This window comes from Vipera ursinii (genome assembly GCF_947247035.1).
Source record: "Vipera ursinii genome assembly, chromosome: Z".
Lineage (NCBI taxonomy): Eukaryota > Metazoa > Chordata > Lepidosauria > Squamata > Viperidae > Vipera > Vipera ursinii.
Genome location: NC_139517.1, coordinates 79,651,048 through 79,893,921, shown reverse-complemented (window position 1 = coordinate 79,893,921; position 242,874 = coordinate 79,651,048). Strand labels below are relative to the sequence as shown.

Sequence of the window (242,874 nt, the reverse complement as noted above, 5' to 3'; positions counted from 1 at the left end):
TTGGATTAAAGAAGTTATAAATCGATAATGCAGTAGCAACATTTTCACAAAATCTGGATTTCTGACCCTTTGTCACTGAGATTATATTACTTTGTTGCTTTACAATTAAATGCAAACCCATTGTTGACTATAGGGATAAATAAAGTTAAATCAAGTTTTTGTGTTAAATGGCTGGCTGCTATTTTCTTTTTTTATTTATTACCTTGTGGCTTCAAAAAGTTGCTGTGTTAAGGACCTGAATCACCATTCATTCAAAACTATATCTGGCAAATGTCCTTTCTACATTGAGAATTGTCGATTTTGGTTATGACTTGCTTACACATTTTCTCTTGCTATAAATTGCTTCTGTATACAGAATGTATACTTATAGATAGTGTGCTACCACTACATTATAATTACATACAAATTTAATAATTTGGGACAAACTGGAAAACATTTTACACTATTTACACTCTGCTTTTAATACTGATGAAATTTATCTTGACATACACTAGACTTCTCTCTTATTTGTATTGTATTTAAAAATTCTAATGGAGAATTCCGGTTACCTACTCAGTATAATATGACTCAAGTTCTCTTGTGGTATTTTTTAGACATTTAATTTCAGTTCAGAATTCATTGGGCAATATTCAGTGAATTACTGATTTTAACTATTCACACATTTGTTAAAAGAAATATAGGAGTGGATTAAACAAGTGATACTTTAATTTTTCAACAGTCGCTGAAACATTTTACATCTTTTCATGCTTGTTTTTCCCTTTTTTCTGCTACTTTTATCTGTTAAGATTTTAATCAGAGGATGAGCAAGTCAACATAATAGGTGAAACATAAGGAGGCCACTATTCTTCCAGCTGTTGCACTCTCCTTCTAACTTTTCTTAACCCACAAATCTTGCTTGGGCTGAATTTTTTCTGATGAGAAAGGCACATGATGATTTTTATTCCAAGAGATGTGCCAGCAGCACTATAAATGAATATGTGCTGGGATATTCCCTATAGTTTCAGTTCTATCAAACAGTATTCACTTCGTTCTAGATCTTATGAATCTTATCTTTACCACTGAATGTTGTTGCGGTTTCATACAAGTCCCTGGCTGATACATAGGAGTTTGAACCAATAACCCTCCAGGTCTTGTTTCATTGATGCGTTGAACCAAATCATCTGGCATGTGATATGCCAATGTGTGAAAGTAATGACTCTTTTAGATATATAATTAAGTGATTGCAACTAAATAAATAAATACTTCTTGCAATAGATAACCTGTCTCTCTTGTAGAGTATAGGATTTCTGGCCCAATTGTCCACAATAAACTGCTTCAGCAAAGTAATGTAAAAGTGTTTTCTAGCGTGAACTTGTTTCATGGCATGCCACATTATTTCTATGGCATGAGATAATAGTGACCATTCCAAATATTCTTAAACCTTTTTCTTGTAAACTTACTTGTATGTTAGGAATCATTTTCCTGCTGCACAATCTGCTTGTGCTCCAGTTTGATGGATGGATTAAAATTCTCTGATAGAATTCATGCTTCTTTCGGTGATGGCATTCAGATTCTGAGACAGCAAAGCATCCCCAGACTATCTCTTACTACTTTCTTGCTTGACAGTAAATCCTACACTCTTATTTTGGAATTCAGTGTTTAATGTTTGACGGACATAGTAACCATGTAGCTTGAAAAATTCTATTTTTGATTCATGTGTTCTTAAAAACATTTCTCCAAAAATCTAGCTTTTACCTTTTTGTCAAACATAAGACAAGCATCAGTGTTGCTTTTAGAAATCAATAGCTTCCATTTATACCTTCTTGTGAGTTCCATTTTGCCTAATGCTTTTCTGATGGTGGGATCATTAAGTAAGGTTAGAGAGACTTGGAGATTCCTGGATTTTGTTCTGGGATTATTTCTGGTTTCTTTAATTTATTATATTATGCTTTTGGAGTGATTTTTTTTTTAAGAGGACAGTCAGCTTTAGAAAAATTCTCCATTATCTCATATTTCAATAATCTATTTCTAACTTTGAATCTGTGGCATTACAGAGCTTTAGAAATGATTTTATAAATCTTTCCAGATTGATAGGTACCAGTTACTTTTTATCCTTCAAGTGGGGAATTACGTATCTTTAAATCTGTGGTTAGAATTTCACTGTGATAGAAAGGACCAAAGTTTTTAAATTATAAAATAGGGACCACTACGGTGGGAAGGTAACAGCGTTCCGTGCGCCTTTGGTGTCTAGTCATGCCGGCCACATGACCACGGAGACGACCTCGGACAAGCGCTGGCTCTTCGGCTTTGAAACGGAGATGAGCACCGGCCCCTAGAGTTGGAAACGACTAGCACGCATGTGTGGGGGAACCTTTACCTTTAGGACCTGGTAGCCTAAATCTGGTAACTTATGTTGTGATGAATTATTCACATAACTGATCCTAGTAGTTCTTTTAACTCCCTAAGTAGTCCAGCAGCTATTTGTGTTGGATGACTTCATTTATAAAATACAGTAAATGAAAAAAGGACCAAATGATGATGTTACTGTTCACTTAAATTTTCTTAATATATCCTTTTGATAATCATTGGCAAAGATAAGCCACTATTCAGAAAATCTAAAATGGATGAGGATACGTGTTCATAATACTGTACAAGTAGTCCTTGGTTTACGACAAAATTGGAACTGGAACTTATGTACTATGTGATGCAGTCATTGAGTTGCCCCAATTTTGCAACCTTTTTTTGCCATAGTCATTAAGTAAATCTGCTTTTCTCCATTGATTTTAGTTGTCAGAAGACTGCTGGGAAAGTTGCAAATTGCGATTAATGACTAGGGAACAGTGCAGTTATCATAAATACATGCTGTTTAGCAAGCACCTGAATTTTGATCACATCCCTGTAGGGATACAGAAACGATCATAAGTGCAAGGGCCACTTTTTTTCCCCCAATGCGTAATTTTGAATAGTCATAAGTCAAGGACTACCTGAATCTGTTAGAAGCAACCTAATCTGAGCACCTAAAAAATAACTTAAGAAGAAATAAAATACTAAATTTGTAAAAGTTACAAAAAACATAGAAAGCATCCTCCCATAATTTTGAATTAAGTTAGCAACAAATTTTTTTTATCTATTCATCACCTCCTCAATTTAGATTAAGCCAACTCCCAGTCAGTTTCACAGTTATTTCTACATCCCTGTAATGGAAACAAATTAAAACAAACCTCATACTGGTCCATAAAAAAGTGAGACAAGTCAAAAAGTGACTCTAAAATAATCTAAAAGGACTAAAATATTAAGCGTAGGGAAATAAACAGGTTAATATGTAGAAGATTTACCAAATTACATTATAATCTGGCAAATTAGATACTTATTAAAACTAGATTGTCCAACGAGTTTAAGGATTGGTTCATAGAACCTAGCAACATTGGATTTTGTAGCGGGTTTAGTAATAGAGACAAAGTCTTTAGTACTCCTTCCTCCCACCTAATTCTTTCAAAGCAAGATTTTTGTGGTATTAATATTTATTTATTTAATTAGATTTTTATACCGCCCTATTCCCGAAGGACTCAGGGCGGTTTACAGGGCAGCATAAAATACAATATAAAGATAATATAAAATTAAAATAAATTAAATTAATTTGGTGACTTCAGTGAGGAAAAGACATGAAGGCAGAATCTAGTCTGATGGCAGTGTTTGGATTAATAAAGGAATAAAGATTCTATCTTTGTGCTTTGATGCATGTGTAAAGCTGAAGGTACTTTCTGAATTCTAAAACGTTCAAGCTCTTCCCACTTTTATGTTTTTCACAAGAAAAGTCAACTAGAAGCATTCTGTGCATGTATAGTGTTAGCTTCTTGAGATTCAGTATTGGAATCAAGGTCCAATATTTTCTTCATTAAAAGATATGCATACTTTTGAAAAACAAAACAGGAAATTACTATTAAGTTAAACTGAAATTCTTCATAAAACCATTTCTGTTAATGTCATCTTTCCTAAATTTTGGAAATTTGTGGTTACATAATTCCTATATACTGTATAAAGAGAGCCAGGCATCTGGTGAGATACGAGGCATGAGCTCTAATTCTGACTCAACACATGACGCCAACTGCATGACTGATAAAGCAAACTTCACTGGCCCTACGAGATGTCAGCTGTTTGAAGTGGGCCAGGTCAAAAAACAGATTCCACAGGTTTGACTGAAGTATACGCAACAGAATTGTAAATCTATGACTGAGTTTTCATTTCTCTCCTTCTTAATCTGGTGAATAGATCAGAGTCAGTCTGAGTTTCTTTCTCATAGTTGCTGTTTCCAGGGTTTAAAGTACGATTTTCTTAATATAACTGTCATCTCTACTTAGCTTTCCCTAAAGTGATCTGTGTGATGCTATCAACTATCCCACTGCATTAAACAGTAAAACAAAAACAAAATAAAAACACCTGGGGTATTTTTTTTTCTCCAAGACTATAACTTTACTGAAAAGCCATATGTGTACACAAGTAGAAAAGCCAGTTATGACATTTTTGCATGCAAACACCATAGGAAACCTTTTCCTTCCCCCCCCCCCCCACCGCCCTCCAATCTCCCATTCTCCATTATTCACCTATCAATTGCACTTGCTTTATTTTGGAAATGCCTGTCTGCCTCGGACATTCCCAGGCTTGTGCTTTGGGTCTGTCGTGCTTCCAAGCAGCAAGCATACTTTAAGTTCCCTCCCAAACCTACCTTACATTCCAATGCCTTCCCTTCCCCCCCCTTCCATTACTGTTGTCTGGTTGTAAATAGGACTGCAAGTCAACCTTGACATGCTGACCTTTCAGAAAGATTAATCCTAAAAAGAGAAATTTCTATACTGTTCTTTTTGCACCCTAACCCTATCAGGGTCAGTCTAGGAACCTGGCGTGGAACCTCTGAATAAGCCTAGGGAAATGTACGTTCTCTGCCATCCACTCTGCCAAGGGAAACCCCTTCCATAAGACTAAATACTGCAACTTTTTGCGATATCAAGGATCTCCTTGACCTCAAAGTGCTTCTCTCTGTCTACCCATATGGGAGGGGAGGAGGTGGCTTAATGGCCAGCCTCAGTGGTGACCTATGGAAGAGCTTTAGCAAACTACAGTGAAACACTGGATGAATGCGCCTAAGGTTTTTTGGTAACTTTAATTCCACCGTTAACTGGATTTATAATCTGGATGATAGGGAAAGGACCTATGTACTTGGGGCCCAGCTTCTTGCAAGTGGTTCAACTGCAAGATCTTCATGGACAGGTACATTCATCACCTATTCTAACCTCCCTCTGAGGTGCTCTCATCAGCCTGTCTCTTGCGCTTCCCTTGCTACTTCTGATGCTGGATGCACTATGGGTCATATGGCTTTCAGAGTACTCAGCCAATGAAGTTAGCGGAAGACTTGAAACTGGCAGGCACGAACTCTACACCTGTGCCACTCGAAGGGTTAAATTCAGTGCTACTGTGCATGGAGTTATAGGCAACCTCAGTGAAGGGCAAGAGCTCAGTCCAATTGTTTTGCTGGTAATTCACGTTGCATCAAAGATACTGCTCCAGGACTGTATTCAAACATACACATGCTTCATTTGTCTGAGGATGGGAGGAGCTAAGACCCTGGGAGGAGCCCAACCTCAGAAATTTGGGCCAAAACTTTGGGGTGAATTGCATCCTTGACCTGAGATTATGCATTTCAGACCACCATGCAACCAATAAACATGCTGTACAAAGAGCTTAGCCAGGGCCCAGGCGGACTGGATCCTAAGGCACATCACAAAATGGGCCTGATCAGAGAATAAGTCTGTAATGACCCAGATCACAGTATTCCCAGCATTTTCCAGCAGTTCCACAATAAAGTCCATAGATATCTCCCTCCGGGGAGATGTGGGGCTGGCCACAGGCTGCAACAGTCCTGGAGGGATGCCAGGCAGTCTCGTTGCAGCACACACAGGGCAGCTGGCTACATAGTTTTCTATGTCTTCATTCATGGACACCAAAACTGTCTCTTTCAAGGTGAGTCTTCATAAATCCAAGATGCCCCACAACCTTCGTATCATGATTTTGTGCAATATTAAAATCCTCTGGCTTGCCGGGACATATAATTTGCTCCCCATCCATGCCATTCCTTCCCTTAATGATAGTTCACTCGTGTTGTTGAAACCACTCATACCCTGCCAGGGCCTCCTTTAGTAGTACTGTTAGGTCCTTGGTCAATGATAATGATACTTCCTGTTGTCTCATGAGGGCTGATGCTATTTATTTGGAGGGGATGATGGAATTAACAGAGGGATAGAATCAAGATCACGTGAAGTACTAATACCACTTTACAATGCTTTGGTAAGGCCACACCTGGAATACTGCATCTAGTTTTGGTCACCACAATGTAAAAAAGATGTCGATACGCTAGAAAGAGAACAGAGAAGAGCAACAAAGATAATTGGGGGACTGGAGGCTAAAACATACAGGGAACGGTTGCTGAAATTGGGTATGTGTAGTCTAATGAAGAGAAGGGTGAGGGGTGACATGATAGCAGTGTTCCAATATCTCAGGGCTGCCACAAAGAAGAGGGAGTCAAGCTATTCTCCAAAGCACCTGAAAGCAGGACAAGAAGCAATGGATGGAAACTAATCAAGGAAAGAAGCAACCTAGAACTAAGGAGAAACTTCCTGACAGTTAGAACAATTAACCAGTGGAACAACCTTCCTCCAGAAGTGGTGAATGCTCCAACACTGGAAGTTTTTAAGAAGAGACTGAACAACCATTTATCTGAAATGGTATAGGGTTTCCTGCCTGAGCAGGGGATTAGACCAGATGACCTTCAAGGTCCCTTCCAACATTATTGTTGTTGTTGTTGTTGTTGTTGTTGTTATTATTATTATTATTATTATTATTATTATTATTATTATTATTATTATTATTATTGTTATTATTATTATTTATTGACACCCTCTTCTCAAGCAGTATTGTACTGTGGCATTTTGGAGAGAGCGTCTGCCAAGAAATTTTGTCCTGAAATTAAAGCAGTTGAAATACTGGGCCCATCGGACCTGTTGGGAGACAGCTTTCAGGGAGTCTTCAATGCTTCCAAGCTTTTGTGTTCCATGCACACCTTGAAAGGGATTTTATTGCCTTGTAGGAATGGATTGTGTACTTTATTTTGGAAATGGTCTGTCTGCCTCCAATGTTCCCAGTTGATAACCTTGGGTCTGTCTCACAGTTCCAGGCAGCACAGTTGCATTCCAGTTTCCTCCAAAACCTCCCTTACATTCCAATGCCTTCCCTTCCCCCCCCCCATTACTGTTGTCTGGTAACCATGACAGTTGCTCTGCAGAAAATGCTTAGTAAAGAGGGCCTGGAGGATGCCCACCCTCTTGGATAGGATACTAGAAGAAATTGTCAGAAATAGGCAGTCCTATAAGAAACCTAGGCTCGAATACTGTTCTCTGTGCACATCCATATAGGGAAATAAAAAATACTGGTTAAATTTATTTGTTAAATTCATTTGCTGCCTAACCATGCAGCTACTCTAGGGCTTACAATAATAAAAGGAAAGACAAATAATAGAACAGTAAACTAAACAGTGACAAAAGAACACGAGAATAAGTACAGCAATATCATAGCCAAAAAGATGCATGAGGAAAGAGCAGAGACCAAGGTGTGGAGGTGGCATCTGCCATCAATCCAGCAGCCACCTCCAGTGTGGAACACCCCCATTTGGTCCTGAGATCAACAGCAGAGTCACGTTTTCAGGCTCTTATGGAAAGATAGGATGTGAGCAGATCTTATCCAAAAGGTGAGTGTTGCAGGAGAGAAATAGAGCCTCTCCATCGGCATGAATAGGATGGGCTTGTCCTACTAGGACAAGGCAGTTCATCAGGTAACCTTGACCTTTATCTCTAAGGGCTTTATCCACTTAATTATTCTATACATTGTAAATTGGATCATTCCCAATAATATGCTTACCGACCAACAGGAATGTTGAGGATGCCAACAAAACGTCCTTCTGTCATGATATTGTATTAAGTTCTTTTCCATGCTCAGTTTTTGTTTACTAGGATTAATTCTCTTTGCCAAAGAGCTCCCTTTGCCTGTCCCCCATAAATTTTTTCAATCATATTGATTTTGTTAGGAATTATTGAAGTGTAGTGTTCTCCAAACCTGCTTTAACTTTCCCTAATATCTTGCTTATGAATGATAATTTTAGCAAAGCTTATGAATCTAGATTTAATGAATAATGGTTTGGCCCATTTTCTATGCTGGTTTTTAACAAAACTCTTGAGGACAAGAGTCTAATACTCAGAACAAAAGTTCATGGATCAAATTATTTTAACCTATCAAACATGGTGTTCTGGCTATAATCAGGTCTGATTCTGATGCATGAAAAATAAAATAGGAGATCTGTGTCTGCCATATTGAATCTGCAAACTATCTAGCCTTTTGACTTATATTGTGTAGATGCAAGCATTGGACAGAAGTATCTCTGCACATTATTTACAGAAATCTTGTACTTTCTGCCCCTTATTTCTCAGTATCAATCCTGCAATTGCATCATCCTAATTTTTTCAGAATAACAGAATTTAATTCTTACTTGGCTGCAAATTTCTTACTTGGCTGCAAATATTCAGGATCAATCCAAAGGGATTTGATCACTTTTCCATTCTAGATGTTACCCAACAACTCAGCAGACTCACTGGTTAGATCTGTAGTAAAATTCCTCTAGAAACATCAGGTGTGGAAAATAGAATTGTTTGCCACTTATTGTCAATAAAATAGCATAAAATCCAGAATTCAATCAGCTCAAAATAGAGTATATGTTCTTATATGCAGTTTGAAATTTGAATACAATAGTTTCAGTGTCCTTAAGCTATACCATGGTATTTCATTGCATCATTAGTCAAACTAGTGGGACAGTCCTGAGGATTAGGAATAGCAGAGAGGACAGACCCAGGTTTATGTCTTCACTCAGTCATGGAAATGCTCACTAGATAACTGATCCATTCACACTCTTATCAGCTATGTAGCTACCTCATAGAATACATAGAAATATCTGACCATGAAGTGCAATTTGACACTCTGAACTCTCTTTGACCCAACATTCACTGTTGTAAGCCATTTCTAGATTATTGGTTGTATGTGTCAATTGTCAATTGAAGTATGTGTCAATTGTGCATACAATGATGAACTGATGCTGCCACTGAAGTTGATGTTTTGTAGTACTAAAGCATACTGGTGGTTCACCTGTGAATAGTATTAATATTTCAGAAACAGAATTACGCAATACAGCCAGGTAAAGCTGAACAGACAGTAATTCAAATAAAATTTATTGTCTTTAGTTCATTATTTTAATTCCCAAAATATGAAAGCAAAACTAATTGGAAGTGATTGCCAAAGAATTGGATCTTAACAATAAATATATATTTTGTTTATGAATAATAATATTTAAGAAGAAATTGCATAGATCTTATAACTGGAAATATATCAAAATTTACAATTAAAAGTTTACAGCAACTAACTGAAAAGAAACATTCAATCGTAAATGCAAAACAATTGGTAATGATCTATAAATAAGGCATGTTATTGATTCAGCTGTGAAATTCAAGGAGCAACATTTACACTGGGAAAGAGGAAGAAAATTATTTTGGTTCCTTTTTGGAACCTCTTGTTGATTAGTATTTTCCAGCTTTAAGGCTGTGCATAGCAGATCTAACTTCTCATAATTTTTGAAAATTTTAATATTCATTATGTGTTCAGTGTCAATTGTATTACGAACATAGTATTTATTAGGACTAACATGGTTATCACAGTGTGAAATATCCTTTGTATAATAGATCTTTGTATAATAGATCCCAGATATCTATTGATGGAAATAAATCCCCAAAACAAGAACACCTATGTCAAATTGACAAAACCTAGGACTTAGAAGGTTTGTATCAACACAAAACTGATAGAAGAAATCCTGATAAAATCAGCTATTTGTAGAATAGAAAACATACCATGGAACTGCAGTTTCAGAAGTCTGTAAGAACATCGATTAATGTGCTTGTTGCATATCAGACTAAACTCAGCCTCCTTTATATTGTTATACAAGTAGTGCAAATTAGGTTTCTGCTACTATCAAAGATTATTCATATGTAATATTTGATACCAAAGGAACTTTCCTTTTAGAAGCAAAGATTTATATAACATTATCTCCAGGATATAGCTTTATTTCCTTTTAAATTGGTTTTAAGCATGATTAAATAAATTTAGTTTTTATAAATTGAATGCATTCCATAAACATAATTAAAGCATGATATTACTTATATAATACTTTGTTTTACTGTATATAGATATATGCATAATTGTGACTGCCATCTTAAGATTTTCATTGAAAAAATATTTTAAAAGCTAGTAAAACTTTCATTAGCCTTGCATTATTGAGATATAAAAATTCAAGCAGACAAGGCACAAAAATAATCAAAGTCAATTCAAAATGTATACACTGAAAAAAAGCTATAAATACGGTTTTATTGACTGAACAGAGAACTTTCTACTTTGATAGTTTTAATTTAATTTAAAGCTACATTGCTATTAAGAGACATGAGCAATAATATTGAAGCTATAACTGTGGGGACATGGTGCAGACTTATTTTCACTTCGTAAAAGCTGATCTGTCTTACTGTACTATGAATGGGATTTTGCAGTCTTCTGTAAGGAATCTTCATGTATGCTGGACTTCTTCATACATGATTAACAATCAGTTGGACCATTCTGAAGTTAGGGGTAGTTTGCATCTCCCTCAACTTGAAGAATCTAAGCTTCCTCATTCACCATTCTAGTTAGATGGGATTAATACCCAAACCAGCTGGCTGGTACAACAGAATGAGCATTCTAAATAGCACAAATCTTTTTATGGGAAGTTAAATTTCTTTCCTAATCTTTTCGCCCAATAGTTGATAAATATTATTTAGGTATGTAGTTAGGGCTTTATTGCAAGGAAATAGTTCATAGCAAATAATAGCATTTAGATTCTAGCTTTGGTTGTCTCTTTTTACACCAACAAGTGATGTGGAGGAAGTCTTTCCTTTCAATTTTGGACTTGTACCAAATTTCATTTCAACAGCTAGCCTTTTTTTGAACAAATAATTTCAATGACCCTAAAATTAAGTTCTGCGTTTATGAGTTGCTGTCCTTCTTTGAGGAAGATGGTTGGTTTACAAATATGTAAAATAAAATAAACTGATGTAGTCAACAAAACTGGATATGGAAGCCAAAAAACTATTCATGAATTTGAAAGATTAATAATTTCAGAAATCTCTGGTTCACCTACTGATCATTAAATTATCAAACATCTACATTATCCAAAGAAACAAAAATATCCATTAGATACACAAAGCACATAGTGAGAAGGATGGGATCAATAGCTAACATAATTGCTTAGATATTTCTATTTTCCTACATAGCACCAAGAAATAAAGTTTTCAGAGTGACCCAAAAAGGCAGAAATATGCTTACATGTTATATTCAAACAAACAAAAATATTCTTCTCAAAATATGTTCTTTGAGCAGGCTCTGTTACAGCTGTAAGTTATTCAGTGACTTTAAGTGCAAAACTTTGGCAGTGTGAAAAATACAAAAATTCATCAATACTAGAAAGTGATAATAATGTGAAGTCTGATCCTGCAGGCAAAGTGGTACACACTGATTTCAGTGCAAAAGATCAGATATTTAATTACTGTCTGTGTGATATGTGTACTACATACAATAAACACATAAGGTATCAACACACAGGAAGCATATCCACTTCTAATATATGCATATATAGTAGAATGGCTCTTCAATAAACTTGTGTTTTTCATTTGGAGGTGCATTATTTACAAAATGCAGCTTTAATTTCCAAGAAGACAATCACATCTGAAGATTAAATAATGCATCTTTTTAATGCCTTTAGAAAATGGGCATTTGAATCCAGGTGAATTTAGCAATGACTCTTCCAGAGGGGATTAAAGTACATCCACCCGTCGCCCTGAAAAAAATTACAGAAATTGCAGATAAGGATCTTTACTAAATGTAAGAATTATCAAAAATATAATACACTTAAGTGGTAAGATCTCCGTTAAGAAAATATCAAGGACATCCAAAATATTTTTGACATTCTTCTGGCAATAGTTTCCAATGATGTAGATTGAACACAGTTTAAAAAAAAATCAGGTTTTTTTAAATTTATTCTTTTTTAGCATCATCTTAACGCAAAAGTTTAAAAGGAAATTATAAATCTAGATGTTCAGTGTAATTATAATAATGCCTAATAATATTGTCTGCTTTGAAAAACCTTAATACCAAAAATAAGCTGCTATACTAGAAGTATACTCCAAGAATAAAATCCACTATAGAATGGTATCTTAGCTTTCATGTTTCACTTGTGCTTCTCTTAACTAAAACTACTCCACTGCCTCATCTTAAACTGGGGCTGCTAGATGTAAGCTATAAAAAGCTGGATGATTAATTCATTTCTTTGCTGTCATCCAATGGCTGTCCAGATTTGTGTAGCCTGGCTCTCATAGACCTATTTAAACCTTAATGTTCTGGGTTTAATCCAAATTTAGATATAGGATTAGAGGTTAACACAAATAGATTTTCAAATCTCTATTCAGTCTTCCTGGCTCTTGAAAAATCCTAGACAGATTGGAGAACCTTGCTGAATGGTTTTAATCCAAAGTTGCTAGCATCGGTTCTCTTTGTATTCACCAGGTTCTCTTTGTACTTAGCAGGTTTGCCAATGTCTGATTTAAAAAAGTGAAAACAAAAAAAATGGTTGGTGCAAAACAAAACTACCAAGAATGCCTCTGGGCCTCAAGTGAGTGCCACAAGTCTCTTAGTCAGCTGCAATCCCATAATCTTGTGTGGGAGTATGCCCACATTCTAAGAAACAATTATGGCAGCAGGCACAGGACAAGTAGCATCCCGAGAAATCAATGCTTTGTAATTTAGCAATCCTTCAAGTCAAGATTTTGCAGGGAAACATGTTGCATAAACATCATATATATCTGGTGAGAAGGACCAAGAAGAAGGATCCTTAGAATAAGCCTGGATAGCTAAAAGAAGAGAAGTAGCCCATTACACTAAAGCTGCCCCCCCCCCTCAACTGTTTGTTCAGTATTTGCAAAGGGGCTGCTAGGAGAAACAGTTGCAGGGCCACCAATTCCATTACCCAATCTACATCTAAATCTAACCATCCACCGAAACACAAGCTGAATTGACTGGAAAGATTTTCAGGAGCATGAGAATAAACTAGTCTCATTGTGGGAACCCATTAGTATAGTTTATTTATCTTGGCAGCAGCGTTGGCATCAGCATCACATTTCAGCATGGGACACACTAATAATAGAAAACCTCTAATGTATTGTGGCGACAACCCAGTAGTAGTTCTGTTCTTTATATAGCATACAAAATTTCACTCAAAACCTGATAGCTAAAATGTGGTCATTTCTAACTGCTGGTGTATGTAGCTTTTTTTTGGTTCTGCTTAATCAAATATTCATCTATATCACCCTGATATCTAAGCATTTTACTCTAAACAGTTGTATAATTAAGAAAGACCTTCAAAACTCAAAACTGAAGAGTCATAAAGATATTCAAATGCAATGATTTGCTATGAATGGACTTTTGTCGTCGTCTGTTATCTTTTCTATTACCTCTTTGATAAAATATTTTGGTTTCCAAGGTGTGTTGCTAGCTGCTCGTTGTCTCTCCTCTTTTCGCTGCCTCTCCTCAAGGAAGAGCTTTTGTTCTGTTGCCACATCAATGTCACCTTTCTTCAGGGCAGCAGTGACATGTTGCCATAAATGCCTTAGATAAAGAATGAGAAGGCTTGATTTGAAAGCAAACCTGTTGTAAAAGAGCTATAGTCTTGCCTGTTGGTTTACATGGACAAAGTCCACTAAAGCCCTGAAGTGATAGGATCACTTTTTCAGAAAAGTACAACAAAAGCAACAAATTTGTAAAAAAAAAAAAGGGGGGGGGGAGCAAGCTTTGTATGAAAAGCAAATGTACTAATTTTTAATATTAATAAGATTAAATGTTAGTAATAGATTGGTAATATTAACTTTACATTGCAGTAGCTGTTAATCCAATATTATATGGTTGGACTTCTGCTTATCACAATTTTTATTTACTTATTTAGATGTATATGGCTGCCTATTTTACATATGCACCCGGACAGCTAACAACAGTTACCTGAACTGTGTATTGACCTCTGGACCGGTAAGAAGACTTTGTATTTTGGATTACTCCTTGGACCGTTGCTATTGTGTATGACCTGGACTGTTTATTTTTGACTGTGCATTTTTGTTCTTACACCACCTTAAAGTAAACTACTTTTTGCTTTTACAACTCAGTGTACTTTTGTGTTTACTGTGTGACTCTTACTGCTCTCAGTACCCTTCCTTGTCTGTGCAACTCTCTGGTAGCACAAGGAGACCTCTGCACAACAAATTCCTTATCACTATTAAAGTGTGTAAACCATGAAGAATACTTATATTGAAAACATACAATTAGAAAATATTAAATGTTTCCCCTTATCAACTATCTTATTTAGAACTGTCATAAATCTGTTTTCTCTGGAAACACCATACAATCTTTTGACATCTTTTATATGGATCAATTTATTTCATAACAATTAATAAAAATGTTTTCAATTCACCTACAATTAGTTCAGCATGCTCTTATGTATTTTTGAATTCCTTATAAGTTGCCCTTAATCATAAGGAAATCCACAGGAAAGTAACCCTGGGCCATTTTGGCCTAGAGCATGGAAGCTATTCCCTTTCAGCATTGCTGCAGTGCATCTATCTGGCAAAAATCATGCACTTAGAAAAATCTTTTTAAAAATGCTGTTTACAGAGAAACCTACTCTTTGATTATTAGTTGCCTTAAGTACAACTAAAAGGGATGAGATTTCACCAAAATAGTTTCACCTTGATTCAAATGGGCCTTGTTTTGATATTGGTCTGATCTTCTTCCGGATTATGGGTAATTTGGTGGCATCAATTATTTTGGTTTCACCATTGCTGTATGTGAATTCCAAAATGCCATTCCACTCTCCTTGTGCTTTACACACTATGGTATTGGTTGGATTATGCTTAACTTCTGCTGTAACCCTAGTATAAATAATAAAAGTTTAATATTACTGATATTCGCATATATCATAAATACTTCACAACAACAAAATTCAGAAAAATGAGTGTAGGTGCTTATGATTTTGCTTTTTAAAAATATATTTTGAAGTAGACAACATTCTTGATATAAGTTCAGTATGTTTTAATTAAACTTAAATAAAAGAAACAATTCTTCATGCCAAAATATTGATCACATTGCAGGACCCGTTTTTTAAAAAAGGGAAATAACAATGAGCACAATTTACACACACACACACACACACGAAAACTACTAAAAACGCTGATCTCCGAGACTAAAAACTTTACTAGAAACTAAGCTTTCGTCAGGCAGTGGCGTTAAATGACCTCATGCCGCAAGACAAACATTCTCAGCGGGCGGGGCAGGTGGGGAGAGGAAGAACAGTAAAATTCAAATGGATGTCAGTTAGCACAATAGAAACAGGATTGATGCAGCCAATTGTGGGTGGGCAGGGGATGGACAGACCTATGACACGTTCTTTGTCCAAATTGTTAGCTTCCCAAAGATTATAAAGATGAGTGTTTCCAGATCATGGCTTAAACTTTGACAACATCAGCACACTCTGTGTTTGTGTGTGTGTGTGTGTTATTTATACATTTAAAAAGTCACAATTGAAAGCCATACAAAATAGTCCAACCAATATTTTGTGGCTTAGTATTTTAATAAACTATTCCAAGGAGAGAGCAAAACTTAGTTTTGATACCTGTGTAGTTTTCCTCCATAGAATGGCTTGGTGTGGAATGTGACCGTAGCAGAGTAACCACTCTTGGCACAGTGAATATTGACTTTGCCTCCAAGCTCCACCCAAGGAATAGTAAGTATCGAACGTGCATAGGCACAAGGTAATGTGAATATATATTCCTCCCCATGTTCCAAGAGAGTAAGAATGCCTATGGATGTGAAGGAAGAAGAAGAGATTAGCATTCTGGGTTTTGGAGAAGCATAATCATTGTTAAAATGTATGCTTAAAGAAAACAGTTTGAGAAAGGTGAAATATTAATCTTCCTTGTAACTTCTTTCAAGAGGAAAAAATGCAAAGTCTGATACAGGTAATGACAGTGATTTTTTGCAATTGAGCTTTTGTTGAATCAACTTTAGCTATTGGGCTAGCTAGCCATTCAATCACACAACTATAACTAACCAGTGGAACAACCTGCCTCCAGAGGTGGTGAATGCTCCAACACTGGAAGTTTTTAAAAAGAGACTGGACAGCCATTTGTCTGAAATGGTATAGGGTTTCCTGCCTTAGAAGGGGGGTTGGACTAGATGACCTCCAAGATCCCTTCCAACTTATTATTATTGTTTATGATGATGATGATGATGATGATGATGAATGGTGGTTATATGGATTTGCAGAAATCAAGGGACTATTTTATAATAATGGCAAATATCTGTAGCTCAGGTGTAGGATAAGGGTGAAGGTTTGTTCTCTGAGCTTGAGGGCTGGTTTCTGAACGTTTTGTTACCAGGTTAGGTAAATCTTCAGCAGAGTTTAGGGGATGTCAGTGTTCTTCTGTTTATAAGGGCATCAAGGGACTGTAATATGACAGCCTTGGAAGTTTGTCTATTATGTTCTGAATATAACATCTCATAATCACATGAATATCTATGATTGGGATGTAATATCATACATTACATAGGACAGGGATGGATAATTCATATAAACATATAAAGACAACCAGCTTGCTCCTCCTTACAATAGGAAATCCAAAGGAGATATCTTGAATATTAGAATCAATTTATAAATAAGAGATGCTATCAATCTTAGGGCTAATTAATCTCAGAAAGTGCCGCTGGGGTACTTAAAGGCTGTCCTTTTTGTTCTGTGAGGTATTAGACGATTTGATCTTCTCCCCTTTGCAAACTAAAAGTGAAATTACTAGGAAAGAAGAATGATCCAAAGGTTAATTTTTTAAAAAAAATTCCATTTATATCCCGCCCTTCTCCAAAGACTCAGGGCGGCTTACAAGCTTGGATTATTAATAAAGTATTATTAATCTAGGTGCATGCACTATAGATACATAAAACCTAATAATCCTGGAATGGAAGAGAACATTCCCAGAAGGAAGTTCTTCCTTCCCAGTAGCAGGCTCACTGGACCTTGTTTGCTGCACACAGATACTATTCAATTTAAAGAAGAAAGATCATAATTGTTGCAACCAATACCAATCCCAGTTCCACAATATAATGTCCAGAATTTCAGCAGCCCCTCTGTATGACCTAGGCATCATCCCTGTGTCCAAAAGGGAAAAAAGAGAGAAGGGGGAAAAAAGGATGGATCGATGGAGAGAATAAATGGCTTACAGAGGTTCCCAGGGTAGACGTTTCAGCTGCCCCCCATCTGTCCACGCCACTCTCCTCCTTGCCTGAACGGCACATTCCACCAGCACTGCCGTCGCCTCCCAAGCATTTGCCCTGGGAAGCCCTATAAGCCGTTGTGGCCACCTCCTTCCCACTTACCTGCGCTGTGTGGGATTCGCAGCTCCAGAGTGGGCGGGCTATGGGTGCTGTCGGATACCTTCAGCCCCCCCACACTTGCTTTCTCCCGTACATGGAAAAATAAGACATCCCCCGAAAATAAGCCCTAATGGATCTTTTGGACCAAAAATAAATATAAGACCCAGACTTATTTTCAGGGAAACATGGTATATCTATAAGTTTTTTTAAGAACTGAATATTAACACGAACTATACATCTTATTTTTTAACAAAACAAATCACAAATCATTACTTGACCATTTTTTTCCCCCTTTTCTGACCATGCGTTCAATGTATCACCACTCAACCCTTATCTAAATAGCATTTCTCCTGATTTTTGTGTTTGGAGGCTGAACACTGGATCAAATGCTTTACTGCTTTTATTTCATGTGGGAAGGGAGGGAGAATAAGAAATTCTCAGGTTTTCCTATTATTCTTTTTAATAAGTAAGCATGCTATATAAAACATAATCTCTTTGTGACACTTCTTACCTTCACCTACCATAGAAACACCTACAGACATCCCCATGAATTTGCTTTTAGTCCATACGTGCACATTCACACACACTTTCTTCTCTTTGCACTCGCAGTAAAAACTAGTTACTGGTGGATGATGGGACACTTGTTCAGCTACAAATTTCAGCCTATAACATTCAGATGAAGCTTTCCCCTTGAGACCACAAGAGGCAGTGTTTGTTCCCACTGGTTTTACTCTGTCCTTAGGCACATTCCAAGAGCAATGAAACGTTTCTCCAATTATTGGATTATATGGCTTCTTAGCAACAACTCCTTTTCGGCCTTCATAAAAAGCTGTCAAATAGTACTCCACGAAGGAGATGATTCTTTCCTCAGGAGTGGTTCCACATGAAATTGATAAAAACAAGTCTGGATGGGCCAAGAAGTTTGCAAACATCTCCAGCAGAGACCTCTTCTCTAAAATAAAAGCTGGAAGCACTACCTATATTGAGTACAGTAAAAAGAAAGTAATCATTTGCCATAACTTCATGAGCGAAAGATCAAGCTACCAGCAATTCTTTGCAGAATGCAAACATTTTCTCCCCTTTTTGGAATTCAAGAATAAAGACAAAAGGAGTACCTCCAATGTTATACTAGTAAAAGGTAAAGGTAAAGGTTCCCCCGCACATGCGTGCTAGTCGTTTCCAACTCTAGGGGCCGGTGCTCATTTCCGTTTCAAAGCCGAAGAGCCAGCGCTTGTCCGAGGACGTCTCCATGGTCATGTGGCCAGCATGACTAGACGCCAAAGGCGCACGGAACGCTGTTACCTTCCCACCGTAGTGGTCCCTATTTTTCTACTTGCATTTTTATGTGCTTTCGAACTGCTAGGTTGGCAGAAGCTGGGACGAGTAACAGGCGCTCAATCTGTTACGCGGCACTTGGGATTCGACCCGCCAAACTGCCGACCTTCTGATCGACAAGCTCAGCGTCCTAACCCACTGAGCCACCGCGTCCCTTGTTATACTAGACAATTATGCAAATCACTCCATTTCTCCAATCCCTATTAGACCTTAGAAATAGAACACCTCTTCCCTATATTATTACCAAAAAAATATTAATAAAGACACATAATTAATTAGGTATATTTAAATCTATCAATGAGATAAATAAAATTATTAATTCTTATTCTGTTGCTACCATCTTATTCATTCAGATTAGATGTTTTCCATCCTGTCCTCAGTTAGGTAATAATATTTAAATATTATTTTATTCCAGCATGTTGTAAGCAAAATTACACATTTCATCTGTGTCTCTACTTCAAATAGCCCTTCCTATTAGATTCGCTAGATGAGATCAATCCAACAAGCTCTTTCTTTTCATGCAGGAAAGTGGTCTCAACACTGGTGCATTCAATTTTTTCACTGATCAAAATAAGTTATTTGCTGAACTTTCAATATTCCAAACGCATGTTCAATGGAACAAGCCAATTTAATTAGAGCTTTTTTCAGTATCCTATTATTAATGCACAGATTAAATGCTAGGCTCATTTTCTTCATCTCTTACTTTCTAATATATAAGATTTTTCCAAAACTAAAACATTTTAAATTACATGAAAACTAGACAAAATAAATGCTAATATTTTTAATACTTTATGTAAACAGCTAGTGTAGAAGAAAATTACATGAGCACTTAAAAAGCAAGGCAGTTAAGCACAGCTAACAATTGCACTCGCTTGCCACCATAGCAGTTCTTACAGATTGGAAAGATACATATGAGATCTTTAGCATAAACAGGAAGCTATCCGAGTCTCAGGTCCTCTGGCATTTGATAACTATTGAGGAAGAGGAATCTCTTTTTCTTTTAATTTATCCAAATTCTAATGAATCTACATTTATCTCATTGTTTCTGTTTTTGACACAAGGAGAGAAGATTAGTATTCAAAGAATCCACCTCAAACTACATTTTCACAAGCTTGGTTTCTGGGCTGAGGGATTTGGCGAGGGGGGGAAGGGAGGAGATTCTGATGCAAGGTAGTGATTTGGATTGTCTGTGAAGGATGGCCACATGTACCTAACCTTGATTTAAGATTGTTTTCAAAGGTTCAAGTTCACTGGATAATTTTTTTTCTATGTATCTTGGATCTCTTCAAACTTCTCCTTTAGAAATTACACAGAGGCTTAAAATCAGTGTTCTAAATCAATGGAAATGGTTGATTTGAGTGATGTGACTTTCTAATAAAATAGACTGTTATTAACTTAATTAACCAAAGGGTTAAAATAAAATTTTAATTTTCACATGCCTAGCAAGCTAAAAAGATATACTAAAGTACACATGGAACATTTACAATATATAAGTGTATGGATTAACAATGAGGAAATTATCAAAAGCTACAAGGTTAGAAGTTTATTCTATAAAAAACCAATTTTCTTCATTTTCCACAAATGTGTTTCATGACTTTGTTTTTTAAAAAAGCAGAATGCCAAAAATCTAGTTTAGCATTCTCTGTGATTTTTTTCCCTAGAAGTGGACATATCTCAATAGCAAGGATCCAGCTACTTCCCAAGAGTAACTGAAAACACATACTGTACAGTATATCAGAAATATTTTAAAAAGCCAGTTTTGATTCTAGGACTGTGAATTATGAAGAAGAATGGTTACTTTCACATTATAATAAGACTGAATGTGAAAGCTTTCTGTCCCTGAAAAATATATTACCTGTTCAAAAAGTTACAGGTTTTGTATATATGCAATTGAAGCAAAAATTGAGAAAGCAGTCAACATCATCTTAGGAAGTATCATAGATATACAGTAATATCACAAAAAGGATTGAAACAAACATTTAATTTCTAAAATGGCTGAGCTACATACTCTGGTTAGATCCATCCCAAGTCTCAATTGTGAGATAATATGAAGGATTACACTACGCTGATCATCCAAGTCTCCTATATCGTCCTCTTCATTGTCTTCAGTATCTGTCACCTCATCTTCAACCAGAATCACTTCACGAGTTGTATGCTAAAAGACAGAATATAGTTAGTATTCTGGACATAAATAAAATAATATAGTATATATTCAAATAAGCTTATGGCATTCTTTAAAAACACCAAAAAATGTTGTTCCTGCATATTCTGTAATATTGCCCCCCAAACACTAGAAGAACTTTTACTTTTGCTTGCTGTAGTGTCCTCCCCTCTAGCTCTTAGAGGAAAGATACTATAACAAACCTGGGTAGTTTATGACCTGCAAGCCATATCCAGCTCTTTAGCTGTTCCTGTCTGGCAGGACAGTGGTGGGAATAGAGTGGCTGTGGGGGCTGGGCAGGGTTCAGGGGTGCAAGGGAAGCAGCTGTCCACAATAGTCCTAGTTTCTCACGTTTCCTCTTGGGAAAAATAATTATCTACTGTGACAGTATACCAAAAAAGCTGAAGCTTAGTCTTCGCTTTGAAGGGGAAATTGAAACTGTGGGTCATGTGTTGTACCATTGTCTTTAATAAAAAAAATACTTCAGTCTGTTGCTAGCTAACCAGGTGGCAGGGAATTCAAACAACAGTCTGGTTCCCTGTCAGAGCTATGATTCCAAGTCAGTCTGAGTCTCAACTAAGTCTCCAAAATTCAATATATTTTCTCATTCTTTTTTTTTTCTCTCCCTGCCGCCTTTTTTTCTCTTTTCCTTTTAAATATACACATACTATTTTATATTTTATGTTGCTCTTTCTTTTTTATAATTGGTTGGACCCTAACTGTGTTAAACCCAACAAACCCCATTAGGGCTCCAGCAAATCTTTGACTTAATGTAAGTTACAATAGCTTAACATTCTCATAGTGTTTTACAAATTCTAATATTTACTTATGTCCTTTTATAGTTTATCCTATTTATTTATAGCTTTTAGATTATTCATTGTAAAATTAATTGTAATTATGTAATTTTTCACATTTTAATTCCTCTACACTGTGATATCAATATCATTTTTATTTTTATTTCTATTTTAGAGCAGTTGTTATATTACTAGCTTTATGCTGGTCAATGACAAAAATAAAATTGAAAATGAATAAAAATGTTAGTGATAAAAATGAAATTAAATGCCTTCATTATAAAGCATCAAACTTGTAAAAGTCTTGCATGTGCTTATGTTTCTCTTCATTCTTTTGGTATCTTTTCCTCAAGTTAGGATTAAAGCTCCCTACTTTTTTTTTCTTTTGAGATTCTATTGTTTGGCATCAAAATAAAGGCCAAACAATTTCACAATCCAGCAGAATAAGTACAAGGGGGGAAAAATCAAAGGCTTGTAATGTGAAATATTTTTTTTAAATGAACGGTCAGATTCAAGCTATATTAAATAGCTTAATATCAATAGGGCTCAATGAGATCATGCCAATGAGAGCTAAGTGTACATCAATACATTCAATGCATTTACCATGAAAAAAATTCACATATACAGACCTAAAAGCAAAAGCTGCATGTCATGAGTTGTTCAATTGAAAATATGAATGTGGAAAAATAATCCTCACAGGTTAGAGTTTTGGATGAAACTATGAAGTATAAGCTAGAACACTTGCTACTTGGAAGCAAATGAATGAATCACTCTACTGTGAATTACAATTAGGAAAATTGTATTACTATTTAATGTTGCTCACCCAATCAACTGAGTGAATGTTCCTCTTTCAAATACTTTCAAGACTATATTAAGTTATGGACTCTGAAACTCTGAAATTGGAAAGAAAACTGTTGGAGAGTTATTGGGGCCATTAGCAAACCTAGGCAATTATGAGTAGTAAGATTCAACACTAATTAGGTGTTGATTCTAACACTGGGACAGAGATCTAATTCTTGACAGAGTTTCATGTCCTAAAATAAGATGAAAAAAGCTAAGCTGTAGAGGTACAGAGTAGTACAAAGATAATCTTAAAGAAGAGATACAGGAACTCCCAAGAAAAACGGCAATTCGATCTGTAGGAAAGAAGAAAGGATGAGAAAGAAACCTAGAATCACTCTACCTTAATTCTATTTGCTGTAATGGAGGATAAAGCAGGGATATTCTGCTACACTTTCAAGATTCTATTACTATACTCTATAATGGAGTTCCAAACATCCAGAAAATATCTGTTCGATCTAGGCTGGCAGGAGATTGGGAGAGGAGGGTAAGAATAAGGAAAGGGGAATGGAAGTTATACTTAATTCATTGAACTTCTCATTATCATAACCTTTCATCTTCTTTACAAAAGAATAAAAATCTCCTATGGTCAGCTCCACACACCACCGATTACCTAACTGATAACCTAGGTCAGGGGTGTCAAACTCAATTTCATTGAGGGCCGCATCAGCATTGCGGTTGCCCTCAGGGGGCCAGGTGGGTATGGCCAGGGTGGGCGTGGCCTACTGGGTGGGAGTGGCTAGAGTGTGTATGGCCTACTGGGTGGACATGGCCAGCTCTACATCATTCACATTAAGGGTGCCTATGGGGGCCTGGGCAGGAGTGGGACAGATCTGAGGGTGTCTGGCAGGAGGAGGGTCTCTGGGCCAGGGCCAAGGCAGTGGGGACCGTTCCCTCACTGTTTCCAGGATGGCTTCGCGGGCCACATGAAACCACTTTGTGGGCCGCATCCGGCCCCTGGGCCTTGTGTTTGACATGTCTGACCTAGGTTATCCTAAAAACCACCACAGGCAAACCCACAGATGTATTCTGATTGAAGAATTTCCACATTTATATATATTGTTGAATAACAACCCATTGGTGAGCAGCATTTAAGAAAATCCAGTAATAACAGTAGGAGGTCTTTCTTCCATAACAATAATTTGAGCATAGACGGTCAAATCACGGAATATAGAAATCAGAACTCCTATACAAATTATAAACTAGGAGTCGATTTTTAAAATATCTAAACTGATTAACAATATAAAAATCAGACAAAATAAAATCTGTTTAGTTCAATATAATTGAAATATTCTTTGCAAAAATAACTAGCTTACTTTCTGTTTACCCGTTTGGGTAATTTTACAAACATTTTGGAATTGTTATATATAAATATATAAAATCATCTTAATGGTTTTGGGCATCATGAACTGCAAGCATATAACACACTTTCATAATAGAAAATAAAAACAGAAAAGTATGTCACCCTAAAATAATTATGCAAGCAAGGTTTAGTTGCAAGCTATAAATGTCAAAATTAGATTATATAATGTGATTTCTATCAGATGTGTAGTGTACTTAATATAATCTAATTCTACTTTCAATTTGAGTACTAAATCATTTTCACAAAACACTACCTTTCCCGTGAACTTTTTAATTGACTGTGCAGATGTTATGTTTGTGTGGTTCAAATAGCAATACATTTAGAACAGTACCATTCTAGCAAGTTATTTATCTAGCTGTCCGCTACAGGGTAACAATATCGCACAAGTATGTTGCCTATAAAGAATTTCACTCCTTAAACAATAACAGAAAAGATAACAGTAAGAAATCCTTTTATATCTCTGTTAACAATGAATGCACCATGCTATTTGATCTTCTCAGACCTACACTGTTGACACAATATGTTTATAATTTATTTAATTTGCTATAAATAAATGTTTATTTTTATATCAACTACATGGCACAACAAAATACGATTCGCACAATTCTCTGCTTAAAAATGTACGCAACTTAGCAGTGTTTTCATTTACTTACTAAATAAGGGTTCTTAACAGTATTCTTTTGATTAGACAGATCAAAATAAAACCAGACTGCTTTGCATGTAAACGATCAGTATTTTTAACGGAGTCTTTCTCTTTTTCTGTTATGTTACTCCAAAGATTAGAAGGCAGAACAACGCATTCATACTTAGGAACAACACAGCCATACTACCCACCTGAGCAGAATATGAAGGTGTCGCTGGGAGAGAACTTGAATGGCAAGAGGCCATATAAAACTCTAGCACCATCAGGGAGAAGACTGTGCTAGATATATTGGCCTGATATACTAGGATTATCCCATATTGTTTTTGATCCCTTGGAAAATTGGTTGCACTCTAACAATAGAAAGCAATGCCTGCGATCCTCACCATGTAGATCAAAATGGAAAGAAATTCAGAGATTGGAAAATTAATGTAACATTATCACTGAAAGATAGAAATGTTTCAGTAAACTGACAAAGCAGAAGAAGACAGGTGAAGAACAAGGACATCAGAATAATTAACACAGAGAAATTAAAGGTACAGATTTGAAAAGAAGCTAAATAATTTAGCAGTGATATGAGAAGGAGGGAGGAAATAAAGGAGAAAGGGATGAGAAATTATAGGTAGAGGAATGGAAAACGTATAAATGATTGCTAGGATAAATGGCAGAGCAAGAAAAAGAGCTAAGATCTGAAAATAGGTAAGAGAGAATAATGGTCACACTGAGATTGGAAAGAGCTGGTCTGTTTAAAAACAAAAACAGGATACTTTTATGGGCAGGACAAGTTGCATTTATGCTGTCATAATCAACTACAATGATGTATGCAAGTCATAGGTCATTAGTGTTTCTTGTTGGATCTGTTGGTTAGGATTTAAACTATAATTTAAATTGTGACCAGTAATATCAAAGTTAATTCTTACAATATAGTATTATAGTATATGGTATAGCATAGTGTATTATTTTTAAAAGCATATTTTTAATATATACACACAAACAGGAGAAGGTTGAACTTAAAAAGTTTTTTTTCAAGATGGACACTTGAACTTCTATGGAGAATAGAGAAACCTTAGAATAATTAGAAATTATTGGTGTGATACTGGTAATAAATAGAAATTTATTTATAATATACCCACCCCAAATGTGATCCAATCACAAACAAAATTAGCACATAAACAGTAATCACAGCTATAGTTACAAAAATAAATAACACCTGTGCAAAGTGTAAAATCTTAGATCTATTAACATATCCCTGCTGTCTAAATTTTCTAATAATTTTTTTAAAATGGCCCTATGATTCAACTTTGCTAATTGTCATTCTCGATTACTGCTCAGAAATGCTTCCACCAATTTCTCTTTTGAATTAAATATAGTTTAAATATAAGTACAGTTTAAAAAAGATAAAAGAAGCATCTGTGCAAGTATTTCGTAATACAGAATGAAACTTATGCATTAACAAACGGGGAAAAGCAACATTGGATGAGGAAACAGGATTTGTTTAGTGGTTTTTTTTAAAGGAAAATATCCCCCACTTTGAAAATGCTTTTTCTCTTTTTTTTATAAACTCTTATTTTCAATCTAAAAAACAGAAGAAGAGAACCATCAACACAATTTAGCATCCTAAAAGCATTTTCTTTTGCAAACAATGTCTCATTTCAACTGCACATGTTTGAGTTTACAGTTACTTATTCAATGCTTGCTAAACTTACTAATTAATGAAATATCTGCATCAGTGCTTCTCATCATTACCAACTTTAAAATGTCAGAACTTCAATTTCCAGTAGTATGAGGAATTCTGGAGATTGAAGTCCAGACATCTCAAAGTTGCCAAGGTTGAGAAACATTGACCTACATGGTACAGTACATTTCAACTTACAACAAAACTTGGGACATACATTTTGGTTGCTAAGTGATACAGTCATTAAACAAGTCATCACATGATTAGACCATATTTTATAACCATTTTTATCATGATCATTAAGTGAATCACTCAGCCATTAAGTGAATCTACTTCTCCAACTGACTTGTCAGGAGCTGGTTGGGAAGATTGCAAATTACTAGTTTGTGAATTTGTTCCTTCACTTCCAAAATTTAGCCTGTAGGCTAATCTTTCACAATTTCTAGGGCTAAGGTAATATATCCTTTCTTAATGGTGTATGAAAACCATTTACAATTCATCATAGATTTCTTCATCTGTAATAGGTGCATGCATATAAAATTGATGCTTACTAATAACCATAAATGCTGATTGTTACAATCCTGTTATAGTTAAGCAAATATTTAACAGTGTTATTTTATAATGTTATTGACACATCATTCTTTCATATAAACTTACCCACTGAATATAGAATCAATTGATTAAGATGGTCCATTCTGTACACCTAGGTTTTTATTCTTAAGATGCCCACTTTATTATCTTACTTCAATTGACAATTTCAAGTTTTCTTTTCAGACTTCCCATTCCACTTTTGGTTAGGTATATTCTTGTAAAGTAAGGGTTTCTCTTTCAATAGCCATATCAATAACCAGATTTTCTTGAAACTTAGATATCATCTAATGGGGAGGACTGAAATAACTGGAGAGAAGTAGTACCTCTCAGATGGCCTGGTCCTATACTATGCAGGAATGGCACAGAACATGGAGGCTAAGCAATTGGAAGCGCAGAAGTAGATCCCATAAAGCAGGGGTGTCAAACTGCTGGCCCATGGGCCAGACGCGTCATCCGGAAGCCACGCCCACCCCATTGCCAGTAATGGCAAAATAGTCCCGATACATCTCGCGATCTCATGTGATGTCACAAGCTTAACATGTCTGCCATAAAGAGTTCTTTTTTTTCAAATGTTTTATTTTATTCAAAAGTAAAATACAAAAAATCCCAAAAAGCCCAACAGAAACAACCTTCCACACAAAATATGACATGAAAAAGGTGCATTTTAAAAAACCAACACCACCGTTGTACAGATAGGCGGGAGTGAGTCCCTCCTCTTGAGATGTGGCCCTCGGGCTCAGTTGGGCCTGTTGCTAACATACTTGGCGCCCAGCTGTGTGGCAACATCCCTGCCCGAGATGCTCGACACCCTCTCAGGGTTGACGGTGGAGTTCCCCAGACTCATTGTTCTGGGTGACTTCAACCTGCCTTCCCTGGGAGTATCGTCAGAGTTAGCTCGGGAGTTCATGGCCTCCATGACGGCCATGGACCTGACTCAAGTAATTCAGTGTCCGACTCATGGGAGGGGTCACACTCTTGACCTGGTTTTCTTATCTAGACAACGGTTAGAGGATCTGGGAGGGGGCTTACCATCTATTGTCCCCGTCATGGTCCGATCATTATCTCCTGCGGCTGGTCTTCCGCTATGTCACCCCCTGCTGCTGGGCTGTGGAACCGATCAGGTGGTTCCGCCCCAGGCACCTAATGGACCCTGATCGGTTCCAGATGGCGCTTGGGTCTGTTCCTATCTCCCTCACTGACAGCTCAGCCGACGCCTTAGTGGATGCCTGGGAAAGGGCTGCCACTGAGGCACTCGACCGTGTTGTCCCCTTGCAACCCCTAACCCGACGCAGATCCCGATGGGCTCCATGGTTTTCTTCGGAGCTCTGGGAGATGAAACGTCGGAGACGGGGTCTAGAGTGCTGACCGATTGCGACTAAGAGCCTTTACAAGGTCTTATCTCGCTGCAATGAGGACGGCGAAGTCTAATTACTTCACTACCCTCATCGCGTCCGCAGATAATCGCCCAGCCACCCTGTTTCGGGTTACTCGCTCCCTCCTTCATCGGGAGGAGAGGGAGGATCCCTTGCAGGGACAGGCCGAGGACTTCAGTCGTCATCTTGCAGATAAAATTGCTCAGATTCGGGCCGGCTTGGACTCTGACTAGACAGAATCTAACAGGGAGGATTCGAGTGGTCTTGAAAGTGTTATCTGGACTGAGTTCGATCCTATGACCCCCGATGAGGTGGACAGGATCATGAGGAGGCTGAGCTCTACCACCTGTTTATTGGACCCGTGCCCCTCCTGGCTTGTTTATGCAGCCCAGGAGAAGACACGAGGCTGGTTCCAGGTAGTAATAACTGCTTCTTTGAGCAAGGGTGTTTTCCCTTCTGCCTTGAAAGAGGCAGTGGTGAGGCCACTCCTCAAGAAGCCCACCCTGGACTCGGCGATTTTGAATAACTATCGTCCTGTCTCCAACCTTCACTTTTTGGCGAAGGTTGTTGAGAGTGTGGTAGTGCATCAGCTTCCTCTGTTCCTGGAGGAAACTGATTATCTCGACCCGTACCAATCGGGTTTCAGACCTGGGCATAGCACAGAGACAGCATTGGTCGCACTGGTGAATGATCTCTGGCGGGCTCGGGACAGGGGTTGTTCCTCTATCCTAGTCCTATTAGACCTCTCAGCAGCTTTTGATACCATCAACCATGGTATCCTACTGCGGCGTCTCAGGGGGCTGGGAGTGGGAGGCACCGTTTTACAGTGGTTCTCCTCCTACCTCCTGGGCCGCTCGCAGTTGGTGTTGACCTTCGCTCATTTCGCCGGGACCTGAAAACTTGGCTCTTCGATCTGTTTGGTCAAGACTGTGGGGTTGTTAATTTAACTGGGTTTTAGATTTACTCTTGGGGCTTGAATTTAATTTAATTGTTTTATTTGTTTTTAATTTTTTGTATTCATGGTTTTAACTGCCCTGTAAACCGCCCTGAGTCCTACGGGAATAGGGCGGTATACAAATCCAATAAAATAAATAAAATAAAATAAATATACATACATATTATCTGTGTATATGAGTTGTGGAAGAGTTGTGGTGGCGCAGTGGTTAGAATGCAGCACTACAGGCTGCTACTGCTGACTGCCAGATGCCAGCAGTTCGAGCCTCACCGGCTCAAGGTTGACTCAGCCTTCCCTCCTTCCGAGATCAGTAAAATGAGGACCCAGATTGTTGGAGATGGGCAATATGCTGACCCTGTAAACCGCTTAAAGAGGGCTGTAAAAGCACTTGTGAAGCAGTATATAAGTGTTATTGCTAGTGCTATTCCCCCCATTTGAATACTGGTTAATATATAACTCATAGAAAATTTACCATGACATCTTATCTATCCCAAATCATCCCAAAAAATTAAAAGTAATTCATCCTGGATCAAATATCCACATTTGCTTCTTAAAGCAGTCTCTTATCTATTGTTGTCTAATTAAGTATAATAAATTTAGTCTCCACTATGAGTTTATCTTCCCACCAAAGTCCACAGAGAAGTGATTTCCAGCTAGTTGTAATAAATCCATTGTCCAATCTCCCTTAAGTGTTTGTAGGCAAAAAGAATTTGTCACTTTCCTGTTCAGTCATACTACTAACATTGTGAGAAAATGCAGACTTGAGTTTCAAAGAGTGTGTGAAATCGACTCAGTTTTCTGGCTGTAAGGATATCTCTTTGGTTCAAATCGAAGTACTTTTGGGTATCTAATAGTCCAAAATATCAGCACAAGCATTATCCCCTCATCAAACTTTTAAATAAAACTTTCAACTAAATCCAGCAAGTTGTTTGTTATCTGATCCATTGTTGCTCTGTGTAACTTGATCAGGCAAGTACAAGTACTGTACATAAAGAGTTCTTAAAAGAAGTCAGGATGATGGGAATGCCTGGAGAATAGTCACCAGGTTTAGAACGGGCCAGCTGTATAAGAGGCCACTGCAGGAGCAGTTACTAATCTGTCAATATAAAGTAAAAATGCATAAAAATATGCTATACACTGGCTGATCTAAGTAAGAAAATAAGAGATGAAAATGAAGACTGTTAACATGATGACAATCAGTCAAAATACTGCATTATAAGAGCAATTATTCTATCAGTCAAATGCCTACAACTTAAGTGCTCCTAGATGCAAATACCATTCATAATCTCTTTCTCAAAGAGAAAGGCTGAACAATATCTCCCACCTTCAAGTGTCATCTCCACGAACAGCACAACAATTTATACAGCAGACATAACTGGACTTTTTCCCAGGAGCCATTTCAAATACGCCACAAAATTTCAAACTAAATTCATAATTCAAGACAATTCAGCAGAAAAGAGCACCTTAGCTTGATATTTCTCTATTGTCACCTGCTTCTGTGTAGTGCAGCGGTAGGCAACCTCGGCTTTTTTATGACTCAGGAATTCTGGGAGTTGAAGTCCATGAGTCATAAAAGAGCCGAGGTTGCCTACCCCTGATGTAGTGTATATATTAAAAGGATTGTCAAAACATCCTACAATTACTGATCTCCGCAAATCCAAGGGTCAATCACTAAGATTTAAATATTCAAATAATAAAATTTTAAGCATTCTTAAGTTGAAATCCTGGGGGGGGGGCAGAGGGGGGAGGACTCCTTTATTCTCTTATCTCATATTACCATTCTACTGGTTACATTTATTTAAGCAGGGGCTCCAACCAACGGCCTGTGGACCAGGAGCACTCCACAGAGAGCCAGGAACTAGGCCATGCAAGTGAGTAAAACCCTATCTGGGCACGTGCAGGATGCAGGCAGCATGTGAAATTACAAATACCCTGCTGGTCCACGGAAAAACCGCCCTCCACTGAACCAGTCTCTGGCACCCAAAAGGTTGGGGGCTGTTGATCTAGAGCACAGAACATAAACCATGATGGTCTTTCCAAATGTTACTGAACTACAGAGAGATATTTGAGAATTAGAGAGCTGGCTGTTAAAGTTCTGTTTCTTACACTACATGCACTACAATCTTTCCTCATTTAGCAATCACATTCCATTCCAATAATTTGATTTTTAAGCAAAATGGTAGGTAAGTGAAGATGTGACTGAGAGAGAGATGTGCTGTGAAGATCCCTGAATGCTGTCATCTCATTCCGATAAAGTTCTCTCCTACAATGTCCTGTACCTGACCCACTTCCCTCCCCCCTTTTGCCCCTTGAAGAGCAGAGAGATTGTTTAAACAAGGAATCTCTTTCTGAAGTGCTTTTCTCTACAGAGCCGTACTTCCTTAAAAAGTGCTAGCCACAAATTTACAAGCTCAGATCTGAGAATTTAATTAGTCCATTAAAACAGGGGTCCCCAATCTGTGGGCCATGGCCCACTACTGGTCCATGGCCTATTTGCATTCCAAGGCCAATTATTACATTCAAATCCAAAGAGTAAACAGTAAATAGGCAGTAGGAAAATAAAATGGGATATAAGAAGATATAGTTGGATTTCTCTGTATTGGTATTCCATTTATTTCACTACTAATACCTACGGATTACCTACGGGAGCACCTACTGCCGGCGTCAACCTCCCTCCGTCCTGTACGTTCCCACAGAGAGGGCCTCCTCAGGGTACCACCGGTCAGAGAATGTCGGCTGGTGACCCCCAGGGGGAGAGCATTCTCAGTGGGTGCACCAATCCTTTGGAACCGCTTACCGGCTGAACTCCGGATGGCCCCCGACCTTCGCTCCTTCCGGCGTGATCTAAAAACTTATCTATTCGAACAAGCCAGCCTGGCCTGATGGGTTTGGGTTTTAATATTATTTTAACTAATGTATTCTCATTTTTATTGCCCTGTACACCGCCCTGAGTCCTTCAGGAGAAGGGCGGTATATAAATCAAATAAATAAATAAATAAATAATACTAAAGAGGATATGCTAGAACACATACTATGGCTATTATATAGCATAAGACCGACCTATAATAACAACTTTTAAGAAGTTCTCTGAAGTAATCTACCAAACACAAGTGTTAACAGGTAACTTGCAATCTTAAAAAAAAGTTTCCTGCTAATAAAAAATTTCTTGCTAATAAAATTTCTAAAATCAGAAACTGGCAGATCATTACAATTTTAGACAAGTTGTAGAATATATCACTTTACGTGATATGGAATTAATCTATGGCAATTGCAGGCAGGCTTGGGGAAAGCTTACATCAAACATATTTTAGTGTTCCTATCAATCAGCGTATAAAAATATTGAGATGGCATCAGCTAATGCTCCGACTTGGTAGAAAATAGTCTCCTATCTACCTAAAACATAGGCTTGAGAAGAAAATAACAAAGATTATATTATAGCAACAATTACGGTATGTAATTAAATAAATGTATCAAAATGTTATTTTGGAATCTTTCAAGATGTAAACTGGACATTGATATGATTAGACCAATCCTCCCCAGCAATGCATTCTTAATTTGTTGATAAATAAATAAACCATATAAACTACCATGCCTAGATACAAGAACCTAAACCAAATTGCCATATGAGAGTATCCCACCCCAAAACATGCACTCATTACCACGTGCAAAGCCTTCAAATATGGTGTATAAATGCTGTTCTAATTATCTTCATACAAGACTTACCATATTTTCATCTTGTATCACAGATGGTATGACTGACCACGATAGATTGGCACTCGCTGCTGTTAAAGAAGCAAGGGCACTGTTTTTCAGTATTTCTGTAGAATTTGACTTTGATCCATGCCATACTAGGATATTTTCTAAAAGAAGAAGAAAAATCTGCAATATCTTTCCTGCACTGTGCATTCCCTCTATTCCATGTGAGGGCAGGGGACACGACATACAAAGAGCCTAGATAAGAAATATCTCTTTCAGCATATTTCCATCTGGATACATCTCTGTGGAACAGCAAATCTGGCCAGAAAGTTTTAAGAGACATAAGAAAGGTGTAGTTTTAAAAGTTCCCGCTGCTACCTTTTATAAGAACCTATGCATGTATATACTTTGAACCAAACTAATGTCATGTTTAATCACTGCCAAGAACTTTTAGTTTAGAAAACGATACACAGCATGATACACAATATATCTGGGAATACACACTGTGGTTGTGCCAAGTACAGAGAAACTGAGGAGTCCATGGGAAGAGCACTTCAGTGGTAAGTTATTTTTTTCCACACATCTTGTTTTGCTCATGGCTATAAAAGTGTTACAAGCCAGCCTCTTGCCATGGACGTGCCATGGTAGAACACAGCATACATAGCCTGCCATGTGTCACAAGGACACTGCATGTTTACTCCTGTAAGTATTTACCTTTAATAAAGCTTATGATAATCACATTGGCTCTTGGGTCCTCTTTCTTGGAAATCTTTCACGGATACAGCCTCCAGGAGGGCTTTGGGGCATTAAATAGCAAAGGTAGGCTTTGATGAAATCAAAACAGGAACCCAGAGGAAATGGGACAAGAACCTAGACAAAAATTTCTCCTGCAATTTCTTACCCATCTTACTTTTCTATTGTCACAGCAATTACCAAGATGTCTCTATATTTATCTACTTCTTTGAGTATCTGCTGTAAATGACAATCTTCCAACAAAAATTATTTCATACAATTGGTTCTTCTGAAATTAATACAGGAAACACTATTTCTGACTGTATGTGGCATTTAGCAGTTTAGTATTTTTACCCAGGCTAGCACAATGTTCTGATATTTTTTTTATTCCAGTGTGCTATTAACCATCTAAAACTGAATCTGAATATATTTATTTACTTTAAAAATTATCTTAACATTCCTTTTATAAAACTCTTGCTGGCACCTTGGATTTCTTCAGTCACTTGGCGTTCATAGCAGCAACCACAGCCAAGAATCTGCTTCAAATAGAACAATATAGGCATGGATGAACAAACTGTCTTTAAGGTTAAACATAAAGTTGAAGCAGTTTCTACTGCAAGGAGAAGACTATCTGATTGTCCAGAATTCTGCAAATGCCACTTGTTCATATGCACTGTTTGTGATGAAACAAAGAAAGAATTCCAGAAGCTGTCCTTTTTTGCTTGCTTAGTGCTGTGTGCCTTAAAACATTCCAATGGCTAGAAACCAAAGCAAATACCACCTCTAGATCTCTGTGGCTTTACTATAGGCGATCTACAGAGTCAATGCAGTTAGTTCCAGAGTCCCAGGTCAACAGTGCAAAAAAGCCTCCAAGTCCATATAGAAAAAGCATACATAGGCAGGAAAGAAATTCCAACAAAGCTTGAAAACAAAATTTTCATTTAAAATGATACAGCTGCTAAATATGAGGCAGGTTTGACATCTGATTTTTCATACTTATAGAATCAAAATTTCATATGCTGAGCCAAGCCAGCATACCAGGGTGATCAACTAAGTAAGAAACACGGAATTTAATTTTAATAGTAGGATTTCAGATTCACATGGGAAACGTTGGGATTTTTTTTATCGTGCATCTCAAATACGAATGTTGTCTTGAATTGGCACAGTTGAAATTCAAAAATATTTGAAGAATGCTAAAAAAATGCAAAATTTAGTAAAACAAATTAGAGATTTAAATTGTGCACATATAAAGAGGATATATAATGCTTTAATTGAATTGGATTCGGAAATGGAATTAGTTAAAGATTGTATGATAAAGTGGGCACAAAATATTCAGGAACCAATTTCGTTGGACACTTAGGAGATAATTTGGGTCAGAAATGTTAAATTTACCCAGGCTCAAAACTTAAGAGAAAATTTTTATAAAATGTTTTATAGATGGCATCTGGATCCCAAGAAGTTGTCTAACATGTATCCTAATTTACAGTCTAAATGTTGGAGATGTGGTAGTTTAGAAGCCACCTATTTTCATATGTGGTGGACTTGTAGAAATATAAAAGCTTTTTGGGTTAAAATTTGGTGGAACATTCAAAAGATTTTTAAGAGAAAGATAAAGTTTTCTCCGCAATTGTTTTTATTGGGTATTGTTGTAGATTGTGATGTTAAAGAAACTAATTTGATGTTGAATATGATAACAGCAGCACGGTTACTGGTGGGACAATATTGGAAGAAGGATAGTTTGCCTACTATAGAAGAATGCGTGTTTAAAGTTTCGAATCTTGCAGAAATGTCTAAGATTTCTGCTTACTTGAAAGATCATTCACAGGAAAGATATATTTCAGTTTGGAGGAGATGGATAGATCATATTCAGAACAAATATGGGACTAAAAAGTTCCATTTAGCTTATGAGTAGATTTTAGTGGGATATTGTTATTGATACTTTGTATGTAGTTATGTTAAAGGGGAGTTAAAGCACATTATGAATTTGGTTAATTGTATATTATGCATAATTTTTATTTAGAATATGACTATTATAACTATAATCCTGTATTTAGCTCTGGGAAGGGGGGGGAAGTGGGCGGGTTTGGGGTGGGGGGGATTTGGGTATATATTGTAAAATTTTGTTTTTGTAAAACTCTTTAATAAAAATAAAAAAAGAATGCTACTTTGCAGTAGTGCATTTCTTTGATTAAAAAAAGAATGAGTATAATTTGAATCTAAGATAGCAGATAGATTGGGCCTTGTGGATCTTCTTGGGTTCCAGGAGTGGGGGAATGTCCCATGGCAGCCCTGGGAGGTTTTGGCCACAACTTTGAATCAGAAAGCAGCAGAGCCCTAGAGGCTTTTAAGAAAAGATTGGAGAATCATTTGTCTAAAATGGTATAAGGTTTCCCGCCTGAGCAAGGTATTGGACTAGAAGACCTCCACGGTCGCTTCCAACTGTGTTATTCTGTTATTCTGACATGATTGCACCCATGTGTCCTCTCGTGGCCCACTGCTCCCAAAACTCCCCATGGTTTGCAGAGGAGCTGAGGGTGCTGAAAAGTCCCAAAACATTGCTAGAGTGCTGCTGGAAGTAAACTCAGAACAAATCCAACTGAACATAAGTCAAGCCACTATATATTATGACAGGGGTGTCAAACTCAATTTCATTGAGGGCCGCATCAGCATTGCGGTTGCCCTCAGGGGGCCGGGTGGGTATGGCCAGGTGGGCGTGGCCTACTGGGTGGGCGTGGCTAGAGTGCATATGGCCTATTGGGTGGGTATGGCCAGCTCTACATCGTTCGCAACAAGGGTGCCTATGGGGGCCTGGGCAGGAGTGGGACAGATCTGAGGGTCTCTGGCAGAAGGAGGGTCTCTGGGCCAGGGCCAAGGCAGTGGGGGCCGTTCCCTCACTGTTTCCAGGATGGCTTTGCGGGTCACATGAAACCACTTCGCGGGCCGAATCCGGCCCCCGGGCCTTGTGTTTAACATGTCTGCATTATGATGATAAGAGCAGCGAAACATCACTATTTCTCCAGCCCTGTTGAATCCACAGAGTGCCACCTGATGGCCCTGGTTCCTCCTTGGAAAGGAAAGCTCAGAAAAGTACTCACAGGGCTGTGCAGAGGAATTTGTCAAACATCTGACAGATAAAATTGCTCGAGTCTCTTCAGTTTGAGATCATGCATGGAGCAAGTTCGTTAGAGATATCCAGGAAACAGACTTGCCCAGTTATCCAGGAACAGTTTGGCCCTGTTGGACCTGAGGAACTAGACAGGTTCCTTGCAGCTCTCCTTAATAGATCCTTGCCCTCCTGGCTGGTAAAAGCCTTCAGGGAGCAACTTGCAGGTGGGTCCAAGCAGTGATTAAAACATCATTGCAGGAAGGGTGTTCCTGGCTCATGGATGCCTTGATTTCCCCCCCCCCACCCCCAAGAAACCATCATTAGGCCTAACCTGCCTGTACAATTTTCCATCCAGTTTATCACCTCTCCTTTTTTAGGGAAGGTGGTGGAAAATATTATTGCACTGCAACTCCAGGGGCCCCTAGATGAAATAGATAATGTGGACACCCTTCACCTGGGTTTCAGGCCTGGTTATGGGACAGAAATGGCATAGATTGTGCTTTTGGATGATCTCTGATGAGAGTGGGATAAGGATCAGGCATCCATTCTTGCTCTTCTTGACCTCTTGGTGGTTTTTGATACCATCAACCAATGTATCCTTTTGGGCTAGCTAGTGATGCAGTATTGCACTGGTTGGGCTACTTTCTCCAAGGTCAGTTCCAATCAGCATTGATAGAGAGCAAGAGGTCTAGCCCATGGCCACAGCTTTGTGCAGTGCTATAGAGCTTGGTATTCTCTCCACTCCTTTTTAACATCTATATGAAATTGCTGGGTGAGATCATCCAACACCATGGGATGAAATATTATCAGTATATACTGATGACATCCTGGTGATCCAAAAGATGCCATGGCTGTCCTTTCTTAATGCCTGGGGTCTTGATGGAGGACAACAAGCTTCAGCTGAATCCTGACTGCGGGTGCAGGCTACCTCAGGTTCCAATGGTTTATCACCTTTGTTTCTGGATAGGGTTGTACTATCCCAGAGAGCCCCAGTGCGCAACCTGGAGTTCTCTTGGACTCATAATTCCTGCTCATAGAGCAGGTGGCAGTCGTGGCTAGGAGTGCCTTTGCACAATTTTATGTTTAGCTAGTTGCACCCTTAACTGGATCATGATGCCCTGAGCACAGTCACTCATACCCTAATCATCTCTCAGTTGGATTACTACAATGTACCGTAATGGGGTTATCCTTGAAGAATATTCAGAAGCTGCAGCTGGTACAGAATGCAGTGGCATGCACAATACTTGGGGCCTCTAGGGCAGTACATATAACACTGTCATAACACAAGTTGCATCATTTACCAGTTTGCTGCCAAGTCCAATAAAAAGTGTTAATTATTACCTTTAAAGCTCTACATGTATGGGTCCATATTTGAGGAGCCATCTTACTTACAATGGAAGTGGCCCACCCTACTTGCAACAGTGGCCTGCTATGGAGACTGTCAGCTAAGGAATTCCAGCTGGCAGGGTCAAGGAGAAGAGTATTTTTCATTGTGATCCTGACCCTGTGGAACATTTTACCAGCAGAGCTGAGAACTGCTCTCACCTGTCTGATCTTCCAGAAGAGCATTAAAACTTGGTTTTGCCAGTTGTCTTTGGACTCTGTAGGGCCACTCATTGCTGGAGGTGGTTAATGGGGTAAGAAGACCTTATCCCCAAGCATGTGTCTCCTTGGTTCACCAGTAAGGGACAAAAAAAATGAAAGAAAGAAACTAGCCAACTTTACGCACCTGAAGGTAATGCCCTGTTCCGCGATGCGCTCACTTGGCTTATATTCTGTTGAAGCAAATGCAGGCATTCTCCCAGGCAACTGAGCGCAGCAGCAGAGGTAGCTTTTAAAAGCAGCAAGTCTTGATCAAAGGCAGAAAGAGGACCAGAGCCTGGAAGAGATTCAATGCCTTGCGCTAAGTTCTTCTGCTGTCCTTCCACTTGGGCCATAATCTGCAAGTATATATTTTACTTAAATTTACAGAAATACAAAATCTAATTTCAGAAAAAGTGAATTCCACGGCATCCCATTTTCTGAGATGCAATATAATCCTTACCCTTTTAAATGGTAAGAAGTAAAATAAAATAGAGCAAAAGCAGGAAATGTCAGTCCTTTATGAAAAAGTATTAGAAGACAGGTTGATTTCTCAAGTGGTAAACAGAAAATGAGTGCAAAGAAAAAAGAATGTGGCAATCTCTTGGAACAGAGTAAAGTGAATTATGTTACAGAATGCCATAGAAGTCAGCAAACCTATGCTAATGGCAAGTACAGTATGAAAAAGGATCCTTGGTGAAATGATGAAGTAAAAGACTTAATGAAGAAAATGCATATATGAAAATGCTGAAGAAACGAGAATAACAGAAAATTATATAATCTGACCCCTTCATGGATTACTGCCTTGTCGTGGCAAAGAGGCTTGCGTAATTCAATGAAGCTATGAGCTATGCTATGCAGGGCCACTCAAGACACACAAGTCATAGCAGAGAGTTCTGACAAAACGTGATCCACTGGAGAAGGAAATGGCAACCCACTCCAGTATCTTTGCCATGAAAACCCCATGGACAGTACCAAAAGGCAAAACGATATGACGCTGGAAGATGAGCCCCTCAGGTTGAAAGGCGTCCAATATGCTGCTGGGGAAGAGCAGAGGGCTAGTACTAATAGCGCCAGAAAGAATGAAGTGACTGGGCCAAAGCCGAAAGGATGCTCAGCTGTGGATGCATCTGGTGGTGAAAGGAAAGTCCGATGGTGTAAAGATTTTTTTCTCCATAGGAACCTGGAATGTAAGATACATGAATCAAAGCAAGCTGGACGTGGTCAAACAAGAGATGACAAGACTGACCATCGACATCTTAGGAATCAGTTAACTAAAATGGACAGGAATGGGTGAATTTAATTCAGATGACTATCAGGTATACTACTGCGGGCAAGAATCCCTCAGAAGAAATAGAGTAGCCTTCATAGTCAATAAAAGAGTAGGAAAAGCAATACTGGGATACAATCCCCAAAATGACAGAATGATCTCAGTTTGAATCCAAGGCAAACCATTCAATATCACAGTAGTCCAAGTCTATGCCCCAACCACTGGTGCTGCAGAGGATGAAATTGACCGGTTCTATGAAGCCCTATAGCACCTTATAGAATAAACACCAAAAAATGATGTCCTTATCATCATGGGGGATTGGAATGCTAAAGTAGGAAGCCAAAAGATAACCAGAATAACAGGCAAGTTTGGCCTTGGAGTACAAAATGAAGCAGGGCATATGCTGATAGAATTTTGTCAAGAGAATATAACGGTCATAGCAAACACTCTGTTCCAACAACCCAAGAAACGGCTCTACACATGGACATTACCAGATGGCCAACAGAGAAATCAGATTGACTATGTGCTCTGCAGCCAAAGATGGAGAAGCTCAATACAGTCAGTAAAAACAAGACCAGGAGCTGACTGTGGCTCAGATCATGAGCTTCTCGTTGCAAAATTTAGGCTTAAACTGAAGAAAGTAGGGAAAAGCACTAGGCCACTCAGATATGAACTAAATCATATCCCTGATGAATATACAGTAGAGATGGCAAAAAGATATACAGAATTAGATCTGATAGACACAGTGCCTGAAGAATTATGGATGGAAGTTCCCAACATTGTACAAGAGGTAGCAACTAAAACCATCCAAAAGAAAAAGAAATGGAAGAAAGCAAAATGGCTGTCTGAGGAAGCTTTGCAAATAGCTGAGGAAAGAAGGGAAGTGAAAGGCAAGAGAGAAAGATACACCCAATTGAATGCAGAATTCCAGAGAATAGCTAGAAGAGATAAGAATGCCTTCTTAAATGAACAATGCAAAGAAATAGAAGAAAACAATAGAATAGGGAGGACTAGAGATCTCTTCAAGAAAATTGGAGATATGAAGGGAACGTTTAATGCAAAGATGGGCATGATAAAGGACCAAAATGCAGGGACCTAACAGAGGCAGAAGAGATTAAGAAGAGGTGGCAAAACTACACAGAAGAACTATACAAGAACAAGCGTAAGGTCCCAGATAACCACAGTTGGGTGGTCACTGACCCCGAGCCAGACATCCTAGAATGTGAAGTGAAGTGGGCCTTAGAAAAGTAACAACAAAGCTAGTGGAGGTGACAGTATTCCAGCTGAGCTATTCAAAATTTTAAAAGACGATGCAGTAAAAGTGCTACACTCAATTTGCCAGCAAATTTGGAAAACTCAACAGTGGCCACAGGATTGGAAAAGGTCAGTTTACATTACAATTCAAAAAACACAATGCCAAAGAATGTTCAAACTATCACACCATTGCTCTCATTTCACATGCTAGTAAAGTTATGCTTAAAATTCTACAAGCTAGACTCCAGCAGTATGTAGATCGAGAACTACCAGAAGTACAGGCAGGATTTCGAAGAGGCAGAGGAACTAGAGATCAAATTGCCAACATACGCTGGATCATGGAGAAAGCTAGGGAGTTCCAAAAAAACATCTACTTCTGCTTCATTGACTATGCTAAAGCCTTTGATTGTGTGGATCATAACAAATTGTGGCAAGTTCTTAAAGAGATGGGAGTACCAGACCATCTTATTTGTCTCTTGAGAAACCTATATGCGGGTCAAGAGGCAACAGTGAGAACTGGACACAGAACCACTGATTGGTTCAAAATTGGGAAAGGAGTCCGGCAAGGCTGTATACTGTCGCCCTGCCTATTTAACTTATATGCAGAGCACATCATGAGAAAGGCAGGGCTAGATGAATCAAAAGTCGGAATTAGGATTGCCGGGAGAAATATCAACAACCTAAGATATGCAGATGATACCACTCTAATGGCAGAAAGTGAAGAGGAACTAAAGAGCCTCTTGATGCGGGTGAAGAGAAAGAGTGCAAAAGTGGGTTTAAAACTCAACATTAAGAAAACCAAGATCATGGCATCTGGCCCTGTCAATTCCTAGCAAATATATGGGGAAGAAATGGAAGTAGTGACAGATTTTATTTTCCTGGGCTCCAAGATCACCGCAGATGGGGACTGCAGCCAAAAAATTAAAAGACGCTTACTCCTGGGGAGGAAAGCTATGGCAAATCTAGACAGCATACTAAAAAGCAGAGACATCACCCTGCCAACAAAAGTGCATATAGTCAAGGCTATGGTCTTCCCAGTTGTAATGTATGGCAGTGAAAGTTGGACCATAAGAAAGGCTGAGCGCCAAAGAATTGAGGCTTTTGAACTATGGTGCTGGAGAAGACTCCTGTGAGTCCCTTAGACTGCAAGGCGATCAAACTGGTCAGTCAACCCTGACAGCTCTTTAGAGGGCCAGATCCTGAAGTTGAAATTCAAATACTTTGGCCACCTAATGAGAAGGAAGGACTCACTGGAGAAGAGCCTAATGCTGGGAAAGATTGAGGGCAATAGAAGAAGGGGACAACAGAGAATGAGGTGGCTGGATGGAGTCACTGAAGCAGTAGGCGTGAGTTTAAATGGACTCCAGAAGATAGTAGAAGACAGGAAGGCCTGGAGGAATGTTGTGCATGGAGTCGTGATGGGTCAGACACAACTTCGCAACTAACAACAACATATAATGTGAATATAAGTAAAAGATGGTTGCAAAGAATGTACTGAAAGAGAACAGAACAGAACACTTAAAAGAAGAAGAGAAAGGGGCAATTTTGATGGAAATAAAAAGTGCTATGAAATATGTAGATAAACATGTTCATAGTACAATGACTAAAAATAAAATAAAGATTCATAATGATTTAGCATGAAATGAAGTGAGAAAATTCTACAAGGAGTATTACAAAGATTTTGTACAAATACAATGATAAACTCATAAACACTTTGAGAACATTAAAAATCTGGAAGTGAGATATATATAAAATCACAGCAGCGGCACAACAGCCCCATCCAGATGCCACTGGCTCTCTTCTTCTGCGGCGGCTTGCCACCACTTGCACATGTCACCCCCAACCTCCCTTTCACCAGCAGAAGCCTTTAGGAAAGGCCTGTGCAGCTGAGGACAGAGCTCCAGATTGATGCACAAATCACGCCCCCAGCCACTGTTTTGCCAGCAGAGGCCAAATGAAGGCTGCCGGCAGAGGCCAAATGGAGGCTGGGGAGTGATGCGCACATCAACCTGGACCTCCGTTCTGGGCTGCAAAGGCCTTTCCTGAAGGCCTCTGTCAATGAAACGGAGGCTGGGGACAACCTGTCCAAGCAACAGCAAGTGGCCACAGAAGCAGGCCTCCAATGGCCATGCAGGCTCCTGCTTCACAGGGCTATTAGTGCCGCCACTGCAAGGTAGGCAAGTGTCGAGATGAGGAAGACCTCGCAGCCATGGTCCTGAGGTAAGTGGGTGGAGGGCGCATGGGGCGGCTCCAACAGCCACCCCTGCCCTAGCTTGATTTTTTACATTTCGACAGCTGCAATTCATCGCAAACTGTGTACTGTTTACGGACCAAATGTGATGAGTGAAGGTGTCATACATCAATGGTGTCACATGTTGAAAGATGGACGAACTGACATGAATGATGAGGTAAGAGGTGGCTGCTCATCTATAGTCAGCAATGAACTCATGCAGGATATTGAAAAAAAGGTCTATGGAGTGATTTTCTGTGCTCGTTGGGTACCAAACCCCTTTCTGAGGAGCATGAAACACACCAAATGGGTTCATGATGCTTTTACAAGGTCACTTCATTCCCAGGTGGGAGATTTTTTTGCAGAAGGAATTTCAAACCTTGTAAGACCTCATGACAAGTGCCTCAATTTGAATGACGATTAGGTCAAAACGTAATGTAATGTTGTAGTTTTCTAATGTGTATAATACAAGTTCTGTATCTGCGAGTGTCTGTCATTGTTAACCAAATAGAGGTTTATTTCCGAATTGCCCACGTACATTATGTGCTAGGTCTGAAATTCAACTGTTATGTAATACACCATGATGAATCAAAGCCTTTCAAAACTTTCTATATCTTTTTTCCCATTATATTTAACAATTTACCATCAATAACATCAATGTTTTGCCTCTTTATGAAGCATTCAAGCCACAGTTCCATTAGTAAAAGCTTTCACTGTTGAGGCTTTCCCTTTTTTAAAAACCTTACTATATACATTCTTATTACTTTGCATTGGAAAACAATAATTGCAGTTTGGTTGGGGTTTTTTTCTTTTGAAGTTTGAAAAAATAAGGACATTTTAAACAGAAAAGTGTTTGACAAATCCATGAACACATGTAATTCTGCCTCAAAGGCAAAATATTAAATTAAACCCACGTCATTCTAGTTTCTTCCCTCAGCAAATACTGAACTTTATGACTACAAATCTCTAATATTAAAAGAAAAAGATACATCCTGTTTTCTGATTTTAGGATTGCCTACTCTTATCAAGGCAGAGATTTTGTGAGAGTATCCAAAAGATTCTCTTGAAACTCCAACAAAGCTTACCAGCCCAAACACTTCAAAATATTTGCTTTACATACTCTACCAATACAACTTAGTAAAAACTAGTAGTTAGCTTTTAAGAACTTCAATCATTTAGACAAATTGTTAGTGTTAATTTTATAGTGTTCTACAGTACAAAGAAAATAAAAGTCTAAATAAATATCTAACCATTTACTCCAGAGATTATATCACATTTTCACCCATAGAATAATTTCACACAATTCTTACTTCTCTGACTCCATGAAGCTGGCGGGGATATTGTTTTCGGGCTACCACAGGAGATTTGTGATGTGTTATGGTGACAACTGGAGGCCCACTCTGATTTACGATTTTTTGAGAACTGAGAGATGTGGAGTTAGCTGTTCCAAGGGGCAACAAAGTCAAGCTTTTTGCTCGTGAGGTCAGAGTGCTCTAGAAAAATGAGAAAGTTAAATTAAATGATGTGAAAAATGAGGACTTCTCCTAAATAACAAAGAAACATTTGTACTTGTGAAAAAAATTAAAGCGTTGTTATTTAGTATTCTTTTTCTTAAAGTAATATTTTTATTGGTATGGGATTCAAGATAGTCAAAAAACAAAACATCTAATACAATAAAATAAAATGTCATCTAAAATTACTGTCAATTAAGTGCCAAAAATCTTGTTAAAGAGGAGTCTCGATCTTTTTCATGACCTCTTCATGAAAAGAATGGAAGTTCAGGTCTTTCATGGATTGATGGCCATAGAGAAAAGTTCTTTCCCATATGCCTAGCAAGCACATTTTGGAAGATAACAACAACTTTAAGGATACTTCTCATGGTATTAATATCCAAACAAGCTCATGAGAATTAATGATCTCACAGCTATTCATGATGTGCAACCAGGTTATCTCATGGACTACCTCTCCCTGATTACATCAGTTTGTCCCATTAGATCTAGAACAGAAGGCATGTTGCAGGTATCATCTGCCAGTAACCTACATTCAGTGGAACTCAGAAGGCAGGTTTTCTCTTCTATCATACCCACCTTATAGAGCATTCTCCCCCTGAAGTCAGATTAGCTTCGTACCCATTATCATTCTGGCTTTGAAATCTAGCTTTACTACCTGGCTTTACTACCATTAGCAGAGATCCAGATAGCTCCACAGCGGTTGATCTTTTTACTCTGTATGGTTTGCATATTTTCATTTTTATAGCATTTTTAATTTGTAATAATTTTCATATGTTTATAATTATTTTTATATATTTATTGTTTTGTTGATTGTTGTACATCACCCAGAGTAACTTTTGTATAATGGGCAGCTACATAAATGTGATAGATAAATAAATAAATAATACAGTGGGCAATGTTTCTCTTATTTGCAATTATTAGAAAGATTTAAAAATAGACAAAAGAATTTATGATTTTGAACATTGTTAGACTGAGTTTAAAACAGAATTGTATACAAATGATGAACACATAGTTGTTAAAACTTATAAACTTTTATTGGCATGTGAAAGAATGTATGATGAAGAGGAATACAAAATTTGATTACAATATACAGATGGAATGATGGGAAAACGTGGTGGAAAGAATTGAAATTTATGCTATTATAATCTTAAAGAGAATTTTATAAAAAGATGTACTGTTGATAAATATTACAAATTGTCCTGAGTCTATAAAGGCATCTCAAATTTAAATTGGAAATATCAACAAGAAGGGAACATTTCATCATGTTTGATGGATACGTAAAAAAGATAGAAAATTCTGGATTTAAACACATATACTGATTCAGAGGTTTTTAAAGATTAATATACAATTTAGATCACAGGCTCTTCTTTTGGAATTGATGGACAAACAGTTGGAAAAAAACATGTAACTTTGTTTTTGTGCATGATAACTGCAGCAAGTTTATTGTATGCACAAAGATGGAAAGATTTGGCACTATTCACAAAGGAAGAATGGTTGGTGAAAATGATGGAACTTGCTGAAAAGGCCAAATTGATTTCTCTGATCAAACAAAGTATTGACTGGAAACTTTTAGGGACAGCAAAATAGGAACTTATGATTTATGGTTTTGATGATTAGATAGGATGGATTATAGAATGAAAAAAGTTACAAACACAGAGTAAGAAATAAGTTTATAATTGAACTGAAGCTACTTCTTTGTATCTTTTCTTTTGTTTCTTTTTCTTTCCTCTTTCTTGCACTTTCAGCTCTTCTAACTTACTTTTTATTTATTTCTATTACTTTATATTAGTTTGTATTATTTTTTCATATTTCTTTTTAAAAAATGTTAAATAGAAATTATATTAAAAACTTAAAAACTGGGATGAAAGTTGGAAACCTTCCAACATTTAAAACAAAACAAAACAAAACACCACTGGCTAGTGAGATTGTCAAATCATATAACTTCCTGAGAACTCCAGAAAACTGCAAGATAAGCTACAGCCCTCTAAAATATTGTCTACTTTAGCAGAATACCAGGAGCTTCCTCCACTACAACAATAATGACTTGTCACATTTAAAAACACAAATGTCTAAAAAAGGCTCTCACAAGATATTTAGAAGCAATTCTACCTAATTGCTTTATAAGCTATTATTTATTATTAGCGCATGGCATTGTTACATTAGCCAGGAGACTATAATGCTATTGTTGAGTAGTAGTTTGGCTGCCTGTTTACCAGCTCTGTTGGGTACATGTTTGCATACTTCTTCCCACAATGCACCACAGGATTCAGTTTTAGTTCACTGGCCCTCAATGCTCAAACTCTTATTAGATTTTCCATTCCATATCTTAATTTGATGTGAAACACTGGACAACCTCTTATTTCAAATATCTTTTATCAACATTAGGTACTAGATAAAGACAAGTATTTTGGAGAAGACAAATGTGCAAGAGTTCAAGGAAAGAATGTCTGTGAAAGACTATGTGTTTCTGTTGAGAACCACAGAAATTACCTTGGAGTAATAAATAAATTAATAAAATATGAGTTCACCCCAGGGAAACAAGAAAGTGTGACATGGAAATTGAAGTTCTACATTAACTCCAAAAAGGGAAGGAAGGAAAAATGTTGTTTGGCATTCAAAATGTGGTTTCTATAATTTATATCAATACACTAACATTCCAGTAAAACCTGTGAAGCATTTTCCAACCTTGGCTAGATCAAAGGGCTGATATCAATCATCCACAAAAAGTTTGAGTAATGTCAAGATACACGCATACGAGCTCCACCGGGTGCTATTCAAGGTACTGGATTGTCACCTATAAAGCCCTACACACAGTACAAAGCAGGTTACCTATAGGAACCGTTTGTCTCCAATCTTTTCTGTTCATCCCACTAGGTTTGATAAGATGGGTGCACTCTGGACCTCCTCTATTCAACCGTGTCATTTTGCAGAATCCATGAGACATGCCTTCTCTGTCATGCAGAACAGTATCTCCTCTGAGATTTGCAAGGCTGCAATCCTGTTGGTCTTCTGCAAAGACTTAAAAGGTCTGACTTTACTTCTCAAGTATTCGAGCTAAAGGGTTAAGTGAGCCCTGTTGCTATTAATCTGACTGTAAAAATAAAAGGTTTTATTTGGTCATCTGGTGCACTGAATATTGATTATTAACATCTAACAAAGAATTAAAAATAATAACTATTTTTTGTACTTAATCTTAGTGCCCAGAGTTAACTGCTGCATGGTGGGCGGCCACATAAACTGTTTAAGTAAATACATAAAACTAAACAGGCACAAGAGGCTAATGGAGAAAACGGACAAGAATCCAATGAAATAGCATTATAATAATCCCTTATGACAAACAGAAATAAAACGATAGCATTTTAATGCTACTCAACAATTGAAGCTGTTAAAAAAGCATTGGTAAAATGAAATGCCTTGACTAATATGAACTGGGGGAAAAGAGGGAGAGAAAGGAATACAGTAAATATCACGTTCAGAAAGCTTGAGAAAAAGAAAAATACTAATACCAGAGCCAGAGAGATTTAAATTACATCACAAAAGATCAATGGCCACCAGCTCAAAGGAGTTCTAGCTAAGGAGTGCATCTAACACTCCCTTCACTATTTTTTCAATTGTATTACCTGCTAGCTGAAATTTATAAGAGTAACTTACAAGAAAGAGCTTAAAGCAAGGATTAGGGTTTTCTTCTTAATAAAGAAAAAAAATCTGTCCCAGTTATTTTCATCTGTGGAACCAATTAACTGTTAAGAAATAAGGTAATTCTTTCTAGAAAGACAATAGGATGTTGAACTGTAAAAATACTAAGACAATCTTAGACCAAAAGGCTATGGTCCTTGCACTACATAAGAATTCTATAACTATAGGCATTCTCATAGGCGAGCATATATATAATGAAGCCAAGTGGTATGTACATTTATTTATTAAACAAATTTCTATACTCCCAAAATAAAAAAGGCTCCTCACAGCTTACATCAAATATTTTTTTAAAATTTTAAATCATTCCCACAATAAACTTTGCAATAAAAATAAAAAACATAATCAAACATATGAGTAAAAACAAATTAAAGATCACATTATAAAAATGAAGGGTCTTTGAAACAATTCTGCTTGATAGTTTCCAAAACATCCCAAAGAAGGGAGTTAGTCTGATCACTAACAGAAACAAGGGTCCCCAACCTGTGGGCCGCAGCCCAGTAGTGGGCCGTGGCCTGCTGGCCACCGGGCTGCAGGACAGGTTGGCCAATGTGTGCGCATGTGCGTGCACACCCTCTCACTTGCACTAGCACTGTGGCCACAGGGCACAAAAACAGGATGCCACCCCATGAGGCACAAAAATGGGCCACCACTACACCTTGGAGGGCTCTGGATGATCATTATACCCCAATCCTTATTAGCAAAGAGCAACAGGATACAATTATTTGACTGCTTTGAAATACTTGGTTCTAATTTTAGCCAACATTCAGTTACTTTACTTGCTTCAAAGACCAATAGAGAAAATTCTGGGATGAAGGTTGGTAGCTTGATCCCAGTTCTCAAAAGAAATTCACTATTTTGGATAATTCTAATTTTAAAAAGGCAAGGAAAGGGGGATGAGGGGTTTGGGAATACCTGGACAGAAAAAGAAAACAAAAATTCAGATATGGAGAATTTTTAAAAGTTCTGAATAATTGCAAATATAATTTAGGCTGCCAAAAAGTCCTCAGATCCATTCCACTTAAAATATTGGTTGATTTCTCAATGTGAATCTGACATATTGGCAGGCTCTGAAACTCTTAAACTACTTCATAGACTTGACAAAATTTCACTGGAATCTCAATAGGAAATCAGTTAATATAAAAAAACTGAAGAGGAAGTGTAAAATTAATATTAATAATTAACAAGAATTTTTATATAAAAATTGGAATATCTTATTTCATCTATCAGTATTTTTGTGATCTAGAGGATATCAAATATCTTTGTCTTAAGATGAAATTAATCCATAAAAATCATTATTTAATGTTCTAAATAATAATAATGATGATGATGATGATGATGATGATGATGATGATGATGATGATAGGAAGGGATGTTGGAAGGAACCCTATACCATTCACATTTAATATGTGAGTGCAGCAAAATCACGCAAACTGATTACAAAGCTAGACATGACTGAGTTGCTAAACTAATCCACTGGGCATTGTGTAAAAAATACGACTTGCCTGTGTCCGAAAAGTCGTGGGAACATAGGGTGGAAAAAGTTGTCGAGAATGAGAGGGTTAAGATCTTGTGGGACTTCCGAATACAGACACATCGCCATTTGGAACACAACATGCCAGATATCGCAGTTGTAGAGAACCGAAGCGTACAGCTGATTGATATCGCTGTACCAGGAGATGCCAGTGTCAAAGAAAAAGAACTGGAAAAAATTACAAAATACCGCAACCTGGCCATTGAAACTGCGCAATTATGGATGAAACGTGTAACAGTGATACCCATTGTCATCGGGGCACTGGGAACTATGTCCAAAAACTTTGCAAAATACATCAAGAAATTGCAGCTTTCTGCAATAACTCCATGAAAGCTACAAAAAACTGCACTACTCGGAACATCTTACATTTTAAGGAGATACCTGGTTGACACCTAGGATGCTGGCAGCAACCCGTGCCAACCATAAGTGCCAGTAAATTTGAGTGTTCAGTTGACTGAGTTTCATGTTTAATGAATGAAAGTTATATAATAATAATAATTGGAAGGGACGTTGGAAGGGACCCTATACCATTTCAGATAAATGGCTGTCTATTCTCTTTTTAAAAAATTCAAGTGTTGGAGCATTCACAGCTTTTGGAGGCAGGTTGTTTCACTGATTAATTATTCTAACTGTCAGGAAATTTCTCCTTAGTCCTACATTGCTTCTTTCTTTGGTTAGTTTCCATCCATTGCTTCTTGTCCTGCCTTCAGGTGCTTTGGAGAATAGCTTGACTCCCTCTTCTTTGTGGCAACCCCTGAGATATTGCAACACTGCTATCATGTCCCCCCTCATCTTTCTCTTCATTAAACTAGACATACCCAATACGTTTTAGCCTCCAGTCCCTTAATCATTTTTGTTGCTTTTCTCTATACTCTTTCTAGTCTCAATGTCTTTTTTACATTGTGGTGACCAAAACTGGATGCAGTATTCCAAGTGTACTATTACCAAGGCATTGTAAAATGGTATTCACACTTCACACAATCTTGATTAATGCAGCCTAGCACTGTGTTGGCTTTTTTGGCAGCTGCAGCACACTGCTGGCTCATAATATTGAAGCTCTGCAAACTTAACTATTTAATTGGGTTTTATTATTACTTCAATTCCCCTAACATCATGGAACTAAGTTATTTCTCATCCAGTAATTTTTACCTTCACATTATTTTCTGTGTGGTACTTGGCACAAGATAGAAGTTGAGTCACCCAGTACTGTCTCTCCTTTGTATCACCAGCTAGAAATAAGCACACACGAAATAATCTGTAACATACCGTAGTTTAAAAGCATATTAAAAACAATTTGTTGCTTTGAAAACTTTCTGTTCTTAAATGCCCAAGCTAAAATTAAGATATTCTGAGGAGTGAAAATTGATTTGTCTATCTTTCTTTTAAATCTAAGGTACATAAATTAATCCCAATATATCACAATACTTACTTACAATTTAAATACATATTGATAAATCAAGAAGTTTATCTTTCTGTAAACAAACATGCCCCACAATATGAAACGTACAATTCAGGGAATTCTATAAAATATTCTCATAGTTGACTAATTTGCACTTAATTAAATCAACAGACTTTCAATACCTTTTTCAGTCTTGAAAGATTTAATTCTAAATAGATTTTCTTATAATACAAATATAAATCTCATGTCAATGTACTAATTTGCATATGAACATTAATAGGCAAAATGCAGATCCTTATTTTAATTTTATACAAATTAGCTAAAGTGTTTACCACAATTAACATAATTTGAAAATCATATTGTATTAAGGGAACTACACCCTAAAGAATACTATACCTCTCAGTTTATACATTTCTCCATTAGCAGAATATACCACCAACATGTTTGGCGCTTCATCACTGAGAGAAACTATAGCCCCAGCTAAAGATAAGATTCCTCGAGGCTTCTGGTTTTTACTCTGCTCATTTACAAAGTACTGCAGAATTCCAGTCTCAAAGTCCAGTATAAAATACCTGTTAATTAAAGAAAATAAAGATACATAAATTACTTTTCTATGGAGAATTTATTTTTAAACTCAGAAGAATAAAAATCTAAAACTAATACATGTAAGAAGGGAAGCTATTCTATACATACTGTTGACAAATTAAAATTTGTCATTGTTCAGTAAGAAATTTAAGACTGAAAAATAAAATATTCTTGAAATATGTAGAAAGGGGGAAATGATCTTGAGATTACTCACTGGAATGATTTAATATCTAAAATACAAGGTACTGTCTTAAGATTAAAGTACTATACAATTGATAGAGGGTAGTCTCCATCCCTTGAGATTAAAGGGGCACAAGACAGAAAATAAACAAAAACTCTAAACTGCAACCATCATAAATATGAACCAGTTGCCAAGTATTTGAATTTTGACCACGTGACCATAGGGATGCTACAATGGTCATAAGAGTGAAAAACTATCAGTTTTGTAAGTTGAGGGCTACCTGTATGGTACACCTTTGAGTTTCCAATGCACCTAACAACTGTAGCGAGAAAAGTTGTAAAATGGGGCAAATCACTTAAATGTTTCACTTAGCAACATAAATTTTGGGCTCAATTGTGTGTTATAACTTGGGGACTACCTGTATTACACTGAGTTTACAATACTTTTTGATGGAGGCAAGTTTTCAGGAACTAAAATAGTTAACTGGCATCTTCAGCCAAGTCAGTCATTTTTGTACCGATGAAATCTGCCACACAAATGTAATGAAAATTCCATTATCACAAATGAGTTTATCTATTGCTTCAAACATTTTGATCTCTCAGAATTCCGATTCAAACAACTGAATAGCTTGCAGCTGTTGCAGTTAATTTCCAGTGAAATTAGCTGATTATAATTAACATGCCTTGATTTTTATGAAGAAAAGGTATAACTAGTTTTAGTATGTGCTCTTTTTAAATTTTCACTTCTGTTTATATTATTTCAAAACCAAAATATTAAACACATTTTCAAATGGAAAAAGATTTTTGTTCTGCTTTTTTTTTGGTGACTTTCTTCTTATTTTTACACATTTTCCTGTTAATAAATTCAATGAATCAAACATGAGATATATTGAAATGTGACCTTAACAACATTGCTTTATTATGAAAAATCAGCCTTTTACCTTATGCCTTATTCAACAAATACAAGCTGTAAGAGCAGATCTTGGCACAGCTAAACTGGAAATAATAATTGTATCCATTGTTAAAAAAATAAAAAATTAAATATCAAATTGAAAAACTGCCACTGCTTATAATAAAACACTTAACTTTTCTAAACCACAAATTAGGATTATATAAATGCATTTTTCTTCAACAAGTATAAGCATTACACCACTTACTGCTACTCAAAAAGATACACCAGAAATTAAATATTTTGATTTATTCTCAGTTTGATGCCTTTGTAACACTAATCAAGTCCCAATGTTTTCCTCTTATGTTGCTGAGAGTTTCAGAGATCAACAAATGGTAACATACCCACATATACAATCATACTGTACAAAAATCACATCATAATTTTCACTCAGATAATAAGTATCAAAACACTTCCCTGTCCAGGAAGTATTCATCTGCAAATATCCACATACACATGTTCTCAAAGGCCAGAGGAAAGTAGTAGCTTGGAGAGAAATACAAAGCTCCCTTCTGTAAGACTCCTGGATCTTTCTGCCCTTTCATCCTCTGTCCTGGCCCTAAATCCTCTGACATTGCTCCCAGGCCCTACTTCTACTGCCTTTGGGCCTAGTTTTGCAGCTCCTCTACCCTACAAGGTCTGCAACCTCCAACTCCACTCATAAACAAGAAATATGGCTCTGCCTGTACAAGTCATTAAAAATTTTCAACCCCATTTTCAACCCCCCAAACAACTGCAATCTATAGTTTGAAAACCCCTGCTCCCAACTATTCCAGTTTGCCTTTGGTCTATGTTTGAACTTGGTACAAATCATAGTAAGTCAAAACGTATTCATGGGATGCACTTGCATGTTTACTAAGGCTTTGTTATGTATTGATGTAGTGTATGCTGGGCTGGCATACACGTGTAGCAGCCGCATAAGGAGACGCGGAGCTGGACAGCTCCGTGCAGGAACAGCATTCGGCGGGAAGCCGGATTTAAAGGGATTGGTTGGCCCGCCGGCGGGAAACCTGAGTTTAAACCTATTGGCCAGGCATTCACCTGGACAGGTATAAAGCAGTCCAAGTAACCGTTGTGTCCCCCGGTTCAGACCATGCTACAATCTAATAAAGACCCTTTGCTGCCATACGTCTGCGTCTCATTGATTCACGAACCCGACTTAACAATTGAACAAATTGGTTTGTCTATTTTAAGGACTAAGTTATGATTTGTTCTTGGTTTATACTACTGTAAAGCTTCCTTTCACCACTCAGTCTGCCCCACCCTATTAAGACAGAAATGATGCAAGCAGCTATTGCCTTCATTATTTATTGCAGCACTTTCTTTTCCACCCTTCTACCAAGTTATGAGATTAAACCCAAAAGAACAGAATGCTTTCTCCTTTCTGCTACCTGAGAAGCATTAGGACCCAATGTATCAATCAGTGGGAATCTATCTGCAGAAGCCAAGCCTTCTGAGCACACTCTGCAGATTGCGATACCTTTCCCTAAATCAAAAAGTGGCACCAGAAATATCCATATAAAATAAAATGTACTTGCTGAGAAACCACAAAGCAGCAAAGGAATCATGGGGGATTTTAGCACTAAAGGCTTAGGATACAAAGAGCAAGTCTGAACAAAGAAACACTAGGTTGTTGTTGTTGTTAGCTGCGAAGTCGTGTCTGACCCATCGTGACCTCATGGACAATGTTCCCTCAGGCCTTCCTGTCCTCTACCATCTTTTGGAGTCCATTTAAGCTCACGCCTACTGCTTCAGTGACTCCATCCAGCCACCTCATTCTCTGTCGTCCCCTTCTCCTGTTTCCCTCAATCTTTCCCAGCATTAGGCTATTCTCCAGTGAGTCCTTCCTTCTCATTAGGTAGCCAAAGTATTTGAGTTTCAATTTCAGGATCTGGCCTTCTAAAGAGCAGTCAGGGTTGATCTCCTCTAGGACTGACCAGTTTGATCGCCTTGCAGTCTAAGGGACTCGCAGGAGTCTTCTCCAGCACCATAGTTCAAAAGCCTCAATTCTTTGGCACTCAGCCTTTTTTATGGTCCAACTTATACTGCCATACATTGCAACTGGGAAGACCATAGCCTTGACTATACGCACTTTTGTTGACAGGGTAATGATGTCTCTGCTTTTTAGTGTGCTGTCTAGATTTGCCATGGCTTTCCTCCCCAGGAGCAAGTGTCTTTTAATTTCTTGGCTACAGTCCCCATCTGCAGTGATCTTGGAGCCCAGGAAAATAAAATCTGTCACTATCTCCATTTCTTCCCCATCTATTTACCAGGAATTGAGAGGGCCGGATGCCATGATCTTGGTTTTCTTAATGTTAAGTTTCAACCCAACTTTTGCACTCTCGTTCTTCACCTGCAGCAAGAGGCTCTTTAGTTCTTCTTCACTTTCTGCCATTAGAGTGGTATCATCTGCATATCTTAGGTTGTTGATATTTCTCCCGGCAATCTTAATTCCAACTTTTGATTCATCTAGCCCTGCCTTTCTCATGATGTGCTCTGCATATAAGTTAAATAGGCAGGGCGACAGTATACAGCCTTGCCGGACTCCTTTCCCAATTTTGAACCAATCAGTGGTTCCGTGTCCAGTTCTCACTGTTGCTTCTTGGCCCACATATAGGTTTCTCAAGAGACAAATAAGATGGTCTGGTATGCACATCTCTTTAAGAACTTGCCACAGTTTGTTATGATCCACACAATCAAAGTCTTTAGCATAGTCAATGAAGCAGAAGTAGATGTTTTTCTGGAACTCCCTAGTTTTTTCCATGATCCAGCGTATGTTGGCAATTTGATCTCTAGTTCCTCTGCCTCTTCGAAATCCTGCCTGTACTTCTGGTAGTTTTCGATCCACATACTGCTGGAGTCTAGCTTGTAGGAGTTTAAGCATAACTTTACTAGCATGAGAAATGAGAGCAATGGTGCGATAGTTTGAACATTCTTTGGCACTGCCTTTCTTCGGAATTGGAATGTAAACTGATCTTTTCCAATCCTGTGGCCACTGTTGAGTTTTCCAAATTTGCTGGCAAATTGAGTGTAGCACTTTTACTGCATCGTCTTTTAAAATTTTAAATAGCTCAGCTGGAATACTGTCACCTCCACTAGCTTTGTTGTTACTCAGCTTTTCTAAGGCCCACTTCACTTCACATTCTAGGATGTCTGGCTCGAGGTCAGTGACCACCTCATTGTGATTATCAAGGACGTTAAGCTCATTTTTGTATAGTTCTTCTGCGTAATTTTTCCACCTCTTCTTAATCTCTTCTGCCTCTGTTAGGTCCCTGCCATTTTGATCCTTTATCATGCCCATTTTTGCATTAAACGTTCCCTTCATCTCTCCAATTTTTTTAAAAGATCTCTGGTCCTCCCTATTCTATTGTTTTCTTCTATTTCTTTGCACTGTTCATTTAAGAAGACATTCTTATCTCTTGTAGCTATTCTCTGGAATTCTGCATTCAATTGGGGGTATCTTTGTTTTTCTCCCTTGCCTTTCGCTTCCCTCCTTTCCTCAGCTATTTGCAAAGCTTCCTCAGACAACCATTTTGCTTTCTTGCATTTCTTTTTCTTTGGGATGGTTTTGGTTGCTACCTCTTGTACAATGTTGCGGACCTCTGTCCATAGTTCTTCAGGCACTCTGTCTATCAGATCTAATTCCTTAAATCTATTTGTCACCTCTACTGTATATTCAACAGGTATATGATTTAATTCATACCTGAGTGGCCTAGTGCTTTTCCCTAACTTTCTTCAGTTTAAGCCTAAACTTTGCAATGAGAAGCTCATGGTCTGAGCCACAGTCAGCTCCTGGTCTTGTTTTTACTGACTGTATAGAGCTTCTCCATTTTTGGCTGCAGAGCACATAGTCAATCTGATTTCTGTGTTGACTGTCTGGTGATGTCCATGTGTAGAGCCATCTCTTGGGTTGTTGGAAAAGCGTGTTTGCTATGACCATTGTATTCTCTTGAAAAAATTCTATCAGGCTATGCCCTGCTTCATTTTGTACTCCAAGGCCAAACTTGCCTGTTATTCTGGTTATCTTTTGGCTTCCTACTTTAGCATTCCAATCCCCCATGATGATAAGAACATCATTTTTTGGTGTTAGTTGTCACTGCGTTTTTAGTTTTGTCAGTAAGCTCCTTGCAGTGTGTACTTTGCAAGCTGTCTTGTTATCTTATCATTGTAAGCATGGTGAGTGTCACATGTTCACCCAGTTTACTACTGTGTGCACATGCCTAAAACAAAAGTTACTTTTGTTTTTCCTCTTCTTTGTGCTCCCTGGGGAGATAAGCATGTAGCCATGAGTCTTTCTGTGTTTTTACAAGTTTCTTTGTAATTAAAAGGTTAAATAGAAGAATATATGCTTCGGGTTTTCTTTGTTTATTATGCATCAAAATGAACCACGATTCATCACTCTCTAATAGAGTTTTTTACTCTCCTGACATGGTAGCAGAGGATGGTTTGTTTATTTTTGATGCTGATAAGTTAGTTAGTTCAGCTGATTTACGCTGTGCTCAATTTACTGAAAATGCCGATGCCAAAGGAAGACAGAAAGAAGTCTGACAAAGAGTCTAACAAAGAACAGACTCCATTTGCTTCTGCCACGTGTCTTGGAGAAGAAGATTTAAGGTCAGTTACACCGTCTTCTATTTTTACAAGCTCTAGTGCAGCCGTCTCAGAAAGTTTTCACACTCATGGAGCTCATGCTGAATATGGGCAGGATGTAATTTTTATTCTCCTTGCCCCTGAACAAACTCTGCCTGAGAAGGCTGTTAAAAGTTATTTTGAACAAATTGAGGTTTTTGAGCAAAGGCTACAACAGGCTAAAGCATATGCCTCAATGTTTATGCAGCATGAGAAGGAATCTGCTTTTATGCAAAGCCCAGAGTCAGCCATATTGCTTTCTTCTTCCAAGCCAAAGCCACACCCACCAGTGGGTGTTATGTTAGACGAAGGGGAACAGAAAGATCAAATAGCACGCAAGACTACAGTGATGCCTGAATCTAATGTTATAGCACCATCTGCTGGTGAATTTGTTTTACAAGATAGAAATGACTTATTATATGGAATGCAAGAGCAAATTAAGAGAATGCAAAATGTGTTTTCACAGATGTCTATTCATCAATCATTGCTCCAAGCTGATGATGCTAGAATTCCTGTTACTACTGCTACTAGCCAGGTTCCTGTCCCAGATAGAGCGAAGCAACAGTCAGCCCAAGTGCAGTTACCACTGGGTTCTCAAATACAAAGGCCAGTGACAACTGCAGGCCAACTTAATGTAGCAGCTCAAGTGCCATCGCCTCCTGCTGGCCAGGGTGGAATTGCAGCTCAAATGCAGCCACAGCCAGTACCAGTACAAGTGGCAGTCCCAATGGATCTGGCACAGGCGCCACCGGTGCCTTCTGCAGGTCAAGTCCGAATTGCAAAACCTGCACAGCCAGTACCTCAAATCCATGTTCCTCAACAGGCATCTCCTATTGTACCACTGGCTGGTGATTCAAAATTGAAGCGGTCAGGACAAAATTACAGGGCATGGGTCAGTGAAGTTGGACTTCTGCTCCGCAGAGAAGGTACTCATGACATAGTATTTAATCCTCCTAACCAGCCATGGACTCCTGATATATGGGACTTGAATAATAAAGCATGCACAACATTATTGATGTCAATAAACACTGAATTGCAGCTTACGTTATCACAAGATGCAACTGCTCAACAAATTTGGACTCAATTAGAAGCATGTTATTGGCCTATGTCAATTGAGTCTGCATGTTTGCTTTTGTCTGAGTTCCATGGTTCTAGATTAAAACCTGATGAACATATTGGAGAACACTTAACTAAAATGAAAGGAATAAGAAGAGAACTGGGTGAAAATGGCTATCCTACTGATGACTTTCAAATGATCAGCATTATTATTAACTCATTGAACTATGAATGGAAAGATGCTATTACCAAGATTAATCAAGTGGCCATTGCTCAACGCACAGTGGATCATGTATGCAGAATTTTAACCGAAGAAGAGGTACTTATGCAAGCCGCGCCACATTTGAGAGGTCCACCTGCATCAAGAGCTCCAGCGAGGTGTTCCTTCCGTGAAAGAGGCTACGTTCCAAGGATGCCAAGATGTTACATCTGCAATCGTGTGGCACATGTCACCCAGGATTGTCCCCAATGATTTCCAGCGCCCGCCATGTACCAGCCCAGAGGAACAGACTCCAGAGGAGGCAGAGGTCGTAGTTGTGGTCCCAGGTGTGATCCGCAAGCTCCACTTGCCACATTGGCTTTAACCAACGATCCACAACCTCAACCAGAGTATGACAGATGACTTCTTTGGACTTTGGACAGTGGAGCAGCATTACATGTTAGCTATAGAAAAGAGCTTTATACAGAGATGCACGAGCCTGAATCTGAACTTTGTGAACTTTATTCTTTTTCAAATCATCCTGTTCAGGTCATGGGTAAAGGAACTGTTTATATTGAAGAGCTTGATGCATACATTCCTGATGTTTATTATGTACCATCAGCTAATAGTAATTTGCTTAGTCAGAGTCACTTGTCTAGGGTATCAAAATTCCAGGTACATCATCTTGAAAAAGCAAGTTATGTAGTTAAAGATGGAGATATTGTTGCTGAAACCATGTTGATTGGTGGTGTTTATTACTTAAAGCCAAAGTCTAAGCAGCAAGACCAGGCAAGTATACAAGCTCCAAAAAGGGGGAGTGCAGGCCCAGTGAGAGACGTCCCAGAGAGAGATCCTGTTACTATTTCAAAAGCTCCTAAAGCTAACAGGAAGACAAATAAGATACAGGTTGCTCATGACAAGCCTGAGATTCCTAATAAACATGCTAATGTTGAGAATTCACTAACAGGTAAACCTTTGCATTACAAGTGCATTCATAAGTGGCATAGAAGATTGCGTCATGCCAGTTTCCGTGTTCTGAAGAAGATGCCAGAGTTCGCAAGAGGTTTGGATCTAAAGGGGTGTAAGGTGTTCTTGGATTGTGCTATCTGCAAAAAATCCAAATCCAAAGCAGCAGCAATTCCAAAGCGCGCTACATGCCTGTCAACACGCATTTTTGATTTGGTACACACTGACATAGTGGGTCCTTTTACACCAACAATTGGTGGTAAAAGATATTTCTTGACAATTGTTGACAATTACTCTAGATATGGATATGTATTTCCTATGAGATAAAAATCTGAGACCTTTCAGATCTTTAAAGACTTTGCCAATCTTGTCTATACCCAATTCGAAGTCAACATCGCCAGAATTCAGAGTGATCGCAGTGCTGAATTCATGTCTCAGCGTTTCCAGGACTGGATGCGTAAGAATGGCATACTACACCAGACCTCAGCTCCTTACACTCCAGCTGAAAATGGAGTGGCAGAACGCAGAAATGGGGTTCTGCAAACAATGATGCGTTGCCTACTTGAAGAAGCTAATCTCAGTCTCCCATACTGGGGTGAGGCTATTAAATATGCTAATCCTATCATCAACCGTACTTGGAGTAGTGTAATATATCAGACCCCTTATTTCATGTTATATAGACACAAGCCTGATCTCACGCATCTCCATATTTTTGGTTTATAGGCTATGGTGAATATTCCTTTAGCTGAAAGAAAGAAAGGGGGTCCTGCAGCAAAAAGAATGAGATTTATGGGTATTGATGATAATTCAAAATGGAGCAAATACATCAACTCTTCTCATGTAATAGTGATTTCACAATCTGCTACTTTTGAGGAAGATGCTGACTGGTCCAGGATTCATTCTAACGATCCTGGAGTTTATTTTCCTAGAGATGATGCTGCTAATGCCACACAGCCTGATGATCAAGATTCACAGGCGAATGTTCCTTCCATGAGTTCTTCTCAACCTACTGTTCCGTCTTTGCAAGCTGCTCATACTGCGGCTGGCGACGATGATGAAGACGAGGACAAAACGGAAGAAGAATGGACGGTTGTTCCGAGACGTTCCAAGAGGACCACAAAAGGAATCCCTCCAAAACGGTATTCGTGGCAAGTAACGAAAGCACCTTTACCTTTGATTTGTAATGTTACACTTCCTCCTGAGAAGTTCACACAAATCAAACATCTTCCTGAATCAGAGCAAGATAAATGGTTTGAGGCAATGCAGGCTGAAATGGACAGTCTAAAGGAACTTCAAGTGTTTACGCCTGCAAGCCTCCAGCAATATTGGCACTCGATAGGTCTACAGAATTAAAAAGAAGCCAAATGGTTAGTCGTTGTATAAGGCCAGACTTATAGCCCAGGGTTTTTCTCAACGTTATCCTGAGGACTATACAAATACTTATTCACACACAGTGCGGACTGAGAGTGTGAAAATTGCCTTAGCCACTGCAACTATCCTTGGTTTAGAGGTTTTCCAGTTTGATGTTGAAATGGCTTATCTACACGCTGATCTAGATGAAGAAATCTATGTGAAAGGTCCTCCAGGTTTCCAACAACAAGAAGGGGATACTTGGTTTCTATACAAGTCTTTATGGTCTGAAACAGTCTGGTTTAATGTGGTACTTATGTCTTTCTGACAAACTAAATTCAATGGGCTTTATTACGTCCGAAACAGACGAATGCGTGTTTACTAAAAGATATGAAAATAGGTATGAGATAGTTCTTGTTTATGTTGATGATATTGTTTATATTGGTCCAAATAAGCAGATGAGTGAGATGTTTGCTAAAGCTTTACAAAAGTTTTTCACATTGAAGTCTTTAGGACAGGGGTGTCAAACTCAATTTCATTGAGGGCCACATCAGCATTGCGGTTGCCCTCAGGGGGCCAGGTGGGTATGGTCTGGGTGGGCGTGGCCTACTGGGTGGGCGTGGCTAGAGTGCTTATGGCCTACTGGGTGGGCATGGCCAGCTCTACATCGTTCGCATCAAGGGTGCCTATGGGGGCCTGGGCAGGACTGGGACAGATCTGAGAGTCTCTGGGCCAGGGCCAAGGCAGTGGGGGCCGTTCCCTCACTGTTTCCAGGATGGCTTCGCGGGCCGCATGAAACCACTTTGCGAGCCGGATCTGGGCCCCGGGCCTTGTGTTTGACATGTCTGCTTTAGGATATATTAACACTTATTTGGGTGTTCAAGTTGTCAAAACTCAGAAGGGTTTCAGTCTCACACAAGAAGATAAAATTGAACTATTGTATCACTGCAACATGAAGGACGCTAAACCAGTGAGTATACCCATGCAAACTGATTTTCACAACTTGGCACATGAACCAAGTCCTGAGTTTGAAGATCAAACACTTTATTGCTCAGTCATTGGGTCGCTGTTGTATATTAGTAGTTGGACTAGACCCGACATTGCACTTAGTGTTACTCTCCTATCACGACACGTAGGCAAGGCAAAACAGTTTCATTGGACATGTGTTAAAAATTATTGAGATACTTAAAGCACATTAAAAACATGAAGTTATTATTAGAACCAACACATACTGATTATGCAGAGTTATGTTGTTATGCAGATTCCGATTGGGCGAGTGATAAGAAATCACGTAAAAGTACTTCAGGTTATATGTTGTTTTTAAATGGATGTCCTGTTTACTGGCATGTGCGTAAACAGAATTTTGTTTCTTGTTCATCTACTGAAGCTGAATATGCTTGTGTGTCAGATGCATGTAATTCTCTAACATGGTTTGATGCTTTAGTCACAGATATCTTGACTCAGCTGATTCGACCGATCACTGTGATGGAAGACAACGAATCTGTAGTTTACATATCTGAGAATCGTTTTACAGATTCTAGGTCTAGACACATTGACATCCATTATCAAAATATAAGACAAGTAGTTAAACAAGGTTTTGTAAAATTACAGTATGTGCCTACACATGATCAGATTGCTGATATGCTGAACAAGCCACTTCCTACAGCCCAGCACGAGTATCTGTGCAAGAAAATGTGTCTTATGAGTTTTGCCTTACTGACAAAAGAAGGGGATGTCACTGCATTTTTAGTTTTGTCAGTAAGCTCCTTGCAGTTTGTACTTTGCAAGCTGTCTTGTTATCTTATCATTGTAACCATGGTGAGTGTCACATGTTCACCCAGTTTACTACTGTGTGCGCATGCCTAAAACAAAAGTTACTTTTCTTTTTCCTCTTCTTTGTGCTCTCTGGGGAGATAGGCATGTAGCCATGAGTCTTTCTGTGTTTTTACAAGTTTCTTTGTAATTAAAAGGTTAAATAGAAGAATATATGCTTCAGGTTTTCTTTGTTTATCATGCATCAAAATAAACCATGATTCATCACTTTCTAATAGAGTTTTTTACTCTCTTGACATTAGTACTACAAGGTGCTGTAGGGCTTCATAGAACCAGTCAATTTCATCTTCAGCACCAGTGGTCGGGGCATAGACTTGGACTACTGTGATATTGAATGGTTTGCCTTCGATTCAAACTGAGATCATTCTGTCATTTTGAGGATTGTATCCCAGTATTGCTTTTCCTATTCTTTTAATGACTATGAAGGCTACTCCATTTCTTCTGAGGCATTCTTGTCTGCAGTTGTATACCTGATGGTCATCTGAATTAAATTCACCCATTCCTGTCCATTTTAGTTCGCTGATACCTAAGATGTTGATGTTCAGTCTTGTCATCTCTTGTTTGACCATGTCCAGCTTTCCTTGATTCATGGATCTTACATTCCAGGTTCCTATGGAGAAAAAATCTTTACAGCATCGGACTTTCCTTTCACCACCAGACACACCCACAGCTGAGCGTCCTTTCGGCTTTGACCCAGTCGCTTCTTTCTTTCTGGCGCTACTAGTACTAGCCCCCTGCTCTTCCCCAGTAGCATATTGGACGCCTTCCGACCTGAGGGGCTCATCTTCCAGCATCATATTGTTTTGCCTTTTGGTACTGTCCATAGCCTTTTCATGGCAAAGATACTGGAGTGAGTTGCCATTTCCTTCTCCAGTGGATAACGTTTTGTCAGAACTCTGCTATGACCTTTCCGTCTTGGGTGGCCCTGCACGGCATAGCTCATCGCTTCATTGAATTATGCAAGCCCCTTCGCCACTACAAGGCAGTAATCCATGAAGGAGAACACTAGGTAGAATGCTCCATATTCATACTGTGCTTCATATTGGATTTGAGTTCATGTTGCCTTGAAACAAACCAGGTGAGGCTTGAGCATATGCAAAGTAGAATCATCAAATATACTCCATCTAATTTTAACTCATTCGCTCTAGAAATCTGGGTGTATTGGATTGCTTCCTGAATTGTGGAAAAACCTAATCCTATAATTTTCATCTTAAATTCTAATTTTCTCACAACTAGCAGCAGTTTCCTATTTAAGATTTTTTTTCTTCCTATTTACTTTCCTAAATTGAGAATCATTTATTTTCCTAATTGAGAATCAGAAGTCAACTCTGAATACATTACTAAACCAATTTAAGTCTCTGGACCTTATAAACTGGAGGTGCCTACGACAAGAACAATGTAAGAATCCAGTCTTTTTCTATGCATATTATGATCAAAATCATTCTCAGAAATCATATGCTATTTGTTCAGGTAGAACTTGCTTAATGAATTTTAATAAAATTGCAAGTTATGCCAGCACTCAGTGAAGGGTATTTATGACCAGTCCTCATAGTTACAGTCATTGCAGTGTTCCTGTGGTGACATGATCACAATCTGTGTACTTCGCAAATGGCTCGCAATCTTGCAGTCACCTGCTCATCATTTGTGACCTTCACTGCCATTGAAGTGCAAAGTCAATGTGGAAGTTGGTAAGAGGTCACAAATGGGGACCATGTGATGTTGCATTTTACAACAGCACAGGATTCAATTAGTGATGGCAGCCATAAATGCTAGAACTGCCATTGCTAAACAGCAGTCATGTGATGTTGCCCTTTACAATCACAATGCTTGGTGATAGAAAATCTAGTTCTGAATATTAAATAAGGACTATCTGTATTGTAAAAGAAAAGCAAGGATTATCACCTAATTCCTTTTCATCTAAAGATCGGATGCTCAGCCAGACTCTGAAAGAGCCTTGGTGGAGCAGTGGGCTAATGCCTCCTTAAGTAACACCAGCTGCCTGCAATTAGTGCAGGTTCGCATCCCACCAGGCTCAAGGTTGACTCAGCCTTCCATCCTTCTGAGGTAGGTAAAATGAGGACCCAGATTGTTGGGGGCAATTAAGCTGACTTTGTAATAATGCCGCTTGGGGTGTGTGTGAAAGCCCTAATAAGCAGGCATATATATAGAATGAAGGCTACTGCTAAACTTGTAAGCCTCCCTAAGTCTTCAGAGAAGGGCGGGATATAAATGGAATTTAAAAAAAAGACTATGATACCAACAAAAATTAACTCTAAGTCATAGCCCAAACAACAATCAAGACTTCTAAAATCAGAGAATTTTAGCATATCAACACTTAACTATATCATATTTTAGAATACATTTAAAGTAAATGAGAAAATGTATTATAACAGAAATAATTTAATACCAGAAAAGCAGTGAGGGCCCAGTTAAGGCTCCACAGATCCATGTATTCATTTTCCAAGGTAAAATTGCCTTAAGATAAGCCAACACAAAACTAGTAGAAAGAAGAAAAATGGGAACAGTACGGAATATTTGCAGCAACATTATCACTCAAACCTTGACCCTTCTTCATGATAATGCCCATGACAGATAAGTTACTAAATGAAGATCATAACACTATTAAATTCAACATATACACCAATATACAATTGCCTCCAAAGTCCAACACCTTCAAGTTTGGCCTAATAAAGTGAACTTCGTAAAATAAGGGGATAGGTTAACTAAAAATTAAAAATGAAAGGAGGACTCAACAGTATCAACCAAATGAGAGGGCCAAGATGGCCAAACATTTTGGAGATAAACAACATTCCCCACCCAAATAATTGGCTTAGTTAGAATATATGCTTTTAAACAGGAAATGTACCACAAAGTCCAGGAAAATAAGAGTCCGGTGAGCTATAAAAACTGAGAAAGCTTCTTTCAAAAATTGAAGTGGTGCCCAAATGAAAATAAAAATGAGCATAAACACTGGAAAAAATGCGAACAATCAATAAATTGTGCACTGAGGAACAAATAGCAAAGAACATTAAGACATCAAAACATTCATTAAATATATTTGAGACAGGAAATGAACCAGGGACTGGGCGATAGAGCTGTTGAAAATGTGCCAAAAAGAGAGAAAATGCAGAAACAAATGAGTTCTTTTTTTTCCTGAACTTGCCACTTTGGACTTGTATGTCCAAGTCTGGGCTGTCTTTTTAAGAAGACTGATAAATAAAGGTAATAAAAGATTAATCTATAAATATAACAAAAAATTAAAAATAAATCCATCGGGCAAAATTATACAATTTATCTACGGTATTCCAAGGATTGTAAAATAACCAATGTATTTCTGGTTTTGAACCATGATGAAAAATGAGTAACATGGTTCATTTTAGGATAATTTTTGTCTCATTAACCTTTTTGAGAGAATCAAGAGTTTGTAGATATAGGTGATCTAATGTATACTATATATTTGGATGTCCAAAAGTCTTTCATAAAGTCTTCTTCATTGTCAATTCAATACTGATGGGAAAAAATTCTTTTGTAAATGAAATAAACCTAATATTTCTTTATCTACTTGGGTGTAATCTTTTCAACCAAAATTTGCTTAAAAGCCTCTTTTAAAGTCTATGCTACAAATAATGACCTTTCCAATTCAAATCCTCATCAGAAAACCATCAGGGTTGCTTTGTCCTTATAAAAGGACAAACTCAATAATACAGAAAGCTTTCTTTCAATATTTTGTTTTTAAGTGGTCCATAATAATCAGCACAAGTAGCAAATTATATCCTAAACAAAAGTTATATAATGTTGCCTCTGCAAGGTCAGGATTGCCAGATCTGTATATATTATTTGTTACTTGTATTTAATTTTGTCCCTTAAAATATGCGTGACTAGACCTGCAGTTGGAAATAGAAATCCAATGGATTCACTTTCTTCAATGATAAATACGCTGCCATCTCAAAATTACTATAGCGCTAGTAGAAAACCTTTTTTTCTGTATATTTGACCTTTTTTATAGTTTGCTGTGCAATAAAAATTAAACTTAATTATTTTAAGAAAAAAAGCATAACTAATTTGCTACTTGTTAAATAAAGTACATACACAGATGGGATAGAAAAGAATGTTGGCTGAGAGAATTATCAAACATTTTTGGAACTAACCATTCTGTTATATACCAGAAATCTATTCCGGTGAATATCGTACAACATTTTAAACTCAGTTCCACGCTAAAATTGCATTGGTAATCTGTTTTCCCTCCATACCTTTGGCATTCATTCTTGATTTTAGCAATATTTCACTACAGCAAGAATTATTTACTTATCAGATTTATATGGGCATTTAGCTGTAATATATGATTCTGGGCGATTTACAATATTTACAATATTAAAGTGCAAAAACATATTAAAAGCTTAAAACCCATAGCAACCAGGAAATCAACATTCAACATAATCACAAAAAGGTAATCACACATCTGGGGCCAGGAGGGATGGGACCAGCCTGATCTTGGAAGGGTTGATATTCTGAAGAGCAGGGGCAACGACAGATAAAGCTCTCCTTCTGAGCCCATCCGCGAACACTCCTTGACAGACAGACTTAGAGCATGTCCCTCCTGCCTGACTATAGACAATCCTTCCTTAACAACCATTTGTTCAGCAGTGATGAACAAAGGGACCTGTGCCCAAAGCTATGGCCATTACAGCACCGATAACATGATGAAAATTCAGGCACTTAGCAGTCAGCCCATACTTATGATTGCAAAGGCATAAATTCCCTCATCCGCCTTCTATGTTCTTATACACTTGGAAAATTCCAATAGCATAGCGAAAAGCAGCAGCTGTGCCCCACAAAGGGACAAACACCAGCCCAATCTTGTTTCGGGGTTGGGGTAATTTAGAGCAGCATGCCCCATTCCCAGCAATTCCAGGATGGAAAAGCAGGAAGCAGGCAAACCACAAGGATGGGAGGGCCATTAAAGTTGCTGTAATCTGAGTTTTTCCCCATGCATGGCAATGGCAACAGAACCATCCCCGCCAGCACCTTTCCTCATAAGCATTGCGGCTACACTCGCTTCAGACTTTGCCTGTCCCCACTATTAGGGCTGTATTTTCCCCTCTCCCTACCTACTCAACGTGGGTTCTATCTACTTGCAGTTGCTGGACAGGTCAGCTGGTGGGGGGGGGGGCTCTTTTGTCCTGGTGGCCCCACTATGCAACAAGCCAACAGTTACAAAGGAAGAAAACTATCTGGAGCATGATTATTAAACAAGCACTATCTGCATAAGCTATTATACATTACACTATAATATACATATTGTAATTATTTTGGGTGAAGAAAATAAAATGTTGATATTCAGTTAAATATCTGATTTAAGTTTTACTTTGCTTTCAAGCCTTTGCAAATTTAGTCCAATCAGATTTCTGACCCATGGAATCAAAGAGTTACTACTGTTGTTGTTTTACATACAGAAGACAAAACTTGCCAATAAAATCTACAGTACACGAAGGTGCAGACATAGGCTTAATTCAGGCAATGCAGCATCAATGTTTGAAAAATTATAATCAAACACTGCAATAACTCTCACTCAGCATTCCAATTTTGAGATTTTGGCTAATATTATTATTATTGGAGATAGTTCTAAATAAATGTAATCCCAACGAAGGACCTAGCTTGTCAGTGAAGCATCTTAATATTAGGTTTCTCTGCTAGATTTGCTAAACATGCTTACCATATATGCTCCACCGGAGTATATGGAGCCTACACTGAAGTAAGGGAAAGGTGCATGCATCCTCTGAAATTAGGCATTTGTTGTTTTCAACAGGTAAAGCAGCTTGTCACCATTGACAGCATGGGCACAGACTGATGGAAACTTATACTTGTGCACCCAAATCCATGCAGTGTTCTAATTAATTATGAAGTGTTAACTATATTAGAAGCTGCATTGTTTTTCCTAGCATGAATATGGTATTTTATCATAGGAGACTAAAATTTTATAACAAAGACATACAAAGAGGTGACAAATTTGGAGTATGTTTAAAAAAAGCCTAAGGCCTGCAGATTCATTGCATAACAAAGCTATCGTACGCATAGTTCTTTTCTAACTGGTTTTCCAGATTGCTAGTTTTATATTTATCCTTGATCAACTAGTTTTGCAGCTCAGTCAGAAGGCACACTTCTGCGATGTAATTGGGTCTAGTCGCAAGCTATCGTTCTATATTTGAGCAGGAAATCATAACACCTCCTACACCTATGGAATGGTTTATTTATTCATAATAACTGCAAGCAATAAAGCAAGGCCAAATAAAAACCATGTTCTCTTGCTATCAATTCTACCCCCACCTCAGTGATGTCCCCACAATCACTTGATCAAAATACACACACGCACACACACACACACCTGGCTTCCAAGAACCAAATCAATAGGGGAATTGAATTTGCTTAATAACCATATGACTCAGTTAACAACCATGGCAAAAAAATCAGACCCAATTCACTAAAATGACTGTCTCACTTAATAAAGGAAGTTCCAGTCCCAGCTGTAGTTTTAACTTACCTGTTATGATGAAAATATTGAACAACACCAGAGCCAGGGTTTCAGTTGGGAAATCTAAACCCACAAGAATCAACAGCCTTATATTGAAATATTACTTGTTCGCCCACCTCTGATATTAGTGATAAAAGATTGCTAGACAGCAAAATGAATGATTTATAGACATAAGGTGATAAAAGTATTAAAGACCAAGCTCCTTCACACAAATCATGGATCAAGAATTTCATCTTATTTCTAGATATAACAAGTTTTACGGATGGATGAAACTGCATTTGTCCCATGCCTCTTTAAACTTAAATTATAAATTCCCTGACCAAAAGAATTTGGAGCATTTTTTCCTAAGCAAAGTATGTAAAATATTATTTCTGTAGCGATGGATAAGAAAAAATGGGCAAGGACATTATGACTTTATGCAAATCAATGAAGATTAATTTTTTCTGACTTTGAAAAACCCACTTTTTGTGGATGGGCTGAATTTTAAAGCACAATACGCTTCAAGGCATAAGCTTGTTGGGTTTTTTGGTATTTTTTTTATCCCGTCTTTATCATTTTTGTAAATAACTCAATGCAGTAATCATACCTAATACACTTCCTTTATCCTGTTTCTCCACTTCCTGTGAGGTGGATTGAACTGAGAGAGTGTTATTGGCCCAAAGTCACCCAGCTGGGTTTCATGCCTAAGGCGGACTAGAACTCACAGTCTCCTGTTTCTACCCACTAGATCAAATGGGCTATTTCTTTGATTTTCACCACAGGAAATCATGCTGTAATGGTTACATCTTCACTGCTATGAAATGTGGGACCATAATAATCCTGGGGTTATATACTGTCCACAAATTGTCCATCTACCCTAAAAAGCCCTCATAGATACCAAAGTTGTTGCACGAATGATTAAATAACAGAAAGCAAAAGTGAAACAACTTAAATTCTACAAACCAGAAAGTTTATTTCTATGTACAATTCTGGGTTAAAATGTAATTACATTCAGGAATGCTTATTATGTTAAATTAGTATTATTGTCAGGATAAATGACAATTCTTCTCTTGTTTATTGTGCATTAAATATGAGCCTAGTGTAAGTTGGCCTCTTCTACATAGTTTATTGCCTTAATATCCAAATAGCTTATAAATCATAACCTAAGAGTATTCACTACTGCCTGAATGGGAAATAAGCTGCAAATACCAAAAGTAGAGCCAAGAATCTCTGGAATCAAAATCCGAGATAAAGAGCTAATAAATACTTTTCTAAACAGATTTCACAGCCTCTCACAGATATGCAGCAAACCTTTCAGTTGAAAAATAGGTTTCTTTGTCAATAGCTATACTGTTTGCCCCTGACTTTCCAAAAAAGAATTCCATCCACATGATAGCTTCATTATTCCAAGATCATCCATAATGTGATATGTTACTCCTCACTCACAACGGCTATTTTACCTGGTGGTGGTATTTGTTTCTTCTGGGTTGTTCACTTCTGTTAATGGGTTGGATACTTTTGAAAACAGATGTGGAATGGATTTTATTTTTAAAGCCCATGTCAAGACTATATAGATCAGGGGTGTCAAACTCAATTTCATTGAGGGCCGCATCAGCATTGTGGTTGCCCTGAGGGGGCCGGGTGGGTGTGGCCTGGGTGGGTGTGGCCTACTGGGTGGGTGTGGCTAGAGTGCATATGGCCTACTGGGTGGGTATGGCCAGCTCTACATCGTTCGCATCAAGGGTGCCTATGGGGGCCTGGGCAGGAGTGGGACAGATCTGAGGGTCTCTGGCAAGAGGAGGGTCTCTGGGCAGGGGCCAAGGCAGTGGGGGCCGTTCCCACACTGTTTCCAGGATGGCTTCGCGGGCCTTGTGTTTGACATGTCTGATATAGATGGATACATAGAATATATTAAGACTTCACCTGCTGGGACTGGATGAAGTGTAAAACCTAGGACAGAAAAACTGAGGGCCAAGGATTTCACAGGATTTTGGATTCTAAAGATACTCAAATCATGTGCTAATTGAAAAATCACAGATATGGGGGCACAAACCACTTACCAATTGCAAAGAGTGAAACAAAATGCATCTCAAACCAAGCTCAAACTGAAAACATCAGACAGCAAAAACTCCTACTTCACCCAAAATAGCACGCTGGCAGTATCGGTGGGATAAAAAGCTGATACAACCAGCCCACCACTGTATTGCAGCAGTGTGTAGAAGGCTGGGAGAGACTCACAGAACATTTTAGAGGACGTATATGGCATGAGTTGCTCATCCTCTGCTAATACATTTTGTTTCATTAGTGACAAAAATACAACTGGAATTACAGATGGAATTTATGGAAGAACTACACATAATACTGCAAATAAAGTTCAGATCTCAAATCCATGAACTTATCTATCCCCAAGTCCAGCTATATGATTTATTTTCTATTGATTTCTCAGATTTTTTTTGTTTCAACAGCAAGATGCAGAGCAGGGTTCCTGGGCTTCGTGTTGAACAACCCATAGGTTCCATAGTTGTTACCAACCAAGGACCACATTACTTTTGACCTAAGAAAAACCCATGCTATTCTGGCATTACTAAACAATTAATATAAAGGAAGCAAAGGAAACATTAGGTGATTTTAAAATGACTTCGATATAACTTGAAAAGATGGCAAAAGGAACCTAAATAACATACAGAAGTTTTAAAGCCTTTCCCAAATAAAGGCTACATCTCTCCCAACCCCCATCCCAGCAAACATAAGAGCTGTAATTCAAATATATATGAATACCAAAAGTAGAAGATCTTTTTTAAAGAGTTCACCAGAGATTCTCCCAGATAGCATTCTTTAAAAGGAAACAGAAATAGTTTCTCTTCTGAAACAATTGGCGAGAGTGTTACACCAGTAAGCTAGAATATCAATCCATACCCATGTCTAAGCTTCAGTTCAGATCCTAGTGCCAAACGTAGTATTAACTATTCATATGTTTTCTAATATGGGTTTATGCCAGATATTCTCCTAGATTTGAAGCCAATGCAATGATTAGCATACTCAATATTAGCCCCAGGAAATTCAACTGTATTTACTTTCAGATAAATTTTTACAGCCTTAATAACAATATCTAAATACATTAGTTCACAGCTTGTCTTTTGTAAGCCACTAAAATCAAGGGACACGGTGGCTCAGTGGGTTAGGACGCTGAGCTTGTCGATCAGAAGGTCGGCAGTTTGGTGGGTCGAATCCCGAGTGCTGCGTAACAGAGTGAGCGCCTGTTACTCATCCCAGCTTCTACCAACCTAGCAGTTCGAAAGCACGTAAAAATGCAAATAGAAAAATAGGGACCACTACGGTGGGAAGGTAACAGCTTTCCGTGTGCCTTTGGCATCTAGTCATGCTGGCCACATGACCACGGAGACATCCTTGGACAAGCGCTGGCTCTTCGGCTTTGAAACGGAGATGAGCCTAGAGTTGGAAACGACTAGCATGCATGTGCGGGGGAAACTTTACCTTTACTTTAGACTATAATCAAAATTTCCAAAACTATCAAATTTCTCATTTTTAAACCAAAAAAAGTATTTATCTTTATCTATGGAAACATTTTTGTAACCCAGAAATCCTTTGAAATAAGAGAGTTGCAAGACTTGATCAGCTATATGACCAACTTAGAAATAAATATAAAAATTTATATTATCTACTAAGTGAAGAAGAGCAAATGTCTATGTCAATATTTACTGTATACTCCAGAGTAATGCTGATCATATAAACTGGTATATAGATTAGGGCAGCCTAATAAATTCCCAAGATTTACACAGAATAATTCCACCAGCCTGTTATTTTTCAATTTATATTCTTGCATTATTTGAATTTGTATGAGTTCTTGCGTTTTTGAGTTTTCCCAGAAAAAAGGCAAGCTTGTTCTTCAAAAATTACTGGAAGGGGCAATATCTCCATCCCAGGCAACTTTGCCCCTTAAGAACTCCTGATAGTTTATAAATCACACATTCTTGAATCAAGCCACACTCCTGATAACTATAGGTAAAGGTTCCCCCACACATGCATGCTAGTCGTTTCCAACTCTAGGGGCCGGTGCTCATCTCCGTTTCAAAGCCGAAGAGCCAGCGCTTGTCTGAGGACACCTCCGTGGTCATGTGGCCGGCATGACTAGACGCCAAAGGCGCACGAAAAGCTGTTACCTTCCCACTGTAGTGGTCCCTATTTTTCTACTTGCATTTTTACGTGCTTTCAAACTGCTAGGTTGGCAGAAGCTGGGACAAGTAACAGGCGCTCACTCTGTTACGTAGCACTCAGGATTCGACCCACCAAACTGCCGACCTTCTGATCGACAAGCTGAGCATCCTAACCCACTGAGCCACCACGTCCCTAGGCGTGACTATACTGGTACATTAATTTGGTTTACTTAGTAGCAGTATGGAAGTGGTTTGCCACTGCCATCTTACAGATTTTTTTTTATTTTTATTTTCCAATCCAGTCTACAGCCTTGAAATGCCCCTGTGGTTGCTCATCTAAGTCCCAAGTCTTGACATTCCTCAGTTTCCAGTGCAGAATCTGTCTGTAAATCTGTCTCTCTAACTCAGGCATATCAAACTCGTGACATCGTGCGGCGTATCACGACTTTCTCCCCATTGCCGACAATGGGGGGCGTGGTTTCATCATGATGCATCCAGCCAACAGGCCAGCAGTTTGACATGCCTGCTCTAACTGAATGTGTGGATGACTTGGGGAAGGAAGTAAAGAGAAGCTGTTTAGGAAACAATCAGACAAGAGGGGCAGGGCCCCCCAGTAGCTCAAGAGTTAAGGAAAGAAACTTAGAAAGGACCCTCCCTAATGGATCAAGCAGTTAAAAGTGGCACCCTGGGAAATCTGTACTTCCAGACCTGTAAGATTATTTTAATGTAATATTTCAATAAAGTAAAATTAGTATTTATTTACTTACCGTACTTACTTACTTATTTATTTGATTTATAAAGCCCCCGCCCATCTCAACAAGTGACTCTGGGGAGATAGTTCATTTAGTGTTTTCTCCTATCTAGTTTACCTGAGAGGGTTATAGCCACCTGCTGTAGAAAAATTAAAATATTGAATAAAGCAAGGGCAAATAGGTCAACAGCTCCAGCAAACAGATATGTGCATAACTCCATCCTACTAAAATCAATACACTCTAAAAATGGCTAATGAAGGAATATGCTTCAGTTGTAACTTTAAAATGCACAACCCATAAAATTGTGATCATGTGATTGTGGGGAAGGGGTGATAGTTGTAACTTTGAGGATATTTCACAAGTACTTGTTATTAAATGAATAATCACAAGCCAAGGACCTGGGAGACAAATCACTTCTATCACCTTTCAACCTAGCTAAGATATGGCTGTTTTTTTCGGTTTTGTGGTCTGAGGTACCTGTTACATGCTGCAGTTTTTTATGAGGTATGTTCTTTTAGTCAGGGGTGTCAAACTCAATTTCATTGAGGGCCGCATCAGCATTGCGGTTGCCCTCAAGGGGCCTGGTGGGTATGGCCTGGGTGGGTGTGGCCTACTGGGTGGGCATGGCCAGCTCTACATCGTTCACATCAAGGGTGCCTAGGGGGGCCTGGGCAGGAGTGGGACAGATCTGAGGGTCTCTGGCAGAAGGAGGGTCTCTGGGCCAGGGCCAAGGCAGTGGGGGCCGATCCCTCACTGTTTCCGGGATGGCTTTGCGGGCCGCATGAAACCACTTTGCGGGCCGGATCCAGCCCCCAGGCCTTGTGTTTCACATGTCTGAGTTAACCATTCAGGCATATGGGTTCTGTATCCGGAGTTGCAGATACTATTGTCTGTATTTATTTTATATTTTTCTCTACATATAAATCATCTCATAAATAATAAATTAAAATGTTTTATGATTTTTATACAAATCAGCTGTGAAATCATGCAGTTGTAAATAAATAAATAAATATGCAAATAAATAAACAATTTCTCTCTCTTATTCTCTCTCTCTCTCATTCCCTCTCTCACTCCATCTCTGCAAGTATCCCAGGAGAATCTGGTCAGCCACCACTAGAAAACATTCTTTCCCTTTATTGCACAAGCTATATTCAACAATTAATGAAGAGAATAGTATTTTTACTAAACATGTAGAAGGCTGTGCTACAGAAATTAATTTAGTACAAAAGAAATGGGAGTTATATAAGAATTTTAGTTTTGTTTTCCTAGTTAAGAAAGGATGCATTTTCACCATATTTGACAACTGAATAACTCACTGAAATCAGTGTCTTGTTCAAAGTAGTAAGATTAAAGATGAGAGACTGTTGTTTTTTTCTCAGTATAAATTTTACAATATGTATTCTGAATTTTCTCATCTCCTTCAAACTAAAATGTTAAGATTTTTTTTGCAAAACTTCACAGATATCTTTGGACTCTACTGTGTATATTCCATCCAGAAGTGAATCAAAACAACCCAAATCAATAAACCACATTAGCATCTACAGAATTTTCTAAGTCATTTTCTATTTTAGCTCACTCATCTCAAATCAGGTTCAGAACTAGAGGACTGGAAGTAGCCAATGTGGACCACTTTTTCAAAGAAATTTTAAAACTGATGGTTCATCAGTTTAACATTTCTTCTAGAAACAGTAGGAAAATAACTAGTTACTTAAGAGGAACGGGAATAACTACTATAGAGGTTGAATTGGAATAGGAGCAAAAAAATAAACTCTCCCTCAGCAGTGGAAGCTTGCAAGGTGACTTTGTGCCAGTCACTCTTTCTCTTACCTGACAAGGTAAGGTTATTGTGGGTATCCAGTACAAATAAATAACAAATTTTAAAAAATAGAAGGAAGGAGCACTTTAAACATCATTTTGAGTTCCTGCATAAAAGGCTGGATGTCTTCAAGTTGATCAACTAAATGTAAAATGCACTGCAATTTAAGCTAAGTGTGCAAGTTATTGAGGCACATGAGCAGTGAGCCACTTTAAATTTACTTTAAACAAAAAATGTTACACTAATGGAAGGGCTGGTCCTGACCCAGCAGGACTATTCTTATCTCCTTATAAATACCAGAAGAACAACAACATTCAGGGGAAACAGAATGGCATAAATACAGAAAGATCTTCCTGACACCATAGACCAGACATGTCAAACACAAGGCCCGGGGGCCGGATCCGGCCCGCGAAGTGGTTTCATGTGGCCCGCGAAGCCATCCTGGAAGCAGTGTGGGAATGGCCCCCACTGCCTTGGCCCTGGCCCAGAGACCCTCCTTCTACCAGATGCCCTCAGATCTGTCCCACTCTTGCCCAGGCCCCCATAGGCACCCTTGATGCGAACGATGTGGAGCTGGCCACGCCCACCCCGTAGGCCATACACACTTTAGCCACGCCCACCCCGTAGGCCACACCCACCCTGGCCACACCCACCCGGCCCCTTGAGGGCAACGGCAATGCTGATGCGGCCCTCAATGAAATTGAGTTTGACACCCCTGCCATAGACGAAAAGTACTTCTACATTCTATTGCTAGAGTGGCCAACAGTTACTTGCAAAAAACCTACAGCAGGGGTGTTCAAACTTGGCCTTTTTATGGCTTTTGAACTTCAACTCCAATTAGTGCAGGTTCGCATCCCACCAGGCTCAAGGTTGACTCAGCCTTCCATCCTTCCGAGGTAGGTAAAATGAGGACCCAGATTGTTGGAGGCAATAAGCTGACTTTGTAATAATACCACTTGGGGGGGGTAGGCCTAATAAGCAGGCATATACATAGAATGAAGGCTATTGCTAAGCACATTGATTTGTGCTTTAAATTGTAAGCCGCCCTGAGTCTTCGGAGAAGGGCGGGATATAAATGGGATTAAAAAAAAAACCTCTCAGAATTCCTGAGGAATTCTGGGAGTTGAAGTCCACAAGTCATAAAAGGGCCAGGTTTGAAGACCCCTGGCCTACAGTCAGCAGGAGTATAACATTTCTGCCTAGCTTTTCCCCAAAACAAACTCTTTAACTTAGTAGAATCATACTTTTACAGGTAGTCCTCAGCTTATGACCACAATTAAGCCCAAAATTTATGTTGCTAAGTGAGAAATTTGTTAAGTGAATTTTCCCACAATTTACTACTTGTCTTGCCTCATTTGTTAAGTGAATCGCTGCAGCTGTTAAATTAGTAATATGGTTGTTAAGTGAATCTGGTTTCCCCATTGACTTTGCTCATCAGAAGGTCATAAAAGGTGATCACATGACCCCAGGACACTTTCAAGCATCGGAATGTAAATCACATGACTATGGAGATGCTACAATGGTCATTAAGTGTGGGAAAATGGCAATAAGTCACTTTTTTCAGTGTTGCTGTAACTTTGAACAGTCACCAAATGAACTGTTGTAGGTTGAGGACTACCTGTCATACAAAGAAAGCACAAATGTGTAATTTTTGTTACATAAATAATTAAACTAAGTCAAAATATATAGATATTTGAACATATAAAAGGAATCCCTATGGTTTTTACTCTGCTAGTCCTTGCCGACTATAAGGGATAGTGCTTATCTTCCTTTCAAAGCCATTGAGTCAGTGCTGTCTGAAGACATTTTCACAGTCCTATGGCCAGCATGATGTCATGGAGCCCTGTTACCTTCCCACTTAAGTGGCGCCTATTTTTATCTACTCACATTTGCCTCCTAGGTTGGCAGGAGCTGGGGCCAGGGCAGGAGCTCACACCATCATGTGGCACTCGGGTCTCAAACCTGGGCTGCTGACTTTCCAGCTAACAAGTCTAGCAAAAATCTCACATTTTTGTAATCTGATGCCAACTTGTCAGTTTTTTATTCCAGGATCATTTTTTTAAAAAGTCAGAATTCACTTTGCCTAGTTTGTATTAGGCAAATGAAATATCCAGTACTATCTTCTCTCATAGTTAACTTATTGATAGGTGTAGATGTATCTCCCCACAGATGAGCAGTTTTTCTCTAACAAAAATACCACAAAGCACCAGAAATTATGATTGAATTGATGGTTATTCAGTGACTGAATAATCGTTTTATGTGATAATGGTTGGTGCTTCAAAGTTCTTTAACTTTGCTTCCAAACACAATAGTGCAGTATTTCACTATTTTGTTTTATCTTCATGATGCTATTGTCCAGCTACAGATTCTTTCATTTTTTTCTAATTTTTTAAAAAGCCAATAGGAAACTCTATACTGTAGCCTTTACCTTCAGTATATAGTCATAAACAGTCAGTTATTTACCTGAACAATTTACTCATTTCCGGCATATTGTATCCATTGCAGGAAAATTTACAAAACATTTACAAAAAGCAGCCACTAGCTTTTTGGATTTTCAAAAGCCTTAATACCACGTTAAAAAAATAAAGTTAAGCTTGTACCAGACAATGTCAGAAAGCAGGTCTCCCAACAAAGTATATAGATGGACACAGCCAGCTTAACAACCAGAAGACATCAAACTCAGGTTCAGAAACACACCATGAAGCAATGACAGTTTTTAGTGAAACTTTTTTTGGAAGTAGCAACTTTGACACCTTAAAAGCAATCAGAAATCTGACTGTCCTGCGTGCGGAGAATTTCCACAGCATCAGCCAATTTGAGAGAAAAAAGATACTTTGAAAGAATCCTATGAAGACGAATGGGAGGCAGAAAAGGAAAAGTGAGAGAGATTATATGCTGGGTCCCATAACCTTTAGGATGAGCATCAATCTAAAGAAAAAGTATTTGTAAGAGTGGAAAGAAAGAGAAATAAACGATCGTCGGCGCCACACCTTAGCAAGTCCGCTGGGTTCGAAAAAGCGGGGGCAAGGTGGGGAGTGGGAGTTAATCTGTATTCTTTCCCTTAATAGTGAAGACCAAGGGGTTCTTTTCACCACCGTGCAAACTACCTTCTCTCCTTAGTACCTGCTTTGCCAACCTTGGATGAGGTTGGTGTATTTGCTCAAGGTCCCCTCCAGAACTGCCTCCGTTCTCCTGCCAGCCGCCAGTCCCCCGGGAGCACAACCCCCTCCTGGACTGGCCGCAGTTGAACTGGGGCTGCTGCTGCTTCCTCCATCCGGCCTCGCAGTCACTACTGCAGACGCCACTCCTGCTTGCCGGCCCGAGAGACCCCGACTGGTAGAAGAGGAAGGCGAGGAGCCCGCTGAGGTGGGGCGACTGCTACTCCGGCTGCTACTGTTACTGCCTCCACCGCTGCTGCTAGCTGTAGCCGCGGCCACTGACACGTTGTCCCCGGCGCTTTGCACCGCTGTAGCTTCCTTCTCCATGGAGTTCGCAGGAAGGCTCTGAGGCAACCTCGGCCCTTGCTGTAGAAGATTGTAGCTGCTGCCGGCAGGTTGGGAAATATCCGAGTCATTCGCTAAGAAAAGGGGAGAGGAAGGACTGGGCGATCCCTGCGGGGGCCTCCTTCTCAAGGGCTTTTTGCGCCCACAAAGCAGAGGCGGCGCCGGCGCTTTGTGTCCTGTGGCGTGGAGAGATCCGCCCCGCCCGAGATTCTCCCTTGAGGCCGCCCTCTTGCTCCAGCCCTAGTTACGAATCTCTGAGGCCCGCCAAGAAGGCCGATCGCGAGGGATTCTCATAGTGCTACGAAATTTGGGAGGAGATAAGATATATTCGCGCCTCACTCCTACTGCCAGCGCCGGCTGCCTCTGCTCCGGCGCATACGCTTTTTAGAAGACTCGTCCAAGGAGCGTTCAGCCGGAATAACTTTTGCGTCAGGGTTCCGGAGTTGAAGGCGTGTGGAGCAGCAACCGCGGTGAAGATCAGGCTGGTTGGTTTTATAATTTAGCTTAAGCCGAAGACAACAAGCCATGCTGGATATGGAACTCTGCTCAGTACTAATCAGACTGCCCTTGAATGGCATTTGGCAGAAGAGGCCCGTGCGGCACCCCTGCCCCACCTTTTGCCTCATCGTGGTTTTTATATGGTAACATATAAAATCTGTATATGCAGATTTAAAACAAATACTGTACTTTTTAAAGCATACGCCTTGGCAAATGGAATAGGAACTAACTTTTTGATTATTTATGCCACCCGATACAATTCATAACTTCTCAAGATTAAATTTTTTTAAAAAAGCTGTTCTACTTATTCAGTAGAGCAGGCTTTTCCAAACTGGGTCTTTCTGAACTTCTGATTTGTAAATTGCATCATGGTTTGCTGCTTGAAATGATAAAACTTTGTGATACCTTAAGGGAGTGAAATAACAGATTGTTGCATTTCAGGCTAAAATTTTAATCCAAGCTTGATTTTTAAAAACTAAAAATTCCACTAGAAAGAAGATTTGGATAGGAACATGTTTCTATTAAATGCTAATTTTCCCCTTAAGGTTTTTAAAGGAAGTCTTTCCATATCTGATTTTTTATAATTTCTGAATTTTAGTGAAACTAATTTTCTAAGTTCACATAAAACACTACACCATAAACTGAACACTAAACTCAGTTGGGCTTCTAAAAACAGTTCCATCCAAAAAGTTCAAGTTTAAAAATAATCAAGCTTATTGTATGAATACAGCCAATATGGCTAATATTGGGGAACATCATTTATAGTAGTAGTGCATGTAGACAGTGCAATACCCAAGACCTTAGTTTCACACTTGATGCTTTTATACCATAGCTGCTATCTGCCTACCAACTCAGGATCATATCAGACATCTGTTTGGTTCAAAATACTTTGATAATTAAATTAGCTACACAGGAAACACATGTAAAACTTTCCTTTCCCTGATGTACTTATGCATTCCCTGCTCACAGGAGCATCAATACTGAAATGGGCTTCTGGGGCAAAATAAACAGAAGTGAGACAATGTGGGAGGTGAATTTTTCTTTCCAACCCTTATAAGTACAATATGTAAATAGGGGGAATCCATTCCTATTTTTTATATAAATTGATTTATGTACTTTTCATGACAGGTTTAGCACTAACTAAATCCATGGGTCAAATTATAAGTTACGGTAAATTATTTGAAGATTTTGATTGATTTGGAATTATTTTGGGGTGCAAAAAAGTCGAGTTATTAGAGTAATTTAGATAGGCAAATGAATTGCTTCCCTTATAAAAATAATTTGGAACACAGTATAAAGTAATACCCTATACTTCAGTAAAGGACCTTTTGAAAATTACTATTAATTTACAATTTTAAAATTCTGAAGTATCCTAAAACAACAATAGAGAAAAGAATGGAGAACAAAGCTAATATATTTAAAATTGCTTAGAATCCTCAGAAGCAAATGTTCTAATGGCTAGTCTGAAACCCAAAGGAAGATATATCAGTCTAAGTAAGCTAACAGAGTGAGCACCTGTTACTCGTCCCAGCTTCTGCCAACCTAGCAGTTCGAAAGCACGTAAAAATGCAAGTAGAAAAATAGGGACCACTCCGGTGGAAAGGTAACAGCGTTCCGTGTGCCTTTGGCGTCTAGTCATGCCGGCCACATGACCACGGAGACGTCCTCGGACAAGCGCTGGCTCTTCGGCTTTGAAACGGAGATGAGCACCGGCCCCTAGAGTCGGAAACGACTAGCACGCATGTGCGGGGGAACCTTTACCTTTACCTTAAGCTACTGTTACAGAGGAAGCTTACCTGTATTTCCACCAACCTAATTGCTATTAACCTAAAAGCCGTAAGAGAGAATCCAGCCTGCATGACAATAAAACACAGTTAATCTGAATGACACAGTAAATCATGTTAAATATTTTAACTGTTTAAAACATGGCCAAATCACGCACAGCATTTCTACAGTGGTAGAAGTGGAGCTGGGAAAAAGAGCTTTCTGATCATTTTGTCCTCTAAGCTCTAGCCCAGGAACACTTTTGCTGAAATTATCTTGCCAGGCTGTCCTTCATGTGCAGACTGAAGTTGCTGGCTTGCTTGTTACATCAGACACTTGTTTTGCATATATTTGTTGATTAGTGACACTAGAAAATGAAGTTGCCCACAGAATCGTGGACCAGCTCATTAGTTCATGGCCCCCTGGTAGTCAGGTGCCTGAGCCACATCATTCATGCCCCCCCCCCGCTCCCCACCATAAGTCAGCCTGACACATACCAGGAATTGCACACTAGATCTGGTTTTGTTTCAGAGCAATAGTAGCATGATCTGTTAGTGCACAGGTCTGCAACCCGCGGCTCCGGAGCCTCATGCGGCTCTTTCAGCCGTCTCCTGCAGGTCCCAGTCCTCTGCCATGTGCAGTCCAAAAAAAAAAAGTGGGACTAAAAAAGTTCAACCAATCAATTCAAATATGCAGGGTAGGTGCATATCTCGCCTTGGCTCCACTCTTCAGTCAAACCCTGTTCTGCGCATGCGCGCATGTACGCGCATGGGCACACATTTTTTGCGGCTCCCAGTTTTTCCTTTTGTGAGGGAACCTGTTCCAAGTGGCTCTTTCACTGTTTCAGGTTGCTGACCCCTGTGTTAGTGGAAGGTATTACTGCCAGTTCTTTGCTATGATGTAATCACTCTCTGATCACTTTTGGGCTTAGTGGAGCTGCCTGACTCTGCAAGGAGGTAGGACTCTTAGATTGGTTTATCCTAGGCCAGGGGTCGGCAACCTCGGCTCTTTTATGACTCGTGGACTTCAACTCCCAGAATTCCTGAGCCAGCTCTGCTGGCTCAGGAATTCTGGGAGTTGAAGTCCACAAGTCATAAAAGAGCCGAGGTTGCCGACCCCTGTCCTAGGCTATTGAGATAACTTGAAGTTTCTCTAAGGATCTAGTCGGCAATTGAACCAAGGCATTAGTTGTGACCTGGAATGGGCATATACAGTAAAGAGGGTCTTAGATTGGATTGTTTCTGTATGGCTTTCACTTTGTGACAAACCTGGTTCTCTGAAGGATTCCAAAAGATGAAGCACGGAGTAAGCAGAATGCCATTAGTGAAAGATTAAAGTGAGCTCTCTAATCATAAATTAGAGCACCTAATAGGATAGAAATGTGGGATAAAAGCAGCAAAACATATTTTTACACTCTTCTCATAGAAAAATAGCCATCCAACAGTCTTGTTTAAAAGATTCATTTTTTTTCTTTTCAGTTTGGAGAGGGATAACTCACAGGATCATCTAATGAGCCATTCTTATCTAGTTATCTGACAAAAATTACTTGGATTTGCTTGAAGTTGAACTCCAACTGTGAAACTCCTTGCATAGTTCAGTGGAATAGATTTGAATCTATCACTTCTAAGATAGTTGACAAAATCCTCACAATTCTGAATCCAGTCACTTATTGCAGGCATGTCAAACTCGTGACGTCACACGACGTAGCGGAGCTTTTTCCCCATTGCCAGCAATGGGGTGGGTGCGGTTTCGTCGTGACGTGTCTGGTCCGCGGGCCGGCAGTTTTGACACCCCTGACCTATTAGATCCTTCTCCTTTTGGCCCATGAAGGCCAGATAGGAAATGACATTTGTTGGGATCCATGCAATAGTGTCAGCTTTCCTAAGGGGGGGAATGGTTGCTTCTCTTCAAGTCATCATTGAAGCTACTAGTCCTACACAGCTTTAAGCCAGTGTCCAACTTTTGCTTTTTGAGGGAAAAGTTGTTGAAAGGGTGGTCAGGAAGAGTTGGAGGGAAAAGACTTTCAGTTAGATTTCTAGGAGAAGAATGCATTGATAACACTGATGACGCTTACTGATGATTTCTAGTGAGAAACTTAAAATGCAAGTAGAAAAATAGGGACCACTACAGTGGGAAGGTAACAGCTTTTCGTGCGCCTTTGGCGTCTAGTCATGCCGGCCACATGACCACGGAGATGGCCTCAGCGCTGGCTCTTCGGCTTTGAAACGGAGATGAGCACCGGCCCCTAGAGTTGGAAACGACTAGCACGCATGTGCGGGGGAACCTTTACCTTTACCTAGCATAGGTGGTGCAAGCCTCCAGGCTCTCCTTGATTTCTCAGTAGCTTTTAGTGGTATCAGTCATAGTATTTCTCTGAACCACTATGGAAGGGAAACCTTCAAAGGTCACCCACAAGCCATTCTTTCCCTGTGTTGTCTTGCCTCTTGAGACTAACAGAGCAAAATGGGTAAAGGACCAAATCTAGGGCTCTAATTGCAAAAGGAGGACACTGTTAGCACCTGAGCTTTGGTGGGTGTGTTGGAAAAAGGTATTTGTTCTATAGAAGAAAAGAAGAAGTTGCAGAGGATAATTTAGAACAGATACCAGGATAAAATGCAATGCAGCAAGCAACTGAAAACAAAGAAGGGGCAGTCATGGATATTAGCAAACAAACAACAGGTGAGCTGAAAGAGGAAGTGCAGCCTAGAAGTCACTCTACTCCAGCAGAAGACACTAATAGCCTAGGCAGCTCGCCTTCTCCTGTCTCTGTCTTCCAAGTACAGTCTAAACCTTTTTTGCAAAATCAGTGCTTCAGAAGCAGTTCTGAATGACAGCCAGTAGCGCTGAAGCTGATGAACCAGAAAAAGAGCCACCAACAGAAGCCAATTAGCTCCAATGGTAGCTAAATAGTTATGGCTCAAATAAGCATACCTGCATGTGTAGGGAGAAAATAAACATATATAGGACTTTTTGAGATTTAAATATATATTACATGTAGCGATAAACATACAGTATAATACTATATAGTATAGGTTTGACTAATGTAGAAGTTATGGAACCAACTGCCGGTTGAGCTCCGGACGGCATCAGACCTCCGATCCTTCCGTCGCGGGTTGAAGACCCATTTATTTGAACTAGCGGGTCTGGCCTGATGGGGGTACATGGGTTTTTTATAGGCTTGTTTTATTATTCTTGTTTTAACTTGGGCATTGATTTAATTGTCTTTTAATTTTTGTATTGTCATTTATATTTATGCCCTGTGAACCGCCCTGAGTCCCTTTGGGAGAAGGGCGGTATAGAAATCTCAATAAATTAAATTAAATTAATTAAATTAAATTAAATTAAAAAGTCAGTGTCATAAAATTTATTAAGCCTTTTAGTATGGTAAAAAAAAACTTTCTTGAAATGTAGGGAACACAACACTAGTCTTATAGGTTGTCTGTGTCATTTTACAACAACCTACCTTGATTAAGAAGTGACCGTATTTTAAGTGTTCCTCTATCTGTGTGAGTGGCTCCAATCAGTATGGGCAGGAGGGGAAAGTTCAAGCCTAAGCCCCCCCCCCATGTATGAAGTATTCCAAAGCTCGACATTATTCCTGGGTAAAGTTGTCCATCAACTCAAAGCATGTTGATGATTCCCATCTTGTATATTTTGAACCTGGGATGACCAAGGGATGCTATCAAGATCTTGTCCCAGTGTCTGGAGATTGTGAGGGTCTGAACAAGGAGAAAAAGATTCCGATTCAACTCTTGTAACATGGATTGGCTATCAGTAGTATGTAATTCCAGAGATTTTCAATTTTAGGGTTGGATGCACTTCTCCATTTGAGATTGATGTGAATTTGTTTTATTTATGTATTTATAAAATTTGTTGGGTAACTCTGGGCACCTCACAGGCATAAAATATGTCTCTACATATAGAATTAAAACATAATTAAAATCAAACATTAAAACCCAAGGACACATGGGGAGGGTGGGGGCCGGAGAGGAGAGAGATGGGATCTGTTGTTACTTGATCAACCACCTCTACTTGTGTGCCATTGCTCCTGTTCCTGAACAAATAACTCATGCCCCGGTCATATTGCATACAAACTGTTGCACCCTGCTTTACATAGGACTGCCCTTGAACACTAGTCCAAAAGATAGCAGTATGCATAGTAATGGGCTTGCATGGGATGCATATACAATATCACTGCTTCATCACCTCTACCGATTGCCAGATGTGCTCAAGTGCTGGTTACTGTTTATAAAGCCCTTTATAACATAGCTTTAGCTACCTGAGGGATTGTCTGTCTCCAACAGTGTCTGCACATTCCATGCAACTGGGCAGAGTTGGTATGCTCTTAAACAATGTGATACGATGGGACCTGGTCATATGTGTCATAGCAGCTGTCCTTTGGAACAGCATCCCCTCAGAGATCTTTGGCTCCTTCCCTGGTTTCATTCAAAAAGTATTTTAAAATATGGTTTTACTACAGGTCTTGGCAAGCTTCTTACAGGATTGTATGTTTTGGTTAGGATCCTTTTTTTTCTTCTGAACAAACATAATTCTTTTCTTTTTGTTATTGTTCTGTGCTGTTTTTTAATCTTGTGTAACATAGCAATAGAAAGTAGCTTTACATACATTTGATAAACAAATGTTAAAAATAAATACTTGTATATTTGCATAGGAGGATATGAACAAGCACTGCTGTAGCGATCTTGCTGGCAGGTTGATTCCAAGCATTAGTATTTCTGCTTGTGATACATTTTTATTAATGCTGCATTGCACTTAATGGATTAATTTATAAATATATTAATTGAAGGAGTGGAAGAAGCTTGAGCCAATTAGATCAAATAAGGATTATTAGTAGGCCTGTGCAAATCAGCCTAATTTTATTTTGATCAAAGATCTGAAATTCAAAGAAAGCATGATGCCAGTTTGCAATTTAAAGACAGTTTGATTTGATCTGAGATTCAATTTTTTAAAAAAAGTCTACAGGCAATCAAGGAAGAATATTAATACAGTGCAGATTGAAAATGCTTCAGTTTTTAATAGAATAGATTAAACTTGGATGGTAGAATCTTTTGAGTACAATTAATACTACCAAGTTTCAGAGGCAATTCTTCAAGAATTTTATTATAATAAGTTTTTGAAATATTTCCTCTACATCTTTTTTGAGACAGAGAGATGGAAGGGATTTGGAAAGAACCATACAGCATCCTCTTAATTTGTGTAGCAAAGAGCCTATTTCCTGCTATTAAATGAAAGTACTTTCCATTCTTGGATTGGCAAATATATTGCTGCTTATATTGCCAATCACTATCCTGTCTTGATTGCCTGTGTTTTGGCTCAATGCTGAGTGTTATTGTCTTGATGGGCAAAATGATTGGTTATGTTTTCCATCTTTGCTCTTCTACGTCTTCTGTACATGACCAGCAGTTGGGAAAAGTGCCCACAAATTATGATGCTGTAACAAGCATGAACTTGCAGGAAGTTATTGATCATCTTTTTCCTACAACACATTCTATCATAACCAAACTTGAACATTTTTCAAAAAATATTTTAATTAGGATTGCATTTTCTTTCATTTTCTTTATCTATATAGAGAACAGACATCCAGTTCCTGATTCTTCTGTGGTCTATCCTGGAGATAATTTTAGGGAGGGGAGTTTAGTCATTCCATAGTTGGGCTATATAGACTGCATTAGGATCATACCTGACTAGTCATTTTCTTTATAAATTTCAGGAACAAACAATATAACAGTGCTTGTCCAACTCTTTAAGAAATGATAGCAAAGCAGTTGTAGATGAGGCTGGCAGAGGATTGAAGAAGGAGGCACAAGTGCTGGATGGCCAGTAAGAGTTTCGTTAACCACTACTTAGCTATTATTAGTAACTAGGCTTCATTTCCAACATCTATTAAAGCTAAGGACAACTTAAGCCTGACTCATTCATGATCAGAGACAAGATGAAAGTAATATTTTTTTTTATTTTTTATTCCACTTATATCCCGCCCTTCTCCGAAGACTCAGGGCGGCTTACAAGCTTAGCAGTAGCCTTCATTCTATGTATATGCCTGCTTGTTAGGGCTTTCACACACACCCCAAGCGGCATTATTACAAAGTCAGCTTATTGCCCCCAACAATCTGGGTCCTCATTTTACCTACCTCAGAAGGATGGAAGGCTGAGTCAACCTGATGAGCATAGTGGAGAAAAGGGCATGTTTTTGCTATGGGTTAGGTGCAAGAGAAGATGTAGTCTACTGTAAATTGTGTGGAACAAATACATAACTTATCTTACTCAGAAGTTTTCAGAAATGGACTATAAAGAACCACTTACTTTTTCAGTTGCTTTTTTAAAAAAAACTCTACAGACTTGCCCTTTTGGGATAGTTAGGCTTGCTGCTTCCAATTATTGGATTTTTCTTGGTCCCTTTTGGAAGATACCTCCACCCATCCATTACTAGCAGGATGCAGTTATATCAAGGTTGTGGCTTGTTGTTAATGCTTGTATGTTGCTTAATCAGCAGAGGCAGCAGAACAAGCTGTTCTATGAAATACAATGCCACAGAAATTGGCAAATACAAAAGCATAGCATTTGGAGCCTTACTGATCCTTATTCTCAAAACCAAACATATAAGACAAATGCATTATGTGTTTAACCATTCATTCATGCATGCATGCATTGGGTCATAGGGTCCCAATTGTACATAATTTATAAATAAGATTTGACTCAGGAGCATGTATCAGACTGGTTAGCTAAGCTGAATTCCCAGCTATACTAAGAGGATCAATGGGGAAATGTAACATTCTGTTAGCAGAAGAGAGAGCAAAGTTAAAGTTTGGAGCTCTATTAAGGAAGCTGAGAAAGTTTTTTTTTTAAATTCCATTTATATCCCGCCCTTCTCCGAAGACTCAGGGCGGCTTACAAGCTTAGCAGTGACTGAAAGAAGCATGATAGGTATTTATTAATGAGATGATAAACCTTATTGGCCACTTACCTTATCTCTGTCACACAACCCACCATAACACTGTTTCCCCTCCCAAGTATTCCCCCACAAGTGGGAAATGAAATTGTAATATCATTGTCTGTAACAACCTCAGAAGCAGCAGAAAAATCTTGAATCTAAGGTTATTAAGGCCATTAAGCACTTCAGAGCCATATTATTTAATTCAATCAAGAGTAGATCTCTATTTCATCAAGCAACTAGATGGGTGTACTTGTTAGTGAAAAATGTGGGAAGAGAGGGCAACTTGTTTGGATGTAAGAGATTATAAAGTTGGACAATCAACCTTAACTGCCAAAGACTCTTAACTAGTAATAAACACTTTAGTCCTGCTGTTTACAATAAGGATTTCTGTTCTACCTATACTCTTGTTTCTGAGAAGCTTCAGCAAATATTAGGAGTTTGGCATTTATTTGAACTATTTCTAATTTTATAACATATTTCATAGTACACATCAATCTGCGCCAGAGATTTACAGTTCTATGAAAGAAATCTCCAAGCACTGCAGAAACATGTCAGGAGGGTAGAACTGATTTACAGATGAGAATTCCTTAACAGAAATATCTAATGATAAGTTCATGACCACCTACAAAAAGTGATCCAATTTTAATTACAAAATTCTAAAGAAAATGACTGATTCATTGAACCAGTCCAGATTCAGTTCCTGACATTTCTTCATAGACTTGTGAAAGAACTCTATATAAGCTGTGAAGAACCACAACCTTTATCAGTGTAAGCCAGTCATGCTAGGACTAGACCATTGGCCCAGGAACAAGGTCCATTAGTCCAAAGGCATTCCATATTCAGACCCATTTTCATATAAGATTAAGGAGAGAGCAGATGAATGAAGGAAACTAAAGGTGATAAAAATGAGGATGCTATCATGCTCAGGATCACCTTAGCTTCTAGCAACTATGCCACTATTGGTAATAGTTCTCCTAGTAGGGATTCATTACTCCTACTGAGCACCAGTTCAGTTTGTGTAGTTTGGGCTTAGTCTTTAAGTCAACTTTCCATATTAGAACAAGAAATTCAGCTCTAGCTTGAAACTTGTTTCTCCGTAGAATACTGAATATACATAGGACTGCAAGTTTACTTTGTTGGAAGGCAGAATTTTGAGTGTCTGTTAAATTTTACAATTAATGTGACTTACATTGCACAAAGGATTTTTATATTTGTGGTTGTACTCTGGATAATCCTAAAATAAGATTATTGTATAGATGAGAATTGAAGCTCAGTACCTGTGAAGTCTCCTAAAGTGGGCAATTTAGAGTCCTATTGAACTTTTAACACCTGGTAAAACAAGGACTGTCTTGCATCAAGTTGGATGAAACTATATGGCATCTCGGTATGCTCATATAGATGCTTAAAAGTATCAATCTAACAAATAGGCATGAATATTGTTTGTCTATTAAATTTATTTGCTGCCTGTTGGCTACTCTAGACAGTTTACAACAATAAAAAAGGAAGAAATGAAAAGAATGTAAACAATACAAATAAAATTATAGAACAATAAAATAAACAATAAAAAAGAAAACAGGAAGAATACATCAATATGATAACAAAAAGATCGGTGAGTGGAGAGTAGAGAGCACAGGTGGGGGGGAGGTGGCATCTGCCATCAATCCAGCAGCCACCTCCAGTGTGGAGCTTCCCCATTTGGTCCTCAGAGCAAAACAGCAGAGCCAGGTCTTCAGGCTTTTATGGAAAGATAGGGGAATGTGGGCAAATCTTACCTTTGAGAGTAAGGTCTTCCAAAGCCTCCCTTTGCAGTAAAGATGGCTCTTCTTCTGGATTCTAATAGTCAAAAGTTCTTTGATTAATGGGATCCATAGTAGGCCCATTCTGCTGGCACAAGTAGGAGAGACTTATCCTAGTGGGACAAGACAGTTCATCAGATAGCTTGGACCTATGCCATTAAGGACTTTAAAGTTCATAACCATCGTTTTGAATTGCTGTCAGAAGCAGACCTAGCCAGTGAAATTTACAGGACAGAGGTGTAATATGGGCCATCCTAGGGACCACAAAGACTGCTCTTGCTACCACGCTTTGCACCAACTGAAGCTTCCAAATGGATTTCAAAGGTAATCCCATGTAAAGCAAATTACAGTAATCTAGATGAGAGATGACTCGGGCTTGAGTAACTGAGTGCAGGGAGTCATCATCCAGGAAAGGTCGTAGTTCATCCATAAACTGGAGCTGTGCAAAAGCTCTCCTATTCATGCTTGCCACCTGTTCTTCAAGCAGGAGGGAACCCAAAGTTGCAAACTGGGTCTGAACAGATAGTGCAACCCATCCAGAACTAAGAATGACAAAAAATTGAACCATGAAGCTCTATGTACCCAAAAGTCTTGCTGGGGTTCAGTCGAAGTCCACTCTCCACCCTACAGCTTCCAAGCATTGTGAGAGGGCAGAGATAGCATCATTCAGGTCACCAGGTATAGAGCTGAATACCATTAGCAAATTGATGATATCACAACCCATGGCAATAGATGTTCTCCAGCATGATAGATGGAGAATCCACAAATGGGTTAACTCTGTCTTCCTGCCCAATTAGACTAAGTCAGTCAAACTTGCCATGCCTCTCCTGGGCCAGGACACCTCCCAGTCACGACTTAGTCTGTGCCCAGAATAGACGTGGTAATTTTGGCTGAGTCATCTTTTCTGAGTAATTGAGCAGGTCATGTGTGTATATATTTCCCCTTCGTGGATTCTTCAATTAGATAGCATTCTTTTCAGGATTGGAGTTTTGCTTTTCTCCTTCCAGCTGTAGCTCTAATTGGGCTGTAGCTCCGAGCTTCAGCCTTCCAGAGGTCTTAACTGTTTTCACTGTTGCAAGTCTGTGGGGAAGGTTTTTTCAATTAGATAGCTTTTGCTGTAGTTCCTTTCAGGATCGAGCTTGCCTTCCGGAGGTCTCAACTGTTTTCACTGTTGCAAGTCTGTGGGGAAGGTTTCTCAATTAGATAGCTTTTGCTGTAGTTATTTTCAGGATCTTATCTTTCTCTCAGAAGCCCCAGGCAGCTCTTTCACGGCATGCTAGTTGCAGCTGCCATTTTGAATTCCAGCTTACCAGCAGCTGGCCAAGAGGAGGCTCTTCATCAGAAAGCCTTTTTGAACTGCTTTTTAAAGTGTGCTGATAGCATCAGAGGCACGCGAAGACTCTCAGAACTGCCTGCCTTCTCTCCTGGATTAAGGGGGAAGGACAGGTTGTGTATTATATGTATACAGAATACAGTTATGGGGGGGCAGTTAATGTGTTAACGTCAATGGTTCATAAAGGTTAAACAATTAACAAACGGTACATGAGGTAAAACGTTGACAGCGGAACACGAGGGAGTTTTGACAGCTGTCAAAACTCCGGACTCGCGCATGCGCACGAGTTGACAGCTCTCGGCTGTCAAAACAACACAAGCCGCCGCACGAGGATCCGAACTGTCAAACGAACCGCAAAGCTGATTGGAGGAGAAAAGAAGCGGGAAGAAGACCGGGTAGTGATTGGACTATTCGACCGGCACCAGACTATAAATAGCCAAGTGTTCCTATTACTTGCTCGCTCTGTTCTAATAAACGTGTTAAGGTTACCTGCTGTCTGGAGTGGTCTGTCCAGCCACTTTACTGGCGACGAAGGTGGGATCCGCTTCACGAGCTGAAGTCACGGCCAGGAAGGCAGTTCCGGCCAACTGAGCTAGTCACTGGAAGTTTTAACTTCCACAGTGAAGCGGACCACCGAACTTTGACAGCATGGCTAATTTCGGACGAGTGAGAGAATTCGACACTCACCACCCCGAGCGATGGGAATCGCACCTGGGGCAGGTCGAGGGGTTTCTCCTCGTCAGCAAGATCACGGATGACAGAGCCAAAGCAGCAGCCCTTCTCTACATCAGCGGGCCACCCGTCTATGATGCTGCTGTCGGGCTATTCAGCCCCGTACCGATTACCGAGGTCCCATATGCTGAACTCATCGACCGGCTTAGCAAACACTACATGCCGGCTCGCTCGGAACTGTACTGGCGAGTACAGTTCGCCCAGCGAAGACAGCGGCCGGATGAAGCTGCGAACGACTTCATCGCAGGAGTCCGGCACGCCGCCCGAAGCTGCAACTTTCCTGATTTAGAAGAGCGGATCCAGGACCAGGTGGTCATCGGCCTGAGAGACGAACGCCTCAGAAAGAAACTCACGTCAAAACCTGAGATGACGCTTGCCCAGGTCTCACGGGAGATTTTGGCATACGAGGACAACCATAAGAAGTCCCTCAACCGAACAGTGACGGAACCCCAGAGCAGCGTCCACCAGGACGAAGCATCTTTCAGCGACGAAGAATCCATAGACTTGACCGACACGGATGCCATACAACGCCGTATGGAAAGAAGGCAAAACAGGCGCAGTGACACCAACGTCCGGCCCAAGACAAGAAACTTCGCGCCAAGTGAACAACGCAACGCCTGTGCCAGTTGTGGGGGCAACCATGCCCGGGCCAATTGCCGGTTTAGGAGCGCTAAATGCCACAACTGTGGCAAGACGGGCCACATCAAACCCGTCTGCCGAAGCCGCCCCCGTGACAATCTGCATGAAGTAGAGGCTACCACCCCAGGTACGATCTCCTACCGAGCCAGTAAGGGAAAAATGCCAGAAGTGTTAATAGAGGCAATCGACAGGATGCACAATTTGAGCCCTAAGGTAAAAATCAAAACTAGGCTGCAAGGGGTCCTTTGTGATATGGAGGTGGATTCAGGCTCAGCTGTAACACTAATCTCATTTAAGACATTTAGGGAAGTCTGCCGGAACAGTAAAAAAATAATACCGTTAGAACCTCCTCAGGTTCAATTGGCAGACTACCAGAAAACTCCAATTCAGCTCAAGGGTAAAGCTAAGGTCTGGGTGGTGTACAAAAAATTCAAGGGACCCCTAGAAGTAATAGTCACCAGTGGAAACCGCACTAATCTGATAGGGTTAAATTGGTTTAACCCCTTAGGAATCGCCATTACTGGCGTTAACGCGGTACAAACGTCAAACCTCGAGGCCGTCTGCAGAAAGTATGCAGACGTATTTGACGGTTCTTTAGGCAAATATACAGGTCCGCCCATCAACCTTAACTTGAACCCCGCCATACAACCTGTCAAAATTAGGGCCAGGAGGGTTCCCTTCGCCCTCAAACAAAAAATTGAGGATGAATTGGAACGCCTCGTCAAGCTGGGGGTCTTAGTACCTACGGAAGGGGGCAGCTGGGAAACCCCCATCGTAACACCAGTAAAACCTAATGGACAAATCAGAATATGCGCTGACTATAAAGGGACCGTGAACTTAGCGCTTAATGCCCATTCTTACCCCATTCCAGCAGTAAGAGATGTCCTAGCTTCTATTCGCTCAGGCGCCATTTTTGCGAAATTAGACCTCACGCAGGCGTATTTGCAATTGCCTGTGACAGATGACACTGCGGTCGCCCAGACAATTGTCACACACCGCGGTGCATTTAAAGTGACAAGACTACAATTTGGCATTTCGGCAGCCCCAGGCATATTTCAAAGTATCATGGAAAAAACTTTAAAAGGAATCCCAGGAGTTTCCCCTTACTTCGACGATGTACTCATCGCCGGAGAAACAGAAGCCATTTTAGCTGACAGGCTGTCAGCTGTTTTAGACCGGTTCAGAACGGCCGGATTTAAACTAAAGAGAGAAAAGTGCTCCATAGGAGTTCCGTCTACGGAATTCCTCGGGTATAAAATCGATGCCCAGGGCATCCACCCTACCAATGACAAACTAAAAGCTATTCAAGCAGCCCCCAGCCCCAAAAACAAACAAGAACTTCAGGCGTTTTTAGGACTATTAAATTTTTATCACGCCTTCCTGCCCCACAAGGCTACAATTGCTGAACCGCTTCATAGATTATTAGACAAGGGCAGCCCCTGGTCCTGGTCAAAAGTACACGAGAATAGTTTCCAGTCACTAAAAAACATTATTTGCAAAAGCTCCACTGTCACCTTATTCAAAGAGGACGCCCCTGTCTGCATCGCGTGCGATGCATCTCCATATGGAATAGGAGCCGTCTTAAGTCACCTAGACCAGGATGACACTCAAAGACCCATCGCATTCTATTCCCGTACACTTACTAAAACTGAAAGGAATTACGCCCAAATTGATAGGGAGGCTCTGGCCATCGTGGCCGGAGTTAAAAAATTTCACGACTATTTGTATGGCAGACCCTTCACTATCTTCACAGACCACAAACCCCTATTAGGCATCTTTACCTGGAATAAAACAACTCCCCAAATATTATCCCCTAGAATCCTGCGCTGGTCAACCTTCTTATCAGCATACTCTTACAAACTGATATACAAGCCAGGCAGGGAACTTGGACATGCAGACTGTTTAAGCAGACTTCCAATACAGCGTTTCGACCCAGACCCAGCCCCCGCAGGCGGCATACTGGCTATCAATGAACTACCAGAATGCCCCCTAACAGCAAAAATCATTGCTGACAACTCCGTTAAGGACAACACGCTCAGCAGAGTCCTGCGATGGGTCACAACAGGATGGCCTCACAAGTGCCCAGAGGAAAGGTTCCGTCCATTTTTTTCCAAACAATTAGAACTAACCTCACACTTAGGCTGTTTATTATGGGGAAACAGGGTGGTGATACCACATTCAAACATACAACAAACATTAAGAACCCTTCATGAGGGACACCCAGGGATGGTCAAAATGAAGCTTCTTGCCAGGAGTTATGTATGGTGGCCTGGGATTGACAAAGACATAGAACAACACGTAGGGGGATGTTATGCTTGCCAACTAACGAGAGGTGAACCACCCCAGGCCCCAGTTCATAAATGGGAAACGACAAAAAATCCTTGGTCCCGCATCCACCTAGATTTTGCGGGACCGATACGAGGACAGAATTTCTTAATAATAGTTGACAGTTTTTCCAAATGGCTCGAAGTGATTCCCTTAAATAAAATTACATCATACTCCACTATTCAAGCACTTAGAAAAGTTTTCGCAACACATGGCCTGCCAGACGTCATAGTTTCTGATAATGGGCCACAATTCACTTCTCGTGAATTTCAGATGTTCGCTTCGAGGAACTGTATTAGGCTGGTGACGTCAGCGCCATTCCACCCATCGTCGAATGGGATGGCAGAAATTATGGTAAGGTCCACTAAAGAAGCACTTAATAAGTTCATAAAAGGAAACTGGCACCAGCGGCTTAGTCAATTTCTCCTAGCCCAACACACCACGCCGGGCACCACCACCGGGAAATCGCCTGCGGAGCTTCGATGGGGCAGGAGACTAATAACAAGATTAGACCGTCTGCACCCTGATAGAACATCTAACCACCAAGAACCCCCAACACTACTACCACGAACCTTCTCTCCAGGCCAAACCATCTGGGCACGGAATTACACCAGCAACCAAAAATGGATTGAGGGGGTTATAATAAAACAAACCGGCCCCGTCTCATACTTAATTCATTCAGACTCTCAAGGCCAGTTACGCCGACACATCGACCAACTACGTATCCGCAAACCACAAATTACACCCCCACCACCACCACAACAACCCCTTTTACCTTCCTTCATACCAAGTATTCCACCTGCCGAAGAAGCAGGGCCACATCAACCACAAGACGAACCAGAACCCAGAAATGAGGCTTCCCTGCGACGATCCGGCCGATTACGAAAAGCACCCACATATTTGCAGGACTACGAATGGGGAGGAAGTAACAAACAAACACATGGGGGTGGAAACCAACCAGGGGATGGGTAAGGGGTGTATTATATGTATACAGAATACAGTTATGGGGGGGCAGTTAATGTGTTAACGTCAATGGTTCATAAAGGTTAAACAATTAACAAACGGTACATGAGGTAAAACGTTGACAGCGGAACACGAGGGAGTTTTGACAGCTGTCAAAACTCCGGACTCGCGCATGCGCACGAGTTGACAGCTCTCGGCTGTCAAAACAACACAAGCCGCCGCACGAGGATCCGAACTGTCAAACGAACCGCAAAGCTGATTGGAGGAGAAAAGAAGCGGGAAGAAGACCGGGTAGTGATTGGACTATTCGACCGGCACCAGACTATAAATAGCCAAGTGTTCCTATTACTTGCTCGCTCTGTTCTAATAAACGTGTTAAGGTTACCTGCTGTCTGGAGTGGTCTGTCCAGCCACTTTAGGTTGCTTTTCTTTTTTCTTTACCAGCAGTAGCGGCCGCCATTTTGGGAGCCACGATCGCATTGCTTTTACTCTGAAAAGGCTTGTGCAGCCTTCTTTGCTAGCTTGTGAGAAAGGGGGGGTAGATTTTGGGGGGGGCAAAAAACCCCACAGACTTCAAAGGTGTTTACCTTGCCTTCCAGCTCAGGGAAGTTGGTCCCTGAGCCTCTGGTCAGTTCGCGGGGGTCCTTTTTTAGGCTCCTCCTCTCCCAATCATTGCAGAGGATTCTGAGTTCAGATCCCTTCTGACTGTAGCACAAATTGTTTGCCTTGCCCGAAACCTTTCAAAGTGGATGCTCAAGTACAGGAGGCTTCAACTGTTGCTCTAGGCCTCAACCTAGCTGTCTCATTGTCCATTCCAACAGAAGATGTGTGTCGGCCATGCCATTCTTGGCCTTGCTGCCACCAACTAGGACTAGTGAGCTGGCTGTTATCACTGAGGTGATCTGTTGCCACTAGGTTTCTACATGTGAGCTGGCTGTTATCACCAAGGTGATCCGCCACCACAGTAGACTTGGCCTGTGCTCCAAAGGTGCTTCAACTGGTCTTAAGTCCATCAGGAGCTTTGCAGGTTTGCCAGTTGTCCATTAAGTTGGTCCTGTAGCCATCATTGCCATAGAGTACTTATTGATCCCGAGGAGTGGCACACAGCCTCAGATCAGTACTCTGTTCCTCTGTTTGAGATCCCTCTCAGCATTCCACTGAGATATCTCCCAATTGTGATGGCAGGCAACACCACACCTCAGGCTTCACATGGTGCCCCCAACACTCCTGCACAACCCAGAGGCTGCTGGAAAGCTCAAGGCCAAAGCCAAGGCCATCTCTGGCAAAAGGCCCTCCAAGGTGGCAGAGAAAGAGGCCAGCAGGAGGCAACAGGCCTTAGAAAAGCAGTTTGCCAAGGCCCAAACACAGGGCATGATGGGCGCTGACCAGGTCTCTTCTCCTCTGGCAGAGGAATCTGTATTTGGGCCACAGCTTGCTCCTCCTCCCTCATCTGCCCAGAGGGTCTGATCTCCAGAGGGGGATGATGATGACCAACCTTATCTTCCCAGGACTGAGCTCCATAAGGCAGCGCGTGGTCATAGACACTGAACTGTGCAGGGTCTATTTATCTCAGGACCGTCAGGACAGCATCAGAGCCCTGGTCCTTCAGGTCCAGAGGGGGTGTTTAGTCACCCTGGCCATTCTTTCCCAACTGTTAGGGAAGTTGCTTTCCTGCATGGGAGTAGTCCCATGGGCCAGACTATGTTCCAGGGACCTGCAATGGTTTTTGCTCCCATTTCAGAGACTGGGCACCAGCTCGTCCAACCAAAGGGTAAGGGTTCCATCTCGGACCCTAAACTCCCTCCAGTGGTGGACCTTGCCAGCAGTAGCCAGGGGCTCTTTGCTCTAGGAGCCCATTCGGATCACCCTGACTACGGATGCTAGCCTGTTTGGCTGGGGGGGCACATCTAGGGTCTCAGTTGGCTCAGGGCCAGTGGTCTCAGTCCGACCTGAAGCACAACATAAATTGGTTGGAGCTCAGAGCCGTACACCTGGCCCTACGCCACTTCCGCAACAGGGTGGCGAGACAACATGTCCTGGTCCTCACAGACAACGTAGCGGCAAAAGCCCATGCGAACCAGCAAGGGGGTACCTGTTCCAGGTCCCTTATAGACGAGGCCCAACTGTTGGGTTCTTGGGCAGAGACCAACCTCTCATAACTCAGGGCCGAGCACATCTCAGGGGAGGCAAATCAGCAGGCAGACTTTCTCAGCAAGTCAACAGTGGATCACTCCAAATGACGCCTGCATCCTGGTCTCTTCAAGGAGATATTGGAGAGGTTAGGTCGGCCAGTACTGGATCTGTTCGCTTCTCCGGTGAATTCCCAGCTCCCGAGGTTTTCCTCCCGGTTCCCCTCTCCGGAAGCAGTGAGGACAGATGCCTTCCGCATCCCGGGGGCTTGCTGTATGCCTTTCCGCCTCTCCCTCTGATCCCGGCAGTCATCCGCAAGTTAATGCAAGAGCGGGCAGAGGTGATACTTATTGCACCACACTGGCCAAGATGGCCGTGGTTTGCCGACCTCATGAGTCTGTCAATCTCTCCCCTGTGGAGGATTCCTCCAGATTGCGTTTCACTCAGCCAGGGAGCTCTGCATCATCCAGAACCCCAGTGGTTCCAGTTGACCGCCTGGCACTTGAACGGCAGCTCCTGACACGTGAGTCTTATTCATTGGAGGTAATTACTATGATTCAGGCCTCCAGATGGCCTACAACAAACAGGATCTATAATTCCACTTGGGAGTTTTCTGTAGTTGGTGTGATAAGAACCAGTTAGATCTTTCGGCTATTACTATCCCGAGGATCTTGGACTATTTATTGGAGGGGCTTAACAAGGGCTTGGCGCCCAATACCATCTGCTGACAAGTAGCAGCTCTCTCCACTGTATTTACTTGGGGCAATTCAGAGGCATTGTCTCAACATCCTATGGTACGTTCATTTCTCAAAGGAGAGACCAACACCAAACTTCCAGTGGTTCGCTGGTATCCCTCTTGGGATTTGTCACGGGTCTTGCAGGCCCTTACCTCTCCTCCATTGGAACCCATCACGACCTGAACTCTGCGGTTCTTGACAATTAAGGTGGCCTTCTTGATAGCAGTCATGTCGGCTAGACACATTTCTGAATTGGCAGCTCTCTCTGTCAGACAGGACTTATGCATTTTTCATGCTGACAGGGTGGTCCTTTGATTTGATCCCTCCTTTATTGCTAAGGTCAATACCTTGTTTCATAGAGCGCAGGAAGTCATTTTGCCGGATTTTTGTCCTCATCCATCTCTTGCCTTGGAACGGCAATGACATACTCTGGACGTCCGCAGGGCTTTGCACCACTATATTAAACGGACAGTGTCTTTTCGCAAGTCGGAAGCCCTCTGTTTCCTTTCAACCCTCTACTATGGGGCAGAAGGTTTCTGCCTCCACTATAGGCAGGTAGATCAGGGCTTGTATTGCAGGGGCATGCCAATCTCATTCCCGGTCAGTTCCCAGGCATATCGCTACTCACTCCACTCTTAGTGCTGCAACTTCTGCGGCTTGGGCGACAAAGGCATCCATTGAGGACATTTGTAGGCTGGCAACATGGTCCTTGCCTTCCCCTTTCGTGAGGCATTATAAACTGGATAGGTTTGCCTCCGCAGACGCCTCATTTGGCCGGAGAGTGCTTCAACAGGTAGTGCCACAGGGTGGGACACAGGCCCAGACTGATTCCCTCCCACATGGACAGGGCAGCTTTGGTATGTCCCATTCGTGGATTCTCCATCTATCATGCTGGAGAAGGGGCGTTGTCTTACCTGAATGCCTTTTCTCAGCATGATGATGGAGAATCCACACACACCTCTTAGTGTCCATCAGGACCTGTGTCAGGGGTATGGGAGCCAACACGTCGGACTGTCGTCATTTGCTTCGCCTTCGTCGTGACTGGGAGGTGTCCTGGCCCAGGAGAGGCCTGGCAAGTTTGACTGACTTAGTCTAATTGGGCAGGAAGACAAAGTTAACCCATTCGTGAATTCTCCATCATAATGCCGAGAAAAGGCGTTCAGGTAAAACAACACCCCATCTTACCCAATGGCTTCCTGAAAGAATACTGAGCCCTAAGGAACATAGCAAGTGAGATGTCGGGGGCTGATCTCTCACTCCTTATAAACACCAATTGAGACTGACCTTGGAGAAAGGAACTGAACTTGCAAAAACTATGTCACCCAGCCCAACTTGTGTAGCCAGCCCCAAAGGATATATCATAGTCATGGTATCAAAAGGTCACTAAGGTCAAGGAGAGCAAAGAGTTGCACTATTCTGTCTTGCTCTCGCCAGAGATCATCCATGAATGTGACCAAAGCTGTCTCTGTCCCATAGCTGGGCCTGAATCCTGACTGAAAAGGGTCCAGGAAATCCATTTCATCCACGACCTCCTAGAGCTGGCAAGCAACAACTTATTCTACTACCTTCCCCAAAAAGGGAAGATAAGAGACAGGACAAAAATTACCCAGGAAAGTGAGGTCTAGTGATAGTTTTTTAAGGGGAGGACAAATCAGGGCCTCCTTAAAAGCTCCCAAGAATGCCCCCCCTTGCAGTGAGGAATTTATCACTACGTGAACTCACCTGTGGTCACCTTCTTAGAGGCTTCACCAGCCAGGAGGAACAAGGATCTAATTGACAGATGATTGCATTGACAGCACAGACTATCCTGTCCACTTCCTTAAATCCAACAGAGTCAGACTGTTCCCAAATTACTGGGCAGGACATCTCGTCTAGGCATCTGATCACAAGGGTTCTAACTGGGAATAAATCCAAACAATTTTTAACTGACAGTGTGTAACAAATTCTTCTGCACAGCCCTGAAGATGTTCATCCCAGCCTACCCCTCGCCCCAGTCTAGGAGGCATTGGGTGATATGGAACAGGATTGAAGGGAGAGACACTGTGGATGGAATAAGAGCAGAGAAATAATGTTTCACCACTTTTATCACCACAAGATAGGCCTTAATAGCAGCTCTAAGACATGTTCAGTCAGAGTCATTTTCCGTTTTCCTCCAGCGATACTTTAGACATCTCTTAACCCATTTCAGTTTCTCTGTGAGCCACGGAAAACGAGAGTGAGAGGTTTGTGAGAGGTCGCATAGGCACAGTCCTGTCCAGAGCCTCAGTGGCCTTTTGGTTCCAGGCCATTATTAAAGCTTCAGCATGACTGTGCAGCAAATCCATCAGGATATCCCCAGTTCATTCTGTAACCTATTTGGGTCCAATCTAATGGATCCAGTCTTACACCAGAGAATCTCAGGAATATCAGGGTTGTAGCACGATGCAGATCTTGCCCTTCATTTGTCAAAACCAGGTACACTAGTTTGTGATTAAGGAACATGCTAAATAAATTACTCAGCTTTTGTGGCCCATTTTTATGTTTTAAAACTCTCCTGTTAAAGAGCACTGCTAGCATGCAGATTCTGGAAATTACCCAAAATACAAACTAATGCAAATGTTAAAAGTCTTTTTTACGAAAGAATAAAAATATAAGAGTAAAGAATAGCTGTAAGTGGAATGCTGCAATAAAGTACATAAATACCAGTTCCAAATTTCTTAGATGCTATGTTTATATTTAAGTGTAATTCTTTAAGTTCAGTGAGGACAAGTTAAATAAATTATCTACTAGGAATCAATGAATTGGCAAGTATATTCATGTGATGCAATGTACCAAGATACTTCCCTCGGGTGGAGTTTCCTGAGCATAACTGTATTCTTGCCTATGTTGATAATTAAAACAATGATACAAGAATTTGTTAAATGAAGATAGAAAAGATGGGAGCATTCTCCATTATTATTTTTTTGTGGGTGATGCAGTGCATTGTCCCAAATGAGGCAATCCAGATGTATTGGAATTCACTCCCAAAATTCCCATTCTGAATGTCCTTTGTTGGTTGGGAATTATGAAAGTTATAATTTAGCATATCTGAAGAACATCAAGTTATAAAAGGGTGTTTAATGAGCAACAGAAATGTCTGTGTTTAAGCCAAAATAATAATAATTGAGGCAAGAAAGTGCTGTTAGAATGGCTAAAGCACCATATTCCAATATAGGGCAGAAAACTGTGTTCCCATGGGGACAAGTTTGCACATTTTTATATCCACATGAGAAACCTTCCTTCAGTTATTACCTCTGCTAAGGAGGCCCATATCTGCCACATATTGTTTGCATAAGTTACAAAACATACCCTAAAGCAGGGGTGTCAAACTCAATTTCATTGAGGGCCGCATCAGCATTGCAGTTGCCCTCAGGGGGCCGGGTGGGTGTGGCCTGGGTGGGCATGGCCTACTGGGTAGGCGTGGCTAGAGTGTGTATGGCCTACTGGGTGGGCGTGGCCAGCTCTGCATCGTTCGCATCAAGGGTGCCTATGGGGGCCTGGGCAGGAGTGGGACAGATCTGAGGGTCTCTGGCAGAAGGAGGGTCTCTGGGCCAGGGCCAAGGCAGTGGGGGCCGTTCCCTCACTGTTTCCAGGATGGCTTCACGGGCCGCATGAAACCACTTCGCGGGCCGGATCCGGCCCCCGGGCCTTGTGTTTGACATGTCTGCCCTAAAGACTGAATAATGGTTTTTTTGTTTGTTTTTTTATTCCTGGGGAATGTTTTAGGAATCTAACCCTGAAGCAGAAAATGGCAAGGAATATCTGCCCTTTCTTCCCCCATCCCTTTTTGGATAAAAATGAATCTCCAAGTAACATTTTTTAAAACAAAAAGGAAAGAAAAAATGTAAAAACTATTTTATTTTTAAGTACGTAGTTGCAAATAAAATGTTTATTTATTTGTTCAATTTCTATATCTGCCCATCTTTGCAAATGACCCTGGGCAACTTACAATTCAGAACATATATTTATTTTATTTATTTATTTTATTTATTTTATTAGATTTATATACCGCCCTTTCCCGAAGGACTCAGGGCGGTTTACAGGGTATTTAAAACAACCAGTACAAAAGTTAAAAACAAATTAAAAAAGATTAAATCATCCCTAAAATTAAAAACCGCAGTTAAAAATTCTCAGTCTGGACCGGAGAGCTCAAAGAGCCAGGTCTTCAGGTCCCGGCAAAATGTGCGAAGGTCAGGGGCAGTCCTAAGCTCCACGGGCAGCTGGTTCCAGAGGGCAGGCGCACCCACAGAGAAGGCCCTTCCCCTGGGTGTTATCCGCCGACAGTCTTTTATCGGCGGCACCCTGAGAAGACCCTCCCTGTGGAAGCGCACTGGACGAAGGGAGCTTGATGCTGGCAGCAGGTGTTCCCTCAGATATCCCGGACCCAAGCCATTTAGGGCTTTATAGGTCATCACAGCACCTTGAATCTCACCCGGAGGGCAACCGGAAGCCAATGCAGCTCGCGGAGTAGAGGTGTTACATGGGAGTATCGGGAAACCCCCATCACGACTCGCGCGGCCACATTCTGCACCAGCTGAAGCCTCCAAGTGTTCCTCAAGGGCAGCCCCAATTAGAGAGCGTTGCAGTAGTCTAGACGGGAGGTCACAAGCGCATGAGTGACTGTGCGTAGGGTATCTCGGTCCAGGTAGGGTCGCAACTGGCACACCAGACGAACCTGGGCAAAAGCCACCCTGGTCATGGCTCCTATATGATCTTCAAAATTGAGCCGTGAATCCAGGAGGACGCCCAAGTTGTGAGCCCTATCAACAGGGGGTAACACCTCACCCCCCCATCGTTAAAGGTGGAATAATCTGGTTAACCCAAGATGCCGATATGCACAGCCACTCTTGGCAGGATTGAGACGAAGCCTGTTTCTCCCCATCCAGACCTGGACCGCCTCCAGGCAACGGGACATCACGGCGAGGGCATTGCTGGGTTGGTTCGGGGTGGAGAAAAACAGTTGTGTATCATCAGCGTACTGATGATACCCCACCCCAAAACCACGAATGATCTCACCCAGCGGCTTCATGTAGATGTTGAACAGGAGGGGAGAGAGAACCGACCCCTGAGGAACTCCACAAACGAGAGGCCTCGGGGTGGATCTCTGCCCTCCAGTCAACACCGACTGCGAGCGGCCTAGGAGATAGGAGGAAAACCACCGTAAAATGGTGCCTCCCACTCCCAACCCCCTGAGACGCCGCAGAAGGATACCATGGTCGATGGTATCAAAAGTCGCTGAGAGATCTAATAGGACTAGGACAGAAGAGCAACCCCTGTCTCGAGCCCGCCAGAGATCATTCACCAGTGCGACCAATGCTGTCTCCGTGCTGTGCCCGGGCCTGAAACCCGATTGGTACGGGTTGAGATAATCAGTTTCCTCCAGGAACAGAGGAAGCTGATGCGCCACCACACTCTCAACAACTTTTGCCAGAAAGCGAAGGTTGGAGACTGGACGATAGTTATTTAAAACAGCCGGGTCCAGGACAGGCTTTTTGAGGAGGGGTCTCACCACCGCCTCCTTCAAGGCAGCAGGAAAGACACCCTCCTTCAAAGAAGCAGTTATTACTGCCTGGAACCAGCCTCGTGTCCCTTCCTGAGCCGCATAAACCAGCCAGGAGGGGCATGGATCCAAAAAAAGGGTGGTGGAGCTCAGCCTCCCCATGATCCTGTCCACATCATCAGGGGAAACAGGATCGAACTCAGTCCAGATAACATGCTCAAGACCGTCCGATTCCTCCACATCAGACTCCGCCCAGTCAGAGTCCAAGCCGGCCTGGATCTGAGCAATTTTGTCCGTCAGATGGTGACTAAACTCCTCGGCCCATCCCTGTAAGGGATCCTCCCTCACCTCCTGGTTAAGAAGGGAGCGAGTCACCCTAAACAGGGCGGCCGGGCGATTATCTGCGGACGCGATGAGGGCAGCAAAGTAATTAGCCCTTGCCGTCCTCATAGCAGCAAGATAAGACCTTATAAAGGTTCTTAGCTGCAATCGGTCAGATTCGGAATGGCTGGACCTCCAACTGCTCTCTAGACCCCATCTCCGACGCTTCATCTCCCGGAGCTCTGCAGAAAACCATGGAGCCCAATGGAATCTGCACCGGGTCAGAGGTCGCAAGGGTACGACACAGTTGAGTGCCTCAGTGGCCACATTTTCCCAGGCATCCACCAAGGCATCAACTGGGCTGTGAGTGAGGGCGATAGGTATAGACCCAAGCGCCATCTGGAACCGTTCGGGGTCCATTAGGCGCCTGGGGCGGAACCATTTAGTTGGTTCCGCTGCCCAGCAGCGGGGGGTGGCATAATGGAAGACCAGTCACAGGAGATGATGGTCGGACCATGACAGGGGAATAACGTCTGGTAAACCCCCTCTTAAATCATCCAACCACTGTCCAGATAGGAACACCAAGTCGAGAGTGTGACCCCCCCACATGAGTCGGGCCTTGAATTACCTGGGTCAGGTCCATGGCCGTCATGGAAGCCATGAACTCCCGGGCTAACTCCGATGACCCTCCCAGGGAAGGCAGGTTGAAGTCACCCAGCACTATAAGCCTAGGGAACTCCACCGCCAACCCTGAGAGGGTGTCGAGCAGCTCAGGCAGAGCTGTTGCCACACAGCTGGGCGCAAAGGTATGTAAGCAACAAGCTCATCTGAACCCGAGAACCATATCTCAGGAGGAGGGACTCACTCCCGCCAATCTGGACAATGGTGGTCTCCCGCGGACATAAAGTCTCCCTGATAACCACCGCCACCCCACCGCCCCTACCCTGAGCCCGTAGCTGGTGTAGCACACGGAAACCTGGGGGGCATAACTCGATCAGAGGGACCCCTCCCTCCGAGCCCAGCCAGGTTTCCGTAATACATGCCAGATCCGCATGTTCCTCCTCGATCAAGTCACGAACGAGGGGAGCCTTATTAACAACGGATCTGGCATTAAAATACACCAGCCTAAGCTCAGTGGCCTGATCACCCTCACCCCCGGGCAAAAGGGTGCTAACCGGAGGGTCGGAGCACGTCACCGCTCGCAAACAGTGGGGGCGCAATCCCGGATGTCAATACGGCCCTCCGTGCACACACCTGCTGCCAAAACATTTTAAAACTATAAAACCAGTAGAAAACATTAAAACATCCAATTTAAAATATTTGGCCCTTTAGCAATATAGCCAGGAAATAGCTATTTTGGCATATTCAGTACCCCAGGCTCGGGAACAGTCAGGAACATGAAGTGGCAAAGAAGATACAACTGAGCAATGATGGTATCACCCCTCTGAAGGTGATGCTGATTTTTTCCTAATATAGAAAGAGTTTCCAAGTGCCATAAAACACTTCCTCACAGAGCTTCTATAAAGAATGCTAAAATTGGGATAAAATATTAGGTTTATACACAAAAAGAATAGAAAATCTTATGCTAATTTTTTTCTGCTATTTTTTAACACATTCTTTAAATTACCTGCTTTCTTAAAAGCAATACCCACTAACTCAGTAATTCCTAGACTTCTTCCAGTGTCTTCGGGTTCAACTTCCACAGCTTTTGGAAAGATGGAATAAATCCTACTTTTCTTCTCAGCCTTGGTTTCCGACTTCTTTGTTTTAACACAGTCCATTCGAATGTGTATTGGAAGTCTTGTACTGATGGTTGAACCTATTCTTGCCTACAATCAATCAGTTGATCAATCAATCAATAAATGAATAAATAAAATATGCTGTTGATCTAATAGTAGCTATTAGGACATTAGGACATACACTTAAATAAATCCTATGCAAATTATCTTTTATTCCCTCACTATAGGTAAGTGAGCAAAGTCATGGGGGAAAAGTTAACTGCATTTATTCTTCATTGTTTAGATTTTTTTGTACATCCTATATCTAAATCTTAAAGCACATTTCACATTTTATATATGCATATTTTCTTTTTCTGAAAAAAAGAAAATATGCATATATATAAAGCATAAAATAAAACTTCCGCAGAATTCTGCACTACTGTGCTGGCTTCCAGTTTTATGCCAGGTACACTTCAAGACTGATTATCCCCTTTAAAGCTCTGTATGACGCAAGGCCATATTATCTGCAGGACTATTTTTCTCTAAGGACATCTATGTGTCCTACCAAGTCAGATAAGTAGGCATACTCGTAGTCCTTAAATATTGCAATCTGATGTGTCCTAAGAAGCTTACCTTCCTGTGGCAGCCCTTGCTTCATGGAACCTCGAAGTTTGGCAGGCTTCTACTCTCGCAACCTTCCATAAAGCTTTGAAGACTTGGCTTTCCCCCCCAGCACTGAGATAAGATTAGGTGACATCAGACTTTATGCCACGTTTTTTATGATTTAAATGTGTTTAATTTTATAGCTTTAATATGTCCTTTATGCTGTTTTGATTTTTGATTGGGCGCCACTTAGATTTATCAGACGGATAGCTATACAAATGTTTTACATAAATAGATCAGCTTTATTACAGTGCAGAATATATATTTCCTTATTTTGAAGATGCAATCTTGGAAGATTGCAGTGATTTAATCAGGTAAACCCCCTTAGGCAGCACAAAAAATAATTAAGGTAGTCCTCAACTTAAAACTAGTCACTTAGCAACTGTTGGAAGTTACGATGTCCCCTCTAAAAGGTACTTATGATTCAGTTCTGAAATTCCAGTGATCAGCCCGCCCACCCCTGCAATCACGTGGCTGCATTTCAGGTGTTCAGCAATGGCCTGGATTTATGACCATTTGCAGTGTCACATGGCCACAGTTTAAAATTGGGTCGGTCACATGGGTGATCTGCTTTACAACTGTCATGATTTACAACCATAATAGGAAGGCTCCATGGTGATCATAAGTTGAAGACTACCTGAACAAATACATTTCACCTTGATCCATGGACTGAGTGTGTAGACTGCATTAGTGAAGGTTGCTTGGCCGTGCTAGATGTCGGCTGTTCAGCAACAGCATCAATCCAAAGTGGCCCCCATCTCAGTTGCTCAGCAAGGGAAGAGCCTGTTCTGGAGCTCTGCAAAGTGGTGCCAGGGATAAGCTGTTTGGCAGTGGTATCAGGGCAATGCCAGCACTTTAGAAGACGCAACCAGGCTGAGGTCGGGGTAGCCTAGAGCAGTGGCAACAGCAACAGACACACTCAGCTCAGCTGCTTGGCAGTGCTGGAGATCAGCTATTCAGCATCAGCATAAAGCTGAAGCCACACCCCAGGTGTTCAATGGCAATATCAAGCCAAAGCTGGCTCCCTATGAAACTGGGAAACCTGGGACGGAAGGGGGACTAAATCTGGAGCGGGGTCTTGATTGTGAAGGCAGTATGAGACCACAACAGGAGTGGGGAGAGTTGGACTGTGGATCTGAATGGAAGCTTAGTATCAAGGCCAGACCAAAGGCAAGAGAGTTTGAGACCATGGCTGGAGTGGCAAAAATACATGAGGTGGAGCCCCTGGTTGAGCATAAGGCCATAATGGCTGCCAGGTTTGCTTGCTGCAACATTCCACTCAGTAAGAGTCAGGCAGAAGGCTGTGTGAGTCTGCCCTCCCTCTGGCTGACCAGTGAGAGGGTTCAGCTTAGGAGTGGATTTGTTGATTTGTGTGTGTGTGAGAATAGAGGGGGGAGTCCTGCTGGCACTGAGAGTGTGAGCTATAGTGCTTCTGGGCCTGCCTTTTTCAATTACTTCCCCAGGGTGTCTGAGGGAGTGGTTATGAGCGGTCTTGAAAAAGGCCAAGAGATCAGTAGAGCACCACTGGAGAAAAACAAAGAATTAATCTGACCAAACATCGATTAAAGCTGCAGTCAAGGCCTACCTTGTGGAAATAAGAGTGACAGAACATAGTTTTTCTCCACACTTATTGCGCCTGAAGTGTTGTCAAATGGACTTTAACAAATGTCAATAAGTAAGACAAAAATGTCTGAATGGTGAATATAGCAGTATCTGGAAACAACAGAAGACAAGAGAAAGAACTAGAGAAGATAATAAAATACAGAAACCTGGAAATAGAAATAGAATGACTGTGGCAAAAGCAAGCAAATAGGCACCTTGGGTGCAATCCCAAAACAACTGGAGCACTACTTGAATACTATTGGTATTGACAAAATCACCACTGGACAATTGGAAAAAGGCAGTTTTACTTGGAACAACTTGGGGTAATTTAATTATGCATTGCTGCCATTAAAATGCCATATGGATATATCTATCTAATCAACAGGGGTGGAGTATAATTCACAATAATATCTTGTGTATCTTAACAAATGGCATACCACTTTGCTAATTGATAAACACATAGGCTGTACCGAAGGGGGGGGGAATTCTGCACATAAAGTTTAATATTTTTTTTAAATGGCCACTTTTTAAAAAAAAACTGTCTCAGTTACAGGTAATTATAATAAAAGGAGATATTTCTAACCTGTACTTTCCTATTCTTCAAAGAGAAATAATTCCAAATAATATTTCTAACTCTTCTCGGAAAATGCTCCATTAAGTTTTCAATGATCCATGTATCACATAATTCAGGGCCATGTGTATTTTTCAAGAAGTGAACCAGCCTTACACTGTGCTCTCACTGGAATTATGGATCTGATTTTTTTTTAATGGCACAAAGCAGAAGGACGGAGGGATCAATAGACCTAGAATTCTTTTTCTTATATAAACTAGCAATCATTCTCAAAAACAGAAAATAAAGCTGTCATTCCAAAACTTCATTGGACCTAAGTCTTCATGGCTTGATCTTCAAGAACTCTAAACAATTTTATTTTCTGTCATAGCTTCATCCTACGTTCCCTTTTTTTATTACAAAAACCACCATATGTATGGCAAGCTATTGCCCATTTAATCATGGTTACTGAACAAAACAATCAGCTGAGTTCACACTGCTAAACCATAAATCATGGTTATATTCTATAATGTCTGGGGTCATTCATTGTGCTAGATAAAATTATTATGACTACAACTTTGCACAACATACCAAACTTTGGTTAATTAATCACAATGGTTAGATGCACCATAAGCTAAATTTAACTACCATATTTTGTAGTCAGAATCTATGAACTGAGCCAATAGCACTTTTTTTCCACACACAGATCCCCCTCCAAGCCCTAAACTATATAAAACAACTCAAATTATCATTCTATGTATATATAACAGCATTCCTAAAAAATACTTGTTGGATTTTTTTTATTTCCTTTTTATTTTGCTCTTCAGCAGGAAATACTTCTATTTAAACTTCATCATCTGAACCTTATTTATGTTCTCTCTAAAATGGGTATACCTTTTGAACTTTCCTCCCGATTTCTGTTTACTCAACTTACACATCAAATACAGATCTCACCATTAGAAAGTACAAAGTCTGAATACTATCCGTTTGTTGACTCACTATCCACTTACTTGGGTGTGTCATTGAATTTGCTAGATTGAGGTGTTGCACTAACGCTTACTGTGTTTTATTGGATTTGGCAGAGTTGAAATGTGAATCCAACTTCTGAGTTTGTAAATTAGAAGCTTAGTTTTATCAGTGAACCAGATCTCCCACGTATTTTTCAACAGACCTCGATTAGGATTAACCATGTTTGCCAGAGTTCTATAGGATCGAGTAAATACATATGCCTAAACTGTAACTCTGCACTTGCTCAATTGACAAAGAACTAACTTCATATAAATGTGCTGTCATCAGCTTGCTGCTTTCTGTTGCTGACCACCCCGGTTCTGTGTTTTAGACGATTGTCCTCTTTTCGGCAAAACTACTGGGATTTATAAGGAATGTTAAAGGAGATCAGTGCAGAGGTACTTCTAGCGTCGAAAACTGTTGTAAAACTTAAAAGCTAGTTTGCTTAACCGTACTTAAGCGAAATTATATAAACAGTGAAGAGAGTTTCTGGGGGAATCTAAAAGAGAATACGAAGAGAATTGCATCCACACTTATTTAAACATCGTAATGAATTCAGTGCAACTTATACTCAGATAAATTGAAATAATTACGGGAGATTAAATCCCCTAGACTTCTGGATTCGCGATTAATCAGATTGTACGCCTAGTCCAGGGGTAGGCAACCTCGGCTCTTTTATGACTCATGGACTTCAACTCCCAGCATAGCTGACTCAGGAATTCTGGGAGTTGAAGTCCATGAGTCATAAAAGAGCCGAGGTTGCCTACCCCTGGACTAGTCCATGCCCTAGAGCAGCAACGCACCCAGGCTACAAACTTAAACAAACCCCCAAAAGTACAGACAGAAAAGAAACATGTCTCGGGTTAGTTATCGACGTCGACTACAATTCCCAGCAAGCCGCGGAGGAGGGAATTTTTCGGCTCTTCTTGGAGGCGGGCTTGATTTGCTTCGCCTATGTCGGTGCTTCATGGCCGCTGGAGGTTTCTTTGCCGCGGCCAATTGGGATTCCTGAGCAATTTTGCCCTGGGCTTTTTTTCGGCAGGAACGTGCCCTCAGTTATTCCCAATGGCTGGAGCTTCGGCACCCTTGAAAGTGTGCATCGTGGGGTCGGGAAACTGGTGAGTGGAGAAGTGCAGTTCGCCTCGGAGTTGGCAGGGGCGTTAGCAGAGCTTGCACTTTACTAGGTCTGTTTTTTTGTGGGAAGAAATCCCCGCATATTTCATCTCTCCACGAAAACTGACAGCCTCCCTAAACTGGGCGTGGACAGATTTCCTACTGAGCCTGCTCAGGTGTTGCTTTGTCGAGCAGGTAGGGCTTTTGCACCTCACCATTTTGCAGACGGCTTTAGGGGTGGAAGGCTGCCCCTTTCCCCGCCTGTTGTGGAGGTGTGGTTGTTCCTAGTTAGTCCCTTCATTAGGAAAGGGGGCGCTGACCTTGAATGTCCATTGATGGCCCTAGCATTTCGCCTCCCAAGAGTTTAAACCTAAGGCAATTATCTACGATGGTATTCTCTCAGCCAGATCCTCCACCTGGATATGCTGATTCCGGAAATGATTGTAGATACTGTTTAACAGGGCCAACGCTTACATGATGGGAAAAACTTCCGTAAAAGCATTGCTCTTGCAGTGATTGCAGGGCAAAAAAGTGTTTCCTTGCTGTATGGCACAAGTATTTATTATAATTACCAACCAATAATTCCAGAGGATAGAGCCAATTACATTATTGGAAGGGGCCTTTGGCTATAAAAGAGGCAAATTCCTTGCTGATAATCCTTAGTAAACATAAAATGCAACCTTGTAAGTGCCCTTATATACGTGTAAGTTGTCATTCCTATGTTAAGCCCCGTGTACTCATGTCGCACTATGCTAAAATAATTCTTGGAAAAATTTGCAATAAACTTTTGGGAAAAAAATGCAAAAGAGAGTAGTCAAGATTATTACAAGTCTTGAACACTTTTCCCATGAATATTTTGATGTTTTAGCTTACCAAAAATGTGATTATGGGAAAAATTGTACAAAAATCATGGGTGGTAAGAAGAAAAAATTCTCTCAAAACTTTAGGCCTGAAGGCATCTAATAAAGCTGATTGGAAAGAAAACATTTATTCATGCAGGACATACTTAACCTGCAAAATTCATTGCCACATAAGAGACATGATGATGGGAACAAACTTGGACAGCTTTTAAAAAGGATTGAATAACTTTGTGGAGTTCTATCAAGGGCTGTCACTTTTGAGTACTCAGTTTAATTTGCGGTGGGGCAGCATCCGTTCAGACATCAGGTGCAATAAGCATTGTTGGGAGAGAGAGGTGTGCCTCTGTTTCACAAGCATGGCAGAGATCTGCACTGGTTGGTCCCAGTGAGAAACAGAGGGCTTGGGACCAGTACTTTTCCTGATGGATCAGAATTGTTCTTGTGTTCATAAAAGTTGCTGTTAGAAATGAGGATGCTTGTTATGGAACACCACTTATCTCAGTTTGTTTGTTTTTCCTCCAAAAGTGAAAACCTAAATTAATCCCTATATTTTCTGGTTCTAGAATCTGAGATATTTAAATTAACAGGGATCAAACATTTGTTTCAAAAACCTTCAAAAATTTTCTGTTCTGTTTTGTCCCTCACATTAGCAAAATTCCAAGTGGTGCTAAGAATATTTAATTTAGGAACAGTAGAACTTTCTGTTCTTTCTTCCCCATTTTTTCAAGGGAGAGAAAAGTATCTTACCAGCTCATTGTATTCTCTGTTGTGTAGTTAGCTGAAGATAAAAATGAGGCTTGAACATATACAGACATTTATTTGGATAATACAGATAGATCTGAATTGCCAATGCAATCATAAAGTGTAACATCAATGACTGCATCACTTAGCTACCACATTCCAGGAAGTTTTGGTTGTTGTTGTAACTCCAGATATGCAGGTCATTAAGCAGGAAGTGGAGGAACTCCCAGGTACAGAGTGCAGTGCTGCTGCAGGGGAGGAGGAAACCTAACTCAGGCCAGGCATAAATTGGGTGAGGGAGTTACTGCTCAGAAAGGCAGGGAAAGAGATTGAGCGATGTCTGCTGGAGCAGGGAGCAGGGAGGCAAGGGCAAGAGTGTGTGAAGTGAGTGTGGGTGTATAAGCACAGGCAGACCAGGGAAAGAGGGAGTGGAGTAAATGTTTATGTGCAAATCCAAGAAAGCGAGAAAAGCAGGGCTTAGGGCACATGCAAGCAAGGGGGGAAAGGAGAGCACATCCATGTAAGCAAGTGAAGAAAAGTAAATATGGGGGAGACTTAGACAAGCAACTTGCACCTTTCCTTGCTAGCTTTCCCATTAACTTTGCTTATGAGAAGACAGTGGGGAAGGACACATGCAGCAATCACATGACTATGGGACACTGCAACTGATTGTATGTGGAAGCCTGTTACCAAGCATCCCAGTTTTGATTATGGGGGGGGGGGGAGGTGCAACTGCCCAAACTGTGAGGATCAGTTGTTAGAGCCTTCATTCAGCATCAGCATTTGAACAGTTGATGAATGGTCAAAACTTGAGGACCACCTGCTTATCTTATCTGTTACAAGCCTATCCCTGTTTTTCAGTTGCTTCCACATGTAAACAAAATAGCTGTGTTCATATGACACTAAACAAACAAAAAAAACCAATTAGCCTAGTGTAACAGTTGTGACTTGCTTATAGTCCATTGAGCCACAATAAATCAAGAAAATTGAGGAGGGAGTTCCAAAACGCATTTAAATTATATTTTTGCAGTTGTTAGGTTTTTTCCATGGAAAAATTGATATTTCATTGTGTTAATTAATATACTATCAGAAACAGAAGAATGACTTTTTACATATCAGGTTCTACACTCCACTTGAATAATTTGAGCAATTAATAGGAAGTTTCTTTTGGTCTGTCTTTCTGAGATTTCTATTCAAATACTATTATCAAATACTTAAAACTTCACTATTGTCTTAGTTTTGTTGGCGTATTTTCTGCAACAGAAGCTGATGATCATTTAAATAGCTTAATATGATCAGTGGTTTGTTGGTGCTGACTTTCCTGCTTAATAGAGGTAAGATTATGTGAGTCCAATTCACATTTGTGTTACTATTTGTAGATGTTCCTGGAAGTAAAACTAGAAGATACTTTCAGCACTGAGGAAATGGAACAATCTGCTCTTTTGCAATTCTAGTTCCTTTTGTTGCTGGTTAATTGAATCATGGAGTACAATAAATTACTTTACAATGGAAGCATCAGGTTAGTGTAGTGATTAAGATACCAGGCTGGAAACCAAGAGACTGTGAGTTCTAATCCTGCCTAAGAGACAAAAGCAGTTCAGTGACCTTAAACTTGTTTCTCTATGTCCTGAGAAGGAGGCAATAGCAATCTATTCCTGAAATCCTTCCAAGAAAACCACAGGGCCTACACCAGAACAAAATAGGGGAGCTTTTTCTGCAAAGAGAAAGCTGAAAGAGTTGCAAATAATTGAAACCTAGGGTCTTGACATTGTGGTCGTGAGCCTATCTTTATTATAATGATTGTGAGGTTTTTATTATTCTTAGCTGCTATGTTATGCAATGCCATATTATTTATGTTTTTCATTATTGGATATGCTTTTGTTTTGTTAGCCACCCAAAATCATGAATATGATGGACAGCCACCAGGGGGTAGTATACACTTTTTGTTCAGTTCAATCGTGTTTGATTCTCAGAAACTGCATTTTTCTTGACTAGATTTTTCAGAATTAATTTGCAACTGCCTCCTTCCTAGGGCTGAGAGATGGTGACTGGCCTAAGGTCACCATTGGCTTTGTGCTCAAGATGGGATTGACACTCATGGTTTTTCAGTTTCTAGCCTAATGCCTAAACCACTACACCAAACTGCTTGTAGATTGCATTTACTTTCATTCTATTTGAAATTTGTTGAGTTTAAATGGCCATTGATCTCACTTTGGGGCTCAAACCATCTACCAGGAATTGGACTATGGCATTTGAGATAAACAGTGCATTCGTTTTATTAGTTTTAGGAGCTTTCCTGGCATTGGAGCCTAGTGGTGTTGTCCAGAGTTCAATTCCCACTATAGAAATTGTATTAAAAACTCCTAAGAGTATGAGGAATCACCTGCTGCCGGCGTCAACTTCCCTCCGCCCAGTGCGCTCCCACAGAGAGGGCCTCCTAAGGGTGCCACCGTTCGGAGAATGCCGTCTAGTGGCTCCCAGGGGGAAGGCGTTCTCTGTGGGCGCGCCTGACCTATGGAACCGTTTACCGGTTGAGCTCCAGATGGCTCCCGACCTTCGCTCCTTCCGACGCGACCTAAAAACCTATCTGTTTGAGCAATCCGGTCTGGTCTGACGGGTTTTGTTTTAATTATTGTTTTAATGTAACTTATCTTCTGCATTTGGGCATTAGGGTTTAATGTGTTTTAATTTCTTTATTTGTGCATTTTGATATTTATGTCACTGTTCACCGCCCTGAGTCCTTGGGGAGAAGGGCGGTATACAAATCAAATAAATAAATAAATAAATAAATAAATAAATAAATAATATAAGAACTGTATATCTCTTTAAAAGGAAGGTAGACTGTGTATATCATTCTAAAGATAGACACTGCTATAAACCATGTGATGATTTCTAGATAGAAAACATGCTGTAGTTTCAATGAGCTCTACCACCAGCACATTTCTCTTCCAATGATAGTCCTACATTTGAAAATTATATGAATTTGATAATTATATGAATTTAATTGGACCTATTATCTGATGCTTACATTTCTTCCTTCCTCATTCTTGTTGCATATTTCATAGCTTGTGTATTTTATAAATTTGCATATTTTGTAATGCATTTTTTTTCCCAGGGGGTCTGCTGTGGCTAAAATAATAGGCAACAATGTAAAAACAATGCAGAAGTTTGCTTCTACAGTGAAAATGTGGGTTTTTGAAGAAACTATTAATGGAAGGAAACTTACAGATATCATAAATCATGATCATGAAAATGTGAAATATCTTCCCGGATATAAACTACCAGAAAATGTGGTAAATATTGGAACAGATATATTTGTGGGCATTGGCTAATATATCTCAATACACTTTCTCTTGATATCTTTTAATTGGGTATTTTTGAACATGTTTACACATATCTTCTTTTTTACTTTCCCAAATATTTTTTCCCAGGTTGCAGTCCCAAATCTGACTGAAGCTGTGAAAGATGCAGACTTGTTGGTTTTTGTCATTCCCCACCAGTTCATTTATAAAATTTGTGATGCAATTACTGGGCATGTAACAAAGCAAGCTATTGGTATAACTCTCATTAAGGTACAGCAAATAAGATACAATTGTTTCTTTTCATGTATAAAATGATACTCTGAATTATTTACTATTGTATTCAATTTCTGTAACTGCTCTTAACAGAATCAGGGAGTACAACTCAACTAAGTGACTCTGGGCAGCTTATTAAACAACTATTCTATAAAGTACAGATAAAAAATTCTATAGAAATATAAACCAGGGAACCTTGGTGACAAAATGTCAATGATAGCGTCAGGAAGTGCCCCTTGGCCATAATGACTCAGATTACGAGCTGAAGTCTCATTCAGCCAGCCCACAGAAGCACCCAAGGGCAGCCATCTCCCTGTGAAGAGAGTGAGAAGGTGGGAGATAGAATATATTCAGGAGGAGCCAGGTGCTAGATATCAGGATAGATCAATCCAGGGCTTTTTTTCTCATAGAACGCTCAGAACGGAGTTCCGGCACCTTTTTTGGATGGAACCTTGTAGGGTAGGCAAGGCAGGTTGTTTGACATGTGTGAGTTCTGGCACACCTTTTTCTTTTACAAAAAAAAAGCACTGGATCAATCCAACATATGCTCAGGAGGAAGCTGACAAATTCTCTGAGTTGTATTCCTATCTGTATATAATTTATTTATTTAAAACATTTCTTTAGTCACCCATCTTATATTATTCTCTGGGCAGCTCCCAGTAAGGTCAAAACAACATTTAAAAAACCATACTATAATTATAATAGCTAAATGCATTAAAAACAACAAAAACTTGGTTCTGTTGTCTGGTCATTTGTTATAGAACAGAACACAACAGCATAGAATAGAATGCAAGTTGGAAGGGATCTTGGAGGTCATCTAGTCCAACCCCCTGCTCAGGCAGGAAACCCTATACCAGACATGTCAAACACAAGGCCCGGGGGCCGGATCCGGCCCGCGAACTGGTTTCATGCGGCCCGCGAAGCCATCCTGGAAACAGGAAGGGAACGGCCCCCACTGCCTTGACCCTGGCCCAGAGACCCTCCTCCTGCCAGAGACCCTCAGATCTGTCCCACTCCTGCCCAGGCCCCCATAGGCACCTTTGATGCAAACGATGTAGAGCTGGCCATGCCCACCCAGTAGGCCATACGCACTTTAGCCACGCCCACCCTGTAGGCCACGCCCACCCTGGCCACACCCACCCGGCCCCCTGAGGGCAACCGCAATGCTGATGCGGCCCTCAATTGAGTTTGACACCATTTCAGACAAATGGTTCTCCAATCTCTTCTTAAAAACTCCTGGTGCTGGAGCATTTACAACTTCTGGAGGCTATAACTTTCAGAGACCCTGAATGTTCCAGTTTGTCCTCATGATTGTACACCTCTTTATTTCAGTTACTCAATAGACTTGTTTAGATCCTGGTTTTTATTACATGATAGTGATGACTATGCGTTTATTTCAAAAGTTACATACTTGGGGTTTGGGGAAAGAGAAATTAGCATAAAACCAAGTTGTAGTTTTCCATCCTCTGTTTTTTTAGCAAATATAAATAATGTGGAAAACTTTTTCCTTCTTTCTATGGTTTGCTCCTTTTCGCTAGATTTTAATGTGTGCCCTAACTGAAAAAATTAGGCAGATTCAGAAATAACTATATTTTTGCCAGCCATGGTGTTCTAGTAAAATAATGCAATATGTTCCACCTTGTTTTTGAATAGTGTTTTTAAAATGTTGAAAGGAAACAGTGATTTTTTTTAAAAAAAGAGTGATTTTAAAATGTTGAAAGGAAAATATGCTAAATGTTCATTTAGTACAGGACAGAATTGTATGTAAATCTGTAAATCTATGCTTAAAATATGTCATAAACTGAATATGTCTGATTGTAAGCAGACACTGCATCAGTAAAGATTAGATAATTTTATATGCTGTGTATATGCCATTGTAAAGTTCATTCAGATCATTACTGACTGCATATTCTTTTTTTTAAAAAAAATGATTATCAACTGCAACCATTGCCTTCCTATGTTTCTTGCAGGGTATAGATGAAAGCCCCGAGGGACTCAGACTCATCTCTGATGTAATACGGGCAAAACTGGGGGTTGATATCAGTGTGTTGATGGGAGCAAACATTGCCAATGAAGTAGCTGCAGAGAAGTTCTGTGAAACCACAATAGGTAATTTTTTAAAAAAAAAAAAAATAACATGATGCTTTTCAATAAATACTTCCATTTCAGTTTTGCCCAATCTTTAGTATCTCCTGCATTTGTTCATATTTCGTTTGTAATCCTATCCATCTATGGATTACTAATAAGTAGGTGTTATTGAACTTAGTGATGCTGAAATTAATAGTATGATATTGCCTACCTCAATTCTCTGTAACAGGAATAAGCAGTGAATATTTCCTTTGTGGGGATAGAAAGGATATTCCTAACTTTTATTCTCCTTTAAAAAAGAAAGAAAGAAACTCCTAAATTTCCAGCTGTGTTTTTTAAAGTATCAATAGAGTTGCTGTTCATAACATTTGGGTGGGTTTAGGAATATCTACAGCAATAATCACTGGCTTTAAAATGACAAATGCAACTGAGTAATCAGATCTCTGTTCCTTGCATGCATTATATATGTATAAAAAGAATCAGAGTTTCGATTGCCAAACCATGCCTCTCATTTTAAAGACAGTGTTTATTGCTGCAGAGGCCTTTGCCACTGATCTTCAGCAATAACCTTTTGCTCTCAATAAAGCTGCATTTTGTTTTTCATTTCAGTAACGTTGTAAAGCCAGGAGAATTAATGAAGCCTAGGAAAATGGCCCCTTGTAATTTAACAGGAGTGCTGATTTACTACCAGCTTATCATGTACTTAGGAACCGAGGGCTTGTCCACACAAGGAAACAACAGCCAATCACCATCCATCAACAGTCAACTAGTAGGAAGGCACCACATAAATATTACTCACAGAATAGCCAAAACATATATTCTAGTAGAGAGAATTCCCTGAAGATGGGCATAAGTCCAAAAGCTCGGAAGACTAAATCTGTGGTCCCGGTGACTGACCCACATTTGATCTTAAAGCAGATTTCTTCAGGCAGAAGCCCTCCAAGTATTTTGGGACTATAATTCTAGGATATTCAACCAGGACTGAAATCCTGGAAGTTGTTGGGCCAAGACATCCAGAGCAAAGGTCCCCAAACTTTTGGGCACCAGGGACTGGTTCCGTGGAGAGAGGTTTTTCCGTGGACTGGAGGGTGCATAGTTTTGTGTGTTGCCTGCATCCCGCAGATGGGGTGTCACTTGTTTGTGCAGAGCAGTTGCTGACATGCTGCAGACCTGTACTGGTCCATGGACCGGGGGTTGGGGACCCCTGATCTAGAGAATTATATGGTGAATAGTGCATTTCAAGATAGGTCTACTTCAAAAGAAATTCTATAGAGCAGGGGTGTCATGGGCCGGATGCATCATGCCAAAACCACGCCCACTCTATTGCCGCCAATGGGAAAAAAGTCACGATACATTACAACACGTCATATGACTTGCAAGTTTGAAACCCCTGCCATAGAGGTTCAATGAGTCTTACTATCAGACAAGCTCTAGAAATACAATACCTTGACATATATCAAGGCCTTCCAAAACCTGCATGTGCTTTTTGTAGCTGAAAAATCATGTCTTAATTATTGCCTTTGTATCTCAAGTACACCTGTTTTGTCAGTAGTATGATTCTTTCATGACAGGATAAATTAGGACGCTAGAAGTATGAAATAAGTATTGCCTTGGCTGATTCAATATTAGCCAAAGGGTAAAATAGTTTTCTCTATCATTTTATTCGCCATAATACACTATTTCAAAACAAAGAGGCATTAATAAAAGCCTACATCAAATAAAATATGACTAGACCGCATAGAATTGAACATATATACAAGAATCATCAGGTGGCTAACCTCTAGAGATTTTACCCAAAGGTGCATTTCCAAAAGGCAACTGGACTTTGGTTTTTTTCCTTGAAAACATTTTATTTCTCATCCAAAAAGCTTTTTCAGTTCTAACTCTTCTGAAGCTTCTTGGATAAAAAAATGAAATATTTTTAAGGGAAAAACCAAGAAAATCCAGTCCAGTTGCCTTTTGGAAAAACACCTTTAGGACTACCATGACCTGGATGATTGAGAATCTCCATAGACCTCTAGAGATTTCTCAGTCTATTTCTCATCTCTCACTAGAATTCTACCTCAGCCATTCTGATATAAATTAACAGTTACTCTGGAACCAGAAGAATTTGGAGCATGGTGAAGATTCAACATTTTTATGAGTTGTGTAAAGTTTTTCTTTTGTTTCCTGCTTGGAAATGCTGAGATGATAATTAAGTGACAATAACAATTTCTTTTCCCCTTTCCTCTCCCTGCTTCCCAATAAAAAACAGGGTCCAAAATCTTGGAAAATGGCCTCCTTTTCAAAGAACTTCTACAGACGCCAAACTTCCGAATAACTGTTGTGGATGATGCTGATACAGTTGAGATTTGTGGTGCTCTTAAGGTATTTATTTTTCTAAAGAGAGCATTAAAAAAGTAAAATTGCCTTCCACCTACCCATAAGAGAAATGCTTGCAGAGGAATTTGTTACAAGAATTGATTCCAGTGTTCGCTTCCTCTGCAATCTTCAGTAATGTGTTGATGCCAAAACTCCCTTATTGGATTAATGCAAAGTTTCTTTCAGTACATAGGCACTTTCTTCAAAACCACTTTGAAATAGGAGTTTTAGATTTTTATTGTTGGTTGGTTTAATGGTAGACAACAAGAACTAAGGCAGCTTTTCGCTTTTTAGCCAATTATATCTCATGGGATAAAGTTGGAATTAGTCTGAGTTCATGCAAGATTCACATAGAATTAAGATTGGTAGCTAAGATTTGTAACCAGTGCTTTTTTTGTAAAAGAAAAAGGTGCCGGAACTCACACATGTCATACAACCCGCCTTGCCTACCCTACAAGGTTCCATCCAAAAAAGTGCCGGAACTCCGTTCTGAACGTTCTATGAGAAAAAAAGCCCTGTTTGTAACCATGGTGAATTAAGATTTTTATATCTTGGTTTATAATCCTAAGTGATACTGTATGGTTTCTTATATCGCAACACATTTTTTCATCTCTGAATGGGTTTCCAGACAAGATACAAGCCACTGGAGCTTATATAATTCTTAGAATTTCAGCCAACATGGCCACTGGGATATAATTCATTACATAAAGGTGATAGACAACTAGTTACTACACGCCCTATTTAAATGCATTTCTATCACAGCAAAGAGTGATCAGATAAAATGTAAAATTAATTCTGGAAATTGATAATTGTTTAAGACTCTTCACTATTATCATACAAATCTAACTTACTTTCAGAAATCAGAAATTCCTTTCTTCAAGATAATGCAGTTGCTTTACCCACCAGATAATACTGCATACATAAGGCCAGACATAAGGGATGGCTTACCAGTGTGATTTAGAAATATTTATTTATTTTTATTTTATTTTAATTCCATTTATATCCCGCCCTTCTCCGAAGACTCAGGCCGGCTTACAAGCTTAGCAATAGCCTTCATTCTATGTATATGCCTGCTTATTAGGGCTTTCACACACACCCCCAAGCGGCATTATTACAAAGTCAGCTTAATTGCCCCCAACAATCTGGGTCCTCATTTTACCTACCTCGGGAGGATGGAAGGCTGAGTCAACCTTGAATATGCCTGCCCCCCCCCCCAAAAAAAAACACAAAGCTGGGATGGGCATCCTATGGGTTAAAGAGGATGATAGGAACAAATGTACCAGGTTCCTTTTGGGGATTGGCTTGGTTCAGCAGCCTATTAATGAAAGATACTGTATCAATGAAATATTTTTATTTTATTTTTAATTCCATTTTGTGCTTGTAACATGTTTCCAAAGTTCCAGATTTGCTTGCTGGCACCTAATCACTTTTTGTGAACCTGACCAGCAAAGTCAATGGGAAGCCACATTCATTTAAAAACTGTCTTGCTAACCTAACAACTGCAACAATTCATTTAACAACTGTGGCAAAAAAAAGGTTGTAAAATGGGGCAAAATTCACTTAACAGATATCTCACTTAGATACAGAAATTTTATGTTCAGTTGAGAACTTGAAATTTATGTGGCATGCATGTAACTGTTGGTTCAGTGATTTCTTGAATCATCCTGCAGTCTCTTTGCCTTTTCCATGTCTTTTATTTAGAACATAGTGGCAGTAGGAGCTGGCTTCTGTGATGGTCTTCGTTGTGGAGATAATACCAAAGCAGCTGTCATTAGACTTGGATTAATGGAAATGATAGCTTTTGCCAAAATCTTCTGCAAGGGGCAGGTCTCTATTGCTACTTTCCTGGAGAGCTGTGGGGTTGCAGATTTAATCACAACTTGTTATGGCGGCCGAAATCGGAGAGTGGCTGAAGCATTTGTTAAAACAGGAAAGGTACATTATTTGTGGTGTCAGGGATACTTTCTCTCAAGTTAACACATTTGGAACGATTCTTTCGTAGCTGTATCAGAAGGTAATAAGGTATGTTTTTGCACTTAGTTATAACTTATTGAGTTTATGTTTCTATAATATAACTGCAGACTTATGTTTTGTTTTTTTATTTCTAAACTGTACTGAAATTAAAGAGTGGCCAAAAGGGGCCTGTTTCCTTTGTTTTTAGTAAATATTTTTAGAGGACTCTAACTTGTGTTAAAAGGAAAATAAGAAGAAAACAAATCCCACCCAAAGGTTAGTGACCATCCTGAATCAGAACTTCTAAAAATGCCTCAGGCAATAACTGATTTGTTAAAAGTAATAATAGAGCGAGGCAATGTCATAATCACAATGCCAGTGTATTCACAGACTGTGCTAATAACAGATTAGCTGCAAATTGTAATAACAGTACGACTTGCTAATTGTTTGCTTTTAAGGTAGATTGATAAAGGGCTAATCGACTAGGAAGTAGGATTTCTATCTGAAATTCTTAACAGGTACATTTACGTTCTTACCTATATCAATGAAACTTAGAATTTTTTTTTAACATTCAGAGTATTGAAGAACTAGAGCAAGAGATGCTGAATGGGCAGAAACTTCAAGGACCACAGACTTCTGCAGAAGTGTTTTGCATTCTTCAGCAGAAAGGTTTGGTGGAAAAGTAAGTGGGCTACTAATCTTCTGATTTCTTTCCCCTATTTTCAACCCCAGATATCTGCCAAATCTGCTCAAAAAACTTTTGGATCATTTGAGATTGTGTTAGGAAGTAGGGACTCTCTTCTACTCACGAGAGTCTGCTAGGACTGATGAACTAATGATTACTGAGTTATATATTTAAATAATCTATCAATAATAATTTGTTGTTGTTAGTTGCGAAGTCATGCGACCCCATGGACAACGTTCCTCTACCCTCCTGTCCTCTACCATCTTCTGGAGTCCATCTAAGCTCACGCCTACTGCTTCAGTGACTCCATCCAGCCACCTCATTCTCTGTCATCCCCTTCTTCTATTGCCCTCAATCTTTCCCAGCATTAGGTTCTTCTCCAGTGAGTCCTTCCTTCTCATTAGGTGGCCAAAGTATTTGAGTTTCAACTTCAGGTTCTGGCCTTCTAAAGAGCAGTCAGGGTTGATTTCCTCTAGGACTGACCGGTTTGATCACCTTACAGTCCAAGGGATTCACAGGAGTCTTCTCCAGCACCATAGTTCAAAGGCCTCAATTCTTTGCTGCTTGGCCTTTCTTATGATCCAACTTTCACTGCCAAACATTGCAACTGGGAAGACCATAGCCTTGACTATACACACTTTTGCTGACAGGGTGATGTCTCTGCTTTTTAGTGTGCTGTCTAGATTTGCCATGGCTTTCCTCCCCAGGAGCAAGCATCTTTTAATTTCTTGGCTACAGTCCCCATCTGCAGTGATCTTGGAGCCCAGGAAAATAAAATCTGTTACTACCTCCATTTCTTCCCCATCTATTTACCAGGAATTGAGAGGGCCGGATGCCATGATCTTGGTTTTCTTAATGTTAAGTTTCAACCCAACTTTTACACACTTCTTCTTCACCCGCAACAAGAGGCTCTTTAGTTCTTCTTCACTTTCTGCCATTAGAGTGGTATCATCTGCATATCTTAGGTTGTTGATATTTCTCCCGGCAATCTTAATTCCAACTTTTGATTCATCTAGCCCTGCCTTTCTCATGATGTGCTCTGCGTATAAGTTAAATAGGCAGGGCAACAGTATACAGCCTTGCCGGACTCCTTTCCCAATTTTGAACCAATCAGTGGTTCCATGTCCAGTTCTCACTGTTGCTTCTTGACCCGCATATAAGTTTCTCAAGAGACAAATAAGATTGTTTGGTATGCCCATCTCTTTAAGAACTTGCCACAGTTTGTTGTGATCCACACAATCAAAGGCCTTAGCATAGTCAATGAAGCAGAAGTAGATGTTTTTCTGAAACTCCCTAGCTTTCTCCATGATCCAGCGTATGTTGACAATTTGATCTCTAGTTCCTCTGACTCTTCGAAATCCTGCCTGTACTTCTGGTAGTTCTTGATCCACATACTGCTGGAGTCTAGCTTGTAGGATTTTAAACATAACTTTATTAGCATGTGAAATGAGTGCAATGCTGCGATAGTTTGAACATTCTTTAGCAATGCCTTTCTTTGGAATTGGAATTTAAACTGATCTTTTCCAGTCATCTGGCCACTGTTGAGTTTTCCAAATTTGCTGGCAAATTGAGTGTAGCACTTTTATTGCATCATCTTTTAAGATTTTGAATAGCTTAGCTGGAATACTGTCACCTCCACTAGCTTTGTTGTTGCTCAGCTTTCCTAAGTCCCACTTCACTTCACATTCTAGGATGTGTGGCTCAAGGTCAGTGACCACCTCATCGTGGTTATCAGGGATGTTAAACTCGTTCTTGTATAGTTCTTCTGTGTAATTTTGCCACCTCTTAATCTCTTCTGTTTCTGTTAGGTCCCTGCCATTTTAGTCCTTTATCATGCCCATTTTTGCATGAAACGTTCCCTTCATCTCTCAATTTTCTTGAAGAGATCTCTGGTCCTCCCTATTCTATTGTTTTCTTCTATTTCTTTGCATTGTTCATTTAAGAAGGCATTCTTATCTCTTCTAGCTATTCTCTGGAATTCTGCATTCAATTGGGTGTATCTTTCTTTTTCTCCCTTGCCTTTTGCTTCCCTCCTTTCCTCAGCTATTTGCAAAGCTTCCTCAGACAGCCATTTTGCTTTCTTCCATTTCTTTTTCTTTGGAATGGTTTTAGTTGCTACCTCTTGTACACAAGGTTGCGAACCTCTGTCCATAGTTCTTCAGGCACTCTGTCTATCAGATCTAATTCCTTATTTCCTATTTGTCTCCTCTAATGTATATTCAACAGGGATATGATTTAATTCATACCTGAGTGGCCTAGTGCTTTTCCCTACTTTCTTCAGTTTTAGCCTAAACTTTGCAATGAGAAGCTCATGATCTGAGCCACAGTCAGCTCCTGGTCTTGTTTTTACTGACTGTATAGAGCTTCTCCACCTTTGGCTGCAGAGCACATAGTCAATCTGATTTCTGTGTTGACCGTCTGGTGATGTCCATGTGTAGAGCCGTCTCTTGGGTTGTTGGAAAAGAGTGTTTGTTATGACCATCATATTCTCTTGACAAAATTCTGTCAGCCTGTGCCCTGCTTCATTTTGTACTCCAAGACCAAACTTGCCTGTTATTCTCGTTATCTTTCGGCTTCCTACTTTAGCATTCCAATCCCCCATGATGATAAGGACATCATTTTTGGCTGTTAGTTCTATAAGGTGCTGTAGGGCTTCATAGAACCAGTCAATTTCATCCTCTTCAGCACTGGTGGTTGGGGCATAGACTTGGACTACTGTGATATTGAATGGTTTGCCTTGGATTCGAACTGAGGTCATTCTGTCATTTTGGGTATTGTATCAGAGTATTGCTTTTCCTACTCTTTTATTGACTATGAAGGCTACTCCATTTCTTCTGAGGGATTCTTGCCCGCAGTAGTATACCTGATGGTCATCTGAATTAAATTCATCCATTCCTGTCCATTTTAGTTCGCTGATTCCTAAGATGTCGATGTTCAGTCTTGTCATTTCTTGTTTGACCACATCCAGCTTTCCTTGATTCATGGATCTTACATTCCAGGATCCTATGGAGAAAAAATCTTTACAGCATCAGACTTTCCTTTCACCACTAGATACATCCACAGCTGAGCGTCCTTTTGGCTTTGGCCTAGTCGCTTCATTCTTTCTGGTGCTACTAGTAGTAGCCCTCTGCTCTTCCCCAGTAACATATTGGATGCCTTCCGACCTGAGGGGCTCATCTTCCAGTGTCATATCGTTTTGCCTTTTGGTACTGTCCATAGGGTTTTCATGGCAGAGATACTGGAGTGGGTTGCCATTTCCTTCTCCAGTGGATCACGTTTTGTCAGAACTCTCTGCTATGACCTGTCCATCTTGGGTGGCCCTGCATAGCATAGCTCATAGCTTCATTGAATTAAGCAAGCCCCTTCACCATGACAAGGCAGTAATCCATGAAGGGGCTAAATAATAATATTAAAATATAAATACCCTCATTCTGCTTGTTTTTATGGAAAACCAAGCCATAATTTTATCTTGTCCTTTTAAAATTGTGTGCATGCTTAAGAAGGTTTGCACACTTGATTACTTGAAAATTCAAAAGGTGTTTATCCTAAGTTCCTACAGTAGTTTTCCTGTAGTTTATTTTCTTTAATCATAAGCAATATACTAATTTGTTTAACTTATAGTTCCTTTTAGGAGTTGCCTTTATAATATCTTCTCCCAACCTTTCTCTGTTTTATTGTAAAAGTTACTAATAGAAAATAAAACAGGGAAACAAGACCTATATTTCACAAAGAAGTTCAAAAACTCCTACAGAATTTGATTTTCAGTTCTTGTGACTTGTGGAGTTCTTGTGATTTGAAAACAAAAATGGTTGGAACATTTGTGGCCTTCCCATAAAGCAGGGGTGTGGAACTATGGCCCTTTTATGACTTGTGGACTTAGAAATTCTGGGAGTTGAAATCCACAAGTTATAAAAGGGCCATAGTTCCCCACCTCTGCAAAAGGATAAATCAGTCTTGAAATTCTTGATATCTGGTTCCCATTTTTAATATATCCGTGAGAGGAACAAATAGGATAAATATACATATGTTGCTGTTTTTCTTAGCATTTCTCCAGCATGTTTGCAGGGCCCACTTGTTTTTGCATTGAACTCATCTAGTTCTTAGAGGCAAAGCTATCAAGGCATGATGCAAGAGGGATTTTGTTAATCACAGAGCCAGAAGCAGATTCGGGCTGAGAAAGAGTGACTTGTCCAATGTCATTCAGCTGGTTTCCATGCTGAAGTGAGGACCAAAATCTGGGTCTCCCAATTCCTTATCCAGTACTCCAACATGTTGGCACTCAATGAATACATTGTAAAATGATCTGGTAATTTTTGCCTGCAGAATGTAATGAACAAAAAAGAAGATATGTTTTTCCTCTAAAAATTTTATGGTTTTTTTATTACACTATACTTTCTTAATGTAGGGACTAGTCCATTTAAATATATTTGCCTGAATATAAAAAGGAGATAACAAATCAAATAAATAAATGGTATCTCAGATTTATTTTGGTCATCAAAGGATCATGAATGTTGAACACCTATAGCTTTTATTCTCTTCCTAGTAAGATGATTACTTGTCTTATTTTTTAGGTTTCCACTATTTACTGCTGTTTACAAAATCTGCTATGAAGGAAAGCCTGTCCAAGAAATGATCTCCTGCCTCCAGAGCCACCCGGAACATATATAAAGCATGCTTTTTACCATTATCTCCTGCCTTTTCATACTCATTCATGAGTTCAAATTAATGTAATTGGTTTGCCTACTCCACGAAGAAATTGTAGAAATATGTGTGTCTATGGATTTCTCTAAATTCTGTATTATGCAGCTCCTAGAATACCAGCTATTATTTTTACTGGCTAAGATTCAGATGACTTTCAAATATATTGTGCAGAAATTGCGCACTCCTCAAACTTTGTAATCCCCTTACCTTATTTGAAATGCTTGATGTTCCTGTAAGCATAATTCTAACGCTTCCTTTTCCAGCAGGGATTCATCTAGACTTCCCGGGGATTTAAGGGGAAAATGCAATTAGGACAGAACTAATGTACTACAGTGCTGCAAAATTTTATTGTACTACAGATCCCATTAGTGTCAGATGCGTTAATAGCAATAAGGAGTTTTAGTTGACAATATCTGGAGACCTATAAATTGAGCACATCATGCAATGTCACCTAGAAACTGTTTGCTAAAGTGTAGCAATCTTCAAGAACCTGTAATCAGGTTTTTCAATCAGATTTGCACATCTTGTATGGCATAGATTACCATTTAATGAGAATTACTTTGGTATCATTTGATTAATGGGAAGTGGCATTAAGATTTTTAAAACTTAAAATTTTAAAATAATTTATTCTTAAAAGTAATTTAAAGAAATAGAGATTTTTCAAATGTGCTTTTTAAGCGATTGTGGTCTTTTTTAAAAAAAAATGGCTTGCCAATCCAGTAAGTGTATGGAAGTGCAATTCCTTAGGATTCCTGCTTTATTGGGATGTGATGAGAATTGTATTCCTAAGTGGTAAGATTGCTGTTTAAGGGAAAATTTGCCCTCCAATATTTATCTCTTGTCTAATTTTCCATTCAGCTTTCTCCATTTTCTCTACCTAAGCCTCTTTGTATTTTAGGTAACAAATCAAAGCTTTTTTTGATCTAGCTGTGGTGCTTAAGATCACAGATTTTTAAACAATGCATAATCCTATGTATTTATATATGCAACTCCAAAGCTGCTTTTACCCTAGCTGAGTAATATTAAGGAGATTATGATATGGTTATATGTATGAAGATAAGGCATAACTGTGAAAGATTTTACATGTTATGTAACAAGACTGCAACTCACTATCACTCAGATTGGCCCACTGACTCGAAGTTCTTTCAGGTGGAATTTAACAAGTAATCTGCTATCATGCTCTGATGTGCAAAACTGTGAAGGTCGCTGGAGGTTGGTGTAGAATCTTTGTTTCCTCAGTGTATTGTTTGTCCATTTGTGGGATTAAATTAGAAAGGGCCAAAAAGAGTTTTTTTTTCTCCAGAAATGTTCCAATATGGGAGTGTATAGCTTTTTTTTATTGAACTAACAGCAGCATCTGTGCTTTGCTTTTACACCATCCACCAGCCCAGTGTTTGAGATACAAAATGGACATATACCAGCCTTTCACCAACCTGGAGAGTGCAGACCAGTAAAAATCTGAAAAGTGTGGCCTCCACACAGTTGAATTCTACCCACTTGGGAAGTCTAGTGCAAAGTTGTTCTGATTATATCCAATGTGAATATAACTTGTGATTCCCATTACTCTGCAAATGCCACTTACTACAAAATATTACTATTTTAGCTGTTTTTATTTTGGTGCCTTTTTTTGCTTCTGTTTCAATTGTTATTTGGGTTGCCTTTGAAAATCCATTTAGCAGGAGCCCACTTGTTAAGATATGACTGTTTAGAATGGAAACATTCATTTTGGGGGAAAATGATAAAAATTACGTTGGTTAAATAAGTAATAGTCAGATTAACAAACTATGTAAAGCTATCCTCTCAATTGCTGCCTTCAGATCTGTGTAATTACAATATCTATCATTTGTGACCAACATGGGTAGTCCAATATTTCTGGAAGGCATTTGATTGGGGAAAGTTAATCTAATGTATATGAAATTAATCTTGTGTGAATACTAGTCTTCTTGATTATTATTAAGCTAAAATTAATACCTTGTCGACTTAGAATAATAGAATTATAGGGTGGAAAGGATCTTTGAGGTCTTATAGTCCAACTTCCTACAGGAATCCTTATGCCATCCCAGACAAATGATTGTCTAATCTTTTCTTGAAGAGATTGTTCTCTTGTGCTTGGTCTCCAGCAATGGAGCACTCACAACTCCAGGAGGCAAGCTATTCCATTGATAAATCATTTTCACTGTCAGCAAAGTCCTTATTTCCAGATTGGAACGTCCTCTGAACAACTCCTACCCATTGCTTCTTACTCTGCTCTCATGTGTTATGGAGAATAAATCAAAGCTCTGTTCCCTGTGGTAGCCCTTGAAATATTGGAATATTGCTATTACCGGTATGTGTCCCCTGAACTTTCTCTTCATTAGTCTAGAAATGTTAGTTCCCTTAGCCATTCATAACAATTTAGCTTCCAAACCCCACATCTTGGTTGCTCTTCTTTACACTATTTCTAGGGCCTCATTATCTCTTCTTCAAAAAGCAGAGTGCCAGAGTGGTTCCCCTCCAATTTATCCTTATAACAGCTTCATGAGGAATTAGGCTGAAAGTTATTTAGTTTGCTTATAGCTGATTGGCAGGATTTGAATCAAAAATTCCACTCATAGTTTTGGACTACATTTATTTTAAGTATACTCCCTGGCCTCAGAGCATTAATTTAGTATGATTTATTCTCCTGTTGAGCTCATTCATTCATTTATTATGAATTGTCTGTTTTAAGTGCCCTGAATAAAATTATTGCATGATTTTTGAGATAGAAGAGGCTGACTCAAGCACAATCATTTGTAATTGGGATCGCACTGAAAAATAGGAAATCAAGGTGTTTTTTTAAAGTTTCTATATCATTGTTTTTCTTACCTTACAGAAAATGTTAGAAAATTATTTTGAGCTACAAGCCTCTGAGTTTTCCATGGGTGGCAGTCACAATTGATATATATGCCAAGCATTATTCTGGCCTTCTTCTCCTCCTCTAAATCTTTTCTGTAGCACACAAAGTGGAATCTAGAATGGCAATTTGGTATAAGACTGGAGAACCCGGGACCCTGAAAACGCTGCAAGACCCCAAGCTCATAACTTAGAATGGCTAGAATACAACATGGTAATGAAAAAAAGTTTATACGTTTGAAAAGGTACAATTGAGAAATATCTAATATCATAACACAAAATACATATTTCTCTTTATAGTATCAAAGCCTACTAGACGTAATATGAAGGGACTGCTTTTCTTGTATTACTGAATCTAGATTAATATTTCTGCCTTTAATTCTAACATTCAATATATATATAGCCATTTTGTAGATGTGTTTGTAATACACAAAGAGCTGTGTAAACTGTGATGAATTATGCATATTGTCAAATTGTTTAAAACTATTTATCCCATTTTACTCCTTTTTCCCCACTTGATTTTTAAAATCAGGTGGAAGTGTTAGTAAAAATTTTATCTATGTCACTCACTGTTATTGTTTTCAATAAAACATAACATTCTGTGTTTCTTACTTGTACATTGTGTTTTGTTTGTTACTCTCAATTATATTTGCCACATTAATTTCTTCAGAAAGAGAACAGAAAAACAAAAGGTTAGAAAGTGCTAATGTCTTTGTCCTGTTGTGTGGTTTATTAAAATAACACAGACACTTAACAAACAGAAATTCAGGTAACACAAGAGTTGACTTAATAGTCTTCAATAGTATTCTTATTTGGTATCTATATATTTAATAAGTACAAAACACATTTTCCCCACAACTTGTATCAAGACTTTTATTAATGCCAGATAAAACGTGAAAAAGGAAAGGAAAGGATGTAAAGATATCTGCATATTTGTGGTCAAACATAGCCTATCAAAGTATATCTCTAAGGCTACAACACAAAGTACACTTACTTTTTTAATGGTTCTTATTTCTGGGTAAACATACATAATGTAGCTTTAAGCATAGCAAAAGGATATATTCCGGTTAATAGAGTTTAATTACCTTTTATCATTAATTACCTGTTAAATGAATCATGTGATCGTTAAGCAAATCTGGCTTCCCTCACTGACTTTGCTTGTCCGAAGCCAGCTGGGAAGGTTACACACACAATGATCACATGACCCTGGGATAGTGCAGTTGTCATAAATACATGCCGGTTGCCAAGTACATGAATTTTGATCATGTGGCTATGGGGATTCTGCAACTGTTGTAAATATCAAAAATGATCGTACGTCACTTTTTTCAATGCTGTTTTAACTCTGAATGGTCACTAAAAGTAAATCGAGGACTACCTGTATATCATCTTCTAAACTCCATGTCTGCTTTGGAGACTTCTAGAGAGACTTATTTGCATTTAAACAACCAACTATATGCTTTTCGTGGGTGTTTGTATGTAGATCTTTGGTCATTCGGGAAGAATTAAGGGAGACTGATATGCATTTCAAACTTATTACTTTTCATCAGTCAGCCATACCCTTCTGAGATTTGAACCTGGGCTGATTGCACATTAGGCAGTTGTTTTTACCTCTTGAGCCACAGGATCTCTCTCGCTTTGTTAGCTTTAGAAGCAAGGGGAGATATGTGTCAAATACTTGTTAACTATTTAGATTACCTTGCTAGGCCCCAAACATGGGGCAAATCTTTATTTCCTGTTTCTGCCTATCTTGAAGGCCATCGAACAGGCTGTAGTCACACCGGACAGTTCATATATTTGTGTAAATTACTAACAAAGAATTAAGGGAGACTGAAATGCATTTCTGACTCTTTAGTCTTCATCAGTCAGCCATACCCTCCTGAGATTCGAACCTGGGCTGATTGCACATTAGGCAGTGTATTTTACCTCTTGAGCCACAGGATCTCTCTCGCTCTGTTAGCTTTCTGCAAGGGAAGATATGTGTCAAATGTTAACTATTTAGATTACCTTGCTAGGCCCATACATACATACATACATACATACATACATACATACATACATACATACATACATACATATATATATATATATATATATATATATATATATATATATATATATATATATGCTACCAGTACCATAAAGAGCTCCATACAAGAAGTAAAATATCCATTTGGGAAACAAACTGCAAATCAGTCAAAATAATGGAAAAGGCTATTCTTCATAAAAGGGAAATATGAACAAATGTATATGGATTGCTTTATGCTAGGCTTTTGCCCAACACCATATTGAACATAGATGATCTTGGTTACCAGCAATCAATACACACTTCTTCATGTCCACAATTTGTTGCATAATGTGACCATCGGAGGCCATTGCTGTACAAATCATAATTTTACATACTGAAGCGGTGATGATAGCATCTTTCTTTCATTTTGTATGCCATTCTAGATCTCATACTAACCTGTTGTTCTGGAACAAACACATTTTCACCTACTGAGATCTAAGCAGTGCTTTTTTTCTAAAAAAAAAAAAAGAGGTGTCAGAACTCTCATCTTGGCGGGCGCAGAAGGCGGGGGCGGCGCTGCTGCGATCATGGGTGTGAGGGGTGTTGGCAGCGGGCTGCTCTCCGGAGCCAGCGCAGCTGGTGCTATGGGAGCAGCGGGGCCCGCTCTATATGGCGGGGCTGCGTGGGGCAGGCGGCGGAGGCGGTGCGGGCCAGGCGATGCAGGGCGGCCACTTAGGCGCACAGGGCGAGGCGACGGTGGCACAGGTCCAGCACCAGGTAGGCCACCAGCCTGGCTGACATGGGTGAGCACTAGGAAGGAGTGCACATGGACTCCACAGAACCCACCTCCCACTCCTTGTCCTCTCTTACTTACCTAGTTGAAATAGTGTAGTTGGGTAGCAGGGAGGGATGCAAAGTTCCTGCCAACTTGCCTTTGCTGCAGACAACTTGCCGGTGCAACGTTTGCCGGCCAGGTCTTTTGGCACGCTCAGCAGCAATTCCTATTGGCTTTCAAAAGCCAATAGGCTTTTGAAAGCCAATAGAGGGAGTAGCATAGTTTGTGCAAAAGCTCGTGTGTGTGTGTGTGTGTGTGTGTGTGTGTGTGTGTGTGTGCAAAAAAAGGTGCCGGAATGCCATTCTGAGCGTTCAATGAGAAAAAAAGCCCTGCTTTTATGTTTTAATCTTATGATTTTAAAAATATTGTAAGTTGCCCCAAACCTCGCCATGTGGATTGCATAAAAATATTATATAATCGGTAAATAAAGGTAGGACATATGTTAAATATACATCAAATGATAATATGCTTCCCTACAAAGTCAATTCTTGCTCAATGATAGACCAAGGAGTTAACTCGGAAAGGCAAGAGGAAAATCTAGAAGAGGTCTGTTCAACTTGGAGAAGGGAAATGCCCACACTGATAAATTAAAAATCATTTATATCCAACAACTGCCTTCCTTGGCAATGGAAATTTTAGCTTAATTTTGGTCAGACTACCTGCAGCTGTATATATGTTCAGATAACTCCAGCTGGCTCAGGAATTCTGGGAGTTGAAGTCCATAAGTCATAAAAGAGCCAAGTTTGCCTACCCCTGACTTAGAACTTTCACTATAGCTTTAAAAGAGCAGGAAAGCCAGTGAGTTCTGATATTTTTGTTTTACAGGAACATGACATTTTGGATTTTAACTTTGAAATCCAAAGAGTATTTGTTTTGGGAAGTTTTGTTGTTGAATTGATAAAACAGATACACTAGAAAACTTCCTTTTTACAGCTCTGTAATCCCTTAATTTGCGGTAGACAGGGTAGGCAACCTTGGCTCTTTTATAACTCGTGGACTTCAACTCCCAGAATTCCTGAGCCAGCCTGGCTCAGCTTGGAAACCTCTCCCTTTCCCCTCAGCGAGTAATAAAAGAGCCAAGGTTGCCTACCCCTGGGGTAGAGTCAGGGTGACTGGATGGAGCTGAGTATTTACTGGCTGGATGCCTATGTGGAGTTTGCAGCAGATAGTTTTTTTCTTTGCACCCTAGGAGAGAAACATCTGCCGCTACCTAGGATTGAACTCTCAACCTTCCAAATGGGAAGCAAGAGCCTTCACAACTAGGCCACCACATCGCTCATGATAAAATAGATACAGAAATGAGTGAATAATATAGGGAGCAGCAAGTTTATCAGGTTAATAATTACATCCATTTCCTTTTGTGCATTATAAAATGCATGTCTAATTTAAATTACACTTACTGTGATATCAATTTAAATTACTTACAGTGAGAACTTTTCCTCCTCGAAGAACCCTAAGCATTACATTCCTTTGGACACTAGCTATTACTAAATATCTTACAACTTACCACAATTTAAAACAAGAGTGGACACATTTGAAATTTTGAGACCATAAAGAGGATCAACGAATCACAAAGACTCATCCATCAGAACTGGTGGAATTACTCTTCTTTTAGTTTTCCATGAAGCTCTTTCCCACCCATGGTGTCCAAAGGGTGTTCAAAAATGATAATAGCATCTGCAATGTATATAAAAAGGGACAGAGCTTTAGTTGTGCAGTCACAGCCTCCATATTGACTTTTTTGACCCATGTTGCTACTCACATTGAATTTTGCAGATTGCAGTCTTCCATTGTTGCTATTTTCCAAGAATACCTGAAGAAGTGTAAAGGTAAAGGTGTCTCTGCAGATTTTTACTTCGCTAGTCATTGCTGACTACAGAGGGGCTGTTCATCTCCATTTCAAGGCCATTGAGTCAGCACTGTCTGAAGACATTTCCGTAGACATGTGGCCAGCCTGAGCGTAGTCACAGAGCGCTGTTACCTTCCCACCAAAGTGGTACCTATTTATCTACTTACTTTGTATGCTTTCGAACTGTCAGGTTGGTAGGAGTTGGGGCAAGGATGGGAGCTCACCCCGTCCTGTGGCACTCAGGTCTCGAACCTGGTCTGCTGGCTTTCCAGCCAACAAGCACAATGTCTCAACCACTGAGCCGCCTGAAGAGGTGTGAAACTTAAAACACAAGCTTCTGTAAATATACTAGAAGCTTGTGCTTTGTTTTCTATTAATTAAATAGTTTTTAAAATTAAAAGTAAAAGTAGAAGGCAAGAAGTTGTCTTCAGACACACTAAAGTCAGGACATGCTATTACGCCTCATAACTAAATTGAATCCAGAGGAGAAAGATTTCCTTATTTGGATTTTATGGAGATTTTCCCCATGTCAAGATGATCTGTTTTGATCTCCACAATGCAGGAATCTTAAAAGTCTTTTCACTATTCCTCATTCTTTACACATTCTTTACACACCAGTACTTTCTGTTGACTGACAGAAAGTAATGAGGAAACTGGAATAAGCTGCAAAGAAATACTCCTCAAATGGTAACTTTCTGTTGCTATAGCTAAGGCCTCCAGTGCACCATCAAAAGTCACATGTGCTTTTGACATGGTGATTTAGCTAGCTGCTGTATGGCTCTTAATTTTTCACATTAACATTGTTGCTAAGTGCTTTAGAGCAATGTTAGCTTTGTACAGAGTTTCCATTATTCTGAAATCAATCATAACACAATACTGGTTACTATTTGTTATTACTGTCTTACATATACATATATTCAGCTGAATGCAAAAGTTTTGATACCTGAGTTAAATTTTATGTTTCAAGGGTTCTTTTCATGACAAAAACTTTTGCTGACACAATCTCTGCTTGAGACAAAGTTAAATATAATACCTTTTGGCAAAGATGCATGCATACTTTTATTTCATTGCAGCTGTTTGTAGATTGAGAATAAGAAAAGTCAACATAATAGTATAGAAGTTTGAACATTTCCCATTGATTCAATGCAAATTAAAAACAAAAACCTGTAAGTTGTTAATAATGATGGTTGATTACTTTGCCAGGTAAAAAGAATTCTGACTCTTCTCAGCTGTCAAATTATGGTGGTTCTATAATTTTCCTCTCAGGAGTTGACTAGAAATTTAAAAATGAAATTATTTATATTTATAAAGCAGAGGGAAGGCTATTACCACAGGCTGTCATTTATTACACCATTAAATATGGGTGGTTCTATTATAGTTTCTGTGGGAGAAGGGGCTTTAAGTGACAAAGGAAACTTTGTGAGTGAAAAGAAACAAGGATTTAACCAAAATCAACTCATGCCAGTAACTAATATCCCACAAAAAGAAGTACAATGTAATAAGTGATTCTTAAGAGAATAGTTAAGGAACAAAGTTAGCATTCTGTAGGAGATATGTTGCTATTTATCATGATGAAGATGATGAATTTCAACAGCACAGTTCACATCACGATTGGAAGCCACAAAAGGAATGCAGGGAGTCTGCATTAAGCTTATATTTATATTCTCATTAATTCCAAGAAAGCTCAAGGAGAATTGCAATAAAGTGATACATACATGAATTTAAGACATCATGTTGGCAACCAGATAGAAATACAGCTTGAGTTACTTCCTATATAGGTAGTCCTTCAGTTATGATGACATTTAATGACTGTTTGAAATTACTATAAGCCCCCCCCCAAAAAAAGCTACATATCACCCTGTTTCAAAATTAAGGTGTGTGCAGTGCACCTGTCTCATTTGCTCTTATGACTAATTGCAGAGACGTTGCAGCTCATCCACCCACCTATTTTCCTTCCATCCTGTCCCACCAGGTCCCACCAAGGACTGGGCCTGCTTTGCCACCTCACCGGATTCCACACACACCTCCCCACCCCCAGTCCCTATTCCCTCTCTTACCTTTAGAAGGTATCCAGAGCTCAGAAGTCAGGATAGGGAAGGAGAATAGGCCGCTCTGTTGCTGAGCCACAGGATACTATCAAGGAGAATAAATTTTGCTGGTTTTCATTTTATCCCTAGCCTTAGCTCCCCCAGTGTTAGTTCTGCTAGCTTTACACTACTTTTTATTGCTAATGCTTGGGGAACTTAAGGCTAGCAATGAGAAGAAAACTGGCAGGATTTGTTCTCTTTGCTAGCACCAGCATTAGCTCCCCCAGCATTAGCAGTGCTAGCACAAAACAAGTGACAAAAGGAAAACCAGCAAGATTTCTTCTCAATTGTGCCACATGGCCCAGGAACTGAACGGCGTGTTCTCATTCCCTACCTAGACTTCCTGAACTCTGAGGAACTTCAAAAACTAAGTGCATAATTGTGACAGAATGGAGTAAGGACAGGCTTACAAGCCTATGGGAAAGGAAGCATAGCGTGGAATATCTCAAGGGATGGGGAAAGGCTTTGGGAGGCTCCATGCAGGTTTATTTATGCCTGCATTAGGCTTCCCAGACTCTTCCTACATTCCTGAGGCACTCCATGCTCCACTTAACGACCCATGAATTCATTTAACAAATGCATTGGAGAAGCAGGGATAGTGAGGTTGTTAATGAGGTAGTTCACTTAACAATCATCCTGACTTGTGACAGTAATGGGCAGGCTTCATTACTGTCATAACTCAAGGATTAGATGTAGGAGATGACCAGATGGAGCCTGAAGGGGGGTCTCCTACCTTCTCTCATGGTGAGTTGTCCGTGACAAGTTATCCATGGCAAGGGAGTCGGCTGGGACGAGAGGGACAGGGTGGCGGTTGTGAGTTGTCTTAGACCAGGGGTCTTCAAACTTGGCCCTTGTGGACTTCAACTCCCAGAATTCCTCAGCCAGACACTGGGAGTTGGTCCACAAGTCATAAAAGGGCCAAGTTTGAAAACCCTTGTCTTAGACCCTGTGGACCTTGATTATTTGTAAGGTTGTCTTGAATCAGATGGGAAATGTTGTGAAAAAATAACAATTTTGATGGAGGTGATATTAGATCGTTAGCAGCCTACTTGATATGATCCCTGGTGCTCCTCTGATTTCAACAGTATATTTACCTATAAATAAAGCTATTTTCAGAAACTGAAATTTCCTGTTGCAGCTGTTTGTCAAACACATAACCGCTGTATAATAAATATTATGAATTGTCCTGATGTCTATCTGCAATGAAGAAAACTGGCTGATTCGGATTTTCATGGCAGTTACTCACTTTGGGAATCTTCATTGATGCATAAATATGGGTTTGTACGTCAGTTTCCAGGCTTGGCACTCTTCAGACATGTAGGACTAGAATTTTCATTTCCTCTTGCCACAATGTTCTTGCTTTCTTTCTCAACATACATCATGAGCATAAGTTACAAAGGAGTATAACATATCTGGTAATAGATAACAAAGCCATTGTACATTTTGTTTATTTTTCTTTTCTTTTTTTTCACTATGAAAAGTCACTGCCTTGCAGTCTTTAGGAAGCCTTCTCAAATTGTAATCTCTGATTTTACTGTATACGTCTGACAATGCAATAGCCAAATTGTACAAAAATATAATTTCCACTTACAAGCTGGATCAAATGTAAATACTGGAATAGTTTGAGGATGTTTCAAAAATTATGTACTTTCCCTTTCTTCAATAACAGTACAGAAGACATGGCAGTCAGTCTTCAGTATCAACATATTTCTAATTACCAATCCAAACCAGTGGTACTGTATAGTCTTCCTTGAATATTGCATGATAACATTTTTTTTTACAAATAACAGAAGCATCTAATTAGCAATCTGGTTATGGCGTTTTAAAATTCAACACTTTAAATTGATTTTGTAATAAATGCAGTTGTGTTTATTGTAAATAAATAAGCATATATAGATTGATCTTCACTGATCAAGAAGATATAAAGGGAGTGAAAAAGACAATAATGGGATTTTATGTTTAGATCCTCAAGAAAGAATCAAATGTTATATCTTTGGAACACTACAAGATTATAAAGTTATCCTCATAAAAATGAACATTATCCTAACTTTTCAAAATGAATTTTACTAGCCAAAGTTGTGTAGGACACTGGATTTTAGTGTTCATGTATGCCCATGTATGTATCTTGGAGAACTAGAATCAAAATACATTTAACCCTGGAGTTAAAGTCTAACACTCAAAGCTAAAACTGGAAAAAAATTGGAAAAAGGTGACAAGTGTATTGCAGGTGCAATACATAAATTCACTCAATTCAGAAATGCATTTTTATTATCTCTGTAGGGTAGAGACAATAAAAGGTGAGAAATCCCAAAATAGGAATCAGAAAATTAAAACTTAGAAAAATAAAAATAATTGTCTGAGGCATACAATACAATACATTTATATTTTGACATGTCCTTTCAGTACCTATCAGCATTTCAAGTGGTTATATACAGTGGTACCTTGGTACTGATCGTTAATTGGTTCCAGGAGGCACGATGAGTACCAAACGTGATGAGTACCAAGAATTTTTTTTGCATAATAATATAGTGAGTCACAAGGCAGCCAACAACGACATGTTCTAACTTGTGCATTGAGTATCAAATAAATTTATTTTATTTTTAATTTTTATTTTATTTAGATTTATATACCGCCCTTTCCCGAAGGACTCAGGGCGGTTTACAGGGCATTTAAAAGAAAGTCAATACAAACGTTAAAACAAATTTTAAAAGATTAACCCTGAGAAAATTAAAACCCAGTTAAAATTAAAATTAAAAAAATTCTCAGCCTGGGCCAGAGAGCTCGAAGAGCCAGGTCTTCAGGTCCCGGCGGAATGAACGGAGGTTGGGGGCAGTCCTAAGCTCCGCAGGCCGCTGGTTCCACAGGGCAGGCGCACCCACTGAGAAGGCCCTACCCCTGGGTGTTACCCGCCGGCAATCTTTAACCGGCGACACCCTGAGGAGACCCACCCTGTGGGAGCGCACTGGACGAAGGGAACTTGATGCTGGCAGCAGGTGTTCCCTCAAATATCCCGGACCCTCACCAATTAGGGCTTTATAGGTCATCACCAGCACCTTGAATCTGATGATGAGTACCAGGACAAAATTTTTCCCATCAATATGCGCTGAACACAAAATTCTATGAGTTTCAAAGCAGTTGGGTACTAAGCTACCACTGAAGCATTCACAATGAATGATTCTGTTTTATTACAGATTAAAGGTACAGGTATTTTCAGTTTTCTGTTCCTTCAGTTAAATTTCTGTAGGTTTACATAAACATTGTTCTCACTTGTTGGTTCTAGTTTTATCAAAAGATACCATCATTTGCTTGTTTTTAAAATGTTATCAGAGCTTAGATCATTTACCAAGTTAGCTTGTGATTTTTTTTTTGCTCTGTATTGTACAGCTACTTTTAAACCTCTGCGAAAAACCAGTTCAGTGTATTAAATTACCTTCCTTGCTGTTTCATACTTGTCACATTTGTAGGTAGGTATGACTATTTAATGGAAGATGTTAAGAAAATAATAACATTGTGATCAAAACTCCAACACAAAAGTCTTTTATGCTTTGTAAATATAGCAGATTGAGATTCGGTCAGGACTTCTTTTCTCTCTCTCTCTTCAGGAAGCTGCAAGTCTAAATATATGTCCTTCTTGAAGCACAGTCTGGTCTGAAGTTTCTTCCAAAAGAACCAATATAGAAAAGGATAGAACAGGATGGGGTGGAACTAAAATGAAATCTGGCAGAACAGAATGAAGCCAGAACAAATCTTAGCCAGTTGCAAGTACAATTTAGCAGATTCTAGAAATCACTAGCTTTTGTACATTAGTATGAGTTATCAGGGGAGGGGGTGAAATATTGGCTTGTTCATATGGTACTATTTGCATTGCTATCTGCTGTTTGTGTTTAAAAATTTTTGGATTCACACAGCTGTTATTACAAAACATCTGTAAACAGGTTATAGGAACTTTTAGGGTGTTTAATCTACAGGATTTGCAATTTTCCTTTTTTCCTAGCCATATTGGGCAATTTATATCCACTTTATTCTTGTAATCCATTTTGGAAATGAAGCTTTCGTGCAGGATTTTGCTAAAATTATATGGCTGGCTTGGCTTTTCATGGTCATGTAAAGGTAAAGGTTTCCCCTGTCCAATCATGTCTGAGTATAGGGGCAGTGTTCATCTCCGTTTCTTGGCAGAGGGAGCCAGTGTTGTCCAAAGATGCGTTCTTGGTCGTGTGGTCAGAATGACTGTACACCAAGATGCACGGAATGGAGGTACCTTTCCACTGAAGTGGTACTTATTTATCTACTCGCATTTGCATGCTTTTGAACTTCAAGGTTGGCAGGAGCTGGGGCAAGTAACAAGAGCTCACCCCATCATGCAGCACTTTGATCTCCAACCTGGACTGTCAGCTTTCCAGCTGATAAGGTCAGGGTCTTTAACCACAGTGCCATCATGGCCATTTAGAGCTTAGTAATCATCTGGGAAGAATATTAAAAATACTGTCAATAAGAGCCAGAATGATCCTGTAATTTTTATTAGACTAATTTTGACTTGTATCTGTCCCTTTTCATGAGACTATTATTTGCATTGCAAACTAATAATATATAATCGGGCCTTTGTTGTTCTGGTGTTCTTTTCCTTAACTATTATCTTTTGATAAATTTTAAAGAAATTAGAAATTAGAATAGTAATTTCTTAGTATCTAGTCTACATCCAGCAGGTTTCTTTTAATAATAGCTTCTGACAATGTCTAGATGTAATGGAATACAATGCCCATCAATAGCTAACCAGCATGACAATAATTTGTGATTTTATACATATGGAAGGAATCAGGTTGGAAAAGAGCAAAATAGTAACTCTAGAATACTTAACATGGAATCCTTTGTGTTCTCTGAGTCTGGTTGTTTGTTTGCAGATATTTCATTATCCAACTAAGTAACATCATCAGTGTAAGTAGGTGTGGGGTTTTCTCCCTGTTTATATAAATTAACTTGCCTTGCCAATTTTGATGAGTGTAGTAGTTTATTGTTTAGGGTTCACAGTGAACATGAATTTGGGCAAACTTGAGGAAACTCTGGAGGACAGGGGAGCCTGGTGTGCTATGATCTAAAGCAGGGGTGTCAAACTCAATTTCATTGAGGGCCGCATCAGCATTGCGGTTGCCCTCAAGGGGCCGGGTGGGTATGGCCAGGGTGGGTGTGGCCTACTGGGTGGGCATGGCTAGAGTGCGTATGGCCTACTGGGTGGACGTGGCCAGCTCTACATCGTTCACATCAAGGGTGCCTATGGGGGTCTGGGCAAGAGTGGGGCAGATCTGAGGGTCTCTGGCAGAAGGAGGGACTCTGGGCCAGGGCCAAGGCAGTGGGGGCCGTTCCCTCACTGTTTCCAGGACGGCTTCGCGGGCCGCATGAAACCACTTCGCGGGCCACATCTGGCCCCCGTGCCTTTGTTTGACATGTCTGATCTAAAGGGTTGCAAAAAAAATCAGACATAATTCAGTGAGTGAACAACAACAAATATAGTTTCTTTCAATGGCTGATTTGTCTGAATGCCAAGCATCCAGGAATTTTCTAGTGTTTTTTGTACAGGATTATTATCTACAATTCAACATAATGTCTTGCATTAAAAATATTTAAAATATATTCTGCTTCCATTCTGCACAGAATAAAACTAATTTTTATAAAAAGTATGCAACTTTTATTTTTCAAACCAGGAATTTTTTCACATTCTTTTTCGTCATACTAACATACATAATAACAGCAGTGGTGTACTCTATGAAATTTTTCTGCTGGCTAAATGGATTCAGGATTCAGAATTATGGCAATCACATTATACAGGCTTATACAAAGATAAATCTACATGTTGCATTTTTTTGTGGGGGAGGGTTAATAATAAGGTAACTGGTTTCTTCTTTCTCACTGACTATATGGCAGTGAGATGCTGTTCAGTTGGCAGCATTTAATTATTTTGTCTATGATACTATCTATATGTAAGAAAATGTCACTTTTGTTGGTCTCTCAGCAACTTTCAATTTTATTTGTTAGAATAAAGCTGCAGAACAAAAAACAATGTTCTTAGAAGAGACTTACGGTCTTGAGTTCTAACAAAGCTAAAATGATTGGGCCATGTTGTAAAAATATTTCTTAACTATGTAATTGCAAAGTGAAGTATTACAATTGTACCTGACAGAATTGATTTGGGAAAAATTGGCCCATTGTGGGATAAGAGGAATTCCTTAAGTTAAGGAATGCTACTAATGGGTGCAGTTCAAAAAGAATGACAAAGGGGATGTAAGGAATTTAATCTTATTGAATTTCAGCCACTATAATGCAACATGGCCTTTGGTTATGAAATGCTGCCTTTGTGAAATAACAGCCTTGATATGTTTAAGAAAGTTACATTAACCCTGGCCAATCTGCCAATTGGTGGAAATGAAAGTGATGTAAAATAGGTGTGAAATTTCCTTTTGGGGAAAGGTAAACAAATGATAGCTGTTTGGTTCTGAAAGGAATTTATTTTTGTAATTTAAAAATGAAGTGCTGTCCAATAGGAAATAAATTATTTTTGCAACTAAATTCTTGGGGAGAGAGTCCCTACTTCCTGTTTAACCCCAAAAGTGTGATCCTGGAAGGCAATTGGTCTGAGAGGGACTGACCCCAAAATACCCCTTGAATTCATGGCTGAAAATAAACTAATACTTGATTTTCTTGGTGTCAGTCCAAAATCTTAACTATTACGTATTCCAACACATGTAGAAACCATTAAATTGGGACAACCTGCCTAACACAATGAGCAAATAAGCTTCTTTATCATTTGTGCTAAGTACATTTCTGCAAAAATACATGCGTGTCTCCTAAAAAAGAATACATCTTTGTTGAATCATCTGTCACAAAAAATAAATGCATGTGCATGTATATAAAATAGGACTATGCCCACTAGCTTTAGCCTCTCAACATGACGAGTGACCACAAGCAGAATTACAAATCTGTATAGGGGCTTCTATGTATAGATTCTAGTGCACAGAAGTACAAGTGCATGATCTCTGTTCTCCAATATTGCTTTTAAAAAAATCAAGTTTATGCATCTTTGGTTCAGATACTTAGACCATATGCAAATCTGGATCCCAACACTGAGAGGACATTTGGACCAAGTATGATGGATCCTCTTCATGGATACAAATTAAAATTTGCAGAAAGAATGGAGGGCTGATTTTAAAAATACCTGATGTTTTAGAAACAGCATAAAATACCAGAATATCAAGATGGGAATGACATGTTTATCCCCTCATATTAAGCTTTTCATATGCACAGCTTTTAGATTAAGGCACCACTCCAAATCTTTCAACTCACCATATGTGGTTGTTGTTATGAGGAAACTAGCAGAAGTATTAGATATGTTATCAGCCCTCAGTTATTTATAAATATAATAAAGGTGGAATAAAAAAAATATTCTCCCTCCCGCCCAATAATTCCTAGCCAGCAGTGAGGAGGGCACCAGGCAGGAAACTGCAAATCCGTAAAGGATTATAACGTGCCTTTTAAATATTAGTCATGCGATAAGCAACAATGAACTGCAATTGCTGTGATGCAAAGACTATAAGTTGGATTCAAGCCAAAACACAGTGTGTTTGTTTGTCTGAACCAACAGTTATGCATTCAATAAACTGGGAAAATGTAGCTTAGCTTGTTGTGGGAATATCATAAATATGTCACAAGTTTCATATGTAAAGTTATTTGATATAAAACCACCCAGTATGAAAATTGCTGCATACTGCAAGTAAAATTTACTTTTATTTAAACCCATCTCTTGGTGACTGCATGGGCAGGATCATGTAGTTTCCTTGGGAAATATTAAAGGGGTAATTTGGTCTTTCAGGAGTTTATATTTTTTAAAATTTCAGACATACCTTACAGCCACGGAACTGTAGTTTGTTCAAACAAGAGAAGTATATATTGATAGTGTAATTTTGTTAAAGTGCACAGTTCTGTTGAAGATCAGCTTGTTTTATTATCCATGTACTCGGAGTGCCACATGATTAACTCGAGTTGGCATTACATCAGGGATAGCATTAGTATTCATTTTTTATGCTGAGTTTGATCAAGTATATAGTCTTTGTATGGACTGTTTGCCAAGCATACAGTATGCCTGTGTTCAAGGCAATTAACATGCTACATTCACTGCTATTAAAATGTGCAGTCTGCCTTACAAACCATTTAAAACTCAGAATGGCTCACAAAAATATTCAATAGCTATATTGAAAGTCGCGCGTAGGTTCTCAGGAGGGGCGGTTGTTCTATTAACAAAGCAAAACCAAGAGTAAAAAAACCCAAGAAAATACAAGAAATTTGTATTTGCAACTGGTTTTGAATTTGTGATTCTCGTAGCTAACAATCATAATCAACAGGAGGTGGTGAAGGAGATACTGATTAACGACAATTATGTATTTTCTGATGTAATCCTTCAAGATTTCTGTTCGATCCAGCCATATCTCTTATTACCTCTTGCGGAATTCGAACTCACTTCAGAGGCGCCTACCCAGATAAGTGTTGCCAGCCAACAGTAGAGTCGGTCAAGATAACGTTTCTTATTAGCTCGGCAAAATTCCAAACCGAGCCAATTTGGGAACAAGCAGTAATAGAGCTGGGAAGTAGTGTAACCCTGCTTTTCCTTTTCCCCGACCCCTCCCCAAACTGTACGGCCCCAGGTGACGGAAGCCTCTCCCCTCCCCGCCCGCGTGCGTCCCCTTAGCTCTGCCCCCTGGAATCCTGCCAGCGGGCTTTTCACAGCGACGCTTGCGGTCGCTGCGCTAAAACTTGCGCCTCCGGAACAACCCTGCGCGTAATTTGCTTCTCCGGACGGCAACTTTCGGCCACAAGTCCAGAGCCTTTGGATTGAAGAGCTTGCCTTTGGCTGCGGCAGCGAGCGATCAGCCTCTCGACAGGGTTCCTGCTTGCAGCTGAAGATGGAACAGCCGCCCCGCGAGAGCCACCAGGAGCGCGCTCGTTCGCACACCGTGACCACAACCAGCAGCTCCTTCGCGGCTACTTTCACATCCAGATCCAGCACGCTGGCTTATGACAAAGAATTTCTAAAGACGACTCCTGGAGTCCTCATGGTGGTGGAGATAGTAAGTCTGGCACTTCCAATAGGCGGTCGTAGGCAATGCAAAATCTATGTTGGTAGAAGTAAGTCCCGCAAACTTACTTGGCTTCTGAATGTAAACATACGCGCCAACAAAAGCCTGTATTCTCACGTTACCTCAAGCCCCATTTTGGTTTAGGGGCTTTGTGTACACACTCCACGTGCTTAGCTTATTAGTCACTATGACTTGCAAGGGCAGGAAATCGGGTTGTTTTAACTTTGTTAACACAGCTGCTAGGATTTGAGATTTCCACCTCCTACCTACCACTCTTCACTCAAAGCAAACCACAAACAAGTTCCGTAGCCAAGATAACCGGCAAGAAAGGACATTTACCTAAAAGCCAGGCGGAAGCTTTAAATTTAAGCAGCCTTCTCCCTCTTCTCTTTAAAACTTTTCCCATCATGTCTTTTTGGTATTTTCACTTCTTTTCACATATCGTTTTTAAGTTTTTCTAAAGATGAGGCCTCGAAATTCAGAAGGATGTTTTAAATGTCTAAGCAGTGTAATGAATTAACTTATAATGACATGCTTTCTGAAAACCTGGCCATATTTTAAAACTATGAAGGGTCTGATTTATTCATTTTGACATGTGTAAAAGCCAATTTGGTCTAGTAGTTAAGGTGCTGGACTGGGAGCACCTTAATCGCTAGGAACCAGCTGGGTGACTTTGGATCAGTTTTGGCTGTAAGCCCTAGGAGGAAGACAATAGCCAACCCCTTCAAAAATGTTGCCAAGAATACTGCAGGAACTTGTTCATGTAATCACCAAGACTGACGTGGAGGTAAAAAATGAAAACATATACTCAATTCACATTGTGAGTACCCTGAAAATGTGCAAAACTTTCAGATATACCAGGACTATTGATGGTGAAACCATTTTATACTGCCAAGCCTTGGTGCAAATTATATAATCAAGCAACATGCAATTTCTTTGTAAATCTTATAAGACAATATTTTTCTCTAGAAAAATAGCTCTATTTGTCAATTACATCAGAGATAAGAATATAGTTTCATCTAGCAAATTAAGGATTAATAAACTTATTAAAAGGGACGCGGTGGCTCAGTGGGTTAGGACGCTGAGCTTGTCGATCAGAAGATCGGCAGTTTGGCAGGTCGAATCCCGAGTGCCGTGTAGCAGAGTGAGCGCCTGTTACTCGTCCCAGCTTCTGCCAACCTAGCAGTTCGAAAGCATGTAAAAATGCAAGTAGAAAAATAGGGACCACTATGGTGGGAAGGTAACAGCGTTCCGTGCGCCTCTGGTGTCTAGTCATGCCGGCCACATGACCACGGAGATGTCCTCGGACAAGCACTGGCTCTTCGACTTTGAAACAGAGATGAGCACCGGCCCCTAGAGTTGGAAAGGACTAGCACGCATGTGCGGGGGAACCTTTACCTTTACCTTAAACTTATTAAAGCCCACTCATGTAATTTATTTCCCTGAAGCTTTGCAATAAATAGGTTTCCTGTTTCTGCCCTGCAGAAAAGAAAGGTAAGAATTATTGCTTTATGGGCCATTATTGAAAAGCTACAAGAATTTTTCTGTCTTCCTATAAGATAAGATCTGTAGGCAACCACTGTTAAGCTGGATCCTTTTCCGAAGTGCTACATCTGTTTTCTTACTCTGCAGTTCAGTCCCATTCTATATATGTCTAGTTGACACTCTTAGTAGTTGGTTTTCTCCATTTGTTGAGATGAAAATTAGATTTAGGCAGTGCTTTTTTTGTAAAAGAAAAAGGTGCTGGAACTCACACATGTCATACAACCCGCCTTGCCTACCCTACAAGGTTCCATCCAAAAAAGGTGCCGGAACTCCGTTCTGAGCGTTCTATGAGGAAAAAAGCCCTGGATTTAGGACAGCTGAAAGCTTGTACAGAGAATATGTTCAGCTGGCTGGAGCATGTATAAATTTTCTAACTTTGCAGTGCTGGAATGAAAAAGTTGGGAAGTTCCCTGGGTTTGACTTAAGCAGTTTTATTCAAGTGGGAATATAGGATGATCTAGTAATTGCTATGGGTATTGGATTGCCAAGGACTGCTTCAGCATCAGCTGAATCCTGTTGTTCTTGTTCCTGGAGCAGAATGACACTATGCATGCAGGACAGGCTTTATTCCTATCTGGTCATATCTTATTCTGTTAACCTACTGACCATGAAGAGGTAAAATGCTGTTGAGGCATGCAGACATCAGTCCAGAAATCCACTCCGGTAATATGCACTGTATGAGTGTAGCTAGGAAGAGAAGGGAATCTGGAGATGTTTGGGGTATTTAATTATCAGAATTACAGTAGAAAGCTGGGGATATTTTGTAGATTTATGTTATCTATTCACTGGTTTCATAGAGTATGTTAAAAATAATGGTGGGCCTTCTTAGCCACAGCTACACATTTTTGAAAGACTTGGGTCTTCACTGTCAGGGAATATGATGCCAAATGAGGCAGCTGCATCAACATGGAGATGGAGCCTGGATTTTATGGAATTTTGTGCTGCCCCCCAGCTGTGGAAGTCAATTTAAGACTTTAACTTTCTGTGTTGTCTGAGTTAAAATGATAGGAAAAAATAACTTTTTTGTCAGCAGCACTCCTAAAATTTAGTGTATTCAGAGCAGGCTAAAAAAGACAAATGAGAAATGGGGGGCGGGGGAGGAATTATAAGATGAAACCATGGGATTCAGGTTATCCACCCCTGATTTAATTATTTATCCCCGCAACCCTAGTATTTGCAATAGGCAACTTAATGAAAAACATAATTTAAAACAGTTGTAACATTTAATGTTACAAAACAAAACAAAGCAGGACTCATAAATCAGTGTGTTATATTTGTGTTTATAATTAACAAATGTATTTGACTTATTTAAAAAATGCATCACCAATATTAAAATGCTGTACAATATATACTGATGACTAAAATTAGCAGCAGTAAAATAGTCTGTCAAGGTAAGCCTCTCAAAATGGAACCTTATGCTTACCCATGTTTTTGTCTGAAAGTTAAATATTATTGTATGCTTTCTTATTGCATTTCTGTATTACCTAACAGTCTGCTTCCCTGAGTCGCTTCAAAATAGAATTCATGAACTTCATAAAAGTATACAATAATAAATACAATATAAAAGGAAGTCAACAATAGTTAGAAAAATTAGCAGAAAATGATATTATGAGTGTATGGATCAAAAATATAGAAGTTGTTAAAAAGAACAAGGCTGAAATAAATCCAACCTTCAGCAAAGATAGGCTGCAAGTGAAAATCTTTAAACAGATATTCATACAGAGGCCTGAGAAATTGAAGTGACATTTTGTCAGTATAAATCAGGGTGGGAACTATGGCCCTTTTATGACTTGTGGACTTCAATGCTGTTTCGGGAATTCTGGGAGTTGAAGTGCACAAGTCATAAAGGGGCCGTAGTTCCCCACCTTAATTCCAGGTTGCTTCTCTCTTTGATCAGTTTCCAACCATTGTTTCGTGTCCTGCCCTCTGGTGACCCCCTTTTCTTGGTGGCAGCCCATCAAATAATGGAATACTGCTATCATGTCTCCCCTATTTCTTCTTTTCTTTAGACTAGCCAAACCCAAGTCCTGCAGTCGTTCTTCGTATGTTTTAATCTCCAGGCTTTTAATCATCTTAGTTGCTCTTCTCTGAATTTTCTCCAAACTCTGAACATTTTTTTTTTTGTGATACAGTGATCAGAATTGGCTACATTATTCCAGGTGCGGTCTTATTAGTGTTTTATAAAGTGGTACTAATGCTTCAGGGATGTGGTGGCTCAGTGGGTTAGGACGCTGAGCTTGTCGATCAGAAGGTCGGCAGTTTGGCGGGTCAAATCCCGAGTGCCGTGTAACACAGTGAGTGCCTGTTACTCATCCCAGCTTCTGCCAACCTAGCAGTTCGAAAGCACGTAAAAACGCAAGTAGAAAAATAGGGACCACTACGGTGGGAAGGTAACAGCGTCCCGTGCGCCTTTGGCATCTAGTCATGCCGGCCACATGACCATGGAGATGTCCTCGGACAAGCGCTGGCTCTTCAGCTTTGAAATGGAGATGAGCACCGGCACCTAGAGTTGGAAACAACTAGCACGCATGTGCGGGGGAACCTTTACCTTTACCTTTACTAATGCTTCACATGATCTTGATTCTATGCCTTTGTTTATACAACCCAGGATTGTATTACCTTTTTTGCCTGCTGCTGCACACTGCTGGCTCATAGTCAAGTGATCGTCCACTAGGACTCAAAGGTCACAGGTACTGTTTTTAAACCAGGTCTCGCCCAATCTGTACTTGTACCTTTGGTTTTTCCTGCCTAAATGTAAAACTTTGCTTTTTTCCACATTGAAATTCATTTTGTTGGATAGGACCCATTGTTCAAATTTGTCAAGATCTTTTTGGATCCTGAGTTTGTCTTCTGGGGTGTTGGGTACTCCTGCCAGTTTGGTGTCATCTGTGAAATTGATGAGTTCCCCTTCAATTCTCTCATCTAATTCATTGATGAAGATATTGAAGAGTACTGGGCCTAAGACAGAATCTTGTAGTACCCCACTGCTTATTTTTCTCCATGTGGATGTAGTGCCATTGAGGACTACTCGTTGAGTACAGTTTGCCAGCCAGCTACAGATCCATCTGGTGGTGATGTTGTCTATTCCACCTTTTTCTAGCTTACCAAGGAGTAGGTTGTGGTGTACCTTGTCAAATGCCTTATGGAATCTAAATATACTACGTAATGCTGCATTTCACTGGTCTACTACTTTAGTCACTTTATCAAACAATGAAACAGCCTTGGTGGAGCAGTGGGCTAATGCCTCTTTAAGTAACACCAGCTGCCTGCAATTAGTGCAGGTTCGCATCCCACCAGACTCAAGGTTGACTCAGCCTTCCATCCTTCTGAGGTAGGTAAAATGAGGACCCAGATTGTTGGGGGCAATTAAGCTGACTTTGTAATAATGCCGCTTGGGGGGTGTGTGAAAGCCCTAATAAGCAGGCATATACATAGAATGAAGGCTACTGCTAAGCTTGTAAGCCGCCCTGAGTCTTCGGAGAAGGGCGGGATATAAATGGAATTTAAAAAAAAAGATTGGTTTGGCATGATCTGTTTTTACCAAACCCGTGCTGGCTACTATTTATAACTTTGTTTGCTTCTAGTTGTTTGCTGTTTTTTATTATCTTTTCTAGGATCTTCACAGCTATTGATGTTAAACTGATTGGTCTGTAGTTTCCTGGGTCCGTTTCCCCCCCTTTCTTGAAGATGGGAAACACATCAGCCTTTTTCCAATCCTCAGGTACTTCCACAGTGCTCCAGGATTTATGAAATATTGTGCAATGGTTCTGAGATAACATCTGCCAGCTCCTTCAGAACTCTGGGATATAATCTCTCAGGCCCCGGTGGTTTATATTCGGCAAGGTCAGATAGGTGTTCTCTTACCATTTTCTTGCTTATTTTAATTTTTGTTTCTAGTTTGTCTTTTGCAGTGGTTTTTTTTGTATGTTGGGCTATAGTTTCTTTTTGCGTATGAATGTGAGTTAAGTAGCTCTGCTTTCTCTCTGCTGCCTGTTATTTCCTTGCCATCTTCTCTCTTTAGTGGGCCTACAGTTTCCTTGACTTTTTTCTTGTTGTTAATATGTTGGAAGAAACTTTTTATTATTATTCTTGATTCTGTTGCAAGTCGTTCGTTCTGCACCTTTGCTTTCCTGACTTCATCTTTGCACATTCTGCCTGTCTGCTGATAATTGGTCTTAGTTATGTGCCCCTCTTTCCATTTTTTGTATTTGTCCTTTTTGTCTGTCAGTTTGTCAGAGAGATCTTTGTGCAGCTATGTTGGATTCTTCTTGAATTTCTTGTTTTTCTTTTTCAGTGGTATTGTGCTGATGTGGGCTTTTATGATCGCATTTTTCAGAGTTTTCCATGCTTCTTGGGTTGTTTTCCCCTTTAGGATTTTCATCCATGGGATCTTTCCTAGGTTCTCTCTGAGTTTGTTAACGTCAGTTGTTGAAGTTTAAGACACTGGTTGAATTGTTTTCTTTTGCTAGTATTTGCATTATATTAAATTCCAGTATGACGTGGTCACTTTCACCCAAGGTTCTGGCAACTTCAACTCCCTCTATCACTTCTTCTCTATTAGTAAGAATTAAGTCCAGGATAGCTTTACCTCTAGTTCCCTCCTCCATCTTTTGTGTGACAAAGTTGTCAGCTAGGTTGGTTTGATCTCCTGGTCACTGCAGAATTTGTCTCCCAGTTGATATCTGGATAGTTGAAGTCAGGGCTTTTTTTCTTAAAAAAAAGGTGCCAGAACTCTTATCTTGTTAATCTTTTATTTATATAAATTTTATTTATATATTTATTTATATAATAAAATAATTATATATTCAATTCTTAACATACATTTAATTGTTTTTAAAGCAAATGTTCATAGAAAATTCCAAACTTTTCTCCAATTCTCATCTGGCAAATTTTCTTGACTCCTTTCCTTGCTCTTAGTATCTATGGCCGAATGTCGTCCTCTGAGTAACCACAGATCAACGTACTTTGAAGGATCGAAAAGTCTCAGAGGTGGTCTGACAAGTTTGATGAACAAAAGTGCTGAAATTGTCTTTAACGAAGCTCTTCTTGGGGTAGCAATTAGATTCATTTGTGAAAACCCATGATCACATTCAGTTGAAGAAATAGGAATGGTATTCAGAGTCCGTATCAAATGCAACAGTTTTTCTGGATATGTCTTTTCGAGGATGTATTCATGGAATCCACAAATCATTTCTCTTTCATTTAGTTGCAGTCTGATTGATAAGTTTCTAATTTCCACTTCTCTAAATGTCAGTTGAGTATTAGCATCTTCAGGCCAATGTTTTTGATCAAGTACGTGAGACCAATACGCCAACTCATCGTCTTTGCTATCAAGTAATCTTTTTTCAATTGACTCTTTCAATTTTGTATAAAATATACTTGGGTCAATGGGAGGATCCTTTTTTGAATCTCTTTTGTGAAGTAAAATTCCACGAAAGCGAAGATCACTTACAGCAGCCACAGCACATTTATAATAGGGCCCAAAGTTCTGTCTTCTTTCTTCAAAAACTTGTACCAGTATTTTTATTTTCTTATTTGCCTTATAGAAATCGATGTTGTGGTCCTGTAGATTCAAACTTAAATCTGACAATTCTTGGAGAGCGTCACACATCAATCCTAGATCCAATAAAAATTCTGTAGATGTTATTTTTCTTTTCAAGCCATCGTAAGTGCATTTATCATTTTTATCTCTTGTAGGATCATGCATTGCTTGTTCAAAATGATACACAGGGGATTCAAAATTATTCCATACAGCCAAAGCTGTAAACAAACTAGGTGACACCCATTGGGTACTTAAAATTCTTCCAATTTTCAGCAGCTCAGTCCCCAGTAATTCTGCACACGAATGCAACTCTTTGCTATTCTTTGGTGAACCATGGTATATGACATACAGTTTATCAATAAATGATTGGAATCTATTTATTCCTTGGCAGCATCACCTATTGATAATTCTAGTCTGTGATTAGCACAGTGCCAAACTATAATAGAAGGAAAACATTCTGACAGCAATTTTTTCACTCCACTTTTACATCCCATCATCACAGCGGCGCCATCACATGCCAGAGAAATCAAATATTTTTTCAAATAATCTTCTGTCATCCCATAAGAGTAAAGACATTGGAGTAAGGAATCAAATATTCCTTCTGCTGTTACTTTTTCAAGTTCTACCAAGTCCAAAACCAAATTTACTGGTGAATTCATTCCCATACCTTCGATACAGCATCAAACAAATACAGCATCAAACAAATACAGCATCAAAAAATACTTTTGCTTATTGTGGTTGATTCATCAATTATCAATCAAATTTTATTATTGGATCAAACAATTTCTTTAACAACAGTTTTCCTCATTTCTTCACTTATATGATTAACAATATATCATCTTAAAGGGCTTACCATAGAAGATTGCTACCACTGTTCCAGGGTTTGGCTAACTTAAATATGCATAGCATAATTAGATTTATTATTGCTGCTAAAGCTATGGATTACGGATTCACATTTCCCATGGATTGTCTTCTGTCCATGGGAGGGAAGCTTGGTGGATTCTAAATTTCATAATTTTAGTTATTCCTTTGTGGCAAGGTATATATGAGAACAAGCTGCAAAGATCTTTAAAAACATGTTTCTCACATATTTATATATTTGAATTATAAATATTAAATCTTTTTTCTTTCCAATAATCCAAACTAATGCTTTAGAAATATAATTTCCAGTTTTAGCTACAGTAAACAAGCAAATTACACTAAAGCAAAATTTAACGTTACTTGTTAAAGATATTTACTATATTTCAGAATTAGTATTCTTCAAGTCACAATCTTATTCCTATTCAATTTGGCTGATTTTAAAATGTGATGTAAAATCATAAGCACATAAAAAGAAAACAGCATAAACAGCTGCAAATTAACTCAACAGTTCTATGCTTAGCAACATTTCCATTTAATCAAAGTCCTTGCTCTTTCCAAATCTATTTCAGGGTTTACTTTCTATATACAAAAACAATGGGGAATGAGTTTCTGGGCTGGTTCAAATTTTTTACACATTCCAAAAATTTCAGGTAATGTATCTGTCCCATATAAATATAAAAGCATGATAGGCTCTGTATTTGTACAATGGCCGATTATCTCAGTGTGCAGAAATGTGGATAACTACAAACAGAAGTTGCAAGCCCTCTCCTTGACTTCAGAGTCATCCTGGTGAGATAGTCAGCATATAAATTTAATAAATAACTTTTTTTTCAAATGCCCCTATCAGGAATTGAATTTGAATGAAGTTTCAGAAAAGCAAATGTTCTGTGCTGGTGGTACTAAGCTCCCAAAGATCTAGCATGGGATAAATGAGTTCTTCCTAATAAAAATTACTTCCTGCCTTTTTCTAATCATCATTTCTTCTCTAAAGCAATTTGAAAAGTAAAACAAAGTGAAACAAACCACTACTCCCTCCATGCAGGGAAAATTTTCTTGAGTCATACTTGGATATCCTATTTGCAAATAATATCTTACTTACCTAGTTGAGATGGTGTAGTTGGGGAGCAGGGAGGAGTGCAAACTTCCTGCCTTCGCTGCAACTTGCCTGTGCAATGTTTGCCTGCCGGGTCTTTTGGCAAGCTCAGCAGCAATTCCTATTGGCTTCCAAAAGCCAATAGCATAGCTGACTCAGGAATTCTGGGAGTTGAAGTTCATGAATCATAAAAGAGCAAAGCCTGCAATAGGTTTAAGCCAATAGCAGCACAGCTTGTGCAAAAGCTTTTTTTTTTGCAAAAAAAAAGGTGCCGGAACGCCGTTCAGAGCGTTCTATGAGAAAAAAAGCCCTGGTTGAAGTCTCCCATTACTACTGTGGTATGCTTCCTACATACATTTGTTAACTGGTTGACAAAGAGTTCATCTATTTCTTCTGATTGGTTGGGTGGCCTGTAATATACACCTATGGCAATGTCACTTTTTTTCTCTTAGATTGACCCATATACCTTCTGGAGAGATTTTATTTTTGATCATGTGCAATTCTGTAGACCTGTTTCTTTTGAACAATTTGTATCCATCCATCAGTCCATTCCATTCATGGGTTCCATCCCACCAGGCTTCTGTAATGCCAACTATGTCATACCATCCATCATGTACTATTGCTTCTAATTCTTCCAGTTTATTCCCCAAGCTTTGAGAATTTGTATATAAGCATTTAAGACTTTTATGCCTGCCTGTGAGTATGTTTCCTGCATTTCCTGATTGTTTTTTGAGTTTTTCTTTTTACTCATCACTGCCTACCTCATTGTTTGATTTGTTTTCTTGGGATTTATGATTGGTTTGGGGTTCTAGAGATTCTAAATATTGGTCACCTTTCCCCCTCAATTTTACTTTAAAGCCCTCTTGATGGATTGGCCAGTCTTTTTCCAAATACATTTTCCCCTGTTTTCATGAGGCGCAACCCATCCCTTGCCAAGAGTCCTTCACATAGGAAATGCAGTCCATAATCCAGGAACCCAAAGTTTTCTTGGTGACACCAACCCTTTAGCCCAGACATGTCAAACTTGTGACGTGACGTCGTGTGATGTATCGGGACAGTTTTGCCATTGCTGGCAATGGGGTGGGCATGGCTTCCACATCACACATCTGGCCTGCGGACTGGCAGTTTGACACCCCTGCTTTAGTCAATGGTTTATTTCTAAAATTCTTTTTTTCCTCAGTGAGTGTTGGCCTTTCATTGGGAGTACGGATGAGAACACTACTTGTGCTCCTAGCTTCTTAACTTTATTGCCTAGTTGTTTGTAATCTCTCACTATTGTAGTCAGGTTCTTTGTTGTGTCATTCCTCCCAATGTGGAGGAGGAGGAGGAAGGGGTAGTAATCTATGGGCCTAATCATTGTGGTTAGGTTCTCAGCCACATCTTTAATTTTTGCTCCAAGATACCTCCCTGGATTGTATGTCCGATCTGCAGATGGATGATTCTGTTCCTTTGAGGATAGAATCTCCTATTACCAACACTTGCCTTCCTTTTGGAGGGGGGGCTGCAGTCTGGGGTGTTTTCCTATTTATCTCAGGTGTGTTTATTGATGTGGCTTTTTAAGGGATATTTGAAATGACTTTTTTTAGGGATATTTGAAGTTGTTTCTTTGCTAGTTGTCTGCATGTTTTCTTGGAGGGGGAGGTTGTAGATGTGCGTGGATTGCATGCTCTACATTTTTGGTAATGTAAATGAGAGTGTACGGTAAATATCAAAATATTCTGAAATCTTTGAGGTCAAATGTATTATTTAAGCAATTTCCATATTATCTTGTTGTAGAAGAAGTAAAAAAGGGTAAATTTACTAATTAGCCTTTGTTGTCCATAAGGATCAAAATTGGAGGTTACAAAAGAAAACTCAAGAAGGTATTCTGCATACACAGGAGAATTGATCATAATTGATCATAAGAAACTGCCCATAAGTTGTTCACACAGACAGGAACTTCCATACTGTTAGTCTTTGAACTAGACTTAATTGTCCTCACATGCCAAGAACACCAGAGCAAAACAATAGTGCTTTCTACTGATCAAAAGAGATCCAAAAATCAACCTCTATCCAGTGTCCCATTCCCCTTTCCATAGCCATATTTCATATTGTTAATTAAATGGAGGTGGGAGTAAAGTGTTTGTTTTGAAGTGCAGCTGCATAGCAATTTCCGTTATCTTACAGGGAGCTCTGAAATGGTACCTTAGCACTTTCTTTATTTATCAGAAGCACCTACAAATTATAGACATAACATTCAAGACTGAGCAAATAAAATAGGTCATAGAAATATAGCATGTGTAAAAGGTATGCAGAATAAATAGGATTAAAACTAAATTGACATTTACCCAGCATTTGACCACCTGACAGCATTTTTTCTTACCAGCATGAGTCTTCCTCCATAGATGTTGAAGGATATGTTGTATGTACCATAGCAGATGTGAGATGGACTGTTCTTCTCCACATTCACATAAAGTAACTTTTGTAGGGAAGCCCCATTTTTTTAGATTGTCCTTTGATCTTCCTATCCCAGCGTGCGGTCCATTTACCTTAGCCCTTCACTTCCACAGGGAGGATGAAGAGCCAAGGTTCCCATCAATGGGAAGTGCTGTTGCTTCTAACCATGAAGAGTTCTCATTTTCCTGATCCAAAATTTCAGGCACATAGATTCCATTGACATTGTACTGAGCTGTATGTAAAATGGAGGCAATAGCATGGAATTAAATGCTACTGTTCTGAAGGTCAAATGCAATGTGTAGCGATACCCTCATCTGAATGAAGATCTGCAGAACAAACAAGAAGGAAATAAGCTCAATACTGTAAGGAATTCTCTTGTCTTTTTTAAAAAATTAAATATGTTTCCTTCCCATAGAAGCGTCATTTAAGCTCTATGAGCTTGGAAAAGCTTACTAAGATTTTTAATTTTGTTCCATTGTGTATTTGTTTCTTAGTAGAGTATTTGTTTTATACAGTGTTTCCTGCTATTTGGGAGTGATGTTTGCTTTGTATTCTATATTTATTTTTCCTATGCATTGGCTTTTGAAGAGTAATAATCCTCCATATTCCCCGCCCTCAGTGCTTCCAAAGTTGTATATCAGTGCAAATACTTATTACAGCTATTTCAGTGTTTCTAGTTCACCGCACTTTAAAATTAGAGCAAAGTATGAACCCAGCTAATTGCATTTTATTCACTAAATTATTACTAATAAGATACAGTTTAGGGTGGGAATCAGCATTTTTTGATGGCAGTGGGACATTTTGGTGAGGAGAATAACCAGGGCCCCACTGAATAGACAAATGATGATATGTAAGTATAGCTGAACTTCCTTGGTTTAGTGGAGAGGTTTTGGTTAAAGTTAAGGCTATTCATTTTTTAAAACTGTTTTTAAATTGTGAGTATTTAAAATTGCCAGGAAATTATGCAATGGCTACTTGTGGGGAGGAATTGCATGTGTCCTGGGCCTCAAATTATTCATGTCTGATTATAATATGTGAGCCAGGTCACATATTAATTCTAATTAATTCTAATTCACCTTGCAGGGTATGTGAAAACTCTAACTATGGTTTATTGTTTACAGTAGCACTACTCACTGGGAAGTGAATTCTACTGTAATAGTATTTGGTTTAACCTATTACCTTAATGGTCAGTGACTTGGACACTTCACATAGCAAGTTTATGAGAGAGGTGTCTATGTGTAATAAAGGCAATTTTAGTTTCAGTTGATTGGCATAGTAAACTTTATCCATTGAAGCCTGAAAATTGAGCCCTAACCAGGAATATCCCAGACCCTGGAATGGGACATAGCTTCCCACAATTCTGGGGAAAAGCCCTGAGAATGGATTCCAAGGAATTCGCAGAGCAGATAGTGAAAATTGGAATGGGGATCTCAAACGCTTAACATTTAAGTCATGGTTAATATTGTAAAATTGCTTCACACTTCAGTTCCATTAATATTGATTGTTATGTATGTGTATTTAAATGCACATAAAATATCTCCAAATGAGTATGTGTTAAGATTGCCATTTTAAATTGTTGGTTCCATCATCAGTCTGGTAAAATGTAAGGAGTTCAGCAAGTGTCAGATAGACTGATAGTTGGACACCCCCGGCTGATATAATAGAGACAGAAAACCAAAGCAAATAAGCAGTTGTTTATGGTACATTTTAAACCAGTACTTGAATTTATTTCTGTGTTTCCTCTAGGCCAGGGGTGTCAAACTCAATTTCATTGAGGGCCGCATCAGCATTGCAGTTGCCTTCAGGGGGCCAGGGGGCCGTGGCCAGGGTGGGCATGGCCTAATGGGTGGGCGTGGCTAGAGTGCGTAAGGCCTACTGGGTGGGCGTGGCCAGCTCTACATTGTTCGCCTCAAGGGTGCCTATGGGGGCCTGGGCAGGAGTGGGATAGATCTGAGGGTCTCTGGCAGGAGGAGGGTCTCTGGGCCAGGGCCAAGGCAGTGGGGGCCGTTCCCTCACTGTTTCCAGGATGGCTTCACGGGCCACATAAAACCACTTTGTGGGCCGGATCCGGCCCCCGGGCCTTGTGTTTGACATGTCTGCTCTAGGCAGTCTGTGGAACAAACAGTATCACATAATGAAGCAGTTATCAGTGATCCAGCAAGCACAAAATTTATTGCCATGTATATTTTATTGTTGTGTCACAACCAATTATATCACTTTTAGGAAGTTTGGAACCTTGATGTAGATTACTGACTGTGATGCTTCTTTTCATCTCTGTGTATGAACCAGCCAGTTTGATTAAAGCTCATATATAATGTTAAGCTATGTGATTAATTCACCTTTAGATTGACATAAAGTGTGAACAAATACCCTGTGGTTTCCTTTCCTGGATTAGATTACATTATAGAAAGACAAAAATTCAAACACACTACATTAAACATAGCCAAATATATTTAGAGATAATAGTAAACTTGTAATTCATCTGCAGCCAAGAAATATGCAAATATTAGGCAATGAAGCAATTATAACAGATTTTCCTGCATCTGTTGCAATTTCTATATATTCTTCGTTCACATCCAAGAGAATTTCGGGATCTCCTTTGGCAGTAAGGAAATGTATCTTATGATCCTAAACTTTAAATCTATTGTTGGACTGCCTACTTTATAATTCCTCATAATTGGCACTGCTAGGACTGATGGGAGTTATATGTCATGATCAATGATATCAGACTATTGAGAGATCAGCGAGGGTCAATTTGGATTCATCACCTCCATCCCAGTTCCACCACAGGTTTCAACAATCATAACCAATCCTGTTTCTGTACTTTGCCACCTCTAAAACACTGGAAAGGGATCTAAATAACCAGCTTTCTCAAGGGCTCTTTTTAAAGCTTCAGTATAACTTTCTCAATAACCTTCCTTGGAAAGGATATATTGGAGATACATCAGAAATTATCCAACAGTTAAATCCCGCGTTGGTACTTAAGGAGGGGGTGTGTTACTGTTTCCTTAAGAGCCATTGAGACCAACCTGTCTCTGGGAAGCTTGCCGCCATTTGGAGTCAGCTAGGCCTGGTTCTAAAATGCAGCCATATCCACTCACAGTTCCAAGGAGCCAGTTTAGTTCTTCAGTACCAACAATATCAAACTCTTTCCAGATAATCAGATCATGCCTTAATTGCCACAGGATCTGCACAGAGTGCCTATTCAAACTGATTTAAACCGATAAGATTCATTAAAAAACAAACCTCGCAGCTTGCAGGGGATCTTACAACCCAGTCCTCTCCAGCAAGGACCAAATCACGTTTAAAAGGTCACTGGATGGCAGTCCATTGATATCATAGAACTAGCAAAGTTTATGTACTTATTACTGCAGCTTGTTCCTTAACAAAGGCTTCTATCTATTCACTCTTTGTTTTGCTATAATAATAACTCTAGCTGTCTTTTCTGCCATTTCATCTCCCAAATACCCTCTAAAAACTTGGGATCCTCCAGGATCCATATACAGAGACAAACCATGCAGGCACAATCAAGGCTGTCACAACCCTTTCATCCTAATCTCTGAAAGCTGGTAAAATGTTTGGGGTAATAACGGCCACTTCTGTTTGATCTCAACTATGCCAAGGAGAGTACATTCCTGAAAGACTCCTAAGTTCCCAACCTGTGCCACACAAAGGTTTCAATAATACAAGTCAGATTGGTCCTCTTCTCGAAAATACACTCTTGCATGAGAAGAGCCTTATTACAAGTAGGAGTGGAGTAGAGTGACCAGGAGAAATCACCGCTGTCCTTCTTTGCCTCTGATACGAGAAGTAATAAAACTGTTTCATTTAACCTTCCATTCACCACTTCCACCCATCTAACTCCATAATCAAAAGCCCTTGACTTCTAAAATTTAGTTCCCTGGCAAGCACAGCAATGATAAGCATCAAAGGTACACAAAAAACCTGGTAGGTCAGCCAAGGCACTGATGTTTCACCACCCGATGGTCCTAATTGTCAGTGAAGAAGAAAAGATAGCAGCCACTTAAGATCCTAAGCCCTGCAGAAGCCATGGGACTTTGACCAGTTCTCGTATTAGTCACTGTGTGTTAATGCCACTCCTCCACCTCACCTGATAAAACAATAATGAAATACTGATCTCTTCTATTTACAACTGCTGTTATCACATTGCTATTAGTTTCTTTGAATGTAGCCAAATTCATATGCAAAATTAGGGAGACTCATAACTGCTCACAGATAATCCACCACTAATATATTATCTTGTTTGTAATTTTTATTTCATTATTTTTCATGCTTTATTTGTATTGCTGGAATGTGGAATCTGATCTCACTCCTGCTATTGCCTGCTCAGATCTTCCAGATATCCCTACTGAATAAAAATATTGGGGGTGGTTGCCACCAATGCTAGCAAACAGCAGGCAGGAGGAACAAACATCAGAGTCACTTGTCACTTCCACAGAGCAAGTTCACATTTTTGTTGCTCCAGTTGGTAGCCAGCAAACCAGGTGTCTTCAGTTCCCTTCCTTTCAGCTGATTACTGGCATCCAGAAACAAATGCAGACCATTTTTCAGGTGATCTGCAGGTCTTCAGATGTTGAGATCAAACATCTGATTATGCACAGCATTCAAGCAACCTTGTGTCCAGCATCTCTCTGGCTCTGCTATTGTCTGCTCCTCTTCCAGTGGTTATAGCCAGGAAGTAGCCAGTTGCACAATTACTGGCATCCCTGTTGCTCTTGGATGCCAAAACCAGTATCCTTAGCACTATGGGATTCTCCACTTGCACAAACTAAACACAACCTCCACCAACCTTCAACATCCATGGTTCAACAATTCCACGAGCCACTATGCAGTGAAATTGCAACCCTGAGCTATTACAAAAAATCTATGTCCTACTTGTCAGCACTATTGAGTTAGTGCAAAAGTCTGTTTTAAAGTAAATTTTTTACAGGAGAATAGAAATCACTACCTACTTTTATTTCATTTCATTTTGAGGATTTGCACATCACATGTCCTCTTATTTGAAATGATTTCTATCTCAAATTTCAATACAGTATTTGCCCGTTTTCACAGTGTAGATAGAAGATAACATTGTCACATAACATTGTTTTGGTAAAGGCATAATTCTATCAAAATAATTATTAGATAGAAGAATATTACCAAAGAAAATATAGGGCGTACAAAATAAATCTGATAGATGCACTTTTTGTTCTTGCTTTTTGGCTTTGTTTAATCCATGATCTATACTCTTTGTAATATATTATCTCCACAAAGTTCATGCTTATTAAAAATGTGTACCTTACTGTAGTAATAACAAAAAAATAATTTTCACATAGAAAGAGAATTATTCTGTATTCAAATATGACATGATTTATAGTGGTGTAAGCTATATCCATGAAGACATTTTACAAGTATAATTGTCATTCATTGTGACCATATTTTAAGTTTCTTGCCTCAAAACAAAAATGTTACTGATAAAAATTAACTGTTTTAATAGTCTGTTAAAATTATATATGAAATAAGAACAGATCCTTTACCTGGTTTTACTAAAACTCAGCTTTTAATGGTATATTTTAAATGACAAATTATTTGATGATATCAATAGTGTGTTAAAAATTTATTTTACTTCTTTATTTTGAAATAAGGAACACTTGATTAATTATCACAATTTGAAGATTTCTTTCCAGAATCTAGTTATATTAAAAGTGTGCAGACACATTGTACTAAGGTAATTGCTTGTCCTTTTGTCCTGCAGAAGCAGGCTTTGGGAACAAATATTTGCAGAGCAAGATAAACCTTTAGAAGGTCAAAAAGTCTGCTTAGAAAGTGCCATTGTTGAGGCCAGTTTAAAAACCCTTTGTAACACTCAGTTGATGAATGAGGTTGAATTTTTTTCAGTTAGTTACATTTTGTCATTTACATTTTTCTTACAAGACTGAATTTTAAACCCACACATTTTATTTTAACATGTATGGCATTTTTTCCTGATCAAGTATTTCAAGCAAGAGATGTTGCTAAAGAGCTTTCACAATATGTTGGAAAGTTATAATTCTTACTTGAATTTAGAACATTTCCTATCCTTTAAAGGATAGGAATAAGTGTTATCAGATATAAAAGGAAGAATAAATGTTATCAGGTAAACATTAGATAAACAAGACATAGCCTAACATCTTTCCATGAAATATAAAACTCAATAGGTGTTCAAAATACCAGGCTTATGCTAGATGTTACAGAAACCAATTTCTGGAATTATCTTTTTTCCCTCCCTGACAGAGATTTGGACTTTTTGCTTCCTTTTCAAAGTGCATGCTCTGTTCCTGGCATAGTGATTTAATAAATAACAATACACATTTCCAAAAATTAGTTTGGGAAAGCATTAATTGAAGTCAGGAGATGCAGTATTCTACCAGTTCTGAGTTGGAAAATTCAATAGTTTTTGTATATTGTTTTACGTGGGTTTAAAAAACAGTGATTGGGTATGGATAGTATTGTATAGTGGGTTTTTGGAGGCATTAACCAGACCAGGTTAATAGAACACGATTTATTGCAGAATAAACAGGACTGAGAGTAACCGACAGAATGACAGCTATTTATACTTGCCACCTCTAGGCAGCGACCAATCAAATCAAAAGCTGGTTTCCCGCTCAAATCCAAACTTCAGCTTCCCTCCAAAACAGTTGGAGACACTTGTAAATCAAACACATTAACCCTTAATAACAATACATAACAGATAGTTGATATTGAAATGTCTTTGTTTTACTTATCATATGGTTGAAGAATATTGCTATGTCATCCCCTTGCAGTGCAATGTATTGGTTATGTTTTTGACTTTGTCTTTGGAGACCACAGTTCAAGTACCCTTTGACTGTACAACTCATAGAATCATTTTAAATTATACTGTTCAGTCTACCCTAGATTAGATGTTGTGGGGATAAAATTTGGGATACTCATGTATAAATCTTCTGAAGTTAGAATAAAAGGGGTGGGGCTTCAGTCATATGAGTGTGCCTGCCACATGTAGTTTTTGACACTCCTCTGTGGGCACCCCTAATTCCTAGGAATAAAATAACTATCAGGCCCCAAGAACCAAGAATAACAGATAAAGTTACTTCTGAAACGTGGTGGCTCATGGCTTGATGACACTGGAGATGGTCTTTGCTGCACTTGCCTAGCAGTTTGAAAGCATGTTCTATAAGTAGATAAATAGGTACCACTTCGGTGGGGAAACAAGCTGGTGCTTCATGAAGGCAATCAGATTCCTGCTGGTTCTGAAACTTCCTGGTCATTTGCAAGGCGGCTTTGGTGGAGGGAGGGAGCCTGGGATGATGTTGCAGGAAGTGCTGCTCATCTTCCTTTTTGGTGCAAAGCTAGCTCGCCCTCCTGTGGTGTACCTTGGGAAGCACATGAGCTTCCACCACAATAGACTTAGTAAATTGGCAACCAAGCTACTACTCTTATTAACATAGTTTCCTGGCTAATGTAACAAATGCCATACAATAATAATAGTAACATCAACATATAGACAGAATCTTGCCAGACTGTTTGCCTAAGTTGCCTCTTTGTGCTCTGGAAAGCAGTCCTTTCTCCAGGGAATTCTGACTACATTCCACCACAATAAACAGATCATTAGTGATATGCAAATTATTCAGGCACAATTGTCATTTCAAGTGTTCTAAACTTATACCAAAGTCTGGGTTCCAAAGGTTTTATTCTGAGGCCAAAAGAGAGCTTGCTAAATCTATCCTGAGTTTTGTTTTGGTGGAATAAAATCACACGGCAGTCCCAGGTGGGTCTGCTTTTCGCTGAATTCAAAATAAACCGTTTAGGAAGCAAAAGGCAAAATAAAAAAAGTGAGGAAATTATGAAATACAATTTATTTTCTGATTTCTGCTTGGTTTGAAAAGCTATGAATGGGAAAAAAATATAGGATTCCTTTCCTTTCTGTTCACCAGACCTTCTTAAGCGATAGGGTCTACTTTCTGAACGTTTCTAGATGGGATGTCATTGAAAAGAAATGTTCTTGTTGGGCAACATCAGAAGATCTGCAAACTGCCAAGCAGCACTTAAGAACCATAGCCTAGACTTGGCTAACATTGCATTGATGGAATATTGCCAATTAATACAAATGAAGAACTACATTCAAACATGCATGAAATAAAAAATGTAGATGGCTTTATTGCTTCACTAGGGAAAAATCCAAAATGCAAAAGTCAGATAAGGTAATAGCTTAAAGACCGTTGGAAATGTCACAAAGTTCTGAGCAAGCTTCTGGTTCACAAGAATTTTTCTTCCAGGTAAAGTTTGAACAAAATAAGGAGAAATAAAAGGGTTTAATCTCTAAATATGTCATATGTGGTAGCCTTACACTAGAATACAGGAATAGTACAGATTCAGTTTGATCAGTTATTGCTAAGTGCTATATTTAAATTGTGCTAAATTAGACAAGGAAGTGATAGAAAGTGTCATTCAGATCTGTTTCCACCTGAATGACTGTGAGTGAAATAAAAGTCAGGAAAAGGTTTACCAAGGCTAACAATTTATTTTTTAAAAAAGCATTATTTTGGTCTTGGTTAGTAATTTTATAACATTGCCTGAATGATTTAGAACAGACATGTCAAACACAAGGCCCAGGGGCCGGATGCGGCCCACGAAGTGGTTTCATCTGGCCCGTGAAGCCATCCTGGAAACAGTGAGGGAACGGTCCCCATTGCCTTGGCCCTGGCCCAGAGACCCTCCTTCTGCCAGAGACCCTCAGATCTGTCCCACTCCTGCCCAGGCCCCCATAGGCACCCTTGATGTGAATGATGTAGAGCTGGCCATGTCCACCCAGTAGGCCATATGCACTCTAGCCACTCCCACCCAGTAGGCCACGCCTACCCTGGCCACACCCACCCGGCCCCCTGAGGGCAACCGCAATGCTGATGCGGCCCTCAATGAAATTGAGTTTGACACCCCTGATTTAGAAGGTTTTATATAAGCATTAAGGTACTAGTCTGGGTCACTAATATGTTGAGCCAGTGGTTATGTTTGGGTGGGAGTGGAGATACAAAAGGATACTGGATGAGTTTGTACTGTTATTCTGCCTACTTTATACCATTTAAAGACATACAGCTTGAGGTTAATGGACAAACTCTAATCACAAAGGTCTACAATTCTGATCTTTGTAAGGAGGCCAATGTAAGCATTAGAAGTTTCTGTCAATGTGAATTAATAATACTTAAATTCTGGGATGACAAAGAGGAGCTTAAGGATTTAGATAATGTACATAATGTTTAATAATACTGTATTTGACTATTTTTCTGTAGTGTTTTTTCTTAATGCCAGATGAGGTCTGGAGATCCAGTAGTCAATATAATTGACTAAATGCCTTGTTTATGTTGTGTTTATTTATTTTTTCCTATTGGACAAACTTCCTACATTGGCAACTAGAAATGTATTTTAATGTAACACATTAGTATTAGTTCTCATTTTAGAGAAATGATGGAACATTTTTAAACTTTTGTACCAGGTTCTATTGCTAATTTATGACATTCACTTGTATGGATATAAAGTATTGAATATTGCTAAGCACATTGGTTTGTGCTTAAATTGTAAGCCGCCCTGAGTCTTCGGAGAAGGGCGGGATATAAATGGGAATAATAATAATAATAATAATAATAATAATAATAATAATAATAATAATAATAATAATAATAATCTATTTTAATAGCAATTGGCTTTTACTTTTGCTAAATTATTAAATGTACCACTAAAATATTTTCTTGTATGATCAGTGAAATAGTGTAGATGTGAGTATATGGAAATTGTCTTCTCCCAGCCAACTATAATCTGAAAGGAGACTGAAATTCTAAAATGTTCATTTTCATAAGCAGACTAAGCAGTTTGAGCCATCTATTCTAATCCCATTTAAATCAGTGTTGATGTCAATTTACTGACATCAATAATTATCTTAATGCATAAATAAAACATGATAATTATTATTAGATTTATAATAATTGAACTAATATAGTCTTGGCCTGATCTGGCATTGTGTTCTTATGAGAACTTCAACATGGATCTCTGTGGTCCAGTGGAAAACTTTAATGACTAAACTCAACTGCCTTTTAGTTGTTTACATGCATGTTAGCAAGGCTGTCTAAAGCAGGAAGACCCCACAGCTGATTATTCTTATGCATACTATCAAATATATCATTTTTTACTATAGTTGTTTCCTGTCTTTTTTTCTTGAAAGCTTAAGGGCTAATAATACCTGAGGATCTTCTCTAATTTTATGCCTACAATAACTATGTGGTAAGTGAATTTGGTTTAAAAAGAATAATAATAATATACCCAAGTACATCTAATGAATTCTGTGGACAAGTAATGAATTGAATATCGGCTCTTCTCACATAATTCTATAGACAAATATTGTTTTACACAAGGAGTTGGCCTTTTTTTAATGACCAGCTTTTCAATTTCCTTCTTTTTTGGTATCTGGTAGAGATGGAAGTTATAGTAATTGCACTCTAACAGAACGATGTCACCAAGTTGGAGATATCTCAGTTAGTGGCACAAGTAGGCTAACAGAAGGTGGTATTGACATTTTGTGCATCTTCTCAACACCAGTCTTGCCATTGGCTGGTTCATACCTCAAGCCATTTTCTTGTTTTAACTAAGAGTTATGGAATAATGACTGAGTTTGACCCATCATGCTAAGTTATAAGTTATTGCAAAACAACTCAGTTTGATTGGAAATGCCTGAATATATTAGAAAAATGCAGTTGGGATTAGTTTACAGTGCACTGCCCAAATATATGTTATCTTCAAAATACTTTCTCATTTGACATTTAAATAACTAGTCCCTGTGATTCAACAATTTTTTCATTTCAGTTCATGAATATATAGACTGAGACTTAATTTTGTAATGTATTTTAAAACTGATATGCTGCCAATTGTCATGGAAGAATTTTCCATGTTGTATGTTGTTTTGTTATAGTATCTGAAAATTCTCTACAGTAATTCATAAGCATCCATGAATGTCCATTCCTCCAGTCTAATCCCTCCAGTCAAAATCACACTTGCAGAAAAGTAGAAATGTAGGAAATAAATTCAAATTTATTTTAAAAATTCAAATTGCTACTTCCCATAGGAGAACTTTATATGCCTTTTCTGCTGTCCAATCTCAATCTTTCTTTGAAAAAGTAAAATTTTTATTATAATAGGAGCCATTGCAATTTTCATTTGTTATTTGCATTAGGAAGACAGTTTCCTATATTTTAAAAAAAGATTCACAGAACAATGCTGCTGCTATCTATAAATAGAGGGAGTATAACCATAACAGGAAGATGGAGATTTTAAAACAACAAAGTTGTCTTTATGAGCAAAGAAGCTATATACAGCATTGTTCCTTTGAAGCAATTAGATATTCTTTAAACAAACTAGCTTACGTAAATAAGAGTTTTGGTCAAGAAGTCATAGCCATTGTTTGATATTCTTTAACAATAACAGCAACAACAAGGATGTTACATGGATTATTCAGGCATTGCATTGACTAAACAAATAATACTGCCATTAGAAATGTAATTGGAGATACTGCAATATTTACTCTTAGCTTAAAACATTTTCATTATGGGGGGCTAATTTTCCACCTGAAAATTACACTGAACTTTCTATTTCAAGGGAAATATTTATGAGGTTGCTTTATAATAGAGGAGCTTTTCCCATCTATACATGTGTCATAATACAATTGGTAAAATTTGCTGCCTTTTTAAAGCTTAAAATACAAAATCTATCCTGTAAGCTGTTAAAATACTAGGGTTAGCACAGGTTTTAAAAATGAAACCTTCAATTCTTCCCAAAACTTGGGAAAAGAAATGTATCTGTGTGGAAGACCGGCCCATTGTGCATTGTAACCCTCAGCTCTTTCAAAATTATCTACTTAGGTTTACCCAAAGCCTATATTTTAAATATTTTTCATGACACCCAATTTAGAATAAAAAAGAAGTCAAATTCAGATGCCCACAGTAAACCTCATGTTCCAGAACCTTTTCATCCACGCTGCTGGAATCTAAACTAGAGCAAAGGGGAGACAATGATGAAATCCAGTGGTCTGAATGCCAAAGAAGTGCCAAGTTCCTTGGGAGTAATTGTTTGCCAGCAGTAAGTTAATTATACAACTGTTAAACTAAGATGGTACTTGGCTATCTAGAGTCTAAGTAGGCACATGGCTCATTGAGCAAACGGTTGGGGTTAAAAAGTGCAGTCTCCCACAATACTGCTGTGTTTTTATAAGCTTATGAGAGCTAGCTAAACACTTAAATTTTTGAGAGTCTACTAACTGTGCTTCTAATTTGGCAGTGTAGTACTGGCCTCAACTGGGCAAGATTTGACTTACACTTTTGCTTATTTCTTTTGTGGTAGCCCAGTTGCTGTTCTTTGAACTCTGTCTGATTGCCCCTTGATACATGCCAGAGCTACCCAGCCTGAAAGATCTTAAATATGTGGGGGGGGGGGAGGTTCAGGGTTGCTGACTCCAGAATTCCATGTAGGCTTGTTTGCAATATGTACAGATCCACCTTGTCTGAGAGATATTAGATGTGCTACACTTTGAGCAAATAGTCTGGAATGGTTTTCATACTGGACCTATTTGGTGCCCAATAACAAGCTCAAGGCTGCAGGATAGTCACTTCTGACAAATTCTAGGGGATTTTCTACAGCATTTGTCAAAATTACTTGGCTTGGAAGCATTTTATTGTCTGCTAACGATTCTTAAGGCTTTTTATTTATTCTACAAAATAATTCAAAACCACATTAGTGTGGTTTAAGGCTACTTCTTTGTGAATTCCAGGCAACAACCTCTGTACATGCGTCCTTTTCTTTCTTACTATCATGTCAGACAAGATTACAATAAAATAAACAGATTCCACAAACTATCAAAGCAACCATGTGCTTGCAACACAAAGAACAATCAGGTTATTATGAGACAAAGCTTACATAATTGTGCTAGGTAGTTCTTCAACATACCTACCAAACTGTGATTAAGAATGAAAGGAGTGTTCTGTTGTGTGCCCTAGATACCTGTGGTATTAGAGCCTAATGTATTTCCTAAGATGGCTGGGCTTATGAATCTTAAATCAATTTGCAAGAGACATTTAAACTCTGTGGAAATCTTTTCACTGTATTAGATACCTATTCATAGCAATGGATTGGACATAATTTATCCGAGAATATTCAGCCTGACCTTTTAAATTCTAATCAAGAAATGTGTAATATTATTTTGAAGTTTGTCATGCTCAGTAAAATGTGGTCCTCCATTTTCCTGAGCAAGCTGAAAATGTCAACTATCTCTTACTCCATTATATTTCAAGGCTGTGACCAAAATAAATGAATGGTGCCTCAGACCTCACACTATGCCTGAAGTGACAGCATCTGGGTGTTTTTCTTGGGGGGGAGGGGGGGAAGCACATTTCTGCCATCGACAGACAGCAGAAATATAACCTTAAGACTATTACTCAGTCCCTATTTTTTAGCATAGCAAAAAGTACCACGATATTTTAATATATTTAATGTGACTTGTGGGTTGCAATCAGTTTCATTTAATGCATAGAGAATATCAGCTAATTAAGATTTTAATAAAAAAGTGATATAAAATATTAGTCACAGAGAAAATTATGTTATTCTGACAGTCTTAAAATGAGAGTTAAAAATAATTAGTTGTGTGGACAAGTGCTGTTAAATTCTGGTTAAGTCAAAGAAAAGAAGTTTATTATCGGCAAGGTGGATCTGCTTTCCTGACTTTAACTTAGAACTTCCAAATGATACTGTTGTAGAGAACCAGCATTATAACCTTAATTGGATTCATAAAACCTAGCAATTCAGAAAAAAAATAAAAATACTGAGCTCAAGCACTAAATTGACTGAACTCACTGGTATTAAATGAAGAGAGCCAATTATAGCCAAAGGTGCTTGACACTATACTTCACACTGTGCATTGTTATGAATTAAATAGAAAAGTGTAAAATTATTTTATGTCCAATATTATTTATAATTTGGACATAAAATAATGCAGTAATACATAAAATATTAAATAACTGAATTGCTGTTTTATATATAGCACAGAAATTAAAACATCAACCCAATTTCATCAAAGGATATTTTAGAAATTACTTTAATGATGCAAAATAAATATCTCTGTGGATCAGTGGTGACCTCCAGTGGTTACATTTGCTATTCTGTATGAATTTATAATCAAGCTGATTCTTATGAAATGTAAAAAATGCCTGCAACAGTATAATACAGATTCAGAAAATAAATAGAAGATGAAATTGAATGTGAGTGAAATGAACAAATTTGTTTACTTCTCTAAATCTGTTTTTCCAGCCTTTAAGTCTGAATTCAACTAGATCTGGTCCTCAGAAATTAAAGGCCAGAGTTCTAGCCCAAGGGCCCTAAATAATTGCTAAGTACTGTGTTTCCCTGAAAGTAAGTCCTGCCCTGAAAATAAGCCCTACTTTTGGGGCGAGGTGTCCACCTAAAAAACTGGGGTGGGGGAGTGGAGCTGCCCCATACATCCCGCACCCACTTACCCACAGGTCTGCAACCCGCGGCTCCGGAGCCGCATGCAGCTCTTTCAGCCGACTCCTGCGGCTCCCAGTCCTCTGCCATGTGCAGTCCAATAAAAAAAAAAGTGGGACTAAAAAAGTTCAACCAAAATTCAAATATGCAGGGGAGGTGCATAGTTTGCCTTGGCTCCACTCTTCAGTCAAACCCTGTTCTGTGTATGCGCGCATGTACACACATGCGCACACATTTTTTGCGGCTCCCAGTTTTTCCTTTTGTGAGGGAACCGGTTCCGAGTGGCTCTTTCATTGTTTCAGGTTGCTGACCCCTGCACTTACCATTGCAGCCTGCCTCTCCTTGCCTGCCCACCATTTCTGTGGCGTCCCCAGGCCTGCATTTTGCTTTTGAAGGCTTTTCTGGAAGGCCTCTGTAGCTGAGAACCAGTTCTTGGCTGCAGAGGCCTTCCAGAAAGGCTTCTGATTGCGAAATGCTGGCTGGAGCTCCATTCTCAGCTGCAGAAAAAAGCTGCTCCTTTGTCTGCAGAAGTGAGCTGGCTGGCAGAGCTGTTGGTGCAGGAGGTGAGTGGAAAAGAAAGGCAAAAGAAAAAAAAAGTCAAAAGAAAAAAAATAAGGCTGGCTTCTGGTTTGCGCGCGTGGCGCCAGCAGATGTGCACGAAGAGCCCTCTCCCCGCCGTCCAATCTTTCTTCCTTGGAGGACCCTGAAAAGGGTCGAAAGTCGCGCTGGAGGGGTGACCACCATGAGGAGGCCCTCCTTGTTATCACAGAAGGGCAGCAGCCCTCTGTTTTATCTGGAGCAGCTCCTCTGGCCCAAAGAAGAAGAGATTGGCCATTAAGAAGGCAGATCATTAAGCCGTTCCCTGCCGAAAGCCAAAAGCACCATCAAGCACAACGAAGCAATCTGGAGGATCTGGGTGAGACGTTACCTTTCCTATTCCCCTAACTACATTCCTGTAGGACCTTTTTGAAAATCTACTCCCCCTCTTTTGAAAGATCGGTGACTGCTTACTTGGGGAACAAAAACTTTAAGCCTTAAAAGAAACCAAATGACTAAGCTAAAAAATTAAGCAACCTTATTTGTACCTTTAAAATTCCTGGGCTATTAAAAAGCTTTTATTTCTGCAGGGACCTACTACCCTATTTTCTGCTTAAGCTGTGAAAGAAGAGGAAAGGAAAAATATTGATTAATTGGATAAAAGCCTCATATCAGTCTGGAAAAAGATTTTACACCTTATTTTATGTGCTATTGATGACATCGTGTGGCAAAACCTGGTATAGCAAGTAAACCTTTTTTTATTGTGCTGGCTGAAACACAGATTTGTCCTTGACACTATCTTTAAAGATAAGAATTGGGAACACCTGGCACCAAAAACAATCTCTAGGAATAGTGGAGGTGGACACTCACTGACTCTTATTAAAATAGCCTCCACAAAAGACCTACCTGTAAACATCAAAGAAATGGAGGATTACATCCCACCACTTAATTATAAACTGAAACTTGAAACAATTCTGGCACTGACTGAGCAAATGAAAGCCAGACTGCAAGATAAATCTGACAGCTTAAATCTACCAAATGAAACTTTTGACTTTAAATGATGAATTGACAATCCAAAAACAAATAGAAGAGGAAATTAACATCAAAATAGGAGACCTTAAAGAATATCAAATACAATATATTGAGAACCTTGATGCTCAAATCTAGATTTTAACTATAAAAGCTACAATTCAAAAAACAATAGAAGCCGAAGAAAGCAACACTAAGACAAAAGATACCAAAGGCTTTCAAATACAGTACATTGAGAACCTAGGCACCAAATAATAACTATAACACTGGTCACCACCTCTTATCTAAGCCAGATGGAATTGGAAGAAGACCAGACTGAACTAATGACAACTATACCATACCAAACATCGAGAATTGATCTATTAAAGCAACATCTTAATGATTACAAAGGGAACACTTTCTTTGCAAAACTGACAATTGGACGGTCTCCATGGATTCAAACAATGTGTGTAGGAAGAAAGTGAGACACATTTGAGAAGCTAAAGGCACCAATATGTGCCTGATTGGCACAAAAAGCAGGTGAGAGTTAGATTTAAAAAATTGGATTTGTCTTTCTGTTGGAATTTGTAATGATAGAGCTTAAAACTTCTTTTAATGGGCTAAGGGGAATCTTTAAAAGATATAAACTGACTGTGTGCTTAGGTTTTAGATTTTTAAGGGAAAGCAAAATTAGCTATCAGAACATAACTTTGAATTATGTTATAGAATTTGGAATGATATAATAAAAACATTTTAATAATTGATTAACTATTAAGATGATAAATAGAATATATTTGTTGTAACGATAGAGCTTAAAATTTCTCTTAATGGACTAAGGGGAACTTTTAAAAGATATAAACTGATTTTATATTTAACTTCTAGATTTCTAAGGGCATGGAAAGTTAGCTATTAGAATTGATTTATATTATAGAATCTGGAAGGATACAACAAGATATTTTTTCAATAATTGGTGAACTATTAAGATGATAAACAGAATATACTTGTATAAAATAAGAATGCACTGAAATGAACAATGTATGTACTTTAGACAGGATAATTACTATATAATGAAATGGATGAAATGGGGGTTACCTGAAAATTGTTTTCTTTTATATATTATAGCTACTTTGAAATATTCTATTGCAATTAGGTAAAATTCAAAAACAGGACATGGATATGTATAAGTGAAAATATGTTGAAAATTGTTCTGCTTGTGTCACAATTAGAAATGTATTAATTTGATTAATTTGTCTATGTTATCATAACTAAGGGAATTGGAGAGGGAATTCTTGTTGATGTAACTTGACCTATTTATAAATGATTTTGTTATTTGCTATTGTTTACTTTTAACTACCCAACCACCGTATTGCTTCATAAATACCTGGATGTAAAATTTAAAAATTAATAAAACCTGTATTAAAACAAAAAAGAAAGAAAGAAATAAGGCTGGGTCTTATTTTCAGGGAAACATGGTACCTATACCCTAAGCAGGGCTAGGACAGCAGAAAAGGGACCCAGGAGACTTAAAGGCTGAATATATATTTTGGGGACCAATGGAACCAGGATTGTGCTGTAGTATTCTTTAACTACTTTTAAGAACTTACAACCGTTTTTCTGTTGTTTTTACTTTTACATTTTTGTTCTAAAATTACTTGCATCATTTGTGTTACTGGTAGGACTAAGCCTCAAATCATCAACAACCATTACTCATATTGTTGGGTTGGTAATTATGGCAAGGTTCTGAAGTAATTTTTAGAATTTAAAAAGAAACAAACCATGGCACAAAGTGCCAGGTATTTTTCTGTAAAGATTAGTATCGCCTTTAATTATATAAAGTTGAAACAATATGTACTATGTATAATCCATGAATTTTCAGTCCTTCACTAAGATGATATTATCATAGCACCTTAATAATAAATCCACAGTACAGTATCTGAAATCTCCCTCCATTGTTTATACTTGATTTATGTTGTTATATAAACAGATATTATAATACTTGTCCAGAAGTGATCAGAAAAGTTCATACTTCTATATGGGAAAGATGGAGCAGTATTTATTTGAATTCTAAATCTGGCAAAAGTTATACTTTTTCAAGTTCTACCCTTTCCCTTCTGTTGCTGGAAAAATATTCCCTATTTTTTTCATATTATGTCAAATAATAGAAACTATTAAATATATTGCATGCTAGTTGGTTCTATGTATTAGGGTTATGCTGAATGAATTCTACTGAGCATTATTACAATGAAGAACAGTTGATTGATCAGTGGTGATATTAATGAAAGATGTCTCACAGAGTCCAATACATGCCAGCCAGAACAATTTCTGTATTCCCCCACTTTGAAATATTTCCAATACTGATTATCGTTTTGGGGAACCTACAAACACTAGCTCTAATTCGTACTTTGGACCTAACATTGATATTGTAAGCAAACAAGTATAGCAGAGATTTATAGAATGAAATTAAAGTCACTTTTGTGTTGATTCCTGGAATTATTTGGATATATTTATGGTTTTTTGGCATCAGTGCTAAAGTTTGCTGTTACTGTCTTCTTCAACTCTTCAACCTAATCCACAGCTCTGGGATTTCTTGCTGATCTCCCAGTCAAAAGCTATCCAAGTTCAACTTGCTTAGCATTTTTATGATCAGCTTAGATTAGTACCATGTTTCCCCAAAATAAGACCTACCTCAAAAATAAGACCTACCTTGATTTTTGGGATTGGGCCTAATATAAGCCCTACCCACAAAATAAGCTCTACTTAAGACCCCACCCACTCCATCCCACTGTATGTTTTTTGGCAGGCCAGATCACTTGCCTGCTGCTGGTGCCACCGCTGTGAGGTGGCCTGAATGTTAAGAGAGCTGGTACCTGAGGCAAGCAGAGGCTGCCTCTTTTCTATCTCTGCCCTGGGTTGGGGAATCAAGCGGGCAGATGGTGGTGAGGACTGGTTGGGGCCTCAACCATCAAGTTCTCTCTGTCACACTCACCCTGAAGCAACCTCAGGAGGTGGTCAGCATTGCCCTGTGGGCTTTGCCAGCTTTCTCTTCCTCTGTGGAAGGGTGAGAAAGAAAGCTGGGCATCCCGAGCCGTACCACTTTGGGAGGCAACTCAGGTTGCCCTCAGTGGGGGAGGAAGGCTTTGGAAACTGCCTTTTTATTTACATTCATCGTCCATATTGTAATCCGTCCCTTTACTTTTCAAAAAAATGATTTGTATTTACCGCAATTAGCTTCCTTGAATGCCAGTGGCAAGGCAGTGTGAATTCTGTGCATGAGCCGCAGAAATACACTCACATCCTCATAATGCTTCCTCACTCGGAACGCATCACTGCTTTACAGGTGCATTCAACTTTGTGGCTCAGCTAAACCCTTCAGCTGTGGCGGGCCGCAGTTCCCATCATCTTCAGGAAGCCTGGGCAATGGAAACCTTAGTCCAGGCTCCTTGTAGCTGAAGCAATCCGTCTCACCCAGGGTCAGGTTGGCCATCATGGGAGACGTGGCCCATGCCCATCCTCCAGCTCTGCCACACAAGTGGGACAAGCCTCCTGTGATGCCCAGCCTGACCCTGGCCAACCTGGATTGCTTATAGGGAGAGGCTGCGTGTTGCAGCAGGACAAAGCACACAGACTCCGCTATTTTCGGTAGCACTTTGGTGCCTGGCTGGCTACCTTGGATCAGCTGCAACGTGCCGTGGAGAGGATGGCTGAGTTGGGGGATAGTCTATCCCCATTCATAGCATGGCCACCATCCAAACACCTTGCTTCCTCTCAGGAGGGCAGCGTCAGCTGCCAATGCAGCAGTGGGGAAGGCGGAAGGTAATCCCACCCACCAGATTAGCCTGGTGGAGCTGGGGAGGAGTGGGAAACTGAGCAATGACAAAAACAGCACTTGGAGCCTCCAGGAGCTGCAGGGATCACGCGCACCCTTTGCAGGCGTTCTCCTGCAACACGCATCGTCTCCCTGTAAGCTCTCCCTGTAAGGAAGCATTGTGAGCTTTGAGGGTGCGAGTGCCTATATTTCTGTGGCTCTTGCACAGAATTCACACCACGCCTTGCCATTGGCGTTCAAGGAAGCTAATTGTGGGAAATACAAATCATTTTTTTGAAAAATAAAAGAACAGATTACAATATTGATGATGAAGGTAAATGAAAAGGCAGTTTCCAAAGCCTTCCTTCCCCACCGAGGACAACCTGAGTCTTCTTGGGGGAGGGGGGCGCCAGCCAGGCTGGGACTTGTGATAAAAAAATAAGACATCCCCCCCCCAAATAAGCCCTTATGGGTCTTTTGGATCAAAAATAAGCATAAGACCCGGGCTTATTTTCGGGGAAACACAGTATATGCTGTATCTTATTTGACAGGTTTAGATTATTTTTTTAAATGGAGCAGAGAAAAGTAAAAACAAAAGCAAAAAAACAAATCTGAAAGTTCATATTCTGGAACCCGATTTTATTAAAGTTTTTGAAAACAATTTTTAGATGTTTTACTTTGCATACCATAATAATAACTTTCTTCTTTATTTAAATGCATTCAGTAACAATATCTTATTTTTTTATGTATTTGCAGGTACTAGGATTGCTAGTATGGATGTTGATTGCTGGAACAGACTATTTCCTATACCCTGTCTTTGGATGGATAATGTTTGTGGCTGTGTTTTACTGGATTCTTACACTCTTTTTTTTGATCGTCTATATGACAATGACCTATACTAGGATACCTCAAGTCCCATGGACCACAGTTGTGAGTAGATGTTTGTTTTTTATAGGCAACTCAAACATACATTGCAAAAAAGAGGAACCTGTCACCCTCATACAGATCCATTGCAGCCTTTTGACGCTTCCCAGAACATTTCTGTAGTGGACAAGGCCATAATATTTGGCTTTGCACTGTTAAATTAAGGAGATGGAAGCAGAAGTTTATGCAGATCCCTTAAGAAAATACACAACACATTGTGTAAGTGGAGCACTATTTCCCACTTTGTAGGGAGACTCCCAAGCATTTTTATTGGCTAGACCACAGGTCTGCCGCATGCAGCTCTTTCAGCCGTCTTCTGCGGCTCCCAGTCCTCTGCCATGTGCAGTCCAAAAAAAAAAGTGGGACTAAAAAAGTTCAACCAATCAATTCAAATATGCAGGGTAGGTGCATATCTCGCCTTGGCTCCACTCTTCAGTCAAACCCTGTTCTGCACATGCGTGCATGTACGCGCATGCGCACACATTTTTTTGCGACTCCCAGTTTTTCCTTTTGTGAGGTAACCAGTTCTGAGTGGCTCTTTCACTGTTTCAGGTTGCTGACCCCTAGGCTAGACCAACCTACAGCAACAGTTCTGCTGGCATAGCATCATTTTATGAAACACTCCATAGCATCTGAGCCAGATTTTTTTTTATATTGGTTTGGCAAGGGAGTATTAGTTAGGAAAGACTTCATGGTAAAATGAAGATTAACCTTTTCCCAGGTAATAGCCACTAAAAGAATATCTGCAAGAAGCTTAGCTTCCTCTCCCTTTTCTGATAAATTATAATTTCTCCTGGCACTAGAGGGCTGAAAAGCAGCATACTCCAATTTAATCCAGTTTTGCATGCCAAAATCCATTGTTACTAACTCAAAACCACTGTCGAGGCAGCAGGATCTATACACATAAAAATTGAAAACACCAGTCTGACTGCATATACCTTCTGCCTCATTCACTTTGACTTATCCCAGCCATTGTGATATTCAGCCCTACCAGAAACCTTTAAGCGTTGTTCTTAGTCAGTGCTTGAGTCAAAAATATGACGGTTACCATTTGACTATTCTCCTGCAGTCACCAGTGTCTTAAATCATCCTGGTATAACATGAAGCTGTGTACACAATAATGAGAAGACTACAGCTTGTAACTCTCGTTTAGGGAAATCATCCTGGTATCACATGAAGCTGTGTACACAATAATGAGAAGAGTACAGCTTGTAACTCTTGTTTAGGGAAAAGATTTTCCTCTTTTAATCAGTACTTTGGAGGCTTTTCTCACCAGCAAACCTACTTTGAGAAATTATGTTCCTTAAGATATTATTTCAGACAAATATTTAGCTGCAGTGGCTTTGTCCCCAACATGATGTTTTTCAGATATGAATACATCTCCTTCACGCTCAGCTAGACTGGCTTTAAACTGGGAAATGATACAAAATGCATAGAATGTTTGCAGTGGGGAGAAATACTGATCTTTTTTTCCTACATCCTGCAGGGTCTGTATTTTAATGGCAGTGCCCTCCTCTTGTACTTAATTGCTGCTATTTCAGAAGCATGTGCAGTCACCAAAGAACTTGACTACCACAATTACAATAGTTGGGCAGCATCTTCGGTAAGATCATGTTTAAACTTAATATCAGCAGTGAGGGAAAAGAATATTTATTTGCTTTGGTTCATTTACCTCCAAAATCAGATATAAGAAGATTCAAGTTATCAACTGATAATAACCCCTCTTAAAATTGTACTTACTTTTTGTTTTACTACTTAATTCCTGCTTTTTTTCCACCTAGCAGTGTGCTAATGGCCACATCATGTAAGATTTTTGGATTATACCACATATAAAATAAATAATTGCTCTATTCATAAGAGAAGAGTTTTCCTTATTTAATTGCTCTGCTATTTCGAACTTGGGATGTAGAGCTGAAATCTGAAAAAAGATTCCTGTGCAGATGGTAGATCAGACATGTCAAACACAAGGCCCAGGGGCCGGATCCGGCCCGTGAACTGGTTTCATGTGGCCCGCAAAGCCATCCTGGAAACAGTGAAGAAACAGCCCCCACTGCCTTGGCCCTGGCCCAGAGACCTCCCCTTCTGCCAGAGACCCTCAGATCTGTCCCACACCTGCCCAGGCCCCCATAGGCACCCTTGATGCGAACGATGTAGAGCTGGCCATGCCCACCCAGTATGCCATACGCACTCTAGCCACGCCCACCCTGGCCATACCCACCCGGCCCCCTGAGGGCAACCGCAATGCTGATGCGGCCCTCAATGAAATTGAGTTTGACACCCCTGTGGTAGATTGATCCACTTTTCTACCTTTATGTGGAACTGCCTACTGTTATAGATTTTATAGCTGAGTTTACTATAAAACTAAATTCTCTGTAGAGAGCCAGTTAGGTGTAGTGATTAAAGCATCAGGCTAGAAACCAGGAAATGGTGAGTTCTAGTCCTGCTGTAGTGATTGGTCAAATAATTCTCTCAGCCCCAGAAAGGAGGCAGTGGCAAACCACTTCCAAAAAATCTGTTTCCAAGAAAACTGCAGTGATAGTCTACCATTCAAGTACTGATCAGGTCTGACTTCATAATCTTGCCACTATCAATCTAGGGTAGGTATATTCTAAAGCAGGGTGTCAAACCTGATCGCATCACAGGCTGTACTGTGACGTATCGGGATTTGTTTTGACTTTGTAGGGCCGGGGTGGGTGTGGACTGTGCAGGCTGGATGCGGGCCGCATGCCGTGTTTGACATGCCCGTTTTAAAGTATAAAGTGGCTGATTTGATCTTCGCTTAGAAGATATTGTGATTTATGGTAGCATATTAACTAGGCCACTGTGGCTTGTGCAACAAATTGTGATGTAAAATGACTGAGGCAGGTAAGTATGGTCTTTCACTCCTCCCCTTGTCTTTCCATGGAGGAATATTATAATGGTTAAATTCACATAATTATGTCCCTATGTCAGATATGTATGCACAAGTCATTACTGTTCTCAATAGGTCATGCTTGGGTACTATAAAAATGTTGACATCCCATTGATATATTTCATTTTCCAACTCCTTTCATCTCTTGCTTTTATTCCAGGACAGAAAAATCTTCCTACCTAAAATATTATTATTTCTCCCAAAATAAGTTCTAAAAATAAAACTGCCTAGAAAAGCCAAATTCTTATTTTGGAGTTATGCATGAAATTCAGTATTTGGAAAATGCTTGAGTCACATGACAATTAGGCAGCTTTGGAAATCAGACAAATTTTTTGTTTTCTTCTTGACAAGAAAAAAGCATTGTTTTAACCTTTCCTGTTATAAATATATGGCTGAGTAGGTGGAAAACTCTAGGTAAAATGTTATGTATAATGGAAAAAAGGATAAACATTGTAGATGATTTATTTCTGAGGAACATCTAGTATCAGTTTATTTTTTGTTGGACTGTTAGATACAAGACCATTTAATAAATGTTTATTTCCTTTTCCCTTACAAATTAAATCAGAATTTGCAGTGTTAAGCCACGCTTAATATAAATAAAGCACCATGGAAACAAACTTGTTAAATACGTACAAAACAGTAAAAAAGCAATATTATTTAACTACTCATTAACTTCCAGTTAGCAGCAACCAAAAATGTCTCTTGTTTTCACTAATGTCAATGTGAATTGCTATTGCAAGGATCATCCTAATACCATGAATACATTAAGACACAATAATATGTCTTCCACAGAATTCAATGTCTTGCTAGGAATGGAAACAATGTGATATTAAATTTATTTTTATACAGGGAGTGCAGAATTATTAGGCAAATGAGTATTTTGACCACATCATCCTCTTTATGCATGTTGTCTTACTCCAAGCTGTATAGGCTCGAAAGCCTACTACCAATTAAGCATATTAGGTGATGTGCATCTCTGTAATGAGAAGGGGTGTGGTCTAATGACATCAACACCCTGTATCAGGTGTGCATAATTATTAGGCAACTTCCTTTCCTTTGGCAAAATGGGTCAAAAGAAGGACTTGACAGGCTCAGAAAAGTCAAAAATAGTGAGATATCTTGCAGAGGGATGCAGCACTCTTAAAATTGCAAAGCTTCTGAAGCGTGATCATCGAACAATCAAGCGTTTCATTCAAAATAGTCAACAGGGTCGCAAGAAGCGTGTGGAGAAACCAAGGCGCAAAATAACTGCCCATGAACTGAGAAAAGTCAAGCGTGCAGCTGCCAAGATGCCACTTGCCACCAGTTTGGCCATATTTCAGAGCTGCAACATCACTGGAGTGCCCAAAAGCACAAGGTGTGCAATACTCAGAGACATGGCCAAGGTAAGAAAGGCTGAAAGATGACCACCACTGAACAAGACATACAAGCTGAAACGTCAAGACTGGGCCAAGAAATATCTCAAGACTGATTTTTCTAAGGTTTTATGGACTGATGAAATGAGAGTGAGTCTTGATGGGCCAGATGGATGGGCCCGTGGCTGGATTGGTAAAGGGCAGAGAGCTCCAGTCCGACTCAGACGCCAGCAAGGTGGAGGTGGAGTACTGGTTTGGGCTGGTATCATCAAAGATGAGCTTGTGGGGCCTTTTCGGGTTGAGGATGGAGTCAAGCTCAACTCCCAGTCCTACTGCCAGTTTCTGGAAGACACCTTCTTCAAGCAGTGGTACAGGAAGAAGTCTGCATCCTTCAAGAAAAACATGATTTTCATGCAGGACAATGCTCCATCACACGCGTCCAAGTACTCCACAGCGTGGCTGGCAAGAAAGGGTATAAAAGAAGGAAATCTAATGACATGGCCTCCTTGTTCACCTGATCTGAACCCCATTGAGAACCTGTGGTCCATCATCAAATGTGAGATTTACAAGGAGGGAAAACAGTACACCTCTCTGAACAGTGTCTGGGAGGCTGTGGTTGCTGCTGCACGCAATGTTGATGGTGAACAGATCAAAACACTGACAGAATCCATGGATGGCAGGCTTTTGAGTGTCCTTGCAAAGAAAGGTGGCTATATTGGTCACTGATTTGTTTTTGTTATGTTTTTGAATGTCAGAAATGTATATTTGTGAATGTTGAGATGTTATATTGGTTTCACTGGTAAAAATAAATAATTGAAATGGGTATATATTTGTTTTTTGTTAAGTTGCCTAATAATTATGCACAGTAATAGTCACCTGCACACACAGATATCCCCCTAAAATAGCTATAACTAAAAACAAACTAAAAACTACTTCCAAAAATATTCAGCTTTGATATTAATGAGTTTTTTGGGTTCATTGAGAACATGGTTGTTGTTCAATAATAAAATTAATCCTCAAAAATACAACTTGCCTAATAATTCTGCACTCCCTGTACTATCCCTTCTATTATACTTAAATATAAATACAAATCTGGCTGAAGATGTTTACTGTTTTCTAATCATTTTCTCTCCCTTCCTCCCCCCCCTCCCATGCAGTTCTTCGCCTTCGTTGTTGCTTCCTGCTATGGTGGAAATACCTACTTTAGTTTTGTCTCTTGGAGATCACGGACCTTGCAATAAGTATTACCTTCTAATAAAAGAGATATCTGCGTTTGTAAATGTTACATAATTTTGATGAAAACATTTAGGTAATACGGTTTGTAAAAACAAACGGTTTTTGCAAATTATGGAAAGGGTAGTTCACCTGAAAGAAGCGGTTCTACACACTGTTCTCTTATTAACTTCTTCGTTTGAGTTAATCATTGTGACATAGCTCAGTTACCACAAAGAAGTATAGGAGGGAAGAGAAGAAAGCATAGAAGCCGTTCAATGTTGTTTCTACTCCAGTCACTTCTGTACAATATTGTGCCTCTTTGAAAGCTGCTCACAGGTCTCAGGATTCTTGTCAATAGTGTTGAAGAGCATTGTATAAGCAGCGCCACTATCTGATGGGACTGGTTTAAAATCTGAAAGTTTTTTTTTAACATGAAAAACATGTATCCTCTGATAAAACACTGTTAACCAGAACATGTTACTCTTTGTGTCAGTTCATATAATTTCCTTAGATAATGTATACTGTTGCAACAAAACCAGTGGACTTCACAGTTGTTTTCTTCATAAATATTCTTGTTTAATCATGATTTATTTATTAGCAGATTCTACTGTTTTATAGAACCTTCTATTATTTGCAAGTGTATATAACTTTCAAGGCTGCAGAATTATTACAGTTAGATATAGATGGGAATAGTTAATAATTCACTGGGGTACATACATTTAGGGAAGCAACTGAATAAAAAAAGTGCATTACTGTAATAATCTTGCATAAGTCTGTAGAATGATCACATTTAAAATACTGTGTTCCATTCTAGTAAATGGACTTCACTTTAGATCTGGAAAAGATGCAGAAAAAGAATTAAACTGACCGGGGACATGAATAATTTCATTTAAAGGTGTTGTTTTTTAATCATTTTTCTTAAATGATAAGCATGTGGCACACGGTGTAATACTGAAAAAGCAGGTAACATTTTCTCTGTTTCTCATAATGCTAGAACTGAAGATTATCTTATGACTCTGAATGGTATAAGATTAGGGGCAGACAAATAGGAGAGATTGTTCCAAAGAGCACAGAGCTGAACTCTGGAATTTACTCCTGTATGATGCGAGGATGGCCATCTTAAACTATTGTATAAAGAATTAAACAAATTCAAAAAGGATGGAGGTACCCAACAGGAGATCGTATGCTGCTGGCCCTGAAAAACTAGTTGCTGAGAAACATCAGTGAAAATGTTAAAAAATCTCTATAATTTGAGTTTTCTTTAATCAGGACTCTATACCTTAGATTTAATATTAGTCACAATATTAGTGTAAAGATAGCTCCATTTTGAGATCCATTTATGTAGTGCAGTGATATAAAATGCCTGACTACAATTGGAAGATCAGGAATCAATCCCACTATCAGCCCTAGCTGACTTTGGTTCATCTCGTTACTGTTATGGGAAAACATGTAAATTGAACTTGTGTGGGAAAGTTTTGACATAAAAACATGAATACTGTGGAAAGTTTAAAACCGTCATCATGCATGCTCTCACTTCCTGAGGTTCTTCACCATGTTGTATAAAAATGGTTTGCAGCTGAACTAACTTCCCTTAAAAGCAGAAATCTTATATAGACTTAGGGGTCATTCTTGGAGCTTTTACATGCAACCAAAGTAGAGAAACAAATACATTCACCCTCTAGGGATCTGAACAAACACAATTCTGCATCAGTGGAACACAATTTAATCACCTAACACTTGTCAAAAGTCAGCATTAATATTCCAAAGTTACTGCAAGAGAAGCCTATGGTTGGGGGGAGGGGGAACAAGAGAAAAATTATAATCTTAGAGAACATTTTCTTGAAATTTAACATGAAAATATGAGCTTGCTCTCAGAAATAGCTGCAACAAACTTTTAAAAATGATGTACGCATCCATATTAAGCACAGAAAGGGGGGGGGGACACTTTTCATAGAAGATGCCTATTTTTTGGTATATTTTATTGCCAGCTTGGTGTAGTGGTTAAGGAGCTCTGCTAGAAACCAGGAGGCTGTTCCAGTCCCACTTTACGCATGAAAACCAGCTGGGTGACTTTGGACCTGTTTCTCTCTCTCCTTTCAACCCACCTCACAGGATTATTGATATGAGGAAAATGGGAGGAGGAAGGAGTATTATGTATGTTTACCCCCTTAAGTTACTTATAAAATAAAGGTGAAATTAAAAGAGAAATCTAAAAAAATAAGAAAATCTTGTCAATCTTTGGCTGGGGAATAATAGCACAACAAAGTAACACACACGTACATATAAATTATATGTATTAATTACCAAAGAACCCATAATTGCAGACTATGAATACAAATTCCTACAATATGTTTGAATTGTGTCAGATTGAAACAAACCCTCAACTGGACTGGATAGATTTTACTTGCTTCTGAAAATGCAAGAAAAATGATCCATGGGGTGGGGGAACATCACGGGGGAAGGGCTACCCCAAATGTTCTTCTCAAGGGGGAATCTTAAACAAAATCCTTTCTGGATGTCTGAACTGGATGGACAGATTTCATTTTGGCAAACTGATGCCTATTGTATCCTAGAGTTGTACAGATCTCTGGTTAACCTCATTTCCTTTCTCAAATAGCCAGCAGGCCAGTTCATTCTGATTGTGTTATGTAAAGACTATGATAGATATGAAATTTTTAATTCTCACAACTTAAGATCAGCAGGCTATATTTTTTAAGTGGACCCATTTTTAAATAAAGCTTCATGACAGGAACTACACTGAGTATTTTGTGGGACATTGAATTTACAATCCATAAACTTTACCCATGTTCATGGTAACGTTTTTTATAATGTAAATGTTCTTTAATTTTATGAACATTAAAGAAGTAAAATAACTAGAAACTTCACTGAAGCACTATAATTCTTAAAATTCAGAACTAATGCAGTACCATCTGAAAACCTAGCATAAAAATAAACTAATCAATTTTTGTCTTCAATTCTGTCATCTTCAAACAGATCCAGAACCAACCCAAATACACGAACGTGAATTTGGAATTTTTTCCCTATCTTTTTCCCTATGAATTTCAGAGTTAGTGTGACAGTCATGGCAATATGTGTGAAAATTCAGAGTGCACAACATATATTATCTCTAAGTAACTTGAAGGAACAACCAGAATAAAATATATGTGAAATTAATTACATTAAACTGTCTATAAGTAGCAAAATCATTCTAGGTCCTAGGCTAAAGGAAGCCCATATAGATTGTACAGCCAGCAGGTGGTAGTATCTAGCTAACCATGTCTAAATAGAGAAGCCAACCATGATATTTCTGATTATTAGATAGTTCAACATGAGACTACCAGAGAATGTCAAGGCTTCTGGCTATGGAAAATTGAAAAATATCTTGGAAGGTGATTGTGGCAAACTATTTACAGTATATGCTGTTTCTGAGAAAACTGCATTGGTGTGTCTGGCCAGTAGTCAAGGTTGATTATAAATCTTTTTTTAATGTCATGCTCTCAAATCACAGTTAATTGCCAGCTAGCAATTATTTTATTCCTTATAGTGGAGGTAAGGCTCTATAATTTTTGGCACACCTTGAGAAATTCATTTCTTGAATTCTCAGCTTTAGTTTTAGCTACATCAGAGTCCTGAAGCTTTCAGATGCCACATACAATGTAGTGAAAATCAGTAAGGGAGCATTGCCAGTACATATGGAGTTCCATGACAGTAAGATGGGCAGGTGAATAAATTTAATAAATAAACCCCTATAGCTGACCATACACATTCATTGTTCTATCTTTCTGCAGACTGGCCACTTCCAAAAGTATGACTGCAATTCCCAGAATCTGTAGCTATTATGTTCTTTATAATTGGAAAATCCAAAGCTGGAGAAGGGGCAGATCTAATTTACACTCTGTGGGATCAGGCCGAGGATCTGCTTCAACATTGGCACCTAATTATATGATAAATCTACTCTTAACTTATACTGACTTTTCTTTTAAAATAAAGGGCACCACTTGAAATCACTTCTAGATTTCTTGGTATTCAGAACTATTTGCTTTAGATATCTGATTTGTACTTATATTGACAACTTCTATAAGACATTTAGAAGAAAGATCCCTGTTAACATCTGCATTATAATTAACTTTTATATGAGCTATTCTCGTTTATTTGTCCCAAGAGGCTTAAAGATAGGACAGTCTGAAACTTGCAGAATGCAACTCCAACCAGCAGTTTCTTTTGCTCTTCGTTTTGCTTTGCACGAACATGAAGAATTCTTTTTAAAAAAGTGTTTTCATATCTTATTAGCCTAATAATGTACTTCTAGTTTTTATTTCTCCCCAGCTCTTGCTTTTGTAGAATAGGTGGTGCCCATCCTCTTTCGAAAGCCTTTCGTAGCAGCAGCAGCCCCAAAGCATTTCACCACCTCTTCCCTCGCCACCAATTTAATGGACTTCCTGTTTATCGTATATGTGTGCAGAGAGAGGAGGGGGCCTTTAATCTGCCACCTCCTCCTTCCTGTTTTACCTTCTCTCCCCCTTCGCGTACCGAGCACCGACGCACCACTGGGTTAAGGCTCCAGGAGCCCCCTCCCCGATATGATCTCTTCCCCGGAGTAGCATCTCCGCCCTTCCACCTTATTCCCGTGGCTTCAGTGAGGCGCTGGCCCGGGCCTGTCTTCTCGCCTGGCTCGAACTGCACAAGAGGATCCTAGGCAGAGTTGCCGGGCCCCGCCCCGCACTGTCCCGCCTCTGGAGTTAAGGAGTGTCGCAATAGTTCTGGAGTGGTGGGGGGAGTAAATTGCACCCATTCGTTCAGGAAGGTATCGGATATACCACGGCATGCGGGTCATCCGTACCGATGCCAGCAGTGGGGGCGCTCCCAGCTCTTCTGCTCCGCCACCCGTTTCCTACGGGCAGGACACAGGACTGTTCGACCGAGGCTACGCGGGCTCTTGCTCTGCCATGCTGAAAGTGGCCCAAATGGTAAGGATGAGACGGGACAGGCGGTCCCAGAGACGGGCGGGGGGAAAGTTTGAATGTTTCGCCAAACTGCGGGAGCAACTGCGCCTCCTGTCCGAGTTTTGCTAGGATTTGTTTGCCTGTTGGGCGTTCCCAAGGAAGATTTTGCGTTGCTCAGCCAACTACAGCTGGCCCTGCTGGCTGCGTTTCTCAGGGCGGGCAACGCACTGCACGTGTTACCCCAGTTCCCGCCTGGAATTGATTGGCGACAAAGTCCCCTTGAAAGCAGGGCGGGTTGAGGCGAAGAGAGGCTCCAAGAGAAGCGCGGCTGAGCGATCTAGGAACGGTCCCTTCCGACTCTTCAGAGAGAGAGAGAGAGGCAGCGCTGTTCCTTCGTGCAGATTTTGGCCAGAGTCAAGTTCTGTTTTAATTCTATCTTGAGTCTCTCCGGGCAGCTCAGAACAATGTGCCAGACTTAGCTCACACACTTGAGAAGAGGGCCGCTTAAGATTTTTAAAGGAAAGCTAATAGAGACATTGAATAAATAACAAAAGAAATCGCAGCAGAGGCAGAATTCCCCGATTTATTATACCCTTTTTTAATTATTGCAGTCCTCTCAATATGAGTTATTATTTGTAGCCTGCATAGATTTGTTATTTGTTTATTTGACAAATTCATCTTGAGAACTACATTGAGCTTTAGAGACTTGTCTTTCAGGAGCTGAAAATATAATCTCTAGGGTTGAATTAGAAATATAACAATTTTGAATGAATGAACCTTTACAGTCAAAGTACAACCATGTATAGGTTGAGATTGGTTGAGCCTCCCTTCATGCCCCCACCCCCAACTTACAGTGACACAAACCCTCCATCTTATTATACCATGTGAGCTAATTGCACAACACACCAGCCTCGCAAGTCAATCATGCATAAAGTTTATAAAATTATATCCTGTTCAAAAGCCTAACAGCCCATGGATAAAAGCTGTTCTTCAGCCTGTTGGTACGGCTGGCTATACTCCTATATCTCCTACCGGATGGTAGGAGAGTAAAGAGATACCGTCCAGGGTGTGAGTCGTCCTGAGAATTTTCCTCACTCTCCCAAGGCAGCGAGCCCTGGCGATGTCATCCCGTGGTGTCAGGGGACAGCCCACAATGTCTTGTGCTGTGCTCACCACCCTCTGTAATGCTTTCCTATCTGCGGCTGTCAGACCAGCATACCAAACCACAATGCAGTACGAGAGGACGCTCTCTATAATAGACCGGTAAAAGAGGGTCATTAGCCGTTGTTCTACCCTGTTCTTCCGCAAGACCCTGGACAAGTAAGTAACCACACAAATTGCACACTAAGGAGTATTTTAAAAAGGTGTTCAGCCATCTCTGCTTGATTATCCTTATTTACCAATTTCCTTCATTTAGATCGGAAATAAATAGGGCATTTTAGTATTCCATTAACATTTCAATCACCTGCTTGAAGAAAGGGCCTGTTAACTACTTCCATGCTGCAGAGGCTGTTCCCACTTCTCTCTGGAAAACGTCTTGACCTGCACACCCAGTGGCTTCCCAGCAGGAACCAGAAAGGATTGTTCTAGCCCAGGGGTAGGCAACCTTGGCTCTTTTATGACTCGTGGACTTCAACTCCCAGAATTCCTGAGTCAGCATGGATGGTTCAGGAATTCTGGGAGTTGAAGTCCACAAGTCATAAAAGAGCCAAGGTTGCCTACCCCTGTCCTACACACTGGAAAGTTCATACGTCATTCTAAAATATGAACTGTTTAATTATGGTTGATTGAATAAGCTTATGCAATATTTCAAGCAGCATCCAAACAAATCACACTATAATTTAAGTCTGGGATAGGCAGGCAACTCCGAGGCCACAGGGGCCTATGGGTCCCTTCATTGCATGCCTCATAATCTTCCATTCACTACTATTGAAAAGTGATGGCAGTTTCCCACTATTTTATGATATAGAACTCACCTAGAGTTTTTATTTTCTAATTGATTAAACATGATTTATGAAAGAAACCCTATACAAAGAAATACTGTAGCTGACAATGGATTAATCTTCCAACAAAATGAATGGGAGATGGAGTGTAAGGGGAACGGATGTGAAAGTATGTTTGAGTTTATATCAGACAAGTAGTACACAAACTACACTTCTTGTTTTTCAGGGAATCACTGAAATGTATTGCAAAGATTCATGTATATAAGTAAATTTTTATTATATCATGAAATATAGTGAAAATAAAGATTAAAGATTAAGGTGGGGGTGCAGGAGGACAAGAAAAAAATAGTAAACAAAAAATGTTTTCTGACTATTTTCCAACACAGTACTGAATTATGACCTCGACTTTTTACATTACTTAACAATTATTACAAACCAGTTCTATAACTACACAATTATTAAATCTTCAAGTTCTGATTTCATTTTTTATTTTAAGCCTAAAAACCAGAAGCCATATCCCATTATAAACCAGACCAAATAGAATAAAATCTCTTTCATTGAAACAGTTTTCCATCTTAACCAAATACAAACCAATTTTATTATTTTTTTAATTTTTGTCACAAACCTTAGTTCATTTTGAGCCTTAGCTTTTCTCATCTCATTTTTACAGATTTGGGTATTTGTTGCTATTTTGCCTTAGTTATGTGCTCTTTCCACTTTTTATACTTGTCTTTTTTTGTCTTTCAGTTTATCAGAGAGTTCTTTGTGCAGCCATGCTGGTTTCTTTTGAGATCTCTTATTTTTCTTCATTGGAATTGTGATAGACTAGGATTTTATACTCTCACTTTTAAAGTTTCCCAAGCTTCTTGGATTGTTTTCCTCTTGAGAATTCTCATCCATGCAATCCTTCCCAAGCTCTCTGTAAGTTTATTGAAATCAGCTCTTTTGAAGTCTAAGACTCTAGTTTGACTTTGTTCTATGCTTGTGCTTGCATAAAGTTGAATTCCAACATTGCATGGTCACTCCTCCCAGGTTTCCTGTAACTTCAACGTCTTCTATTATTTCATCTCTGTTAGTGAGAATTAAGTCCAGTATGGCTGACCCTCTAGTTCCCTTTTCTACCTTTTGGGTGACAAAAGTTGTCTGCTATGCTTGACAGGAATCTGATCTTATTTACAGCATTTGAAAACTTAACATTTCAAAGTTTCTGCATTACTATCCCAAAAGCTAAGACTTTGTCAGTAGAGTAAAATTACTGATAATTTTCTCTGATTGTTATCAAGTTCAACTTGTGGTTAAAACAAGAAGCTTAAATATGTGTTTCCTGTTGTAAAGAAAACTAGAAAGTGAGAAATTTTATATTCAGCTACTTTCTCTAAAACTAAACAAAAAAACAAATGGCATTGCAAAATCTAAAGAAACATCATACTTGGCATTTTTAAGAATTCAATCTCTTATTACGGTCACAGACCAGGCATTTGAAGATCTTGTAATTATGTGTTGCTGAAAATTATGGTTATCACATTATTACTGTCTTATTGAAAATCCACATTACTATGTGTCCTGAGTTACGTTCAGCCTCTTCAAGATTGAAGGAATGAGTGAATTTCTCCAAATTCCCATCTCTTTCAATTGTTTTAATTCCTCCAATAAAATGTGCACAGCAAGTGACAGCACCTAACCAACTTTACTTATCTTGAAAAAGTTCAGCACGATTAGCGATGATGGCCCTTGAATGAGAACATCTGAAAATCTCATTGTTGTGAATTAGATGGAGAAATTTAAATAACAATTTTGGAAGAGGACAATGTCACAATATATGAAAATATGTCCATCTAGTCACTGGGATCTCAGTGGTTCTTGGGTAGAATCTTTAATAAAATAGAATAGAATATCCCACTTTTTCTAAATACCTTTGTTCAAAGAGGAAAAAGAAACATTTTGCATCCCTATCATGTCAATTGAGAATTAATTAAACATCATTCTTCACTAAGTTGAATTTTGTTAAATTTGCAGGATCAATGAATCTTAAAATCTCATATAAAAATCTTAGCAGTCAAGTTAGGATTTTCCATGAACTTTATTATAAATTTACTTCTCGATTTACAACCACAATTGAGCCCAACATTTTGGTTGCTAAGTGAAACAGTAAGGGTGTTTTGCCCCATTTTATGACATCATAAAATGTGGCAAAACTATTTAACAGCAATGGAAAATTTGGGCCCAGTTGTGGCTGTAAGTCCAGGTCTAACTGTAATCAATTTAAAAATACATTGAATTTCCATATTTCCCATCAGACTTTCTAAAAACTTAAAAGGTGTTTGGAGCCAATACTCCAAGAGTGCCCAGGCCAGAAGTATTGGATATCCCCAAACTTATGGATGGTATTAGATTTGGGAAAGCTGGATTCATGATATTCCATATTTAAAACAATGCAGTTATGTCTTGGGTTAAACCAGTAATTTCTTAACTAGTTTTTTTAATAGATATTTTATTGGTTTTTAATTATAACAATCTCCAGTGCCAGCTGTATAGTGTGTTGTCTTGGTTTATATTTTAACAAGAAAAAAAGGACAGTAATAATTAATTAACAGTAATGATTAAATTTGATAATTCCATAATTAATGTATTAATTAATAATACATTTCTTTGATCTTCCCTTCTCCCATTTATATTTTCCTTCTTCAACCTTAGCCAAAATATAATTCTTAATATTTTCAATATATAAATTCATTTTATTTATTTTTATTCCATTTATATCCCGCCCTTCTCCGAAGACTCAGGGCGGCTTACAAGCTTAGCAGTAGCCTTCATTCTATGTATATGCCTGCTTATTAGGGCTTTCACACACACCCCAAGCGGCATTGCCCCCAACAATCTGGGTCCTTAAATGATTAAGTATAGGCACTTTTTATATTTATAGAAATAATAATTTCTGTATATAACATTTTTTCAGCTTATATTATTCTCATAGATCACCATACATTCTATATAATTTTTGTTTGCTTAGATTCCCTTATATTCAATCCAATTCTTATCAGTCATAGTTTCTTCATATTAGTCATCTCACTGTCTAAATTTTCCCATTTAGGTACATCATCCCTTTATTTTATGTCATGCATTATAAAAATACTATACTTTTTATCTGTCTTATAATATATACATATAACATCCTTTTAAATCAGTTTACTTACATATTAAAAGTTACATCAGCCTACTATTTTAACCTTTAATATATTATAAAACATACCGTACTATATTACTTAAATCTCATTATCCTTGTTATAAGGCCCCTTTATGTTCAAAATTCTCTAATTTTTTTAGCCATATTCAAACAAATGTTTATTCTCCTAATAATCCATTTTAAGAAATGTATAAATACCAACTTGAGTTTTTATCATCTTCAACAACCTTATTCATCCTTATTATGTTGTGCTTTTTTATTTTTATTTTATTACTTATTCACAAAAATAAATATTCTCATTATTGCTTTCTAGGAAACTCAAAAAAATTGCTCACTGCATTGAGTCCCTATGACTAATTATGTATTTCTTTACTTCTAGCTTATTATTTCCACTGCAGGTAGTCCTTGATTTACAATTGGTTGTTTAAGTTACTACAGACCCTGGAAAATGGAGTTATAACCTGGATTCAAAGTTCTGACAATTACACACCTTCACATGACTATATTTTGGTCACTCGGCATTTGGCCATTTGCAGTGACATAGCTGCAATTTACGGTGTTATTCCCAGAGATCTGAATTTGTTTTCTGTTGCTAGTGAAAAATGGCCCATAGCAAATAATATGTCTGCTTAGTGATACTCACAGAAAATGACAAAAAATCAGGCATGATCATGTGATGGTCTGCTTTATGACTATCATAACTTATAACCAAAGATGCAGGCTCAGTTATGGCCAAGGACCACCTATATACCGATTATCACATAAGAACATCTTATAAGTAGATTACTTTTTATAGCACACTCTTTTTAGTCCAGAATGAGAACTAGTTAGAATGAATTCTCTAAACGTTTAAAAATCCATTCTGATTTGGAAGTATCTGAATGATTTCTCTTCTCCAGTCCTGAATATTTTTAGTCTTTTACCTGGAATTGAGTTTTTTTATTTTTAAAATTGTTCATTCTAAACAATTTATTAGTCTTGGAATGCAGTCTTTCATGCGATCTTCACATAACCTTTTTGTTTTGTTTTGCTATTTGTCTTATAGTTACTGCTGCTGATTGGATTCATTTGTATAAGATCTTCACAGTGGACCGATCACAGTGCATACAGCTACTTTGAAATTGTCTGCATATGTGACTTAATAATGATCTTCATCTTTTACATTATCTACATATTTAGAGCCTATCGAAAGTTGACTTGCATTAGCTGGCCTCTTGCGGTAAGTTCCTATCCATAATTAAAATAATTTTTGTCAACTTCCAGAAAAAGTACTGTTTACATTAAATTGTTCTGTTACACTTGTAACTGAACCGCAGAAAATCCTATGTAGCATTTTTACTTCAAATTTCCACTAGAAGCTGTTATTTAGGATTTCAGCATCTGATGATACATAGTTTTCAGTATCTAAGGAAAATAGTAACATACAAACAGGAACCACTGAATGTCTTCTTTTCCTTATAAAGTTAAAATGGCTGAATTTTTATCAATCTCTGCAACCTGCATTTTTAGCAAGGTACTGGGAATAGATATAGTACACACTTTGCTACTCATAATCTGCTCTGGTTTAGTTATCATCCTTTCAGCTTGCTGAACATAATCGCTTAGATGTGTAATGGCCTCTGCATTTCCTGATTTAGTTCTATGTTTTCCACTCCTACCTCTCTGCATTAGGCAGACATACCCACCCACCAGGGACAAGAGACACACTCACTGCAGTGGAAGATCACCAAATAAAAGGGGCACTGTTATCTTGCAGTACAACATGTAGAATATCCCAGCCTTAGACCCATCTCTAGACTGAAAAACCTGAAAGGCATCTGGCCGTGACTATTAAATTCTTAGGGACGCGGTGGCTCAGTGGATTAGGATGCTGAGCTTGTCGATCAGATGGTTGGCAGTTTGGCAGGTTGAATCCCGAGTGCCACATAACAGAGTGAGCGCCTGTTACTCGTCCCAGCTTCTGCCAACCTAGCAGTTCGAAAGCACGTAAAAATGCAAGTAGAAAAATAGGGACCACTACGGTGGGAAGGTAACAGCGTTCCGTGCGCCTTTGGTGTCTAGTCATGCCGGCCACATGACCACGGAGACGTCCTCGGACAAACGCTGGCTCTTCGGCTTTGAAACAGAGATGAGCACCGGCCCCTAGAGTCGGAAACGACTAGCATGCATGTGCGGGGGAACCTTTACAGTTACTTATTAAATTCTTAGCCATCTCACCATCATAGAAAACAATGTTCTTCCAGAGTGTTTTATCCAAGATTTATTGAAAGAGGGTAGGAGATAAATCTCAACACCTGGATTGTTTCACTTCTTCCCCCCTCCTCCTTTCCATTTATTTTCAAGGTTCCTAAGGCATAAACGTAAATATCTGACCGTTTCTTACTCCTGGTTCCTGGTTGAATTGGTGAGGAGAGCGGTATCTTAACTGATAAGGGAGGAATGGCCTACTTGTTTGAAAGTGAATGTCTATCTCCTTATAAAAATACAGTTACATTTCATCACTGGTCAATAGGCAAATCTAAGACAGATACACCAAGTACAAGACAACTTCATATTTTCTGAAAAGTCTACCATGCTGAATGCATAACATTTAATTTATATACTACTAAAATCTCATATTTGTAACCTTTAACTAGGCAAAACATTCTGAACCAAGGCACCTCAAATGAGCTAACTTACAGAATGCTTCCAAAATCTGGGACCCATGACTCCTGTGGAACATTTAACAACATAACAGTATCATAAAAGAGTTTTATGACATAATACAAAATATCATAAAACATTTCTTGTAGTTAGCTCCTGTTGTTTGCTATATAGTTCAACATGGGCTATTTCCAAGGCAGATACATCTTTGAATATTTCCTTGAATCTTAAAAAGACACTTTTCAAATAAATAAGAAAACATGCTATTTTTGAAGGCATTGAGGAATCTTGTAAAGAAATATCTCTGCAGTGATGAACCAAGGGAACATGGGTTGTTTGATGTTTTCATAGAGTAGTCATTGGCAGAGGCCCAGTAGTAACTGTCCAAAAAAAGAAAAGTGGTGCATACTTCTATAATTTTTTTTAAAACTAGGCAGTGGGGTAACAATCATATCCATTTTATTAGAATGGCATTTTTTCTTCCCGTCTTTCGTTCGAGAAAGGTTATCTAGAAGAAAATGAAAAAAATAGTTTCAAATTTGCCTTTTTAAATTTATTTGCCACCTATCTCACTGTGGAGCTACACCAGGAGCCTTAGAACAGTAAAAAGGAAGAAATGAAAAGATTGTAAACAAAACAGAAAACTAAGTAAGAGAACAAGAAAATAAACAAGAAAATGAGAATACATTAATACAATAATAAAGAGATGGATGGGTGGAGAGCAAAAGGGGGAGGCAGAATTTGGCGGGTCTTCAGGCTCCTGAAGAAAAATAGAGGATGGGGCAGATATTACTCTAGACAGTAGGATGTTCCAAAGGCTAGACGCTAGCAGAGATGGTGCAGAATTCTTTGATTGACAGTATCCAGAGTAGGCCCTCTCTGCCAGCACAAGTAGGACAGACTTGTCTTAGTGGGATGACACAGTTCATCAGGTATCCTGGATCTGTGCCATTAAGGACTTTACAATCAGCACCTTGAACTGTACTTGGAAGCAGACCATTATCCAGTGAAATTTGTGGAGCAGAGATGGATCATTCTAGGGGCCCTAAAGACTGCTTTTGCTGCCGCTCTTTGCCCCAAATAAAGCTTCTGAATGGATTTCAAGGGTAGCCCCATTTAGAGTACATTGCACTAATCCAGATGAGATGACTAGGACTTGAATAACTGAGCACAGGGATTCATGATCCAGGAAAGTTTGTAGCTGGTGCACAAACTGCAGCAAAAGATCTCTTAGCCAGGCCTGCTACCTGCTCTTTGAGCAGGAGATGTAAATCCAGGAGAAACCCTAAGACCCAAGTTACGACCTGGATCTGAGTAGATAGTGCAACCCCGTCCAGAACTAAGGATGACAAAAACTCAGATCCTGAGGATCTATTCACTCCAAAGGCATTCAGTCTTGCCAAGATTCAGTCAAACTCTGTTATCCCCATCCAGGTCACTTTAGGCATTATGAGAAGGCAGAAACAGCATAATTTGAGTCACCAGGTGTAGAGCTGACTATCATCAGCATATTGATATCTGAACCCATGGTACCTGATGATCTCACCCAATAGCTTCATGTAGATGTTAAACAGGAGAGGAAAGAATACTGAGCCCTTTGGGACATACCAAATGAGCAGTTGGGGGCTGGATCTTAATCCTGTCAACACCAATAGGGACCAACCTTGGAGAAAGGAGATGAACCAGTGCAAAAGTGTGCCACCCAGCCCCAGCTCACATGGCTGGCCCAAAAGGATATCATGGTCAGTAGTATCAAAGGCTGTTGAGGTCAAGAAAAGCAAGAATGGTTGTTCTACACCCATCCCATTCCTGCCAGAGATTGTCCATTAATATGGACAAAACTGTCTCTATCCCAGAGCCAAGCCTGACTGAAAAGAGTCTAGGAAATCTGTTTCATCCAGGATCCCCAGAGCTGCCAAGCAACTACCTTTTCCACTACCTTCTCCTAAAAAGAATATGGGAGACTGAATAAAAGTTCTCCAAGCAGATGGGTTACGGTGAAGGTATTTTAAGGAAAGGACAAAGCAGGGATTCCCTAAAAGGTCCTGGGAATGTTTCCTCTTGCAATGAGGAATTTTCATTGCCTGAGCCCATTTGCTGATCACCATCCTTCAGGCTTTCACCAGCCAGGAGGACAAGAGTCTAATTGACCAGAGGTTGCACTGACAGCCCACAGGGTCATATGAAGAACCGTTGCAGGAATTGGGTATGTGTAGTTCATGGGTAGGCAACCTTGGCTCTTTTATGACTCGTGGACTTCAATTCCTGGCTCAGGAATTCTGGGAGTTGAAGTCCACAAGTCATAAAAGAGCCAAGGTTGCCTACCCCTGGTCTAGTTTAATGAAAAGAAGGACTAAGGGTGACATAATAGCAGTGTTCCAATATCTCAGGGGTTGCCATAAAGAAGAGGAGGTCAACCTATTCTCCAAAGCACCTGAAGGCAGGTCAAGAAGCAACGGATGGAAACTAATCAAGGAGAGAAGCAAATTAGAACTAAGGAGAAATTTCCTGACAGTGAGAACAATTAATCAGTGGAATGACTTGCCTGCAGAAGTTGTGGCTGCTCGAAAATGGAGGTTTTTAATAAAAGATTGGACAACCATTTGTCTGAAATGATGTAGGGTCTCCTGCTTGACCAGGGCATTGGACTAGAAGACCTCCAAAGTCCCTTCCAATTTTGTTACATGAACTCATTAGCTATAACTGGGGCTTCACTGAAATGTTCCTGTGATAACCTTCTGATGGAAAGTACAGACTCTATGTAGCTTTTCTTCTAAACTGCATTGTCTTTGTTTCATTTTAGGAGTTTCTCCATTACCTAATAGGTACTATTCTGCTTCTTATTGCATCCATTGTGGCAGTTGCCAAAAGCTCCAATTCAGCAGGCCTGGTAGCTGGAGCGGTGAGGCTGTTTGCCATTTTTTCTTACATATAAGCAACATTATTTATCAGATCTTAAGATATATTTCAGGGGTTTTTTTCCCCATAGTAAGCACACTTTAAAAAAAGGAGAGTTCATATATTCAAATGTACGTATTGACTGAGGATTGGGTATGATAAATCTTAAAAAATAATGGCAAAGATATTTAACATTGCTTTTTCCCATTACTTTTCTAATTCTCCATTATCAAAACCTATGTGTTATTTTTACATAAATTATAATAACTTAAGCAAGCAATTATTCAGCTTAACGTGCTGTAGGTTGAGGAAAGCTTTATTAAGTTCAGTGGAATCTGCACAAGAATTCCGAATAGATTATTTTCACATTGCTGGCCTTATACTATACATTGGGCTGTAATTTTGGCCCAAATAAAACAAAGGCATTCTTTAAAACTCCATTCTATTACCAGATTCTGCAATATTGCAAAGGGTTTCTGAAGTCATGAAGATTTCAAAATTTCTGAGTAACAGCTATTTGTGGCTTGCTCTTTTACCTCAAATGTTGTTTAATAGCAGAGTACATGCAATATTCATAAAACAGCTAAGTTTGAACTCTACGCTTAATGTTTAATGAATCAGCTTGCTGACTGCATGCTAAGTAATCATTGGTACTGGACACATTTTAAAAACAGTTTTACAACAAGAATTGCTCTAGTTGCTGAGCAGCCTGTTAGAGGGTTCTCATGCCCTCAATTTTTTACTCATCCCAGATGATGGAAACAGATTAATGGAAAGAAATTTCTCTCTTGTCTTCTCCCATCCCTCTTGATCGCTGTGTTTTCATTACATTATAATGAAAATGCATTCTGCCATGCTTTACACGGAAAAAAGAAAGAAAATCTGTCTTGGAAAGGTGATGGTGGACAAAGCTCACTTTTTCCAATTACTACTGTACTTAAAATCATTTGTTGTAAATTGCAAACAGTGATTTGCAAGCAGATTTCTTCTGGTTAGAATAACAGAGAGTGGGAGGGCAAAGTGGTATGCATTTGACCAGTACCTGCAGTAAATGTCTATTTGGGTATCTATTACTAACCTCTTATCACAATTGATCACAATATTATTGTTTAGAATCTATAGAATTTTAATGTAAGATATTTTTGAGTATGACTCCATTGCTGATGCTTTTTTTAAAATAGGTCTTCGGATTCTTAGCTACATTTATGTGCTTCCTAAGTATATGGCTTTCTTACAAAGTCTCTTGTAACACTCAGTCAGCAGGTAAGATCCCAATGAATCAGTTTCACCAACCATTTTCCTTGCATTATTTAGTCCATAGACAGATCCATTATGTTATTTTTTTCAGACTGTGATCTATTTATATTTATCATTTAATCTGGGGAACGATGGGGAATTGTAGTGATCTGTTCCACTTACATATTTATTAGATCTATAGAGCAAATGAAAGTAACATGTTCTTTGCTCAGGCAGCTAAGGGTGGCATGCACAGTATTTTCACTTTCAATTTTAAAACAACCTGATGGGAAATATTGAGCTAAAAGACAATGACATATTTAAAGCCATCCAATCACTTCCATCATGACTGTGTGATATGTACTGGACTTACTAAATTCTGACTTGGGATCCTAACCATTATTCCAACTTTGCTCTTAGGATAATAATCAATGGAAGAAATACTTTGGCAATTTTATATAGATTTTCATTGTTGATTTGGCCAAAAAGATTTTTTCTCTAGGTTATATTGTAGTCTGGCAGTGACACTATAAACTGTTCTGGTCTAAGAAATTTGTTCCTATTTCCTTCTACTCTATGCAGAATTCTGCAGTCTTCTTGTATGTTCAAAATTTACAAAACAAGATTGAAGTAGGCACCCTACGTTTGATGGCTATAAAATTCAAGAAGTAGCCTTATTGCCAAGCAAATTATACTTCATTTGTTGGTTATTCAAAACATTTGCAGTTTCTTCACTGATATCCTTTAGGTTAAGATTTTCTTGACTGACCAGGATTAACTCATATCCCAAATTTCCCATCTCACATATAGCTAGCATTTTTTTTATTTGCAGTAATTCAGCAAGTGATTATTTATTTTATCAATTAAAGTATATTTATGCATCAGATGTATTGAGCCAGGACAAGTGGTCCAAAAAGATTAATTTAAAAAATTGATTTACAGCTAAGTGGCTAATATTAGAACTTTAAGATGCATTCATTCTGTCTTCTCGTAATATTAGAGAAAGCCCCATTATGTTTTACTAGTTAAATATAGTAAACATTTCAGGTGCAGACATCACATTTCTATCGCATATTTATGGGCTCATCACACTCCAGATTTTAATGCAGGCAAAATTCATATTTGGCTGATTATCTTTCACCCACCCTCTGATTTGATGGAAGGCATCTATGCTACTATAAAGTTTTGCTATATGAGGTAATTTGGAAGCCTTAAATTTAATGAGACATTTACCATTAAAACTCCAGTGTGTTGATTTTAGTCCTTTCTCTTCTCCTATTATTTAGATGCTACCGTGTGAGTCGTTTCTACTTCAAAATGTGCACACCTGTTGATGGAAGAGTTTAGGAAAAAAACATGCAAGGTGGAATGGTATACTGAGATACAATGTCTGATTTCAGTGGCTCTGAAAAACGTTGTTAGTGGGCATAGAGTGCCCTCTTCTGGCAGCTTTGAGTTACTCCTTGGGCTACCGCAGCCTGTTCCATCTGCTCGTATTTCTTGGATCCTCTGAGATCTCTGCAAGAAAAGATCCTGTAGGAAGGAAAGGTTGCATCTTTTAAACAAAGAAAAACGATCCTCTTTTAATTCCAGCTGCCAATATTTCATGTATTGTAGACCAATTCCTTATGACCACTAAGGGGAATCTGAATTTAAAAATCAAAATGGAAAATATATTCTGCGTCAATCCAGCTACGACTGGAAAAGTTGGAAACAGTCACCATGAACCAACAACCGTTGCATCTCAGAAATTGTTTTCTTACCTCTCTGCATTTCCTGCCTTTTTTTCTAGATCTTAAAATGGGCCTCTCATTTAACCAGCCGTGAATATGAGTTTTCTTTTTATGCTTAATAATATTGTTCAAGATGGTTCCACCCCAATGTTTGGATTGTGCTGCCCATAATTAGTATGAATTTCTTTTTGGGTGTGAAATTTTAAATGTTCTTGTTCAACCATACAATTTAAATTTTACATTCTTTTGATTTGTTTGGTTAGTTTTCATTTCTCTTACTATGTATTTTTATTATATTTTTATAACCAGATGCCTAAATATAAGATCCATTGAGAATGAAGAATGTTTACTAAAAATCCACTACGTTCTAGTCTTCCTTTTTCATATTGTGATACACTATAGTCAATTTATACTTATTTTATTACTAACGTACATGAAAATACAATTCTCTATTATGATCACAGAAGCAGTATCAAATTATCTAGAGTGGGTGAAAGAAGAATTCAATATATATTAGTGGAGCGAATGAAAAATAGCTATATTGATTTATTTTTTAATACTATTATGCATTTATAAATCTACACATAATACTTAGGGAAATTTCTAGTATACCTATCTTAAAGAAAGTAACTCTTCTGCAAAATACAATTTTACTAAGAATGCTGAATGCATGAATGATTGTTTTGGCATTAGGATGTGTAGATTAATTAATTTTCTTTTTCTAATGATTTCTAATGATGAAATTCTTTAGCTTTGGAATAAAACAGCACAACGTATAGGGAAGACTGGGTAAATGACCGTCTGCAATATGCTGGGAGAAATTTAAATTTTTCAGTAGATATTAGCTCCACAAAATTTAGAGAGCAATACATGAAAAAAGAGCCATACATAAAACAATCCCTGTCTGAAAGAACAGAAGCATCCTTCCATCTTTCCTTACAGCTTTAAAAAGGGCCTGCCTAACCTTGAGGCTTTGGGAAGAGTCAGGCTTTTAAAGAATGATTACCTGCACCAGGGTAGTGAAGTCATTGCCTTTTCTCCATTCAATACAATTAGTATTTTGATTCTGAATGGCAATAATCCTAGTTTATATTTTTATATAGGTCAAAAAAAAATTCTGACAATTGAAGCACCAGGTGCCTTAACTAAATGTAGGATCACTTTTTCTGTGTGTGGCTGCCTAAGTAACATACAATGCAAAATGTGTAAAACTGTTTATTCAATTTTATGCTGCTAACTTTGTTGGTTAACAGTTAACTGGCCAAGTGCTTTTACATATTGTGAGTTAGCCAAATGCTCTTCAAAGCAGATAACATAGGTCCTACCTGATGACCTACAAGTTAGTTTGATTTAGATGAAGCTGAGGTCATAGGTTATAGAACTGGATGCCTGATTAGGATTCCAGAATATCGATAATGGGACCAAAGGTTTTATTTATATCACTAAAAACTTACTATCTCTGGGAAAACATTGCATTCCAGAAGCTAAATTCCATCATTCTGAAGGAAGATTTTAAATTGGAGCCCAAGAGTATTTCAAGGATAAATAATATTTTAGCCTCAAATATCCTTTAAACACTTTTTGATACTAATTTTATTAGACATTACAAGTGGAAAAAATAAAATAAAAACTATAGATGAAAAAATAAATGAGCAAAAGAAAAATAACACAAAAAAGAAAAAATGGGAAAGGATGAAAAAAATATAATAAAGAAAAGAAATATATAAAGAAATGACCTATCCCTTCATCACAAGATTTAATAACTGATAAGGTTCTAAGCTATTAAGATACCTTAGCTCAAAAAATATGTATAGTTTGTTAATTATTTGAGCAACCAGGGACCTACTATGTATTTAACTTTACACCTGCCAAGCAAGTTTTATGTAAACATGATTCACAAGTAAACTGAAACTTTATAAAGAAAAAGATGGATATCCAAATAAACATAAAGGGGGAGGAAAAATTGATTAAAAATTCTGTTAATATAGCTATATTTTATTAGTGTACATTATTAAATATTAAAAGCAGTAGCACTGTTCCATAATGTTTTACAACACTGTGGGCAGTTTACAGAGTCAACATATTGCCCCCAACGATCTTGGTCCTCATATTACTGACCTCAGAAGGATGGAAGGCTGAGTCTACTTTGAACCCATCAGGATCAAACTCCAGGTTATGGACAGAGTTTGCCTGCAATACTGCATTTATCCACTGCTCCATTTAGTGCTTGGTCACTTCATATATAGATAGAAATACAATAAGTCTACAATAGACTTATTGTAAATAGATTTTGCATTATGCTTGTATAATAATAAAATATAATAAAATTCACTTCTTAGTTATGAGATTTTGTCCTACATATACTCCCCTTCTAAGACCCCAAAAAGCGCACTTCATTTATTTAATTTTTCTTTATTTTTAAGTAATTCATTTTATTATATCTTATTAAAGATAGATGCATTCACAAAATGGTGGCTTCCCATTTTTCTCCAACAGCTATTATTCAAAAGGCTGATAATCTTCCAAATGAACAGACCTATCTAGTAAAAGGTAGGAAAATGCTCTCTGTGGAAGAAAAGGCAAAGCAAAAGGCATGAAATGTAATATGCTAAAAAGACTGCTCACTTGTCATACTAGAACAGACATGCCAAACTTGTGACATCACGCAACATATCAGATTTGTCATTGCCGGCAATGGGGTGGGTGCAGCTTCTGGATGACGTGTCTGGCCTGCAGGCCAGCAGTTTGACACCCCTGTACTAGAATGTTTCCTCTCTTGATAAAGTGGTCCAGCAAATATTCACACACAAAAAAAGAGAATATAGTACTTTTGTTATTGTAGACATATTGCTCTGGAGTCCCTAACCACATAGCAAAACAGGAGGTACAATATGTATTTTAGGATTACAGTATTAACAGAAAATTTGATGGAAACTACCAAGATTACAAACAGTGCCACTCTCTTGACAAAATTGTATACAAAATGTACAATGTAGCCTTCTGGAATTCAAAACAATTTAATCCTGCAGGAGTTTATTGCAATGTTGACAAGACTTTCATATTAAATTTCAGCAACATTAATTCCAGTTTTATTACTGGCTGGGAATTATAGAAGTTGTATGCACAGGAATTCAGATTTCAACAGTTTGACAAACATTTGTCCCTAAGAACTAAGATGCATTTGATCTGCAGGAATCCAGTAGGTCTTAATCCTGAGTTAACAGTTCAGTTTTGCACTACCAGCTGATTTACTGTAGATGGTCATCTTGCTTCCAGAATAATTAAAAAACTGATTTGAAAAGTTTGGGACTATGACAGAAAAAATGCCTAAAAATCCCTAGGGCAAACAACGTGCTGTGCCTTAGATGTTCGTCACAATTATAACTCTTAATTTCATCATAATGCAAGAAACATTTTAAACAACTTTATTAATAAGCTCTGATAAGTTCAAGGACTTCTAACTTTTGGAGGCAATTTCTTTTGGAGGCAATCTGTAACAGCCCTGCCCTTGGAATCTTACCAAAGCTAAAATAAATTGTCAGAAGTAAATAATAATTATTGATTTCAAAGAAATAATTCTAGCAGCTTTCCTTGTTTTTGGGAAGAGGAAATGTGTAAACATTTTGTCCTGGTTATTATAATTTTCCTATTACAAAATATTGTAAGACCTTTACCTTAGTGTGTTCTAATACTGTACACTGCCATAGCCCTCTTGGGAGATACTAAATAACTAAAAAGTTTTGTCTCTGGAAACATTGAAATTGTGTCTTATTTGTTGATGCACTTCCATCAAGTTCTAATTTTTATTTCTCCTCACAAACCATAAGAATGATGTCACTTTTAAAGTTGCCAGATTCTATTCCAGGGTTTGTATTAGTAGGAAGCAGATGGAAAAACATTATTATGCAATTTGGCTCCAAACAAAAGACATAATATGACAACTTTACTCAAGTATATGTCATTTTCTTCCACTTTATTTTATAATTATGTGTTCTTTTACACTTTTGCAAAGTAGTTTTACAATGTTTAGCTTTCTAATTCACGTTACAGTACTCCATTTTATTTTAATTTTTTCCTAACTGATTTTTTTAATGTATTTCTTTTCAAGTTCTGTAAATTCTTTACATAATTTTATACTTTTCTGGTTAGTTATTTTGATAAATATGGTTTATTTTGATGTAATTGGGGAAGAGCTCACTACATTATGCCCTATGCCAGGGCTTTTCAACCTTTTCACAGATTGTATCACTTTTAGAACATGACAATATTCGACTACCCCCGTGCTTAGCAAGGTGTCAAAAACTTGATGACTAAAAAAAAGGGGGGGGGGATTTTGGGCTTTACTGGTTAGATTAATTTGTTATAGAAATGGCTTGTTTATAATATTATGGAAAAGTAAAAAGTTGAGGTTCAATGTTAATGCTTCCTACTGCAACAGTGGAACTCAGAAGTCAATGCCTTTTCTTTTTCCCTTCTCCAACTCACTTTTCCCTTTTTCTCTCACCCTTCACTCGTACCCCTCCTCACCCTTTGCTAACAAAAGCCTCTAGATTGCTCTCATTCACTCACACATTGCTCATACAAGCTTCTCTCTTGCTCCATTCTCTCACACATTGCTCGCAAAAGCCCCTCGCTCGGGCTCTCCTCACCGCTTCGCTAACAAAAGCCTCTCCTCTCCTCTCCTCTCCTCTCCTCTCCTCTCCTCTCCTCTCCGTGTGTTTTTTTCTCTCCCCCACCAAAACCTGCTCTTTTTATAGCTTCTCCTCTCTCCACCTCCTCTTCCTCCTTTTCTCTTCTGGGTGTGCCAAAAGCTCCAATCAGCATGCAGCCACACATACAGATCCTGGGGCTTCTGCCCCTGCAGCTTCATCTGGTCTCCTCCAGGTCTGTGTGGTACCGCTTTAGCTGGTTCCCTGCTACACTTGGCTAGGGGTCGCGTACCACCTGCTAGGTGCTAAAGTTGGGGAAACAAGAATGCTGGATTTTTGCTGTGTCATTGTTCAGTATGGTTATTTCTTTTCACCTAAAACATATATGCTGCATTCCTACTTATTTGGTGGAATGCTTTTAAATGTATTTGGTTTAACTGTATCACAAATGAGATTATTTTCTTTCTTCCTTTTATCACCCAAAAAGCTATGGGATAAGTACTGTAGAAAGAACAATGATTACTGACTCACAGTCCATAACTCAGCTGGGAACTGAACTTGAGTCTATCTGATCTACGATATGTTGGGTGTTTACTGCACTAGCTGTCAATAATAATTTTATTCTGTAACTTAAATGGTCATGCTTTCCTTTTTATCATATTGATCGCACTTGTGTTGATATCCTTATAAACTATCCTGTATGCTTTAGTGGAAGAGACAATTTTAAAACCAAACATACATATTTTAATATCTATAGAGTCATCTCCACAGCTGTGGAAGCTGTCACTTCTGTAATGAGACTCAGATCAAACAGGTATACATCTGCTAGAGATAATAGTATGATAATAATGCTGAATCAAATCCTGACTCAGCTGTTTATAATGATCCTTCCCCACCTGGTGCTAATCATAATACCTTACCAACCATGCTGGCAAATTGAAATCTTAGCAATTTTGAATAACATTTGAAGTGTGGAAAACTACTATTATTGTTGTATAAGTAATACATGACATACAGAGGCCTATTGATAGCTTTTTTAGATATACTTGTTGTGGACAAGAACCATTAGACCTTGAGTGATTGCTAATGTGGACCCCCAGATTGTATGTGAAGTCTATCGGTTCAATGTATCTATTTGGAATCAGATCATATTTATTCATAAATGAATGTAATATTGTATCTTTTTATGTTTTTTTCATTTTTATGACACATTTTAATGCAATTTCATTATTCTACAACAACTTTTATTTCTGCAGTTATGGATTTATGGATTTAGTACTGAAATTGTGAAATGTATCTCCTCTGGGGAAGTGTAGACAGTATCCAACATATGTGTGAAGAAACCTTTAAATACATTGTTATAATAAACCCACCTTTATCAAAATTTCATTGATTTGTCTTCATTATTCATTTGTGTTCATTTTGTTGTTTGGATGTTTGTGAGTACTATATGCATTAAGATTACACTAGAAGAAAGTCTGAATGCAAAAGATTTAGGAACAACTGGTTTAAACTGAAGGAAAAAGATACATTGCAGAGTTTGGCATATAAATCCATAATCACTCCAGTATTCTTTGTCCTCCATTTTCACCTTTAATAATACCTCTGCAATGGGAAAGTTGGAATATCATAGGGAATACAGCAAATATATCCTTGTGAGTTTATTCTTCACTGGTATTTAATTCATCTTTTATATTCTGCCTTTGGGGTCGAGGCAGTTTCTCCTTTTTCTCATCATTTGCACCATTGGAGAATTCAGCTAAGCACTTATTAAAATTCTTGTAATTGTAATTACCTGGTGTCCAGTAATAGCTATTCCCAGTTAAGTTTTAACCATGGTAATTTTGTGGAAGATAATAAAGAACATATATAAATTGAATAGTGAGTTAGTTCCAGATTGCACCATTTTTGTATTAGATAACTGCAACCCTAAAGCAAGAAAATTTAGATTCCTTATAATGGTTCTTACCCTACATTGGTGTCTACCTTCATTCCAGCCTACAGGAAGAACTGCTTTAAGTAATATTTTCCTTCCTGGCATTTTTTTTCTTGCAGGCGCTGGGGATTTTTTTTTTAAAATCAAACATGAGCACCCAGTGCTTCCATGCCTAAAGGAGGAAAAGAAATCATTTCCTGGTCTGTAGTTTTAACCACTGGACCAGCCACAATACTGATGGGAATTTGAACTGGAATCAACAGAGTTAATTAAAAACTATTTTAATTTGTTAAAAGTTCTTAAAAATAACTCAGAGTTGTTTGTAAGACAATCTACTGTATGTGGTTGCCATAGGTAGACAATTACACTGCAGTATGTTACCTTTTAGGATCTTGTAATTTTTTCCCACATAATTATAACAGAAAAATAATTGTGGCCTTTAAAAGCCTAGTAATATTTACACCGTTCCATTTAATTTTAATTTATTTATGCAGCTCTTTGATGATATTTTTAAAACATTTTAGCAAGATTACATTCTGTAGTCATTCTAGATGGAATTTTCAAATCAATGCTGCTCTGAGAATTACTGGAAGATCCTGGGAATCTTGGGAAATAAAATTCTAAAAAAACTAGGGGAGTTTCTATAACAAACACCAAATAACTCCTCCTAAATGTATGCAAGATCGGTAACTATTCTGCACAAGGTTTTCAAGGCTGCTTAGTCTTTCTACTTCATTGCTTTTAATGGTGAACAGAGAACGTCAGGAATCAAATAATCTCTAAGACAGAAAGGTCCCAACTACAACCAGCAGGAAATCCTGAGGCACCAGCTTCCAGGATTCAATTCAATTTATTATTACAGCCAAAGGCCAACACATAAATTAAATATTCAAATAAAACAAAACTAAACAGAACAAACACAAGAAGACATAGCAATATATTACAATTAATGATGTAATCAGTGGGTGACCAAAGTCTGCCTAGTTTTACAGACAATTTAACAAAAACTAGCTACTTTCAGAAAAACTGAATCATACTGACCTGACAATAAAAATACATTGAGTATAGTCTAATGCTAGATAAAACACATAATAAAATTAATTATAAAAGATTATTAAAAATATCTAAAACGTTTATTTATATTTCTGGTGAATCCCCAATGCTGCTGCACAGAATCTAGCCACCTGCGCCTTGATAACTGCCTGCTTGTCCTTAAGCAGCCACTGGAGATAAATATTTTCCGAATGACCAGAATACCTATCAATTATAGGGAGGATATGTTTTTTCCGAATAGCTCTATAGAAGGAACATCCAAGGAGTATGTGTCCAATGGTCTCCACCTCTCCTGAGCCACAGGAACAGAATCAATTTTTTCTAAGTTTTATAATTCTTGCTTTGTAGACAGTCCACAATGTTTTCTTTTCTTTTATTGCAGCTGTTCTTTGATTAGTTAAAGCTTTGAAGGTCACAATAAGTTTTTTTCTGGGCTGTATATTTAGGGCAGTATTTTCATCCACCACTAGATGTCAGCACCAGTTCATTTTTCAGTTTTCAAAACAAATAATTACCATTTATTTCCATCAATAATCTTTTGCCAGGAGAATCTTAACAAAATCCATCGATTTCACACTTTCCAAGTTTAAGTCTTATATTGATTTCATTTCTGTATAATTCTATTCCCCATAAGTTTAATTCGCCATTTCCGTCTAGAGGAGGGTGGAGCAGAAATCCCCTCCCCTCACTTTCAGAGGATTTTTACTTCTGGGTTGTTGTTTTTTCAAGATATCAATCAGGTAGAAGAGAGAGAATCAGTATTCTTACCCAGTTCAATCACGCTATTTACAATCATGCTTAATTTAGTACTTTTTGGCTTAGCCTGCTAGACTCACAAATGACGCTAGCCTTTCTTCTGATGGTTTCTGGAGAGCTTTCCCCAAATGTCCAGATTGACCGCTGTCTCTCCACGACTGGCAGGGCTTCTTTCCTTCTTTGCCACCTCTTTGGGGTGGCTTTTGGCCCATTTAGGGTCCCCAAACAGAGAAATCAGTTGTAGGGTGCGGAGCCTCGCAATTCCTCAGCTGTTGTGCTAACTGCACAAAAGCCTCAGTAATTAACTTTCATAATCAATTGTATTAATAAAAATATTAATTAGTATTTTTGCTCTAGTCTAGAAAGTTCAAGCCATTCAAAATCAAAATGCTAAGTATATTGAGTGGAAATAAGGCAAGGAGTTGGCTGCATTGCTGCAAGCTAATTTTGATGCCTTTCCTCAGCCTGAGACTATTTAGGCAAGATATACTGTAGCTTTGGATGCAGTGCAGTTCCTAGTTTAGCCACAGGGATCTTGTTGTGCTTTGGAACATCATCCCCTGGATATTCATATAGGCCCCACCTTGATCACTCTTTAAAAGCCTGACTCTTCTCCCAAGCCTTGAAACTGGGCAGGGCCTTTTAAACTGGAAGGAAAGGTGGGATGATGCTTCTGTTTTCTTGGACAGGGGTTGTTTTACGTACAGTTCTTTGTCTATGTATTGCTCTGTAAATTTTGTGAAGCTAATATCTCCTGAAAAATATAAATTTCTCCCAGCATATTGCAAACTGTCATTTACCCAGTTCTTCCTTATATATTGTGCTGTTTTATTCTAAAACTAAAACATTCCATCATTAGAAATCATTAGAAAAATAAATTTATCTATACATTCGAATGCCAAGGATAGTCATTCATGCTCTCATGTAATAGTCCAGCATCATCATTTGAGGGGGTGAGCTCCCATTACTTGGCCTAGCTGCTGCCCACCTAGCAGTTCAAAACTTGAAAATGTGAGTAGATAAATAGATAACACTTCGGTGGGAAGGTAACAGCATTCCATGCACCTCGGCATACAGTCATATGACCATGGAAGCATTTTCAGACTATGCTGGCTCATTTGGCTAAGAAGTGGAGATGAGCACCGCCCCCTAGAATTGGACATGAGTGCACAGAGGAAACACTCACCATTTTTAAAAATCCCTAGTAAAATCGTATTTTCTTTAAAACAGATGTATAGAATTTTCCCTAAGTATTATGTGTAGATTTATAAATGCATAGTAGAATTAAAAAATAAATCAATATAGCTATTTTTCATTCTCTCCACTACTATATATTGAATTATTCTTTCACTCATTCTAGATAATTTGATACTGCTTCTGTGATCATAATAGAAAATTGTATTTTCATGTACATTAGTAATAAAATAAGTATAAATTGACTATAGCAGACATGTCAAAGTCACAACGTCACGGGAAGTTGCATGACATATAGGGACTGTTTTGCCATTGCCGGCAATGGAGTGGGCGTGGCTTTAGCGTGATACGTCCAGCCTGCAGGCCGGCAGTTTGACACCCCTGGACTATAGTGTATCACAACATGAAAAAGGAAGACTAGAATGTAGTAGATTTTTAGTAAACATTCTTCATTCTCAATGGATCTTATATTGATAGGCATCGAGTTATAAAAATATAATAAAAATACTGTACATAGTAAGAGAAATGAAAACTAACCAAACAAATCAAAAGAATGTAAAATTTAAATTGTATGGTTGAACAAGAACATTTAAAATTTCACACCAAAAAAGAAATTCATACTAATTATGGGCAGCACAATCCAAACATTGGGGTGGAACCATCTTGAACAATATTATTAAGCATAAAAAGCATATTCACTGTTGGGTAAATGAGAGGCCCATTTTAAGAGCTAGGAAAAAAAGGCAGGAAATGCAGAGAGGTAAGAAAACAATTTCTGAGATGCAACGGTTGTTGGTTTATGGTGACTGTTTCCAACTTTTCCAGTCATAGCTGGATTGACACAGAATATATTTTTCATTTTGATTTTTTAATTTGGATTCCCCTTAGTGGTCATAAGGAATTGGTCTACAATACATGAAATATTGGCAGCTGGAATTAAAAGAGGATCGTTTTTCTTTGTTTAAAAGACGCAACCTTTCCTTCCCACAGGATCTTTTCTTGCAGAGATCTCAGAGGATCCAAGAAATACGAGCAGATGGAACAGGCTGTGGTAGCCCAAGGAGTAGCTTAAAGGTGCCAGAAGAGGGCACTCTATGCCCAGTAAGAATGTTTTTCAGAGCCACTGAAATCAGACATTGTATCTCAGTATACCATTCCACCTTGCGTGTTTTTTCCTAAACTCTTCCATCAACAGGTAAGCACATTTCGAAGTAGAAAAGACTCACACGGTAGCATCTAAATAATAGGAGAGAAGAGAAAAGACTAAAATCAACACACTGGAGTTTTAATGGTAAATGTTTCATTAAATTTAAGGCTTCCAAATTATCTCAAATAGCAAAACTTTATAGTAGCATAGATGCCTTCCATCAAATTGGAGGGTGGGTGAAAGATAATCAGCCAAATATGAATTTTGCCTGCATTAAAATCTGAAGTGTGGTAAGCCCATAAGTATGTGATTGAAATGTGATGTCTACACCTGAAAATTGAAAGGATAAATAGTATTTATGCCACTTTGATTGCCCAACTGATCAAATGAAAAAATATTTTGCTGCATAGACCTGTTCTGATGAACAATATTTCTTCCCATATCGCATATTACCTTCAAATACTAATTTGTGTGCCTGAAAGAGACAAGCAAATGTATACGGTAGTTAAAAAGCTTATATTTTCAGTTTCACTTTGATTCAAATAATGCCTTGTGAAAGGAAAAGCTGATGACTGTAGTTTGATATTAATAGAGGTTGTTGTTGTTAGCTGCGAAGTCGTGTCCGACCCATTGCGACCCTATGGAATAATAGAGGGAATATGTGTAATTCAGAGGATATATTTATAATTCAGTCATTGAAGCCCTGAGTTCAAATTTTCACATAATCTTGAACTCTCAATGAATATGTGCAATTTCCTCTCCTGAAACCTAGGCTCTAAAACAAATTACTAACTTTCCTTCCTAACCTTTGTTTCTGAAGAAGCCATGAAGTGGTGCAGCTCCTGTGCTGGAGTTTGAGTTTGCCAGGGGCAGTGCCTTTATATTTAAGCATCTTAGTCCTGGTGTAGTGTAGTGCTCTATATGAAAAACTGGAAAAGGGATAGTGGCACGTTAGGTAAAGAGGCATTTTTTCATTTTTGTAAAAAATAAACCGGAGGCATGAAATTTGGACTAATCAACAGAAGAGAATTTTCATAACCTTGTGTTAAAAATTTCTGACACCTATCTTTCCTTCCATTTTTCCCCATAACTTTATGGCATTAAGGCTAGATTTACAGGATAGCAAGTTCATTTTATTTTGATCACCCAGACCTGTAAAAAGTTATGAAAAAGACTCTGTATTCCTACTAAAACTTTGTGATCCATTGCAAAATCTCAGGTGACCTTATTTAACCTGTTCGAGGCAGTTGTTTTCCTTCAATACAGCTTCCAGCCAAGTATACTTAGTAACACTGTTATGTCTTGTCCCTTTAAGCAGTCGTCATCTTCCTTTGATGGTCAAGTCCTTGTTCTTGCTTTTTACACATTTTCTTCCAATGAAGTTGTTGCCCAGGCTAGAGTAGACTTCTGGAAGCAGCATCCACACAGAGAACCAGTTGTTCACATATTTGAATCCCACCACTGAAAATACTTCTTATGTATTATTATGATATAATTTAGATATTCAGAAATAATACAGTACATGAACAAATGCAAAACTGAAATAAAATACAATAATTGAGATTCACTTTAAAACAGGGGTACTCAACCCCTGGTCCGTGGACCAGTACCAGGCCACAACATGCCAGCAACCGGGCTGCGCAAACAAGCAAAGCCCCATCCACGAGATGCAAGCAGCACACAAAACCACGTACCCTCCGGTCTGTGGAAAAGCCTATCTCCACGGAACCGGTCTCTGGTGCCCAAACATTGGGAACCTCCGCTTTAAAAGACCGAATCTCTTGAACTATGATCAGCATGTAATAAAAATCACTGAGGTTTACAGCTTAGACCAGCTGATTATTTAATGGCTGAATCTTTTTTTTTATTTCATGGGTTGCTTTCTAGCTGTTTCTGTTCAACAATTCGCTTCATGATTATTTGACCAGGATCCACAAGAAATGTTGTAGTCCTGGTATAATGACTGCTTAGTGGCCATTTAAAATTATGACAAACCACCCAACGCTACTTGCAAACATGTTTCAAAGTGGACACTCTAGAGTCCCTATTTTTATTTGCCCTTACCACTGACTGCAGGGCCCATCCTGCCACACCTATTCCTCACAGACCTTGGAATTAGTCCCCACATGCCTGCCACCCATTGCACATTTACCTTTAGAAGATCTCCAGACCTCATGCTGAGGAAGGAAGACAGGCCATGCAACCCTGGACCTTGTACCTGTCTATGAAAATGGCCATTTTTAGCATGAACCAAAATAGCAGTCACTTCAGCAAGGCCATTTTGCTGCCCAGTGATGAACTGCTCCATTTGCTTTCTTAATGCTCTTTGCAGAAAACTCCAGAACGTTTCACAGCTCTGTGCAGATTCCATTAGTGAAGCAGAATAGGTCACTTTATTGCTCATGGAGCATGCCATGGGGCATGATTCTGGAAGCATCCACCATATTTCCAGCTACCAGAATTCAGTTTGGCCACTGAGAACATGATGGCTGCTTCCAGAATTGTGACACGCCGCTGTAGGAAGAAGCGATCTGTTCAAGCACTGTGGAAGACACTGCAGCCCTTCAAAAAGTAAGTGAAAGGGAGGGTGTGGGGCCTGGTGAAATGGAAATCAGGCCTAAGAACTGCAGGGAGGCCCTGGGGAAGGGAAAGGTATGCAGGGGCCTAGTTTGCGGGGGAAAGGCGTGTGGGGATTCAGTGGGAGGTTGGGGAGGAGATAGGTTAGTGAGCGCTGCAGTGGCTGTGCAGTCCATTTTTAGGGGAAATGATGGTAGGGGAGCTCTAATGACCATAACTTCAGCCCTGGATCATAAGTAATTTTTCAGGGAGTAGGCCATAACTTTAAAAGGCCATTAAATGACCAGTTGTAAGTTGAGGACCACTTGCATAGATTTTTAAAATTGATTAGAAGAAAAGGAATAGCATAACATAGCTCAAATCATAAGTTCCAGAAGCAGATTACTTCATGATTAGTTTAATGCTGATTGAGTTTTTAGTACTATGACCTAAATGGATAGAGTATGTGCCAAGAAATATTTTTGACTCTTATCGATAGATAGATAGATAGATAGATAGATAGATAGATAGATAGATAGATAGATACTGTAGATAGGTGTGTGTGTGTGTGTGTGTGTGTGTGTGTGTGTGTGTGAAAGAGACAGATGAGAGATAGATCACCTCCATTAGTTTGTTATGTATTGTAAATAAAATGGCAGCATTTAAAGTGCTAAAATCAGATGGAGTAGGAATGAGAATTAGGTTCTGAAGAGATAGTCTCCTGTCATTGCACACTGCCCAGAGGCTACCATAATTTGTGCAAGAACACAATTGAGCAGTCAAATGAGGAGACCCCAAACTCATGCTAGAGCCCATCCTCAAGGAATTTCTCTGTACCAGAATGTGTATTTTGGGCTATTCTATGCGTAGTATTTATGTGGTGCCTGTTGATTGGGATATTGATGACCAGGTATTATATTGGATCCTGTCTTTCCCTGTTTAAATTACAGTCCAAACAATCTCTCAAAGAACTGGCTTATCTGCAGTTGTTTGGGAAAATGGTTTGCTGAGATGACTGATTTCATTCACCACCTTTCCAGTATAGTACACAACCAGGATTCAGATGCTTAAAATAAAGGCACTGCGCCTGGCAGATTCAAAGTCCAGCACACCAGGTGCACCACTTTGTGGCTTCTTCAGAAACAAAGGTTAGGAAGGAGAGGAAGTGTTGGTAAAGAATAAAAATGATCAAGGACTCAATCATTTATTGGATGACTCAATTCTATGTAACAAATACTCCTTTCTTACCTTAGAAGGTACTTTTAAAGAAGTACTTTGTTTTAGATGCTGGGCTTCAAGAGAGGAATTTGTACATATTTATTGAGAGTTCAGAGGGATGTGGTGGCTCAGTGGGTTAGGATGCTGAGCTTGTCGATCAGAAGGTCGGCAGTTTGGCGGGTCGAATCCCGAGTGCCGCGTAACAGGGCGAGCGCCTGTTACTCGTCCCAGCTTCTGCCAACCTAGCAATTTGAAAGCACGTAAAAATGCAAGTAGAAAAATAGGGACCACTACAGTGGGAAGGTAACAGCATTCCGTGCGCCTTTGGTGTCTAGTCATGCCGGCCACATGACCACAGAGATGTTCTTGGACAAGCACTGGCTCTTTGGCTTTGAAATGGAGATGAACACCGACCCCTAGAGTCGGAAACGACTAGCACGCATGTGCGGGGGAACCTTTACCTTTGCCTTTATTGAGAGTTTAAGATTATAAGCAGGCATATACATAGAATGAAGGCTACTGCTAAGCTTGTAAGCCGCCCTGAGTCTTCAGAGAAGGGCGGGATATAAATGGAATTAAAATAAATAAATAAATAAAAATAAATTATGTCAACATTTATATCAGGACTTGAATGACTGAGTTATAAATATACCTACTCAATGTGATATACAGTATTCCTTCCATTAGTATCAAACTACAGGCATTATCTTTTCCCTTCACCAGGTTTTACTTGAATCAAAGTGAAAGTCAGAATACAAATCTCTTAATTAAGTTGGCTTGTCTCTTTCAGGCACACAAACAAATAAGTATTTGAAGGTGACATACTGGAAAGAAATACTGTTCATCAGAACAGGTCCGTACAGCAAAAAAAAGTTCATTTGATCAGTTAGGCACTTAGAGAAGAATAAACAATATTTATCCTTTCAATTTTATCCCTACAACAGCCTGACAAGAGAGGCTGGGCTGAAAGGGAGTGGCAGATGTAAAGTCACCCAATCACTTCTATCATCATTGTGTGAAATTTGAATCTGGGCTTTTTAGATTGCGGTTTAGGATCCTAACATTTGCAGTTTTTCTCTTAAAAATAACATTTAATGAAGGAAGAAACACTTTGCGAATCTTACATATGTCATCATTGCTCATTTTACTAATGTAGAGGATAACCGGAAAGATGAAGGTTTTCTAGCTAAATTATGCCTATAGTATGATGGTGAAATTGCAACTTGGTTGTGTCCCTAAGAAATTGGGTTTTATTTCTTTCTGCTCTATGCAGGATTCTTCAGCCTACTTGCATATACAAAGTTTATGAAACAAGACTGAAGTACGCACTGTATATTTGATGACTGCAGAATTCAAAAAGTAGCTTTATTGACAAGCAAGTGTCGCTTTCTCAAATCATGAACTGAAGCAAGAGAGAGACCTGAATTTGTGCTTGTTCCCTGCTTCAATAACAATTCTGGCAATTTCTCAAAGAGCTGGTTGATAGGGAGAAAAACCTGCATTGGTTCAGTAAGATAATTGACTTCATTCGCCATCCATCCAATAAGAGCTGCAGCATGGAACAATGCTGTACTGGCCTTGCTGCACAAAGTTGACTAAACAAGGGGCCAGAGTAAGTGCAAGTGGCATGTGAGATGACCATGGTATCAAAAACACTCAAATTTGGATAATTTATGTCTGTGTTTGTGCCTTCAAATCAATTTTTGACTCCTAGCAATTAGGTTTACTAGTCCCTGCAGGTGTTTTAGCAAGATTGCAGAAGTGGGGGTTGTCATTGTCTGCTTCCTAGACTGAGACTAACTGGCCCAAGGTCACGCAGCTGCTTTTGTGCATCAGGTGTGTTAGGACTCACAGTGTCTCACTTTGTAGCCTGATGCTCAAGCAGTAGAAGGAAACGGTTTTGTATATGGGATTTAGGATTTTTTAAAATGATCTGGGTCTCATATTTTAAATTGATAGGGCAAAATATATTTGCACAATAAGAGTTTGAAGCATAAATATTTTTCTTTACAAAACGTCATTGGAAGAAAATGTGTAAAAAGCAAGAACAAGGACTTGACCATCAGAGGAAGATAAGATGGCAACTGCTGAAAGAGACAAGACACAACAAGTGGGCCAGTGTTACAAAGCATACTTGGGTGGAAGATGTATTGAAGGAAAACAACTGCCTCAAATGCATTCTTAAATTTAGTCACCCAAGATTTTGCAATGGATCACAAAGTTTATGAAACAAGACCAAAATAGGCAGTCTATATTTAATGGCTGCAGAATTCAAGAAGCAACTTTATTGCCAAGCAATTGCATTTCATTTGTTGCTTTCTTAAATTATGAACTGAAGCAAGAGAAAGTTCTGTAAGTTATCCTTTCCTGCTTCAGTAAGAATCCTGGGAACCTGGCAAAGAGCTGGTTGATAGGTAGAAAAATCTGCAGTGGTTCAAGAAGATGATTTCTTGAGATGATTGACTTCATTCGCCATCCATCCAATAAGAACTGCAGCATGGAACAAGTGCTTTGCTGTGCAAAGTTGACCATACAAAGGACTTTGCTGTGCAAAGTTGACCATACAAAGGACTTTGCTGCGCAAAGTTGACCATACAAAGGACCAAAGCAGATTACAAGTGCTTGTGAGATGACCATAGTGTCAAGACACTCCAATGTACATAATTTATATTTGTGTGTTTGTGTGTGTGCCTTGAGATCATTTTGTGACTACTAGCAACTACATGAATTTCTCCCACAAAGTGTTTTAGCAAGATTGCAGAAAGGGAATTGTCATTGCCTATTTCCTAGGCTGAGAGTTAGTAACTGGCGCAAGGTCAAGCAGCTACCTTTGTGCTTCAGGTGTTTTAGGACTCACAGTTTCTAGCCTGATGCTCAACCAGTAGGGAAAAAATGGATTTGGTTTTTTTAAATAGATAGGCCACAAAAATCTGCAAAACAATATTTTGAAGCGTAAATATTTTTATTTTTATTTATTTTATTTTATTGAATTTATATACTGCCCTTTCCCGAAGGACTCAGGGCGGTTTACAGGGTACTTAAAACATTGATACAAAAATTAAAAACAATTAAAAAGATTAATTTTAATCCCTGAAAAAAATATGTTAGAAATTCATAGAAATATGTTTCTATGAAACATCATTGGAAGAAAATGTGTAAAAAACAAGAACAATAACTTGACCATCAGAGGAAGATAAGATGACGACTGCTGAAAGAGATGAGACACAACAAGTGGGCCAGTGTTACAAAGCATCCTTGGGTGGAAGATGTATTGAAGGAAAACAACTGCCTCGAATAGAGTCTTAGATTAGGACCCAAAAATCATCCAAGGTTTTGCAACGGATCACAAATTTGCAGTAGCAATGCTAAGTCTTTTCCACAAACTTTCACAAGTCTGGGTAATCAAAGTTAAAAATCTGAAGCAACTGTCCATAAAGATTCTACGTAAAAGATATGCAAACCAGTAAAAATGTGGAACTAAAGAGCAGAAAATGGTTATGAATTTACAATTGCAGCATTTTCAGTTGTGCTTGTAATTGGTTGCAGAAAAAGAAGGGGGGAAAAAGATAACCTGGCTGAATGTCGAAGATGTAGCAATGGCTGGAGGCAACTGAGAAAGACCGGCTGAGCACAGAAAGGCAGTCAAAAAAGCAAGGCAGAGAGGATAGAGTTAAGTAAGGAACAAATTTAAAAAAAAGAAGGATAGGGATGAATTTTTAGGCAGAGAGCAGAAAGCTAAAAGCAAATCCCTTGTTGAGGAGAAAGCAGCCTTTCTCTTCGTTAAATAGCCCTATCTAACATTAACTTTTAACCTCAATATAAACTGGAAATTTTTTCTCTTAAAACCGAAGGGCATACTACCACATACTTTTATCTCTACCAAAATAACAAGGCACAAAACCAAGCACGAACAGGCAGAAAAAAAGACAGAAAAAAATAGGCCTAACTACCTAGAACAGGGGTAGGCAACCTTGGCTCTTTTATGACTCGTGGACTTCAACTCCCAGAATTCCTGAGCCAGCCATGCTGAGGGGAAAGGGAGAGGTTTCCATGCTTAACCATGCTGGCTCAGGAATTCTGGGAGTTGAAGTCCATGAGTCATAAAAGAGCCAAGGTTCCCTACCCCTGACCTAGAACAGAGAAGCTAGAAACAAGGCTAAGAGCAAAGCACATCCACCAACCAAAAGGAGGGATTTTCAAACAACAAACTCATGGAACAGGTGATTGATACTACTGTGGAATGCAATACATTTTCCATGTATGAAGGTATGCTCAAAGAACACTCAAACTATAGATGCATTAGATGTAAATTATGTGAACTACTACAGGAAAAAGTAAGGAACTTATAGGCAATTCTAGCCAAACCCCAACATACAAAAGAAAGTTCCACCCAAACCGAACCAAATAATGAACAAATAACTGCCAGAGGATTTCACCCTACTGATGAACCTTTGGAGGAAGACAAATAGAGGTATGTCACATATAGAAGGAAACACAATACTCAAAGAAAGAAGAAGCATACAACTAACAAACCCCTTCTGCCCAATCCAACCCAACCAGAAGCAACCCCACTAAAACTGAGCAATTGATTTCTCCCCTAGATGGAAACACGCAGACTTATAACCTCCCCCTCAAAGAATACATGCAGACGCCTAGCAAAGAAACAACTTCAAATATCCCTAAAAAAGTCACTCCAAAGATCCCTAAAAATGTCACATCAACAAACACACCTTAGATAAATAGAAAACCATCCCAAACTGCAGCCCCCCAAAAAGTAAGGCAAGTTTTGGTAATAGGAGATTCTATCCTCAAAGGAACAGAATCATTCATCTGCAGACCAGACATATGATCCAGGGAGATATGTTGTCTCCCTGGAGCAAAAATCAAAGATGTGGCTGAGAACCTAACCAAAATAATTAGGCCCATAGATTACTACCCCTTCCTTCTCTTCCACATTGGACAAACAACACAACAAAGAACCTGAGTACAATATGAGAGATTACAAACAACTAGGCAATAAAGTTAAGAAGCTAGGAGCACAAGTAGTGTTCTCATCAGTACTCCCAATGAAAGGTCAACATCCATTGAGGGAAAAAAGAATTTTAGAAATAAACCATTGGCTAAAGGGTTGGTGTCGCCAAGAAAACTTTGGTTTCCTGGATCATGGACTGAATTTCCTGCGTGAAGGACTCTTGACAAGGGATGGGCTGCACCTCATGAAAAGGGAAAAAATATACTCAGAAAAAGACTGGCCCAACTCATCAGGAAGGCTTTAAACTAAAATTGTGGGGGAAAGGTGACAAATCTCTAGAACCCGAAACCAATCACAAATCCCAAGAAAACAAATCAAACAACAAGGTAAGCATTGATGAGAAAAAAAACTCAAACAACAATCAGGAGATGCAAGAAACATACCCACAGACAGGCATAAAAGTCTTAAATGCTTATATTCAAATGCTCAAAGCTTGGGGAACAAACAGGGTGAACTAGAAGTGATAGTACCTGAGGGAGGGTATGACATAATTGGCATTACAGAACCCTGGTGGGACGAAACCCATGAATGGAATGGACTTATGAAGGATACAAATTGTTCAAAAGAAACAGATCTATGTGAAGAGGAAGGGGAGTTGCACTATATGTAAGAGAACACTGCATATTTACAGAAACGCACATGATCAAAAATAAAATCTCTCCAGAATGTATATGGGTCAGTATAAAAGAGAAAAAGGGACATTACCATAGGTGTATATTACAGGCCATTCAACCAATCAGAAGAAATAGATGAACTCTTTGCCAACCAGTTAACAAATGTATGTAGGAAGCATACCACAGTAGTAATAGGAGACTTCCACTATCCAGATATCAACTGGGAGACAAACTCTGCAGTGACTGGGAGATCAAACAGATACCTAACCAACCTAGCCGACAACTTTGTCACCCAAAAGTTAGAGGTGGGAACTAGACGTAAAGCTATACTGGATTTAATCCTTACTAATAGAGAAGAAGTGATAGAGGGAATTGCCAGAACCTTGGGTGAAACTGACCATGTCATACTGGAATTTAATATAATGTAAACACTAGCAATAGAAAACAATCCAACCAGTGTCTTAAACTTCAAAAGAGCTGACTTTAACAAACTCAGAGAGAACCTAGGAAAGATCCCATGGATGGAAACTGTAAAGGGGAAAACAACCCAAGAAGATTGGGAAACTCAAAAATGTGATCATAAAAGCCCAGATCAGCACAACACCACTAAAAAAACACAAACAAGAAATTCAAGAAGATACCATCATGGCTGCACAAAGATTTCTCTGACAAACTGAAAGACAAAAAGGATAAATACAAAAAATGGAAAGAGGGGCACATAACTAAGACTGATTATCAGCAGACAGCCAGAAGATGAAGTCAAGAAAGCAAAGGCTCAGGAACGAACAAAGACTTGCAACAGAAATCAAGGATAATAAAAAAGTTTCTTCCAAAACACTATCAACAAGAAAAAAGTAAAAGAAACTGTAGCTCCACTAAAGAGAGAAGCAAAGAAACAACAGGCAACAGGGAGAAAGCAGAGCTGCTTAATGCATACTTTACATCAGTCTTCACACAAAAATAAACTATAGCCCAACATACCAAAAAAACAAACTGCAAAAGATAAACTAGAAACAAAAATTAAAATAAGCAAGAAAATGGTAAGAGGACACCTATCCAACCTTGACAAGTATAAATCACTGGGAACCTGAAGGAGCTGGCAGATGTTATCTCAGAACCATTACACCACATCTTTCATAAATCCTGGAGCACTGGGGAAGTACCTGAGGATTGGAAAAAGGCTGATGTGGTTCCCATCTTCAAGAAAGTATAAAAAAAAACCAGACCCAGGAAACTACAGACCAATCAGTTTAACATCAATACCTGGGAAGATCCTAGAAAAAATAATAAAAAAACAGATCTGCAAACAACTAGAAGGAAACAAATTTATAACTAGTAGCCAGCACGGGTTTGTTAAAAACAGATCATGCCAAACCAATCTTACTTACTTCATTCTTCAATAAAGTGACTAAACTAGTAGACCAGCGAAATGCTGTGGACGTAATATACTTAGATTTCAGTAAAGCATTTAATCAAGTAGACCACAACCTACTCCTTGGTAAGCTAGAAAAAGGTGGAATAGACAATATCACCAACAGATGGATCTGTAGCTGGCTGGCAAATCATTCTCAACGAGTAGTCCTCAATGGCACCACAACCACATGGAGAGAAGTAAGCAGTGGGGTACACAAAGTTCCATCTTAGGCCCAGTACTCTTTAATATCTTCATAAATGACTTAGATGAGGAAATTGAAGGGGAACTCATCAAATTTGCAGATGACCCCAAACTGACAGGAGTAGCCAACACCCTGGAAGACAAATTCAGGATCCAAAAAGATCTTGACAAACTTGAACAATGGGCCCTATCCAGCAAAATGAGTTTCAATGTGGAGAAAAGCAAAGTTGTACATTTAGGCAGGAAAAATCAATGGTACCAGTACAGATTGGACGGGACCTGGCTCAAAAACAGTAACTGTGAGAGGGACCTTGGAGTCCTAGTGGACGATCACTTGATTATGAGCCATCAGTGTGCAGCAGCAACCAAAAAAGCTAATACAATCCTGGGTTGCCTACTTGCATATACAAAGTTTATGAAACAAGACTGAAGTACGCACTGTATATTTGATGACTGCAGAATTCAAAAAGTAGCTTTATTGACAAGCAAGTGTCGCTTTCTCAAATCATGAACTGAAGCAAGAGAGAGGCCTGAATTTGTGCTTGTTCCCTGCTTCAATAACAATTCTGGCAATTTCTCAAAGAGCTGGTTGATAGGGAGAAAAACCTGCATTGGTTCAGTAAGATAATTGACTTCATTCGCCATCCATCCAATAAGAGCTGCAGCATGGAACAATGCTGTACTGGCCTTGCTGCACAAAGTTGACTAAACAAGGGGCCAGAGTAAGTGCAAGTGGTGTGTGAGATGACCATGGTATCAAAAACACTCAAATTTGGATAATTTATTTCTGTGTTTGTGCCTTCAAATCAATTTTTGACTCCTAGCAATTAGGTTTACTAGTCCCTGCAGGTGTTTTAGCAAGATTGCAGAAGTGGGGGTTGTCATTGTCTGCTTCCTAGACTGAGACTAACTGGCCCAAGGTCACGCAGCTGCTTTTGTGCATCAGGTGTGCTAGGACTCACAGTGTCTCACTTTGTAGCCTGATGCTCAAGCAGTAGAAGGAAACGGTTTTGTATATGGGATTTAGGATTTTTTAAAATGATCTAAAATGAAATAACCACTTAAGAGAATCCAAATTAAGATTCAAAATGGAAAATATATTCTGGATCAAACTAGCTGTGACTGGCAAAAGATGCAAATATTCCCCATGAACCAACAATCATTGCATTTGATAAATCTTTTTCTTACCTCTTTGCATTTTCTGCCTCTTAGTTTTACTCTTAAAATGGACATCTTAATTAAAGTATTGTGAATATGACAGTGCTTTTTATGCTTAATAATACTGTTTAACATGGCTGCATCCCAGTTTTTCAGTTGTCCTCCCACTGTTAGTGTGAATTTCTTCTTTGGTGAGAAATTTTAAATATCCTTGTTCAACCATACAATTTAAACTTTTGATTTGTTGATTAGTTTTCATTTCTCTTACCATTAATATACCTCTATAACTATATACCTTTTGACATAAGATCCATTGAGAATGAAGAACGTTTATTAAAAATCCACTATATTTTGGAGTTCCTTTTTCATTTTGATTTCATTTCATGAATGTTGCCATTTTTCAATAGATATTAGCTCCACAAAATTAAGAGAGCAATACATGAAAAAAGAGCCATCCATAAAATAACCCCTTTCTTTCCACCTTTCCTTCCAGCTTAAAAGGGCTTGGCCAGCCTCAAGGCTTGAGGGAAGAGTCAGGCTTTTAAAGAATGGTTAAAGACAGGCAAGGTGGGGCCTATATGAATATCCAGGGGATGATGTTGTTCCAAAGCATTGCATCCAGACCTACAGTACATCTTGCCTAAATAGTTTTAGGCTGAGGAAAGGGATCAAAATTAACCTGCACCAGCATAGCCAATTGCCCTATTTCTACTCAATATACTTATCATTTTGATTTTGAATGTCTTGACTTTTGTATAGGAAAAAATCTTAAGATTTTAGGTGAATCAAAACATTTCTAGTATTCTAAGCACCAGAGGCCTTAATCGGATATAAGATCTCTTTCTTTTCTGACTGCATAAGTAATAAACAATCTAAAGCAGACATGTCAAACTTCTGATGTCACATGACATCGCACAATGTATTGGGATTGTTTTGTCATTGCTGGCAATGGGGTGGGGGCAGTTTGACACCCCTGATCTAACTTTGCTTATGTAGTTAACTGGCCAAGTGTTGTTACAGATTTTCAGTAGGCCATATTCTATGCAAAGCAGATTACATATGTATGGGTACAAGCTAATAAGACTTAGGTGAAGCTCAGAACATGTCATAAGCCACAATAATGCAGCATTCAGGATAATTTTAATAGTTTAAGCCAGACCTTTTCAACCAGTGGTTCATGTGTGCAAGTGGCGTGTTTTGGGGGGAAGGGCTAGCAAGCGAACGGCTCCTGCCCAGATCACTTGCGGAAAACATGCTGCTTGCTAAGTGAAGCCCCAGGATCAGTGGGCTAAGGCTGTATCAGCTGTAGCCCAGGATCAGCGTGTGCAGCTACAGCTGAGCCACGCTTCTGTGCCCAGAGCGTGGCTTCTGAGTGCTGGGCACCTTCTGAGTGCAGAGCGGCTTCTGAGCGCCCCACATGGGCGGCTTCTGAGTGCCAAGTGACTTCTGAATGCCGGGTGGCTTCTGAGTGCCAAGAGGCTTCTGAGCATTGCGGGCTTCTGAGCGCCAAGTGGCTTCTGAGTGCTGGGCGGCTTCTGAGCACAGAGCGGCTTCTGAGCGCCCCATATGGGCAGCTTCTGAGTGCCAAGTGGCTTCTGAGCGCCGGGTGGCTTCTGAGCGCCGAGCATGGGTGGCCTCTGAGCACCAAGAGGCTTCTGAGCATTGGGGGCTTCTGGCCGCCGAGTGGCTTCAGAGCACTGGGCAGCTTTTGAGCGCTGAGCATGGGCAGCTTCTGAGTGCCGCACATGGGCGACATCTTAGCACTGAGCAGCTTCTGAGTGTGGGTGGCTTCTGAGTGTAGCTCAGCTGCAGCTGCACACACCAAGCCAGGTTTTGGCAAGCGGTGGCACATTCTCACCACACAGAGCGGCCAGTGAGGTGAACCAGCGACATCCCAGCCCTGCCTGTGTGCGCACAGAGGCTGAGGCACATGCACTCTCCTCTGCCTCTGCTCACACACAGGCAGGGCCATGATGTCACCAGTTCACCTCACTGGCCGCTCCGTGTGGTGGGAAGGAAGGAAGGAAGGAAGGAAGGAAGGAAGGACAATGAGAGGGAGGGAGGGAAAGAGGAAGGGACAAAGAGGGAGGGAAGGAAAGGAAGGAAGGAATGGGAGAGAGGGAGGGAAGGAAGGCACCCACCCCAGTCCCATCCCCCTCCACCAGAGACCCACAGATTCCCCCCCACAGGCACCCCGCAACCTGAGTGATGAGGAACCACACACACCCCGGCCTTTGATCACATGACCCTGGGACACTGAACATCATAAGTATGAATCAGTTGCTAAGCATCCGAATGTAAATCACATGACCCTGGGGATGCTGCAACAGTCATAAGTGTGAAAATGGTCATAAGTCACTTTTTTCAGTGCCATTGTAACTTTGAACAGTCACTAAGTGAATTGTTGTACGTTGAGGACTACCTGTACTTTATCATTTTTTTCCCTTTTTTTTGATCATCAGGTTTTTGACACCTAGCTGGGCGACTGGTGGTACTCAGATATTGCCTTATCCTAAAAGTGGTACAATGGGTGAAAAGGTTGAAAAGCCCTGCTTTATAGGACGGAAGTACTTGCAGGTTCCGCCCCCGCTACGGCGAGGAGAAGCGGCTGCGTCTTTGCCCAGGGGACCAGGAGAAGGAACCGGAAGGGTGCAGTGGCTGGCTGCCTTCTGGCCCTCTGGATTTGGGGTTTTCCTTTGATTGGGGGAGTATGGCCTGATCCTGGCTTAAATGCAAATTCCTCTCTAAGCAGAGATTGGGAGGGAAGGCCTCTGACTTTGTGGCCATGAAGTTCTGAAATCCATGGGCTGCTGCTGGGGAGGAGAATCAGTATAAGGCAAAACAAGAGGAGTCCACCATGGTTTTTTGATTGCAAAGATTTCCTTGGGTTTTCCTTTCCTTTCCTGGGCTATTAAAATCACATTGGCAAGGTCTGTACTGAACACCTGGCTACAAACTACTCAGCCGGATTTTAGCAATCCCAGGCCACATTCTGGAGGTAAGAGGATGTAGTAACAGGAGAGAGCTGCAAAATTGATGTTATTTATTCTTGCCTTTAGCAGCAATAACTACATTGTATGACAACTTTGCTAACAACCTGCAGGCTGTGAACTTTCCCCCTTGGGGCAAGAATTCAGGAGTGCTAGATTTATTTTTCCTGCCAATTACAGTATACCTTGTGGGTTTTTTAAGGAGCTTATGAGAAAAAGATGTATTTGAAAATTAAAGGATGTATGGATTGAGTTGTGAGACAGGGAAGAGAAGTCCATGGACTTATGCACTTCCAGTTGCTGACAGGTGTGCCACTATTGTGTGCCACTAAGAGCCTTGGTGGAGCAGTGGGCTAATGCCTCCTTAAGTAACACCAGCTGCCTGCAATTAGTGCAGGTTCGAGTCCCACCAGGCTCAAGGTTGACTCAGCCTTCCATCCTTCCGAGGTAGGTAAAATGAGGACCCAGATTGTTGGGGGCAATAAGCTGACTTTGTAATAATGCCGCCTGGGGGGGGGGGCGAAAGCCCTAATAAGCAGGCATATACATAGAACGAAGGCTATTGCTAAGCACATTGATTTGTGCTTTAAAATTGTAAGCCGCCCTGAGTCTTCAGAGAAGGGAGGGATATAAATGGGATTAATAAAAATAAATAAAAAAATAATATTCTGACTGGATAGTTGCCTGGTCTCAGGGCCCAAAGATTATCTTCATTCTTCGTAGGGCGATACTGTGGATTAACTAAATCATTCTGATTTTAAAGTGAATATCCTGAGCTATGAAGGCCTTTGTTCTTCTTCTTAAATACATAATAAAATAATGAGAACTAAAGGCTCAGAGGGAAGGCAGATTAGAAAGAATGAGAAGTTTTGGGGTCTTCAGTTCCCTTCCTGTTAAGAGTTCATTAATAAGGTTTGCTCTTCCTTCCTAAAATCAATAAAGGCGGGGTTTTTTTCCAGAAAATATGTGAACAGCTGTAATTAGTAATTTAACTACGTTTTATTTTTGGCTGTGTTTTATATAATGTATGTTTAACTGAGGTAAAAATAACCAATATGGAGATTGCACCTTGCCCTCCAGATCTCTGTCTCCCCTGCAGATCTCTGGAGAGGAGGAGGGGGTAGCAGGGGAGCTGTGTGAGGGAAGGCTGCCCCCAAAAGCCAGCATCCTTACCACACGATTGGAAATGGGAATTCCCTTTCAAGAAGGGCCAGCCTTGTGCAGGACCCGGGAGCACTGCTCCCCTGCTGCCTCCTCTTGCTCTCCAGAGATCTGTCAAGACAGAAGTTGGACTTGGAGAAAACTGCTTCCTGCAAACATCCTCCACCTCCTGCTTTGCCAGGAGGGGGCACCAGACAGGGAAACACCAACTATGTCTGGGATTGGGAAAAGAGCATCTCTAGTGTGCTATCACACACACACACACACACACACACACACACACACACACACATTCCAAGGTTGGAGACTTGTATCCATATCTGAGCTAGTAAATTGCCAATCATGCCTGGGCTTGAGGAGAAGGCCCTCTCCTTCCTCTGTGGATAAAAGTCCACAAACCTGGAATGCGGTGTGTGTGCATGTGTGTGCATGCACTTGGTTGCTAGCAGTTTGGGGAGGCAAGGAGTTTGTGGGGCACTGAATTGACCCATCGAGTTAGCCAGTGCGACTTGTTTCGTTCCAACCCAGCTGTCTTGAGTCAGCTGTGTCCAGTGAGTGGCGGCAAGCAGGCCACGCCCACCTGCTAGGCCACAAGTGATACTCGAATATTGCCATATCCTAAAAGTGGTACAATCTCTGGCTTAAGCTATGATTAATGGAAGCTGAAGGCTATCAAGAACTGGATGACTAGTGACAGAACCAAAAACTTAGATGCATACATTAAAAATCCTAGTTATGAAGAGAAAATGTCTAATTATTGGGAAGGTAGAATGGACATACTTCCTGGAATACTGAACAGGATATACCCTGCAAATTTTGATGCAGCTTCCATTTGTATTATAGAAATCTTACTTTTCAAACTATTGACCATAAAACCCCATTATTTGTTTAAAAATTTTAAGGTGACTGATGTGATTTAAGAAGGAATAATAAAATATTTAGTGGGTAAAATGTGGGAACATCTATAGGTACAGTAAGATTAAAAAAATTAAAATATAAATTTGAATATGAATGACTACACCAAACTGTTCAATGCATCTTCTCTATATTTATTGTGAAAAGCAATGCATGAAGATTTAACAATCTCAGTTAAAAATTTTATTTTCCACAGAATATATATATATATATATGAAAAGTAAAATGAGTCCAAGCGTTCAGAAATTCAGAAATGATATATGAATATAATATAGTATAGTATATAGTCTGTTGAATAAGGTTTATACAGATTAAGCAAATACAAAACTGAAATAAAATTCAGTAATCTAGATACAAGTAGTCCTCAACTTACAACCAGAATTGAGCCCAAAATTTCCATTGCTAGGCAATTGTTAAGTGTGCTTCGCCCCATTTTGATATTTTTGCCATAGTTGATGAATGAAATAATATAGTTGTTAAGGAAATCTGGCTTCCCCATTGACTTTGCTTGTCAGAAGATTGCAAAAGGTGATCATGCGCAAGCAGCATAAATACATGCCAGTTGCTAAGAGTTGGAATTTTGATCCCATGACTGTGGGGATGCTGCAACAGTCATAAATCTGAAAACGGTCATACGTCAACTATTTTCAGCAAAATTGTAACTTTGAATGGTCACTAAACAAATGGTTATAAGTTGAGGACTACCTTTACACCTTAAAGGACAGTATATCTTCAACTATGATCATCATGCAATATAAAGCCATTGTGGTTTATATCTTAGACCCGCTGATTATTTAACATTCGAATCTCGCGTCGATCACAATCGCGTCGATCATGTCGATTGTGTCGAACTGTTGGAATGGTCCCCAGCAGTTTCTCTTCAACGATACGCTTCATGATTATTTGGGCAGCATCCACAAGAAATAATGTACTTGCGCAGTAACCAAATGTCTGTTGAATTAAAAAAAACCACAATCACCTATGCATCATCCCCTTATATTGGCTTGCACGTACACAGAAACAGTCCAATTCTTGGTCTTTTTCTTTGAAAATGTTTTGCTTCTCATCCAAGAAGCTTCTCCAGTTCTAACTGACTGGTGGGGAAAGGAAGGAAGTATATTCCCTGCAGTAATTTGAGTGCTAAGGACCAGATGACTGCAAAGAATATAAATCCTTCCATTCCTCACCACTCAGTCAGAACTGAAGAAGCTTCTTGAATGAGAATTGAAATGTTTTCAAAGAAAAAAAAACTAAGAAAGTCCATTTGCCATTTGGTATAGAAAAAGAGAGAGAAATCAGAATTTAATTAAAGCTTGCAGGTACAGGAGGGAAGGAAAGCGCCAATTTCAGAATGAAAAAGGTTTTCTAACCTTTTCTAAATGCTAAGGGTCAAAATAGACCACCTGAGATTTTTCAGGTTTGTTTTCATTGCCGTCAGCCCTGGGAAGATGCCTAGCTCTATTCTACGTGAATGACAATAATTTACTACTATTTTATCAAACTACAGTATTGTTCACTCATTGACTCTTTTTTGTTTCGTTTCATTTTTGTACTCCTATCATCTTCCTTTATTCCTCTTTAAGACTTACGGCCAGAACTTTCCCAAAACAACCCCAGCTGCAGCATTTACAGGAGAAGCTCTGGAATATAGATGAGTCTCCTCTCCATACCAATGGCAATACTGTACATTTCCAAAATGTACAAAATTCATTGATATGTATTTGTGGTTCTCTTTAGGCTGCAAGCAATTCTTGTACAACTTGAGTTACCCTAGAATAATTTTTTTCCTGAAAAATCTCAATTTTTCATTTCCTTACATACATTTTGTAGTGCTTCAAACATGCTTTGATCTTTCACTTGGCTTCTTTCCTCATTTTCATTGCAAAGGACCAATAAATAGCTTTGCTTGCTGCAGTGCCAGACTACAGCGCAAATGAATTTCCATTTCTTTTACATAGTAATTGGTTTTATATTATATGGGAACAAATTTATTTTTAAAAACAGGTGAAGATTTTTTATAGTGCCAATTTTATTCAAAGTAAGATATGTTCACACTAGTTTAAATGCTGAATTCTCTATTTGTATGTGCAATAGCGTTAAGAAAAAAAGGAAAATTTTTAGGGGCACAAACACCTAAATATATCTGCTAATGTGGCATTTTAAAAATGATTTGAAGAAAAGGAGTAGTATAGTACAGCTTAAATCATAATTAAATCATAACAGAGCCTTGGTGGAGCAGTGGGCTAATGCCTCCTTAAGTAACACCAGCTGCCTGCAATTAGTGCAGGTTCGCATCCCACCAGGCTCAAGGTTGACTCAGCCTTCCATCCTTCTGAGGTAGGTAAAATGAGGACCCAGATTGTTGGGGGCAATTAAGCTGACTTTGTAATAATGCCGCTTGGGGTGTGTGTGAAAGCCCCAATAAGCAAGCATATACATAGAATGAAGGCTACTACTAAGCTTGTAAGCCGCCCTGAGTCTTCGGAGAAGGGCGGGATATAAATGGAATAAAAATAAAAATAAAATAAATAAAATTTCCAGAAGCAGATTACTTCATGGCTTGTTTACTCCTAGTCTTTGAGATTTTAGTACTACCACCTCAATTGTTAGAGTATGTGCCATCAAGTAATTTTTTATTTTTAGTGACAGATGATAGATGATAGAAACACACACACACACACACACACAGACACAGACAGACAGACAGGCAAGACAGACAGATAGGTAGATAGATAATCACCATTAGTTTGATGCATATTGTAAATAAATTGGTTAGATATTAAGAATATACACTGTGAGTATATACTACCTAATGACAAGATGAAATAGTGATGAGAATTAGGTTCTGAAGTGATATTCTCCTCTCATAAAAATGCAAGCACCATTCTTCCCCATTTCTATTTCACAAGACAGAAGTTATTTTATGCCTTTCCACTTCAAAACCAATTAATTGAAGCAAGAGTAAGACCTGTAACTTGTCCTTTCCTGCTTAAATAACAATCCTAGCAATCTGTCAAATATGAACTCACAATTGCAGTATTTTCAATCAGTTCCTTCTCAGCAGTTGCAGTAAATATAATTGAAGCCAGGAGGAACAGCAATCCTACTATTGCAGCAACAAAGAAATCCTACAAAAGAAGAAAAAGTAAAAGCATCATACATGTCAATTTTTCTCCTTCGTTTTTATCATATTAATTACAGGTAGTCCTCAACTTACCACAGTTTGTTCTGTGACCATTCAAACTTACAACAAAAAAGTGACTCATGACTGTTTTTCACACTTACAACCATTGCAGTATCTTCATGGCCATATGATCAAAATTCAGATACTTGGCAACTGATTCATATGTATGATGGTTGTGGTTTCCTGGGGATCATGTGATCACCTTTTGTGCCCTTCTGACTAGCAACGGCAATGGGGGAGCCAGATTCACATAACAGGGCTACTAACTTAACAACTGCAATGATTCACTTAATGATTCACTTTTACGACCTGTGGCAAGAGAGGTGGTAAAATGGGGCAAAATTCACTTAAGAAATGTCTTGTTTAACAACACAAATTTTGGGTTCAGTTGTGGAAAATTGAGTACCTATATTCAAGTAACATTTTTATAATCTAAATTAATCAACACCACATATTGCTGGTTAGAAAGTTACAATAATGATATAAGTGTTTGCCCTAGCTCAAAATCACCTCTCACTCATTTTCTACCGAGTATCTTTTTTATTGACGTGTGAGATAAGCTGAGCATAGATGTGAAGCAATAATTCCTTGCAAGCAAAATAAAATAAACTTCTGTAGGTCTAGCCTTGATGCAACAAAGTTATGAAAAGAATGGAAGGAAAGACAGTTGTTTGAAATCTTTAAAATGAGTCACCGCAATTCTTCTCTGTTGACCATATTCAATTTTGTGCTTCTAGTTTCTTACAAAAATGTAAAGATGCCTCTTTACCACACAGGTTACTCTGTCTTCTCCAGCCTTTTGATAAAGAGCAGTACAGTATAAAACCAGGATTGAGATGCTTAAAATAAAGGCACTGCAGCTGGCAAACTCAAAGATATAAAGTCCAGCACAGGAGCTGCACCTCTTCACAGCTTCTTCAGCAACAAAGGATAGAAAGGATAGGATCTGTTAATAAAGAATAAAAATTATTATTATTATTATTATTATTATTATTATTATTATTATTATTATTATTATTATTATTTATTAAACTTATATACCGCCCTTCTCCTGTAGGACTCAGGGCGGTTCACAAGGTTTTTTTAAAAAAACAATACAAAAATTACAAAAATTAAAAACAATTAAAATCATTACATTAACCTTGAATAAATAAAAATCCCAATTAGAATCCAATTAAAACCCCAATTAATACTCTCGGTCCAGGCCAGAATGCTCAAAGAGCCAGGTCTTCAGGTCCCGGCGAAATGAGCGAAGGTCAGGGGCAGTCCTAAACTCTACAGGCAGCTGGTTCCAAAGGGCAGGCGCACCCACAGAGAAGGCCCTCCACCTGGGTATTGTCCGCCGGCAATCTTTTACTGGCGGTACCCTAAGAAGACCCTCCCTGAGGGAGCGCACAGGATGAAGGGAGCTTGATGCCGGCAGCAGGTGCTCCCTCAGATATCCCGGACCCAAGCCATTTAGGGCTTTATAGGTCATCACCAGCACCTTGAATCTCACCCGGAGGGCAACCGGAAGCCAATGCAGCTCGCGGAGCAGAGGTGTTACATGGGAGTATCGGGAAACCCCCATCACAACCCGCGCAGCTGCATTCTGCACCAGCTGAAGCCTCAGGGTGGTCCTCATAAAGATGATCAAGCAAGCAATCATTTATTGGATTATTCAATTCAATGTAACAAATCCTTCTTTCTTATTTTAAAAGACACATTCTTGTAAAGAAGTGCTTTGTTTTAGATCCCAGGCTTCAAGAAAGTAATCTGCACATTTATTGATAATTCAAGTTTATGTCAAAACTTGAACAAGGCTTGAATGACTGAGTTATACACATATCTGCTAAATTGTATGTTTCTCTTCTATTACTATCAAACTATAGCCATCACCTTTTCCTTTCAGCGGAAAGGAAAACAAAACAAATATTTGAAGGTAATATGATATGGGAAGAAATACTGCTGAGCAAAATATGTCAGCACAACAAAATACTTCTTCATTTAAATTTATTTAATTTATTTAATGGATTATTATTTAATCCATTTATTACTGATAATCAATCACCGAAGCCACCCTAGGTGACATGCAGGGTAATAAACAGTTAAAACTGAAGCAAAATCTGTACAATAATTAGAAATATAAAACGTTATTATCAGAGAACAAGGAATGCAACCTAACATTCACCAAGCGAGTGGATGACAGGACTTCACTGCTTCAGGTTTATTTCAGAAATCGCACTGTAGTGGATTTATGACATAGCATTTAGTTACTACTCTTTAAAATAGTTGTATCTTTAAAAAGACTGCACAGCTGGTTTAAGAAATAGCAGGCAGCTGCTATATTCACACCTTTGTGCATTCTGAAACAATTTTCCTGAGTATTGCAGAAATCTATGATTTGTATTACTGACTGTGTAGAATGCCTATGAAATCTATAGAATGTGTGACTTTTTAAGCAAAGTATGAAATGTCTGTGTTATTTCAACATACTGTATATTTTCCCTAGGCACTGTATATATTACCTAGGCATTATGCAGAGTGAAAAGTACTATTTAGGTGAAATATGGACAACACGTAGAAAAAAATCAACTGCCTAGCGCAGCTTCTCAGAACAATGTGAAAACAGACCCAAATAAGCCGCACGAACGGCAACTTCAGATCTGTAACACCAGTGATGGCATAAACGGCCCAGAAAGTGTCACTTGTCTCAGAACAAAGCTATCCAGAATCAGGTGGACAAGAGTTTGCAACTTTGCGGGTTTACAGTTCACATTTTAGATATTCGATGAGGTGCCAACAGGACAGTAGCTGTTTTCTCTCCAGGGCCCTCTGTGTACACATCGATAGTGAGACGGTGAGCTCCACCAGAATTAGTGGAGTTTAAAAGGCACAAAAGGGACAGTTTGGTCTGGTGGTTAAAGCACCAGGTTAGAAGGGAGGATGGTGAGTTTAGTCTAGCTTTAGTCCTTAAGGTCAGCTGGGGGGACTTTTGGGTCAGTCACTCTTTCAATCCCAACCCATCTCATAGGGTTGTTGTGGGGAAAGGAGGAGGAGGAAGGTGAGTTACATGTGTTCATTTGCCGCCTTAGTTGTTTGTAAAAATAAATAAACGTAAAATAAATAAAATTCCGAAGTCTTCCTTGCCTAAGAGCTGCTGAAAACAAAGACAAGATAAACACATAGAATGGAAGACGGCGCCAAAGGGAAGGTCGGCTCCCCCCCCCCCCCGCTCGTTCGTTTCCTTCTTCCCTCTGCCTATTCATAAAACCCAACTTACCACTTGCGAAAACTTGAGGGACAGTCGCCAGTTGCTCAAGTTCTTGAGAGTGCACTGCTCCATGCAGGGCCACTTGCTCGTTTGGGACAATGCCCCTGGTTGTTCGTAAAACGGCACCCCGTTCTCCATGGCCACGAAATAATGGAACGATCGGACGAAAGCAAATTCTGCAAGAAAGTGAAAAGAAAAAAAGTCACGGCCTCAAACTGTCCTTGGGCTGTTCTGCGCCAAACCTTGAGAAGGAGGAGGAGGAAGAGGAAGAAGAAGAAGCGGCGTGGAACGCACCTCTGTCTCCAAACTGGGCGAATAGCCCCAAATTTCTCCGCGCCTATGATAAAACGGCACCGGGGGAAAAAAACAAACTTCCAGCCAATCAAAGCAGCAGGGAGGTCCTAGCCAAGTTCTGCTCAGGACCAAATGCTCCTCTCAAAGCTTACAGCGCTGAAGCATCAATTTGGGAAGGGGATTGTGCCCAGAGAAAGAGGATGAATCGCCCCCCACTTCCTCCTATTTTGCAAATTTCTGAGTTTTTAATTATCTTCCATTTTGAATAGCTCTTGAAACTGAAGACACACAACTGTAAAAAGTTAGCTTTTTTAACTAGGGCAAAGCACATTTTGTACAAGTCTAAAGGACAATAAACACTTTCATTGTAGAAATTAATTTAGATCAACTAATCCACAAGTATTTAAAAGGCTAACAAAACAGTAATTCTTTATTGTGACAACACTGCATCATAAAGTGGCTTTCCATTTTCCATATCCTTTTCAGCATGTGAAATAGTCATATATGATTAACACGTTTATATTTGAATTACAACCTTGGAAAAATGCAAAAAATGAAAAAAGGACCCTTTTTGTTTTAAACAGCTTTTAAGAGACAGTTCATTTGCAAGAGTTTAATATTCACTATGAAAATAACTGGGAAAGATATATTATCAAGGTCCATTTGCTTTAACAAGAATCAGTCGTACTACTTAACTTTGGAGAAATCAGAATAACATGCAATCTACTAATACAGAATTATTTTCAGTCAAGAATATATTTATATTATTCATGCATCACTATAGTTCCATTGTTCTTCATTTAAAATATGAAACTTCATGCTTCCATTTTAGTTTAATTTCTAAACTATCCTTTTTACATTGTATAATTATATAACATCCCTGCTGCTTTATTTTTTTTAAAGCAGGAATAGAAGTGTAGCAAAAATCTCTAATTATCAAAAGATATAGATAGTAAACAATTCTTGCATACATATTAGTATCTGACAAACAACTATCCATAACCACTTTGAGCAATTACAGATTTGTTTAGTCATATTAATCTTTAAAACTGTACTTTCCATGAATCCCTCACAGCACTGAGGATGAGTTGATGAGTTATTTGTTGGCCTTTGAGAAAGTACCACAGTGACTTAACTACAAAGTTTTATTCAAAGCATGCTCCATTGAACTGCAGTGTAACTCACTGTCAGGCAAACATATATGTAGAGCATAGGATTAGTTCACGTCTGGATCCCTGAAGCTAAAACCAGGCATTCTACAAAGAGGCTTTATCATTAATATTTCATAACTATGCCCACAAAGCAGTGGAAAACTTTCCTAGTATTTAAATGTTGCTTTAATACATTTTGTGCTAAATCAGATTTTAAAATCATACTTTATTGAATTAGCTGTAAAATTTCAGTTGGTACATTCTTAAGTTTCAGTGGCTTTATATAGTGTATGCATTCTAAACCATTAATATGGTTTTGTTCCATGCTTCAATGTATGGTAATCTATGTTACACTTGCCTATATAACATGGGTACAGATTGTATTTATATGAAAGCGGGTGGGGGTAGTTTTCTGGTGGCAAATTGGGTTCAGTCTGAAAAGAAATATGCAAGTAATATGTAGGATATTTATGAAGTAAACTATTGAAAAAATAATAGTTTGGTTGTTTACCATTTCTGACAGTAATTTATACAAAGATTGCTTACGAACTTAACAGCTAGATAGGTAATTCTTATACACAGGTTATATGTGAAGATAAGGTATTAAAACGTTATCTATTACTGCCCTCTTGTGCTTACTTTGGAAGGTTGCCGGGAAGCTTCCTACTGCTTACAAATTCTCAGGAATAAATTTAACATCAATAACTAGTTAATGAGCACATTAATCACTTTCAATTATTTTTTTTCATAGAATTGCATTTGATTCTTGGAGACTGCCTGTTCAGATCCCTGCAATTTTCTTGGCAAGATTTTTTCACATGTGGTTTGCCATTGCCTTTTTCCCAGGGCAGAGAGAAAGTGATTAGCCCAAGACCATCCAACTGACTTTGTGCCCAAGGCAGGACCAGAACTCATGGTCTCCCAATTTCTAGTTTGATGCAAAAGGGCTACATCAATCTAGCTCTAAATTTCTGTTTACTTGCTTTTAAAGAAAATCCCTGATATTTGGGAATTGTTACTTATTTTTTATGAAATTATTAATTTAAGTTCAAAATGTGCTTTCAACCTCCACTAGAGTAAACTGCAACAATTAAAATGCAAAGTGCTAATCCAGATAGTCATTTGTACCACTTACTAAGTCTTACCATTGTAATGCTGCATATGTTTGTTTTTGGAATTTTTGCTTGATGTAACTGCACCACTAAGAAAAGCTGTTTTCTCTGGCTGCCAAATATGATCTTAATATTTATTTTAAAACACTGAACAGCTAAAGCCCACTTGAAAGATTGCCTCTGCTCTTAAATCTCACAGCAAGCTTTGATTAGACACAAACCACACACCAAACTGAAAGGAACAGAGAATGACATTTGCAGTGGTAGCTATACAGTACATTTCCCAAAAGGGCAAGCAGAACACATAAATGTCCATGTAGTTGATTTTAAGTATATGCTGTATATAAAAATTAAGCTACTGCACTTTACATTAGTGTGTTATCTACTTTGATTTTCAGGGGGTTTCTTTTAGGGCTATTTCCTAATCAATCCAGGTCTTTTCTTCGTGAGATTTCACTTCTGGCATTGATATGACTTCTCATCTCTTTGCCTTTTTAGACTTTTTTTCCTGTTAAAATCTAATTAAATATATGAGCATATAGCACAGAAAATATTTTTGCTGGTACCTTTCTATAAGACAAATATTCCCTAGTTTAATATATTAGCCTGTTTCATTTGCATATTCTGTCAAATTATAAGGCTTTTTCTGTATATGGCTGTCTAGTCATATATGACTATATAGAACAGTGCTCATCTGTTTCCTTGCAGAGGGAGCCAATGTTGTCTGAAGATGCTTCTGTGGTCATGTGGCCAATATGACTACAGGTAGCCCTCAACCTATGACCACAACTGAGCCCAAAATTTGTTGCTAAGCAAAACAGTTAAGTGAATTTTGCCCCATTTTACAACCTTTCTTGCCATAGTTATTAAGTGAATCACTGCAGTTGCTATGTTAGTAACATGGTTGTTAAATGAATCAGGTTTCCCCGTTGTCAGGTCATAACAGGTGATCATATGACCTTGGGACAGTACAATCTTCCTGAATATGAGTCAGCAGCCAAGTGTCCGAATTTTGATCATGTGACCATGGAGATGCTACAATGGTTGTGTCATATTCATTTTTTTCAGAGCCGTTGTAACTTTGAATGGTCACTCAATGAACTGTTGTAACTTGAGGGCCACCTATATGCCGAGGCGCACAAATTCTGTTCATCCCATCATGTAGTGTTTGGGAACTGCCTACCTTCCAGTTTGCAAGCCCAAAATCTCAACCACAAGGCCACCATGTCATCTTTTCTAAAACTTTTGTTATAAATTAAAACAAATAATAAAATTAAACACAAACAATTCAACTTTTAATATATAAATGACTGGAAAGATATATTACTTACCTCTTCTGTAGTATAAACTTGTGTAAATCTTAAATGCACATCCAAATGTTAATACTGTGTTTATTCTGTTCAAAGGTTCAATTTATTTGTTTTTCATTATAAATGAAGAAAACTTCTTTAAAGAACCTTCTGTAAATATGTTCGTTGTTGGAATAAGCATTTAGAGTTAGATCTTAATGATGTAAAACAACTGTAGTTTGAGTTTACTTCCAAGAAAAAGCCTTCAAGCTGATTATCTATTCAAAACATTG

General features: G+C 39.1%; 4 protein-coding genes across 9 annotated transcripts; 3 read left to right on the top strand and 1 right to left on the bottom strand.

Annotated features, from left to right (window-relative positions):
• Positions 1-9,314: 9,314 nt before the first annotated feature.
• Positions 9,315-80,170, bottom strand: OSBPL10 (oxysterol binding protein like 10). The gene is made up of 12 exons (XM_083376142.1): positions 79,465-80,170; positions 51,740-51,915; positions 51,094-51,173; positions 44,517-44,699; positions 38,601-38,811; positions 33,061-33,197; positions 20,957-21,103; positions 18,125-18,590; positions 15,860-16,046; positions 14,937-15,119; positions 13,656-13,809; positions 9,315-11,986 (listed from the first exon to the last, which is right to left on the bottom strand). The coding sequence occupies exons 1-12, from the start codon at positions 79,824-79,826 to the stop codon at positions 11,939-11,941; spliced, it is 2,334 nt and encodes a 777-aa protein (XP_083232268.1). The 5' UTR covers positions 79,827-80,170; the 3' UTR covers positions 9,315-11,938.
• Positions 80,171-80,201: 31 nt separating this feature from the next.
• On the top strand, positions 80,202-132,640 carry GPD1L (glycerol-3-phosphate dehydrogenase 1 like). Of its 4 annotated transcripts, XM_083376156.1 has the most exons (9): positions 112,055-112,214; positions 115,048-115,144; positions 116,926-117,103; positions 117,242-117,382; positions 119,356-119,494; positions 121,728-121,840; positions 123,536-123,769; positions 124,363-124,469; positions 129,044-132,640. In XM_083376156.1, the coding sequence occupies exons 3-9, from the start codon at positions 116,969-116,971 to the stop codon at positions 129,138-129,140; spliced, it is 966 nt and encodes a 321-aa protein (XP_083232282.1). In that variant the 5' UTR covers positions 112,055-112,214; positions 115,048-115,144; positions 116,926-116,968; the 3' UTR covers positions 129,141-132,640. The 4 variants fall into 4 exon arrangements, with proteins under 4 accessions (XP_083232283.1, XP_083232281.1, XP_083232280.1 ...); XM_083376157.1 differs by lacking the exons at positions 112,055-112,214; positions 115,048-115,144 and adding an exon at positions 80,202-80,329; XM_083376155.1 differs by lacking the exons at positions 112,055-112,214; positions 115,048-115,144 and adding an exon at positions 80,262-80,485.
• A 14,942-nt stretch (positions 132,641-147,582) lies between these two features.
• CMTM8 (CKLF like MARVEL transmembrane domain containing 8) lies at positions 147,583-188,131 on the top strand. Its single transcript, XM_083378672.1, has 4 exons — positions 147,583-147,930; positions 180,076-180,249; positions 181,730-181,846; positions 185,667-188,131. Exons 1-4 carry the CDS (start codon positions 147,766-147,768, stop codon positions 185,748-185,750), a joined length of 540 nt encoding a protein of 179 aa, XP_083234798.1. The 5' UTR covers positions 147,583-147,765; the 3' UTR covers positions 185,751-188,131.
• Positions 188,132-190,381: 2,250 nt separating this feature from the next.
• On the top strand, positions 190,382-210,337 carry CMTM7 (CKLF like MARVEL transmembrane domain containing 7). Of its 3 annotated transcripts, XM_083378674.1 has the most exons (6): positions 190,383-190,691; positions 196,840-197,013; positions 201,241-201,339; positions 202,209-202,230; positions 202,517-202,598; positions 203,858-210,337. In XM_083378674.1, exons 1-5 carry the CDS (start codon positions 190,548-190,550, stop codon positions 202,582-202,584), a joined length of 507 nt encoding a protein of 168 aa, XP_083234800.1. In that variant the 5' UTR covers positions 190,383-190,547; the 3' UTR covers positions 202,585-202,598; positions 203,858-210,337. The 3 variants fall into 3 exon arrangements, with proteins under 3 accessions (XP_083234801.1, XP_083234800.1, XP_083234799.1); XM_083378673.1 differs by lacking the exon at positions 202,209-202,230 and having other exon boundaries at positions 190,402-190,691; XM_083378675.1 differs by lacking the exons at positions 201,241-201,339; positions 202,209-202,230 and having other exon boundaries at positions 190,382-190,691.
• The last annotated feature ends 32,537 nt before the right edge of the window (positions 210,338-242,874 follow it).

Bases quoted from the DNA above. Each gene is read 5' to 3' on its own strand.
- OSBPL10 (XM_083376142.1), bottom strand. From the start codon at position 79,826: ATGGAGAAGGAAGCTACAGCGGTGCAAAGCGCCGGGGACAACGTGTCA. The intron at 33,198-38,600 runs GTGCGTAAAGTT...TTCTTCTTTTAG, and splicing joins GAACAGGGCATTACCTTCAG to AAAATATCCTAGTATGGCAT. The intron at 13,810-14,936 runs GTGAAACTATTT...TCTTTATCTAAG, and splicing joins CAAGGCCCATTTGAATCAAG to GCATTTATGGCAACATGTCA.
- GPD1L (XM_083376154.1), top strand. From the start codon at position 112,051: ATGTCGGTGCTTCATGGCCGCTGGAGGTTTCTTTGCCGCGGCCAATTG. The intron at 112,215-116,925 runs GTGAGTGGAGAA...TTTTTTTCCCAG, and splicing joins ATCGTGGGGTCGGGAAACTG to GGGGTCTGCTGTGGCTAAAA. The intron at 124,470-129,043 runs GTAAGTGGGCTA...CTTATTTTTTAG, and splicing joins CAGAAAGGTTTGGTGGAAAA to GTTTCCACTATTTACTGCTG.
- CMTM8 (XM_083378672.1), top strand. From the start codon at position 147,766: ATGGAACAGCCGCCCCGCGAGAGCCACCAGGAGCGCGCTCGTTCGCAC. The intron at 180,250-181,729 runs GTGAGTAGATGT...TACATCCTGCAG, and splicing joins AAGTCCCATGGACCACAGTT to GGTCTGTATTTTAATGGCAG. The intron at 181,847-185,666 runs GTAAGATCATGT...CCTCCCATGCAG, and splicing joins ATAGTTGGGCAGCATCTTCG to TTCTTCGCCTTCGTTGTTGC.
- CMTM7 (XM_083378673.1), top strand. From the start codon at position 190,548: ATGCGGGTCATCCGTACCGATGCCAGCAGTGGGGGCGCTCCCAGCTCT. The intron at 190,692-196,839 runs GTAAGGATGAGA...TTTGTCTTATAG, and splicing joins TGCTGAAAGTGGCCCAAATG to TTACTGCTGCTGATTGGATT. The intron at 201,340-202,516 runs GTGAGGCTGTTT...TTTTTAAAATAG, and splicing joins CAGGCCTGGTAGCTGGAGCG to GTCTTCGGATTCTTAGCTAC.